This window comes from Pieris brassicae, chromosome 6 (assembly GCF_905147105.1).
Source record: "Pieris brassicae chromosome 6, ilPieBrab1.1, whole genome shotgun sequence".
Taxonomy (NCBI): domain Eukaryota; kingdom Metazoa; phylum Arthropoda; class Insecta; order Lepidoptera; family Pieridae; genus Pieris; species Pieris brassicae.
This window is the reverse complement of record NC_059670.1, coordinates 15,503,404-15,791,761: the sequence shown is the minus strand read 5'-3', so window position 1 is coordinate 15,791,761 and position 288,358 is coordinate 15,503,404. Positions and strand designations below refer to the sequence as shown.

The 288,358-nt window shown below is 33.6% G+C and overlaps 8 protein-coding genes and 1 pseudogene across 27 annotated transcripts; 3 read left to right on the top strand and 6 right to left on the bottom strand.

The window, feature by feature from the left end:
- Positions 1-63,053: 63,053 nt before the first annotated feature.
- LOC123711193 lies at positions 63,054-66,781 on the bottom strand. The gene is made up of 4 exons (XM_045663644.1): positions 66,320-66,781; positions 65,877-66,140; positions 65,508-65,700; positions 63,054-65,174 (listed from the first exon to the last, which is right to left on the bottom strand). The coding sequence occupies exons 1-4, from the start codon at positions 66,453-66,455 to the stop codon at positions 64,829-64,831; spliced, it is 939 nt and encodes a 312-aa protein (XP_045519600.1). The 5' UTR covers positions 66,456-66,781; the 3' UTR covers positions 63,054-64,828.
- A 3,022-nt stretch (positions 66,782-69,803) lies between these two features.
- Positions 69,804-95,269, bottom strand: LOC123710806 (annotated as a pseudogene).
- A 20,006-nt stretch (positions 95,270-115,275) lies between these two features.
- Positions 115,276-165,477, bottom strand: LOC123711149 (proton channel OtopLc-like). 6 transcript variants are annotated; one of them, XM_045663579.1, is made up of 10 exons: positions 165,251-165,477; positions 164,363-164,714; positions 141,632-141,877; positions 139,807-139,959; positions 130,397-130,514; positions 127,680-127,785; positions 124,732-124,911; positions 122,462-122,622; positions 121,277-121,439; positions 115,276-119,413 (listed from the first exon to the last, which is right to left on the bottom strand). In XM_045663579.1, the coding sequence occupies exons 2-10, from the start codon at positions 164,581-164,583 to the stop codon at positions 118,407-118,409; spliced, it is 2,355 nt and encodes a 784-aa protein (XP_045519535.1). In that variant the 5' UTR covers positions 164,584-164,714; positions 165,251-165,477; the 3' UTR covers positions 115,276-118,406. The 6 variants fall into 6 exon arrangements, with proteins under 6 accessions (XP_045519535.1, XP_045519536.1, XP_045519538.1 ...); XM_045663580.1 differs by having other exon boundaries at positions 165,370-165,477; XM_045663582.1 differs by having other exon boundaries at positions 164,363-164,649; positions 165,370-165,477.
- A 4,264-nt stretch (positions 165,478-169,741) lies between these two features.
- Positions 169,742-175,885, bottom strand: LOC123710748 (vesicle-associated membrane protein 7). The gene is made up of 4 exons (XM_045662899.1): positions 175,445-175,885; positions 175,136-175,364; positions 173,278-173,345; positions 169,742-170,474 (listed from the first exon to the last, which is right to left on the bottom strand). The coding sequence occupies exons 1-4, from the start codon at positions 175,646-175,648 to the stop codon at positions 170,316-170,318; spliced, it is 660 nt and encodes a 219-aa protein (XP_045518855.1). The 5' UTR covers positions 175,649-175,885; the 3' UTR covers positions 169,742-170,315.
- A 42-nt stretch (positions 175,886-175,927) lies between these two features.
- LOC123710747 (carbonyl reductase [NADPH] 3-like) lies at positions 175,928-180,551 on the top strand. 5 transcript variants are annotated; one of them, XM_045662896.1, is made up of 3 exons: positions 175,928-176,230; positions 176,528-177,164; positions 178,681-180,551. In XM_045662896.1, exons 2-3 carry the CDS (start codon positions 176,534-176,536, stop codon positions 178,887-178,889), a joined length of 840 nt encoding a protein of 279 aa, XP_045518852.1. In that variant the 5' UTR covers positions 175,928-176,230; positions 176,528-176,533; the 3' UTR covers positions 178,890-180,551. The 5 variants fall into 5 exon arrangements, with proteins under 5 accessions (XP_045518852.1, XP_045518854.1, XP_045518850.1 ...); XM_045662898.1 differs by having other exon boundaries at positions 175,928-176,369; XM_045662894.1 differs by having other exon boundaries at positions 175,928-176,373.
- Positions 179,688-201,892, bottom strand: LOC123710746. 2 transcript variants are annotated; one of them, XM_045662892.1, is made up of 18 exons: positions 201,650-201,892; positions 200,038-200,119; positions 199,620-199,694; positions 197,626-197,739; positions 196,470-196,619; positions 195,625-195,720; positions 195,093-195,282; positions 194,703-194,825; positions 194,314-194,355; positions 193,414-193,483; positions 184,140-184,300; positions 183,223-183,897; positions 182,675-183,144; positions 182,303-182,463; positions 182,060-182,206; positions 181,195-181,286; positions 180,717-180,877; positions 179,688-179,822 (listed from the first exon to the last, which is right to left on the bottom strand). In XM_045662892.1, exons 2-18 carry the CDS (start codon positions 200,068-200,070, stop codon positions 179,688-179,690), a joined length of 2,895 nt encoding a protein of 964 aa, XP_045518848.1. In that variant the 5' UTR covers positions 200,071-200,119; positions 201,650-201,892. The 2 variants fall into 2 exon arrangements, with proteins under 2 accessions (XP_045518848.1, XP_045518849.1); XM_045662893.1 differs by having other exon boundaries at positions 195,634-195,720.
- Positions 201,893-204,497: 2,605 nt separating this feature from the next.
- LOC123710812 (collagen alpha-1(I) chain-like) lies at positions 204,498-222,004 on the bottom strand. 8 transcript variants are annotated; one of them, XM_045663039.1, is made up of 20 exons: positions 221,809-222,004; positions 220,453-220,548; positions 218,676-218,858; positions 217,496-217,626; positions 216,801-216,965; positions 216,423-216,551; positions 215,744-216,100; positions 215,483-215,603; positions 214,609-215,213; positions 213,904-214,012; positions 212,998-213,101; positions 212,260-212,386; positions 211,568-211,666; positions 211,179-211,265; positions 210,568-210,714; positions 210,151-210,265; positions 208,893-209,017; positions 208,433-208,617; positions 207,225-207,555; positions 204,498-207,081 (listed from the first exon to the last, which is right to left on the bottom strand). In XM_045663039.1, the coding sequence occupies exons 2-20, from the start codon at positions 220,520-220,522 to the stop codon at positions 206,309-206,311; spliced, it is 3,963 nt and encodes a 1,320-aa protein (XP_045518995.1). In that variant the 5' UTR covers positions 220,523-220,548; positions 221,809-222,004; the 3' UTR covers positions 204,498-206,308. The 8 variants fall into 8 exon arrangements, with proteins under 8 accessions (XP_045518995.1, XP_045518994.1, XP_045518989.1 ...); XM_045663038.1 differs by having other exon boundaries at positions 211,179-211,286; positions 214,609-215,201; XM_045663033.1 differs by having other exon boundaries at positions 211,179-211,286; positions 221,809-222,003.
- Positions 222,005-223,147: 1,143 nt separating this feature from the next.
- Positions 223,148-268,587, top strand: LOC123710773 (catenin delta-2). 3 transcript variants are annotated; one of them, XM_045662956.1, is made up of 20 exons: positions 223,148-223,331; positions 226,967-227,091; positions 255,771-255,891; positions 256,237-256,359; positions 256,665-256,811; positions 256,925-257,013; positions 257,143-257,284; positions 257,837-257,933; positions 258,071-258,247; positions 258,859-259,040; positions 259,611-259,770; positions 260,009-260,198; positions 261,233-261,324; positions 261,691-261,857; positions 262,373-262,514; positions 262,976-263,148; positions 263,336-263,501; positions 264,187-264,315; positions 264,830-264,963; positions 265,650-268,587. In XM_045662956.1, exons 2-20 carry the CDS (start codon positions 227,051-227,053, stop codon positions 265,773-265,775), a joined length of 2,598 nt encoding a protein of 865 aa, XP_045518912.1. In that variant the 5' UTR covers positions 223,148-223,331; positions 226,967-227,050; the 3' UTR covers positions 265,776-268,587. The 3 variants fall into 3 exon arrangements, with proteins under 3 accessions (XP_045518912.1, XP_045518910.1, XP_045518911.1); XM_045662954.1 differs by having other exon boundaries at positions 261,676-261,857; XM_045662955.1 differs by lacking the exon at positions 223,148-223,331 and adding an exon at positions 223,355-223,715 and having other exon boundaries at positions 261,676-261,857.
- Positions 268,588-270,180: 1,593 nt separating this feature from the next.
- LOC123711184 (kelch domain-containing protein 3) lies at positions 270,181-274,841 on the top strand. The gene is made up of 7 exons (XM_045663633.1): positions 270,181-270,258; positions 270,340-270,700; positions 270,835-271,300; positions 271,449-271,656; positions 271,797-271,970; positions 272,615-272,720; positions 272,997-274,841. Exons 2-6 carry the CDS (start codon positions 270,458-270,460, stop codon positions 272,682-272,684), a joined length of 1,161 nt encoding a protein of 386 aa, XP_045519589.1. The 5' UTR covers positions 270,181-270,258; positions 270,340-270,457; the 3' UTR covers positions 272,685-272,720; positions 272,997-274,841.
- Positions 274,842-288,358: the final 13,517 nt, after the last annotated feature.

Here is a 288,358-nt window from a genome sequence, read left to right as displayed (position 1 = left end):
ACATCTTAGTTTTCTAATGTACGTGGGAATGTTTTGCTTGATGTGCCAAAAGCTTTTAAGGGTCGCCAAAATAACACAAATTTTATACGTTTTAAACCGTTGCTAAATACCTCTTGGTTATTCAAAAAATAGGTGGCTAGACTCAGTGTAACACTTATCATTTTGACCATTAATGTGATATATATAACCTATTAGCTGGATCGAGAAGGTCTCTAATAATAAGGTTCAGAAGATAATTGGAATGTCGAAAAAACTAATGGCAGAACATTAAACAATGGAATGTTGCGTACCTGGGCCACGTGTTAAACCATGACCATCCAAATCCAGGGTTAACGGAGTGTTGGTAGAAGGAAGAAATCACGGCGTCGCAACGTTAGGGAGTGGACGGGTATTGCAGGACAAGTCACTGACGGCCGACTTCCAGTAATGGAGGAGCACTAAAAGAAGAAGGAGATATTTATATATATTTTAATGTCTTACTTGCCAGTTTACGTCTTTTGTTAACCACACCTGAAAATCACACGAGTTATGTAAAAAATTAAAACTCTATGAAGAGATTTGACATAATACAATTCCTTTTCTGTCATCACATTATCCAATAACACAATATCTTAAGAAATTGCGTTTCATAATTGCATCTTACTACTTCACTTATATTCTATTTTTTAGGTATACTAACGAAATACGCACAGACACATACAGAACATACGACATACAAAAACACAATACATGTACGTGCATCAATGAAAAGTGTGCACTGACAATAACATGAGGAAATACAAATATGCAATTTAAAAATTGCAGTTGTTGCATTTTCTTCTTTTCTATCGATGTTGATGACGGAACAACAACATTTTATGACGAAGTGTGTTTGAATTAAGGCAGAAAGGAAAGACAATTGTCGGATTAAGAGGGTACGACAGACAAAGTGGACGGGGAAGGAGAACGAGGCACAATAACGCCAAGAACAGGACCTGCGGATAAACATGAAAGATAATTATTTGAAAAAGTCATTCTACAGCAAAAAAATCTAACTGAGGGCCGCACCAACCATTGCCTGTATTGATAGCAACCCGAATTTGTGATAAAGAAGTGACATTTCATGTACTCGTTACGGGACCTAACCCGATAGTAATAGATCTAGCAACATTAGGAAAACAAATAAACCAAAACGGTTTTGAAATAATTTGATTATATTGTCGTTAGTTTATGAGCTCTGTTATATAAAGACAATGGCAGCTGTCACTACCAAGGTTGTTCCGACATAATAAATTACTTTTAATAATAATGACTATAGAATCAATATTATTATTGACTATCGAATACTAGTTAATTTTTAGATCAGTTAATATTGGCAAATTGAATTAAACATAACTATTATTATTTTTTATATACATGTGTCTTTACTACGACATCATGGAACATTGCGATCTAGCCTAACTTAAGACTAATAAGTAATTTAAGTCTAACCTAATTTACTAAAAAGTATTGTAATCATAAGTAAGTGTCTGAGTGTCATAAGAGTGAGACTACTTATAGTCTCTATTAAAGAGAAGACACTCTGTTCTTGTGTTCAATATATATTTTTTTTTTCATTCACTGTTTAGCACTTAATATTAAAGTACACTAATACTAATTCACTAGTTCAAATGGTTTTATCCTTTTCAATCTTCTCATTAGGTCAGTGGTGTTAAGGAGTTGAATAGCCTCGACATTCACGTGATGGTGGAGCCTATGTTCGTGTGCTCCAGCAGTCTTTTTTATTAATGTGGTGACGTCCTCTACATTAAGGTCCCGATGGAGGTCGTAATTGCGAATGTATGACAATTCCCCTGAGCACTTTGTTTTGGAATCGTTGGATTACATGGATATTACTATTACTGGTACAGCCCCACAGCTGGCAACCATAAGTCCATATAGGTGTCAGGACTTGTTTAAACATAATTATTTACGGTTAAAAACTGATCGGATTTTGATCTTGTTAATTTATGAGCTATATGCCATAGAGACAGAGACAATGACAATTGACACTAACGCCACTGCTGCTACATATTTTCAAGAATATTTATAAATTTCTTATTATCAGAAATTTTTTAATATCAGTTTATTAATTTCAAAAAGGTTACATATAAACTGCTTAATATTGTTCGTAATTTCATTATATTTCAGTAAAATATTGTAATAGGCAAGAACACACAACGTCGAATGCCGGTATATTAATGTATTCTGTTTATTACGCCAAAGTGCTCGGTATTATGCTTTCTCGATAAATTTAATATTCAAAAGCTGTGCATTCATTATTTTGAATGAATTATCAATGCGTTTTAAAGATGCAATTCATGGTAAATATTTTTAAGCATACTCCAAATGATTAGACTATTTAGTCAATATAATGCTTAGTGTAAATTAACTAGACTTGGTAAGTGATTTGCTGCATATGAAAAATTATATTCTTTATGTATGAATTTTTAGCGACTCACAATCTACGATGACTGCACATCCTGTAAAACACACTTACGAAGTTTTCCGATCTCTAAGGATATATAGAATATCTCTAACAGAGCCAGGCCTACGGGCTGCCTAATCAGTGGTTAGGACTGGTTATGGTTGGTGGACTCAGTTTCTGCACTTAGACTCATAATTGGTCCGTGGTCCGTAAAGTCCCGGATAATTTAGCCAGTCTAGCTCCTTCCAGAAGCACGAAAGTCTCCTGGGCACTTCACAGGCCTCATGGAGCGACCTCACTGCTGCGAGTGGTTAAGACTGTTTGAGGTTCCTCCTTTTACGTTAGACCAAAAGCGTATTCTTCCCACCGAAAGACGTTATAACAAAATTGAAAGATTGCTACCAAAATCCAGGACATCACCACATCAATGGAAAAAAATTATGAGGGTGAGTTAGTAGAAGTTGTGGTTGCGGATCGCATCCGTACAGTGGACTGGCATCATATCCTTTGAGAAAATGTTTCGACTAACGCAAGATAACTAATAAGTTATCTTATAGTAGTTATTGACTGGCATACCTTCTAGCTGACAATTCAAATTATTGACAGCTAGAAGATAGAATATGCAATATAATGTATATTGCATATTCTATCTTCTAGCTACAATTTCAGAATTGATTTATTTATTTAAGATAAAAAAAATACCAAATCTATATTTTTAAGATTCTGTAGTTTTTAATTAGTGCATTATTGGTTAGATTGAACCCTCAAAAGCCGGCAAAGCAACCACTATAACAGCCCCCTATGGAATGCCAGATCTGGGCTTTCCATAGGCTAGTTTACCCCCCCCCCCCCAATTCTAATAAATAAATAAACCCCCCACCAAATCTTAATACTACAGTGTCTACCTGTTTCAAAAAAATGATTACCTTGCTAATTACAATAATTGTGAACCATATAAAATCAAAACCATCCAATAACGCTAACATTGCTTTAGCTAAATATGAATGAAAACATCCCTAGCCAGTTGTAGACCCAAAAAAAAACTCATTTTCAATGGTCCTTTTCATCCTCTGTTATAAACGTGATAGAATTAAGTTTTACTGTAACCACGCTACCAAAACTTCTCATTACCCTAGCTTTAGACTAAGATGGCGATTGAAAAGATGTCAAGAGCAAAAAAAACAAAGAAAAGCTTCCAATTAAACAAATTGATAGATCAGATCGGTTCAACTCGGATCGTTTTTCTTGTTGCTTTGTGATTCACATCTTCAGTCAATCCGTAGTCAAAGAGTTCAACCTTTGTCATTGTATCACAATAGTTTAATCAGTGTCTATTTGTGTATCTGACGATTTGATAAAAGTGGAAAAGAGTTATTCTGATGCCGTTTTCTAATCATTTTATTTATTTACGGGGTTATAGTCCCATTTCACTCTAAATAGTGAGTGAGGGTTTTTTATTACTGAGCAGTGTTGGCCTAAGTTCATATGGCCAATGAACCATTTGCTATGTGCACATTGACCACTGTCTCGTACGGTACCGGAACACATCGTAAGGAAATTTGTATTCCTTAAACCTAAAAAGTCAACGGCATGTGTCAGGCACTGAAGGTGAATATCACATATTTGCCTATTAGAAAAACAAATGATGACATAAGAGATACAGAAATAGAGATGTAGATCTATTGTAGCAGCACTGGTTTCTAATTGCGTCTGTATAAGCATTGTACGTGGCATGGCTATACATTTTGATCACTTACAAGCGTTACGATTCCTTATATCGTCGGAGTTACACACCGAAAGTATAGCCAGACGTAGGCACTATCTTTGACTGTTAAATTGCATGCATTCAGTACATAGAAATTTTTTAATAAACATTTTTTAATTTCTATCATATTCTATTGTAATACGCGAGTGGTTAATATAGAGTAAAATAAAAAACCACCCCGATAACCCAGGAACCGCACAAGTATTGTTTCGCTAAAATTCGAACCGAGAAATTTCGGACGGTTCCCTCACAATATATTTTTTTACCTCACGAGCAACTGGTAATTGAGTACATATAACTAAAAATTAAATACACAGCCGGTTTGCTGACTACTCTTAAATCTAATTAAATAAAATCGAATTATAACGTAATAATTGATTATGTACGTATTTTAAGTACCTACTGAAGATTTCGTCACTAGATTTGTGTTTGTTTAGAGTATGTGTTAATCTAGTTAAGGTTATACCTTTGTCTATTTAGAGTAGAACAGTAAAATTCATTCCTAAAAGTCCGTGCCATACAATTTTGACTCATCATTTCTGCCACGTTCTCTCTAGTGTGGAACAAGATTGAAAAATATAGACGGAACATCTGTCGTGTAATATTATCAAAATTACAAACGTGATCTGTTCATACCTACGTGACTCTTTGACAATGTAAGTAATGGTGTAAATTGCTGGTTGTCTAGAAAATAAAATACTTGGAAGTTCCGTTGTTTAGATATTTAAGGAGTGGTGATTAATAAAAATACAAGAAATCAATGGCGCTCCAACCTGTTTAGGTCTGGGCCTCAGATTTCTGTATCTGTTCCATGAACATTTTTAAATTGAATAGGTGATCAGCCATCTGTGCCTGGCACACGCCGTCGTCTTTTTGGGTATAATGCAGGTTTCCTCACGTTGTTTTCCTTCACCGTTCGAGCGAATGTTATATGTACACATAGAAAGAAAATCCATTGATGCACAGCCCGGAATCGAACCTACGATCACAGGGATGAACGTCGCACGTTGAAGCCACTGGGCCAGCACTTCTCACAGAAGGCGTCGTGATTATAGATAGATATACTTAAACCTTAGATATACTTTTAAATCTATCTGCTGCGGCTCTGTGCTTGTGCCAGTACTAAGTAACTTTTAACAGAAGCAGCGTACTTGACGTTGTATAAAATATAGATATATCGTTTTAATAACCATGGCGCTCATATCGCAATCTTGGAATCGGTTGGAACAAAATCAACGTAGTAGTCGAAATTACTCTTGTCAAAGAGCCGCCACAGCTAGCGCTGTTTAGGTAATCCAGTTGTATTGCAAATGCGTTCTGTGGGGCTGTAAGCCTTACAAATAGAAACGGCACACTCTATAAACTATAATGACCGGAAAACTATTGTTCCACAGGAATAAAATCATGGTTAATATTAAAAATAATAACAGAAAAAACGTATTAACTATCATTCGATATCAGAAATAACCCTTTTTAATATGATGAAGCGGTACAGGAAAAAGTACAAACATATTGAACAAATCAACATGAAGCGGATCTTTATTTTTCCTTTAATATGTCGCTCAAGAGAGAATAAATTACAAACGAAATGTTCCAAAACAAAATACAGAATATTTTCGTGCACGTTTTCCTTATTTCACGACATTCGGCTTATAAGACCAATGAAACAAAATACATTATATTTGTAGTAGGTTTAATCTTATTGCACAAATTAAAAACAAAGTTGCTTAAAAAGTTTGCCATTGATACAATGTTATTTTCAGTAGATTTTAAGATGGATAATCGAAACAAATTCAACTGTTGCATCATATTAATAATAAAATCTTTCAGATTGTGATATTTTTGCTAAACCTGTTTTCAAAGAGGATACCTACTTTTGTCACATTATTGGAAAAGTTAATAAACTAAAACTGTAAATGTTTAATCGCTGAATGTAATGGGACATTGGACACACGTCTCTTGAACAAATATGTTTAACAGTTCATTCTTATACACATAATACTAAAGAATGTATAGTTATAAGATAAAGTGCACTAGGATTCCCTGACGTGGGCAGTTAGTCTCTTTCATTTGACATTTTAATGATTTTAGGTACACTCACTTAATGAATACTACATAACAATTTTATAATTAAAACTACTGGTGCACAAGAAGAATACTTTCGATTTCAACATAGGACAGGTTCAAAGGATGTTAGTGAATATATAAAGTTTTGCATCGATGCTGTAAATTTTATTTTTAAGCAATGAAAGGGCCCTGAAATATAAAAAGCGTTGGGCGAAGAAAAGTCAATTTGCGTTGTGTACGATGTGGTGTTGTCGGTGTTTGTTTCCAAAAAAGGCAGCTACTTCCATGATGGTTACATTGATGTATCAGTCTTCTGTGTATTCTAACAGTTCAGTTCAGTTTCTAAAAATAATTTCTAATAAAAGCCTACATACCTAATGATTATTTATATAAGAATCAGTAATAAGCTGCAAAGAAACTTCTTTACAAGTTTGCAGCCCGCGGGCTACCTGCCCGAAAAGCCTTACATTTCCGACCTAATTAACCTCATAATTTTTCGAGAAAAACCAGCACACATTCTACGTAATTTTACATCCACCTTCATGTTTTCCTTTGATCTTGCTTAAATAAAAGAACATTCTTTATAAAGTTATAAAAACAATTTTTCATAATACATAAAGAATATCTGGGCTTTTCTTACTCTAAACTAGAACAAGATTGTTATTTGATAAAAAACTTATAAGGGATATTACCAGGTATCAGACCTGTATGCACTAACATAATTCTGAATAGGAATTCAATACAAAATGTATTTATATTCTCGTAGCATTGTCTCTCGTCGCATATCACATATAAATATCGAAAGCATTTACCTGGTAAACCAATTTCATGTAATATTATGTTAGATAGTTTTATAATATAAGGTTGCAAATTCACTTTTAACGTTGTAAAAGACGTATATATGCGTCAGGAGAAAAGTTAAGTTAAATTATAAAAAATAATAATTTACTTATTTCTAATTTTAAAACATCTCACAGAGTGTCTTTTTCACTTATTCCTGATTGGGAGGATACTCGTTGACGTCCCATAGTGAGTCTTGGCCTAAGAAACAGAAGACAAATCAGGTGGCGCGCTACCGCTTGCCAATCAGGTACTTGGAGCTCGCGTAGGTCCATCCCCACTGCGTTCTTTCAGCGATATCTGGGATTGCCGACGGGTTGGTGGACGGGCGGTATACCGAGATACGTTTTTTTAATACTCCGATCTTCTCCCATCTTCTATAACACAAGACAAACGGGCAGAAGACTCACCTGATGTTATGTGATAGCGCAGCCAATGTACACTAACATTGCCAAAAGGTTTTTAAGAGCGTTGAGAGCGTTTTAAGAATTGGTACGCTCTTATCTTGAAGGTCTCTAAGTCAAATTGGTACGTGGTAAAATCTGCCTTAAGAAACGCTCAGTTGTGAAAAGTCAGATGACGAGGTGATACTGATCCTATTATTTCAAGATGACCAGTACCACGGAGTCGTGGGTCCTTGAATTTCTCTTTTACCTGACTGTCATTGGAAGGTTAAGAGACATATATTTAATTGTTATTTAAAGTAAGTAAGTATACATTTGTATATGACTTGGAGGAGGCCATTGCCAAAAATGGCAGACAGATATCTAAAAAGACTGATGTAAATATAAATGTGTAAAAAGCTAAAATTATAGACTTTTATTATTAATATTTATTATAACATTTAAATATCATACTCAATTTCAAACGGTAATGAATCAATTTATAAAATAGTGCAGGTTGTTTCCTCGCCACGCCGCGCTTTACAGCATCTTACGCCTCGCTGCTTTCTTGCCTCCAATGTTCCAAACATTTTAAAGCCAACAGGCATCACTTGAGACGATGGCAAGCAGATGGGTGGGATGTCGTTGATCCCTTGGAGGATGAGAGAGCCTTTGTTATGGGATGCTACTTGTGTGGCCAAGTTAGCCCTGTCTCAACTCTATAGGACGAGCATAAAAGCTGAGGCGGCCACAGAGCAGGCGGAAAATAATAAACGGCTCAAACTTAGAATCTTAACCTCCAACTTCGATTTTGTTTCCTTTGGAGTGGAGACGCTTGGGTCGTGGGGTTTAAGTGCACAGGCGCTAATTAAAGATTTAAGTTGGCGCCAGGTAGATAGTACCGGTGATCCTTGAGCTGGTGCTTCCTTAAACGAATAAGTATTGCAATACAGCGAAGAAATTCTGCCAGCGTTAAATTTACACTGCCACAGGGACTAAATTTGTTCTAATTTTTCATTATTTTATTATAAGAAAATTGTAAATATTTAATTGTTATGTTTAGGTTTTAATAAACGATATTACGATTTGACAAATCCATAGTATATCGAACATTTAATTTAACATTTGATAATTCGTTATAAAATAAAAATTCACAATTATTACGCAATGTGAACTTTAAAGTTTCCAAATTCATAACAAAATAAAAACATCACTTATGCGTAAATATTAACGGGAGTAGCAATTTTCCATCAGACTATAAAGCTATATACATATTAAAACACATGCTATTACACTATAAAATCCATTGTTGGACCTTAATCGGGTAATAAAATAAATTGTCTCCATGATTCCCATGGCTTGCAAAGCGTCAATATTCATTTGGCTCGCTACACGTGATATCTTTACGAGAAAAAGCTTTAAAACTAATGGAAACTTAACTGACAGGAATTTAAATGACACTGTAAAACATATACTTATATTATTATGTGATGTCTCGCCAGAGTTGTTTGAAATCCCATAGACGATTAATAAGTATTGTCTTTGTTATAAGTTCAAAGTCACCTTTATCAGTTTAATTATAATTCTAGAAAACTACAAAAGAAAGTACATTTTTCAAATTTAGAATGTGATAAACAAAATAGTTTCAAAATCTTACATACTTTATAGGTACTTATATGCTTCGTTATCCATAGATTCCATATATATGCTATATGCATATATATGCTATAATGATGAGTAAAATTTAAATAATGCAAACGTTTCGCCTCTTTAGCCATCCCCTCGAGTCAGCTTTGATTAATTCCGTATTCGCTAAGTCAGATTAAAAGTTTCCGAGATTCATTGTGAAACGCGTGAGCTTATAATGAATCAATTATGACTTCATTTTCTAATAAATGAGATAATCAAAGATCTTGGTAATCGAAAATTAAGATGTCTATTATCTATTATGTTTCCAATGTCAGCATCTTTGCTTACGCAGATGGTGTAATCTATAAATAATCAACCTCAAGTGCTTATTTATTTGAGTGGTAGAACGCTCTAATCTTAGTTCCATTTATCTCGAAAGGTGCTACGACCGGGTGAACGCAAATATAACCACGGTGCACAGCTAGTCCATATATTAATATTCCAAAACCCATGCTCTTCAAACCTCCGGTGTTTAACCATTTATGAAGTCGTAAAGAATTAAAGAATTCTTAATGTTTGTGTAATACAGGCAAACATTCACAAATCTATTCTGATTTTGTAATAAACAGACAATGAAAAATATGTAAAATTTAATAATATATGGTGTGCATTTTAACATCTAAAATCTAACGGTTAGATTAACAAACCATACTTTTCAATTTGTCGGTATTCACTTGCACTAACTATAGCAGTGTAAATAAACTTAGCAAATTTAATTACTATGAAACGTGTGTACCGCGGTGTAGACAACGTTGAAGCCTTAGATTTAATTACATCTAGTGCAACCAGCCGTGGAATTGTCAACTTGTCTAAACGTGCTGGTATGAACATTGGATGGTGCTAAAATCTTTACTGAAATAATGTAATATAATAAGTTAATAAAAGTCTTTGTAGCATTAAAACAATTTTAATCTTGCTTTTTAATTTTTTATAAGTAATATTATTATAATAATAAAAATGAAAGTCCTTTTCACGCTTTTACAACCGCCATGACTTAACGCACATGGGATTTGGTTAGTAAGTTCTCTTAAATGTTTTTTCAGTGTTGGAAACCTCAATAAATACAGACGCAGAAATGAGACACGCACACCAGTAAGCTATCATGGGAGTCAAACCTAGGAAAAGGTTAATATTTGTTAGATACAAGTTGTAGATGCTTAATTTATATAAAAATATACGAGTATTAGATACATTTGTAATATCATTAAATGTTGAAAAATTTGAATAAACTCCGTCTGTAAAGTTGAATAAAAATTGAATTAATTCAAAAATCCACTTAAGATTTGAATTGTATAACAGCTAACTTTGAAATTGCAATTGTGTATCCGAATTTAACTTCACTCCTCGTTCTCGAAGTTTTCGTTTTAAACCTTTTTATAAAACTCTTCCTTTATTGTACTTTGTTGAAATTATAATTCTGTTATTTCTACATTGTTTGTAAATTAAAATCTCACTGGGGTCAGTGGTTTGATGGGAATCTTTGACGCTGACATTTTACGATTTAATTGGACCGTCTGACTAAAGTTAATGGAAATCAAGCTACCTGTGAATCCATATTTTGGTATTAGATTGAAGTTCAGTCTAAAGGCCGTCTCTTTAGTACTACCTATCACAAAACATAGACAAAAGATTTAAAACGGCGGTCTTATGGTTTCCTTCAGATAGTCTAGACGGTAAATGGCTAATATAAATCATTTAAAATAATAATGCAATATTGCAAACGTGGTTCGGTAAGTAAAGAAAATGGGACACTATTTAACACCCGAATCTGATGCTTGGCGGTGTGCCTACGTCAAAACCAAAGATTTATTGTGCAGACACATTTCTACATCTATATTTTTATCTTATAAAAACCCAAAATATTTATCCAATGAAACAAATTCACCACAGTCAACGCCACAACATCCCTTGAGGATGATAGATATATAATTAGATTATCTTTGGTTAATTCAAACCTACACAAACATATTGAAAATACATGTCCCGTATAATTATTTAATAGTTATTCAGTGACGATATCTATATAGGTATCTCCCACATATGGCATCCGCTTCTCAGATCCTTATTTTTATAGAGAAGTAGGATCAGCCTGATGGATGACGTCGAGTTTTGCAATTAAAACATGCCCATTTCATTACTATGTTAAATCCTATAGTCCATAGAATAAATGAACAACCCTAAGGGCTGAGAGTCGACCGTCACTTTTAGATTATTATTAATTTATACAGATTTTTAGATAAAATTGTTTATTATATACCATTACGCTCACGCAACGCACTATGTATGACATTCGAGCAGCGGGCATTGGAGCTTGAAGCATTGCATTTCATTTCGCGACCGCGTACGAAATCAAAAATCCGGCTTGGGAGACGTAGAAAGGCTGTCGTTCGGCAAGCCGCATACTATATGGACAGCAACCTATGGACCCTTCTTGAAAGGAGACCTTGGCAGAATAAAAGACCACGCAGCTGCCTGCCGACTAGGTGGACTGACGACATCCTCAAGGAAGTTTGCTCCCAGTGGATACAAAGAAAGTGCAGGACGTACTGGAGGAATATGGAGTAGGCCTACATCCAGAAATGGATCAAAAAAAGAGGCTGGTGATGATATTAGTATAATTTCTGGAAAGCATTCAAACAAGAAACAGAATGAAACAACAACAAGTATGAATCGGTGATAAACAAACCACGGCAAATTAACCAATTTCTATCTATCTGTAGCCTCGATTCATAAAAGTAATTTTAAGAAAACCGCAAAGAAATGAGTCCGTTATTTACATCAACGATCGGAGATAGAATCTTTTATCTCTTATTCAATGAAATGTTTTTGCCATAATTTGAAAGAAATTTTCGCCTAATTACTTGAAACCGTTCGCCGGACCGCTTTTGAAAACATTTACAAGTACCTCTTGCTTTAATTTTATAATATTAGAATGTAGTTTCATATAAAGAAATCCTTGATACTCCTTAAGCGTACTTGTTTAAATTTTTACACTAGGTTTCGACGAAAATAGAGAAGGCTGACAATGATAGTCCCTAAATGGTTCCTCACGTCTGCCGGATGGTGTGAGCAGTATTCTTAGAGGGAGGGGTCACTGCTTTGTGACACTCGGTCATGACGGTTAGGTTTTAAAGTCCAACATACTAGCCAATCACTGCCGGAGAATAGTGGCGCAGGGATATGTATACCTACATTTTCTGATGAAAAAAGATGGTCTGAGATTAGAAAAATTTAATTAATTTTTATTCTTTTATTCTGAAATATTTCATTTGATGAAATTCGCAATTAGATGCGAGATGCTTCTGTGATCATGTTTGTACCCGTGAACTATTGTTCTACAATAATCACTATGACGATAATTACGGGCCTCAAACCCAGGAAGTGGCTTATTTTATGTGTATTCATTATTCTTAAGAGGTAATATTACTTTACTACTTATTTATATACTAATTGGTTATCGTAAATTCTCAATTCAATTTTCCAAAAATATCTAAACACGCACAAGAGAACTTTCAAAATAAGAATAATTTAAAAAAAGGAACATTTTGAAAACTTCACGTACCCATTCCTTCTTTGCTCGTTAAATTTTATTTATACCTTTTTATGCATCCCATTGGAGTAGACACGTTCAAAAGTTAAATTGCTCTAATTTGTGCACCTTATTGCTGCGTCCCTTCGCTTGAAAGCCATTGCATTGCGATTTATTTTAGTGACGTTTTGCAGTTTATCGATATTTCTCGAAGTTCAAGCCTACAAATATCATTAAGAGCAAAACATAGACAAAATTTAAATAGATATAAGTATTTAGTGATGTTCTATTTGCCTGATACATTATTAATTTAATATAAACAAATATCTTCTCGATATTCACTGACATCAAATGATCCAGGGCAAATGCCATATTAATTTGAATATATAATATCACAAACGTCACTACTAGTACGGGAAAGCAGTTGATACGTGGAAAATTAATTGTTTATATCTGTTACAGTTATTTAATAATAGCTACATCCTACCACGGCATCGTTAAAAGTTATAAAAACAACAGTACACCCCATTAAAGCATCTTAATCTTATATAAATATTTAAAGGTATCGACAGCAAACGCCGAAGCCTCAGGCATATTTAGAATGCGTCCCCTCTCCTACCTTTCCCGAAGTTATTTGGTTCGTTTTACTTTTCAAAGCGCATCCTTTGAACTTGCTTCAATTATTTAATCATTTAATAAAATTACAGTGCTGGGGCAAAAAAGCCCCTATCTGTTGCGCTAACATTTTCGACCCCTGATTTCTTGTTTTTAGAAATATCGGTTGCTTGTTATAAAATGTGTAATCTTAACTTTGTTTTTTAAAACGGAAAATTCTTTCGATAGAGGTGTTATCTAATTTTATCGTGAATATTATGATGGCTATGGAATATCCATAATTGCTGCCATCAAAGTCAAAAATCTTTTATTCATGTAGGTAACACAATGTACACTTATGAACGCCAATAAAAAAGAAATATACATTAAATGCTTCTAATTTTACATTTACTCCCAATTCTCAAATCAAGGGCGTAGAACGGAAGACAACTGGCAATAAACCCTCCACCATTATTTTTAATCGCCAAGTTGTTTTTTGCATTACACACTGTTTGTAAGTCTGCAACCATTACACCATGTTCCACATGACATCTTAAGTAAATAAATATTAATAAAATAAATTAAAAACAAAGATTTGCCTCAGATTGTTAAAGGTCAGCAGGAGGCATAGTGAAATAGGAGCACGCACTTACATTCTCGTGGGAACAACACGCAAATACATAGTCAAAATAACTAACATAATATCACACTTTAAAATCGATAGTCTTTACATTTTAATTATTCTCTTTAATTTATTTTTATTATCTCTTCGTCTTGTTTGCCTATAAGTGCTAGTCACATTAAAATTATATTTTATTGTTCTTATACCGATGTAGCCGGGTGCCGAGCGTTGGATTAATAAATAAATAACCAATATAGTTTTTTTATAAATATTAGTATTAAATCTAAATTATCTTTTTAAACCGCTGCTTCAATCGCGCAAGTACTTAGTTCATTATTATATTATTAATAGTCTACATAGCTTTACCATCAATGTCTCATCTTAGTTGTAAGCATATATTCCATCCATACTTCGTCCATATCATAGTAAAAAATCACAAAAATTTTAATTTGTCAACAAGACAATAGAGCTTTTCTATGCTTAATATTTCAATACTAAAGTTAAAGCGAAAACTGCCTTCATGCGAAGTCATTTAATCTAATAGCTGCAATTATCCATATGAAATGGCTTAACGACACTCATGAAGCATAAAGGCTACATTGAGACATAAAACGGCCGCTAATTGGCTCGCCCATCGAACGTACAGCCTAAAATTTAAGGGTACCCTAAATTTAGGGTGACGATAAATTGACGCCTGTCCGGACATGGGTACGGGCGCCTCTTTAATTAAGTATAAATTTTCAGTGGTCTATAACATTCAAGTGTGAACATAGCCCGAGAATAAATTCGAACTTCAAACGTTTTTCGAACAACGAAGCCTTGTAAAGCCCTTTTTTAGTTGTTTAGAAACAAATGAAGATTGAAAATATGTTGTTCAGTGTGTCCGTTAGCATAATTTAGTTTTGTAAGATGTTTTAAGATCTGTTAGTTATTAACAGTTTACAAATCCAAAATTACCCTTGTCAGATAATATCGCCCTATTAAACCTTCTTCAAAACGCTTTTAAAATAACTACTTGCCTAGGTCACACTGAAAATATTTAGAAAATGAAAAACGGTTTAATGTAGAAAGTTGCCAATACTTTGGAACCACTGAAAAAAGCAGTGGGCCCAGTCTTCCTTAGGGGTCTCTTCTATGGCATTTTCGTACGCTTTCACCGCATCTTCAGGGATCGTAAAGCGAATACCTCGAATTTTATGTTTAGTTCTTGGGAATAAATGAAAGTCGCAGGGCGCCAGGTCAGGACTGTATGTCGGATGACTTATTATCTCGACACCTGCCTTAGTCGAATATTCAACAGTCCGTTTTGCGGAGTGCGCTGAAGCATTGTCGTGGTGAAGGAGGATCCTGCTACAAGGGCGTTGCTGTCGATTTTTTTCCAAGAAAACGGGTAAACAGCGATTGACATACCAGTCTGCAGTAACTGTTCTTCCATCTTCTAGATGGACAGTCGACAGACAACAGTCGCGAAATTACCTTTTCGACCAAAGAATGAGGCAATTATCTTTTTTCCTCGAACACGAACACCCACTGAGCTGATTTTCTTTTGGGTTCGGGTTCGTAGCAATATATCCAGCTTTTTTCACCTGTGACGATGTCAAATACAGCATTTGACCCACCTCCATTGAACGTACCTAACATTTGGCGACACCAGTCCATGCGAAGGTGTTTCTGGTTGTCGGTTAAAGTATGGGAAATCTATTTGGTACAAAGATTCCTGAGGCCTAAATGTTCATGTAATATGGACGGACGTCCAGGACGTCCCTCACGTGGGTCATCATTGAGATTGCTACATCCACCCTTAAACTCGTTAAACCAATTGTAAATAAAGGCTCGAGATGGGGCTTTATTAAGAAATGCTAATCGCAGCCTATCATAGCTTTGTTGCTGAGTAAGCCCAGAACGAAAGTCAGAATGAATCATTAACCGAAAATTTTCTCGCGTTAGGTTCATTTTCACGTGTAACAAGAGATTTAGATTTGCCGCCAATTCACTAAAACAAATGACAAATGAATACAATATACTACATTAGGTTACCAAAGCGTTCTAAAATTGAAATTCAATTTTTTTTTAACTAAGCAATGGTTCTAACTGGCCAGTTCAGTTCGTTTTCAGTGTTACCCACGTATTAAATAGATTTCTTCTTCAGTCCTTCCTTTCTTCACTCTCCCCTATCTTCTGCAAGCCTCTTCGTCTGGATGATGGCAAGACCCGTAATGGCTTTTATTTATCGGTCTTGAGGTCTGATGCCGTCCACTGTGCCAGTTACGTTGAGTTTTTGTAGGCTTTCTGGATCTCAGCGTGTTACATGTCCAAAAAACTCAGGATCTTTGGTAACAAAGTGTCTAACCGTCTTAGTATGGTCACGTTTGTTACCTCCGCTGTCTAGTGAATTCTTAGCATCCGCCTACTCGCCGGCTATCGTTTTAGTTGTCCATATTATCCATGATCCAGCGCTATAATCGGAAAATCGGAAATACCAGAGTCTCAACCAATTTCTGCTTTGTCTTTAAGGAAATGTTCCTTCCATAAATACAACGCTTAATAATTAAGCACGTTGCAACGATAAAAATAATGATAATTAATTCATCAATTTTTCAATCAAATTAATTTTCTTGTTGTAGAGATTCCAAAGAACCATCCATACATTTTAACAAATCATACATTTTTTAATTCGGATACTCGACCTTAAATTATGCAATTAACGCAGATATAAAAGGGAGAATCGGGACCGAATTGGGGTTATTTTGTCGTAACTATTAATTAATTTCGATGCAGGACTCTCCAGTTAATCCTCTATACATTTTAATTGCATCCATTATCAGCTATTTTGCAAAATGCTGACTCAGCACAATGACGTCGCCCCTTTGATATGAGCCCTAATTATCTGAAAATAGATTCATAATACTAAAATTTGCGTATCAATAATGTTTGATTATCATAATCAATAATTCTTATGAACATGAATTAAAACTATACATACTAAGTCATTTATAATTAAGTTTGTTATGGAAGAGCTGGGAACTCCGACACAGGTTTCTTTTACTTAAAAGGGTTCCCATATCTTACACATTGTAATGCATATGTATCTACTTATAATAAATAAACAAATTTTCATTTATTAAAGTAACATATTTCAAAACGTTGAATCAATTTTTTTTTTGGTAGGCCCTAACAAAGTCATTAGTTATAAGCGGAGCATAAAAGCCCAAAACAATCTCGTACAATAATGCTTTCATATAATTAATTTATAATATTTGTATATAAATCGTATATTGTTAAGCGCGACTAGTAACATTATGGGATCGACCCCCGGCATTTATAGATTTTTATAGATCCACAATGTAGACTTTCTCGGTAGAAGATTTAAAGATGTTTTTCCAATAATTACATAATTAATTAACCTACAATAATAACAGTCATAATGTACACAGCATCATTGAACATAATTTATTTTACCGATTACAATGCAAATACATCAAGCCCGATTCATTTACATAAAATATAACAAGCGTGGATAAAATCAACATTTAATTTCTGTAATAAATACTCTTTTCTGTAAATTTCTGGCACGCAAAACGTTTCAATTATATTTCCGGCGTGATTGTATCCCTCGGTGAGATATTTCTACTGTTGTGTACAAAAACATAGATTGGATAATCCTTTGTTTCAGTTGGCATTCAGATAGATTAATATAATCAGTTGCCCGTTCCCTAATAAAACTTCCTAGGCTTCGTCATATTCAACTGAAATTTTAAGTATTTAATAAAACCAAGCAGATTAAAGCTCACGATTTATTAATTAAGACGATCTTTACAATATTATAAGAAAAATTATTCCATTATTATAAAAATAAAAAATGTGTGTTCATAATTGTATACATAGTTCTTAACTGAAATATGTTTACTATTTAAAAGACAATACCAAACTTAATATATTATAATTAAACAATACTAAACATGACTTACGACGGAATCGGATAAAATGTTAAAGAATGGTCGTAATAATAATAATAAATAATATATATGTAACTTAACTAATATTAGGTTACACAACTCGCGCACACAACGATTTTATCCATACCTACTGATAGATTTAAACTACGACATTCTCTGCATAGTTTTTGCTTGGGGCAGATAAAACAACGACTCTTATTTTCCCATTATGACTCCCTTTATCTGTCTGTCCGTCGTAGCAAAAAGCATTAAGAAAGAAAATTTTAATCTGTTTCACAGAGCACTTACCAGTTCTTTATTTTCTTTAATTTCTTGCCCATTGTTCACTTCTAAAAATTCCAAATAGCCTGAGAACAATTTAGAGTATTTTATATACATTTAGAGCGATTCCTATGTACAGCAGACTTTTCATCTTTGAATACTATCTTAAAAACAAAATTCACTAATGTTTTGAATCACATGATACATTCTTCATTAAAAATCTTAAGCAACATCTTCTTAAGGCTCGACAGATCAAAAGGAAAGTATTTTTCTTGTGCAGAATCAGTTCAATTATAAAGTTGTAAGTTAGATAAAAATTAATACGACACGTACTTAAAATGATTAATTTGTCACTAGCTGCTGACACAGGGAATCTTAGGGGCTACACTTTCTCTTTTAACTAATCTTCCTTTATAGTTATGTGTAATCAAGTTTTTCTTTCGTTCTTTCAAACGTTCGCGTACCAATATGAAACAAAGATATTTATGATTAAATAACCATGAATAACCAAAGACACGAAGTCACTTCAAATTCTAAAAATATCGAAACTGTGAACTAATTTCATTTAAAAAGTCATACTTATAATATAAACATATAAATGGCTAATAAATTTAGGTCCTAATGAATGACAATCAAGCTTAAGTCTAGTTTCAGAAGCTGTCAAACCAGCTCTTCTGGACGTAGATACGTTTGACAACGCTAAGGAAGTTGTGACTTGAGATATGAATTACAATACGTACCTAATCTAATGACTATAAATCTGTCAGGTTTAAACTAATGTGCTAGGTCAAGCTGTCACTATTATTACACGTCTATTAATAAAAAATATTTCGTTAAATTATAATTAAACACGTTTCCACAATTTTTTTTTTCTTAAATATAAACTCCGTTCACAGCTTAGACTTGAATTTACGGTTACCGTCATTTTTTTTGATAAATTTCGATATATATATATACAACCACAATGAATATAAAGATTTAAATTTTCCTCGGGAGTCACAATATGTATAGGCGTAAATCTTACACCAATCCGTTCTGTAGTTTTTATACCGTTAGCGGAAAAGACAGTATAGCCAATCAAAAGCTTTGTATGGGGTCTATGATGATTTTGAATTATGCTTTGAAAGAGGTTCCTTAAAGAAAATCGTTTTATTGATAGTATTGATAAGATTGAAAAACAGCCGTTCGGCGCCAGCCCCCCACAACGCAAATTGGATTTGCTATGATTCAGAAGGAAAGATATCCTTATTGGAACATAAAATAAATTACATTGTTAACATTGAAAGACCATTGCTATGTCTACCGTGTGATTATTACATACATTATTTAAATGTTTGGTGGGCCACAATAAATTGTAAACCAGATGAGACTTACAGTTGGCCTACGATGTACTGAAAGTCTTGAGAGTATAGTGTAGTGTTTAACTCAAGAGTGAGTTATATATGTTTATATTAAATGTATGAGAAATTATTTCACAGTTTCGATATTTTAGAATATGAAGTGACTTCCTGTCTTTAGTTCATGGTTACTTAATCATATGTGCGACGGCGAAGGCCTAGGTTATTTGCGATACCATGGGCTAGAACCAGTCTCTTGCACAGATCCCTGCTATTACAAATTCGACACTATCCACAAATTTATATGTTCGCAGAGTGAATTCATAGTAGCGATATTGATTAAGTGTTTAGTATTATATTATACATTATTATATTTTTCTCAAAATTAACGCATTCGCATAGTCTGTAAGGATAATGTATGTAGTTCTGTAATAAATACATAAATATAGATTACTTTATATACTAAGCTCCGTGACTGGTAATGAGTTTTAATTCCCACCAGATATTTAATTTCGTCAGTTACGTTTAGTAAGTCCTGTTTAATTATTACATTAGTAATTAACTTAACATCTATATACTTAGTCTCATTCGTCATTCGATTAACAAAATATATTTAATAAGGAATTAAATCGCATTTACTAAGGTATAGTTAATACTAAAATATTGATGTTTATTGCTAAACTACAATTAATCTCTTAATAATCCAAAGGAACCTGAGCTTAACAGAAACCTGTCAAAATATAAGATTTCTTGATTAACATGTCTAAAATGTTATGAAACCCTATGGGTGCTATCGAACAATACCCTCGATGGAAGATACTTTCAGGCGTGAAATTTTATCGAGAGAATTAATCTTAAAAGTTACTTGGTCCCTTTTGTTTTCTTAACTGAGCAATAAAATTTATTCCTTCGTTAATCGAAAAAAGAACTTCTAAATGTTTATCTTAATACGGAGAAAGAACAGATAAAAACTTTATCCGTTCGTAATGTTTTTTATTTTATACGCAAACGTTTTGTTCCGGTATACAAAACAGTATATATTTTACAATTTACTAAGTCTAAAATAACGTAGTATATAAATAGAATTTTAATTTTTCCGTCCATGATTTAGTAAATAGGATTCTAATATCTCTTAATATAAGGGGAAACGTTATAGTTATCTATGGACAAGCATACAAATGTCATAAATATTTTTAAAATAGTGTGAATATTATTGAATTAATAAAATTTAAAGGAATAAATTTCAATGAATTTCTGAGCTAAAATTTTCGTCATTTTCAAATATGTCAAACCTCACAAAGTTTATTCGAAAACCAGTATTATAACTACTTCTACCATAAGCACTCAAATACATGTAATTTAAGATAGAAAACTCATTTAAATAAATATCGATTCATTAATTACTTATCTCGCAAGCCCAAGTGTAAAAAGCCATTCAAGTTCTTCACTAAAAACGACCAACCGACATTAATAACGGAACATTTAATTGCATATAACAGTTAGTCGTCGAAATTAAACTCATTACGTCGACGACAGCGCCTCTGAGCGACCGCAGCTTTTTGTAATTTCAGTGACAAATGAACATCGCATGGACTCAACGAGATCCCTTCGAGAGTTGCTTTAAAAGATAATGTAGCGTAACCATTGGGAATAAAGTGTCAGGAAATAATTTTAGTCCGAAATGAAGCCAGGTTCGGACTTTGTGGTAGAATCCTGTATTTGTTCTTGTTACTTTTAATATAAAAAAATGTACTTTGATTATAAGAAACAGTAGTTTATCACTACTTTATTACGCACACACGTGCGTAGTATATTATGAGTAAGTCTTTCATTTATACACCGCAATGCTAAGAAAATGTGTACGCTACACATGTATTGCATTGGTATTGGAACATGATTATTTATTTTTATTTATTTATTAACACTTCGTTACATCACTATATATTTTTTTTAACATAATTAAATCAAAAGGAGGGCAACTGGCGGCCTTATCGCTTTCGAGCGATCTCTTCTAGGCACCCACTGTGAGTAAAGAAAGAAAAAAATGTATTAAATTACATAAGATAGGCAAGAAGTGCAAAAATACATGTTATACACAGTTATTAAGACAAACTAAACTAAAAAGATGATACATTAAAAATAAAAAGTAAAACGATACATAAATCACGATAATTTAAGATACGGTCTCGCGTCAGTTAGTAGTAGTTTAGTTCGATTTATGCCAAAAATGGAAAGAATTTAAACGTAATTAAATTAAAAAATATTATTAATTATACCAAACGCGGTGAATGGATAGAAAATTTCAAAATGAATAGATAGAATAACCATTATTGATGAGCGTCTATGGTGGTAATATTTGCCAAAGGATGTGAGGCCAGGCAAATTCGTTTGCTTGGTTTAATCTCAATAAAACTTGTACGGTGGTGTTTCAATCCATTCTTAGATTATAAACCTCCTGTGCGTACAACGACGTCTTGAAAACTTTATAGAAGTGGGTCAGCAAGAGTCTTTTTGTGTAATAAATACTAATTCATTAAAAGAACATTTAAAAGGGTTACGCTTAAACCGTTAAAACGCGACAGACCGATTCAGAGAATGAATTACTCTTAACGTAATTCAGAATCGTCGGTACTTCAAAGTTACACGTTCATAAATAAGTGCATGACTTCACAAGCTTGTTGGTTAATTCGATTTGTTACCTCGGATATGTTCAATGAATAAGGATCTAAACTTTGCCCGATTAAAGTTAGGTGCTCGTTCTCACATCAGTGATAGATTATATTAAAACTTTGCCTATTAACTTAATTATTACTGTTATAGATTACACACATTGATAAGCGCAGAAGGCAGACGCAAAAGGTCTTTCTATATCCTGTAATTTGTCTTACCTGTCCTTTGGCGTTGCGTAAAGATGTGCGGCAACTCTGCGTTTTACTGCCTTCTACTAAGATATGGCACGTTTATGGTATGGAGTCTTATGTTCTATAGAACATAGAGTAGATTATAATCTATGATATGCTTACCATAATTAAACTTTTTATCGTGACAACCCATAAGGCAGTCAGCCGATTAGTCTACCCTTATCTGCCATGTACGTGGTGCATCTTTTGTTATGAAAGATAAACTAAAATAGTAACACGTAGCACATGCCTTGTAAGACTACTACTCTGTCCTACGATTTGCTTCACAAAATGTCTGGACTCAAAGGTAAATTTGCTCTAGCAAGATTAAATATAGACACAAGAATGCGCCTTTAAGCTTTTGAGATGTTGTGTTACCGTCGCATGCTTCGGATCAGCGGGATATAAAGAGTGACAAATAAAAGAGTCCTTGAACGAATCGGGACGACAAAAAAGTTATAAAAGATAAAGTCATCGATACGAGTTGTTGCATGTTATGGTCATAATGATGGTTAAAATTCAAAAAAAGAGACGGGCTGGTAGAAAGAAGAAGTCGTGTTTGGTGCAACAACACTGCTCTCTTACGAAATATTTCAAATGAATGCATTACGAAATATTATCAAGCTTGATAAAAATTGCTAACTAAGTGATGGTGCAAGAAATTAATAATTTTCTAATGGCATCGTCGGAAAATGTTTAATATTTTAAGTAACAAGATAGTTTATGAAACCAATCTGTAAGGAAATCCTTCGCTCCCTTTTTCAGTCATATCCTCTTGGGCTTTTCCTTTATATCAACTTCGGGGGGAGAAATGTTTGCATTTCGAGGTTGAGTGAAGTGGCAATTCTATTACCTATAAAAATGTTACACACTGAAATATAAAGTATTTTATAGAGAGAAATTAGAATCTAAGGTATTATGAATTGTAATTTTGATTTATCCAATTAAAAGTTTTGAAAATAATACTTATTGAAAGAGTCAAAGAATTTATCAATCTAACGTCACTCTAAATGACAAGGATTAAAATTAAGAACAAAAACATCGTTTTATTTTGAAAGCTTCAAAAATGTAGGATATATAATAAGTATTGAAGATCAAGGAATTTTAATAAAATCGTGTTAACATAAGCATTATATAGTAGGAGGGATCCACTTATGTATTGAAATTAAATAATCAAATCAAAAGCAAGATTAGTATTACGTCTACTATGTATGTTCTACAAAAAATGCGAATCTCTATAATGTTCATGCATAAATAGCGTCGCCGGAAAGCCTTGCATAACCTCTCTAGTTACAACTACATGCCCCTGGCAACATTCTTAAAGCTACCAGCCCCAATCGCAAAAATCAAAGTAACACAAACACTCGTTGAAAATGCGTTCTAAATAATAAAGGTATACCTGAGATGCGAGGGTTGTCATTTTCACCATTGTAGCAAACCATTTTCCCCTTCACAGCGGTTTATTTCAGATTCAATATGCACTAGGCTTCCCTTGCGTGAAATATGTAAACGCAGACATTGGGAAGACAAGCTCTTGAATAGTAATTGTAGTCTATTGCGGTCTAAATTTTACATCGATTTTTAGATTAAAACATTCAAAGCTTTCTGTCTGAAATAATATTTTATTAGCGAAAACACTGGTTACGCATATCATAAATCATAGAAATTCTTAGTTGTTACAATATTTTAACACCCCAACATTAAATAATGAAATAAATTTTAACAGCTGCATTTTAAATGGACTTGTCCTAGTTCGAAACTCTTAACATTCATTTTGAATATTTTGGGTCAACGCCTGCATTTTAATTTTAAAAATGTGGTCATTACGAAGAACAAGAAACATTAAAAGTATTACGTTTGTTCTCAAGTCTCGTTTAATATTTTATGGTGTCTCTTTTGTTAGTTTGTTTTCATGTCATAGATAACAATATGTATATGTACACAAATCTATTGTGTTTCTTTAACAAAAAAAAAATGTAAACTATGTTTTTTTTTCCTTAACGTCGTTATTTAGTAATTTCTTAATTTTTTGTTTTAAAAAATACTGAAGATTTACTATTTAACAAGATGGTAACGTATTTATTTATATTCAAATTGCGAACTTTGATTCATGACGGTATCACTCGCTAGGCACACAATACATTCATTTGTTTAAAATGTCTTAAGAACTAACTGAACTTGTGTTGCCAACGCATCTTCGAAGTGATCATCAAAATGTTTTGAACGTTCAAGGGCAGCAATTGATACAGTTCAAAAATAAAGAATGGGTCCCGCCACAATACATCAGCGCTGCTACTGTGTACTTCTTAATAATGCTTAGATCTACATTGAGATAAGACAAAACCGTCGGGGTCCATGGAAGTTACCAGTACAGTGTTGGATTATATCCATCCTGTCCCAATGCGCCGCAATACAGATGTCGAGATCGACACAGTAATGTGTTTACAGCATGAATTCAAATACTTATTACTTTAGATGACAACAACGCCCGCGCTAAGTCACGAGTCTGAACCTTTAGATTTCTGCCCTAATACCGTAAACAAAAAAAATAACATCTCTTTATATTTATTTTTGAAAATTAAAAATTTACCATCAGGAACATAGAATCAATATCTATGGCTTTACTTAATTAAAAGTGAAACAGCCGTCACCATGGAGACAACGAAAACAATTGCATGTAATCGGCTTTCCTATTTCAATCCTACGTTGAAGAGCCCTATCTAATTTAGACTGACTCCCACGAGACAATATTATGATGTCTGAAAGAAAACTTAGAAATTATTTCCAACTTATTCTGTACGGATTACTGCAATTGCGTGGGTATTACAGAAATAATAACTAACGTTTATAGATAAACATTTATTTCGTAAGCTCATATTAATTTAGCAGTATTTGATCTAAGACAAACTATTTGACAAATATACTTTACACACGTTTTAAAAATTTTAAAAAAAAATTAGTAGCCATACACCACCGTAGATAGCTCTGGGCCTGTATCTGTTTGTGATGATTTATTTTTCTTGAGACAATTAGATGATCAGCCTTCTGACACACGCCGTTAGTTTTCGAGTCTAAGACAAGCCAGTTTCCTAACGACGTGTTTCCTTCACGCGTCACATACACATTTAGAATCTGTGTGGGCCTGGGTATCCGGAAGCTATATCCTCTAGCTATTAGCTATTCTTCGGTGAAATAATATGCGCTGGTTCGGCTGTCGCGTGTCAGTATAATAAAAAAACAATGTGTGTGTGTGTGTCAGCGACGACGCACGATTGAAATTTACTCCTTACGAACGATAATTATGATATATATCGAATAGAAAAAAAGGGTAAATGAACGCATCTGCTAAAATGATAAGAGAAACAAACATATATCTGTAATTATTCGGATTATTTATATTACTTCAATAAAGCGTATTACATAAAGTATGTTACAAAACAATATAAATAATAATAATAATAACAATAATAATAATGTGTTCAATTTATACAAATCCAATTTTAGAGAGAGAATGAGATGGATTCATTCTTTTACACGTTCAATTCTACAGATATATATGTTTGTCTCTTTCTACGTACCGCCTCAACTTTTCGTGTTACACTTGATTTTACTCCTCATAAAATTTCCGTACTGGACCTTATAACTCAAATCGTTTCTTAAGGAGTAAACTCCAAAAAGGAATCCAATAATCGATAAGACTAAAACTAGCACTTACCATCAACGGTTGCGTATCTCACTCCAAACACTGGATCCTTCAATGACGAAACAAAAAAAAGTAAATCCTACACGGTATGCGGTATATATTTAGTGCGCACGCGACAGCGGTTAACATTTAACTCCCTTGCGCCATTACGCCGGGACACCACCTACCATCTCCGGTTCGTGTGTCAAAGTCAAATCGACAATAATTGTCATCCTTCTTTGATTGACACCGATTTAGCGCGAACAGAATCCATTGCCACAGACGCGATTCGAATGCCCCACGCGAGTATGGCAAGGGTAGTTATTGTAGCCTTGTGGTTATATATTAGATTGTCAGATTCATTTTAATTGAAATAATGATAGAACATAAACTCTTTTATCTCCTTTTTAAATACCAAACAAGTATTATATTTTTGTATTATTTATGATCTATTAAACAAAAGAAACAGTGCATCCGTATATACATGTGTATACACATGTGTTCAGTCAGATAACGCCTGCAAATATTACGCCAAAACACCATCGCGGGAACATTGCCGTCACCTGCATCAGGCACTTGAAGATTCTTCATGCAAATCTGTCTACTCATGGTCACTTGACCTACGATCTTTCTAGAATTCACATCCCTTTTCACCACACCGTTCCCGTTTCATTTACACCATCTATCCACTAAAGATAGAACATGGTGGCCCATGAGGGGAACAAAGAAGAATCCGCCAAATAATAACAATTAATACGTAAATACGACGAGTTAGCGCGGCGACCTAACGATCTTCAACATCACATCAAATCATTCCTGTGAATGGAGCCTTGCAGTGGATATTTCTAAAATCAAGGGCTGTATTGGAAAGCAGAAAAACAAATAAGATTCGAGCAGTGAATCAGCTAAAGTTTGACATCGAGCAGTTACGAGTTCGTCGGCTAAGATAAGTGTCCTTCCTTAACCATTTCCTAAAAAACCTAATAACTAACAAAATCATATTCAAAATCGTTCATCATTTGTCGGCCCATCGGTCGGTGCCCTCCGGCGTTTATTGTCCATCTGTGAGAGGTGCGCAGAATCTCACGGGCTCCGCTATAATGTTAAAAAAATGAACTTTTTTTTTTTTTTTTTTTTTTTATAAAATAGGGGGCAAACGGGCAGGAGGCTCACCTGATGTTAAGTGATACCGCCGCCCATGGACACTCTCAATGCCAGAGGGCTCGCGAGTGCGTTGCCGGCCTTTTAAGAATTTGTACGCTCTTTTCTTGAAGGACCCTAAGTCGAATTGGTTCGGAAATACTTCAGTGGGCAGCTGGTTCCACATAGCGGTGGTGCGCGGCAAAAATTGCCTTGAGAAACGCTCAGTCGTGGAACGTCGGACGTCGAGGTGATACGGGTGGAATTTTGTATTTTGCCTCGACGTCCGATGCTGAAACTCAGCTGCAGGTATTAATCCGAACAACTCCTCTGAACACTCTCCATGGTAAATGCGGTAGAAGATGCAGAGTGACCCCACATCTCTACGCAACGCCAAAGGATCGAGCCGCTCGGAGAGGGATTGGTCATCGACGATTCGAACCGCTCTTCGTTGGATACGGTCAAGTGGAAGGAGCTGGTACTGGGGAGCCCCCGCCCAGAGGTGAGAACAGTATTCCATGTGGGGCCGTATTTGCGCTTTATAGAGTTGCAGGCGGTGGCCCGGAGTGAAGTACCGTCTCGCCTTGCTGAGCACACCAAGCTTTTTGGAGGCTAATTTAGCCTTTCCCTCCAAATGACCGCGAAACTGAACGTCGTTCGATATGTCAACGCCAAGTATTCCGATGCTGGCTGTGGCTTCAAGAAGAGTGTTTTCGAAAAGAGGAGTAGCGACAAAGGGTATTTTTTTCGCGGAAAACGCGCAAACTTGTGTCTTCTTGGGGTTAAATTGGACTAGGTTTAGTCTACCCCAGTCCGAGACTCCACGTAAAAGAGTTTCGACTTCAGACACAAGTTTGTTCCGGTACTCATCGACAACTGCCCGAGAAATACCTGCCCGGCCAGTGTAAAGAGTATCCCCAGTGCTGTCGTCCGCATAGCAATGAATGTTGCTAAGTTGCAACATGTCATTGATATGCAGAAGAAACAGGGTCGGGGACAGAACACAGCCTTGTGGGACCCCAGCATTCACGGGTTTAAGGTCGGAACATGCTCCGTCGACGACGACCTTGATGCTCCGATCGGCTAGAAAGCTGGAGATCCAGTCGCATAATTTCTCAGGAAGCCCGTAGGCTGGTAGCTTCGAGAGCAGTGCTTTGTGCCACACCCGATCGAAGGCTTTCGCTATGTCCAAACTAACCGCTAGTGCCTCCCCCTTGGACTCAATTGCCTCTGCCCATCTATGAGTAAGGTATACTAGAAGGTCGCCAGCTGAACGACCACGACGAAAGCCGTACTGATAATCGCTAATCAGCTGGTGGCCCTCTAGATAACTCAAGAGCTGGCCATTAATAATGGATTCCATTATTTTGGAGAACAAGGAGGTTATTGCGATTGGGCGATAGTTGGATGGATCAGTGCGATCGCCTTTTTTAGGGATCGGATGTATCGAAGCGGTCTTCCAGCACTTCGGGACAGTGCCGAGCGAGTACAGGTACCGGAAAAGGCGCGTCAGGACCGGAGCCAACTCAGGAGCACATGTACGCAGCACAATTGGAGGGATACCATCCGGCCCGCTCGACTTATGAATGTCCAAGGAAGATAGTGCTCTCCGAACAGCACGTTGCTGGAATGTGATTTCCGGCATTGAGTTATCACACCGCGAAATCGCCGGTGGTGATCTCCCCCGGTCATCCAAAGTCGAGTTGGACGCAAAGAGACAGCCCAAGAGGTCGGCCTTCTCCTTCGCAGTGTGGGCGAGCGAGTCATCCTCTCTGTGCAGTGGTGGTATCGATGGCTGACAAAAATTCCCTTGTACAGCTTTGGCGAGAGACCAGAAGGCTCGAGTCCCAGAAGGGAGTTGGGCCAATCTCTCGCCAAATCTGGCGATGTGCTCTGACTTTGCCTTAGCGATTTCCCGTTTGAAGGACCTGGAGGCTGAGTTATATGCTTTTTTATGTTCGCTGGTATTGGCATCACGAGATATCGCCGCCTCCGCCCATGCATTAAAGCATTCTCGCTTTCGACGCGATGCCGCCTTGCAAGAACGCTTAAACCAGGGCTGTGACCTGCTACCGATCGGCACCGCAGAGAATGGAATAAAAAGTTCCATGCCCTGCAGAACCACTTCGGCGACAGAGGCAGCGACGGAATCTGGAGCTTCCGACGAAAAGCACATAGGCCCCCAAGGGTAGGACGCAAAGAAAGACCGCATCCCATCCCAATCTGCTGACCGATAGTGCCAAATACGACGACAACCCGAAAAACGGGGCCGAGGAGGGCGCGTAGTAGGCACAGTACTCCGGACCACACAATGATCCGATGAACCCAATGGCGGGTCAACAGAGACTTGATAGGTCTCCGGATGTGAGGTCAGCAGAAGGTCCAACAAAGAGGGTTTATGACCATCCACATCTGGTATTCGCGTAATCGCAGGGACCATTTGTGACAGGTCGTAAGCTAAAGCAAAGTCGTGAAAGGATCTTCCCGCGTGATCGGTGGTTTCCGAACCGAGCCAATCGGCATGGTGAGCGTTAAAATCGCCAAGTATCACGATTTCAGCGGTAGGAACCCCTTCGAGCAGGGAATCTGTAGCCATTTGGATGTGCTCAATGAGTCGCTCAGTTTCGGTATTTCCGCTATGGGACCTATACAGGCATGCGTAGAATCGCGGATGGTCATCGCAGTCTACGCGCAGCCAGAGGCTAGATAGGTCCCTTCCTTCAAGCGACCCGAGGCGACGAGAACAGATATCCTCTCTGACGTACACGCAAACTCCCGCCCGCGGCACAAATGAATGTTCCAATTTGCACCCCGGGTAGGAGAGGTAGGAAGTATCAGCCGGGAAGGATATCTGAGTCTCAGTAAGGAAGAATAAGGCCGGCTTCGCAGTTTCGAGGTGAAAGTGAACCGCGTTAAGATTAGAGTTGAGCCCCCTAACATTGGTAAAGTCCACTGAGAGCGTGGAAGGGGATGCCTTCGGTAAATTCTTCCGTTTGCCCCGAGATCGAAACTTATAGTTTTTTGAGCAGTTTTTGCCCACCCCAGAATACGAAGGGCAGCCTGTGCATCCACCACCGAATACTGATTGTTCCGATGATGGACGCTCAGAGGGGGATTCTCCACAGCGGAAACGTGTGGTACCCCCCTGGGGTAATCTCTGTTTAAACTGCATCTTCATATTCTGGGGGAGGGGGGAATTGATGGGCTCCGGGAGTCTCACTCACCGCACGAAACGCGAGTACAATAAGATGAACCTATTGCATCACTTCACGCCGGTTTTCTGTGAGACAGTGGTACTGCCCCGGTCGTGCCTGCCCGATTGGCTGAAGCCCGAAAGCAACAGCATGGCACTCCCACTACAAAAAACTGCTCGTCTTTAAGGCAGCAAAGAAAAAACCGACTTATGTGCCACCAGTAACGCTCGGAGGTGTTCCACTGAAGAGGGTTACGGAGTTCAGTACCTTGGCCATATTGTAACTGAGCACCTTAAAGACGATGCAGATATTGAAAGGGAACGGAGAGCGTTGGCTGTCCGCTGCAATATGCTGGCCCGCAGGCCGAATGTGCTGTTTTGAGACACTGGGTTCATATACATGCCTATGAACCTGGTGCCTCGAATCAACGGAGATTTTTGAATTAAATGTTTTAATAATTTTGCTAACATAGTTATAAGTGTCTCTACTAACAATATATGGATTTATAATGGTCTGAAATAAATGATTTTTATTTTTTATTTTATTTTATTTATTTATTTGTGTAAATTAAGTGTTTTAGACAAGTTTTACAGCGTTTTATGCACGTAAATTTGTTATTTAGTGCAAAATTGCATCATCTTATTTTAACTTCCCCGTATGTATAAAACTGTGAACAAAGAAATTAACTTTTAGCTATTTATCGCAATCTAAATGAATACATAAATCATTCAATTGTATGTTCACTATTCCGTAAAATAGGTCAATGGAAGTATATTAAGCAATAAAAGGTCACTCAATTGATATAAAGTTAAATTATTTTACGAAGTAACGTTGGTTTCGTATTTTAGGTTTTCTCGTTTCGTATTGTTTATACATACAATATTTAGCGTATTTGCCGACTTTTCCAGGCTAATATTTATCATCGCCGTGCGCCGTTTGCAAGTACATACTTATCCCGTTGGATAACATTGGCCGCGGCTCCTGCACCGGCCGGGAGTGAACTGTTGAGCGTGCGCAGCCGGGTGCCCTGAGCGGCAAGTACCACCAGAACGAGGAAGGTGAGCCATTTCAATTGAATTACGCAGAATGCAATTCGCATTGCTATTTAAATAAGAGAATCAATGTTTAGTTAACTGACTACCAAAAAAGAAAAGTTTAAATTATATTGTTTTGTTGTTGTTTGTTCCTAAGTGTTATGTTTAATGACAGAAGAAATTAATAAACAAAGTTTACGTGATTTAATCACTAGAAGAACGTCTGCCAAGGGACAAATTACAAAATTATTTAAATAACATTGCCTGTTTAATGGAACTAAACAACGTTCAATTAACGGAGTTAGAATTAAAACTCACTAAATTTGAAGCTTTGTCTATGAAGGTTGATGATTAGCAGAATGAAGGAGGTTGGAGAGGTTTTAAATTATGAAAATATTTAGGCTGAAATTGAGCCACGCGATAAAATTGAGCAAGATATAATTATGAAAATAGCAAAGTTCAAAGCTTTAGTCGAAACATTCTTCAAAAAATTAGAATGAAAAAAAAGGCGCAATTCGGGTCACAACGCGTCATGTTGCAGAGATGATCCTAATCACCCCCACGAATTAGGGTTGAAACTCCCTCAAATTCAAATAGCCAAATTTGATGGCGCATATTTCCGTTGGTTGTAGTTCGGGATGCCTTTGAAAATCTGATACATAAGAATGATCGCATATCAGACATCCATAAATTCCATTACCTCGTATCTTATTTGCAAGGCGACGCGGCCAAAATTATTTCAAATTTGGAGGTGTCAACCAACAATTATGCTGAAGCGTGGAAGATGATTTGCAATAGATACGACAACAGAAGAATATTGATTAATCATCATTTAAAATCATTATTTAATATTAAACAGCTTCCACGGGAATCAGAGCGATCTCTACGATTTTTGGCGCGCCTTAACAAGCCCAGGACAACCCACTGACAAATGGGATGTACTAATAATATTTATGTTATAATCTAAGTTAGATATCAATACGTTGTTAAAATGGGAGGAATATCGCAACAATTTGCAAGGCGACGTACCTACCCTCGAACAATTTTATAAATTTATGATAGACCGTGCTGATGTACTCGAGTCATTGAATCGTAATAATCGGTCTGACGTTACTAGCCTGTCAAAGATGACCAGTGCCCCTGTACGTTCTATAGCTAATAATAATTATATTCAAAGGCACGGTCAAACTCAAAACAATGTCGTAAAATCGTTTTGCAAGCACCAGCAATAATTATAGCAAGAAACCAAATACTACATTTATGTGTATTATTTGCAATATACATAAATGTAGTATTCTCGCCACATTGACACACTAAAGGTTGATGATTAGCAGAATGAAGGAGGTTGGAGAGGTTTTAAATTATTGTGTTATAGGCAACACTTCTTCAATGAATGTAATCTATCAAGCAAAATCAAAACCCTCTATTTGATTTTGCGAGTCAAAATTCTGTCCAGTTTAAGTTTATTCCGGCTTACTCTCCTCATTTTGGTGGTATATGGGAAGCCGGCGTTAAATCTGCAAAATTCCACTTAAAACGCGTCGTTGGCAATAGCCGCCTCACTTTTGAGGAACTTAATACTTTGTTTACACAAGTGGAGGCGATTTTGAACAGCCGTCCCTTGTGCCCTCTATCATCCTCTCCTAATAACCTCCTTTACCTTTCCCCAGGACACTTCCTAATCGGGAGAATACTACGCCTCATCACGGGCGGTCAACCAAAGGCCAATCAACGATGGCTATCTAACTAAAACTAATAATATATGCCATAACAAATCCTTTTAACATTGTCTAGAAACTGAGTCCATCATCAGTCAGTCCATAGATCACCGTTGCGCTGGCTTGCTAGACTTTTTGTATAATCACCTAAATCAGATTCAACATAGCACCACCTCAATTATAATCTGCATACACTCACGACTACCACAGAGCCAAAAGCTTAGAAATTACACTGCCTATTCCACTTGGCACTGGATTTCTAAAGCTACAAATAGATTCTTTGTTTTACAAACTTCAAGTCTGACGTACAGCTGTAATTCGTTGGAGTAGAACAATAGTTTGGTTTACATTGTTGCAGTTTATTAATATCTTGTCGTATAGCAAAGGAATTTTACCAAACTTAGCAACTATAAAATAAATAAGGTTCACTTTACTCGTTGAAACAAAACATTCGGATTTATTTGATAAATGTTTGCATAATCCTCCTACTAATGGAGAACATTTTTTTTAATATATAAATATATATATATAATACATAGTAATATCCGTAATTTAGTACTGAAACTTTAACATTAGAATCAGAATCGCAGTGGAAAATAGGTAGGTTAGTAGGTCGGTAAGGTAAGCCTGTAAAACTATATGGCCTTCGTCTAACCGAAGTTATTTACTAGATGTAAGTGGAATAAAATAAGGGTGATCAGTATAATGGGAGTGATGATGAGTTCAATTATCGTTATGAGTTCCGAAGTGTAACGACAGGCACATCTGTGTTCCAAGCCTTATTTAGATTCATGTAACATGACGTTGACAATGTCGCTTGTAACTAAAACTTTTCATTATACATAGTGTATATATAATTAATAATCTGTAATTAAAATATATATTCAAGTAAATATTGGGTATTGTACTAATATGTTCGTACATTTACTACTAAAATACATTAAAAAACTTGTTGAAGAGCATAAAACCGTTTTAGGTCTGGGCCTCAGATTTCTGTCTCATGATCATTTGTTAATCTAATAGACCATCCTCCTGTGCCAGACGCACGCCGTCGACTTTTTGAGTCTAAGGAAAGCCGGTTTCCTCACGGTGAAGGAGAACCCTTCACCATTCGGGTGAATGTTAAATGCGCACATAGATAAAAGTCCATTGGTGCACAGCTAGTGATTGAACCTACGATGTTAGAGATGAGAGTTGCACGCTGAATGCACCAGGCCAACAATGCGCTACACATATAAGTGCATGTCCTAAAAAGCAAAGGGCATCAGGTATTTGTTCCTAAACTAATTTTATTTATTATTGAGTTGAATAAAACAGTTATAACGCGATAATGTTAGGTTTTTTTCATTTATAAACGAGGAATAAAACTATATACGGTTTCGTGTAATAATAAAGGGCGTTACGCATACATTCGCATGATAGTAACGACACTTCTAAGCTTTATTTCTACTGCAACTGTTACTAAACTTCTTTGCATAATTATTAATACAAAACTCAAGAACATTTATTATAAGCGCTTTCATATGCTTTTCGATGTACGTGAGAACGGGAGTACATAGTTTATTCCTATCCAGACAATACGTAAGCAGTAAGCGTCTCGTTATTACCTCCACGGCTAAACAGTCTTTGTTAACGTGCAAACCTTCCCTCCTGAATTTAAATGGGGAATTATTTTCAAGTATTTTTCGGAAGAGAAGTTTTATTGTATTGTTTGATTGCGTGTCACTCTGATAGATGAAGGAATGGCTTCTAAATGGCGTCCCTTTTGTCGTTCGGGCCTGTAGGTAATGTCCTTACGTTTGGATGGATTTATTAAAAAGTTCACCGTCTTGGGGCGCCTCGTAAAGTTTAACAGTCGCTTTCAAATTTTCGGTTGAACGCTGAAGTTTCAAAAAGTTATACAATGAGCGTCATATAGCGGCTCACCTCAAGTTCATTTAAGTGGTGAGTAATGATCGGATGCCATTGTTCTAAATTATAACAACTCGCAAATGGATTGGTTTTATTTTTGACCCCTTTTCGTTCTTTGACTCAATGATAGACGTTAAATTTCCAGGCATTATATATTTTGTCCCTTTCACTGTTTTAATTGCTTTGTTTTGTTCCATTAGTTTTCTCTAAGTAATTGTATGTCTTATGTAGTTCTTCTCTTGTTGCACTCTCCTTATCTAATTTAATTTGTTTTCTAACAGTGGTTAGCTGGAAGAGATTGCTGGAAAGCGATAACCCGTAAGTTTCACTCCTTTTCATGTAATGATTTTATTTGTACTGTATTTCTGTATTGCAACGAATTGTAAATTTATAAATTTAATGTCTTTATTATAATTTATCTGTATTAAAAGTAAAATATGTATTACATAAACAATAGAAGTTTACGGGGCAGACTTAATCCGTACCCATTCTTGCTATAAAGCGTTTAAATTTAAATATATTAAAACGCATTGATTTAACACGAGTTTAAAATTAATTTTGTGAAAGGTTAGAAACATTCGATAGACAAGAAAAGTATACGGGGCTTCTTCTCAGAGTAGGCTTGTTCCGTCTCCCGTTCTAGTCGAACATACTTTATAAGTTTAAATTGAATTAAATTGTCCAATCAACGCATTCATTTCCAGCATGTGTCAATGGCTAATGCAAAGTACATTAAAATGACTTTAAGGTTTAAATAATTGTATATAGCAAATATACAATTATTTAAACCTTCCAACCACTTTTAAAACGACAAAAAGGAAGCTACGAAACAAGTGTATTTTGATTAAACTAACATACGAAACTAGTTTCAGTGTAACGAGTACTGTATTTAACACAATCAGAGTAATCCAGCTCGACCCAATTTGAACAACGGGTAGAAACACAGCGAAACTTGTATTCCCTAAAGTACACTTGTACCGTTCGTTACCCTACAGATAGACGTATTTAAAGCTAACAATTTTAACCCACGGTTAACTTTCACCGTTAAAACGGAACCCTACGGTACTATTCGTCAGTGGTTTAAATGAATTAAGTATGTGGGACTTATAGATTCGCCTTGGGAATAAAGTATCAATAGTGCGTATTTTAAACACCTGGTTTTATGTCCCAAAAAACATAAGAAGATCGCTGTTTAAATTCTTGTCGTAGCGACATCTATAATCTGCGCTTACAAACTACTGTTATAACGTCTTATCCTGAAAGGCGCTAAGTAATTGCGGCCGCTAATATTGAACTTCTCGATCTAAGTCACTGAGGCATTCGGGCCAGTGGTTATACTGGTCACCAAGAACAGGAATCACAGTAACAGTGTATCATCCTTCACACATGTTGTATTCTACTCCTTTAGGTTCAATAATAATACAATTCCATAGCATTTTTTTTTTAAGTTTTTTTAAACTATAGTAAAAATTCCATTAAATGAGCTTAAATACCACGATTAATATAAACTACTTATGAAAAAATGTTTTTTAATAGAAAGAAAGATATTCATTATTAATATATGTGGCTAGGTCACTTCTCCTCCAGATAGTGTTTCATAATTCCATTAAAATTATATTTAAATATACACTTCGTTTAACAATTTCCATTCTCTTAGTGTTACGGAATAGAATGATAATAGTTGCTTAGCATAAATAGATAGAAATAAAACACATTACAGTGTTAAGAAAGACGAGACGGGTCTCAGGTGTTACAGAAGTTTTCAATCAAATCACTAGAAGGAAACGAAAGGAAATGCGTGGACTGGCGCTGACTGATTGACAACATTGTAACATTTACGAAAGAGGACGGATTCAGAATTATTTGCGGCCCCAGCTTTTAAAAATTACGATTCGTTTATATTTATACATTTTTATGTCTTATTCCAGTTCAAACTATTTTTTTTATATAAAATAGGGGGCAAACGGGCAGGAGGCTCACCTGATGTTAAGTGATACCGCCGCCCATGGACACTCTCAATGCCAGAGGGCTCGCGAGTGCGTTGCCGGCCTTTTAATAATTGTACGACTCAAATCTTATCGTTTAAATAAAAAAATTGTGCGTGTATTAGTGGACACGCGTAAGAAGTGAAACTTTTTTATTACCTTAATTTTCTAAAAATGTCTACTATATACTTTACAGAAATTCGTTAAATAAAATAAAATTAGACAAAGTATAACAAATAATATAATGTGACGATATACTTTTTTCCAACGCCGGTAAACAAGTTTCACTTCAAAAAAGTGCTTCTTGCCAGTCTAAGCCCTTGACTTGCGAATGGGTAGTATATGTAAATTTAGTATAAATTGAACTTATTTTCTGACATTCATTCATATAGGTTTCACGGTGTACTTGTTAACCTATATGAATAACTTTATTTTGACTTAGGCTTTGACTTGAATGTTATCTTATCTGTATAACTCTTCCACAAACTCGAAATTTTTTGTTGGAACCTGCGCCGGCTAATTTTAATTATAGTTCCTGTAGTATTATGTGTGCGTGAGTGTGAATGAGTGTACACGCGTTATAGTTATACTTCTTTGGCGACCAAACGACAAAACGACACTAAGAATAGAAAAAAGGTATTTAATACATTGACAAGTTTTATTATAACGCATTATCTAGTTAAATAAATTTTATTTAAATATCATAATATATTTCTACATAATTAAAGAAATTGACATTTTTTATTTTAGAATGTTGACTATTCTAACTTCTGGGTATCGGTTTTTTGTGTCGGTGTGCGCGCGCATAACTTCAAAATAGCATGTAGTCGAGTACTATAGTATTGATTAGATTAAGTTTATATTTAATTAGTACACGACCTAAGACAGAAGGAAGGCTTTTTGAATAATTATTTGTCCACTTGTCTCTCATCTTTGCATTTGATTTTCCAAGCATCGCTATCACTTTTATTTCATCTCCCCAGGTTTATGGTGGGCGTTCTTTCTTTTTTCTTCCCAGGGGGCCAATCCAAATAAGGGTATTTTTCACAATCTGTCACAAACGCGGGCAATGTCGCGGCCCATTTCCAATTTAACTTTTTTGAGTATGTCAACAACGGCTGTCGTTTTAGGTTTTGTATCTAGTAGAAGCAAAATGCAGTATAGTAGACAGTTTTTATAATATAACGGTAAAAATATATAGGATAAAGTATACACGGAAAAAGGTTCGTTCAATGTTTGGGCCCCAAAAGAAATGTCCTGATCGTAACAGTACAAATACCTACGCTTTTAGACGCGCGTTCTTATTGTAATTCGAAAACTCTGAAATTTCAACCATTTGTCACACTCACAACAGAATCCATCTGACATACTGATGACTTACTTAACTTTGCAGTCACATTCTTTTTTACAAAACTTCTCTGAGAAAAGGATATGTATTACCCAAAATGTAAGATAGCTTTTGAAACATTAAGTTGTGGTTTGATTAACTATAAACACAGATTCTTTTTCTAATATTGTATTTTTTACCGAAATATCTATTGTGTTAATATTTTACGTGTGTAATTTTGTAAAGCAAAATTTGGACAAATTACAAAGATTCGAGGTGTATAAGTTTACTTACAGCAATAATCTCAGGTATATCAGGGATATCAGTAATCCAATGACAGTTGTAAGAAAACAAATACATATTTACCAAATACCTATAAAACATGAAGACATATATTAATTCAAAGTTTGAAATTCGAATGCAATCTATAAATCAAAATCCGATAATTAATGTATCAATAGATATGAAGTTCGTGCGGATGCCCGGCGCGAAGTTAGAAAGTCGCAAACTTCGGGACCACTAGTTACAAAGTTGCACCAAGTTACACTTCACAACTTACGTTTATTAGAAAACCTTTAGATTTATTAATTTTTTATAGAAAATCCTACAAACTAGGAAACTTTGCTAAGCCACCGGTTGATTAAAAGAAAAATATGTTACATGTACTCTGAAAAATATTTTTTCTCTTACAAAAGGTAGACCTAAATCTAAATAATGTATGAATTTGTAATTGGTTATTTCAATATCTTTACTAGCCTCCGTAGGATATAGCTTGCAGACCGTAAAACGACGTTGTTGGGTTGTCAAAATATGCACTACTTAGTCCATTAAAGCTATAATGTATAATTACGAACTTTTAATAGTAATGTCCTTTATAAAACTCTAGTAGTAGTCTTGCTCTATTGTCAATAGTTACCACAGCGTATGCGATAGAAGGATTTTTATTCTTATTTTTCTTACCACCTTCGGTTACATAATCAAATTTTCACACGGAACTCCATTTTTTTTTAATATTCTACAGACTAATAATCAGGAATAATGTAGGGTTCTAATGGTTAAAGAATTCTTCAAATAGGTTACCTACCTACTAAGTTGGGGAGCAAACAAGAAATAAAAAATCTTTTCTCTTTATTATATTAGTGTAGGTTTGTGTTTTAATCCAATAAAACATGTAAACCAGTAAACATATCAAAAATTTAATCAATAATGTTCAAACTAATAAATATTTTTTGTACAAAAAGAAAACAATGGTATACGAATCTTGATTAAAATTTCAATACAAAGAGCGATACATGAGTAAGCATAATTTTGTATTTTCCCTTGTCTATCATATTTGACTGCATGATTATTACTGGACGTGGGTAAATTAATGACAGCCTCATGCTGGCTTACGCAAAAATAGGACAAGACATGAAACATGTAAATTTATTATGATGTTATTAAAGTTTAAAATGTCGAAAAACTAATCCTTTCTAAACCTTCTAGAGGTATTAAATATATAACTTGATTAATTAATATAAACAATAAAATAAGCACACAAATCATTTGGTGTTATCGTCAGAAAATATTTTTTTTGTAATTTTTAAACGTGCGTGTTAAAAATAACAAAAAATAATTTAAAAATGGGTATGTTTTTTATTATTTATTTTTTTAATAGGTCATCAGACTACTCTGCCTGATACACCTGCCGTCAACTTTTTGTATTCAAGGCATGCCAGTTTATTAACGATAGCAAACTTCACCATACATGTGTTAAATGCACCCAAGGTTTTGACCCTACATTCTCAGGGATGAGAGTCGCGTGCTGAAGCCACTAGGCCAGCACACAATCGAGATATAATTTTGGTTATTGATATAAGTTTGATACGATTGGGAGGTTCATCATAATTCACTAAAACAATTTCAAAAATATTTTTCCACAATTATAAAATCAATACCATTACAGTCTAAAATATCTGTAGACGCTACGAATTATGCTACGAATTTGAAGCCCGCATCCATTTATTTGAAATATGATTTAATGTTCGTTCTTAAGCTATGTCTAAAATAACACAGGTATAAAGTGATATAAACTATACGAGATTGCTTTATAATATATCGAGTTACCTGCTAGCGTCTCTGCACCCTCATAAACGTCAATGTACTGGACGTGGGTCCTTCTTAAATTTCACAGTACCTTTGTCGTACTCTATTAGAGGCTTCTAAATTCAGCGTAGATTTCCATTATTTTGACATCGCTTACTTTGTGATCTTAACGTATTTTCTCAGTGGATATATGACAAATAAATAATTCATAGATATTTTTTTATGATTGCTTAATAATGTAATATAATATACATATATATATATATAATAAACAAAAACTAAAAGTACAGAAAAATCGATATGAAAAAAATACAAGAAGAATTTCCATATAGAAAAAAAACAAAATGTTTAATTTTTCGGAACGGGCCCGGCAGCAGACATACTATTTTGAGCTCTATCGTACCTCTTCATAATTTAAAATCTATTTAATTCTTGGGAACCTTTACATTTTAGGGAATCACATACATTCTAGCCGCCATTCCAACACATATAAAACACTCACAATCTTGCGATAACAATTACGTTACCTAAACTAATTATATTTTCTTATAGTCATAGTAGAATTATACGAAGCATGCACGTGTCGGAGTAAATTACAGTAACCTAGAACAGTCTATATCTCTTCGTCAGCCTCGGTGCAGCTCAGCACGGCGAGTCAATTTGTCCCGACGACATTTCACACGAAATATGACTAGCACCTACATTCGCTACGTATGAAGAATGGCTGTGCAGTGTTACCATTATTTAGTGAAATGTATTGTGTGTCGTAAATGGTCGTTAGTTATAAAGTATTGCATAAACATCTGTTTTACTTTAACATTCTATTCTCGGCGTTTTCGATAAGATTTTTTTATAAAGTGTAATATTTAGGCAACATCTTGCAACTTTTAGCATGGGACGGACACATTTCAGCGTCTATAAATCCGTTTATTTTATTGCCGACTGATTAACCTTATATGTAAAAATGATTAATATTATTTACATCAGGCAACGAACGATTAATATGTTAACTCAAAAACAGTATGTTTTATTCCCGAAAAAAAGGCCACTCTAGTGTATTGGATGTAAATGCTGCTGGATAACACTTCGCTAATATATCAATATTATTTCCTTACATTCTCAAGTACGTTATAATTAAACTTATTAACATTTAACACTTAAATATCTTTAAAAATATGTTGGTAACGCGTACGCAATAGCTACAAGTAAATAAAAGAAAATTGCATCGAAACATGAATCGTGTTCCAGTAACAAAAGTCGTAAATGACTTAGGTAATAAGACACGTACTAACTTAGTTCTATAAAAGTCAACAGGCGTTATTAAAAGAATAGGAGAGTTTAATTTCTGAACTCATTAAAATCTTGTTGACTGCGAGCTCAAGGAAAATACAAAGAAAAGTATGTAATTCTCAGCATCTTGGAAAATTGCATTTGTTACCTGAATCCGTCAGTCGTCCACTTGCATTGTTATCATAGAAATGTGTTTGCAGATTTTGAAATATAACTCTTGTTAGGATTCTGGATGGATAAAATATTCGAACCCATTTGTGATTCACGCGTGTATTTTGAAATTTATTAAAAATAATATTTTATACTACGTATTTGTAAAAAAAATAGTCATAAGCTGTCAAAAGTTGTACATGATGGATTCTTTGTTACGATACGGTCATTATGGTTCCTTAGCATTATATGTCTTCTGGTTAATATAAATGTTAGCTAACACATACTAAAATCATCATATCGTACATGATGAATTACACTTAACCGTGTGCTTCTAATTGCTATTAATTGAAACATAGATATTTTGTTGACTCGTGTATTATTTTACATATCTTACGGTCAGTATTAAATAAAAAAGCAAAAAGATTAATTGCTTTCACAGTGTAATTAACTCAGGGTAGCATACTGGGTCCATTACTGTTTCATCTGTACATTAATGGTTTACCCAATTTGTTAAGTAATAGTAAAAGTAAATAATGATATTTCAATGTTTGTGACCGAAGACAAAACCCGTAACTACGAATCGTTGTTACGCCATGGCCAGTAGCTCACCTTCCTAGAAGTTATAGATAGATCACTGCCTTGCAATGCTTTAAAAGGGAAGGTAATTGAATTTTTAAAGCCACGGTGCCTTTATAGCGTGGGAATGTATTTGGACCATAGGTTTCACACAAATTGTAAATCACGTATCTTTGACATTATGTTAATGTTCTTATTATATGAAATGGTGAAAATTGATATGACATTTGCATGCCTATTTATATGTATATGGCTGATTGTGCGGATATTTGTAGTTAATCGATCTAATTTAACCATTATCTAGTTTATTAAAAAACTTATTGAAATACTTCGCAGTAGAATACAAAATCCTGCTATTGCTACTGTCAGAGCAGGGGTCTGTCAGTAGTAATAGCAAAAGCAAATGCACAAATGGATATCCTGTTTGGATATAAATATATGACATAGTCAAAGGACGGTATGCAGTCTCTTCCCGGAATTGGGTAAAGACAAAGCTTTCGGGCAAACTCCTAAATAAATTCCATGTATTTTTGGCCAAACCTAGAAGTTTCTAGTTTTTTAGACAGACGTCGAAAGTAAAGTGTTCGGGCTTCGCCCATTTAATCCTAAAAGCAACTCGTAGAATCGGTTAAACGACAACTGTTCTAAATTCAAAATTGGGACCAATGTTTTATAAAATGTCATTGCAACAGACACTGCTCTTCTAAATTATGTAACAGATTTAACATATTGTGCTATTCTAAAAGTATTAATGCCGTACCATGTATGATACCAAAAATGTTTAAATGATAATAATGATTATACCTAATCTAAGAAACTAAGAGCATTCTAACGCGTAATTTAATCTATCAAATTAAGTTTCAAAGTTTCCCAAACCAAATTTGGTTCTTCTAGGTTTGATAAAAATTATTTAGTTAAATTCCAGAAACTTCATTTGTTTGGGCTTTGACTAAGAATCCAAATCAAATCAGAGAATTGATTAATTAGACCTGGGAGCGCCGGAGCTTCGTGATTTGACTATATCATATATATATATATATACGCACTTACTATGCTGTCACTTATACTTTATGAAGTGAAACTTCTTTATCGGCGTTGGAAAAATATTAACATTTTTCGGCTACGCGCCATCTTTTTCTTGTCCCTACCACGGAGATATGAGATTCGAAGCCATTAATAACAAAAATATATAATAACGATAATGATAGTAATAATTATATTACAATTAATAAAATTCTGTGTAATCTTAGTAATAATAAGGTAAAATAAATTAGTTGTATTATTTGTATTCATGTCTATGATAATAATAGCCTTTTGTTATACTTTATCTAATATAAGTTATCTATTTAACCAATTTCTGTAAAGTTGAATATAGTAGATCATTTTTCGAAAAATAAGGTCATAAAGAAGTTTCACTTTTTACGTGTGTACACTAATACACACACATTTTTTTTAAACAGGAGGCAAACGGACAGGCATATTACATAACATCACAAATGTTATGTTTATAAATGGACTCTCAATGCGAGAAGGCTCGCGAGTTGCTTTCCGGCCTTAAAACAAGCAACATAACAATAAATTACATGTTAATCAATTTATAAAAATGACAATAAGCAAAACAAACACTTTTGATAATTAAACTCGCCTCAGGCTTGAAGCCAACACAAATATCAAGATGTGCTCATTCCGACTGTAAATGGCATCCTACATGGTATATTTACATTTCATTTGAGAGAATATTCGCGTTCAAACTTGCAAAGTATTCTCGCTAATGTTTCAGATCTGATAAGAGAAAATGTTATTATGTGTAAAATATTTAATGTGGAATAATGTAGACCATTTCATTGTTTAGCTCTTTCGCTTATTAGATTGTTTTGTTTGTATAACTTCGTAATCGCTTCAGATTTTGGAATACTTTGCGAATTGCAGATTATGCGTAAGTTGAATATCATTTATCACTTTTTGAAGATTTGTACAATTTTATGTTAATTGAAGTCAAACTTCTGTATCAGTGTTGTAAAACAACTTACCGTCACATTTTTCTGTGATGTGTCACATTATTGCGTTACGCGTCACATTTTTCCGTTACGCACTATCTTTTCTTGTCCCTACTACGGTTGATTCGAAGCCATCAATAACAAAAATATATAATAACGATAACATTGATAGTAATAATTCTATTACAATTAATGAAATTCGGTAATAATCTTAGAAGTAATAAGGTAATATGAAATAATTGTATTATTTGTATTAATGTCTATGATTATAAAGCGTTTTGTTATACTTTGTCTTATTTACCTGTATTTAACCAATTTCTGTAAAGTTGCATATAGTAGATATATATATATATATATATATAGATTCACAAATCGGTCCGGCAGATTTCACTGCTATCGGTAACTAGTTTATTTATCTATACAGCAAATAAACAGCTGGTATACAAATCATCTGTGTGTGTGATCTTAATTAAACTCCTCAACGGCTGAACAGATTTTGATGACATTTTTTGTGTGTTCAAATGTAGTCAAGAATGATTTACATTATTACATATTTCTTTTTATATGAAAGACATGTGTACAGGACAACATCTGTCGGATCTGCTAGTATTCTTATAAATATATTAATATTGCTTCTTATACGAATTCATAAGGTTCTCTTGGTTTTTATTCTATATACATTGGTTCTTTGGATATTATTTTTAGTTTATAGTATTTTGAATTTAAGACCTATACCGATTTGCCACCTCTTCTAGCGGTTAATAATTTAAAAAATCTTAATGCTATGCCAACTACAGATTAATAAGCATAAAAAGTTGGTTATTGTTTCCCCATAATATTATCTCCACACTTTGTTGTTTGAACAGTACAAAACAATACCTTACATAATTACTTTTAAAACGATTTCTTCCAGGCAGGTATGAAAAAAAGAACTATAAAAAAGTGTTTATTATATATACATTGTAAATTCACTGATATTTGTCACAAAAACAATTTTAATAATCTTGCTTCTTGAAGTTTTCCCTAACAATTTCGTAACACGTACTCAGTGGAGGCAGTAAAGGCAGGTGTTCCCACTTTCCCTAGACGATTGCATTCGGGATTTAATAAAACTTTCACTGAACGGTAAAGGCTCACATGGGGTCTGATTACATATTTACCTTAAAAACCTTTCTTTGTATAAAAGTAACATTTATAATAGTGTGTGTGTATTCTTGTAGGCACCTTATAGTTGTAGTAGTTATATTAATAAAATATAGATATTTCGGTGAAGTAATTAAATAAATAACAGTTTTTTTTAATTAGTTTAATTAAACATTTGTTTGACACTATTGTTATTATTTTAATATCTGCACTGTCAAACAGAAGCCCTCTTAGATCTTTAACAAGTCCATATATCACCAGCTCAAAGGTCCCTCTTAATCAAAATACACATTCTTTATCTTTATACTATCTCAGATTTCTGTATCTGTTTCATAATCATTTGTTAATCTGGCAAGGTGATCAGCCTTCTGTGCCTGACGCATGCCGTCGACTTTTTGTATCTAAGGCAAGTCGATTTCCTCACGATGTTTTCCTTCATCTTTCGAGCGAAAATTAAATGCACACATAGCCAATCCATTGGTACAGCCGATGATGGACTGCGTCCTCAGGGACGAGAGTCGCACGCTGAAGTAACTAGGCAAACACTGCTCGAACTAAATGCCTTACTTATATATATAATGTTACCATACGTTTGTAGGTCACTGAACTCCTCTTAAACGGTTGGACCGATACGATGAAGATTTTGGATGCGTTTGTGTTGCGCCCTGGATGGTTCAGACTCACAAATAAGCCCGATAGATGGCGCTGCAGTCGGATCTTTGATACTTTTTCTAATATCCAAATCGCTTGAAATATCATGCAGGACAACGTCTGTTGAGTCAGGTAGTCGTTTTATAATTTAAAAGCGGTCCCGACGGACATAGTCTTAATAAAAAATATTACATGTCTTAAATACAAAAACAAACATTCTCCAACTTTCTGAACTCCCAACATTTTTTATGCGCTGATTAGACACGCACTTTATGAATATAAATTTCCGTCAAGGCCGCGTCTTCAAAAATCTTCATACGTAAGCTTAAATGACTTTGCCAATTTATTTAAATGTGATTTTTAACTTATGACCTAAAATCGCAAATGTAGTATATTGTAAAAATAAGCCTACTGTTAAAAGAAGTTATCCCGCGAGATATCATTAGATGAATATTACTTATTCCTCACAACCACGAAATCGAAATCGGACCCTGAATCCATTACATGATACGGCTGCGTGTACAATTTCTTTTTTTTTGTGTTCCGTAGTCAAAGTTTCAGCAAATTGGGGTTCTGAAAATTATTAAACAGTAATATTTAAAACCTTTCAGCGCTCTAATTAATTATCGGAATCCAAGCCGAAATGGTAAGTACTGGTTCAAGATAAAAGCGTACCAATTTTTAAAAGGCAACGCACTCGCCTGTCCTGTGGCATTCAGTGTCCATGGCTGGCAGTTTCACTTAACATCAGTTGATCTCCTATTCTATATAAAAAAATTAGGTTCGATTTCAAGACAAGAGACTCAACTCATGTATCATGAGATATAAGAAAGAATATGGTATAGCTTTACGATGACAAGGAGGCGAAGTTCACAAATGGATAAATATATAACATAAGATACAAATAAGTCAGCCCTCTCTAGAGATACACTTACAATATTCAAAATAATTAATTTGTTACAGAACACTTGGAAAGTGAGACCGACCCACACTTGACCGTTTTTTTTGTATGAAAGCCTTCCCAAGGGCCGTAATGGAGAAAAGTTTTTCCTCCTCAGTAATTGTTAGGGCCGATGTGAAGTAATAAATAACCGCAGGCTGTGGCCCTCTGATTGAACTTGCTAATGAATGAAGGATAAGGAACGATATCGAAACCTTCATTCATAAATGTTCATTCCCTTGAAAAATCGTCCAAGTTTCCCGTTTTCACACTCAAAGAAAATGTTATACCTGTAACGGGAAGAATGATTTTTAAGTTAGAGTTATAAACTGGGGTATGTAATTTGATTTCCTTTCTTTTACAACTCCACAAATCTTGTTCCGAAATTACGTAGATTTTGAAAATTCTAATTTTAAAATTTTACTGCTTCCGAGTAATATTCTTTTTAATTTGGAATGAGACCACTTCTGTAAGACGTATAAGGTCCCTGTATAATGCCAGTACAAAAGCCTGCAGCTTCAAGGTACATGCCTTGCCTTTAATAGATCAACTAACACTAACGAATAACTTGTCTTTAACCCTATAAACGATCGATACATGAGTTTTATATACTTAAACTCCTTTATCTTTCTATCATCTATCATTATGTATTCCATCTTTGGTTATAACTTTAATAAAATTGTTTTTTGGTATATAATTTATGATAGCTTTTACGAAATAAATGACGTAAACTTAGAGAGTATACTGGGGTAAACTACTAACAAAAATACGATTGAATATTGTTTGTATTTATGTCTTATCATTATCTAATCACGAATTTAATTCATTGTTTAAAACGACATTTATGTGAATTCATATAGCTTCGTAACATCACACGCCGGCAGTCTCATGGAAGTATATTTCTGCTTCAATTCCACATTTTACTTCACGCACCTTCTATTCCTGATACACATTACGATGACTTCCTTTAGCGAGCGAGTACTACTTCCGCTAATTGAAACTTACATAATTTTTTGGACAGGTAAATCTGGACTCCGTGTAAAAGTCACATGCTTAACCAGGTTTACATTTTGAACCCCAAAATCAATAAAAAATCAATGTCTCAAACCGGTTTCTCAATCCTCAAGATATGCATTAAAAAGTCACTCTCTCTGACATCAAAGGAATAATGTTTTCCTAACAGAGTGAGTGCGTGACCAGAAAGTCAATGAGACGATTGGCAACCCTATTTTTGTTTAACAACTCACTTTAAAGCCCTGACCGATCGCATCTGGGAATAGGCCCCGCAAATATTTTGTGTGCGTACGGTGTTTGCTGAAAATAAAATGAAACTATTCCGATTGGTAAACAAATATATAGAAATTTGATAACTACCAACGTTTCGTAATTTTAGGCACAACTTGCCTAAAAAATTAGAAATAAAACCGATGCAGAAATGCGCTTGGTATAAATTTAGTTCTTAACTGATAATAAAACAAATCAAATACCATAAAGGTTAACAAGTTAACATTTATATAACATCATTAAAGACGACAAAAAGTACAAGAATTTGAAATATTTGACTCTGATGTTTCCTTAAACTAACACAAAGTATCGGTTCTGTTAAATGCAAAATACTGGAAAGAAAAGAGAGAATGATAAGATGTTTATATCAAGGGCTGTGAAAATTTTTCATTTACATATTTAACACACGTATTTTCTGTTAGCATTCAAAGCTATGTCAAGTTTTCAGTAGTAGGTACTTGGTAGCTCGTCTTAAGATAGTTTCATCATTGGTAAACGTTGATACGATACCTTGCGGTGTTTACTACACGGATTTTATTCAATCGACGTAGTTTCTTTTACTAATTTCATATTTTTCTAACATCCTAGAATTACGATACAATTTTATGGTGATCTTAGGATCTAAAGAGGAGGCCAGCGAGAGCCAACTCGCCCATAAATATCATGAGGATATTTTCGGACTAGTTCGTCCGCCGGGAGTCGCCAAGCCTTTTAAGCAAAGTCCTTTTTTAGGAAATAGAAGTTCAGGAACCCCCCTGCTGCCTAGCTTCTCGGCCTACCAGATCGGATGCCTATAAGGCTTCTATGTATGGGTCCTAAAATAAAGAAAGGTCTGAAAGAACACTCTAAAATGTATTCTACAAATAAACATATTGCATTTCAAAATTGTATCAAAGCTCAATTTACAGAGGACTTTAGTTTTGGCCACGTAAATACCAAAATTTATTATTAACGATTAATACCCTAATTCAAATCACAATTTACATGAATTCATGAAATATATTCAGCGCATTTAACATGTAATTCCCAATTGGGTACTAAATTATCTCATATTAACATAAATGAATCATTGAAATAATTACCATTACCAATACATAGATTCACGAATAATTTACTATCTATCGGGTTTAACTCTTTCATTTATTTGTAGAATATAAAAAAATACTTTATAGAGTCAGGGTATTCCATAATTATTAAATAATATGGTGTCAGTGGGTAGAGCACTTTGTTGCGGTTTAGAATTGTCCACGCGGCCAAAAACCGAGGGACTATTGCTAAACGTAATACTTATTTTTCTGAATAATAATTACGCTACACCCGTATAAAATTTTATATTCTAAACTAAATAAGTTACTATATTAGAAATGTATTTTGTTAACATAGCTTTTACACATTAAGAAAACACTTTTTGAACGGATTGAAGCTATGTATTCTCATATACTCATAGAGGACACCGTGAGTCATTTTTGCAAAAACCCGTCATCTTTTAGTCGATATCAACTTCGGGGCAATAAGTACAGATAACGCAACTTTCTCTGCAGCTGTGATACTTTTGAAATTCAACACCTTTTGTCTTCAGTCACCGTGACCAAGCACGCTGTAAAGCACGCGAAACGTATTTTTTTTTTAATTATGTAAATAATTACAAGTTTTTAATAATAATACATAGCTTCAATCCGTTTAAAAAGTGTTTTCTTACTATATTAGATACAAATATTAACAATAAAAAATATTTTTTTAAGGAAAGGTGCCTTTATACTTTAGACCATAAGTATGATAACAACTATAACTCAACTTAATATTAACACATGAAAATTAATATGACATTTGCATGCATGCCTACTGTTATATGGGTGATTGTGTAGATTTTTATAATGAATCAATCTAAAAGTACCACTCTTTGTAAATAAACAATTTGTTATTATTTATTATTATTCTTAGTGTATAATGTTACGGTAAGTGTATATGTATCTGTATTTATAACATGAATGATTATAGATCTCAGCTGTGTTAGAATCTAAATTTAGTAAATTCAATACAGACGAAAAAAATAATGTCTTAATTTATATATTTATTCACAATTCATTACATTCATACAAAAACAAATAATAAATATGCAAAAATTATACGGGATGAAACGGGCATCCTTATAGCTAACGAGCGATCTCTTCCAGGCAACCCTAGTAAGGGAAAAATGTATAAAAGAAATGTGATGGGTGAATCCATGACTAAATTTAAAAAAAAAATGACGAGCCTTAATCTAAGATAATACAAAAAAATATTAATTAAAAAACTAATAACTCAAAAGGATTCATGAATGGCGATGCAATGAGACATACAATAGAAGAATACCAGTTCACAAATCCAGTACGTAGAGCGGGCAAGAAGAACTCACCGAAATTCTTTTTAATCAAGTTTTTGGTTTAAATGGAAATTATAAGGAACTGCATTCTATAACGCCAGTAAAACGCCATGCTTCACTTGACAAATTGAAAAAAAATCTCAATATTATTAAGTAGCAAACGCTTAGCATAATTGGGCAAAATAGTCGCACACACAAACACGAAGTTAACACACAATTAAAGAAACGTAACTGTAAAATGTAAAAAAAACTAAAATTAAATGTTTTGGTACAGATCCGTCAATAATTTGTTAATATAACGGCCTGTTGAATAAAACGAATGAAGGCGTATATGCGCCGGGCTTTATATTTTGAATTTCAATTAGAGTCCACGAAGGGTCTACGTTTGGTCATCGTATAACAAAAGTACAAAAAAGCTTATCGGTATACCTGGCCAATTAATTATCAGCTCTTCCACAATGTCGACAATTCTATTACTATCCAATTACATGTCTTGTGATTTTCTTTATCTGATATTCTTTGTAAATATTCTCCCTCTATTTATTGAGGTATTTAAGTGATGGATATATATATCCAAACGTTTTCTTCATTGAATTATTTGCATATTTCTAAAATAATTTGCATCGTTAAAAAGTACAAGAAAATATGACAATTTTTTCATACATACACACGTACACCACTTTGTCGAGCATTTTTGATTACCTTTCCCAGAAATAACAACAAAATATATAAATTGAAAATTAAGTATTTTCGTATATATGAACTATTAGAAATTTAAAACGAGACTCATTAAAATGTATAAAAAGCTTCACTTTTTTTCATATCCGTAAAAATATGGATACAATATAACTACAGACTACATAAATACGCTAAATTTGTTTTTAATCAAATTCTGACGTCATTGTAATACAGCCCTATCACTGATAGGATATTGGATCCCTACCTGTCAGTGGCAGGCTGAACAACGAGGACTTCATTAGTCAGTACGTTACCTAGATCTAGGTAAATAGCATGTTGCGTATTGGAGCTTAAGATAGTTATATGTAAAACTGCTCACGACTGTACGAAGTGTAAAAGTATTATACGTAAAACATAAGTCTAAAGCCTGTTAGTAAAATAATCATTATTACGCGAAATTGTCATTTAGCTATTATAATTTAAGAAATTCCTGTAAATATAATATATAAAAATAAAACAAATGTATTAGTGGCGCAACAACCTTTTTAGGTCAACAACCTTTCAGACTCAGTTTCGCGCCTCCTGTGCCTGACACACGCTGTCGACTTTTTAGTCTAGTCTATTTAGTCTATGCCGAGTGGCTACAGCGTGCGACTCTCATGTCTGAGGTCGTAGGTTCGATCCCCGGCTGTGCACCAATGGATTTTCTTTCTATGTGTGCATTTAACATGCCTTATTCCCAAAAAAAGTCGACGTCGTGTGTCAGGCACAGGAGGGAGATCACCTAAATGCCTATTAGATTTACAAATGATCATGAAACTGAGTCTGAAATCTGAGGCCCAGACCTAAAAAGGTTGTAGCGCCATTGATTTAGTTTAACTACTAATTTGGTTTTTTGGTTTAACTACGCCCAGAGCATTAAAATGAAAATTAATTCTTATTTTAATAACTTATCTATAAAATTATCCGAAGAAAGAACAATAATATATAAATACTCCCAGTGCTTCACACGCTCTAATTAGATATAAACAATACTAAATAAATGAAACAAAGCGTTTTATATCGCTATTTGTCACAAATATAATGGCTTATTATAACTAAGAAAATATCGTCGCAAGTAAAGCAATAAGGGGACGTTAGTTAGGAACTTGGCGAACTTTAACAACTATTTTTGTCCGTCATAATAGCTTAAGTTTGCGGCGAGACATACAATCTGTTACTTTCACGATAACAATATTATCTTTATTATTCTTGTTGAATAGCACTGACAATGTATATTTTATATTTTACAAAGATTTTTAAGTCCAGGACACAGTTGAGCAAGCACATTTCTGCGTAATTATTGCCAAAGAATGTAATCAGAACCCTGTGCATCTTTTGAGTCTAAAGTCCCGTGTGCCATAAAACAAAGAACCTTTACCTAAGAGCACAACCATTACAAAGATTAAGACATACATTTTTATTAGTATAAAGTATAATAGTATCGTTAAAATATCAAAGTCAGTTCTATAAGTCTGGTCAAAAATACAATTTTTTTTTGGAATCAAAGATCGTTACATCAACCATTTCTCAAAAATAACAATCAATGTTACCGTTTACCGGATAATTTAGCAAACAATATAAATAAAATTTTACTACCAATACATTCTCTTCCATACAATTGGACAACTTAGGAAATCTCATAAAAGTTGAACAATGTCTTTTTCCAGACCACAATCGCCGAGAATGGTTGCCCGTTACATCGTTTCTATTGAAAGCAATCAAATAAAGATTTACTTGACAATGAGATTGATATTGATATAATATCTATATGTAACCATTTAATATGAGCTTCAAGTTTTTCCGGGTTTTTCCTTATACATTGAGCGGCCATATAACCAATATCAAAAATGGATTAACCGCTTTCAAATGTTGTCCATAGACAGGAGGTTGGACATGACGCACATGTCTATTGTTTATAAAATTATCAAAAGCCGCATCGATTGTCCCCTTTTGCTCTCAAAAAAACACTTAAGTTCCTTAATTTCCTATTAAACCTTTTCTCAATCCCTTTCGTAGATCTGTCCCAGGTTCTAATGCTGCTTTTCATGGAATGTGTAACTAAGCTAATAATTATCGAGTTTTAATTATAAAGCTAAAAAGTTATCGTTATCGCTTTATAGGTCACCTATTTATTGTTTGTAAGAATTGTTGCCAATAGTTATAAAAAACATTTGTTTTTGCCTGGTATAAATTTAAAATTACTTATTATTGTAATTGTGTGTCTAGGTGTAAGATTATAATATTATAATTCCTGTTGACAAACTTATTTTTTCAGTTATTTAATTGTGATTTGTTAAAAATTTAAGTACCACCGACATTTGGTTCATCGAGCTTTCCCGTGATTTGTTTCACCAGCTTTTATTTAAGAACACATCATAAGAGGGAGCGTTGTACTTGACCATTATTTTCTTAGTTTTATAAAAATAATATTATTTTTAATAACACACTTAACTTTGTTTAAAATTAAAAAAATATAAGTATAATTATAAATTTTGAATTATATTTAATATATAAAAATATAAGTATATTAATTATTAATAAAATATAATTTATAAAAACAGCTTGGAAAGTAATTCACTATTTTAGAAATAATTTTATTGCAATATAAAAGGCCAGTAAACATTGCAGACTTTTTTAAAGAAGAATAATTTCGGCTTATATGATTTTTGACTTATACTTATTCTTAGTTTATTCTTGATATAACATTTTATACCACGTTTATTTGTAGCACTGATAGTGTTATGTATAGAAGATGCGTAATACGTTGTTTGATATGAATACATCCGGAATAAATTTTGATAGTAAATTATTGAAACAACGGACCGTCAAAAGTCTCCCTTGTACCTTTAAATAGATAATAGCAAAGTACACTGACTAAATCTAAGCTCTTGATTTATAGAAGCAAATCCTTTTTGGACCCGTGTCACTCAATTTGTACTATAAATAATCGTTCGCAGCCATCCTTTCCCGGATATTTGCTTATGTGACCCGAATAGATAATAAACACATTTCTCACCATCTATTATAGAAATAAAATGTATGAATACAATTATTATTTGATATTTTAGGACGTTCAATTCAGATATGACAAATGACAATAGAAAATAATTTGAAGGTCGTTACAATGTTACGTCAATGAAGCTAAAACTCACAGATGTCAAATGTTAATGTGACAGTCTTTTAAATTGCATATTGGAGAAAGTCTTAAATATGTGTTAGCGATTCTATTATTATTTTATTTAAAACAAGTATATAACATATCATTTGGTAAAATGCGTAATTTTTGTTTATTTTAAGTATATTTTATATAGGGACCATGAAGTCTAGCACTGCTTCACGGCGGAGCCTAGATAAATTTTCTGCCCAAATCTGGTTTAGAAAACAGTTGAACTTTTATGAAAATAATCCAACGGTAAGAACACTTCCAGGTCAAAACACAACTTACCTACTAATTGACCTACGTGACCTACTAATTTAGTTTTTCATGTACAAAGCAAGACAAGGACTTACAAAATCCATAATAATATTTAGTACCGGAATATAAATTCTGATATTACATCGCTTTTTTTATATTTCTAAGAAAATTGTCGAAAAAAAGATCCGTAAATACCAAGTGAGAGTTTATAGCTCCAAATTTACGACATGGCGATACGTGGTTGTCTTACGAAATCGGTTCCTACAAAATGTACAAGAAATATCTGATTTTGGAAATTTACTTTTCATATAAAAATAATTTTAGTTATATCGTTTTTCATCATTACATTAAAAAATGTACGAGATTCTTACTCCACGTTTAAAACCGTGTAAAAACATTATTTTTATTGTCTTTCTATATTTTATAAATTATTTTAAGAATTCTAAATTCAAATATTGTATCCCATAAAAATAAAATAACTACTAATGATTTAATTTTTTATTTCAGTAAATTAGTTCTATTTTTGAAAACATTACCACAGGACTAGCAAACCCTATACTAATTACTAGTTTTTGTGCACCGTCACGTTTCTCATTATTATAATCTCTTTAAGATAATACACAAACAGCTCGATCCTTGATGAATAAATAAGTACGGACGCCATCTCCATATTCCGAGGAACGCACTTCGGCGCTATTATTTTCTCATTGTGGACGGTTTTTGCTTATTTCTCCTCGTATCGATAGATAATTAAAATGCCTGCAATACCAGACAGCCGTCAGACATGCAAAAAGTCCTTTTGATCTTCGGCTTGTTGCTTTAACGATTTTAATTGGCGTTTAAACATCTTTCCTTTATAAGTATGTAAATATATTATATCTTTTATTTTCTTGGTATTTGTTTTTGGGCGAGACAGTTTTGAAAAATAATTCTAGAACCTTTTTTTTCCTAGCATACCCCGGCGTAACATAATAATATTATATTATATTATTAGACGAAGATAAGGTACTATATTTTGGTAAGTAAGCCTCCTAAGCCAACAGAGAAATAATTATTATTACACCGAGCACCTAATCAGAAAAATAAGTATTTTAAACTTCAAAGTTCAATTCAATTTAAATGTTTGAAGATCAAATACTTATGCGGGCTTGAAACTATTTCAAAGAAGTTTTGGCACCATATTAGTCAATATTGTTGGTTGAATTTTAGCAGCTTTGTAAAGTAAAGAAGAAAAGCAATCGCTGAAGTTTTACCAATTTGCCCGAATAAAGCGAGTTTCAATCAAAGTTAGTGGGAACACAAACAAAAGAGTTGCGCTCCGAACACCTCGTACAAACAATGTCGCGAAAGAAATTGGCACATTCTCTATGTAACTTTGAAAACTTTGAGCGATTATGAAATATCAGACTAATAAATTTTTAGAAAAACAGGAGTTATGTAACCTCACATTAGTTAAGTTACATATAACAGTCAAAACCGTTTACGACGACATTGTTTAGAACAACATAAAAGTCCCGGCTTAATTCTATTACTGCTAGGTGAGGGCAGTATTATAGCAGCCTTTCCACATCCAACAAACTACAGTCTTTAAGTGTAGTTTAGTAAACAAAATCGACTCGAGTTATTTGTCTGTTGTATTTCTCAGAAATAAAAAACGTACACGTGTATGCAGTATAATAGAAGCCCAAAGCCCGCTTTCTCATTTCTCTTCAATCAGTTTTTTACTTATCTGAACCCAAGACGCATGAAAACATATTGTAGAGTTAATCGTGAAACTTTATCATGTGGCAAAGAAAAATAAAATAAATTAAAATATAGAAGAAAAAAAGGGTGAATTTTTTAAATATATAGGAGACAAAACGGCAGGAGGCTCACCTGATGTTAAGTGGTACCGCCGCCCACTCGCTCACATAGCCTTCTGGCTCGCAAATGCGTTGCCGGCCTTTCAAGAATTAGTACGCTCTTTTCTTGAAGGACCCTAAGTCGAATTGGTTCTGACATACTTCAGTGGGCAGCGGGTTCCACATAATGCCGCGCATGCAGACTTTGCCGGCAAAACTGCCTAAAAACGCTCAGTTGTGGAACGACGGACGTCAAGGTGATACGGATGGTATTTTGCCTTGACGTCCGATAATGAAACTAGACAGCTGCAGGTAGACCAAACAACTGCTCTGAACACTCTCCATGGTAAACGCGGTAGAAGATACAGAGATACCCCACATCTGTACCCAACACCAAGGGATCAAGCCGCACGGAAAGTGATCGGTCGTCGACGATTCGAATCGCTCTTCGTTGAATACGGTCCAGGGGAAGGAGCTGGTGCTGGAGCTCCCGCCCAGAGGTTAGAACAGTATTCCACTTGGGGCCGAATTTGCGCTATATAGTATACTTTTTTATAATATTAAACCAGACAGGAGTTTAAAGTTCAAAGGAGAGAGTTGGCGCAAAATTATGTAAGACGAAGACGAGACTGACGATCTTGGTTGCAACAAATATAACAGAATCCTGGAATTCCATCCTGGATGGATCACATCGTACTTTTTTGAAAGGCGGTTGCGAAACTCTAACGCGGAATTAAAACACAATAAGATAATTCGATATATACAAAGATTAATTAATAGATTTTGTATCTATATTTATTTATTTAGGCAACAAAACAGATGCAGCTCTATAAATAAAAAGTAAAAAATAAAATGAATGCATTGAATATATCCAGAAATATTTTCACTGATAAAAAATAACATTGTATAACATAGCAAAACATGACAGCAGAACATTAACCAAGCAGACAATACAACATTTATAAATCATGACAACAACAAACATATAAGTAGCTATAATAAAGAAGAAAGATACAAGTCTTAGCACATTAATAGTTGTTTTAACTTATTCTTAAATGAAGCAGTATAGGAGTGCGAAAATCGATATTAGTGGCAGAAGACAAAATTTAAAAATTTTGTGAAGAGACTCGCGGAACCCCATGTTGTTTCTGGGAGTAGGAATAATAGTTAATAATTAGAAGCGCAAACCAAATGTTAGCAATCATTGTATACTTGTAGCGAATAAATTGCAAAACGCCACTTTAGTAATAAATGTGCCCATTACTTTTCATACAATCATAAATTGTAATATAACATTCTCTTTCCAATAATGTCCAATAGGCCGACTACACTTATAATATTTATATGTAACATAAGTGTTACCTACATTAACCGACATGAAAATAAGTCCAGATAGTTTTTTCTTAATCCAGCGTCGCAACCACTACTCCTAATTTTATGTTACTTATAAGCTCATGTATTAAATGACTAAAGGCAGTTCACACTTCAAACAATGAGTTTCTTCAAACATTTATTTGAACATCCCTCTAACAACAACCATAGAACTTAACTCACGATAGTTTTTTTCTATGTTTCATGTGAATACCTTTTCAGTTTTAATTTCAGTAAGCTACAGGAATGTTACAATCTAACGTGTAATTTTATTATCTTCATATCAAGTTAAAAATTCATCTTTATTTATTATTCCTTCTTCTTTTTAATTACAAGTATATAAGTAAAGCAATTGCTTATACTTATATAAGGCACGAAGTAATATATTTTTCGATGTATAACAGTTTATTTTGTAATTACGATATGCTGAATGTCGAACTATGAGTAAGACTTAAGACGGGAATTAAAGTATTGTATGACAAAATCCAATAAATTTAGATTAAAGATAGATACTTATTTTGCATTTCATTCGGTAACTGTCTTTTTAATAAGACTTCTGAGTATTTGAGACGTCTTAATGATTAACTAAACATATAATCATTGTATTTGACTATGAAGATTACAAACGTTTAATTACAAATTAGACAACTCAGCCGACATCAATGGAACATCAATCAGTCTTAGCATGAAACCTTAATTATTAATCTCCGTACCTAATATCACTTACAACCTGTATGTCCGTAATCAATCGAGTAATCGCTGTAATTAATTGCTTTTGACATGCTATTCGTGTGGGTATAGATCTCGATATCTTTCAAATTATCAATTTTAAATTGTAGATTACGTTTTATAATCTACAGATAATATTTATTTATAATATAACCATCAATTGTTTGTTTATATTATTATTATTTGGTCATATTCTTTATCCACATTAAACTGACCACTTTTTCTACCTATATATTTTGCATTTATTACTTGTAGTCTGTGAGAGGTACGTAGATTTCCTAAGATAAATATTTGTATATTAGTTATAAGGTTTTTCACGCTCATTCGGCGACGTTGAAAATTTTCTATTAAGAGTGTTTATGTATAGGGGCTATTAGTGTCCTGCGACATAAGTGCACTTTTTACTTCCAACCCAACTGAATTATCACGAGATTCATTACAGATAGCATTTCTGGCAACCCCAACACAAGGTTAAGTTAATAAAAGTAAATCTCGACTGACTTTTACAGGTTTTTCAGTCATTGTCTTACTAATTGTCAAGTATCCCAGTCATAATTATTACTACCATTCCACGAACACAGAGCCTTCATTTCATAGTGCAGGCATCGGGGACCCTATTTTATATCACCAGTGCAGTGCGACGCTCGGAAGTGTTTATTTTTCATTTCCGCCCGCCCTGACCGAAGGCGGGCATGCCCAGGGCATTGGTGTTTTATATAAATCGTGTATTTTTAACGGATTCTATGTATCTGGAAATTATACATATATTTAACGCCCGACAGCTCATTACTTCCTAGAGGAACTTGGGCACGGTATCAGCTTTGTACAGACACATTCGTATAATAACTTTACAAGAATATAGACAATTATTTTTGTTTTTATATATTATATATTACTCTATAGTCTATTTGTAAATAAGGTTTTTGATTGTTACAAAATGTAAAACTTCTTTACGTAGATTTTACCATATCGCATAAAACTCAATGAGTTATTTCGTGTTTTCAATATATGTAATTATTCAGGTATGCCTCTTATCATAACAGGTATGCCGCTTTAGAAAGAGTGAGACTTTAAGTAATTGCTAGAACTGACGTTTCTATAAGTCTATAAAAAATTGTAATTTTGGTAATACCCATTTTTGTTACAACAAATAAAAAATTCTAAATATAATATTACGATTATTTCCTGTATCGGTACAATGTCTTTAATGAGAACGCTATAAATCTTTATATTTTAATTTTCAATGAAGATAATATTGACGAACCTTACAAAAAATTTAAGAGTTGCCATCCTTATTTTTAGTCTCAAAAATTTACACAATTTTTATAAAATACTTTACCTTAAACCTTCATTAATTTATTTTAATTAAGTTACCTAAGCGCTTCGTTTAACGCTTAGATGCTTAACCATTCAATTACTTTAGCTACGACCAACTTGTTGGAAAATAATTTTTGGTTAAGAATTATTTTGAAATTGTTTAGTTTGTTATATAATATACGTGATCTATATAAGATCCGCATTTTTACCGTTGGAACATAATTTTATATAAGTATATAGCAACTAGGATTATTAAATGAAAACTACTTTACAGAAAATTACCTCAAAACAATTAAAACACACTATCACTATTCAACACGTAGAAAATTAAAAAACGAATTTCTATTACCCAAATACAATAATTTATATGGGAAAAAAACATTAAATTACATCATTCCAAATTTAATAAACTTGATACCAGCTACACTTCTTACTAATATAACAAGAAACAATATTAAATTTAAATTAAAAAAATACTACATAAGTCAAACAATTATAAATTATGCATAACAAAAATTATGCTTTATACGTCATTAAAATATATTCGAATATAGGAACTCATCCTGTATGTGAATGAGAATTCTCGACAAGAACAGGTTTCTTGCATCGGCTACCTATGCCGCGTCAGTGTTTAGATTTGTATACGACGTTTTAGGTGCAATTTTAAATCGTTTGAATGGTTTGATCGTTATAAATTTACAGTTTATATGTCACTGGCCTTAGTATATATATATATGTGTGTTAATGATTTAATTATGTTCGACGTCCTGGTGGATAGAAAAACTGTGTACAGTTTGTGTTTCCACCACATCAACTTCCTTTATATTAGGAACACTTATACAATAAATAAATAATCTATGTGACTGTGTTGGGTACGAGTAACCCGGGAGTTTATTCTTACAAACAATATCATTAAAAATAGTTTTAGACTTTCTACATACACCCCATATACGTCTACCGTAATTGTTAGTATATATTGTTACGAGCTAGGGGATCGGATAGAAAATGCCGTAGATTTCTTCAAAGGTTTATTTCTTGATAAATCAATGAGGAATTTATGGGCATAAATTAATTGCAGAGATGCACTAATAACACACAAAAACACAGTCACTAATTACTTCACTTATGCACACTTCACACAGTACTTTATCACTTGTATTCACTTTATTCGCACTTTATCGCTTTGGTGTTTCTTCCTTGTTATCGCATTCAAAACTAAAGGCGACTAGTCGCGTTTCGGCTCGCTTATATATCCCTGGGAATAATTCTAAACAATATTCGAGAACTTTCTAGGCGGGCTTGCTACTGAGTAGCGATTGCACTATTCTAGAACGTCCGCACTCTTTGTCTCTTTCGCACGTTACTCCCTCTTTGTCGTACGGCTTTCTAGAGTGCTCGTCTAGTTTCGAAAAAGTTCTGATCTTCTCTCTCTCTCTCTCATTTCGTCCTTGTCTCACACCTAGAAAGTTCGGTCTAGAATATTCCTTCATCAAAGGGGTATAACTAGGCCTGAAAACGGGTCCCCTGAAAACTGCACTACACATGTTCTGAAACCGACTGAAAAGAGGTTTCAGCTTCCTGAAAACTAGGGTAACATTATGGAAAATACAATTTTCTAATATGTGATTGACCCTCTCCTGAAACGGTCAGAAGTAATATTACAGCCTGCTGAAAAGTTCTCTAAGTAGTGGAAAAATCTAGAAACATTGCAGTCGACCCGTCTTCGTAACAATATCATTTATTAGTACCCATAGAACCCAACAATTTGTAAATACGCATTCAATGTAAGAATAATATCAAATAATAAGTAATTCTTTCTTTCTTAAGGAAGATTGGAAGTGTTCCTAACTTACTTCCAATTATTGAGTATAAAATTGCCAGGAAAGCCTTTACGTACTTATAAGTTATATAGCTACACAGATACATAATACCCGAAGAATTAATACCTTATTATCTTTGCAAAGGAATGCAATATTATCCCTCTGAATAAACTACTAAATAAATGTTTTGTACTTATGTATATAGATACATACAGTTTTTTTTCTATTACAAACAATGCATTTTGTTGTAGATTCACTTACGAGAAATTTTGCATTTAAACACAACAATAACAAAGTTAGGTAAAGCTATGGTCGAATTGTAACGGTTCGTTTATCTCAATATCTCGGACAGGTGGACTGGACTGTACGTGCCCAATCCCACTAAAATAAACTGTTAGACTGGATATGGATCAATGGAAACAAGGTAAATGGATTTTTTATGTTCAGAATATCTGTATCTGTATCTGTATATTAGATCACGTATTCTACGTAGAATAATGGTACGTACACATTTATAAATCGTTTTCTATCGCTTCCGTGATTTTAAAATTAAATGAACTTGTCAAAATGTTAAACTTCTTGTTCAACAAAAATAATTTGGTCATTAAAAGTAGTCATTAACAAAGAACGTTCCAGTGCGAATTGTAATATACAAAAATAAATACATGAATTTTATTAAATAGCTATGGTTTTGAACGATGCACGTTCAGGTTTCATTTAGTTCCAAATATAGATACCGACAGACGTGTCGATCGCGTGATTGGTATATCACATGACGTTTGTGTCCCGCGCTGTGTGTGATGCGCAAACTTTCCCCCACCCCTTGTTTAATGCTCAAGAAGTTTGCCGGTATCTGTACGCACACGGTGTGCTACTCAATTTATCCATGCCAAATTGTTTCCTTACATTAACTATACGATTAGATATTGAAGAAAAATAATATATGTTAAGTCAAAGCTGCATAAAATAAAACTCAATATAAAATATAGCATATTTTAATAATTAAACAGCCTTACACTAAAATATTTAGGCCTAGAAAGATGAGAAATGCTAATCTACGTATAACTAAGATTTAGAAAAAATATTTCGTATTACGTAGACTCCCATACTACTATCACAGTCCAAAAGCTTAAAATATACTATGATAGTAAGCCCATACCAAAGACACAACCACTCTTAAGTAGCTTAATTAAAAACTTATTCCTTCTATTTCCATATCTGCAAAACAAAAAACTGGGTGACAAACACGAGTGTATTTCTATACACATTGTCTATATACCTAAGTTAGGTACTACATGTAAATATTTATTCATAGAAAAATATATTTTATTATATATCGTTTAAGTTGCGTCTTTGGCACTTGGTAATTTCCGACAGGCCTTAAAGCCACTATTTCCAGGCTAAGATAGGGAAGGTTAACAAAAGCATATAAAAACTTAAAACATTCATTTCTTTACCTCATTCCTAATTATAAATAGGTTTAAATATTGCGAGTTATAATATTTTTATTAACAAAAAATACCTAGTATAACTTGTAATCATTTATGATATTAAAACTAAAATAAATATGGTTATTTAAATTAGTAACAATTCAACTTGACACTTAAGATTTTTAGGTGTTACAAGCATAAAATATAAAGTAAGACATGGCAAGTCTAAAGCTTGCTTTAGAAAAAGGACAAATCGTTACAGATTAATAGTTAAAAACTACATATTTCCCATACAATTTTAGTATGGAAATTTTAACATCAAGATAAATTTGTGCAGTCATATCCTAAATAAACATACATACACAAAAAACAATATTTGACTTGTTTTTTCATAAATGCAATGTATTGAACCAATTTAAAAATGTTTTAAAAACTTACCTAAAAATTATGGAATATTTAATATTTTCTTGTTTTTGCTAATGACACTTAGTTAAAATATAGCCAGATCAAATTATATACATAGGTTTGCCCATTTGGCAAATGCTTCAATAACAAGGAGTATTTCGCTATGTATAAATAATTTATTTGTATACATGGAGTGATAGAAAAATAAATCATTTAATAATTACTAAGTTAATATTTCAGTGACATTGTTTTAATAACAGCCATGATAAGTACTATTTCACTATGAATTTTGCCAACACTTCTCATGACAATTAAATATAAGAGCCAAACGGTTTTATCATCATAAGATTTTTGTGTGAATTGAATATTGCAAAGTATTTATAATCATACTAATAATGGGCTAAAACTTGATGATCAGTGGTAAAATATTCCATAGTTTGTATGGCTTTATATAACTGATAACAGTATTCCGTTTATGTAAAGCCATTCTGATATTCGAGTCCATGTTCTAGAAGATGCCATGAAGAAATAATGTTTCTTTACAAATTCATCTTATACAAATTTTTAGCAATACAAACAGCATGAGCTATAAAATTTACTATTCAGAAGATCATGCCCAAATCGCATTGTAAGGACCAATCTGTACAATTTCTAAGCCAGGATAATATTTCAGAACTTTTATTCTACAATATTAATAAAGTTGAGTCAAATTTCAAATTACTTATTGCATACAAGATGCCAAAAAAGTTAAAGCAAATTCTACTGTAAAAAAGTAAGTAAATCTAAGTTTTTTGTGAGATGGTGCATAATTCAATGATGAATTCTCTGCGTCTTTTTTAAATTTCTTGCTAAATCAACTGAAATATGACTCAACTAAACAAAATACAGGTCAACTTTGTACAGAATATCACAATGTGTCTTATAATATTGACTTACTCCCACTTCCTGACCAGTTAATCAATTGATCCCCTGATGCATCTTCAATATCTAGAAGCAGATTATTCTTAGATTCATCGTTGGAAGACCGCAGAACAATATCTTCATCATTTGTTTGCAAGTTAACATACGACAGGGATTTCCTTTTCTGTTCTAAGTCAAATATTTCCAAGTCCTCGTCTTCGTCATCATCAGATTCCATGGTGAGTGGTATCCGGGAGAGCTCAAGATTCTCCCGACGGTCGTCCGAGTGCAATACACCATATCTAAACTGGTTTGAATCGCTATTACCATGTGTGTTAGCAGCGTCAAACTTTTTGTGCTTATTTCTGAAAATAAAATTAAGCCTCATTATTATTCTTCTTTATTATTAAAGAATATTTCATATTCATTAATATAATACTGCATAATATCACAACTCTAGGGTGTGAAAATCTAAATTTACTTTGACCATCAATAATTTTCTTAAACAAGAAATTTATGAGAACAATTGCTACCAATAAAAACAACTTAACAAGAAAAACAAACAATTATGAATAGATTTCTTTATAGTTTTATACATATAACGATAATATGCAACTTTGCAAGCATGTCACTTAATGCAGTACAGGTAGAACCACCTATGGTTTTGTGGTATGAAGTATTAAATTACAGAAATTTACCTATAAAATATAAAGTATGCAACAGCAAGTAACGTCAATCCTCCAAATACAATAACACCTCGCTTGACAACTCCAGGATTATTAATATCCAACATACTGGGATCCTTACTGGTATTGTTAGTGGTTGCTGTATCTTCAATTTTTGAAATTGTTTGGGCCACGACATTTGCTTCACTTGTTTTTGTGTCATTACCTGAAACATTAGACATACATTATAAGATGTGTATGTAATCTTAGCAATTGGTTGAGCTATGTTATCTACAAGATTCGGCATTATATTCAGCAGCAAACATTGCTACACGCTACTTGCAAGTTCATAAAATTTATCTAACATAAAAAATGTTTCTTCTAAATAATAACATAACATACTTTTAACTATATCTGTCTTGGTGATATTCACTTGGTTGTTCACTGGTTCTGGTTTTTCTTTTAAAGTTGTTAGATCTGGTTTAGTGTTTACATCAGGAATTGGAATATCTGCATTTGGTGCCTCATTGACAATCCCACCTTCCGTTTGTCCTACCATTGGCTTCAACTCTTGGGTTATTTTCCGTGACTCATTCTCAACTACACTGGATGACTTCATACTACCTTCTGCTTGCACTACTGGTAGTACATCTCTTTTTATAATACCTGTGGATACATAAACATTACTATTTGTTGACAACAAACTTTAATTTTATGTTTAGACAGAATCGAGAACACAATGAGAGAAACAGAATGTTTCAACAGAAAGGAAAATAAATAAATTCTAGTTAAGCTTAATCATTAAAATATAATAAAAAGAATAATTAGCCTTTTTAGTCACTTACTTAGTGTGTTTAAAGCCGCTTTGTAATGAAACGGCCAGTTTTCGTAGTTATAATCATCACGAACATAGTTTTCTTTCTCGTCGTTGGTAGTCGCACAACTCAAATAGAAGATCATCCATACCAATTGAAGATGCATTTTAAGCTGTCTTTTACAAAATTAAGAAATAGATTTTGTTTCACACGTGTCTATTTATCGTAAAATAATTTTCTTGGTTTTAAAAATATCTTCCTACTAATCAAAAATTCTTTGTTATGCACATGAGTTACACATATTACAAATATCACACAATTCTAAAAACCTAATAGGTAAACGATAACTGTAATTCAAACATATAATTTTATATTTCATTGCCGCTCGATATCTTGCAAATAATACAACATTTTCCTATTAGTTTTTAAATTGAGATAAATGCGACCGTGCAATATTTAATATTACTTAAACTTCAACTTTCAACTTTGCTATTTTAGTTAACTTGACATTTGACATGTCAATATTACTAATAGATGTTTGCATAGATAATGATATCATGCATGAGATTCACTATTATTTTAAAAATAAGAAATTTAAATTGTAGAGTCTGTCTAATGAAAGCAGATAATTAAATTATTTGAAAACTTTCTGTGTTGCCAGAATGTCATTGTCAATTTCTCAATATGGCTGTTGTCAAACATTCGTTTTGGTATATTTTGTTCTTATTTATTCATTTACGTGTTTAAATATGAGTAAAACTATTAAAAGTGGAGTTCGAGAGATATTGTTATATACTTCATGCAATTACTCATTATTATTTCTATTATAATTTTTTTCCGAATAGTTACCAGGTATAATATCCTAAACGTTGTTTTATGTGATAGAATATTTCGTTTCTTTAGAAAACAAGTTCCAACATTGAGAACACTTTTGCTGACATTAAGTGAAAGCATACTATTTACTGGATGTCGGGAAACTCTTCGCCGAATATTATTGGCTAATGGCTATGAATTTGAGAAGAACAAAAATGAACGTTCTTTGTTAATTGAGCGCAATGACATTTCTGCGCGGAGACGTTACTATTTAAGATCTATATCGTTGAAACGTGCAGAAAGAAAGATTTATTGATTTATTTATATCAACCTTATGTCCATAAAAACTACAAGACCAAAAATCGTGGCAAGATGCTATTGAAAATATTTTATCTGGAAAAAGGTACATAATTGTACAAGCAGGGTCGGAGAAAGGTCCTGTGCCGAACTCATGATTAGTATGTTTGTGGAATCAGTTTCCGCACTTAGACTGACTATTGAGAGTCCATTGTGCATGTCATGATTAGCACTAAATCAAAAATGGCTGATTATCACCATGATATGAATGCTGCCAACTTCAATAAGTGGTTAGAAGAAAAGCTCCTACCTAATTTAAATGAGCCAAGTGTAATTGTTACGGACATCGCCAGTTACCATTCCGTTATAGTAAATAAAGCCCCTACGACACAGAATCGCAAACATGAGATAAGAAAATGGCTTATTTTGAAAAATATTCAATTTGAAGAGTACCATATGAAGCTGAACTGCCATGTCTAGTAAAACAGTATAAACCAACTCCAATATATGAAGCCAATGAAATTTTAAAGCACAATGGTCATGAAGTATTGAGACTCCCTCCATATCATTGTGATCTAAATGCCATTGAGCTAGTATGGAGTCTGGCAAAACATAGAGTAGCAAACAAAAAATATTAAATTGACTACAGAGCAGTTAGAACAAGTGATTAAAGAGTTATTTGAAAATGTAACAGCAGAAGAGTGGAAGAAAATAACTGATCATGTTCTACATGTGGAAAATAAATATAAAGAAAGGGACAGGACTACAGAGGAACATTTAGAATCATTGTGAGAGACAGTGATAACAGCAATGACTCTGATGAATCTATGCATATTGATTTTTGAATTCTGATTTTGATTATTCTGAATAAAGTTGTGTTTTATAATAAATATAGTTTTAGTTTTCCATGCAATGAAATTATCTCTAATGTATAGTCATTTAAAGTATCAATAGTAAAAGACTAAATATGTATAGTATTTAATTTCATAGAAATGCAGTTACTATCAATGTAAAAAATTATTAAATCAAATATCAAGTAAGTTTAATCCACAAAATATATCAAACTTTTAGGGATATACAAACACACACCCAATTTATTTTTATGACTCCTTTTGCAATGTTTTATTTTAGCACTTACTTATTTTCTTCTATTGTATCTTATGACAATGACTTGATTGTACGTGTTCCAGAGGGCTTGCGAGTGCGTTGCCGGCCTTTTAAGAATTGGTACGCTGTTTTCTTGAAGGACCCTAAGTCGAGTTGGTTCGGAAATACTTCAGTGGGCAGGTTCCATATAGCGGTGGCGCACGGCAATAATTGCTTTGAAAAACGCTCAGTCGTGGAACGGCGGACGTCGAGGTGCTACGGGTGGAATTTTGTATTCTGCCTCGACGTCCGTATTTGCGCTTTATGCAATTATATTGTTGCAAGCGGTGGCCGGAGTGAAGTATCTTCTTTCATTAGCCAGGCTTCTAACATTTCTTAAAAAAATATATAAATATCTCAGACTCATCTTTGTAATAATAACAATTCAATGATAAAATCAGTACAAAAATCTGGAAATATATGATTATTACTAAAATTAATGTATGTTCAAATCAAATGTACCTATTAACATTCTTGTACCAATTATTATGGTACAAGAATGTTAATATTTTTTTGAAACTCCTAAGATCAACACTAATTACCGATTCACATTCCTTTAAATTTGAAGTAGCGCCATCTAGTTGCCGTTCGTGGTTTTGGATCTACTTTTCTAATGCCATCAACGTTTCTACACTTAACCAGCATAGTACTATTGCAATATGAAAAACTATTACTACACGCAGAAATCAACAGTTGATTACAAGTTACTTGTCACCGTTGTGGAAAGTTTTATTACAAGAAAACATTTTTAAAGTAAATAGCATAATATCTTTCATTTTCATTTACTTTATATAATTGGGGCGTAATTTGTGTTTAATAGATTAAATTGACAATTAGCAAATTAAAATTAAATAGTATGTTAGCGGTAGTTGATCTAGTTCTAGGAATGGTAGGAAATTAAACACTTCAATGATGACTTAATTCACTATAATTTCCTTCACTGATTTTACGTGAACTGTATAACTTCAAACAACACATGCGCATGGGCAAGAAAAAAGCCCATGCGCATGTGTCACAGCCTCACATAATCACAACTCCCTCCTCCGACTCGACCATCCCACTTCGGGGAGATGGTCGAGTCAATTCGTAAACAACCGAACGAGTCAAATGAATAACTATTGCACATGCGCACTCGTGGTAAGATTCTTAAGAATATGTTTCATAAAAATGTTTAGAATTTAATTAAATAAATATTAGAAGCTAACACGTAGGTCAACAGGTTTAAATAATACACACAATAAATTGTTATCATTAATTATTTAATTTACTCAAATAGACATTTATATTTTATAATATTTTAAAGTAGAGATTCCAAACATTTATTTTTGGTAAGTATCTAATTTAACATCGAGAAAACCACATAATTTGATAAACCTAAGATACAAATATCGGTACATTTTCCAAACTTTAGGTACACAGTAAATATTACCTACAAAATTTAAGTTAGAAATCGTATAGAGTTATAAAAGGGCTTACTAATAAGTGTTAAAAATACCGGCAGTGATAAAACCAAGCCAAACACGCATTCTCTTTAATATCGAACATTCACCGCGTAGCCTTCTCAAAGGATAGGCTATAATTTTGACGCCAATTTTAATTTCATCTAAAATTTGTATTATAATAATCCACTCAAAACTACATTCACTCGCATCTCACAAGGTGAGCACACACTCTCCGAAACTATAATCAGATCCTTAAATTTTAAATAAATATATTATTAAATAATATTTTAAGATCTATTTATACACAATCCGTACGTAACATAATGATATAGCGCTTGACGCCTTCGTTTAAGTAATACAATAATAAACCCATTATAGGTACAATACCTAAGTAAATTATATAGACAGCTTATAAAAATAGATTGCACATAAAGGTTGTTACGAAAATATTTGTAAAGACATTTCATGCAACAAAATTTTATATAATTTTGTTTATCTCGTTCGTAGATTGGCGAAATTTACACGAAACGTCAACAATAATTTTACCCTTTCAGCAAATACAATACTAGATTTATACAATTTCAACGCTAAATATAGTGCTTATAAAATGTGAGCGATGTATTAAAAAAACTGTATTGTATGGCCCCTTGCAATCAAAATATTTATACTCAACATGGCTAAGCAGTTCCCGTTACATTCCTGCAATCCTTGTGTTTTAGTGTTCTGCTTATTAAGTACTTACATCATCTAATTACTATTCGTACGTAACATCCATATTCTACTTATTTCAAATATGTTGGCTAATAAATTTTTGAAACTTTAATATTATAATGCTTACGCAACTACTTTATTAAAATGGAGAACGTCGTGTTTGTTGACGGCCTTAGAAATTAATGACCATTAATATTTAGTAATTGTATAGAAGTTATCGCTCGTAGTGATAACATTCTTCATACATTGTATATAATGTTAAAGGTTTTCATCATAATCATTCATCATAAGAACGGAATAGATGAATGACGATGGAAGGCTGATGAAGGCAGAATGAAAATTTTGCATTAGATTTTTGTTTTGGGTTTTGAGTGTAGGCACAACAAATTGGCCGTTCGTACAGCTGTGAAGAAACAACATTGTCTCGTAGATTTTTGGATCCAATCATATTTATCTATTCCGTATTAACAAAGAGCCTTCAAGATGTTTAATGTAATAAATTATTTATAAGTTGCCGTGGATTTTTCATATTTTGCTAGCACTAGGCCGTCATAGTTAGCCGTTAGACTGTATATATGGATGACTGTATATATAATGTATTCCTTCAACCCAATACTATTAGTACACATTTCTGTATAATCGGGTATAAATTTCAATTTTAAAATTCCAAATTGCTCAATAACTGGCTTTTATTTTTGGTCGTTTATTTAAACGAAATTTATTAATAATGAAAATATTGTCAAATTTATCAAGATGGTATAAGGAGGGAACCATTCACAACAAATTCTGATTTGTTTTAATGAGCAATATACGTATTAAATGTTCATCAGTCTTGGAAATAAAACTGTATGTGGAATGTGATTTGAATTATAAAGGTATAAAAAGAATTAACGGTTTAAATTTTCTTGGTCGTGTCGTGTCTATTTCCAATGATCCTCAAAGGCTATATCCGGGAGTATCACCTGACGTTCTACCTGCGCTAAATATACCTAGATTGAAATCGAAAAACTACAATTGCTGTCCCGGATAAGGACGAAATCGGTAAAAACCCTCATATCGTATCGGCAACTAAAGCTTATATATCGCCAATATCTTACTAAATCCATTTTAATGGATGGGAATTCACTCAAGTCGAGCTTTGTAGCTGGTCTTCCAGATCTCGGCGAGGGTCACGGCGGAGTGGAAGCGATGGAATATGCAGAGGGGCAAAGTGAATCGTTGTACGAGAGACCAGGCGACGAATCCGTAGTAGTCCAATTGGACCTTCAATTTGGAAAAAATATTCATAAAAGTAACCGGACGGACCAGTTTTAAAATTTTAAATTATTTTAAGGTAATGTAACAATATTGAACTGCAAATATAACTTTAAAAAAACGCTTAAATTCTATGAAAGAGTTTAAAGAATGCCATTCATATCTTTTTTAAAGAAAAATTGATGTGCCAACCAATCCAACAATTATTGTTACTCCGGGAATATGATCCAGAACATTCGGAGCATGCGTAAACCAAGTATTAGAGGCTTAAACCCTTCCGAATTCTTTTGACACCGTGTTTGTATTGAATTCATTAAAAAAATAGTTTATAAACTATATCGATTTACCAACTTACCGGGTTAGCCAGAACTTTCTGAGCCTCAACGGTGTATATGAGCCACATGGTAACGTTGCAGATGAGCAAGAAAGTGACGGCTTGACGGGCTGGCTTGCTGCGCTCTTGTTCTGGAAGATGTACTCGACGCCTGGACACATCCGCAATGAAGAGCAGTTGAAGGATCACCTGGGAATTAAAGAATCTATTAGTCCTCCATTCCATCATAACTCTCAACAGAAAACCAATGAATATTCTCACGGTTACGTAACCATTTTCATACAGATTCTTTGGATGACTGCAGATGTAGGTATAGTCTAGGTAAGTGTAAGATGCAGAACTGGATTTAGCCTGAACTAGGTTTCCCGTATCTCAAAACTTAAAGGATTTTGATGGCACACCTAGCGGTAAGTGTCGACCCTCTTGCCCTAGGTTTCGTATGTGAGGTTAAGTTAGGAAAGCATTTACTGAGGAGTTTCGTGATACCTAGTTTGTGGTATAAGTATTATTTCGAGCTGCTGGTAATATATTTGTCCTAAAGTAATAGAAGAAATTTCAATTGACGGTTAAATATTATTTCTGAAACTTTATTTGAAAAAATTATAACGCTAATTAATTGTATTCGTACCTGTAGTACGCTCAAGCATCCGGTGATCATTACAAGAAGGTTTGGTTCGTGGGTGAAGGCTCCCATTCCACCAGCAATCACACTGAATACGGCATATGTGAACAGTCCAAACGCCGAGACACGAAGGAGGATATCGTTCAAGTCCGACTGCTCTTCAGAACGGAACTTCAACGATTGCACCCTGTGAATAGGCTCGGTATAGGAGGGAGGATCTGCGCTCCATTTCATTTTACTACCACTAATCACAAAGAAACAAACCAAAAATGGTAAGAGTTAGAAAAGGAGGTGTTAATCACAAATGTGACGGTCATGAAAATGTCGGAGCCGTTAAGGAATGAGGATGGGATATTTATGGAAGGGACACAAAAAACAAAAATAAATAAACCAAAATCAAAACTTATAAAAACAATCATAAAAGACATGCAAATTTCAATGAAATGGCGGAACTTTGCGAACATTACGAGAAATTAAATAAAAAACCTTTATCATATTTGAAATTCAATAGATTAATTTACAGAAAGTTTACCGTATAAATCCAATCAGAATTGCCAGAATAGAAAGCACCATCAGCGCGCAGTGTGACACATCCGCCAAATAAATCGATAAACGCTTGAAATCTTGGTGTCTGATCAGCACGAAGAAGAGAATCAAGCAGATGAGTGATGCCACCAAGAACAGCAAACCGCAGAAGAGGCCTTTAGATGCGCCTGCGCAGTCTACGCGGTTGCCGCGTTGCGCCGCTGCCATCGCTGCCGCCCTGCGGGATAGAACAGCCTCCAGACGTCTTTCCAGATCTTCGTCATTGGCAACTCTGCAACCAAACGAGTATTCATCTTTATATCATTTTTATTTTTTACTAGAGACACTTTTTGGTGATATTTTTAGGATTATTCTATTTCATGCTCTATATCACTAGTATGAGAATTAAAATAGATGGAATTAGTGATAAATAATGAAGGTTAGTTGGTAAATGAATCTGGTAATGGATGAATGTTTATGTGAATGATCGACTAAAACTAAAATACAGGTTTGGTTGCATTAGTCACATTTGGGGTGATTTTTCATTATACACATATAAAGGAAATGAAATTGTTCCCTCAATATATGTATAAAAAATCAAGTCTTCTAGTTAAAATCTATGTTAACTAATGGTTTTAACGATAACTTACCCGGGATAGCGGCCAATATGCTTCCACATGACGTAGATAACTGCGGCGCCGATGAGAGAATATTCAATGATGAAGGGGTACAGATATGGCGCGGAGTCGCTGACAATTGTTCCCATTATCGGATTCCTTCCACATACGCTCGTATTATCAATATTAGCGATCAAGGCAGCTGGGTTCAAGGTATCGAAAGACTCAAATATTTCCGATGCATTGTCAGCTGAAAGAAGGCAATCGTATCATAATTATCTTGTAATATAGTCAATATAATACAAATTCTAGCCAGGTAAAAAACTTTGTATGCAGATAAATTCGGAATTCTGGCTGACCGTCTTGCGGCACTGACATTCCATGCCACAGTCAACTGAAGGACTCGCTCGTAAACATGCGAAACGAAAATATAATCTAAAAACGTGCTACAAATACAAATGATAATAAGGAAAACTAGCCGAAACTGAAAAGAGTGCTACTGGAACAAAACGTGAAACCGAAGACACATCGACAAACCTGCTGAATGTGGTGGTTCATCGACACGATAAGTTTCAACACTATTGCCCCAAACATCTCTATCATATCCAAAACTCTCTTGGGTCGTGGGCACCAAATTGGATACCGTACTAACAATAGGTTTCACCGTAGAAGTGTACAGCCATTGGAAAACTTCCAACATGGCTGTCTGAGTTTGGGACGGTTTCGTCCCGGGCGTGATCGATGCGTACGTGGTGAAGGGGTTATCGTTAGGCCAAGAACCTCTAAGCCCGTGGTTTTGATTCTTGTCGTACCCTATCGTGCTCTTTATTACGTCGATGAACTTTGATTTAGGAGTGAAACCACCACCAAAGTAATATGAGGTATGAGTAGCTGAAAATTGTTAGGTAACGTTTATTATCATGCAGGAAATGTTAGTATGAGAAAAAGCTGGAAGATGTCTCTCTATTTCTGATAATACTAACTGGTGGTCAGAGTTGTAGTTGGGGTCGAAGCGGTAGAAGTTGCTGCTGTAATTACTGCGGATTTAACGGTAGTGGTCGCAGTAGATGCAACAGTGGTAGCAGCCGTCGTTACAGCACCAAGAACACGACCAGCATGTCTCAAAGTTTGCTTACGAATGGCTTCTGCAAATTTTAATACAGTTTTAACTATAATTACCTTCATTAGCAACAACCGAACACACACTTGGAAATCAATAAATAGAAATTTAATTTACTTCCGAGTACGCCTTCCCCGGGAACTCCTTGAGGATTCTTTAAGTGGTAGTCTGTGATTTCCTTCAGAGATTCGAGTACCAAGGTACGAATCCAAACGCAGATGTTAGTTGCGACCACGTGCATCAAACCGAATCGAGCGATAACTTTGAATCGATGAATGTTAAGCTAAAATATAAATACGTATTTAAGTAATTTATTTTAAAGAAAATATAATTTATGAAACTGGATGAGAAAAAACTTACACGAGAATTCATAAAAATAAAATACATCTGCATGAAAGTGAAAACCATTTGTAAAACGGGGTTTACTCCTTTCAAGATAAGATAGCACGGAGATGTCAGCGGTAGTTCAAAGAATGTTCCGAATTCCAGCCCATTATAAATCATTGTTCCGAGACCAAAAGCTGTAATTATATTTTATAATTAACGCAGATAATTCTATAGACTCATTAAGATTTAAAAAAATAATAGGTATATTTATAATAGTACAACAGGTCATTTATAAGCTTTTATTAGTGTTTTTTTTTTTATTTTGCATAACTACAAGTAATAAATACACAAAACACTACAAAATAATAATAAGTGTTGTTACACAGTCCTTACCAATAGCTCCTATTCTAAGGAAGAAACTGCCATGGCTGTGATCATTCTGCGAAGTCTTGCGCCTGCGTACTGGTCTAGCGACTGGGCCTGCCTCGAGCTCCACGACGTCTTGTTGCTAAGTAAAAGCGAGAAACGATATATAAAGCACTCAAATAGTAGAAAGCAAGAAATCTACAAATTCATTTCCCACATAATAAAATATTGTATATTCATTGCTCCATGAAGATATAGTTAGTAAACTTGTTACAACATAAAATAATAAACTGGAAAATCCGTCTATAATAAGAAATAGATAAATTACTAGGTTTTATAACGATAACTTCATGGTCATATTTTATTAGTATGGTGCAAAAATACAGTTTGATGTTAACATATTAATCAGGACCACGCAGGAAAACGCATCTCGAAATTTCGAAAGCAAACTGGGAAATAGCAGAATGAATCAAGCTATGCGTACACAGCACATCCAAAGCAAACCAAGGATTCTTCAACGACCTCACCTGTTCGGAGGCATACAATAGCGCCATTTGTATTTCCTGTTGTCGAACTTTATCACGCATCTTACGGGGATACACCTCCTGCCCAAATGAATATGGAAAAAACAAAAGAATAGGCAGCGTAAACAAAAAAGGTTCATGCGGCCGCGTCCTACCAAAGCTACACGTGTGAGTTCACAAAATTGGAAGTGCAAAAACAAAGATTATTTACATCACAATACTCAAAATTATTGTTAACTAATGATGGGGACATGACAATGTGCTGATGATGTGCTGTGTATTATCAACATGAAAGTGCCTTACCTGGAAGCTTTGTTTCTTGCTATCTTTGGTTGATTTATCCTTTTCCTTATCTTTATCCTTGCCTTTTCCGTCTTTCTTATCTTTCTTTCCATCTTTACCATCTTTTGTTTCTTTGGTTTTCTTTTCCTTCTCTTTCTTCGGCTTCTTTTCCTTTGGCGGTGGTTTCGGCTTGGGAGGACTTCCGTTGCAGCATGAACTTTCTAATATAACAAACAACGTATTACTGACACAAAAATTAACAAAGACTTATTGTTTTCCATACAGCAGTTTAAATAATGCTTTTTGTTGAGAGTCGAATACAACTTTAGGTATATTGTGACTTACAAAACATTGGCCTCAAATCAAAATTTGTTCTTTTTTTCAAATAATTAAGAGTTATAATATTTATCGACGCTTCGATAAGCCAAGTTCCTGGACAAACTATGATAAGCTAGGTTTTTAAGCATACATATAATCAAAATATATTTTTTTAGCTATATTTACCTTGAAGTAAGAAGCAGAAGACGTACAGTAGGAAGAGAATACTCATTCCGTAGAGGTACGTGAAGAAACCCTCATAATAATAGAGGGGAAGGTTATGGGTTATCACATCGCTGATAACATATGCAATGCAGACAACTACCAATAGCTTCGCGTAGATGAAGCTGGAGATGATAAACAGAGATGTTCTGGAAAAGATTTTTTTTGGTTAGCTAAGGATCAAATAAATTATTATATGACGATGAAGACACGTTTTTATATAATATAGTATAGGAAATATAAGTACGTAGAGATGTGGAGCAGTTGTCACTGGTAGTCTTAGGTATTAAGTTAAGTATATAATTTTTAAATTAATATTTATTTTCTTTGGTAATTCTTGAGTATCACCAAGACTCTCCGAGCTGTGTTACGTAACTGGTAATCAAGGGAGGCAGGATGACATTCATTCATGTTTATGTTTAGAAAAGTCTTCCCGAATACAAACTCTGAAATTTTCATAATTTTATTCAATCCTACTCTTCCCAGTATTATTGAATTGGAAAATGAAGGAAACATTTTCCGGTTATATACTTTGTCATTTTCAAGCGCACTGGGTCAATTGTTTTTTATTTGAACAGCGCCGACCTAGTTATAATGAAAGCACGACCTATAAAATTATATTTTATTGTAGTTTTTATAAAACCGTCCGGTTTTTCATTCGGATATTTAAGCATTCCAAGCCCCGTAAACTGTACCAAATATTTAAGTTAACAATTAAATTGTTACCATTTTATCTTTACATAGTAATATCAAAAGATATCATTTTAGCTAGTGTAAAACAAGATAATACTGTTAGCTGTCTCTCTGTGTTTATTTCTGTGATTTTTATAATTTTCAGATTTATTGCTCTGTAGAGACTGTCAAGAATTCTAATATGAGTATCTTAGATGGTTTACTTAAAAGGTCTTAGAAACGTTGAGGGAAAATTCCAGGACTGGAAATACGTAGTATGTATAAAATCCAGAAGTAGTATGAATAAACAGCATAGAATCGTTCTGTGGTCTAAGTCTAAGTGAAATTAGAGTGCAAAGTTTGATATAATTTGTACCATGTAAAAGTAAAAACTTATTTCTAGGAAAACGGTTCGTACATAGATTAATTATAATCTCGCCGTTAGTTTTCCATGCCACAAACGTAAAGCACGTTGCTTTAAAAATCCACTTTGAATTTAAAGACCAGATTTATTTTTAGTGTAGTTGGTAGGATTTCCTTTTTCAAATTTCTATGTTGTGTATGCCCCAGTAAAAGACAATACATTACGAAGACAAAGACAAAGACAAAGACTTTCTTCACTGTCACTGTCACTACGCAACGGTATATATTTAATAGCTGTTATATGTATCGTTCTTCATAATGAATAAAGGTATTAGCGAAGAATTTTGTATATAAATATGCTAATAGGGGACTTTCATGACGTAATTTTGAGTTAAGCATAATAGAACTTATTATATTATATTATTACCAGCTGACCCGGCAAACGTCATTTTGGCATATTTTTGTATGCATAAAAAATAAAAACAAAAAATTGTCTAAAAAAAAAAATATTTGTGGGGTGGACACCCCTTATCGCTTAGGGGTTTGGAATATAGATAGTGGCCGATTCTCAGACTTACTAAATATGCTTAAAAAAATTCATAAGCATCGGTCGCGCTGTTTCGGAGGAGTATGGGAAGAAACATTGTGACACGACATTTTTTTATATAGAGATAACAGAAGTATATAGGAAGAAAGGGCGTCCACCTAATTACAGTATTTAGACTCTTTAAGAACTCTAATAATAATAAAAAAATGAACTTAAATTAAAACAAATTAACTATCAATACATTATTTGCGATAATAGATTTTAACTCAGAACGTACTTCTTCGATGGCTTCGGCTGAACGCACTTAAGCTCCATCTCCTTATTGGCATTGTTATGCTTCTCAGCAATTGCGATATCGCTTCCCTGCTGACGATGCTGTCCCACGGGTAACGTTGCCATATTATCCACCGACTCAAGTTCCACAGTCGCCACTTTCACTTCAGCCTCGGTGGGCTGATGCTTATCTTTACCCATCGCGGTGTGAAACGAACACTTCACAAGATTACAGGCATCTTAAGAGTCTTTTGGATTAAGGACAGGGTAAGGGTGGGATTCGCGAAGAGCTCCTTTAATATAAAAAGGCTCCGGAAGCGAGAAGGTGCGGCTTCAGCTCGGGACCCGCGGCTCGAGTGTGCCGAGAGTTGCGCAGTAATGGATGCTGCGCGCATAAGGACTTTGTAGGGTCGACAAACGCACCCCTACGATTTAATTGTACTCTTAATATAGAGGGTCGGATTTTATGATCTTTAAGAGGGGCAGTTAATATGAGGGACAAATAGCATTAGATACAGAATGCCCACATATAATTTATGCAATCATAACTTAATAGTATCTATAAAAACCGTGTCCTCTTTTACATGAAGAAAAGACGCCGCTTAGGTTTAATTATAATTATATAAATACTGAAAGTGAGTTGTTAAAATAAAGCTCAATTGGATTTCAAATTAATGTTTTAGACAGCCCTAGCTTGGCGGCAAGCGGTCGATAGAGGCGCGTCTCTCCCGGTAAACTTTGGGAGGCTGCGCGAGCGACCCACTGACCCGGCCTCAACTGAATACTCCTAACAAAACGCCTCCATTACTGAAGTACTACTCCATGTCTACGTTGCAACCCTAATTATTCATATTAGAATGCAAACGCACGTGTGTCATAAGACGTCGGACAAGTAAAAAGGCATTTAATGGTCTCAAAGGATGAAAGGCGATGCGCATGCCCGCTCCTGATTGAATAGGAACTGTGGGACGGGTCGGCGAACTCCAATACAAACACAACACAATAGCACTATTTGGAATTGGCACATTATGTGAATTTGTTAACATTATATATTACTCGAAGCTTATTATATATAGAACATGGAATTAACATAGAACGGGATTTGTTACCAATAGTATATCACATTACTGTCTATATATTTTTCTTAATCTAAAAATAAATAATTATTAATTGGCAATGTTACAGGTCTTAGACGAACACATTTCTGGGTTTGTTTCCGTTATAATTCGATTAAGATTAATAAAAATTGTTGTATTTGTGAGTTTTATTTTTTAAATTGCTTATATTTATCAAATAACAAAAATTCCACATAGACATGCATTGCTGTTGTTCCTTGTGTTCTTTTAAATTGATATATTTTACAACAATCCTCCAACTTACGGTAACTTTGTTTATAATGCTCTTAATGAGGTTAAACCTCCGTTTCCGTTAAGTTATTATACAACATTCATCATCATCATCATGTATATTTCATTATAATTTTTAGTTTTAATTGTTTATATTTTTTATTTTGTGGTTGCTTGTTTAAAATTTTCCCTTGCTAGCTTGCTTATGTTCTAATATGATTGATTTGTATATATGTAAAATTACTGATGTCATATTTTCTTGTATAATTTAATACATACACCGTTTAGACCTTATAAATAAATAAACTGTGTCTTTTTTGTATTGTGTAACTGTGCAAAGATATTAATTGTTACCTAATGTAACCATTATTTATTATTACATATAAATTGTACATAAATATTGTATATAATTTAAAGTTATATTCGATATAATCTATAACCATAATCTTATTTTACAACACAAAAGAAATCAGACAACACAAGTTTAATATGGGTCAAAAAGACGCTAAGTTCCACGTATTTAGTATAATTAGCAGTCCTATGACACATGTCTCGCTAAAATCGTCACCCCTACTAGAATCTTACGACATCTGTTACTCTCTGTTAGACCTAGTCTGTTATTATTGCATAACCAAGAAGGGTAGACACCGCAAGCATTCCGCGAGTTTAAATCGGATCGACGATCTTAATAAATTTTACATAAAGGAACACCTTTAATTCTTATACCGTGATGTCTCATGAGAAATGTGTTTAAGAAGTCAAATTGACGTACAGCGGATACACACGCTTTTAATAAAGTCACAAGGACCTTTTATATTGGTGTGGTGAAGTTAAAGTTTTCAGAGCCGTGACGTTTAAGTTACATGAATAATTAATCCAACTGAATTTACGCTGTAAAAGAGAACTTTCGTGAAAGCGGTGCACTAGGAATGATTTATTTTGTATTGAAATTTGAAAAAACCGTAGATAGATTCCTCGTAGAAATCAGAACTGATACAAATATAACGCGTAACAGATAGGCGTTGATGCAACAATGCTTCTGAGATCACAATGCATTCAACAAGTGTTGCGTAATGTAATTAATCCCAATGGTAATTCTATAATAGCATGTTATTAAAAGTAATTTTCTACGATATAATAGACGCTATAAAAATCATATAAGATCTTGCTTTTTATACTAGAAAACAAAATAATGTATACTATATTTAATTTTATTGTTTCAAAGACATTTCGCCTTTGTAACCTTTAGCCGTACCCATTAAATTAATGATTAGTTAAAATTTAAAAACATTAAGGGTCAGTTTCGCAATGAATAAAGTACCAAATAGCTATGTAACTTATAAATTATTTGGAAGATAAAAGTTCAGGAAAAGAAACGTGGTCGTGAAACGCAACAAAAGTGTTTATCCTACCAATAAGTAATAAGTAGCTTTTTTGGAACTTATGTAGAACTTATCCGTACATTGTGAAACAGTCCCTAAATGTCTATAGAACGGTGCGATTCGACTTTGGTACCTATATATTTAAAGGAAAGTTGTGTTAGTTACACTATTTATAACTCAAGAACGTCTGAACTGATTTGGCTGAAAATTGATGGGGAGATAGCTCCGAATCAGGAGACGGACATACCATTGACTGTGACAGTCTAGCTGTTCATTTGTTAAAAATGGTATAACAAAACGCAACTGATAGCTAAACGTAACGTTAACTATATCTAAATGGTTAACTATGATTGAAAATTTGACAAATAGAAGTTTTAAAATTGATCGGTTAATCTGTTTATTTCGAGTTTCTATTAGATTATTATGCCGTTATTATCATTAACAATTTTAATTTAAGGTGTGTACAGGACATTACCCTTGGATTTTAGGTATAGTGAAGTCACTATACAGTAAGTACATGTTCTGTGGATCTATTGAAATACATTTTTCGGATTAGCAGGCACAGCCTATAGAATATCTATGAAAGACATGTAATCCTATTGGGGTAAAAACAATAAAAATCTTAACCATTCAGAATTGAATAGAAATAAAAATATGAGAAGTCACAAGGTATTTTTTGTCAGCATTCTGTTTATTGACCTTCAATTATACGATTTAAACAATATTTTGCCTAAAAATTATATCGCGTAACAGACAGAAATAAATTAAATAAACTCGTTTTTCTCTATACTTTAAAATACCATCAATAAATGTACAATCGTGGCTAAAATTTTGAACCAGCATCCGAACAATTTAATTGTCCAGGCCACTGGAAACGCATTGATTGTGGCTTCCTGCCCTTTATTTAACTTACTCTTTGTTGGGTCATGGCTATGATAATTTGTCCCCTATGGTTTAATAGGTCAATATAAGCTAACATGAAAGTGTCAATAAGAACGATAAGAGGGAAACATCGCTGAGTGTGCTTCGTTTTAGAACGACTTAAGTCAAAAATGTTGTGTATTCTTTATTAAGCAACCAGTGACGTTACAACCTTTTTAATTTTGCATTTAAGATTTCTCAATCTGCTTTGTAATAATTTAGTTCTGTTAATAGAAAAGTAGTGAGTGCCTTCAAGACATCACACATGCAGCCGAATTTTTTGGGTCTAAGGCATGCCGGTTTCCTCATCTTTTCCTCCACGGTACGAGCGAGTCTTAAATGGCCTCATAGACAGAGATGAGAGTCTCTCGAGTACTACCTCAGAGATGAAAGCCTGGGGTGTGTCATTCTTAAAATTGTAATACTTCCTCATAGGAAAGAACGAAGAAGAAGAAAACTGATGACAAAAGAAAACCGATCTACAAATAAGAGCTCTGACATATAGTAAGTCGAGTTTTTAACTCCACCTCTCTAGGAAATTCTAAAATACATACGCTATTGCAGAAAGTATTGTATGAGAAAAACTTTTCTCATCAATTTGTACTCGCTTCAGTAGTAGCCTATAGTTATTGTGCTCGCTAGCTAAGTATGAATCCCATTTAAATAGATGCATTTTCATAAAATAAAAATATTATTTTACTACCAATTAATAGATTAAAATTAATACTTAACATAGTTATCTGCTAATAACTTTAAACGTTTAATCTATTTATATTTCTATAAAATAATAAAAACCCGTCACCCGAACAAGATTGTTATTTAACAAGAGTTTACAACGGGCAGGAGAGAGGCTAACCTGTTGTTAAGTGAAGCGCCCATAGACACTAGTATAAGTAATTATTTCACATAATCAAAAACAAGTAGGTGGCTCCGAGAAGTGAAAAATATCAGGGTGGCTGTGAAAAAACTTTAATAATAAACTTACTTGGCATTTTTAGGTCTTGTATTGGGCTGGCAGCAGGCTCTATACCGTAGTATCGCCTCGGTGGGTGTCAGGGCATCAGTTTCATCCGCCGGCACCTCACACTCGTCAGTGACGAGTGGAGCACGTGCCGGCGAAGTATGTGATCCGTACCCGTCGGAATTCAGCTAAACATTGAACATTAATATTTTTTTAAATTTCTATATTGGAGATAGTAATTAATATTATTCGTAAGGGAACTGCGTCGTGGGAAGTTCTATCTTTGTTTTTTGATAAAAAAAAATGTAATATTAGCACGGAATGCAGTTGTTATCGTTGCTTTGCAGTTGATAGTTATAGTATTATGTATGTTGTATTCGTTTTTACAACAAATTCCCGAGCGAAATTAGAGATTTATCACTAAATAAATTCAAAGCCCTCGTTTCACGTAAATTAATCAATAAAGCTTTTTATAAACTTGACGAATATTTAAATGATCCTAATCCTTGGCATTGATTTGCTCCAGTTCCAACAATTTGTATATCCAACAAAACTTAGCGATTAAAAAGAGTGGCGGAAAAATTCTTGCCAGTTCTTCTTGCCCGCTCTATTTTAACTTCTTTTCTGACGTTCATAAGTGTACTTGTTTACCATTATTTTTTAAGTTTGAGTTTACAGTACACCCACATTGAAGGGCTATAAAGAATACAAAAGCACCAAACTACGTTAACGCGAAAGAAAATCTAAACCAACTAGTAGTTAAAGTCATAAGAGCGTTTATTATTAACAAATTATTAATGTGCTAGGCAACGCATGCAATAATTTTGTTCTATATCATGCCTCTACAAATAATAATAATGAATTATGAATTAACCAAACAGTCAATTAAAGTACTTATTCTGTTGTGTTCAATGAAAATTTATTTATATTTTATATTTGCACCGAATTTAGTACTAAATAAACTTTAATAATAACGTATTGTACGCATATAAATTTTTATTAATTTATTTTGACTAAATAACCCTGTACAACACCCAATAATGTACAATTATAATGCGTCACCCGATTTTAGTTGTAATTTACATGTTCTAATTAGACACGTTTATTAAACTTCGGATCAAGAAGTTAATAATGTATATCTAGTAAAACTATTACTATTATCATAACATTAAGCCTAATACACAATAGATTTAATAAATTGTAAAAAAAATGAATGATGATGTAGATGATCTTACTTTGACGATGGTGCCGACCTGGGTGTCTGGTGGGGGTGGGGCGTGATCCACTTGATCACGGGATTGATCTTTGTCACGTTCGATTCCGTCAGCTGGTGCGCCAAGCAGCCGCTCCTTCATCTCGTGGATGTAGGGGCAACGCTGCATCGCGATGTAGAATTCGCGGACGCGCACCTGTAATCAATTTATTTTCAATTCAATTTTGATTTAAACAAGGCACTATTTGGCATTAAAATCCATTTTTGTATGTTATGTTAGATTATACACAGCTTATGGTACAATAACAATCTACTCCGGAGGCTAAAGTCTTACTTTGTATCAAGGATTCCAATAAGGAATTACAATATTGCTTATTACACAAAAGGTTTCAAGCAATTATTGTACATCGGTATCGGTTTTAAAAAAGATCACTGATTTAAAATAATTCGTCACTACAGTCACTTTGTTAAAGTTCATATTATTTATTACATGATAGTAGCTTGTACAACTCTCTGTCGGTTGTTCTTTTAAAAATAACACGAAAAACGATATAATAAAAAGTGTGATTGGCGCCAAAGCCGCAAAATGGACGCCACAGATAAATCGAAATTGGAACATAACATTGCCATAGAGAATAAAAGAACTGCGTAGTAAAAATAAAAACTCTTTGGTGATACCTATTTCGTGTTATTTTGACCTTTGACACTTATTGAACATTATTTTGTTCGAAGCCATGGTTTTTTCTTAATATTATCAACCTTATTCTAGTCAACTTATTTGAATGTCACATAGGTTTACATAATGAGCATAATTATTTGTATGAATACCACTGAATGTATATCAAATAATTACACTGCGAATGGGTTATTGGCAGACGTTACCCTATAGTCAGGGCAATGCACTGCCAAACTAGTTCCGTAAGTCTGAAGATAATAAACATGGGCGAATACCGTGAAATATTTAGGTTTCTTTTGAATTCTAATTAAGTTTTTGCCTTCCAGAATTTGTAGTTGTTTTAAATTTTAACGTTTCAGGCGATAAATATTATAAATTAATGATATTTTAATGTTTATGTATGTATATTATCTATTATTAATTGCGAGACAGTTTGGCCTGAAAACTCGGAATGATTGTCGCTCAAAAAGGAGGATACATTTTTAATTTAATAATAAGATGTAAAAAAATATAAGTTAACATTAAACTACATATGTATTTACATATATAACAGTGAAAAAGTAAAAAATAATCTTTAAAATTGGAATAAAAATGAATCACTCGTTCTCGTCGTGCTGTCCTTCTTTCGTTCCACTAGTAATTTAAAGTTAAAATTCATCAACTTATGCTTTTCGGGTTTTAGGGCGCCATATATTTTTCTTTTGTTGAGAATTTTTCAAAAGAAGGCTGATACAGGTATTTCAAGACAGCTTGGCTAATTTACTCACAAAGATGAAGTGATAAAGTGACAAATGACAGATAACATTATCAGTCACTATGCCAATTAAAAATATTTTAAAATACACCAGCGCAAAGTAGCGAGCTACCAAAATTTTTAATAAATTTTGAATGAAAACGTTGAATAACGCATAACAATTTTCATCGTGTACATACTTCAGAGAAGCACTAGAAAATGCCTTATATTATTTCATAAAACCACTATATGACTGGACAACATGATTTTTGTAAATTAAAATCTAAATGTGTACTAAAAAGAACAGTCTGAATACATTTCTTAAACTTCACTTAGAATCAGGTTAATTAAAAGCAGTACATTTCTAATTCTACGACAGTACTTTATGTTCCGTCGAGGTTGTAGACTGTTTTTGTTATACGTTTCTATTATGTTAGAAAATACCAGGACAGATCCATCCGCTTGCATGTGGGTGGCATACAATACTATGAATGGTATAATTGCTTCTAACATCTAAGTGATTCCTTCACGCGCCCTTTAATATGGACGCTTTCATTTCTTTTTACGCAATAATTTTACTTTTTAACACAGGAATATCGTGTGTTCTTCAATATTAATTATTCCAATTTTTCGTAAAATACTGGTTATTTTTTTGTGCCCCAATTACGAAAGACAGTCTCCGTTATCTCTTGTTCCTTGCCAAACTAAACAGTTGTACCACTGAATTGATCCCTGTCTATTGACGAATGTTTCGTAGACAAAACATTTTGCGTCTACCAGGTTTGGGTATAATGCAGGTTTTATTAAAATTTTACAAAAGAAACTAATGCTGTTTCACGCATCACCTCGACGTCCGTCGTTCTACAGCTGAGATTTTTTTAAGGATTTTTTGGACCACTACACCACATTTGCTATATAACTGTCCACTGAAATATTTCCAAATCAATTCAATTTAGGGTCCGTCCGAACGCCCCCCCCCCCTGTTATAAAAAATATGATGTCTTTAAAAGTCCTAACGTCCTAAAGTCATTAAGCATAAAATAATATAGTAAAAGAAAATACTACTATAAAAAATTCGAACAGCGGAATTTATTTAGAATAAAACTATTATGGAAATGATCACTGCAAACACCATCGATTTACCAAAATGAGGCCAGTAGGGCGCTGGACATGAGACTTGATACTAACAAAGTGTTATGAGCATGTTAGCAACAAATTAAATTGTCACAACCTTATATACCAAAGACAAGATCCATAGTTCGTAACTCTATATCCGACAAAGAAGGTTTCAATTAATTCATCATGCGTTATACACTGTCATTGAATGAATATTACATCACCCAAGAAATATTATATGTACTGAGTTTTACAAAGTTCAAACCGTCATTGCTACGAGTTTTAGGATAATTAGTATGACGTCCGTCCCGTATGTCAAAAAAAACTATTTTAACATAAGGCAGACATAGTTAAGAGCTTACTATCGACTCTAAATCTTACTTCTGCATCTTCTCTAATCTGCATTCTATAACTAAGGTAATAAACCCTAATGGAACAGATAAATTTAGTTATTTAACAGTTTATTGACAATCCACAGCTTTTTCTATAATATTCACAATTTTAAATTAAAAATATATAGACAAAACGGTTTACACCGTATTACTACTCAAACATTAGGTACTAACCAAGATAATTAACTAATATTTTAACTGATTGACGGGTGTGTGGGAATGTACAATGTGTTATGGTATATAAGTGTATGCGTTTTAAATCCTTTACTTAATTACATAGTCATAGAGAATAATAATTTAAATTTAGAATCTAGGTGTTAGGCAAACACAGAGCAGAGTTAATTATCTGCGTAAAATGAGGTTGAGGTGCTATTTCTTATTTATTATTCATGAGCACGTAAATTAGTTACTCCGCTATTATACGGCATTTTGTACCAGCTCGCTGAATCTCAAAGAGCAGTTCATCGAATGATAATTTATAATCATGACATGTTCAGTTCAATAATTTTATAAGAATATTCTACGAATTTGAACTCATCCTTCCGGTCCTTAATAGGTACATAACTACTTGATTTAAAAGTTATCTATAAGACAAACGATTTGTCTGCCCAGTACTGATTATCTCTAATCTGAAGTCTATAAACTAACTGTTTCATAAAATTAAATAATTAATTTCCTCAACGAATAAGTAACCCAATACAGCGAGTTGCTGCCAGCGTTAAAGGTTAAGTGACAAACTTCCATATTTGTTTTAATTTTCTAATATCCATGTTTTATAACTAATATTACTAGATTAATAATATTGTAAATAAAAATAAATAGATTTTAACCTTTTATTGGATTTGCTTTAAGTAGTACTTAAAATGTACTCTCAAAGTTATGTGCGCTTTTCAGCAATATTCAGCGATATTGAAATGTTTAAATAAATGTGTGTTTCAATTTACAATATTTCTAAAACCAGAACTTATGAGTAACTGATATAAATACATACACGATAAACAGAAAGGCGTTAAAAGAACAATAGAAATAGGTCGAACTGCGAGTAATAGCCCATTAATAGGCTACAATAACCCCAAAGCGTAAATACATTGCCTCAATAGACTTACAAGACTATCAACAGGTGCTAAACATACCTGCTTCGTTCAGTAGCATAGCATACGTATATATACTATTCTTATTGTTTATAAAGCAAGAAGAAATAAGAACTGATGTATTTCCGAACCAATTCGACTTAGGGTCCTTCAAAAAAAGAGCATGCCAATTCTTAAAAGGCCTGCAACGCACTTGCGAGCCTTCTGGCAAGGTACGTGACAATGGGCCTTAGCACTTAAAAAAACATTCCTGGATTATAAAAATACAAATTAACATGCTTAAACATGAAAAAAGTCTTATTCATAACCTCCTTCAGTTTTATTAAGTTGGTAAAATGATAGGGATCTTCATGATGTTTCAGGTTTAAAAAATAAGACACTAATCTTAGTGTTTTTTACGTATAATATTTTATTCATAAGGCCCGTTATAATCAATTATAGGAAAATCGCAATTTTAAAGTCGATGTCATGTATTCAACACAAGCGAAATCTTACGCTTGACTTCACAGCCTTAATCCCTGACATCTGAATAGATTCATTCAGCAAGATTCAAGTGCTCTCTGAGACATGGAACCAAACGAGTTCCACTTCTTGTGAACGGCGGATCATAAAAGATACGGCCTCAAATACTTACGCGTGCTTTAACGCAAACATAATCTTATGAGACATTATCTTCAACTTTTTACGGTGTCTTAATCAGTATTAACATCGTTTTTATAAGCTGACCTCGAATCGGACGCATTTCGCAATGATTAAAACTAAATGTAATTCATTTTGAAAATAGAACAAGGATAAAAATGAGACGAAATTAAAACTGGAACAATACAAGATCAAAGTTGTTTGAAATTCGAATTGATGAGAACCGAGCTCGACATTTAAATGAAGAACAAGAAAATCAGTCACAATTAAATCAATGACCGTTAATAGATGTAGTTAGAATTTTTCGAAATAAGAACGTTTCTTAAAATAAAATATTGCGTAATTAAATAAACAAAAAACAAATTGATATTGGGGACACTCTTTCACTAATTATTCTTATTTACCTTATTTTAACTATTTAAAAATGAATAGGTATTTGAAAACAAAAGACCATAAGACGCTAACGGCTCGGGGTAACAGATGGCGCTAGCTTGCATTAAATGAGGCTTTCAATCCAATCAGTACAGCAAATACAATCGACACGTTAGTCATGTTTGTTAGGCTAGGCTTTAGACCACTCGAGCCATCGAAATAATTTTATTTTTATTTATTTATTCATAATTTGTTGCAATAAAAATAAAAGAAACACAAATAACACAATACATTAAAATTACAAGGGATACAACGGGCGGCCTTATCACTCATAAGCGCTTCTCTTCCAGGCAACCCTAAGAGAAAAATTAAAAAAAGAAAAATGATGAGTGCAGAATCAAATATCATCAAAAAATCATACTATCATGAATCAATAAAATCATACTAAATCCTTAATCGAAAGTAATACATAAAGGATATAATAATAACAAAATAAAAACTAAAAATAGGATAAGGTAAAGAAGTGTTTATACTGAAGAGTTTTAAAAGATGATAGAGAGGTAGTCAATTGTATGAACTCGGGCAGCCTATTCCACATCTAAATGGCGGAGATCCTAAATGAATTGTCTATGAAAGATAAGCTATGGGATGGAACTTCCAATAAACATTGTAATATATAGTAAAAAGGACCTAAGAACCAATTTTAAGCAATTAGTAGCAATTTTTTAATTGTACCATATCAAATTACTTTTACGGTAGTACTTTAAATTATTAAAAATGTATAACGGACCCTGGACTTGTAATTAATTATTTTAATTAAAGTTAAAAATAAAAATTTCGGGACCAAAAAAGACAAATACTAGTTAAACACGTTATATAGTGACTCCCGTGGTTCATAAACCAATGTGGTGTTGAAAGTCAACTTACAATGGTAAACAGTGATGTTAGCATATCTTTATCTCGTTAGAGGCCCGTAGCTAACGTAAAAATCTCGATATTCTTAGCTGAATTTTCGTTCAGGATAGATGCATTTTAACGATACACAGATTTTATCCTCACGTCTGTATTTGAACAGGAATCTTGCTAAGCCCATTATTGATCCAATTTTATTTATAGAACTCTAAGTGTAATTTACTTCGTACAGATAATATCTTATTGGTTAAAAGTCTTCTTGTTTTAAAAATCGGCATAATACATTAGAAGTGGAATTCCTTATTCAAAAGATAAAGTCAACTTTTTAAAATGTCGTAATACTTGCATAATTATATTTGTTTATTAACTTCATTCACCTCTGGTCTGTTGTCTTTAGTTTATGTTTTTTTATACTGGCAATATATTACTGTGTTCTCTATTGATCTGTCTCGTAAATGATAAAATTATCCAGCTCAAAACAATATTATCTTCATTTCCCCATATAATGTACCTAATATAGCTTTAATGTACCTAATATAGCTCCATTTTTTGAATGTGCCTTTTTTCTATCCGGTCTTTGCAAATAAGAAACATAAAGCATTATGGTTAGCGACATATATAGTTATGCATAAGACCGAGATTATTTCATACCATAAATTAATTCGTCAAGGTGTCAATTGACGCAAACGCAATTTTAAGGATTCATAACGTCCTTGCCGCAGGTGTTAAATCAGTATGACGCACGTTTTATATATAAAAATTACAAGAATTTATTAATCTATATAATTATTTTTTTCAGCGCTGGCGTGGACGCAGAGCAGGCGGGAAATAATAAACGTAAACAAACATGAAACCCTGAAATGTGCTTCACAATTACTTTGTGGCTTATAAATGGCTCAATGACACACGGAGCTGATACTTTTGTTATAGGGATTGGGTTATTGGGGCAAACAAGCCGGCAATTTAACTTGCTAACCACCGTTGATGCGCATTGAAACGAAATTCTGCCTCCTTATTCATAAAAATTAAATCACTCAACTAAAGTAATATTTCTGTTTCTGTTAAATGTATTAACGACAAAAGTGTAAGGTTAAATGGTGCCATTAGAACTTTGATTTTCCCTTACCCTAAACTAAGACTCACTTTAGTTAAGATTGACTAAAGATAAGAAAATAATTCTCAAACCTGTTTTTCTTTCCACGAAATATTTGAAAGTATGCTTAATGAAAACTGGGTAATTTGAGCTCGGAATTAATTACAGCAACTCGGCAAGTTTGTCGTTAAAGTACTGCCTGTTGCTCATCACAGCGTTAAAATATTTTCATACTTTCAAAGCCATATTTGCGTTGCTTGCCAGACTATGAGATTTGTTATGAAGTTTTAACTAATGGTATAAACTAGGAACTTTGACTACGTTGATTAAAATTGTTACGATAACTTTTCTTTTGACATCTGATTTATTATATTAGATTAAACATTGTGTTAACAATTCAAACCAATATCTACGCGTAACTCCAAGAATATTTCATTTTTATTATTCGAATATTTCGACATTACATAATCATTATAACCTATAACTTCTTTTGAATTTTAATCTAGATAAGTACATAGGTACACTATAAAACTTCGCGGTGATAAATATTATAAAAAATAAATCAATGGCGCTACAGCCTTTTTAGGTCTTGGCCTCAGGTTTCTGTATCTGTTTCATGATTATTTGTTAAACTAATAGGCATGTAGGTGATCAGCCTTCTGTGCCTGACGCACGCCGACGACTTTTTGGGTCTAAGGCAAGCCAGTTTCCTCACGATGTTTTCCTTCACCATTCGAGCTAATGTTAAATGCGCACATAGAAAGAAAATCCATTGGTGCACAGCCAAGGATAGAACCTACGACCTCAGGGATGAGAGTCACACGCTAACGAGAGCCACTAGGCCAACACTGATAAATATTATACATGTGGCAATATTTCAATAGACTTTTTAACAACCTGATGTGTCAGTCTGTCGTTGACCACGAATGGTGAAACGCAAAAATATCGATTTAAGTAAATAAACTAATTAACAAGTATATAGTTTCAAAGACATTTAAATATATACTCCTGGTGTACAAGAGCAGTCTAATATGAATAACAGGGGGGGGTCCCGTGTTATTCATGAGATATACAGATATGCAATGAGAACTCATAGTTTATAGATAATTAGGGTTTTATATAATGCTTCTATAAATAACGGCAATTAAAAATAAATATGTATTAAAAGTGTGTCGATAAAAGCAACCTTTGTTCATTAAAGCGTCGTAAACTGCTTACGTCCGCCCTCTAATTTTCCGCTTGATAATCTATGGGACAGGACCTGTGCGGAAGGACTTTAAATGAATGACCTAGTTGAACTGATTTTCTATACATGAATAATAACTTTTTTTGTACTCATCAAAATTTGTATGATGAAAATATATTTAATGTTTTCCCTATTTACAACTATCCCTATAACAATAACAGTATTGATTATTCAATATAAAAGCTATTGGAAGAGTACTAGGTATATTTCGTTAAGATTATTTTTTATACAAAAGTTACAAAAAGTTACTGGGTGTAAAAATATTATTCTACTATTCTACTATATTATATATTAAATATTATTCTAAATGATTAAAAAAATAAAAACGAAATATATCTATAAAAATTGTTTAACTTATTGTAGAAATAAAAATATAATTATTAAAATACGTACTTAATTGACCATTAAAACGCAAACACGAACAAAAAAGACTACATTTATTAATACATTCTCTGATTAAAGTAGGTTAAAAAGAATTTATTTGACCCACTTTTCATTACCTCGGGAAAAATCGAAGGACGCGTAGATGCAACAAATGACTGTGCTTTGTTTTTTTGTTACGGCTTTTAATTGGTTTACCTAACGATAAGTTCAATGTATATTTTTGAAACCACGTTACTGTGTATTTAAGTTTCATATAGTACCTGTGATTTATATGTATACAGCATTTGTAGTATATAGTTATCGATACTTATTTACTTTATAATACCATGAGAAGGATTAATAGTAAATATAAATAATTTTTCAATTAGCGGAATTGCAATGTTTCTTCGGAAAACATCTTGAGAAAACTGGTGTTGTGTCTTACACAAAAATCTTTGTGTTGGCCACAGAGACTGCTCGCCAATGTTCATGAATAATGACTAGTTACTACTACGAGTACCAGTTGGAGGTTCACTAGTCATACTAGTGAAAAATATACTTTAATAGTGCAGTGGCAAAGGTTATAAAAAGTAATTGTTTTCAGGCAATGAACCCGTTTCAGAGCCACGTTTCCGGCATAAATAAAACATACGTTTTTGTACAGGCGTAGTTTTCCAGACATGGTCATGAATATCTTAGTGCTCTAAGTGATTTCAATGCCTGGTACGACACCTCATTTCGTAAACAAATTAGATTCCGTCTGGTTTTAACATTGCTTATTATATAACCTACGGTGCCTACTCTAGGCGTAGTCAAAGGATCTCATAATTTAATCATGACTGTACTGAAACGTAGCAGTTATTTGGCAAACGTTTCGCATTGGAAAATGCAAAATCTAATACCGTTTCGTAATTCCACAAGAAATCAACGATAAACAGTGATGTCATCGAAGTATTGTACGCATTATATTTCTGGGAAATGACATATCTCTTGGCATGATTTAGATAGAACATACTGAACGCAATCTAATTTCGTGAAAGACGCAATAAATGTACTCGTATTTAGGTCAGTTCCTTTTCCGTTTGAATCAGTCATCGAAATAAAACTGGAATTTTATTCACCCGATTAGTATGGGGACTTCGAAACTTGTTATAATTTATTATGAAGATACATTAGGGGAACTATGTCATAAGGGCGTTAGATGATGTCACGCAAGGAGCTATTCTGCACGAGAGGTTTCTCTGAATAAGATACCAGTTATCTCCGTAAGGCTAATAATTATGCTTTATAATTAATAATTATTAATACAAGTTTCTCACATATAACTGAATTACACACCACATAGTTATTCCGTTAACTCGTTGACATACTTATTATCTGCATATTAGGGTTGCCTACGATTACTTGAAAGCGCACGAGGAAATTACGTTAACGGTTATCAGAGCGGATGTCCTGTTATCAGGGGGTGCGATCGGGGAGATCTTATAGTTGTGGTGGGAGGGTTGATTTTCGGTTGTAAGAAAGGGTCACCAACCTTTTGACACTGAATTTCTGTCACGGTGGCCGTGTTATCTGCGGTCGATTCGGAAAACGTAACACCGCGGCGAGCGCGGCGTACGTCGAGCGCCAGGGCGCAAGCGTGGCGGCTTCGCTTCGGCGCGCGACCGGCTGCGCTCGCGGGCCGAGACTGGCGTACGGTTCGCGCGTTTTCCCTCCCACGCTTTCCCTCAGCATGCGCACATCAAGCCTGCATTGTTCTGCAAATAGCGAGCGAGGGCTGGGCAACTATTCAAGCGTGCTTTCAGGCTGATACTGGACCGTTGCCTCTACTACACCAAAAAAACCGTTTAACCTCGCTCGTTGCACAATCGACGTTGCTGAGTGCAATAGTACATGCACGTATGTTGGAAAGAATCAACACGTAGTAAGATAAAAGCCAGATTCGCTCTTGTTTACATCATTATCACCGTTATAAACCTCGTTTTTTAAAAGTACTTAGGAGAATATTTTAGCGCAGCCAGTAATAAATAATATTAAGAAGCCTTGACGCATGTATGACCTACTTTTAAGTAGGTATATATCGTGTTACGGTGAAAACTGTCCCTACAGCTATTTCAAGAACGCATAAACGAGCGAAGCCGTTTACAATCGGAGTATAAACACGAATTGCGATCCATATAGAATGTCGATTGTCGGTAAACAATACGTTTCTAAGTAAACTGGGCTCTGTGTGCTTATTGACTTGTTAATAATATATAACAAATCGTAATACTTGGATGTGATGTGTTAAGATCAAAAGGCAATTATTAAAAAGAGATTGCACCTAGTTTTTACAAGAAAGCGATGATTCTATTTAGACTTTAATATATTCTATATGTATATCCCGTTGAAACCCGAGAATATTAACTATTTGTGGAAGTTCAGGGAAAAGCCGTAGTGTAGTGGCAATTGAATTTTCCATTCAAAACTGTTTGCTGGGAAATATTTGCTGCTTTTGTCATTTAAGAAATAAAAAATTGTGACTTTGCTGTCAGATATTTTTAATGCCTTCAGAAATTTGTGTTTCATAGCTGTGTGAGGTACCTCTTTAGTCTGTTTTTAAACTTGAGTTTCTACATAAATGGATGAAGGTGATACAAAGCTCTAGTATAATATAAAATTGGTGTTCTTATTTCAAAATACAGATTGCCTCGGTATTATTCAGTCTCATTATGAACTCTGTTCCATCAGTATTGGCTGACATCCAAACGACAGCAATCAGAGGCAATAGATTGCTTTCAAGTGCAGATTGTGGTTTGTCGTACTCAACTTGACCTTAACTATAAATGCCTTCTATTATTTACTATATCATAATAACATTATTCCTTAGGAGTACTAGAAACAAAATGTTAATAATGAGTTTAAAATACACTGAACTACTGTAATAATAATGTTTTAAGCTATAATTAGTATCAAGTAGAAACGCATTCTATCCCTAGTCTACAACAAACCAATTTCTTCACGATGTAAATCTTTACCAAATAAATATTAGATATTTCCTCGTTCTATAGGGTAATCCAGTGGTAAAGATGGGGTTTAAACATGGCTTCAGGGTTCATAATCACACGCCTTACCACTACACAAACACCGCTAATTGATTCTGTTTTATTGCTTTTAATTTAAAAATACGAGTACCTGTTGTATTTTTACTGAGCTGACTTGATTGAATATCGACATTTAATTAACTGTTTAGAGATTTAATTAACTCTCTGATTTAACTACTTCACTGCGACATATATATTATTTTAAAAAAATTGTTTACTATTGACTTGTTGCAATCACGTAACGTAGGTGTAACATCTATTCTAACCATCATGTCAATGGCAACGCTGTATGGCATTATAAATAGCAATTAATTACAACACAATTAAGTAGGTATCTGCCTACGATAATTCATTTCACAAAACGAATACCACGCCTTGATGGAAATTGACCGTGAACTATTAGTTTTTGGCTTATTTACTGTTATTTCGCCTATGGCAAACGGCGCAATAACTGTATTAATTACTAATTGTATTATTTAGTTTTTGGTTTAACATCCAAATTTAAATAAAATAAAATGGTATTTATTCCTAAAGCAAACAGCGCAATAAAAAGTTAAGTGAAAATAGTATAGAAGTACCTTTAGAAGTCATTATGACAGAAGGAAAAAATTAACAAAAGAAGGATAATGAATCTAAAGGACGAAAGCACCGCGCAGTTCTTTACTAGCGATGTCTTCCAGACAGCCCCTGCTAGAAGAGTAACACAGAGTGCAAAAAAGACATTATACTGTGAAGCTAGTACATTTCCCATTAACGACCTTCATCGGGGCCTTAATGTAGCGAACGTCGCCAGAATAATTTAAAATATTGCTGGAGCCCACGAACAAAGGATCCATCACGTTACTGTCGAGGGTATTCAACTTCTTGCCACCACGGGCCTAGTGTGAAGATTGAAAAGGGCAAAACAATTACAATTAGTGTTAGTACACGTTAGTCTTAAGTGCTAAGCCGTGGTAAATGAAAAAATGAAACACAAGAACAGAGTGTCTTCCCCTTAATAGAGACTGTAAGTAGTGTTATTGGACATTTTGTTATGTTAAATATCTTTTAGTAAATTATCTAAAATCAATTATTAGTCTTAAGTAAGGCTAGATCTTTATCTATGGTTTACGATGTGTCGGTGAAGAGGTATTAAAATAGGATACTAATACTTTATAATTGATTATAAACATTATTTAATTATCGTTATAGCGAATGTATCAAAGAATTAATAAAATTAATTAGGTATTGAAAAGGAATAGTACTTCCTTGTGAATAAAACGCTTTTTTAATTAAGTTCACGTTCAAAAAGGAGGTCGGCACTCAACAATGTAAAGTATTCAGCAATTGCGTTGTTATAGTATTTTTTATCTGTGGTTTTTAGCGCGGGAAATTATGTTCACGTTATTAATAAATTATTATTGTTATTGACACTAATTGGAGAGACTATTGGTATGACAAAGAAATATATAGACTTCTTTGAAAAACATATATTAAAACAAATGGTGTAGTTAATATTACGTATATACTGGAACAGTATAATGACACAGTATAAAACACACACTGTTTGTTTATTGTTTAATTTTTCAAAGTAACAGTGACAATTAAGTTCTTAGGCTGTGGTTTTAGTAGTTTTAGATTGTACTAATTGAACGTTAATCCAAACTGAGGGCATAAATGGTATTTGAAGTCGTTGCAGCCCGCACTGGGGCTGGGGGCAAACATATTTCATACTTTATTTATAAATTTAGTGTCTTAGTCTAAAACCTAAGCCAAAGCTAAGCCGGAGCCGGAGATCCTGGGTTGGCTCCCCCGTAAAAAAATAGTTGATACCAGTTTAAAAAACCAGTCGAAATGTTAAAAAAATGCCTTAAGATATTCACAAGTCCGCAAGCCTTGCAAAATCCATCTTTCAGTTCGTCCTCTAGACACGAAATCAAAAACCACACTGCTTAAAATATACCTATATAAATGCTTTTTATTTAGATGTTTCATATCTATGAATTATAATTAATCTTTGAGTATGCAATGCAAGTAATGCCGACCAACTTCTTAAAAATAATTCGCTAACTTTAACTCTTTTATTAAAATCCTTTGATTCATTGTGATGATAATGCGTACAAATAATGTCAAATTTTTTGTTTAAAATGTTTGTTTTGTCTGTTAAGTATGTGAATTGCGGCAATAAAAAGACATATTAAATAATATTTTTTTATAAAATAAAATATTAAGTGCGAAATGAAAACAAAAGTGTTTTCCAAATTAATGTATGCGACAAGTCAGTAATTTAAAGAGTCATTTGTAAGTTTTGGTTTAAATTGAATTGGTTAAAATATATTCTTTTAATCTGTTTAAAAGATAAAAGAACACAAAAGTCTGTAGCCTTTAATTTGGCTTGGTTTTTTTGTAAACAATAATAAGTCACTTCAAAAATAGAATGTCATATTTTATATAAATAAGGTTTTAATTTGAACCTTAACATTCATATTAAAACCTACTAACTCCTATATATAACAGTGGAATTCCAATCTATAAAGTATCTTAGTTCACCTAACTACTAAACTTAACCATAAATTAACTTAGAACTCACATTATGTGTACTTCAGTAGAATTCCTATTTCACAAACAGCATACATAAATTATTTATAAACAATATTGGTTACACAAATAAATCGCAACATTGTTCGACCGTAGCTAGGAAGCTTTAAACACGTTCGTCTTGCGCACCATAAGCGAGCTTTCAATCTCAAAATGTTTTTGTCTGTGGGAACGAGACAGGACAAAAAAACATAAACTTTCGGTCGAGTTCGGCTCCTTCCGGAAAGTGCATTCATCGGATAGAAAAGTATGGAGTCGACTTCGGATTAGACTTGGATTTCCAAATTGCGATCAGATTACTGGATTTGCTTTAAGCCGTCTAGGATTTGCACATTGCTTTGGATGTTATCTCCAAGCTGTGTATGAAAGTTTTAAGTAAAAATTACAATAGTTGTATATTTAAATACTATTTTAGATATATTTGAGTTTGAGATTTCCACTGTTGATATGTATTTTTATAGCAATTAGGAAAGCAGCTTTATCTGCCTACTTGGCAAGAATAACTGTGTCTTGTAAAATATCCTTTGGACTATAAACAAATAAAAACACTTTCCATAATAGTATGGACGCAAAAAGTATTTATTACTGTAAACAACATTTACTCTTTATGACTTATTTTAATAAAACTGAAAACAAAATTAAATAATTGACTATAGTTAAATTTCATAACGTTTAAAATTGTTAGTCTTCAAAGTAAGTAAATCGCATTCCATATTTTATTACCGCCATGGAGCTTAATGGCTTCAGAAAACAGATGGGGGCGAGGAAAGCGGGGTGAGGGGCACAAGTTAACCCATAGAGCATAGAGGATAGTGCAGTAATGGCTTTATGTCATTCAAATAAATGAATAGTCACACATTGTGAAAGACTTCTTGTACATTTCCCATCGGGTTGAGGCACGATAAATGCTTCACTTTTACTTTTATTTTTATGAAACATTTATTTCACTACATTCGTTTTCTATTTATTTTATATGTTTAGTATATAGATTATGTTTACATGTATCTATTTAAAAATATATCTATTTAAGATAACTGGATCCAAATAATCTATAACCATCAAAACTATGATTTTCTAATAAAATATCATTTTGTACCGTGAGTATTTAAAATAATTTATTAAAATATTTACATCAGAAATCTGAACGTTTAGACGCAATATATATTTATACAAATGCGCAGAAATTACAGTTAATTACTATGTCAAAGTCATATATAGACTTTTCGGAACTCAAAAATTCACATGGATATATAACAACAAAAGATCTATCCTCCCCCGATAATCCTGTTCACCAAGCAGACCCAGACCACATAATTCCAGTTTCATAAAAAATCTGACATATTTTTATTATCATAAACCCATTGATGATAAAAAAGAGCCATTAGATAATGCGATCTTTGATACAGGATATACTCTTTTAGTTCATATTGTTAAAAAGCTAATAAAGATTGTTTACTATCGTGAAATGACCTATAAATTCATGCATAGTCGAGAAATGAACATAATCTGTTGGCTCACGATTCTTTCTCAGAATATTGAGCCCATTGACCGACGCGGTAGATCTAAACAAACATCTCAGAGGAGCATGCGCGTGCACTGGCAACTGTCAAAACAGTGTCCAGAACTTTAATAGAACGTCTTGACTAATTAGCTTCATATGCAATTGAATTAATATGTAATAATATTAGCAAAGATTCCTAATAAGAATAAAACCATGGAAATTTTCATATAAGAAAGTGATTGCAAGAGCTAAGAATTACTTAAATAGTAATTCAAAGTAAGTAAGTATACAGGTGTCCCAAGAAACAGTGTCACGCGGTGGTCTTAAGATAGAGCACCCTTAGAGGTTATGTTCTACGATTTTTTATAGTTTAGGAGTTATAATTAAAAATAAGTAAAAAGCGTATAAACTAAGATACTTTTTAAAATTCATTTAAATTAAAAGAGTATTTAATATTTTTAAAACTCTGTAAAAGTACAATTTACGTTTATTTGTTTGAATTAAATATTCAAGTTTTTTTTTGCACCTATATGTTTTGTTTTTATTTCAAACAGGCTAGTGATTAAGCTAAGTGATAAAAAGATGAACAATTGTTTATCTTCATTATTTTCAAAAATACACATACATACAAATACAAAAAATTATAACTCCTGTCCATAGTATACAATAGTAGAACATACATTCGGGTTCCTCGTCCTCTATCTCTAAACCACCGCTTGACACTATTTTTGGGGACACCTTTATAACAATCAAGCTGTATCAAGCAGTTATCATGTATTAATAAAATTTATAAAAAATTTGATAGACTAGAAATTAGGGCAAATATTATAAAATTCATATACTTCTCTAAAAATCTTATACTGATAACGAGCTATCATTGAGCAATAAGCTTGAGAGCCACTTGACATCTCATTGCTCCAATAAATGTCATGAAAGTTATCAACATATTTCATATAATTCATGTGTACAGCCCGGAAGTAAGTTCATCGGCCGCTTTATACAATCACAATACAAGCTGGACAAGATTACATCTTTCGTTAAGTTCTTTAATGCTATTAAATATAGAAGCTTTCAGTCAGACAGACAGATGCATAGGGAGCGGGTATACCATCCAGACTACTAAAAATTCAAGACTCTTAACTGTTAATGTATAAGAAAACAATTTAAGATATCATAACAAAACATTTGCCTTAAATAAGTGAAATTCATTTCATAATTTCAATCAGTATTGTTAATTGAAGTTAGGAGTTAAAAGTTCGAATATGTGATGTAACTTCAGCCACACAGTTAAAGAAGTTATAGACAGAGGAAATCTATTGTGTCGTTTTCCTCTTTATTAAAGAAAAATAACGTAAAGTTATACGTTTCATTGTTAGATATGACATGTACAATGGTTTAAAAAAGCAAAAGTGTTCTCACACACCAAATGAAAACGTAAAATAAACAATTTGAACATGGATCGGCCGAAATTGTGTAGATTTTCCAGGGTATTTTCCATACACTATAAATCACGTATTCAATTTTATAAATTGTCTTACAGCTACACATATTATGAAAAAGAAAACACTTTGAGAACGTGCAAAACCAAAAAAGGATTTAATCTTAAACAAAATTTACGAAACAGAATACATAATATATATATATTAACTTTGTATTGAAACACAGTTTTTTCTCTTCCAATCACTGTGTGTATATTGAATAGCAAACAAATGTTACAATAACAACAGCTATAACTCATAACTGACAAGTAGCACGGTGTGTACCAAAGTTGTTTATTATGCAATATGGTAATGACACGCCCTGAGCGGATATTACTAAGAAAAGTACGCCTACACATCTTCTATAGTATTTTCATACACCTGTCTATGTGGGCCGAACAATGTGTTTATGAATAGATAAAAATTGGAACACTAACACTTCATCATGTTAGTCAAAACGCATGTTTGCTTTTGTTAAAAGAAGATACATGACCAGTAGAACCTCGTTTGTTTTTTTATTCAGGTATATGTAATGATCTCTTGGTACATTAAGTCAAAGTCAACATACACCACATCCCACAAAAGGAACGAAACAAAAGATACTACGTTTAATACATATAACGATTTTACGTTGATAATTCTTAAGTAAAATCGTTTTGTTTTTGTATAGTTTGTAGTTGAATCTTAATGGGTTATACTATATTAATTTAATAATTTAGATAAAATATATAAACTTATTTTTATTTATGCCATATTTGCTCAGAAATTATGCGTGACAACCAACGGTTACCGCATCGAATTATTATTCGTGATCACGCGCTTCGTTGCCGTAATGGGACCTCCGTCATAGGAAGTCTTTAATACAATAACATTTCCTATGGATATTTTGATAAATACAAGCCTTTATTAGCTGTTAATATTTGTAAGAAAAAAATTACCAATACAACATTGTCTTTAGTTATTATTCTAAGAATATTGTAATCAGCGTTATAAAAAAATTAATTGAATTTGTTTGCTTTTTCTTCATTAATAGGACTTTATAATTCAACAACGAAAAGTTAAGCAATTTTTTGTACATTATATATAACAATTGCATCTCAAACAAAGGTTTATTTTGTGACGTTATTTTGTAAAATGACGTTGCTAATGATTGATTGATTAATTTTCGCCTTTGGAACGTTTTGATGCCTGTATATTTTAGCATAAACATCGTAGACGTTCAGTAGTTTTATGAAAAGCGAAAGATTTTCAAAATTGTACAATGGAAAAGGCTAACAATGGGGTCTAAATACCTGTGCTTACAAAGCATAATTGTGTAACAGCTACCCTTCGTGTAGGGTGACTACCCCTGGGAGGGTGAATGTCCTTACCAAAACATACCCCACCTGTAGACTATTACCACGATCGATATTGACGCCTACGGTCAGAGTGTCTGGTAATTACATTTCGTTGATATAACAAGTGTATCGTGACGGTTACAAAAACGAAAGCTAACGTTTGGTATATTGTTTATATTGGAACTGCTCCAATTAAACGTGCAAACCCTGAAGACTTGGCCTCTTAAAATGCACTGCTGTGTGCTGCATATTTCTATTTACGATATTGCTTGTTTGTATAGAAGGAAAACTCTAGTAGAAAAATAGTATTTAAGACTGACATGGAAAAAAATAAAGTATCCATTAATGCAATATATTATCTAGACTTCAGTTTTTCATTATATTCTACCATTTTTCCGGTTTATATATTACAGAAGGAGTATTTTACATTAATTTGCATTATAAAAGAACTTAACGTGTAGAAAGCAAAGGAGACATTAAAGACTGCGAAGACTGCAATTATCATTATGGCTAAACAAAGAGCTTGCATCGTGACTGTTTGGAAGCAAAACACCATATCATTCAATTATTAAAAGTAATTGTATTTAATAATTATAGTTAATAATTTATTCCTGTATTAAATAACAAAAATCATCTAATTGTAAATCTAATAAATATCTAGATATTCTCGAATCCACTTTAACACACATACAATTCAAAATCTATCCGGTAAAGAATATTTGTATTTACAAAGTTTACATAGGTTTTCTACATTTCTGACTTTTTAACTTTCTCACCGGGGACTTTGTACATTGTACGAAAGAGCAAGAATGTATCTTTAGAGTTTGATGGAAGGATGTTCACTAGAAGTCATAGGATATGAACTAAGCAATTACGCTTAACCTACAAAGAACCAACACATGGCACTTATCCATACTTGGTATTGATGGCTGATGAATGATGGAATTCAGGTTCAAATAGTTATTATTTGTAATATTTCTATACCCCGGAACGTTAAAAATTGTATCTTTATTTTCACGTTACGCAACCGGAAATAAACAACAATGCAAGTAACGTATAAAAAAAATCATAAAAGAGGGCGGAAGTTTAACCCGAGTGCAAGTTTTCATTGCTTTTCCAACAATATTGTTTTCCGTTCCGCGAAAAACACAAAAATGCACTTCGTGAAGGCTACATATTAAACTTTTAATATTTTAGTGAACGACTGAATTTCTGTCTATGAATTTATCAATAAAGCGGTATCTTTTTGAAGTAGGATTTTTTTTAACACGAATATACAAATATTCAATTTGAAAGCTTGCAAATTCACTCAACTGTACAAACTTCTTATTTGGTGTTTTATATTTTTGCTGTCACTTAAAACTAGTCACTAAGTTAATTTTAAGTTACTGGTGTTCTTAATGCAAATACAAAATTTATTCTGATTACCTAATGAGCTATGTGTATATAATATATTTCAAAGAGTTATGAGTCCTACGCCTTTCCGGAAACACAAAGTAATTGAGTTTAATAAAGTACACATGGGATTAAACTAATCACCACTCCTCCATATTAAAATAAAAACAAAACATAAATTTCTCAAGAGAACACGAAGTGCTCTTTGCAGGATATTAATTAGACGTCTGATAGTCACGGCTTACGAATCGTATGAAAATAGGGGAACATTCTACTTACTTTAAATAATTCTAAAAGTATCGTAATGGAATAAGGTCCATTTTGGCACTTACACTTTGTAAAGTGAATTTGTAAAGCTTTTCATATGAAGCACCAAAACCTAAAGAAACGAATGTGTTTGTTTCAATGAGTTTAATTTTGAAGTTATACCTTAATTTTTTATAATACAATGATTTTTATAGAACAGGGGGCAAACGGGCAGGAGGCTCACCTGATGTTAAGTGATACCGCCGCCCATGGACAATGTGACTCGCGAGGGCGTTGCCGGCCTTTTAAAGAATTGGTAGGTTCTTTTTTTGAAGGACCTTAAGTCAAGTTGGTTCGCAAATACTTCAGTTAGCCGGTTCCACATAGTGGTGATGCGCGGAAAAAACTAACTTGAAAGACGCTCAGTTGTGGAACGGCAAACGTCGAGGTGATATAGATATACATAGATAGATGTAATATGCATGCTTTCGTAAAAGTTCAAGGATAAAAATAAATACAAACAAGTCGAGGTAAAATTAGTCGATAAATTTAAAAAATATTTAATTAATGTTAATTAAAATTAATTCATACTAGACAACGGTCAAAACCTCAAAGTCGCTCATTGGTGTGTAATATTGTAGGATTAATATCACACCAAAAAAAATACTTCTAGATCGTAGTAAACAAATATAAACAAATGTAAGACTAGAGAGAAGTTTTACTTTTCAAATAAGATTACAGAAGTAATAATTGTTTTATTGCATTGGAACATGGAGAACGGAGTCCGTTATGTCACATAAGCCTTGAACCCTATCTGCCGAGGTGAACAAAACGCGTTGCCAATCATTCCAAGGTGGCTTTTACTATTATTAATACTGCCTTTTGTGCTTCTTGCTTTTTGATAATAATTTAGATAAAAATCACTACCATTATTTGTTATTACATGCAATTACATCTGTGTGGAAATGAAAATATTTAATACTAGTCACCCTTCCCACAGTGATAATATAGTGTTTTATACAATCAATATAATAATTTTACAAAAAAACGAATTTCTCAAGAATCATTTCATCATTTATTGATAAAACAGACTTTCAAAGGGATAGATTACTCTCCTCTTTCCTGGATTTGTCTGGGATACCATAATCGTATCTGTACCACAAAGAACGGTTTGATGGCCCACAATTCTATACTAATAGAATAAGTCCTGAGTAGGTACATATCTTGTTTCGATATATTCTTAACAAGAAGAAAGGCACTCAATTGTCAGTCGGGATATGGAGAAATTATATTAGTTTGGGAACAATAAAAGAGGTTAGACTGATAACCTACTGATACCTTGCCTTACAATAATTACAAAACGCACATTACGCTCACTACAACATTATAACATTGAGGACGTAACTAATACTAATAACAAAGATAATTGGCAAAGTAATAAAATAAAGCATCCAACACAATCCGAGTAAAACAAAGCAGTAAGTCAATCTAACAATGTGACGAGTTAAGCAATTTTAGATCACCCTCATCAAAATGTATGAAACTAAAATTATGTCAAAGTCAAAAAGATAATTATTAAAATTATTTCATAAGAGACGACGTTATCCGCGAACACTTAAAAACAATATACGCTTGTAAACCTCCTCCTTTTTGAAGTCGTTAAAAATAGATAACATTACAGTATGAAGTTACCTAAAAACTGTATTTAAGCTTCTTAAAATATGTTATACTAAAATAACAACATATATGAATAATATCTCCTTCAAAATCTAGGAATTGTGTTGAATGAAATCACCTACATAATAAGAAAGTTTTGCAATCAATAAATTAAATCTTGGTATAATATTTATATAATTATTATATTTCAATATAAACTTCCTTTAAATTATATTATATATATTGTAAAGTTTTAGTATGTAATAAAATTAAAACATTCACGTTCAAGGTTATTGCATAATTAAAAGTCATAAGTACAAACCTTGTATTACCCAAGTATTGTTGGGTATCGAATTACAGTCACTGGAACGGATGACCGATCAATATTTACCGAGAAAACACATTATGAGAATTGTTACAAAATAAAAGTGAGACATCTACGGTTTTACAGTGTGAACCAAACAATTGCAGTAAATATTAATCACGTGTGGGAATAATACAACAATTAACTTGATCTTGAGTTCGGACCTTGAATGAGCAATATAAAACCTGTCTTGTAATTTGCGTGTCGTCTGACAGTCGTAAATTTTACAAATATCCCATTGATTTGTATGAGATCTTCAGGACAAAGGGACATAATTAAGAAAAATGTTCTGTTGGAGATGAGATCAAGGTCTACTATTTTTATGAGTAAAATTATTCAACAATGAAAATCTTAAATGAATCTGAAAATCTTCAAAAGATGGTACAGAAAATATAGATGCAAGAAAATGTTCCATAAATTTAATGTTTCCAATGTGAATTTAAATTGTTTGAGAGATTGGACTATATGGAGATAATATTTTTTAAATTTGCATTTTTTATAAGCAGCTCAGGTTGTGATTAGCTTTTCCAAGTAGCTTGTGCAAATAGTAGTTATTGGATATGAGTACGATGGAGAAACTATGTCACATTCTAATAAGCAGATCCTGTAAACGCAAATAGAGCTGAACAGTTAGTTGGTTTCTTGGAACATTTCCTTAAAGAGATAAACTTCATCTTTAACTGGTATAAGACTCACTCAACCATAGACAATGACATACTATATTACTATTTGACAAAGTTTAAAAAATATTTTTGATTATCAATCAGTGACTACAGAAATAACTGTATATATAGATATAAACTATTTCAAATTCAAATGCTGGGAATTTCAAGAATACCTAAACATCTGTTTAACATACTAGTACAAGAAACGATCGAGAAAATATTTATCTTGTAACGTTATTTTTACTTACAAGCAATTACCTTCTAGTTATTTTCTTTACTTTCATCCGTTAACCATCCTGTCTTAGACTCATTATATCTTATTAGATCGTCTCAAACAGCTAGGTATAACTACTTATTACATAAACATGCGGTTTCTACGGTCGCTATCCCTCGTAAAAAGGTACGTAACAAACTTTAAAATATGTACTAACCTTTTCATTTTCCCGATGCAAAAATCACTCTTGGAAAAGTTTCGTACACTCACTGGAAAAACTTAAACATCACACTGAGGTGTCAATTTCAATAAAATTGACCGTGTAATATTATGATGCGCGTAAATTATAACGAACGCGCGATCAAGACCAAAGCTCGACGCAAACTCGCGTCAGCCGCGTTTCGAACAGACACAACACACACTACGGACTTACGGGGTCCTTTGTGCCATAGAAGCCAGACACGCTACCCCTCTAATAACTATACATTTTTCTTCATTTTCTCATCGATTTTTTGGTTATAAGCAACGCTGTGTAATAACCAAGTATTAAACGCTTTTGGCTTTTAGTTTTTGGTGACGGAATTGTTGCTCTGACAATTACAGTTATGCGGGTTCCATTAGTGAACTAAATGACAAATCTAATTAGGATTCAGCTTACTTGTTGTTAATTTGTTTACCAACTCGCCCGTAAACATTACATAGAACAAAGAAGATATATATATATAGATGAATGTTACTGTAATCGTAAAGTGTATCTGTTTTTGAGACAGGCTTAATAAAGTTAAAATAGCTGCTGTATTTTAATAGTCGAAAATATTAAAAAAACAACTGTCTTTTTATCTTTTCTCTTGTCATCGTAGGTAAAACTTCAATGATACCAGAATGTTTGTTTCGGACGCTAATCAATAGGCATTGTTATATCCTCAAGATTCAATGTATTAGTATAATTAGTGATATCACGCTCCCTGAAACTGCGAAATATATAACAGAAGTAATTAAATAGATTATAAATTGTTTTACTGATAATTTTCCTTTGTACATTTAGCGAAATAATTCTTGTCTTGTGATCCAACCCATTGATACACACTGTACGACAACCACTAATCTAATGATATAACAATATCATAGTAACTTACCCTACTTTAATAATTGTTCGTTTCCGTTGCACAGCCTAAAATAATACGATTGTAGAAAGAGCGGGTAATATTGTTAAACCATTATTTGGAACGCAACCTAGAAACATAACGGTGAAAGCAACGAAGCTATTATTCTCTTATTATGAGTTTAATTATCTTTAATATATATCTTCTATAGGAACGAAATTTGATTCGATTATGGCAGATTATTCCATGCATTTTAATTTATATTTTAGGCCTATCTTTCTAGCTGATTTTATTCAGTTTTATATTTGGTCAACTATTCAATACCTAGATGTAAATGTATCACTGACAAAGACAAAAATATTCATCATTGTGTTGATTATTTGCTAATTGTAGACTTTGGAGCATTAAAATGTATTTTGAAAGCTACACTCTCCTTCATTGATTTGACGGAAATAAATATAATTTTCCTATTTCGAATGTATACCCAACAGTACAGAGTACACAGTTATCCCTACACTAGGTATTAGAATTTGAATTTTTCAATAGAAGTCAGGACAAAGGATATGAGTCTCATTACATGTTAAGAAATAACCGCCAATGGGCACCAACAATTTGTCACTCATTTACTACGAAGCTTCGGCCATACGTACGTACTACGTACTTATACCCACGGGACACTTACAATTAAAAATATTATGACACTATCTGGTCAATATATACGTGAAGGCTTGGTGTATGTACAAAAAAATATAAACGAATTTCAAACAAATGATGACTTTCACCAGTACAATACTCAAAACAGAACTAATTTGACTGTATGACCAACCAGGCTCCAGAAGATAAACCACTCCTTATATGGCAATTGTATTCGTTTTTACAACAAACTCCCAAATGAGATTAGAGAATTATTACTAAATAAATTCAAAGCCCTCGTTAAACGTAAATGAATAAAGCATTTATAAATTTGACGAACATTAAAATGATTCTAATCCTTGAGATTGATTTGCTCCAGTTCAAACAATTTGTATAACTCAAATTTAGCGATTAAAAAGAGTGGCGGAAAGCTTTTTGCCAGTTCCCTACGCCCTTGACTTGCGAACTTGTAGTAAATGTAAATTTACAAAGAATTTAACTTCTTTTCTGACATGCATTCAGTTTTGACGTCCGACCGTTCAGCCGCCGCGCCGGTAACTCCCAAAGTTTCTTCGGATCACTTCCAGATTTAAAAAACTTGTTTACTACTATAATTCTCTGTTTTCGTTTAAAAACCTGTAGATATATCACATTTGATAGTTCCTTGTAACATAAATTAAACGCAAAATACTTTCTGTAGCCTTTCAACCTGAAAAAAATCTAAACTTCGGGCTTTGCGTTACTAAGCCACAGTGGTGGTGTAATTTTAATTTTAATTAAACGAAAACATATCATCATTTTTGTTAACGCATTTTAAACCCTATTTCGTTAATAGAAAGCCCACGAGAATATGATTCTATTCGTAACATAAGCTACACTTTTTTACTTGGATAGAATCTGAGGTCATGTTGAACGTACTATGACGATTATTAGTCTTTGTTAATCAATAAACTTGGCTAATTATAATACTACTTATCAACACCGAATTTTACATTTCGCTTAGGTAAATAAAGTGAACTCCAAGAGGCAAATAACGACACGAGGGTGTTCTGATGGAGCAAATGAGATGAGGGTGAGGTTAGGGTACGATAGAAATATAAGGGTACATGGACATGTATGAACATTCAAAATATTAAGATGTAACGGTTGGATGTGCGAAATGTAATTTACTTACGTTAATTTATATTGTTTTGTTCCAACTTATAATTTCCTTATACTACTTTAAGCGACTTTAAACAAACAAAGTAGGAGGCTAATTCGTTTGTTTAAAGTCGCTACTCACAATTTAATTCTATGAATGAGGGATCAGCACTCGTAATCAATAATTTCCAATAGCGATACAAATCCCCACGTTTTTGTATGTAGTTCTCTCAAAGTCTCAAAATCAGCTGATGTTTCAAACTTAGGATCTCGCGGAACATAAGCTAATTGTTGAAATCTAGTTTGAAAGTTACAGAATAAGAGCCCTGGAGGGATTTACAGTAAATTATTGTGAGTTTTTAATTTCAGTTGATGTAATATCAATGCTATGGCAAAAGGTAAAAATGTATTTAATTCAAATCATGTAGCATTCGAAACGATTTAACGTTAACTGCTTTACTGACTACCCATAAGGTTTTGTATATCAAAGCGGTATCATTTAAACCCGAAGCATACAAAATTAAACACTCCATAATTATCATATGAATTTTACTAATTCTTTAGAATTAGTGTAATAAAACTGTATTTAATTTCAATTGAAGCTATGTATTACCTCCGTCACCGTGACCACGCCCGCTGTAAAGCACGCGAAACGTCCGAAAAATTTAAATTATGTAAATAATTATAAGTTTACAATAATAATATATAGCTTCAATCCGTTTAAAAAGTGTTTTCTTAATGGAGTATTTAATTGATTACGATATAACTTATATTTATTATATTAATAAAAAGATAAAGATCTAATATTTTATTGATTACGATAATCAAACATGTAAGTAATATAGGTTGCAGGTGCTTACAAACATTTTTATAAAACTGGCCCGTTCTTTTCTTGATTTTAGAACTGGCAGTAAATGAAAATTTAGAAGCATTATTTTTTACTGTCGTTCAATAAATTACCTACACCAATAAATGATATTAGGATTTGATTTCATATTAATTGTTTGTAGCAGATTTAAAAGGATGACACAGTAAAATCGAAAACATGTTTTTTTTTTCAATTTTTGCTATAGTTTTAAGTGCATATTGCCTCACAGGCAGTTAAATAAATATGCCACCTCCTGTTTCCATTAGTTAATCATGAATGTGACGCCGTTGCACTTCCTCTGCACGGATATGTGCCGACTCCGTATCGATCGAAATACAATTCTCTTTGCTTCAGAACACACTAATCATGCCCTTTGTTCGTTTTCGTGTCGCTCGGTTTCAATTCGGTCTTTTATGTATGTTGATAAAAGTTTAAAAATGTATAAATATAAAGTTTAATTATTAGATACTGCTTAAAGTTACAAAAGATATAGATTTCAATATCAAATAATGACAAATTTGCGTAAAGCATCGTTCTCTGTTGTTTTAATTACGCTGTGATGACATTTACATCAACGTAAAGTATAGTAAATAGTATATGTGGGGAATGCATAATAATCTTAAATAACACATGAAAACCAATAGGATTATTTAAAAATGTTCTATTAGAGTATTTCTCTTCTACCTCGTAATTAATTATTATCATAATAAAATAATTAAGACGCAAGGTTAGACTTATTTCTTTTATTATAATTTTTTTTTTTATATTTTTTAGCTTATTGTATAATTCTAGTGTTACACATATTTTTTTTTCAATTATTTATGAACCCCTTGTACTCTCAGTAACAGGTATTTATTATTTTTCATACTGGTAGAAATCGCTTTTTAGCGATAAGGCCGCCCTGTACCCGTAAATAAAGATATTAACACTTTAATTAGAAGCTCATATAAACCACAATCTCTATAGATGTATAAAAATATATTGCTATTATTTATGGTCAACTCGTCTACTTAGCAGGTGAGAGTTAGGTATCTCCTAATAAAGGCTGCTCCAAGTGCCCCTTATACGGCGTCCATTGCGAATGATTGCCCTTCGATTTTCACTTGATTGAAAACCGTTAATGTTTAATTCATGTCTATTTATCCGTTATCGCAAGATATTTGTGTCAATATATACAGCGGGAGCTTCAAACATATATTTACATTTTTAATGCAATTTACTCGCTTCTATTATCGTCTGCTTTTTATCGGAACTAGTTTTATAAGAGTATGCCCACGTTATTTGTATACGAGATCATCCGATACTTACTCAGTGGTATTTAGTATAGATTTAAATTAGTTTCCCATACTACTAGTATTTGTTTAAATCAGTCCTTAACGAATGATTGCATTAAATGTAAATGGCAGGGCCGTAATATGCATCATGCAAGGCCCTTTTTATTTTGCCAACTTATATTCTGATTGATAAAAGATACAAATTTGAAACTATGTGTTAATCAAATATTGTTTTAAATGTATATCTAGTAGCGCTTAATAACGCTTGACTTTGCATAAATAATCGTACAGAAATGATAACGTGGAAAAGGTGACATCTGGCTGAGAGCGTGTAATTGTGTTGACAAGTGGCTCAACCGTGGAAGAATTGGTGCTCGATATGAGAACAATAGTGCAAATCAATTGTTGAAGTACTTCGTCCCAATTTTTGAACATTTGCGTATAATGTGAGCTTAGATCTGGTATATTATAACGAAGGGTTAAATAGTACCGCCTCCGTGTCTTAGTTGTTAACGCAAAGCGTATACGGTACAATCTTCCTATTCACTAATCACTATTAGACGGAAGTCGAGTGTACGAAATTCCACCCGTATCACCTCGACGTCCGTCGTTCTACAACTGAGCGTTGTTTTAAGGCAGTTTCTACGGCTACATGAAACCAGCTACCCCCTGAAGTATTTCGAAGAGTGTCCATGGGCGGTGGTATCACTTAACATCATGTGAGCCACCTGCCCGTTTGCCCCTGTTCTATAAAAAAAAGACGGACTACTTCTCGTCTAGTCTCTTTAATAACAAACACAGTAATATTAAACAATAAAGAATTTAATTTAAGATTATTTTATATTTATTTCACTTCAATCTTTCTTTTATCTAACAGACCAAGTTTTATTTATTTAACAGTCTAAATATGTTGACAAAACAATGTTATCAAATAAAGAAAGTTTCACTATGGCTTGACATATTTCAAATTGTATTCATCTGTGGCCATGATCACTGGTAGCGCATGCGCGAGCTATGGCGCCGTTTATCCGTTTAACTCTTGTGTATAACATAGTAATATACAGAAAAAATGCTATTCCCGAAAGTCTCGGTGACAAAAATAAGTTATTAGTAATAAATTATTAAGACTATAGATAATTCAAAAGCAAACAACTTCGTTTCATGCAATTTACTGCATAGCTTCAATAACATATGAAGTTATCTTTATTAGAAAAAGATAACTATTTTTTCTAAAAACTTTACTATGATAGCAATCTCGCAAAGGCATTAGGCAATAATAATATGACAGCATATACAAATTGAGTGCGGAAAAGTTAAAGGCCTCGTGGGAACGCGATTCTTATTAGAATAGCCGGCTGTAACAAAAGCATGGATTAGCATAGTAAACCATTTATCAGCTGTCAAGGCCCGCGTGCACCAGATCATTCGTTGATAGTCTTAAAGAGAAACTTTGGAATACGAAACTTGTTTCGATTCGTGAAACGGAAAAGATTTAAGAGATGATACCAAGTACCAACGTAGCTTGAACTACTACTAACTACTACTAAGCATAGCGCTTTTTTCCAATATGACAAACATAAAAATAGGTACCATTTTTAATTATTGATACTCATAGTGAATATTTAAACAGTAATAAATATTTGACAGATTAGCGTTAGCGTAGATTATTTATATTTCATCAATTTTATCAAAGCCATTGTTTATGGGTACTTAAGGATTTAATGCCTTCTAAGATAAAACAGAACAATTGACATTTATTTTAACTATATAAATATTAATATAATATAATGTGTAAAAACTAATTTCAGAATTTGATTAAAAAAAACTGCTTGTATTAAACAACTCTGAGAAAGAGAATGTACTGTCATTAAATTCTGAGATAACAAGTATTCGATAATTAAATATTTAAGATATAGCTAATTATCGTAGTTCCAAGTAGTGGGTTTGTACCAAAGAAAGATACTGATTAAAGGAACCGGTATCTGCCTCGATTAATTAGAAAAAATGTTGTCAATTAAACTAATATTTCTTTTAATTAATACGCCTCATTACAAATGAATGAATCAAGCATCAAATAAACGACAGCGCCATCCGGAATAGTTTGAGGTATTGATTCATAGATGTCGCATCTAGTTCTAATCTTACGTGTTCATATAGACAAGAATCTTCAATTTTAAAATACAGACGTGATACAGGAGAATAAAGCAACGTAAATTTATTAAGATTTATTATCGTTCTTTTGCATAGTTGTATATATTTTAAGAATATTTTCAAGAAATTTCACAAATGCGTAGAATAATTATATGAAAATTTATAAACGTTAAACATCAAAGACACTTAATATCTATTCACATTATCAGCTAAACAAATAAATAGTGTACAAATACAATTCAAAACATTATTCTAGTATCACTATTACTTCATTTCAAACAAAATTATTGTAAATATCTTCAAAAATTGTATTATAAATATGGTTTAATTAAAATGTGAAAATGCTTCACAAATTATGTACAGTGTCATTCTGCCATTCGTTATAATAAGGGGTTCTTTAAGATACCAGTTATAATTAGTACAAGTCCCACTACTTGTTTTCTGTTGGACATAACAGTTCTTCTAATATAAACTTTACCGTGGAGGTTGGTCGTCAGTCTCGTCAAGCATGTTTTTTTCTGTGCCTGATTCAACAACTTTACCAGTCACACTATTTTCCACTCCCTAATTTTGCGAGGTCATAATTTTTCCCTTCCACCAACACGATTATTACCCTAGATTTTACCCATTCTAATGATTAGAAGGAGGTGGTAGCGGTCGTGGCGCAACACTTGGGTCGGGTACGCAACTTTTCGTTATTGAATGTATTAAAAGGTTATATAACTGAAAACTTATACCTTTATTTAACACACGAATGCCATTCGAATGTGTGAGTTTTCATACAAAAACCTATAGTTAATACGATTATACGTAACTATAGTTAGTATAAAGGTCTACTATGAGTTTGGCTATGCATTAAATGCTATTGTAAAATACGAATGTGTCAACAACTATTCCTTTAAAAAAAGTCATAGCGCCCTCTGTCGGCTACGCGAGATTGTAAGAACTTTCATACATGTAACGTATCTTTGTACGTTAGGGGTTTTAGGGGGTTACCTTGTCAAACTTATGGTAAAGCTAAAATTACCGTTCGCTACACCAACTAATTGCAATTACAACTGGTATCGTAATTATAGAATACGTGTAAATAAATCAAATATGACTTAACATTTAAATACAAAACTGACACGAAACAGCATACATAATTATACATAAACAAAACAATAAAAGATCATTTATTATCTTTTAAGGCTACAGTACAATTTAAAACGCCTATACGAATAGCGATTAAATAGTTACTTTAAATATATTAAAAACTACATTTTACATTGAGTATTAAATCTCAGAGTATTTAAACATACACTTATATAAATCTAACTTATTCAGAATCCTCGTTCCTTGTTTTGTCTCTTTTATTCAATCGTATTAATCACGAGAGTGATAAGGACCAAACATTAGCAATTTGAGTATGAATAAAGTTAGCATATTAAAGCAGTTTTTAAAAAGCGGTCTATGAAATACTTATTGCGAAAAACGTTTATACGAAAAGTGGTATTTACCATAGATTTGAGCAATAATAAAATTTTGTACAGTAAAAACTATTTTTCCCGAACTTTTTGTTAAGGTCACTATAGGTCTAACGTTTAGAAAAGATTGGTGTCTGATACTTTGGACTTTACGTCTACGTCTATCAAAAAATATGAATTACTAGCGGTAAAATTATTTATTGGTATAATAAGCTCCAAAATTACCAATATCAACTTTGGTGTTACATTTACTAACTACTGGGTCCATATTATTTATTGCTATGTTTAAAATTTTATCCAAAATACACTACAGAGTTTCAAATACCGCTAAAATGTTCTCAAATTCAAAATATTAAAAACTTAATAAATATTGGTGTATCAAAGTTGTTACAAAATTAGGTCGTCTATTTATTGTTCCCATTGGATTAAATAAATTTAAACAAATTCCATTTACGGTGTAAAAATTTGGTAATAGATGGCGTTATCTCGAGCGTCTAACCCCTTGAAAAGCTATTTTTTAATTCGGTTTTTACTTTACTTATTTATTATGAAAATACCACAATTATACAAATATTTTAATTTAAAATTATTCCTCATACTTTGCGAAACGCATATCGTGAAATTAAAAGTGTTTAATTCGTTGTGTATATGATAGTGTTATGTCCTCAACTGAGGTTAGACACTCAAGTTCTATGGGGTTAGTAAAGTTCTATCGAACGTACGAAAACTATCGCGTATTCTTCTAATATTAAACTTTTATCTGTCTTTATATTTAAATCATTGTTCAAGTGATGTCTTCAATTATCAATCCATACAACGTATACGTATAAAAAAATCAAAGTTCCATTTTGACCGAATAAGTATGCTTTAGACGCGACAGTTTTTGACTACTCGATGAACTTTATAGTAACCGTTAACCACGTTTTCATCTATTACGTATCAAATGGCGCATTCTGTATCGCAAAAATACAGCGGACAACGTTCCTATATAAAAATATAACCTATTGGAAGACATTTCCTTTGAATCAGTGTGAAAAATGTGGATTATGACTGACGTGGAATGTTCTAGATCTAATGTGTAACATGAGATATGAACACAGGAAAATGTTTAATCGCTTAATATTATAACAATAAACAGGCTGCTTAGACTACTTAAGAATATAAATATATTGCTTATTACACGAATCAAGATAAAAACTATACTCTCTATGTATGAAAGTTATGAGTGACTATTCGTATGGAATTTAAATAATCAGCAGTGCAATAATAGATTATTTATTTACGTTTTAAAATGTTAGAGGTCGCTTTTAAGCGCTCGTGTGTTGCCCACACACTTAAGCGCTTAAAGGCGACCTTTATAGGACAGCCCCGGTAATAATAATAATCTTGACTTATATAATGATGATGATATTATAAAAGTGAAATTCCCGTTCAAGCAGCCTGTATAAAATCCTAAACGCTAAAATTAAAATTCAACCCGTTCTAAATGCAAACTGAGACTAACAACATGAGTTCCTATTAAAGCGTCTAATAAAGCTACCAAATAAATAACACATTATACATCTACGCACAACTTAACATAGCGATAACTTCGGAACAAATATAAGTGCACTCGGAGACATGAAGTGAAACTTAGCTAAAATTTAATACAAAGAGTTGAATATGGCACTAATCTATGCGATTCGTACTTTTAAAGTATTCGCTTTTCACCAACGCGACCATCGACTGCAATGTGCTACATGTAGGCCGGCTTCATTTTATACGCTCGCTTCCAAATCTCGCATAGACAAACCGTCGAGTGGAATCTGTAGAAGATCGCGAGGGGCATAGATACGTGCGTTATTATCGTCCAAGCCCATAGACCGTAGAAATGCAGTTGCACCGGATGTGATTCCGCCCTCGACTTTTCTAGAGTATTTATGGCCCACATAGCAAGATTCGTCACCAATAGGAACGTGACTATCTCCCTTCCCGGTTTTTTCCGCAACTGTTCGGGAGTTTTTGCCGATCTGCGACTGGCGTCAAGGATGAACATAGTCTGGCACGTCGTTTGCACTAGGGACGACAGGGCCGTCACCAATATGAGTATTGTGTTCTTCTCGATGGTGAAATGACCACCGATAATCGTGAATGTACCGTAAATGAACATACCTGTTTGTGCCCCGACGAGGAGTATATTGTCCAATTCGAGGTTTCGATTGCCGTCGTACTTGAGATTTCTGACGCATACCATTCCCGCCAAACTGGCTATAGTGGTCATCGCATACAATCCCAATTCGCAAAGATTCACTTCTACCACCGCTAGGGTAGCGTAATCCTTCTTAGATACCAGAACAAAGAACAGAATGAGTGATATAATAGTTAAAACTAAAACGAAAATTCCGAAGAAAAGACCTTTGTGCGCCCGTGCACAGTCCACGCTGTACAAATGTGGGGACTTTTTGTACGCCAATCCTTCTAAGATCCGGGCCTTGGCGATGGCTTCGGCCACGTCTTTCGATGGGTATTTGGATATATTTTTCCACATGACGTATAAAATGGCCGCGCAGATCAGCGAGTATTCGATAGTACATGGAAAGAGGAATGGTGAAGCGTCTTGGACTAGAGAACCCATAATGTTCGTCCGGCGACATTCGAAGATGTGATGAGGGCCTTTAAGCCCGCGAGGAACACGGAGGTGGGCCGCCGCAGGATGTGATGGGGGGACTTCTGTTGCTAGAGACGCAAATGCCTTCTGGAACGCTGGAAAAATATTAAAGCTAAGTTAGTTAATTAATTTCACATTTAAATATGGAGAAATAATTAGAAAAGACAAGCTTGAAATAGACTCTTCAACATTGAATGACAAACATTTAATAAACATATAGAACTGTAATGTTAAGACAGTTAATCAATTTTTTTTTTATTAATTAAGTAAAAATTTTAAATTGTCAATTAAAAATAACGAGCTTCCCGATAAATGTAAGTCAATTATTTCGAAATGAGGCAACGCGTTGGCTCGATTATCTGTCACCGATCACTAGAATTTAGGTCGAGATGCCTTCCGGGGTCACATCGAAATGGTATCGGCATAACTCCACGAACACTTGACAAGGGTTACGAGAATTAAATATCCACCCAAGTCAAAAAGCTAAGTCGATAGGTACATAGATCCGAATAAATTGGAGCCAATTTTCGAATGTAAAACAAATTACAGGGGTCAGTATAGTGCATAAAGGATGAGGTTCGCTTCGATGAAATCCCTTTTGTTTTTACTGTCGAAAAATTGCTTCCCAATTTATTCACGTTCCGAAATGATGTACTGTATGCTTTTACCTTTTTAAATTTAATTTATCGATGAAGTTTTAATGGTAGCGCTCAATGAATGATTTCCCATTAGCTACGATAATCTAGTGGGTAACATTCAAACCGGTATCATTTATACTGATAAATGAAATGAGCTTAGTGACTACATCCCAATGAGACCGCACCCGTCACTGCATAATTAATTCAATTAAATGAACAAAGGAAATTATGCCCAGCCACAGAATTAGTGTTATCGAAACTTCCATTTCACCGTTTGCAAATATTATACGTATAACAATGTGACGTGTTTGAAAACAATTGAAATAAATGCTGGCATGTCACGCAAGTTTTAACGAGGATTCCTACAGACATTGTACCTTGTTACTATAATACAAAGGTTTACAAAGGATAAAAAAACTTTAGTTTTATCCTATAGAACGGAAACTATGACTATTAAAATTCTTGAAATAAATTTTTACTTCTAATACAATTTCATTTGACCTGCAAGATTAGTGAATTTAATTATTTATTTTAAGGATTTTGTTGTTTTTTATTAAATAATAACAATTTATTGACACCGACAGAAAATTCCCTAGGATGGTGAGAATGTTAAGCTAAAAGCAAGATGAATTGCGTTTAATTGTGATTGGCCAAACGGACGCATCGTGTCGCGTGTGACTGGGTTTTGTACAAGAAATGCTCTTGACCAATCACAATAGATTGGGACGCACAAGCGTTTCGTCATTCTAATATTCTCACATTATATGCCACTTTTTAGTGTATTTGGTCTGTTTTAAAGCGATTAAATTTTAAGCTATTTTATAAACATTGCTTTACGTCGAATTGACTGCCGAACCTATTTACTTAACCGGCATACAAATTCAATATACTAACGTCAGACGAATTTCAAAAACCTGAAGGTATATTTGTTTAGTGCTTACCTAGTTCTTGAATAGCTATTTATCGAAAAAGGTAGCATTAAGCTTCCATTGCGTGTAGTACCAAAATGATTAAAGATACGCAAAAATAATGACGAAATTAAATTAAAAAATCAGTAATTAAAAAATCTATGTGAAACCTGTTATCGTATTAAATTTGTTCTAAATTGCATTTGCGATAGTTTTTTTTTTTAATATTACCTTACCGAAATAAATACCAATTATTACAATAATTAAAATTTCAAGGCCCTAGACGACATTCGATTTAAAAAATAACTCTCCTGAGTCGAAAGAAAATCGCCACAAAATGGTTAAGTTACCACACATTATTCTATGCACGGGTCATTAAGGCGGACCGCCGGCAATACATTATATGACTTACCTAGTCTATGTGATAAACCAATAGTCTTGTTTTCGGGATCGTAGAACGTTAGTATCTCGTGTTTAGTCTCTTGCACGAGTACATTCAGCCATACGCTCAAATTAGTTCCCACCATATGCATTAAACCAAATCTTGCCGCTATTTTGTGTTTGTATACTTTCATCTGAAATCAATTTTTGCTGTTTAAGCCTAAAGAAAGGAGAAGAGGGGGCCGTGGGCACCCTAGAAAATAGAGGATAGAAGATGTAGAAGCGTTAAAAGGAAGTGAATGAAGTAAAAAAAAACAAAAAATGAAAAATTTGGAAAAAGCTGGAGAAGGCCTCTGATGGGGTTCCGATCAATGATACAGAAGGAAGATATGATAATGGGTACCAATAAAATGTTTCTAACAAATGTAAACTGTACACAGATTACATTTGTAAAGAATAAACGGGCTTTATTCTACTTTTAAATAGACTGGACCATTCTTCCTTCATTGTAAAAATTACATTTGATATCATTTATTCATTAGATTCCGCAATCTTTTTATGATATTTAACAACACACTCGAACGATCGAGCAATTAAGAGATAACAATTTTAGAAGATTTTTAATAGAGATAACAAATCATTTGATCTGCAAAAACAGCATTTTTTTAAAATCCTGTATTCATTAAATAGCACAAGAATATTCAACGCACTGACCAGTTCCCTTTAGCTATATTATTATGTATAATTCATATGTTAATTCTTCGACTTACTTCTAGACTAGACATTTTGAGCCAAGTGCAACTAGCTAAATCAAATACAGACATCGAAGGGACTACTCATATTGGTCTTAAAAACCGATAGTCGTAACAGCCGAAGACGTTGTTATTAAGTACCTAATACAACAGAATTCAGGCGGGACCATTGATTTTGGTCAATATAACCTGTATGTAAAAATAAACGATGTCGTCTCTAAACGGTTTTGACCTAAGACCTAAAAAATAATTGCTAAGCTATATCTGTAAATCTTGGATGTAATCAATTTATATCCTTTCTTTCTATCAAGTTTTGCCCACGCTCTGATGAAAAGTCACGGAAGAGCTCTTTGATAAGACAGTAAATAGATTTTTATTTATTTCTAAATATTTAACTATAATGTTTAGAAATCGCCATTGATAACGACAATGAACTCAAATGTTTGTCTAAAAGTAAAACTTACCTCATTGTTGAGAAAGATGAAATACATCTGAATGAAGATGAAGGCCATTCTAGTAGCAGGAGTGAGCGCGAGGAGGACGTTGTGACAATTCGTGTTTCTCTCCAGTTCCCAGTACTGGCCAAACTCTAGGCCCGAGTAGATCATAGATCCGATGCCAAAAGCTGTAATAAGTTATAATAATATCTTATCGTTGGCCTAGTGCTAATCGTATAACCATGTTTTACAAGCGTAAAGAGAGCAAGTTCCATCTATGCACAGCTGAGAATCAAACACACGACCGAGGGTTTGAAGGTCACCCACTCGGATTAATAACAGTAGCTGAGTTTCATCATCGGACGTCAAGATAGAATACGAAATACCATCCATATCACCTCAGCGTACCTTTAAAAGGCGGGCAACTTGCGAGCCTCGTGGCAATGTGAGTATCCATGGGCGGTGGGTGGTATCACTTAACATCAAATGAGCCTCCTGTTATATAAAAAGATGACCAAATTCCCTTTAATCATTTTCTATTGCATTACCGTATCATTAAAATAAGTCTCGCGTGCGTGAACATATGTTCTCATATGGTAGCGTTTAGACTAGCAAACTGAAAGTGTCTTTCGGAAAACGGCATGTTTATATTGAAAATGCTTTTGGAACGTTTTGTCCGACTGATAGAGAGCATAGAGTTTCTATATTTACCGTGAAATTGCTAACTCGGAGTGAACTGCACTATACTGTTTGTTTTATTATATTTATACATACGTATTGTATTATATTCATTGTTGTCTATAGTGACTAAACGTTTGGTTTAAAACAAAGTGTTGGTTAAAGAGTGATGGAGAGTTCGTCCATTCTACGTTTGCACGTTAACTAGCAGTAAATGTTAAATTAGATATAATTCATTTTTCATGGACGTTCATAAGTGTACATTACACATGTATGAATAAATAAGATTTTGATTATATTAAATGTATACATGTATACAGAAAAATCCTGTCTTAGTTGGAAACGCAAAATGGGAATCACCTAGTTGCAATAATCCATTTGCTTTGAAAGGCACAGAAGGCTTATTCCCTACGTGCCGATAACAAAAAATCATCTCATAAATATTTAACTACTTACGGAGGAAGTGGCATCTGTCTGCTGACCCTATGCCTTCTTAAGAGTATTCCATTGAAATAACTAACAAACGTTGATTGATAAAAGTAATATTAAAGTATAACGTAAGTTTGAACAGTGTTTTTAAACCAACCCGTAAACACGCACACACCAATAACTTTTTTTTTTAAAATTGGATACAACGGAATTGTGCTTTAAGGTTTAAACGTGTTTTCGTTTTGCTTTGCCAGTAACAAGTTAAACAAAATAAATTCGATGTCAAACTGTGCGACTAAACGTAATTCGTGGAAAGAAGATTAAACTGAAAAGTTTGTGAAGTGTCCGCCCGGATTAACAATTCGCTCGACTGAAACAGTTGGTCCTTGTTTTTACTCTCGGTATTGTTTAAAACTTAATGTTTAATTATATGTTCTATTAAAAGTCAATTTAATCTATGATAGTTTTCTTTTTATACATTATATATTTATTTCTGAGTTTTCTTGCACGTCTTATGCACATAGATGATTATATTTATCATAAGTAATGTACCTATATGCGACTCATAACTAGTGCGTTAGAGTCATGGCTGGATAAACTCCAATAGACTTTTCTTTATCTCATACGGTAAAATAAATCGTTATAAAGTAACAAAAGAGTTTTTATACCAAAACATTGTCGATTATTAGCATTTGAGAAAAAATGAAAACATACAGAAATCTAAGGCCATAAACTAAGAATAGAGGCACTACTAGAGAACCAAGGCAATACTACTTTTTCATTATACTTATGACGTGTATCAAAAACAAATGGTCATATCTAATAAATTTTTATATTGTTAGTTTTAACTTTTGGCCGAGTTAAAGTTTTGTCCCGAATACCAATACAATAACAAGTAATGCCTGTCTCTAAATTATCAGTATCAAATTTTATTATAATATTGTTTATTATAGTTATACATCTATTTATTTCTAATATACAAATATACAGTATTTACAATATTGTTGAAGTTAAAGAAGTACCTGTTCAATGTATTTGATTTTTGTGATGAAACCCGTTAATTGATATACTAGATAAACTACTATATAAGTTGCACTTTCTCTCTTTTTTCCTTATAGAAATCTCTGATTAGGAATAAGTCCGCCAGTTGCCTTTCTAAGTTGTTACCTTACGAATTAGTAAATACATACCAACTGCACCCATTCTCAAATAAAAACTGCCATAGTGGTGTGTTCTCGATGTGAGCGCGAACCCCAAAGAGAGTCGTTTGCCCAAGTACTGCGGCGGGACGTGGGCTGCGGTCGCCGTACTGCGCTCTGTTCTTGATGAACAGGAATCTGATTCTGATTGAGATGAGCTTGTGTCGGACTCTGTGGAACAACAAAAACACTTTATTAGATAGTTTTCGAGCAAAACGGAATAGTGTTTATTGCTTTCTGAAATTCAGTCAGAAAATAATCGGTCAAAAATTTGCAGTTTAAAACTATTAGGGTACATTTTAATATGTTCGACATAAGCCACTGATAACCTTAGAATAAGAACTAAAACAGTAATTATATAAAAATACATACATTTTATCCAATGTCTAGTACATTATTATTAACTAATTACAATTATTAATACAAATCAACCATACATAACAATACCAGAGACAAATGCTACATACCGCCATTGTTATATTAAACTAAGTTAACACTAAAATAGACATGCGTTTGAATATGTAGTTGGTAAAATCTTAGAAATTAAGAAAATTTAAAGCTGATATGAAAATAAAACAGATTAAACACAGGTCATTATTTTCAAGAACAGAAATAGAAAGTTAATAAAAATATCAAGATTTATTAATGAAAACGCTCAAATCCCGGGCGGAAATAAGATCGTTTTTAATTGAATTTGCTCGAGTTTATCCCAATACAAATCGTTACTTGAAGTAAGCGCCACCTATTTATAATTTGGTAAAACTTTTATAAGATATACGATGCTTCCTAATTGACTGGTTCAAAAAAACTACGGCACAGTTAAATAAGTCCTTATATTTGCCAACACGATCTTACTTACAGATTACAGAAATATATTGATTGTTATCGGATCTTATATCGCAAGGATTACTATCGCTTATAAAGAAAACATTCGATTCGGGATCAACTTTAGAGATGAGAATTACACGCTGAAGCTCAAACATTTTAATTATTTATCAAAATAAGCCTCAAATTTGTGCCCTAAATAAAAATGACAAAATATTCTTTAACGCTTACACCGCGTGTAGAATATTAAATCTGGGCCGCAAACGATAACATAGATTCAAACAATGTAACTCGAAATTTAAGTATGGCGACGAGACCGTAGTTTCTTGCGGTATAGATTCAATAGCAACATAGCTCAGCAAAAGTTATATCTCGCCAGGTAGACGGAGAAAATTTACTTAAAATCGAGATGAAGTTTACTTAACTTAAATTGAAACATGGGTCGTATCGAATAACGGAAAACTGTAGAACGTTAGGGATGTAACTATATTTTTCTTTTATAAATGTTATGTATTTTATTTTAAAAATTAAAATGTTTTGCTTATCGCCTGTTAGTTTCAAGCATCAATTGTCATTTTAATCCATTGTTCAAAATATTATTAATCAGTCTAATTTCGGTATTTAAGAAAAAAATAAATAATAATTAAAACATAATAAAACTATTTTAAAGTTACAAATAACAAACTGATAATAAAACTGGTATTTAAAAACGTATTTTACGTTGGAGCCTGGACCGGCGCTTTATAGTCCGAATCCGGTCCTTACATATGAAATTGGTGTTTTGTATGGGAGGAACAAAAAGTCGAATATATTTAAATATAATGTATTTAATTAATCAAAGTATAAGCCGCTATCTTTTCCATCATGGTTTGCATTTGCTAACAATAGACATCAGTAGAAATAGACTGGCCAGATTTGAGAAAACTGCAATGAACAATACCGGCACTAGTCCACCAAACGCTTACAAGTAACTTTTTTGGGGTTAATTTTCGCTTGGGGCAGCATTTGGCTGGCTGGCCATCTGGCTGGATCCAACCATTGCGCTGAGCGCTTCCGATTATCGTAAAGAATCCATTTTTCATCACAGATAATGATTCGGTTTAAAATACCTTCATTATTGTGCCGGTTCAGTAATGTAACGCAGCAGTAGACGCGCGTTTGCCGGTTTGCTTCAGTCAATTCGTGAGGTACCCACCTTTCAAGCTTTTTAATCTTCCCAATTTACTTCAAGTGAATTAAAACAGTTTTATCACTAACACCGCAGCCTGCAGCTAACTCTAAACTTCCATAATAGCCTTCAATACTTCATTATCAACTTGGGTCTCAGGCCGTCCACGGGGCTTGTTCTGCAGGTCGAAGTTTAAAGAACGAAAACGTTGGAACCAAAAACAAACTGTGTTTTCTTTTGCAACATGACCGCCATACACATCATTCACCTTCGAGTCGTTTCCGCAGCACTAGTGCCACGGCGGAACTCGTACTCGTAAATAATGCGATACTTTATGTTTTCCATTTTGTAAAATGAGTGACGCAAACAGAAAAAAACAAATGAACGACGGTCATCGTAGCACAAATACATGAGTAAATAGCTGTACAAATTTGAATTTGGAATTCCTTACCAAAGAGGAGAACATCGTGATTAAAGTGGCCAGTACGAAATACGCCAATTTCATATGTAAGAACCTAATATTTGATTCTAATAACTACATTGTTGTTTCTTCATGACTGCATAAACACAATTTGACAACTAAGCATTAATGCTAAAACATTAGGACCGTAAATATCAACAAACCAGTCTTAACTATAAAACTATAATTTGTAGTAGTAACTGATTGTAGTATTAACAAAGTTAAGATTACTATAGTAACAATAAAATACAGAAAATAGTCACGATAACGTTATGATTTATATACTAAAATTGATGTGTCTAAGCCTTCTTTGAGAAACCAAGCAATCCAAAAATTATTAATATTTAAATATTATTTGAACCAGTAGTTAAACCATTATCGCGTTCAAACGCTTGATCCATATTGTTATAGATATGTTTCATTTAATTAATTCAAGCAAGATTAGACAGGTTCCAACGTCAATACATATTTACAAAATATACTCACTGGTCACAACGGTGTCAGGTGCGTTGCGGGAGCGGTCTCGTAGTAACGCGGCGTACATATATAACAGGAACACCATACTACCTATGTACAGGTATAAGTAGAAACCCTGGACAAAAAAATATACATTAGCTATACGTTAAGAAAACACTTTTTAATGTTTGTTTAGATTTGATTACAGCGGGCGTGGTCACGGTGACGTCGTCGTGGTCACGGTGACGTCGTCGTGGGCACGCAAAACGTCGGAAAAAAAAAATTATGTAAATAATTATAAGTTTATAATAATAATACATAGCTTCAATCCGTTTAAAAAGTGTTTTCTTAATGTGTAAAAGACAATACGATTAGCTATACCTGTGAAAATAACAGATTTTCATATTTATCACTATTTCGACTTGGCTTCATTTCAATATCGTACTAGTAACGAATTGTAGATTGTCTATGAGAAACGGCTGTTAAATGCGCGCTTTATAGATAACGACTCGTAGCAAATACTAATTTTATGAATACAAAATAGCATTAGGTGTAATGATAACATTTATTGTTATTTTTATATGCCATACTTAAGTTAGTACGCGCGAAAATATGAGATTAAATTTTTGTGCAATACTATCTACTAAAAAGTAGACTTCATTCCGTACACATATCTAAAGAAATCCTAGTGTAAATTGAATCAAGTTTCAATGTGGTGCATGTCGACACTGCAACACCTGCATGAGAAGCCTTTCATATGTTACCTACTATTTTGACTGCACTATCCGTGGCGTTATTACGGAACGAAGCAAGTAACTAATCGTACAATTCGGAACGCTTATACATTGTCATTCATTATTTATGTCATAGTAAAGTAGTTAGATCAGAGAGTTAATTAAATATCTAGACAATTAATAAATGTCGATATTCAATCAAGTCGCTAGCATTTTGATTTAAATAAAGGAGCGTCGAAAACGTTTAACTTTCTGTCTGACCGAAAGCCAGCGTGTTGAATAAGAATATAAAACAAGATGGTAAAACAAGACTCCGCCATGATTATTTCATTTGTTACTGTTATTTCGGTGTGACCGTGAAGAACTGAGAGCTTGGATATTCCGTGTTTTGCTTTATTGTAAATGGTTAGGTTAGGTTAGTCTTGTTGCCTAGGATCGTTTAGGAAACTCGTTAAACGTTTCGTTCACTCACTTGTCTGACGGAACTTTAGCGACTTGATTGAATATCGATTTTTAATTAACTGTCTAGAGATTCAATTAATTCTCTGATTTAACTACTTTACTACGACATTTACATTGACTATTATTTGAAAATGGACCGACTTGGAAGCAAGTGCTCTCTGGCTTGGTGTAATCGAGAAAAGCCTCGGTGCACGCTGAAGTTAGAATTAAATTGAAAGGTGTAAAACGCTAGTGAAAGTGGCTACTACAATTATAAAACAAATTCGACGATTTTCTCTTCCAACTTTATAATCTATAATTCATATATTCTATGCTTATAGCAATTGTGAGTTACTTTTTAAGACAAACCAAATTCTTTGACTCAATAATTGGCACAAGAAAAACATTCAAAATACTAGAGCGTTTTTTGACGACGAAATCCGTTATTGTTTAAAAAACATCAGAATATCAGACTGAAAAAAACTCTTGAAAAACTTCAAAATCGACGACGTGTCAGACAGAGGGTTGATCTACTTGTCTATGAAATAAAAGTGATCAAAGAAACGGATGCAATCTGAAACTCACTCACGAGTCACGTGGTACGAACTCAATATTGATATCCTGCAGTACCGATCGCATTTAATGCGACTAGCAGTTTCGTAATAAGACCGCGGATTAAGGCATATCGTGCAGCTTGTTACTAATTACTCTTACAAAACATGTTTGCGCAGCTCACGTTGTAAATTCAGTGTGTTTTTAACAAAACACTTCCAAACACAATATCGTCTTGTTTTTAGGTTTTATGAAAGATAGGGATTTTTATTCGAGACGGTTGTTTTTAAATATTTATTATAAGCTACTCGAGACAAAATAAATGTGTAAATACGTATTTGGTTAAATAATTATTAGTATGGTTAATGGCATTTAAATTGACTACGATTATAGAGAGATATAAGAGTTAGTTATACGATAGTTAAAATTATTATTTTCGAAGTGAAACTGAAGGCGCATGAAGGTAAAATTTTGACGGAATCGTCTTGAAGATGTACAGCGTTATTGTCGAAAAAAGGGAGAGAGCGATTGAGACCGATTGAGAGAGAGTGAGAAAGGGAAATCGAGAAAATATATTGCTTGATGTAATCGTTTAGTAGTATTAGAACTTTAGATGGCAATTGTGTCGCATAACGTCTTGTGCAGTAAATAAAATTAACGCAGATTCTTTATTCATTTATATCATCATTAGCACGTATAAAGTGTGTAAACAGTATGAATATAGATTTACAAATACATGGAATGATCACATACTGATATATGATCATCTAATGGGACTTTTACCTTAGTAATAAGTTATTTACAAAGAAGTTACACTTCTGACATGTGTACTATCTATGCTCGAACTTTTTTTATTTATCAGCAATTTTGACTTTTATATGTATATACATTTGCAAGATGTTTTCATCTATGTACTTTTCGTAGGGTTGGCGCTATTTGTCTTGAAGTTTCAGTTACATTTTTTCTGGATTCTTATTTTTTTGAACATTTTTTCCAATGGGACATGGGAACAATTATTACCTCATAAAACGATGGTGGGATGTATGTAGATATGACTTCAGCCATTGGAAAAGCTATGCCCATCACAACCAGTAACTTCCCATATAATGCAGATAAGGTCGTAGCAAAGGCTTCACTCCTGTAACAACATACAATGTTAAGTAGTCGATTAAAATATTTTATGAAGTTTAAAGTTAACCGCTGTTGGTTCAAAGTCTGTATTCTAACAACGATAACACAGTTTGATTAGCCTGTCTTGCTAGCATGATTGATTTCATTAAAAAAATTGATTCTCAAATACGCAAGCTTCACTGTTAAAATTAGTTAGTATATTGATTTATAAGTCCTAAAAGTACACGTATGTAATAATGACATCACAAATTTTACACACATACACATTGATTATTAGAACATAGGTATTTCAAATTTGGCATAAAAACTAGATTACAAACACACGCCAACAACAACAAAAAACTATCTGGAGCAGATATATGGAATATGGATAGAATATATTTTTTTATTAGATGCGACTTGATTTTATTTTATAACTAGGTTACATACAAACCACTTATACTAGGTTAATCTCGTGGGATCTATAAATGCACAATCATTCAATTATCACAATATTATTTGTTTTAAATGCGTAGGAAACGTTCACTGAATGACTGAGTCATGAAAATTAAACTCAATCAAAATACAAATATTTCCTTGGTTCGATCAAAAAGATCGCAAAACAGCGCGGCAAACTACTTGTACTTTGTTACCAGTGAGACTGATTTACATTAAGCATAATTTATATATTATCAAATTTTCGAGTTAAATGGTGTGTATTGAATTGTAATAATTAGGATCAGAAGCCTGGTAATCATTAAATACGACGCGCCATGTGTCAAAGCATGTTACGAGTGAATGATTTTGTATTTCGAATTTAGAACACAATGTTTGGCTTTTCAGTGATTTTAAAACCTAATCCTCTTTCTATCGTATGTTTCGTACTCTATAAATGCTTATTTTGAATTGATTCTAAAACAAGTATATATTTTATACCTATCATTTTCTCTTCAGTGTTAGAAATTAATAAATTTGAAATACTCATGAATTCATTAAACTTTATACAACTTCCAAAATTCAACAGCAATCGTATCTAGATAACATAAATTTCATCCACTACAAGTGAAACCGCAGACGGAAGCTAGTAATAAATTGTGATTTTTATTTTAATTATTAATTAAAAATCTGGGCCGGCATGCCCTTATCAGACTCGTTAAAGCGAGCACGTGAGAAGAGATTCATTAGTCTGTGTTGATGCATTATAGCCCTTCGTACTTTGCCATTGAGTTTAATTCTATGATTCATCAACTTATGCTACACTGGAGTAATCTGTTTTAATAATACAAGAATAAGCTTTTATCGCTACTTCCACGCCTTCGCTCGTCACAAGTGGTCCCTTGACGTTTAAGAAATACGTTTAAGACATCTTTATTTTTAATCATGAAAGGAAAATGGAGTTAATAACATTCGGTGTTACTGTTTATTGTATGTCAAACTCTAATCCACTTAAGAGCTTTTGAATAAAGTATAAAACGAAGCTTTTTAATATTACTCTTTAGCGCTTTGAATTCTCTAAAGTAGGTCAGTACTCCTGTAAATTTATAAGTGGAATTGTTTTTACATTTCTATTAGATATGGTGTATATTATTATCTTTATACAAATTAAGGTAAATTGTTAAATTATAAACTGTTTGTCTCATTATCTCGTGAGATCATAATACAATACAGTTATTTTCAAGGTAGAACGACAAGCACCAAGGACAGCACTAAATAACCGGTGACCAAAAACTGTAGACCTCGTCAGCATTGTTCGTAACAACATTATTTAACTGCAATCTAACATAAAACTTGTACTACCGAGGTGTCTTAAAGTCTGGTCTCGGCACCCTCTCTCCCTCGGGGTAGGCCCCTTCCCGAACAAGCTCCGTTACCATGACAACCGCGTGTTATTGGCTCCCTGCTATCCTAACGATACCTCCAAAACATACATCTACACAAAAGGACGGGACCTGGTTTTCGAGAGATTCTCCTTGCGTTGTTCCACTTTTAACTTGCAGTTGAATGAACGCACTTGAATACGAATTATTCTGCAAGTAGTTAGGAGGGATTCATATCATACAATACTCGTCTCGCAATTTAGAATCGTTTTGGGATGTAAGAATGGAACAAAGAGATCTAAAATTTTCATTTTCATACGTCTTATATCACAGCTACTTCGGCCAAAGTATTCGCTCTAGTTTAGAAAGAATGTTTCCTAAAGAGAAAGAAATGAAAACCGCCAATATGCTTTGTAAGAAAATACTAATATAATTTTCCATAAACGGTAATTCGGAGTTTTAAAGTATATTCATACATGAATAACATATTTTATGGGACCGGGAAAGTTCTTAATAAATAGTATTTGCATGGCATTATCGAATAGTTTTAATAAAGTGATTGTAATATTTTAGCAGTATTAGGCCATAAAAACAATTCAACCCCTATGATAAATGTGAATGATGTCATGTATATGAACAGAAAAACCGACAAAGGCTTTTTAAGAAGATTTTGCGCACGTAATATATGAATCTATATATGCTACCATTTTACTCTATATATATTGGCTTTATAACATTCTATTGTCTCACCGGTTGACCCGACAAACTATTTCAATAAGTTTCACGTATAATATAACATTCGCAAATTTTTATATATAAATATTCCACTACGAAAAGTTAACACTACTAAAGGTACGAAAAATTCCACCGGATTGATGACCTATTTCCACAGTCGAACAAAGAATGTTTGATGGACTAGTAGGCTTTGCAAGGGTCGCATCGAAAATAAGAAAGTAGGCTACATAAGGAGTCCATTTCGATTGGAGCAATTCTCACTACTCAACGATAACGGGTCTACTTCAACTAACGCTCAGCTAACTAATCATTGCACTTACAAGATAACATTGCACTTATAAGTGGTAGTCCACATAATTAACATGGGCCAGAAAACAGAGAATTCCCATTATCTAAGCTTCTAGAAGAACTTTATGTGGAATTATTTTGCTCGCACGCGGATATAGCCTATTACGTATTTAGAAATAGGTTAAACTTAAAGCTTTGAAACAAAGGCTTTTGCACGGAAAGAAGAAAAACTGTGCGAATACACAATGTTTCTTTAAGGTTTTAATACCAAGGTAAGCGTTTATGTCCCATGCCATGTAATAACAATAATTACAGGTTCTACCTTGTATTGTAAAGTTTGGAATCCAGATACTAAGGTGACCTTTTCGAAAAACGGATCAGTAACATGAAAACCCAGTTTCCAACTCGTAACTACATACATTATGTATCGTTATTTAGTACAGAATATATATCTAAAATATATTTCCTTTAATTATTAAATTAAATAAAAGTTATGATAGCAATAACAATTTATAACCTACAATATAAACCCTTTTTTAATTTTGTCCACGCTATTAAAGAGATGCCAATACTAATAATGATAACAAAAACAACAATTCTCTTAAAAATAGCTAATTAGGTAGTACAACAGATGTTCTGCTTCAATAAATCAAATAATTGGGAAAAAAATCAACCTGGTAATAATAATATAAATAAAAGAAAAATGTGTTTCTTGTGTTGTCAAATTGAAAACAATTTAATACCTAGGTAACACTGAAAATGTTTAGAAAATGAAAAACAGCTTAATGTAGAAAGTTGTCAATACTTTTATTGTTTTTCGAACTAATCTCCGTTCCTCTCTAAACATCTTTGCATTCGATGGAACCACTGAGAAAAACAGTGACCTCATTCTTCCTAAGGGGTGAGTATGGCATTTTCATACGCTTTCACCGCATCTTCAGGGCTCGTAAAGCGAATACTTCGAATTTTATCTTTAGTTCTTCAAATTAATGAAAGTCGTCGGGCGCCAAGAACCTCTATTAGTATCAGTTTATTATCTCGATACTTGCTATAGTCAAATATTCAACAGTCTGTTTAGCGGAGTGCGCTGAAGCATTGTCGTGATGAAGGAGACGCTTGCTTCGTAGAAGGGCGCTGCTGTCAACAACAGGAAAAAAACGATTGACAATCAGTCTGCAGTAACTGTCCTTCTATCTTCTAGCACGACTGTCGCGAAATGACCTTTCCGATCAAAGAATGAGGCAATGATATTTCATGTTGACTTCTTCCTTAGTTCTTTACCTTAGTTGGCGGATACTCGAAAGGAAACACCCACTGAGCTGATTGTCTTTTGGTTTCGGATTCGTAGCAATTTATCCAGCTTTCATCACCTGTGACGATGTCAAATACAGCATTTGAGTCACCGCCGTTGAACTTATCTTATACATTTGGCGACACCAGTCCATGTGAAAGTGTTTCTGGTCGTCGATTAAAGTATGGGGAATCCATCGGGGACAAAGCTTCCTGACGCCTAAGAGTTCGTGTAATATTTTTTTAACTTGACTTATACCAATGCCTAGACTTGCCCGTATTTGCTGATAGGTCACTCTCTTATCTTCATCTATCATGCGTCACACAGCACTGATATTACCTTCAGTAGACACTGTTAAAGGGCGAGTCCACGCGTAAACTCGTTAAACCAATTGTAAATAGTGGCACGAGATGAGGCTTCATTAGGAAATGCTAATCGCAGCCTATCATAGCTTTGTTGTTGAGTAAGCCCACAACGAAAGCGCGAAAATTTTCTCGCGTTAAGTTCATTTCCACGTGAAACAAGAGTTTTAGATTTGCCGCCAATTCACAAAAACAAATAACAAATGCATGCAATATACTACATTAGGTTACCAAAGAGTTCTAAAATTAAAATTCAAAAATGTTTCCATTAGCAACGTTTCTAACTGGCCAGTTCTAAACATTTTCAGTGTTACCCACGCATGTATAAGATTTAAACCCTTTTAAATGAAGAAATACCTACCTATCTACTTTTAACTAATTTCTATGAGGCATCATTTAAGACATTTAATGTTTAAGTAAATAAATTTTAAAGGTAACGTGTCTTGATACTATTTTCGAGTTACGCGTGTACTGCGCATTTGATTAACGGATATAAACTCGAGTTTATTACGTTGTATAATATGTCACATTTTAAATGAAATTTCATAAGGTTTTTGCTAAAGTTCTAAGGGGTACAATATGCGTTTAACATATTCAAATTTCCTATCTGAACATAAGCATCTATCCAAAGCGGAAAAAAAATGAAAAGCGAACCTCCCCCCGACCTAAACATATTCAATCAATAAATCAATCAAAATACGTTTGTTCTGTTGAGATGCGTCTTAGCGCATGCTTATGAATATTAAAAACGTTCACAAAATTCGCGAAAGAGCAAGACTACGCCATGCATTGCTTCTTGTGTGCAAGTTACGACCTACAAGCTTGAATTACCAAGACGTTACTTAGGAATTAATTAAGAGATACTCAAGTTCAAGTCTATTAAGTCAACCCTCTGGAGGAACGTGAAATTCGCAAGCCAAAGGGTTATTTACGCTCGGAAAATGAGAAAACGATAAGACGTGATTAACTATTTAGCAATAATACTGTTGCCTCATTCTTAGACATAAGCCGGAATTGGTATAATTACAAAGAGCATTTAATTGGCATTAGTCATATTTTTATTAATAAAAAATTTCTACTCAGAATATTTGACGAAAACATAACAACAAAAAAAAAATCAAATCTTGTAACGAAAATTTAAGGACTACTTCATATGAATTTAAAGTTGTGTTATGTTATGCATAATGGTCGTTTCCACTCTGCCACTGTCTCCAATCTGCGATCCCTTACTGTCAAGGCCGATCAAGTAAAGGCCCTTACAAGTCTTACCATCAATGACGGCGCATGTAACACGACCTTCAGAAATTAAGACTGATAAAGAATCGTCACCTATACAATTTTATATATGTATAACACGTTATAAGGTGAACTTGAATAATTTTAAATACAAAAATAAGTAATTGATAACTTGTGGTTACCAAACGGGTTTTAGACCAGCAAAATTGTGATATTTATCTCAACGACAGACACTTTTACTCGCCTAAAAACGAAAAAATATTTTGTCAGATTTTGTCTGCTAGTTTACTATTATCAAATTAAGAGGTATCGAAAATATTGCAGTATAATTATAGTATCTCTCAGCCGAATTCCTAAGTGAAAGATATTCATCCCTATCCGTCTAAGCATTCTAGCATGATTGCGAGATTGATTAGATACGAATAATCTTCGCATCTTATAGACAAAATTGTATCAACTGGCTGTATTGCTTCCAGAACATATATGACTAAAGACAGAAATATATTATAAGAATAATTTATCAAAGTGTAGGTGGGATTATACGTATCTATGTGTTCCACTTGACCCTTCGTAGAGGGTGCGCGAGACTCTTTTGTAAGCTTTTATGTTTTCTTACAATTTCCCTTATTCGTCGGGCGTCACATTTTATACACTCAGCAAGGCAGTTTTATTACACATGGAAGGGACATTTATACAACTTAAAATATGAATAAACTTTATTTTTATTAAACTTAAATGTTAAAATATCTGTGGCAATGACAAGTATGGTACCTTTACAACACAAGTATAATTATAAAACGATATTTAACTTGTGTGTGGAGGTTTTGTCACTTAAAAGCAAATGTCTGCAATTAATGGTAAAAGCATAGTAAATAAATCTCTCAATCTGTGTAATGCGTAATTTTATGTCTACGAGTATATGTTTTAGATTTTTTGTATTTTAATTGAATTATTTTTCCTTTTTGTTTTGGATTATTATTGCTTTTTTTGTTCTGTGGATGTTTGTATTATTGAATGTTTAATTTAACAAAAATTACTATTATGCTAGCCAAAAATAAGGTTTAAAAAAAATATTGCAATTACAAAATAAATAAATATATTTTATTATTTACCAAAATCCTGTGACCAAGCACACATACGTTCTGTTAGTATAATATTTTATCTCAAAGAATTATCATCGTTATTACTCAGAACAGCATGTAATATCAACTTTATTACCTGGAAGATCAACATGTAAATGTATGATGGAATTCGGAAGTTTTATTAAGCATAAAGTTTTATGAGGGTTCGTTTGATGGTTCGGGAATTGCGATCGCATCTTTGCGGTACCACTTCAGTAATAAATAAGAACGTTGGTAGCCATAGACATATCGTTCTCCCCATAGAGGCAGCTTGGTTTTAGTGACAGGTAAACTTAATGATAAATAATGCGATTCTATAACCTGAGGTCCTGCTTTCACAACCTACAGCACAATAAGAAAAAGAAAACGTTTTGATTTCTTTGACAGGTAATTTAGCTTCGGCTTTAAATAACTGGTTTTAGAGTCCATTCAAAGTGAAGGGTTTTAGCAGTTAAGTCCATACACTATTCTGAAGTATACTTATGAAATATTAATTATATTAGTCACATTAATTTAATAAAAAAAAGGTTTCACACTAAAATTACTTTTAATAAATTCTTCAAATTTTTGGCTTGGAATCAGCCCGTCTCACGCAATGAGTTACGAGTGTCTCTGCCCTATAACTCAATGCCTGAACAATGCAAACGGGCAAATTCATTGAACTTTTATTGAGGTAATCCGCTGATTGGTTCGCCAACTGTTTTAAAAACCTTAAACAACTAACTGGACTCTGTCTGGACTAAAATAAGGCACGTTAACCAAACTAAACGGGGTAAAAATGAATCATGGAACAACGACATACTGTCAATAAAATAATCATATCTCAAATGCAATATAATATTATTTATATGACAGCGTGTTATTTTTTTATATAAAACACTCCTAATTGTCCCGCATTCACTAGATTCTTCTTTTATAGAGCGAAAACTTTACAAACAGTTTTATGCCAGTGTCCCATTTAATAAAACATGTTGTTATGCGTCTCTTGTTAAACAGTTTAGCGTGAAGTATTATTTTTTTTACTTGAAAATTTTCCTCAAAGAATTGTTTGCTAAAGTTTTTCCGGCCATTATAAGTGGTTTGGTAATTTTCTTATTTCCTCATTATCTTTTCTTTGACAAATTGTAATTTGTTTATTTTCTCTTATTTACAGTGTACATAATATTGTTTTAGATTTTCACAAGTACTAAAGCTTTAATGGAAGGTATGTTTGATCATCATGGCCAGCAAGAAGACCAATGCGTTTATATCCGTTATAATTTTGTATTTAAGTCTAGCCATTTCTAAAAATACTAATAGTGAAAGTTACGAGAAAACTTAGAGTTATTTGGCAGATAGCCAAAATCAGGCAACCGTAAAGCACAAACCGAGGGATTTGCAAAGTTTTGGATACGACACTATTCAACAAGATTAAATTAAATTTTATATAATTTATCAAGGAAAAAGTTATGATTTCCAATTATAGAAGAAAATTTCTTAATATCGTTCTTAATAAAGTTGTTATATTCTACTAGTAACTTACGAGTGCCTCGCATGCATTTATAGTATGTTATTAGAAACTATTACACTTATGTATCTGCCAGCTAGTAAACCATGTACGTATTAAATAAAGCGTGGTTATAAAGCGCTCGTTAATAAAGGTAGATTATATTAGATTAGGTACATGTCGCACATGTACCCATTCTCTCGTACACTCAGACAATTTATTAAAATATTTTGGAATTCAAATATATCTAGTCTATATCATTTATACCAAGGGGAAAAATGAGACGAGAGCGCCCTTGAAAAAGGTATAGAAGATATAGAAGCGTTAGCAGGAAGCGTATGGATAAAGAATTAATGGAAAGAGAAAGGGCCTATATTCGTGAAGGGTTTCCGATAGTACTGAAATTAGTATAACGAGTAAGATAATAATGTTCCTATATAAAACATTTCAACTATATATAGTTGACATCTGTAAAGATTTGACAGAAAGAATTATTATTATATAATTCGTAGACAATATAGCATTCTAATTATAAAATAATTTTTAAATCAGTCCATCAGTTTTGAGTTATTGCTACAAAAATAAAAATACACATCTTCCTTCTTTATAATATTAATATAGGTGATATCCACCAGAATTTTTCTTATATATTTTTTTAATTAGGCCGACTTTTGGCCACAATCCTACCTGATGTTAAGTGAAACGATTGTCCAAAAAAAACGCTTTTTACTTGTCATAAAAGAACAAATGTTATATTGAAAGAAAACAATTTATTAACCGGATTAAAGCTATTTGTATTATTATAAACTTATAATTATTTTACATAATTTTAAATTTAATTTTTCCGACGTTTCGCGTGCTTTATAGCGTGCGTGGTCACGGTGACCACAAAGTTTATACTTATACAATTAACTTTAATCCGGTTAAAAAATTGTATTCTTTCAATGTGTAAAAGCTATGTTAACCAAAGACTTATATACTTACGCGCTAATTATATGCATATTAGGTATAGCGTTAGCGGGTCGAGAGGGTCGCCGAGCGGGTGGCAGCGGTGGTCTCGGTGACCCGCCACCTGATTGCCCATACAACACTGGCTGCAGCGATAATGAAGTACCGAGAGATGGTGGACTTGGTAACCTGCATTAATAAATTATATGGCATTAAGATTTATATTATAATTAAAATATGTATTTCTAAATTCTTTGGTTGAGCGCAATTGTCTCAGGAACAACTGGTTCGTTTAAAAAAAACTATTAGTATATTTGGTTATATACGCTACGACCACATTAGAGGGGAGGGATTCTATATACTTGGCAATAATAATAGCTTTTCATGCCATAACAGTTAGCGTTCCAAGATCCGTGATTTCGATTCCCGGCGAAACAATAATTGTTTCAGATAGATAACATGATTTGTGTCCTTTCGCGGTTACTGCGTTTCAAACTAATCAAACAATGGTGCTGTTTTGCCATAAATATTACTTAATAGTCTCAGACATTTCAGTTGCTGCAGCCTCAAGCCATCTCGAAAACGCGTCAAATAAAACCCAATGGCTATACCACAGACCGCTCCACTAAGTCCTACATTGAATTTACGACACACTGTTCATAAATCTCTGACACAAAATCGCTCTCCATTGGAGTGCCACGGGAAAGAAATTTATTAACACTTTTATTACATTCGAGTTTGATGAGCTATATATTAGATAAAAACCGTTAAAATATATATAAATAATTTTAAGCTAATATGAATTGCATTGTTTCTGAAAAGTGTAAGCAATTTTAACTATAGACTTTATACCTCGTAAATTGACGTAGCGAAGAAAATTCTCTCGTCGTATGATTAAAGCTTTAAAATGCCCAATTATAAACCTACCTACAAACCCATATTTTCTTTTAACACGTATTTCCATACGATATAAGATCTATTACGTAATAATAAAATATACTATCACATACAAACATCAAAACATTAGAAATCCTTACATCATAATACTCTCTGGAATTCTTAATTTGCGTCCATTTAGGTATATGCCGTAGATTCATTTTCAAACGAAAAATTTGCTTTCAAATACTGATTCCTTATTAAAGTCCTTTCAGGTTAGTTTGAAGGCGGATTTTTTGAATTTTATTTCAAGAGACTATTACCGGGTCGCTTTGACGACAAAATTAAATTATTGACTATTACATAGAATTCTAAAGTATGTAGAATATGTTTGTAATATGTATTTAATTTATATTGATACGATAATTATGTTCACGTGTGTATCCAATGAAACTAGTAAAAAGCACGTAACTGAAATTGGAATTAAAAACTTATCGCAGAATCAATTCTACTATAATATTATGGTAATATAATGTAACGCAATATATAGCTTTATTTAAAGAACATTAAAGTTATAAAGTTTAAACGAAATAAGCTAACAAATGTTCAGGCATCGATTTATGAATCCATTAAAATGACCGCGCTGTATAGTTATGAAAGCTAGACTGCTCCTGTAATTTATAGCCAGCCATTTCCTATCCTGTCTGGATATTGTTGAAACCCTATATTTCGATACTAATCTCATCGAGTATCATATTCTAATACTTCAAACGACACTCGTTCTTTGTGCTTATGTTCTGACTATATTGTGCCTTGTTATAGTGAAATATAATCTTTCGAAAGTTTGTGACAGTCAGTTGACAGTATACTTTTAATAAGTGAGCAATACTTCACCAGTTCCTTGATTATAAATGAGCCTTCAACATATCTATTATTTATATAGACGTTTCTCATTATTTAAAACTAAACGTATAATAACACAAACCGTAAAGGCGATTCTATATGAACATGATGAGAAGAACACGATGGTGCTGGCTGGCATAAGGGATGAGCTGGTATAGGTGGTGGACTGCTATGTCTGCTGAGGGTCTCTGGAGACACCAGGGCGGCACTTGCAGACGCCGGACTAGGAAGAGGCGGGGCACTGCTTCCAGACAACTCCGAGTCTCCGAATGTCCCTCTTGAGACGTGGGAGCCGCCAGACATGTTGTTCGCGGGTATTGAGAAGCAGCTGTAAAGAACAGTCCTCTATAATTAAAGAAAACTAAAAACCTTATGACTCATAAATTTACATAGAGTTATTGATCTGACATCCTATTTCTATCAATATAATGTAATCTATTTTTGTAAATATTCAAGAAACCGATAAAGTAGTCTCCAGTGCCTAAGCAGGCGTAACCATCTAGTTAGAAATCATCTCGATCAATCATATACGCAATATCAAAAGAACATAAAAAAATGAATTAAATACGGGAGTAATGATTTCGCTCCGTCTAGGCTGTGAATTCTTTTAATACAGGAGTTCGGGATAATAGAATAGCAGAGAGTCAAATGATATCAATGGCAATCTCAATTTATTCTGAAGGTGAATTAATCTTTTAAAAGACCAATACTTCGTCGATCTTAAGAGAACAAGTACTGCAATTATGAATTTTGGGATTAATTACCACATGTAACCAAGCTCTTCGTTAAAAGTCTTGAGTTACTCATTAAAAATTCCACCTACCACTGTAATGAGAAAATTCCGTCTTGATCGTCTGAAAATAAGTTTCGTTAAGACGAAAACCTATCAAACTAAAGTACGTTCGCCAACGATAGGTTTCGAACTGTTTAATTTACCGATAATACGTTTAAAAACTTGTGCAAAGAATCCGTTTTATACGAAAATTTGTTTTATACACTAGTTTTTAAGTATTAACGATTTAAAAGAGATAAAAATAAATATTTAATAATATTAACACACGGAATATTATTTTATTTTATGGTAGTATATAATAAGACTTAAATTTCGCGTTCTGGTGGACAATTAATGTCTAGTTCATGTTCTCACCACACTGGTAAACTTCTTTTGTTTTTAAATTTCGTATTATTCAAATTACGAAAATATTAGTGCTTCAATATTTGTATTAATTTTGATTGTATCACCAACCTGTATACAGAAACTTATTGTACAAAATGTAGACGTTTTGCTGAATTTTTTAGAGGCCTCATAACGTTTAGGCGAGGGGTCTCCTAACTCCACCATTTATTATGTAAATATATTATTCCGCTGCCGAGTTTTCTGCAAATAAATGTCGGTATGGGATAGTTCTAAAGAATTACGTTGGTGTCACGCTGACGTCATGTGATAATATAATAAGGTTTGTTATTCGCAAACTGTAGGATAAAAATACAAAGCTATTAACTATTTATATTTTAATTTAAAAAATGTCATAGAGATGGTTATCTAGTAGAAGAAACAATATTTATTTACATTTTTGTAACTAAATAAAAACAACGACATTTGAGTATTTTTATTATATAAAAAATCTATTTGTAAATAATTTGAAATTTGTCTTTACTTAAATCTCAATTCAATTTTGAATTAATTGTCTACATTGAATATTCACTAAGATAAAGTGTCAACGCGGGAGAGGATTTAGAATCTAAATTGTAGATGGTGGTCGGCTGTGGCGTAACTATACAATCTGAGGCCCGTGGCAATTTCTTTAGATGGGGCCCTATCAGTATAAATCGTCACGTACTCGGATTAATTTTGATAAACTTCGAGATTTTCAGCGTACTCAATTACACGTTATATATGTCTCTCCTATAACTCCTCTCTCAGGCGACAGGGAATGGTTTGTTGTCCCCACGCTAGCACAATGCGTATTGCATTCATCATATATTCGCTAGCTTTTCGGTGAAGGAAATGTGAGGAAATTGAATTGCATGTGCATAATTTACAATGAAATAAAAAAATTGAGCTCGCAGCTTCTTGGTATTTTGCCAACTGACAAACAAATCTAGTTTTCCCGCCAAAACTCAGCACAAAAGCGCACAGCACCGCGCACTCGGTGGTTGGCTACCACAGATAAGTAACCATTGAAATATGTCACAGAAAACGTAGCAATTATTGGCTAAAGGACGTAATAAAAACTTGGTTAATATAGTATTTATTGCTTTTCACGCACAAAAACTATATTGTATAATGTATATTCTGATGAGACACTAGTTCATATTCAACCTGATATTCAACAAGAATAAAACACATATTGTGCTTACTATTTGTTATTTATAATAATTAGTTATCCGTACCGTGTGGATAAATGATTCGCAAAATTCCATTATATAATGAAAATATACCTTTCCAAATCTCTTATTATAATTTAAACTTTATAATTTTTTTCATAGTTATAATATAATTATGAAACACAATGTGAAAATATAATGATAGAGTAACACGTAATTAACTGTATCCAGGTCATGATGAGTACAACAAACATTTTGTGCGCAAGTGTTTGATTATGGTACTTGCTTCCTTCGTGGGGAAATTTTTCCGCTCCAGAAACGTGATTAATTAGCTTCCCGATTTTGCGGTAAAAGTTTTTAGTTGAAAACATCTGCTGTAATGTACTATTAGGTGTACAATAAGAAATTTTAAAACCGAACATATGGATAAAGCCTATAATAGGTGTGACAAAGTAAGAGTTTTTTTTTAATTCATAAAGTTAGTACTTCCGTGAGTCAATTTTCCATCGTCTATTGAAGATAAGTGAATACAAATAATAATTACCTAGACAGTAGTCAAAATTTAAATTTCGAAAGACTAAAATTATAGTATAACAAAACAAAAGGAGTTTGCAATGTATTAGAAAACTATTCAACATTTCATCTAACGAATGTTTCTTCCGATGTATTTATAAGCAGTAACTGGCATGGTGTAATAAAATGTCTACATTTTCATTTTAATGGTGCCTTGAGCTCGATTGTTTTTCTTTTTAAATTTTTGTTCTTTAGAAACTGCTACACTCAGTGCGGCCATAATAATAAACAGAATTTACTCATACTCACTATATAATATAAATGTAAACATCCTAATAATACACTCTGTATTTTTAGTTTAGAAATATAGCACATGAGTTTATGAATGTAATGAACTAGATGAGGTTAACAGAGGAGCGTAAATACCTAAAAAGAAAACAGGCTCTCATAGACACTACATTAACGCACTGAATAATAAATTAAAATCTCATGTAGTTCGAAGTTTCTCATTTTCTTTAACCTGTGTATGAAATGTCTAGTATCAGTGTTTTTAACCACAGATAAAATATTACAGATTTAGGATAAGATAGGCTGTAACTATACAAAGAATATTTATTTAGTCAATTGAATTTAATATAGATATACTTGTTCAATTTTTTTTTTATTTAAACAAATAATTTATATTACAAAAGACCACACCAGCAGCTAACATCTGTTTGTTTATTTAAATCGCAGACGAAAAACCAGACAAGATAGGCAAGCCATTTCCGCATTCAATATGGCCGCGTCTGATTTCCTTTCTCGTTTCCCGCGTAAATGGTTTACGTGGATTACATGCTACGTTTATTTTAATCAAGTTCGGTAAAACGGTATCGTGGTAAATAGCCTATGGGAAAATTTAATGTTAAGTTAAATTCATAAATAACTATTCTACCGTGTGAAATGATGACAAAAGATGCAATACTCTCGAAGAAAGCGCTATTTAATTTAATCACTTAAAAAAGAAATCGACAAACCGAGAAGCGTTTCTCCACTTCATAACGAACGGTAGGTACTTGAAATAGACATGTATTATAAAAGGATAAGAATCCTTAAGAGTTTGCTCGTAATAAGGATAAAATTACGGAATGCCCGATTTCGTTAAAATTCACATTAAATAATAAAGTATAAGCCATCTAACAAAGAAACCAAAACTGTATGAATGGCTTTTTATAATCTGCGGTTGATAAAATGTGTTCATAGTAGTACATATGCCTAATAAAAAACTATATGTTTAATATTCGTTTCATTGTCCATTATATTGGAACATAATTGGAGTGACGCACTAAATCATTTAATGAATGAAATTTGTATTTTTATATCTATACATTATTCAAAAACTAAACCGTTTTTTAAAATAGACAACACTCCATTGAAACCTTTCTCGTACAAAGTAGAAAAAGCAAGTTCTCTAACCCTTCACATCGTTTAACTTTTTAAACATAAAATGTAATACAGTTTCTTCTACGTTCATAGAACCTTTTAATACGAACAAATGAATCCATTCGCACAAAGAGCTTACCCTACCTAAACCTCACTAATCTTACCTCGCCGTAACGAATACTACTAGATACGTGCTAGATAATATTTGATATAGCGAAAGTAGCCACCCAATAAGAGCCTATATACGGAAAAAGTTCAAAGAATATTGACCGTATTTCCAAGGACTTACAGTGTAGTTTCCAATGCATGTATTTTTGTTTATATTCGTTGCATGTTAGGTTGGAATAAGCGTAGGTTTCGTAGCGTTCCCTTTCGTTAGAGCACGGCCGCCCGCCCGGTGATCAATGAGCGACTGTAGTAACTGGCTTTTTACGTTGAACGTAGTCATTGTACTTGAACGCTCCAGCAGAGAAAAATTCTAAAAGGGTTTGAGTGTTATTTTACTCCAGCTAAAAGCGAAAGTAAATCAAAGCTTCGTCGTTTTTTCCAATTTCCATAATGTAATTTAATTCGTCCTTTGTTTGATTATTCCGCGTCTAACCAAACTTGGGGTTGGCAAATTATTTTTCATACCTCCACACTTTTAATTCCATCCAAAAAAACTAAACTCTTTTGACCCTTTCCCTGAGATTTATTTTAAGGGCATCCCTACTTAAGGAACATTTAAAATTTAGCTTAACAAAATGGCTTATGAAACTTGAATATAAATGACACATTAATACGTTAGGGGTGTCGCAAACAAAAAATTACTTTATATCTGTCTGCTTGAGTGCATTTTAATGGAACAGGTGTTGTGTTGCCACATTTTGGTGCACTTTAAATTTAATCGCTGGGCCACCCCTGTCACTAAGCATCTTTGTAAATGGTCAATGACCTCGAGGATTAAGGACGACTTGTTTAATAACATTGATACCTTGCCGGGAAGTAGGGCGAGGGACAAACATCAATAGCTTCACTTCTGTGCTTCCTTTTTAACTCAAATTGTCAATGTTATGTTCCCTCAAATGTAAGTTCTACAAAATGTATAGGCTTTTCACACACTTAATTATTACACAAATACGAAATAAAAAAATTATAAGCAATGCATTAATATTTTTGAATACAACTTTATCTCTTTGCCCAACTTGTAATTATTTTAAATATGTTCTATGGATAATAAAGATTCAGTCTATGGACATAACCTCCCAAACCGTTTTATTTTTCATTGGAAAAATACCAATGCTAATTCTACTTAAACAAGTATTATTTTGTGATAGAAGTTTATTCCCTTCTTTTTAATATAAAAAATAGCTATCAGGCTTCAAAGCTTTATTACAAATTATTTTAATAAAAGCTTCCTACCTTCTTATCACATCCACCTCATTTCCATTAGCCACCGACTCCGTGATCTTCATCATAATACTAAACTATCATTATCTTAATAACTTGAAACTATTTTTAGTGATCCCGGTCGGCGCAAACGCACTACCAACACTGAATTGTTCTTGATACGAGCAGGGGATCTAATTCGATAATTCCCAGTGCAATTTTCTACTAGCATTATTGCAGGCACGATGCGACCGGACATCAACTCTCCAGCGAAATTGAACTACAAAAAGCCAAACAAAAGGGTTTCCCGCGATCGTAATCAAAAGTTTCATTAGTAGGTATAATATATTCGAAATTTATTGTAATATTTTAATTTTGTAATATAAATTTTGTTTGATCACATTTTAGTGATTCATGTGTTTATAACTAACATATCTACATGTCCTGTCGCATCCTGACATCAATTCTTGGAACTAGAATAGTTATTTTGAGTAACTAAAGAGCAAAACCTGATCTACTTCGCCATAAAAATGTCAATACACAAATGTATCTCCGTGGGTTAACTCGTGCATAACTCGACTTTATATTTTCAATTATAGACAATAGTTATATTTATAGAATGAACAAGCAGTTGTGATTAATAACAACTATTACCATAATGGTTGGGAGCAACTAACCATGATAAAAGGACGTGGGGGTCTGATGGAAGCGACGCGGATGTTGTCGATTTTACTACGATGGTGGTATTTGATTATTATATCGTTAATAGTCGATTACAAGGTCAAATTGATCAGCTCGAGGAGAGAGAGTTTCGGCCATTTCGTATCATTGGATTAAAGCGGACTTCGTGTGCAGACTATATAACAGCTATAACAGACTAATATCGTTCGACTATAATCTGTGGAAATTAAAGTTATGTACATTAATTTACCATACATATTACCAAAGACTATATTGATGATACAGTTCAATCCTTTCTATATTGTCTTTGGTAATGTTTTAATGATAACTTTAAATTGTTTTTTTAAAGAGAAATGGATTCAGTTCATTATAATATCCAGGTCGGATATAATAAACTTATCGCTCCAGGGATTCGCTTTTTAATGCCGGTTTCCTCAAGATGCTTTCCCTCACCGTACGAGCCTGTGTAAGATGCACACATACACAAAAAGTCCATTGGTCCATTAGTATGAGAGTGGTACTTGGTATTAATTAAATTTACATTATGAAGTTCTGTCCTTGTCGTAGTTATATTCCGAAAGTTGCACGTTTCTGGCCACATAGGGGACCCCAAATACGTTGGCAGCTCGGTACACATAAGCCAGTTAGTGTCAATTTGAATTTATGAGACTTGCAGTTCACGTGGCCGGGACCGATTTGTTTCAGTTAAGCCCCAATTACCTGGACTATTTTTCAATTTGAATACAAAAAATTACTTTGTTGGTTTATTTAAAAAAAACATTTACACGACGAGTTGTGGTATGTGTCTAGACTTCTTTCGCAAATTAAATATTTTATATAGGTATACGTTAATGTTTGAGTCTTAACAGAGCCACAGAAATACACCGGCGATCCTACAATGTTATGTAGGATCATTGATTATATGTGTTATGTATCATGAAATATATAATGATAAATAAATTTATTATATAATTATATTGAGGTGAGAATGCATGCATTTGAACTTTGAATGCCGTTGCACCCTCGTATAGATGGTCGAATTTTTATTTGAAAAAGGAATTGATTCTTGACTCCCTAATCTTTGAACATTACTATCAATGAGTATATTTTATAGACGTGTCTAATTTACTAAAAGTAATATTATATTCTCAGACTATTAATACGTACATGATCACGTACGTTTTCCTAGTAGGTAAAGACGGTACAGTTGTCAAATGATCAGGTTGTGTATTTAATTACCTAATTATTATATTTAAGTAACTAAACTGTTTAAAAATACCTTGCTGCAATTGTCCGTGTATAAAAAGCAATCCTGTTTAGGTAGGTTACATGCTTCTGAATTAGTAAATAAATTCCTGACCTACTAAAGGCGCCTCACTGTCTCCTTAATAATAAGGCATTCTTACAGTAATTACATAATAACAGTTAGCCTCGATAAATATCTTCTTTATAATGTTGAAAGAACTTTAATTATCATTACAACAAATGTCTTTTTTGTACAGGATAAACTTAATATATACCGACGAGATGCACGTCGCCATTAGACAGCCGTCCTAATTAAATTTATCAACACGCAATTCAAAGCATTAGTCTAGGAATTATTTGTGCTTGTATTATAATAATTGTCTATATGCACCGTCTTGCCTCAATGGATTTTTAAGTACTGCAGCGGAACCATAGACATTTTGTACTTGTAGGCACCTACTTGCCTATAAATATCAATGAACGTTTCATTCAAACAATTACTTGAAAATTGTTCTTTATGAAATATCCTCATGAATTCTTTGTTCGTTTTCAATAAGGGAGTAATAATATCAATGTTTCGATTTCCGCGACGTCGAGACACTTTATTACACGAATAAATATTTTTCCCTTGTCTTGTCTGGAAGTTTATTACTTTTGTTGGCACATTCTTAATGTTCCTCGAAAAAAAAAACAATCCATATTAAAGATAGACAGGCTCTATATCTGGTGACATATTTAGTAGTAAGTAGTGACAGCCTTATTGGTCATGTTCGAGTGCAGACCATTAGGTCTCGGGTTCCAACCCTAAATACTGAAGGATCTGAGGTATAGTGGTTTCGTTTTTAAATGTCCTCCTACGAAAGTTATTCACTGAAATAGATGCTTAAGGAGTAGTCTTGTAACATTCTGAACCAAAAAAGGGTAATTAAAACGAGAATCTAAAATCTTTAAAATGCCCCGATAGCATGTACAGCGTACAATAAGCTGCGTAGGCGTATGTCGAGTACCCGAGAGACATGAGTAGAGCTCTCCAGCCGCCAGCTTACAATGCATGAAAGTCTAACGGCTAAAACAAAGAAACCAGCTTAAACTTATATGTACTGTACTATTATATCAAAGAGAGACTTCTTTACAAATTGCTAATATTGAATTCTATATTACCAGCTTAGATCAATCATGTGATTGTTAAGGATCTAAGCTGGTATGTTTTTGATTTTTGTGATAACGTAAAAAATACGTGTATATCATAAATCTTTAAGACTTTATGGTGTACTTTTAAATGAATACATTCTACTCATCTCTATTATACAAAATGATTTATTTGTATGTGAAAGAGTTATAAAAACTGAGTGCTCACCCTCACATGGATCTTCGATTACTGTTATCTACCCTAACCACTATTTTCTCACGTGACCGCGATCTTATGCTCTCACATCTGGACTCCATTCATGAGGGAAATGATAAATCTTTTGAAATTGATTACAATTAAAAAACATTCTGGATCGCTTGATTTAAATATCTGGGTGGCCTTGGGGTCTTATAAACGAGTTTTTCAAAAGCCACTTGAAGCTTTACAAAAATTGTTTATAATATTTTCTCTGGCTTAGAGGAACTTCGGATATAAACGAGATATTATTACATTATTTACATAACGTGAAGTTTCGAGTGCTTTACAGCATAGAATTTGCTGACCACAGTAAACAAGAAGTTGTCCTACAAAGCATTATATATACATTATATTTAAATTTTATTTTTCTTAAAAGGCCGGCAATACATTTGCGAGCCTTCTAGCAGTGTGTGTCCATTGTCACTCGGAATAACTTAATATCAAGTGAGCCTCCTACCCATTTGCCCCGTTATGTTAAAATAACATAAACCTGTCTAAATCCTAATTAAATAGAATATTTTTATCTTTACTGAGCATAATTGTTTATACTACTACACTTTACTGTACTATAAATAGTCTTTTGTTAATATTGCATTTTACACATTAAGAAAACACTTTTTAAACGGATTTAAGCTATGTATTATTATAATTATTTACATAATTTTAAATTAAAATTTTTCCGACGTTTCGCGTGCTTTACAGCGTGCGTGGTCACGGTGACTAATTATAAGTTTATAATAATAATAATACATAGCTTCAATCCGTTTAAAAAGTGTTTTCTTAATGTACTATAAATTACAATATCATTATATGATGTTACCATAGCATACGTGCATATCATTAAGATATATGCTAATATGATAATTTCCATTTGGAATTTCATTTTGAAGTAATTCTCACGAGTTTTTACGTACGTCCCCTAATTACGTAAAGCGCCAGGTGTCCTGAAACATTCTTGAGCTCAACAGCGTAAAAGTAATTTGGAAGGAAAAGCATCCAAGGCTAGTTCATTAAACTGGCGCTTACTCAAATATCTTTAATAATTTCGGGAAACTAAGTTAATATTTCGTTCGTGCAATATTCCATCATATTTTCAACGGAATTTGGTTTAACTAGCCAGCCAGTTAGTATTAGGTTAAACTGAAGAGATATACTTCTCTAAATATATCTTACTTCTACAACGTAATAACAAATACAAAGAAAAAACATCAAAGGAATTAATAATATTAATATTTGTATTAAAATGTGAGCTGGTATTATTCTTAAAATCGTACTCTGTTTTATTTTTTATGTATGTAACGTCAAAGAATTAGAAGACCAAACTATGAATTAGTGATTCCAAATTTGAATTTTAGTCATTTTCCATGCATAGTTTAATGAAACTTTAATTAACAAAACAGGAACGCGAAGAGTCGGCGAAAATGTAGGTGACAAATCGTATTTAATGTATGCGGTTCTCTGGGAATGATGCGTCTGGTTACGGCTCCGATCGCTGCATAATTCAAAAAGTTGACTGCGAGACAGCTGACAACCGTAGATAAGAATTGATTTGCTAAGCCCGTTGATTCCAAGTACTGTTCAGCGAATAAAAGATGAGTGGCTTTTGAAGGTCTAAAACATTATTCACTGTGATTTTGAGAGCTGTTCCCTTTATTTAATACACTAGAGAAGTATTTTAGTAGGCTTTTAAACAGTGTTATGATAATGTAACAAGTGACAATCTGACCCTCAAGAAATTTTCTGTACAAATAATACTTCATTTTCGTTATGACAATTAAAATATTTCTTACATTACAAATAATATTTCGAGTGCCGCTACAACCCTATATTGGCCCCACATATCTGCATTTCTTAATTTTCCTTTATAGGCAAGTTTCTTCTATGATCACGTCAACAATATAAAACTCTCAATGTTTAACTTAAAATAAAAATGTGTTTTACATGTGGTAACACTTTTAAGTAAAAAAAAACATGTGACAGAGTTCCCTATTATCAGGTCTCAGTATCATCTCCAACTCTGCGTAAGATGTGATCAGGAGCCAATCCTTTAACCATTTCTTTTTTAAATTTTGAGCGGTGAGCGTCTAGATATTTGCAGCCTTATAAGTATTAATTGCGTACACAAAATACATTAGGGTAGAAAGTCGCACGCTAACTAATCGAATGCTTAAAACATAGGCTATAAATCTTTACACATGTAACACTGTCATCGCAATCCATCATCATATTACAACCATTACAGTGCCCAGTTCCGTTTATCACATCCGTACGTGACAGAATGAATGATAATTTTGCAGAATCACGGAGGTACTATAAATAGATGACTGTTTTAAATACAACCCATGTTTGATTTATGACGCGTGATAGCCCGATGAGTAAAATATTAGTGGTTGGGGCGTTAAGAGGGGAGATTCCTTTGGGGATGGAACAGATATATTATCAACAATTTTTCACGCTTTTGACATATTTCTCCTGTCTCGTCTTTGAAGCGGTTTAGCCGCTACTCAAAGTATTTGACCATTACTTATTTCATATATACATTATATGATGATAATGTAGGAGGGCACCAATTTAGTAAATATACTCTTGACTTATGCTATGTACGTAATTTGTTAAAAAAATTATTTAAACAAAGTTCATGAAGTGTAGCGGACAAGGCGTTGGATCGGTGCAAAATAACATTAGATATGATAATTTTAAATTCTGTAATAATGTAAAAATAAAGCAATAAACTTGAACATTTATGTTAGATCAACAAATTTCATTGCGATAACATGAAGATAGCAATAGATGCTTAAAACTTCGCAACAACAACACACTTCACTCGTAACGAAGTAAACCAATCCGGCTATGAATTTCCTGAAACTTTGAAAAGCAAAAGAATCACTTTATTTGTACGTTCACCCAAAAAGGAATAAGAAAAACATCGTCTTCTCCGTAATTTAAAATTCTGTTTATTTTTCCATTCTGAAGGTGACGGTAACGAGGTGTGACAGCCCCGTTACTCTATATTTTAAGCACTGAAACAGTTGCAACGACTTCTGTGATATAAAACCAAGATATAAAATACATTATTTTGTAGAAATAATAAGTGAGAAAACTACTTTACGTATACCGTACGTAAACGTTACCTTATATTCAGTACCGCGGTCGCAAAATATTCTACCACCGCGAGCTTCGTTCTTCGTTTATATATTTTTTTTATGAAACTTTTATTTCCGCGCAATGTTTGCATTTTTTACCCATAAAAAGCTTCCTCATAGTCCAGGGTAAAAAATAAATACTCGAATTGATCTAGCAGTCTCCGAGTTTTGACTTAGCAACATATTTTTCTTAGAAAAATAAATTCCTAGTATCTAATGGAAATGTTGTCTTTGTAAGTTGACATTCACACAAGAGGTTGAAACTTTAATATCCTTAGATATTAATTAGAGACGAACACACAATACTTGTGCAAGGATCTTAGATCAACATCGAAGCGTATGGGCGTAGAGCGAACTCAGTGAAAGCTAATGTGAAATGTAAATGAAACTTTAGCAGGCATCGTAATTATATATAATAGTGTAACTGCTTATTAGATTAACTCATATATCCTTATTATACAGTAAGTTATAAAAGCAAATGGTTTTAGTTATCTACACTAATGTTAAAGAGCTTTTTGATTGATTGTTTGCATTGAATAGGCACCAAAACAACACGACTGACATAAAAAATCTTTTACTATTAGAACCTTACGTTATCCCTGATGAACACAGGCTATAGAATATTTAAAAAAAAGTTATGTTTCTGTTTGGAAGTACGAATTATCCAAGGTGTGAAAAAGACCAATAAAAATTCCGAAATCGCATACGCTGGGAAAACTATTGTTAATGGAGCATAGTGATGTACTACAGTTTTATAGAAGACAAAAAATATTATAGAACTTCGTGCTACGACCCAATTAAGGAACCGCAGAAGTAATAAATTATATTTCGTAACTATAAAGGGATAACTTTAACCGGTAGTATAACCTGTCATTAATACGTTACGAAGTCTCACTGTGGTTAAAAATAAATTAAGTCGAAACGCTGAATTAGTACTAAATTACCAAGAAAGATATTCATATATTTTTTATTTATAAGTTAAAACTTCACAGTTATTACAAAATACATAAAAATGTTGTTCCATATAACTTGGTTAGATAACGAAATATAATAATATCTATGCATTGGTTTACTGTTAGGTCATGAAGGTACTATGAGGCTGATTTTTGGTGCCTAAAATCACAGCTTAGTACGACTATAATCGTCAACTCTCCTAAAAGGTTCTTTGTCATCAAAAAATACAACACACTTGCGAGTTCTATGACAATGTGAGTATCTATGGTATCACTTAATACACATGAGCCTCGTCCCCGTTTGTCCCGTTATATAAAAAATATATATATATATGTTCCCGAGAGCGTCACCTACATCTGTCATCCCATCCAGATCCCATCAAATTATAGTACAAAGTCGCAAACAGAAAATAATGAACACTGCTTTATGTTATAAGTACTGCGGGTACATTGTTTTGTTCCTTTAATTATAGTTTCCTTTACAGAGCTAATTTTTTGCGAATATAGGCAACGTATACAAAGCAGACGACCATAATATTCTTGAATGTATTTGGGGTAATTGTTTTATAGTGAAGCGGTCTGTGAATTAAAACGGCTTCTCTGAGCGAGTTAAATAAGAAGCCTTCTTGTTAGACTTATAAAACGTTTTTTTTTTTTTCAAGTAATTATCGTTTTCTATTAGTTATATCAAGAGCTTATAATCGCAGATATATAATTATTAATCTATTACTGTATAAAATTTAATGATTGTACGGAGGTACATAATACATATGATCGAAACATGTGTTGTAGTGTCTTCACTGATGATATTCTCGGTTTTATGCTCAGACTTTTGTAAAGCTGCCTGTCGGAAGCAGGTGTTGTAAAGAATTATTAACGTCATTTTAAGATATGTATATCATCATTATAGAACATATACTCACACACACATAACTCTCGGTTTCATTTATAAAATTAGCGTCTTAATTAGAATACTTTCTTCAAAGGACACGAGGCTTTATTAGAAAGAGAGAAGAAAATATTCAATAGCTAATTGGGTTAATGAAATAAGCGTATTTCTGCTAAATCATGGATGTCAGGTGTTTCATAATACACTTAATATCAAAGGTAAGTTACTGGCTTTACAGCTGGTTTACATAAATTCAACAAAAATTTAGACAATAAAATAACTGCTTAGTTTACATAAATTTGTGTAAATATAAACTATTATAAAAGTCCGTTTTTCTCTAAACAGACAGTTGGCAATAATGCTTTAACAAAGAAACGTTTAAAAATACATTTTATATTTTGACATAGTTGCCTTTTATGAATGCCCTGAATCCTTTCGAACATTGCTTCAGGACAATGGATTTGAAGCGGGGCGGAAAAAATTCAGGATGGTTAAATATAAACCTTTGCTTTAAAAATTTTAACCTACTTTCCTTTCATAAAATTACTTGCAGCTATTACTGCATTGCCACTTCAAACTTAGCACAAAAACGACTTAAAGTTCATACTTAAAAGGCTAATAAATTATTCATAATAACGTTGCAAATGTTACTGGTTTTTGTAATAATTGTAGCATGTTTTACTTGGTCTGTATTTTTTAAATAAATTTATAACATAGACGCGATACTATCTTTATGGAGTTGTGTAAGGACGTATCGTTAAGCGATATCTACCAGGCAAATGTTTTTGAAATAAATAAAGAAAAAATTATAGAGTACTTGAAATGAGAAGCAAATTTTCATAGACAACATTGGCATTGCAATATACTGTTTATCCTTAATATATCCAATATATTTATCAAGCGTAATACTAAAGCCTTTGAATAAGACAGGATAAGACATAACATTCGTTTGAAATTCAATATAAAAATTCGCAATTCCGCAATCCATGTTACGTTACAGACAGCTGACGTTGAGGCCTCCATTTTCACTGGCTCAAATTATAATTGGACATTCGAATTCGGAATGTCAAACTGAATTGAAGACAACTTTAATTATGCTCTACGCTGTGACAGGAAACGCATCGCAATTTAGGGACGTAACGTTTGCATATATTGTTATATGAAGACGTCTGTAACAATTCAAGTATATATGCATGACATGCTTCTTATTAAGCCAGCAGGAGTTCAAGTTAACACAATAAAGACTACTTCATCATCATTGTTTACGAGGCCGTCAACGTGACTTGGCACTAAGCTCTGGTAGCTTTAAAGATTAAAAATAAAATTAATAAACTTCAACTTCAACCTTTTTAGGTCTGGCCCTGAGGGCCATTTCTGAATCTGTTTTATAATCATTTGTCAATATTATAAACAAGTGAAGGCAGGTGATCAGACTCCTGTGCCTGACACATGCGGTCGACTTTTTTGGGTCTAAAGCAAGCCGGATTCCTCACGATGAATCTTTCACGAAAGAAAGTCCATTTTTGCACAGCTGGGGATGGAACGTACGACAAGCGGTAAAAATATTCTTGATAATGTAAATAGACACCCGAATCACACTAAGATGGATGTTGTTTGAAGATTTATCAGCGTAGATTAGTAGAGGTAGAGTTTAGTCTCAATCAAACATTGCTTACTAATGAAGTCTCATATGATCATATTGATGTTTCGATGCATGGTGTGATGTTAAAACTTAGGTACGGACGCTGCCAAGCCGTCTGGCGTGAAATTAGCGTCGCATGTCGCTTCAAGTGAGCGTACTCATGTGTGTTCCTGTTTCCGAATCGTGCTATAAACAGTCTGGGGGACTGCTCTAATCAACGGTGGAAGCAGACGGAATGATTGTAGAGATATATGAATAGAATGATGATAGCCGCTAAACCGCTACATAGGTAATGTTAGGTACATTACGAAAATGTTATATGAATATTAATTACTATTCTTAAAAATGATGTCGCTTTGAGAAACATAACAGCAACGGGCGTGCTAATAAATTATTACAGTAAGTGTACAGAGTAAATATTTCTTATTTATACAGACTCGATAACCACGTAAATTGTAAGTTAAGCCTGGCGTGTTTTTTCATTTAATGTAGTAGGAGGCAAATGGGCAGAAGGCTCACCTGATGTTAAGTGATAACGCCGCCCATGGACACTCACATTGCCAGATCGTTGCCGGCCTTTCAAGAATTGGTACGCTCTTTTCTTGAAGGACCCTAAGTCGAGTAGTTCGAAAATACTTCAGTGGGCTGCTGGTTCCACATAGTGGTGGTGCGCGGCAAAAACTGCCTTAGAAAGTGCTCAGTTGTGGAACGACGGACGTGGAGGGATGGTATATTGTATTATGTCTTGACGTCCGATAGAGAAACTCAGCTGCAGTATTAGACCGAACAACTCCTCTGAACGTTCTACATGGTAAATGCGGTAGAAGATGCAAAGTGACCCCACATCTCTACGTAACGCCAAGGGATCAAGCCGCACGAAAAGTGATTGGTCGTCGACGATTCAAATTGCTCTTCGTTGAATACGGTCAAGTGGAAGGAGCTGGTACTGGGGAGCTCCCGCCCAGAGGTGAGAACAGTATTCCATGTGGGGCCGAATTCGCGCTTTAGAGTTGCAAGCGGTGGCCCGGAGTGAAGTACCGAAGCTTTTTGAAGGCTAATTTCCCTTCAAAATAACCGCGAAACTGAACGTCATTCGATATGTCAACGCCCAGTTTTCAGAGGCTTTAAGAAGAGTGTCTTCGAGGAGGGGAGTAGCGACAAATAGAGATTTTTAGCGGAAAACGCGCAGACTTGTGTCTTCATGGTGTCAAATTGGACTAGATTTACTCCACTCCAGTCCGAGACTCCACGTAGAAGAGTTTCGACTGTCTCTAGACATTGCCCTAGTCACTTTATTACATACGAGACAAGCATTTTGATGTCTATTTCGTCATTAGTATTTTACGAACATTTTAACCGTGAATTCGAAATTCTATTTAATTAAATTTACTTAATTGGCCGTCGGCGCAATAAAATTCTAGTTGATGACACACAGTTTTTACGGCGAAACATTTTGTAAATAGTACGCAAATTAGTAAAAGTGGAAGCATTACTGGATGTGAGGGTATTCATTTAAATCACGATATAAACACGACCGTTTTTTAAAATTTAAAACTATTAATGATACTTCCAAACGCACTTAATTGTCTAGTTCAACTGTCAATAAACTCCGTAAAAAAATGTTGTTTATTCGTATCATTGACAGTTGCTAGGACGGTTCTACACCTTCCATTTTTCAAGATTACAACAGCTACACTAAAATAAATTTCTGCTGTTAAAATATGTTAGAGCTGTTCGCAATTTAATATGCTGTTATTAAATTATTATGATTTTACAATAAATCTATATGTTTCATATAAATAATCACATCTGCAAGTAGTAATATAGTTCCTCACAAATAAGGGCAACGCGTAAAATGAAACCACGTGAGGAACCAATCCTTTTTTACAAGGATATCAAAGCATCGATCGCAATCTGGATTGGAAATAATTTTGAATTATAGATCGAGTATAGAAAGCGGCAGTTAGTGAACATCATTACTCAAACCTTGGTTTTGAGTTGGGGACCCAAAACTGATCGTATTAATTCCAAAAAACAGATGCATAAATACGTATATTTTAGTAAAATAAAAACTTTGTCTATTAATTTAAAAAATATTTGCAACATTACCTTTATGTCTGAACGGAACATTCACTTAACAATATAATTGGTGCATTTATTTACATAAAATAATTGCAAGTTGCCTATCAATCGTAGTGTTAACTATCAACGATAATTACATCCCAGAGTGTCTGTTTGACGTTCTCATACTTGATTTTATGATAGCAATTTACATAATTCCAATAAAAAGTGACTAGATTGACAATCTCGTGTTAGCTATAAACACTTCCTTTATAACCCATACCATTTAAATAACACATCACGGAGAGACATAAAAAACTATTTGGTTGTAGAAATACGATAAAATAAGTGTTTTTAAACCGACGTACGAAAACATTTTTAGTTTTAGTTTGTTGGTCAACGCTAATAAGTAATTATTTGTTTTGATTTTTTTTTCCACAACATTTTAGTCAACTTACACACCAACTAACAAAAAATATACAAACCACAATCAATTGATCTCATAGGAAAGCTATTGTTGAAAATGGAGGTTAAATATAATATAAGTTTTGACTTAATAGTATATAATACTGTACAATGCGAAATGACTCAGTAATTAATTAATGTTAAACATACCATATAGTTACTTATACGTATATCAAGAGATTTTTATTAAATTGCCTCTGCATCGGTTATTCAGGGATCAAGGGACCGAACCCTTTACCTTTCTTTACCTTTAAATTCTAAACTCAAATAACTTTTTCAGACCAAAAATCTTGAATGAAGTGTTATTTCCCAGTTGTAGCTAAGTTAGAACTCATAACTATTTCTGACATCAACTTTACTCGTAAGGCTATACTTTAAAATTTCAGAAATAAGGGTTTTCACGTCCATTTAAGAACATATAATACACTTATACTACAGAGCTGTGAAATTCATTTAACGGACCCCCTGTAACGCGGCCTTATATAACTCGAGCTGGTTTTAGTGGGTATTGCGCACCCGTTCTCCGAATAGCAGAGATGCCATTTGCTCCATTGGTGTAGGTCGAGTCCCACATACTCCTGATACTTTCGGGTTCAGGAGATGCGTTTCCACCTTGGATATTAAAATGACCTAACAAATTCGTTTTTTAAAAGTGATATCAAACAAAAATTGTTTGTTTTACAAAATACAAAGATTATTATTAATATTTATATATATTTATTAATTATTATGTTTTGAGAAGTCAAGCAGCAGCACCTGGTATATCATAAGATTGTTATTGAGTTTTCATTCATTGCAATTTAAGTTAAACATAATAATGCGTATCGCCATATCGTAAACGATTTCTTCCGCTGTATTGTGTTGCATACTTATTTTCCGTTTCCGTAACTTACGTAAATACTTAATAAATAATATACCAAAATAAATAATGTGACTGAGCTCTGTATTCCAACATCTATCTCGAGTGAAAATCTCGAAAGATTTGTCTCCTACCTCATACAGAATATGGTTTGATAAAACAAAACAAGATTCAAGTTTTATTGACGTTCTAGAATTCGTATTCTTCTGTCATATTCTTCATTGCTGAAGGTCACAAGGTGCCTGCTGGCTTGCTAATGATATCTCTCCACTTTGTTCTGTCTATAGCTTCCCTTAGCGCTGCTGATACGAGGTGACCGTGAGAATCGTTACTTGGTTCGCAGTACAGACACACCAAAGGGTTGGCGTTCTGCCCCGCGGCCTTTTGACAACCAACTTGTAACCTAGACAAGTTGGTTGTCTGATCTGATTCCCTACGGGCGATATGACAAAAGTAAGTCAGAACTCTATACTATAGCGTGTTGTTTAGAGCCTTGTACGAACTCCGAGATGATCTAAGAATACGTTTATATGACGATTGATAATGAAACATTCAGAGGTTGGAGATTTTATATCTTTCAAACGTTAATGAAACATTACGCATTAGATAATACGATGGTTATTAATACGCAGACCGCACAAGATGTTCGTGAGATCGTGAGGTCGTGACAATGTGTCGACAGATGATAGGCAATTTGTGCTCATAGTCGGCATATATGAATTCAATTTTGTTTGAATACACTAATATGATGATAGCTTATAACTGTTTTTTTATAACAAAGGGCAAACGGGCAAGACCCTCACCTGAAGTTAAGTAATACCACCGCCCATAGACATTGCCAGAAGGTTTGCAAGTACGTAGCCGACTTTTTCAGAATTGGTACGGTCTTTTATTGAAGGACTCTTGAATTGGTTCGGAAATACTTTAGAAAATTATCTATACCAGTGGTACCTAATTGATACGGAAATACGGCTCAGAGGCTATTCCACAAAGTGGTGGTGCGCGGCACCGCGGTGCCTTTAAAAACTGTAGCTCTCCTAGTCTATGAAATCATTTATCGCGACATAGCATAGATTGTAATGTAAGGAAAACAATTTAACGTTGACCAGTGTACAAACAAATCATCCACTGAGACAGAATGGTCATATAAATATAAGATCATACACTAGAATTTCTATCCCTTGAAGAAGGAGATGCGCTCAGCCATATTCCATCATAAAAGGGCAATGATGAGGAGCGCAGGGCAAAACGTTAGAAATAAAGAAGAAATAACAGAAAAAGTAAGGCGCTAAGAAAATAAAAATAAAGATGTTGAAATATAAATTATACGCGACCAAGCGCGTGTATTGTTTGATAAAGTTCTGATATTCGCAGAATATAAAAGTTAAAACTTAAACAAAGTCTACCTTACTTTATGTAAGGTAGACTTTGTCAAAACAAACAATGATAACTGATTCACTGTTTCTAACAACGTCAGATTGCAAAAGTACGCAGTATTTCACCAAAGTCCACACCTTTTAAATCTTTAAACATACCATAACAATGAGCAGCGCAAATTATGTTTTATCCTGCCGGTCATTGAACTCTAGATCAATATAAATGAGGCCGTATAACTTTGAATACGCAATAAATCAAAGCCTGGAAATTTGCGACGTCATAATTGTTATCTATAGAGTTCGCTTCATTCATACTCTTATTCCTGAGAATGAACTTTTCAGCTCGTACAATTGCTCCTTTACAGACTTGGGATAAAAGGTGGATTAACGTCTCAAATCGTTAAGCCATAAAGCTAATTTTGGGTGTGATCTTTGTTTTATAGGTTTTACGGTAATTGTTAGGTATTAACATCGACGAGTAATAGTTAAAACTTGAAGCGTCGTACTCAGATTCATTGAGAGTTAACGATTGGTTTAATAATTATATGATATTTATTTGCAAGAGTACGGTACAAAAATAATGGTGGTACAGTCTAAACTTCGCATATTCTGCCACACATAATGGCGTGCAAATTTCTCTTTCTTAATTTAAAGGTTTTTAACATATAATCATTGTCAATTTTATATATTAGTTTATCACATTATTAAAATATAAATCATCAAATTAATACCAATTATAATGTTTTACCCTAATAATCATTAATAAAATCACAATATTTTTTTTCCAAAAGTAGCATATTATGCGCGATGTTTACAATTCTATTAGGATGATTTTTGAATGTTTTTGGTAAATTACACAAGTACAAAGACAAAAGTTATAGAAAAATCATCAACCGTTGCACCGTTTTTGCCTTATAAGTTACTCTTGTTAATACTGTTATTAATAAGTCGATAAAAAAGTTAACCTGATGTAAAATTCATAGGTAATTTCATACGCTTTAAAATATTACTAAAATTTAAGCAACTTCAGAGCAGATTACGTTCATAGCATAATAAAGGGTTCTTAATTTATACAGATTATGCAAAAGTTTACAATTATTTACTAGACAGACATAACAGTAGCGCGTAACCGTGAATGATAACCTAAATAAGTTCCATTCCCCATAAGGTTATCTGACCTACAGTTCCGTAGAAAGTCTTATCCGAGCGACCTGTCAGACGAGTGGTTGAGTGACACTGCTCTTGCGCCGATCAAAGTGCTATAACATAAAACATTGCGGTCTGCACGTTGCGGTTATATTGGCCATAATGGCACCTAGTATTACCGTTTTAGTATATAATTACACGCATTATCATGATTTTATAATAAAAAATTTAACGATGAGATGATTTTAACTAGAATGAGGGATAGGTTTTTTATATCTTAGTGTTCTTCAAACGTACAGTCTGATGAAAGTGTGCCCATTTTATAAAATGGAAGGATTTCAGGACATAGTTTTAGCCAACACATGATATGGTGAAACATTATTAATCAAATCCATTAATTATTAACAGTTCTATACGCTGATATGATTTTGTTATGGCGACAGAACAAGGACAAAGAAATTTACGAACACAACTATATATTTTAAATATAAGTACGAGTAGTCTGCGTACATTTATTTTTAAGAAATACTTTAATATAAACAATGTGCCTCACATTCATATCTCGCAGATCTCGCGAAATTACGACTTCATTTCGTTTTCATATGCAACTGCAGATTGTTATGACATATTTAGATCGCAGGGAGTTATGAATCTTTACGACGCGTTTTAAAGGAAACTTTTTGAGTTTGCTTCCACGTTCTAGATATAATGAGAATGTAATTATTAGAAATGACAAATGACTACTATAGTATACTATACATTAACACTCGAATAATCTATCATTTTAGGATGACAGCATGGCATACAATCGCCAAGGCTTAGGGCAAGGAGGTCGTGGATTCAAATGAAACAATACAATAGTTACAACAGTTTCAGTCGAGTAAGCCTATAAGACTTAAAAAGAATCGGACAAGGGTCCCAATATTAGACTATGGATTTACACATCAACATACCGAACCTAGAACATACTGCATCCTATATGTAAAGCGTTACTAATTAAGTACAAACAAACACGTCGCTCAATTCGTCTGCGATCGATTGGATTCGAGCAGTTTTGACAATGGAAGTCAACGTAATGATTTAAAATAAACTTTTCAAACTCCATTAAGCACTTATGAAACAAAACTATTCTCAGTGAGAAGTGGAATTTTTGTAATACTTTCCTAAAGGACTTCTGTTAACTTATGTGTCGTAGGCTAAAATTAGGCATTATAAAAACTTTATTAAGATATTGTTTTAAACATTATTGTTACTGTACTTATCACATGGTTGACTTAACATTATTGGCTAGATAAATAAGTACATAGGTATATATAGTTAAATTATTTTACTTACCATTGCGATAAATCCTTGTCTTCAAGCCCAGATGGAGTAGCGAGTGTGTCTGAATCGCCTTCAGTCCTTCCGCCCGGGTGTTCCGGAATTATCCTCTCAATAGTTGTCACTTCCTCAATATCCGAGTCGATCCCCTGAGCAAAGTCCATATAGAAGGACTCCCTGGAGTCACTTGACCCCCGTCGCAGCTTGAGCGACAGATCCGGCGAACTATCATCCATCTTTGTCACTTCTATTCAACTTCCATTCAAACAAAATCCATTAAAATACAGTCCGTTTCTTCACCTCTTTGTAATCCATTTTAAATTCGAATAGAACAGTCATTATCTCGTTAGCGTTAACCCATTTTAAGCTGTTTAAAACGTAAATTAATTTTAAATATGTATGGCGCCCATTTAAATTTAAGTTTGAAGCGTTAAACCAGATGCGTTTAAACAAAGTAGATAGTTAATCCAACAATAGTAATTTATCTGCGTTACAAAATGAATGTTTCGACGTAAAAAGGAACAATGACCTGTAAAAGTTCCCGGTTTAACCTTCCCCAAAATCGACACCGCTTCCTGCGACATTAAACAGGCCCGAGCACGCACTACAACGGATATTTTTTAATTAATACGTATCCAACTATGCAATGTTATATTGTAACTTCTATTCTAATACTATCAAGTTACCTCAATGTCACGAGACTAATAGGAATATTTTATCGGTAGAAGTATGAAGGCTACTTGCCAAAATCGAAGCCGTCAATCATATTGGTATTCGGCGCGATTCAAACGATTCATAAATATGTATCACAGACAACATTAACTATTTGTTATGGAAGATATATCGTTGAATCATGAATAAAATATTCATATTCATAATCGCATTTGTTTGATATTTAAATACCTGCTAACGTTAAATAAACGTAGAGAAAGTTCTTTCAATTATTTAAAAGAGAAATAATTAAATCATGCATCCATAGTCCGTCACTGATCCCTAGGGAACAACAATAATGCGATACAAACATTCGTTTACACACGAATAGGCCAGTTGCTATTCTAGGCACGCATCGCGTCTGCGTATTGACACGGAAAATATACACGTGGTTAACACTCGGAGCACAGCAAACGCCCTCTCGCGGCAAAGGACGGCGCGCGAGTGCCGGGAAGTGACCGAGAAGGGAGGGGCGCACCCTAACTCCCTAGCCACCGGGATCAATCTGACGCTACCCGGAAGTGAGCGGCCTGGGGTAGAATACCGTCGCTATTGCTTCCGATGAACTTGAATGAAATACTTGATTTCGCAACACGTCTGTATCCTTTCAGAACTTTTCAGACTCATTTCGTATTTGTAGTGTTAGAATCCAGAGCGTGTTTATATTCAAATTGATTTAAATTACTTTCAAAGATCATCAAGAATTATAGTGATTATCAGAATAAGTTAAATTACTTGAAAGCGGAAGTTGACTAACTTTATTGCTATAATTTTAATATATAGGTTGGGGAAAAAGTTTCTTCACATTTTTTAAGAAAATTCGCAACATTTTTTAATATAGTTTATTTACATTTAACTAAAGTATGTAGGTACCATTTTTTTCGATAACTCTTTGCCGTCTAGTAGGTAGGGACATGATCCCATTGCTATAGAAATTTTGGGGCTTCTAATCAAAATACCGCGACAATTGGTTTTGCCAGTCCTCTCGTGATTTTAACCTGACACTGCCTAAAGAATCATGAACAGACCGAAACAGGTGGAAATCTGAAGGTGCAAGGTCAGGACTATACGGCGGATGCATTAACACCTACCAGCCAATCTTTCTTAATTTTTGCTAAGTGGCTAAAGATGTGTGAGGTCCTGCGTTATCATGCTGAAAAACCCCTTTTGTTGATTAATTCCGGCCGCTTTCTCTCAACTTCTTGCTTTAATCTCATCAGTTGTTCGCAGTAGAGTTCATAATCGATGGTCCTACCTGGTGGTAACAGCTCATAATTATTAATGCAATTCCAATCCCACCACACACACAGCTTAACCTTGTTACGAGTTGACCCGGGTTTCGCCAGTCTGTGAAGCCAGACCGGCCTTTGACCATGACCTTTTTCGCACGTTCTTGTCGTACGTGATCTACTTTTCATCACCAGTTAGTTATCACCTTCTTCGAAAATGGTACGGTTTCATTACGTCGTAATAAAGAATCACAAAAGAGTACTCGGTTCATTAGGTTTCTTATATATCTCAAAGATCGAGCTTTTTTGTTTACCCAGTTTTTTTTCAAATGCGCCAAACCTGTTTTGTGGTCAATTACCAGTTCTTCAGCTACGTAACTACTGATATGCCAATCTTGCTCCACTTTTTCAAAAATGGCATCCATTTTATGCGACCAGAGCGACGTACATCTTTGACATCAAAATTTCCGGATTGTAAACGCTTAAACCAAATTTATGCTACTTTCGCAGACATTGCACTAGGTCCATAAACTTTGCAAATTTCTATCGCGGCTTACGTTGCACTTTTAAAGTAAAATTTTAAAATGTATCCAATTTCTTCATTAGATTCACTCTTGTCAGTACGAAAAATAAATAAAAATTACACATTTTCCTAATTTTGAATTTATCTTCTTTAACATTTAAACTTTTAATGATACCAAAACCAGCTTAATACAAATATAGCCACAGAGATTTTAATACAAGTTCATACATACTATAATGCGAATACTTTTTTCCCAACCTATTATTTAACCTATTTAATATATTGCTATATATAGACAAGGAAGGTTTTGCTTTAAGTTTAAAGCAAAAGTTCGGGAGTATAAAGGGGTTTTATTGAATAAAAAAATCCATTATAATAATCTACAAATTTATAACATAGTTTCTCAATCAATAAACAAATGTTTTACTTAAATATAAACATTATATCACAATACTCAAAAGTCTTTATAATTGGATGAATTTTACATAATATAATATATTGCTTTAACGATGCTTTTTATAATATTAATGATTACACTAGATATAACCTCCCTTGCATTTAAGAGAGCTTTAATTTCACGTTTAAGTAATGTAAAAATAATGGATAAGGTTACATATTATTTATTAGTGTAAGTATTCTCTGTAATCGAGAAGTTAGAAAAAAAACCGTTGAGGCATGAACGGAATTTTAAGGTAATTCAAATTTACAATTTAATGAATGACAAAAACGCAAGATGTGAAAGCAGGTGAATCTATTTAAATTTTTATTACAATAATACTATACGAAACATTCACGGTCCTATTCACAAAGTCCTTCAAAAAGTCAAATAGGTCTTGTAACATTCAACAAACATCCTTAAACTTTAAACCGATCAAAATAAACTCGGTGTTCAAAACGTTGTAACGCACTTCACATATCATTTGTATTTTGTCACCGTGTAAATTTACTTTAAAAAGCAAAAAGTTTAGGTTCTATAGGATTATCTATGCAGTTCTTAAGTTATACACAGAAAACCTGAACGAACGTCATTCAATGTCAACTGTCATAGTTGCCATGCGCAACACTGAATTAACCGTCTGTAGCCCAAAGCTGTTATGCTAGATTCAAAGTAAATAAACGTGACGCAAGAAACTATTTGAAGGGTTCATGAATAAGACCGTACATCTTAGACAAAAAAATATTTTTGTTTAATGATGAATTAATAATGACTTGTAATAACGTCAAATTTTGCACCTCCTCAAAATTTACACTATGCATATTTAATTTTGAGTAGCTGCTATTTGAGTGAGATTTAGGATTACACATAAACGATGTCATTATAATTGTATTATTTAATATTATACAAATAAATAACAATCATAAAATCTGCATTAATATACATATTAAAATGTTACAGTTTCTGTACATAGATTATATACGACGGGAAATACAATTATAAAATTAAGTCACGCAACAATTTTCCAAATCTTGAAGATTAGATTTAAAATTTTGCAAATATTGAATTGAATTGATTTGATTGATTCTAATATTGTCACTCAGAACTTTTAGCAGAAATATGGTGACGTGGTTCGCTAGAAGTTATGTAACTAGAAATGTTTTATCAACCATGTTTAAGAAGTCTTCCCTACCTACGAATATAATGGTTCGCCGAAAGTATTCAAAGGCACAGAAGACTGATAAGGAAATACAGTGCACACTGACAATGACACAATATAACATACGAACAAGTACACACACATGTTTTAATACACTTTTGATCGAGGGTTACCATGACAAAGATATAAAATTATCGCTTTGTAGAATTTTAAAGGGATTTTTTCTTCGCTAAAATCAAAAATTCTTTTGCAGTATTCGTTAATATATTTGTACGTAGCTTAGAGTAGACGGTTAAAAATAGCGATTGTAGAAAGAGATAGTGGTTAAGAATTAGTTAAGAAAATATTATAAAGTCAATGTTAAACGAATTTTTTTGTTATCAAGTGTCTGCTGTTGATTGGGTTAACGTTAAATATTCATTTAAACAATCCTTCCAAACCTTTACAAATCCAATTACATTTATTTCTAAACAATTACAAGTTTGCCACAACGCTATTAAAATTTTGTCAAATCGGCACTGTGTTAGACTACCTTCTCCACGGCATAATGTCAAAGGTAAATGCGATGGAGTAATCCTGATGCATACCACAATCACTATTGGCAATTAAGTTTTTTTTTGTTAGTTTTGTAACAGTGTGTAGTTTTGTGTAGTGGACTTTACAAAGCACAAATATTTAAAACATGCATCAGTCTTGTGTTATCATGGTAACCGCTTTTAAAAGTCTTTTAAAAGTCTTTAATAATTATTTAAATGTTATATGAAATTAACATATCCTTTTAAATAATTCTTAACCGATATAAACACGATTTCATTAGGTTGCCGATACGCTCAAGTTAAAGCAACAATCTGTGACTACGATTGCAGAAAAACTATGTGTAATAATTTCGTGTTTATATAGTTTAATTATTTATGTGTATTACTGGCAAACAAAAGACAAATGTCTCTTAACAATAAAAAATGCTCACAAAAATCACTCTGGTCTTATGATTGTTTTAAAATATATCGTATTATGTCCTTGAGCATAATATCTGATTGAATTAACGAAACCGGTTCATAATATCCAAAATGCCAATTCGATAACATACATTAAACCGATTGCACTGTTTTAACTTAACCGTCTCTTTTGATCATAGGGTAAGGGAGCGTTCAAGTATTACGTAACGAATTTGGGGGGGGGGGGTCCTCTTGTAAAACGTTACGATGCGGGGCGGGGATTGAATTGCGCGTAATTCATAATATTATTTTCAACTTTTCAGTACTTTCCACCACATAATGGTAAGTTTTAGGTATAAAGAGTCACTGGGGGTGTTCACGAAACGTTTAACTATTGGATACAGAAAATGTTACGGTGCGTTTCATGGGGGGGAGGGGCAAGAATCTCCAAAAATTGCGTGACGTAAACTTGAACGATCCCTAAACACAATTTGACAGAAAGAGACGAGAGACTGTTAATATAACTGATTTTTACGGGCGTTTTAATAAACATTCGTATATTTACTCGATCAATTAATACTTAGAAATATTTCAAGCTCGTAAAATACTATTCATAATACGGAGACCTGTTTAGATATTTTATATTCTGACGTGTTTTTAGTCCATTTACAACGGAAATAATACATACTCAAATTGTTGCGTAACCATTTATTAACAGTTAAATTATTTTTTCGTAAATTATCTGTTATGGAAATTTATATAGCAATTAGTTTTTCCGTTTTACTGTATATTATTTACGAGCAATAAACTTTTAAATGTGTTCTGACACTTCATCTTTTTAACTGTTGCAATACAGACTATCTACACCGAGCTGTCAAACTCATTCTGACAATGTCGAATGGACAAGGAGATTCGGTTATTGTCAATAGTGATTACTATCGAGTAAATCTACGAATGGTATGTATAAAATATCGCCTAACCAACGCAGGTCTGCCACGCCAAACCTCCACAAGCCATGGCGCCAATCAAGTAAATAGCGAACCCAAATATAACAGCCATTATGACATACATTTTAACATTCTTCCAAAACAGAGATCGCTGGAGTGTTCTCGCTGATGTTCTGTAGGACACCGACTGGAAAGAAATATTGTATTATTAATATAAAAAATAATTGAGAAATGTTTGCTAAGACTAGCCGCATATAAATACTTATTTCATCGTTTAAACAGCCGTTTCTTTTGAGGTCTGTTTCATGATGATCTGTCAATCTAATAGGCAAGTAGGTGATCAGCCTCCGTTCTTGACACACACCGTCAAATTTTGTGGTGTACGGCGAGTCGGTTTTCCCACGATGTTTTCCTTCCCCGTTTGTGCGAATGTTCAACGCACACATAGAATGAAAGTCCATTGGTGTATAGCCGGGGATCGAACCTACGACCTCAGGGATGAGAGTCGCACATTGAAGCCACTAGGCCAACACTGCTCTAAGCCGTAATATATCGGGAAATAAAAACATCTTTAGTAGTCAAAATATACTTATATTTAGTTTCAAGAATTATAATTGTTAGGAAATTGAAAGCACAAAACTCTAGTATATTGCATAATATTGACAGTTCATAGACACAGTAAAAATTGCACGTACACAAAGTTTACAAACATTTTGTAAGAAACCTACTGACGAAGTGTTTAATCGTCTTCTCATCGTCTCAAGAAAAAAACGTACCAATTCTTAAGACGTCTGCAAAGCGTTCACTTAACATCAGGTGAAGATTAAGTTTCTATTTAAGAAAAGACCCTACGCCCTTGTAGTAAATGTATTTAACAGCATTATTTTTTCTGCGTTCATGTGTATATGTTACCCATGAATAAATAATATTTCACCATACAACTGCGTCATATGAGACGTCTATATGTGTTAAAACGTGAACTATTTTGTAAGTGAAACCATACAAGATTGTTATCGCAATCAGGTTATGTAGAATTGACATAACGAGAAAATATATATTTTACATAACAAGACCGGCAACAGCTACAGAAATATTATTATGAATTAAATTAAAAACATACACTGACATGTAACTCGAATCAAACGTTTGAACGATATAGCTAATTTTAAACGGGATTTCGTTAGGCATTCATCAATTCATGTCAAATAGTTAACTTGCTCTGATTAATTTAACACATAGATCTTAGAAAGTTTAAAACATTAATCCTTTTCATCATAAAGTATTCATTTGTCTGCTTTCATCATAACGTAAACACAATTTGACGGACGACGAAAAAGACGAAATTCCAGATAAGAGTACAATTAGATTGATTTAGATTTTTAAAATAATGCATTTTATAATTAAATCGCTTAATTATGTGATTTCACAAACGATTGTTAATAGTAAAATTTATTATATTTATATTATATACAAATATGTCCACTTTCACGCGCAGAGATCAATTGCCTTGAAATTGCGATGATATAAAACGAATAAATATAATTTAAATTACCATTTTGGTAAACAATTCAAGGTACTAAATAAAGTTTGTTCATAAAAATAAATAAAAATCAATTATTTCTATGGCATGGTGAGTGATTTTGTAAACACAGTGTAAACTCTATATAACGACACTGAAGGGATTGTGTATTTTATGGCGTTATATGACGTATAGATAATCCATGATTCTTCTTATTAGTCACGGTCAACAACAGTCTACGTGCAAGCAATCCCAATTTGTAAACAAAATAACGAATTTCTTAGAAAGTTCGTATGCATGATATGACGAAAGAACGTACACAGCTGCGCAGTTTTTACTAATTTACGACAACAAATGAGTGATAATAAGTACTTTATCACTCAATTGTTGTCTGGATGTAATACTATGTAGAGTGTATCATTGTATGGAAGACAAGCTAAACCAACCAAAGCCAATTGATTTTGACGCTTTAGGAAGTTCGTTGTTAAATCGAAAGACGTTACATGGAGGTTACAGTCAACTACAATTTACAACTACCTCTAAATAAAATATTATTTATTCACAATCGGTAAACCTAACCATGTAAGTCCTTACTTTAATATCTTTCTTCTTCTATCCAACACGTCACTAATAATTGCAACGTGTCGTAATTTTCCCATAGTAATAGTTGTATTTTAATAGAACAGCTGTTACCCGGACGTAAGGCTTTTGAGGACACGTTTTTAGAACCACGGTTCGATTTTGACGTCACATGGGAACGTAATTATTAAACAAATTCATAACCTTGTATTATGTCATTCACACAATAATAAATACAATCGATAAAAAGAAAAAGTATTCATTATTATACTGCGATGACGAAAAATATATATTCTGCGTATAAATAATGAAGTACTACTGAGCTTTAAATCTTTTTTAATCAACTTTTGTTTCAAAATACATATTTTATTAATACTTTTGACATTTGATTAATGTTAGTGCGTGTTAAGTCATGCGAGTAGCCGATTTTGTTTCCTCTCAAGTGTACATTTCTACGTCTATTTAATTAATTAAAATTTAAGACTAACTTACTACAGTTGATTTTCTTCTATTGAATTATTGTTTTATCGGGGATCTAATCGAAGAACTCTTGATAGCATCTGTTAACCACTAAACAAAGGTCTTACTTTCTACAAATTTAAAACAGCATTAAAAACTAAACGGCACTGAAAAAGGAAAAGACTTCCTAAGAACTTTTTCACTATTTTTTCAATAAATATTAAATATTACCTTACTTATATAATTAATTTTCTTCGAATCAGTCGTTAGTCAGATATAAGAAATTTCGATTTTTCTTTACGGTACGAGAATTTTTTTTGCGCATCCCAAACCAACCAGGCTTTTAAGAATCGCATTCTAAATAATGAGACTAACACAAATTATAGAATATATTCAATAAATAGTGACTAAATTTATTAACGCATTTACTTACATTTGTTGCCAAATTATCTGCCTTATTCAGAAGAAGCTCCAATTTTTCACCTCGCATCGCCATGCTATCTGTAATCGATTTTTTTATTTAAATTAAAATAACAATTAAAATATTTGTACAATTGTATACATTAACCGATGTATATTCTTTAAAATAATATTTTAATTTTGGCTAAATTACAACACATGTAGAATATGTTTAAATAATAAAAGTAAAATGGCTATTGGATTATTTAGAATAAACCTAAGGTTTTATCCAGATTAAGGAAATTACAAGACTTTGTAGTAATTAACTCAATTAGCAGTAGTAGGTTAAATAAGTGGAGCACAATAAATAGCCTCCTTTTTGTGTATGAGAAACCTACCTATAACACCAAATACTAAAAAGCCACAAAGCATGGAAACATACTATTTGTGGCGCTGGTTATAATCTGAAAATTACTTATTGTAAACCCCTTTGTAGCCACCAGTAACGGTTTTATAATTGATTAATTTTTCTTTTACTAAAAAAAAACATGGTATAGAGGAAGTCTACCACTATGGCCCTGTGTAGCTATAATAAAAGTTTGATTATATCTGTAGCTGGTAATGAAACATTGTTAAGTCTTATATTAATGTTAACACATAATATTGTTTATGGTCCTTTTGAAATTCGGGAACAAGACGAAAAGGTCACTTATAGTTAAGTATTTGTATATTCATAGTACATATTTCAAGTATTTTTGTAAAAATTATATATTGAATGTAGATACATATTATATATAATTAAGATCATATTAAACTTTACATTGAGAATTAATCATATGAAAATTGATGATACATAATCAAAGGCAGAAACGGTTAGTTAAGCAGGAATAATTTAGATGTTTCTACATGATATATGCGAGAAAATCAATGTTATGATTTCAATACTAATCTTGTTGTTAATATAATAGTAACCTACATTTTTTATACAATTTTGTGTTAATTAATTGTGACCAAATAATGGAGCAAAAAAGTGACACATTTCTGTGTCTTATTTTTACTTGCTTTTATTCATGTGGGGCCAAAACACTATATAATGTATGTTACCTTTTAACATACAGAGCCACATAATTTAATATTTATAATAGTATATTATTGGAAATACCTTAATGTAACATTGACATTAGTAAATACACTAGCAATAAAAGCAACCACTAACATAACCGTTATATTGATTCTAACATTTTATTGAATATACTAGTTTAGTTTAAAATATGTTTCACATTGAGCAAACAGTAAATATGTAACATGCTAAGAAAGTAAATATGTAACATGCTAAGAAAGTAAATATGGACACCATTAAATAATGTGTACAATTAATGCTCAAAGCATTTATATCAAGTTATCATTTATTAAACAGTGTGTACTATAGTGAATCATTTAGTACATTATTAACTATGTATAGATCATTGACATATTGAGGTATTGATAGTGTACAGAAATCATAATGATAAAAAGAGATAAGGGGTCATAAATAAAAACAGTATAATACAGAAAACAAATAGTAAATTAAACATAAATCACAAAATAGATAAATTTTATATTTCTAATTACTACAAGTTAAATAAAACCATTTTTCAAACATAGTTTAGAGGTATGATAATTTTATTAGGTAATGTAGTATAGTATTATTTGGTTTAAGTATTCAAATATGGTGTGCATTTTAAATGTTTTGACCAATTAGATTATTTATTTTGCTATAAGTAAGTTCTAATCAAATAATATAAAATCGTAACTGCATATGGAACGGCATCTGGTTGATTAAAATACTCCCAGTTTTACTGTGCTGTAGAATTGTAAATTTCGAACACAACACAACTTAATAGTTAACTCACCAATATTTTTAACCATGATGTTTTTTAATTCATCTAGTTCACCATGGACTCTTGATATTGTTTCCAGGTCTTTAGATTCACTGTAATGTTTCATTTCTGTGGCCAGTACTCTCGCAAATTCACTATTCATTGCATATGGAATGGCGGTTTGAGCTGTATCTCCAAATACCGTTGTAAATCTTCTTTTAATTTCATTGAGAAAGAGGAAAGCCCTCGACCTTTGAAATTTCTAAAAGAAAATACGACACTTATTAATAAAGTTTTCATAGGACCACTGAAACTGAAACAATATATAATATGCATACTCACATCATCAGTAATGCAAAAATAAACTAATTTATTCTCTGCAATGTAGTGAAACAGATAGTTCCCGTGAGAGTAGGTAAGTTTGTCGTCGTGTGGAGGAATTTTGGATAATATTTGCTCTGTTACTTCAGTAAAATTTCCAGCACATGTAGCATATTTAGCCAGAACAACTGTGCCTCTGGCAACTACACTGAATAATATAGGCATCTTTAAAATTTCACTTATAATATCCAATAACAATGGACACAAAGGAAGTCAACCGCAAAAACACGTAGACTGTAGAGCAGTAGCGGGCTCAGTTAGCGCTAACAGAAGCAGCTATGAAAAATACCGTAACTTGTTAGAGTTTTCGCAATTACAGAATTACGCCTTTAACACCATAAATATTAATTTAACCAGAGCACTCAACACCACACCGTCACATTTCACAATATTCACAGATTTTATAAAATCAGGAACAATAAACAATTTACTTTTCAGAAATAAAATTAAAATAAATCCGTCAATGTCAATGACGAAATATCAACTATTGACGACAGCCGACAGGTGACATATGCGTTGTATATAGAGGAAACCGTTTAACTAGTATAACTAATTAACTATAGTAGCCTGTAAGACGGTGAGCTATCTTTGCGTGTAAGACTAAGCTCTTTATTTGCAAAATCCATTTAGCAAACAGTTTTTGTGATTAAAATGATCCTAAGCAATATTGATAGATACTGAATTGAATATTATTTCTTAGTATAATTTCTTAATGTACATATAATTTATTTATTTTCATTTAGATAGGTACGTATGAATCGAATGATAAGGAATACTTCAAATATAGTGTGAAATTTAAACGTCAAAGTACTTAAAACATAACACGTCGAATCTTAAACCGGAATTTTCGAAGGCTAAAAAATTATTATCTTTATACGGTGTCACGGCAAGTATGTGGGTTCAAATATTGTATTAAAAATATCTGGCCGAAATTACATCACAGAGATACAACTGTAGTATATGTATAGTAATTTTGATAGTAAGCGCATGTTTTCCTATAGAATCTTACTATTCCGTTCTATACTAATAATAATATTATTTTAGATTATTATGACCGAGGTTGCTGTAGTGACGGGTTCTAACAAGGGACTCGGATTCGCAATAGTTAAAAAGCTTTGTGAGAAGTTCCATGGAATTGTATACTTGACATCGAGAGATTCAAAACGGGGTTTTGAGGCGTGTAAAAAATTAAAAGAAATAAATTTATCACCTCAATTTTATGAACTTGATATTACTGATGAAAAAAGTATAACAAAATTTATTACATATATTAAAAACAAGCATGGTAAAATCGATATTTTAATTAACAATGCTGGAGTATTATTCCTTAAAGATGCCCCAGAACCGAAGCTGTTTCAAGCTGAACAGACGCTTCTAGTGAACTTTTATTCTTTGGTAAATTTTACTGAAGCCATGTTACCGTTAATAAAAGACAACGGAACTATTTTGAATATATCCAGTTCTTCTGGACACTTGTCAAGGATACCGTCAAGTTTTATTAGGCAACAAATAAGTGCTCCAGACTTAACTTTACAAAACCTACAAGATTTAATGCAAGAATATATTGAATGTATAAAAACCAACACCGAGAAGGAAGTATGGGGTTCTTCTCCGTATGTAGTTTCAAAAGTAGCTGTTAACGCATACACCTTTATGTTAAACAAAGCATTAAAATCGAAAGGTAAGTATTATTTTTTGCGAAGTGACAAAGCAACAAAATGCAATAATTTATTATTTTCCCTATTTCGCTTAAGAAGCATTTTTGGTTGATTCCAAGTGAAATCTTTTTAAACGGGGTTTACATCGTTTAGAAAACTATTGAGGACATTTTGTTATTACTTCTATTTTACAAGAAAAAATATTTTTAAGGCCTATAGATTTTTTACAAACAAGTTTTTATTTAATTTATTATTCCACTATTGCTGACTTCTATAATTTATCCCCCGACGTATATATGTCGCAGTAAAGTAGTTAAATCAGAGAGTTAATTGAATCTCTAGACAGTTAATTAAAAATCGATATTCAATCAAGTTGCTTAAGTTCCGTCAGACAAGTGAGTGAACGAAACGTTTAACGAGTTTCCTAAACGTTCCTAGGCAACAAGACTAACCTAACCTAACCATTTACAATAAAGCAAAACACGGAATTTCCAAGCTCTCAATTCTTCACAATCACAGCAAAATAACAATAACAAATGAAATAATCTTGGCGGAGTCTTGTTTTACATTGTTAATCAACACGCTGGCTTTCGGTCAGACAGATAGTTAAAAGACTTGATTGAATATCGACATTTAATTAACTGTCTAGAGATTCAAGTAACTGTCTGATTATTGACTTTACATATATACCATCCGCTTACCGAGATTTTCCCGATATAGACATTTTTTTTCTAAAGTGCCATTGCAAAACTTAACGCTTTAGCGGCTTCAAAGTCTCGAAAAGCAGTTTTTTTTGTTTCATTATTTTTTGGCGTAATACTTTAGATGTTACAATTGTTTTTTTTTGTCACTAAATATTTAGTTTGAAGCCTCTTTATACTTGTATCATTAAATAATATTATAATGCATTAAAAACATAAAGCATATAAGGTGCTGAAAACCCAATTAGGTAGCTTATTTTAAAAACTGTAGCGAGCCAGTTCGCCAGTTAGAGAAGAGCAGTTGAACGAGCCAAAGGGTCACGCCATTCGAGACGTCATAGATCATACAATGCATGTGTCGCAGTAAAGTAGTTATTTAATATCGATATTTAATTAACTGTCTAGAGATTCAATTAACTCTCTGATTTAACTACTTTACTGCGACACATGCACCGTAAGTGACCCGCCTGCTTTCCAGCGCTCGACTCAAGATTGGTGGATCGGCTCACACATATGTACATACGCACGCAAGGCCAAGGTCAAATGGCCTACCTTCTCATTAGCATTCTCATTACCAATGTAATTGTTAGTTTAGTTAACATCTTGGACATTATAACAATTATTTTTTTATTGTAATAATTATAAACGGTGTTCGGTCTGCTTACAATCGTACGTTTCACTTGTCTTCTGTTAGTTATTCAGCAATTTAAATTAGTTATAGAACAATCAAACTGTTATACATAGATCTATTCACTACCGAATTTTTTCGTTAAAAAACGATAACTAGCATATTTCACTTGCTTCCAGATTGACGTTTAAGAGGTAACTTACTTTTCAGGTATTCGGGTAAACTGCGTACATCCTGGATACGTCATCTCTGACATGACGCACGGGGCAGGCTCCGTGACTCCTGAAGAGGGCGCCGTGGTGCCTATAAAACTGGCTTTGAACCCAGAAAATGGTGGTCTGTATGTCTGGCATGATGGGACTGTAGTCCCATGGGACGGACCAGATCCACGAGGATATATTGATAACATTCATTGTTAACATACAATTTTTTAGGAAACATATTTTATATTATTGACTAAATATTCTTGAAGGTATTTTTATTTATAAACTTTGTTATACCTATTATCATAAATATATAGTATTTTTTATTTTCCCTTTTCCGCATATTACGATTTCTCGCTTAAGACCAGATTTTGATTGCATCCTTGTAAAATCGTCTTAAACGGGTTATACAACGTTTAGAAATTGTTTCAGGACATTTTGTTATTATGTGTATTAGGATTAGAATTTTTTCTGTTATGGCAATAGTTTTGACTTTATCCCAGTTTCAAGTAAAAGGTTGGGAGACGCGAGAAAAAATTATTAGGACTTTCGTTCCCCAAATTACGTAGAATATAATGAATGTTCAATTCTAATAGAAAGCCTTTCAGTTGACATTAGTGTTTATAATGACATGTGGTTTTCACTCGCCTTAGATGAAGATTTTTCAAGGAATATATTTGGATCAGGTATTAAAAGATCGACTGAATAATCCTTTAATTTAATATTTTTTCATGCATAATGGCTCAATAAGGTACAAATTCAACCTATTCGCATCTCGTTTATAGAAAAAATAATTTCAAATAACGTACCTAGCGATATATATTAAAATATACATACTCAGTCGAAGAGACGGCGAAAACAAGAAATATGATAAGTGACCGCAACAAATAAAACAAATTGATTAATTAATTTTAAATTCCTTTGTTATCATATTTCTCTTTAAAATATTTCCTTATACAAAGATTTATCGAACATATCACCAAAGAGGGGCTATAAGAAATCGTCGATTGCACTTTACTTGGCGTCGATGCACTCGGCCGGGTGCTGCGAGGGCTTGGGAGGGGCGAAGCCCGGGGGCATTGGGATGCCGTTGTAAGCGCCCCACGCCGTCTTGGGCGCTCCAGACCACTGTTGCATCATGGCTGGGACCTGCATTCCACCATCATCTCTTATTATACCATATTACAATTTGTTTAATATTAGAGCAAAAAGCTAAAATATCGTTAGAAATTATAGGTTATCTAATTAATAAATAAACTTCCATCTATCGTATCAAATGGTAATAATTACCGACCACTTTTTCTTGTATTAGATGGTTATAAATACCGTGAATTTTTAATTATATTACATGGTAATAATCACCGACCACTAATTCTTGTACCAAATGGTAATAAATATTAAAAAAGGGCAGACCCCTTTTTCTTATATGAAATGCTTATAATTACCAAGCACATTTTCTCGTAGAAAATGGTTATTATTACCTACTACTTTTTCTTGTATTAAATGGTCATAATTACGGACCATTTTTCCTTGTATTAAATGGTAATAATAATTGAAAATGTTTCTTTGTATTAAATGGTAATAATTACTGACCATGTTTAATTGTATTAAATGTTAATATTTACTGACCATGTTTCTTTGTATTAAATGGTAATAATTAGCGACCATTTTTTCTTGTATTAAATGGTAATAAATACCGACCCCTTTTTCTGATCTGAAATGCTAATCAAATTGCCAAGCACATTTTCTCGTAAAAATGGTCATTATTACCGACCACTTTTGTATTAAATGGTAATAATTACTGAACATGTTTCTTTGAATTAAATGGTAATAATTACTGACCATGTTTACTTGTATTAAATGTTAATACTTACTGACCATGTTTCTTTGTATTAAATGGTAATAATTAGCGACCATTTTTTCTTGTATTAAATGGTAATAAATACCGACTCCTTTTTCTGGTATGAAATGCTAATCAAATTACAAAGCACATTTTCTTGTAAATTGGTAATTATTACCCTAAATTAAATGTTGACATATTACCTGTATCTTATTAATGCCATTAGGTTGTACGGTGAGATGATTGAACCGTGCGAAAATTTCTGTCTGATCGGGAGCCTGACTTTTACCAAAGTTGACGGAAGTTGACACTATTGCGGGGTCCATTTGGGTCCAGTCTGAGTATACTGCGCTGTTGTTGAACCCTGTAGCATTTAAACCTACGTTGTTAAAGAGCCGTAGAGGGTATTTTAGTTAAAAAGTATTTGGGATGTTAAGAATATACCAGTAACCTTACAAAACGAACGACCGTAGCAATTTTTTTAATTGAATTTAAAACGATATTTTTTTGAATAAGTTTATTCAGATTTAAATTATTCAATTTTTTAATATATATTGTATAGATAATAAAAAGCATTTGAGCTGTCATGGCATTGTGCTGTGAACGACGGACGTCAAGGTTATACGCGGGTGAAATGTCGTTATCTGTCTAAACTAAGATGAAATCAATTTAAAATCTTACCTTGTTGTTGCGAGGGGTGTCTTCCATAGACGTTGACGTGACTGAAACCAGGGGGCGGCATGCGTGTGCGACGAACTAGATCCATGTTGTCACTGTACAGAAATTAATATAAACTAATACATTTATACCTAACAGTTATTGTGTAGTAATAAAAATATATATAACACCACTACACGACCAATAGACCAACTCTTTAAATGTTGAAAAAAAAAACCATATTCAGAGCTTAGCTAAATTAAAAGTTGTTGCCGGGTATTTTTTTTTTATTCCTGGAAGACATCGCTTGTAGAAGCGATAAGACCGCACGTTGTCTGATAACTTATGGAATCTGCTTTTTATATATTTATGTTTTTGTATAAGGTAACGAAGTATGAATATATAAATAAAAATACAAATTTTACGCCAGTCACGTGACAAACTGGTCATAGTTAATAGAACTGGAGATGACGTATGCCAGTAAATAATATCTTACTGGCAAACGGGCAAACGAGCCTACGGGCCTACCCTACTGCCCAAAAGGGGTAGTCATCGCAGGCTATGAACATCCATTTTTAGTGGGTGCGTTGCCGGCCTTTGATGGAGGAGTACACTCTAACTCTGAATAGTTGGAGGTTGTATCTTACAGGGAAGACCCCACCGGGGTTTCCACAGTTAGCTAGTTCGCAAAAGAAAGTGCCTTGTGAAGCAGACTGTGGAAGACCAGCCATCAAAGTGATGTTGATGGAATTTTGAATTAATACGGAGGTTTAACTGGGGGTGCGCCATAGAACCCCATCTTGCCTAGATAAGCGTTTTAGCGGATTCTTCAAAATTGTGTACGTATATATATATAATTACAATTTGTGTAGGTTCTATAGCCCATTACCCGCTAGATATATTATTCAGCATCATTTCTGACTCCATCATCTCTGCTAAAGCTTTCTGTGTCTCTTTGAAGGGGTCGAAGTCCAGATCGTCATCACCATCACCTGCCGCGCGACCTGAGTTCTCGCTGCCACGGAAGTTGTTCATTCTGAAATCACAAAATTTCATTGGTTAAGAAAGTATTTAACTAATAAAAATACAGATAATTAGAAGTCAAATGTATTAATTTCATAAAAGAACCCACCTTTGCTTGTGTTCCATCTCCAGCCGTTCAGCACTGAGCATGTTGTGCGGGTATCTGGGCCTCTCGAGGTGTGCTCCAGGCCTTGTTACCCTCATCTGCTGCGCCTTGTTGAAGTCCGTGAAGAACTTCTCCATGTTGTCTGCTTGGTATCTGCCCTCGCTCTGAAATTTTTATCATCATCTTTAGATTCTCCTTAGTAATAAAGTAGAGGATGATTTTGCTTTTTTGAAATGGATAAACTATAATTTGAAGAATTATATTTAAAAGGAAACAATTGAAAATCAGCTATAAGCCAAAAACCTATTCCGTTGTCAAAATTTTTGGACAATTAGAATTAATAGATATACTATACTAAAGTTCAATATAACTTACAACACTTTGTGGTGAATCAAATCCGTTGACAAGTCCGCTCGGCATGTGTTGGTTCATTTGTAACTGTTGATTGTGAAGCATAAATCCACCCATGTGACTACCCATAGAGTTTGCCATTAGATTTGATCCTAATGAGTTAGCTCCCAATGAATTTCCTAATGTGTTTGACGCCATAGAATTTGCTCCTAATGAATTTACCCCCATTGAGTTGAGTTGACTTGCCCCCATTGGATTTCCACCTAATGTGTTTGTCCCTAAAGGATTTCCGCCTAATGTGTTTGCCCCCATTGCGTTTACCATATTTGAGTTAATTGAGTTTACCCCCATAGCGTTTCCTAACGTTGACATATTATTTCCTAAGTTCATTGATATAGAGTTAACTGGATTGCCAAGTGCGTTTGATTGTAAAGAATTTTCTACTCTCATTCCAAATGGTGGAAGCATATTTGGGTTTTGATGATAATTAGCACCTGGAATTAAAAACAAGGCCATATATCACATTCTGATTCATATGACATTAAACAACAATTCAGAATAACCTCACTCACCTAATAATTCACTAGCCGACTCCAATCCTATACTAGAAGTGGGCATAAAATGTTTAGGGTCCATAACACTGTGTTGCCTAGACAATAATTCATTCTGTCTCAACAGCATACTACAGTTCCTTTCTCTCATCAACAATTCCTTTTCCATAAGACCTTGGCTAATTTGACTATGTCTATCGCTAGTGAGGTACATATCCCTGTCTATCAACCCGTATCCATTGATGGGGCTCTTGATTGGCATTCCATTATCGACGAGGCCGGCCAGCATTTCTCTATGCCTTTGCATCATGAGTACTTCACTATTCGCATCGTTCAACAAACTGTGAGTGTCATCTTCGAGCAAGCTGTGGTCACTGTTATCCAATAAGTCGTGGTTCTCTAAAAGACTGTGTCGGTCCGATTCCAATTCATCTAGTTCATTTGTTAAATATTGTGTCTCGTTCTCGAATACTGAAGTGTGTATCTCTTGCTCTGTCTTATCTATCGAACTTTGTTCGCTTGTTTCACTAATACTATTATTTTGTTTTGATTTATCTGATTTGCTCTTCTTAGTCTGGCCGTTTGTATTGCTGTCTTTATTCCTATTGCCCTTTTCTGTATTTTCTTTGTTATTTTTGATCTGGGTATATATCGTTGGACTGGAACATTCTGAGGTGCCGTTTTCTTGTGATTTATCTGCAACAAGAAATTGTACATACTCTTTACAAATAATATGCTTTTGTTTATTTATCAATTTTATAAATTGAAACCTGCATTCGTTTCTATGGTTCTGACCATAGAAAATGTTTTGTAAAGGTATTGGAATCTGGAACGGCAAGGTAACTGTTCTCTATCAATATTTTCTTTTGTTAATTTATTATACTTATTAATTGCATGTTTTATTTGTATTGATACTTAATACAATAGATAGTACTGACTTGTCTGATGTGGTCCGGGGCTGGATTGTTTACGGGCGGGGCTGTCAGTTGGTGGAGAGGATCCCAGGCTAGGCCACGCCTCCTTTCCATTCACTGACCCGTTGCTACCCGAACTACTACTGCTGCTACCACTATTACTACCGTTAGAATCCTTTTTCGATCTAGAAAAAAAGTTAAGGTAATAATGATACCCTTTATGTGTGGATGCTAAATGCGATTGTACGGTTCCTGGGTCAACGGGATGCTTCAAATAATAGAGATTTATTGATTTACTCTATATTTACCACTCGCGTGTTACAATAGAATATGAGCGAAATAATGACGTGCTAATTGCTATATACCGAATGAATACAATTTAACAGTCAAAGAGAGTGCCTACGTCTGGCTATGCTCTCGGGGTGTAACTCCGACGATTTGGGAAATCGTCACGCTTATAAGTGATCGAAATGTACATCCATGGCACGTACAAACATAGGAATTTGTCAAGCTTGTAAACGAGCAAGAATGTACGAACCTTGGCACGTACATAGGGATCATCACGCTTATAATTCTAAGATAGCCTGAGTGAGCAAAATGTACAGCTTTGGCTCGTACATACTCCCCCAGGCAAAAAGTGCAAGATGAATATGTAGTGCTTTACAAGATGAATCCATTACGTGCTTAATAGTCTCTAGGAGGTATTTAAAGTCTCTAAACTTATGCTAACACTTCCTACACCAATCCACGGCACTATCACTAACACTAAGACCTATCGGAGTCCGGTCCCGGGTGGGTTCTGTAGAGCCCATTGCGAGACTGGCTGCCACTGCTGCTGCCAATGCCGCTATCGACGTCTCCTGCTGCCCATCAATTGTTTTCTGTATTGGAATTGTTGCTTGGCCAGATGGTATCTGCTGGACAGGTGCTACCGTACCTGCTCGACGAAACCTCCGCAACAATAGAATCGCTCCTACCACGACGAAGATGCCCAAAATAGAGTATAAGGCAATATACTGATGTACGTCGTGAAATGTCACACTACTAATTATGGGAGCCTCCTTTCGCATATCTTCCAGATCCGTGCCTATTTTATCAAGACTATTAATTGTGTAGTTGTTTTTTGAATTTTCAATAACATCCGAGGATAAGGACACATTTATCATATTATTAATTGAATCCATATAAGGCGAATAAACCATTGGTCCAGTCTTGAGCACATTCTGATACTCGTTATGAGCATAAATGACACCTTTCTTGTTGCGTAACATGCAACCATGACCTATGCTTATTAATCCAGTCGTATTTAATTGTTCTGCAGAAATTTGATCGCCACACATAATATGTAATGGACACCGATCACAACAAAAGTATAAATATGTATTCTTTTTATTCAGGTCAATCCACTCGTTATCGCATGGCATTTTCTCAAACTGACATTGCTTTTTCATTCCTGTCTTACATAAGCTATCTTCTGGTTTCATATTATAAAACAGTTTAGGTAGGTTACAATAATAAATATCGGAATAATAATCACAACTTGATAGCAATTCATTTTCTGACATCTGTATGTATGAATTTTTTTCTTTGTTTATTGCGACGAGATCTGAAATAGGGACAATTTTGACCATCGTAAGTGCGTCACTCTTATAAGGAACAGAAATCACATTATAGATTTCAAAACCATCTCGGCTGACAAGCGGAACCGAGATTTCCAATATTAATTGCTCATAAAGCATCCTTGCCTTAACTCTTAAAAATTTATATATATTGCCAAATTGTTTTTGACTATTATTAATTGGCAAAGAAAGATCTGTTGAAATATGATTGGATATTATATTTAATTCCCTGCGTAATTGTTCCGACGAAATAAGGTGAAAATTAAATCGACCATGGTAAATATCGGTGATGGTGTCAATCAGATACTCCTGCATATTCCTTAAATTAGCAAGTACGTTTGTTGCTGAAATGCTGTCAAGAGTAAACTGAGTAATGCGCTCTAGTCTATTGATTTCAGTGACTTGAGTAGTAATTGCCTTCTTAACTTCATTTGCGTGTCGATTTATTAATTTTCGTAAATTATAATTTTCTTCCTCTGACCGCTTCATGAGATTGTACTCTGCTTCCAGAACTGATGTCTGATTTTTCCACAGGTTTGCCAAATGCTGCTCATTCTCTTTAACTAAAGAGATATCCTTTTGATATTGTTCAGCGAATGATTCGTCCAATACTCCGAATAAGGAGTGTGCCGCGTATCCGACACCGTTGATAAGGCCGCGCCGACGCCGCTTCGAGCGCGTGCCCGGGTGCTGCGTAAGCAACACCTGATCGTAGTATTTGAGTTCCTCGAAGCTATGACGTAATTGATTCATAGTAATTTCGCAATGTGTTTTTTCATCGAGGGCAGAACACATGCCTTGTAAAGTTTTATAATATTGTTCGAATGCCTTTTCACCTTCCCAATAGGGTTTCATCTCATAGTAGACAACGATTCTCCATTTTTCCTGAATTAATTGCATATTACTTATTTTGTCTAAGTATAACCCCTTATTATTGTTGAATGTACTTATATTATAATTTTCCGGATGCGTAGCTGATACGTATGTTAAAAAAAATATAAACGAAAGCATTATCGCTAAAACGTTACCGAGACTCTTTCGTAGTATGGGCCGTGGTTTTGCAGATATGTTTGATTCGTTTTCGGCTGCTTCTTTACTGCTGTTCTGCACTGGCAAGGGACTTAATTTGACAATTGGCCGTTTGATTACTCCGTTCTTTGTCTTTAGCGAAACTACTCTGACGATATTATCAGTGCCTGGATGTAATTCTACAACTCTGCCCATAGCCCATTTTCCGGGAGGAATATTCGCGTCGTGAATAGCGACCAAGTCTTGTAATTTTAAGTTTTCTCGTGGTTTTTGCCATTTACTTCGAGATGTCAATGTAGGCAAGTATTCCGATTGCCACCTCTTCCATATGTCTTGGAAAGTTTTCTCCACTAAGTACCATCTCGTTCTTAAGTCATTTTCGGTGGGCAATAATGAAAGTGTAGGGCCCCCAGTTAAGAAATGAGCTGGTGTTAGAAAATTAATATCCTCCGGATCTTCTTTGTATGAGCCTTTAAGCTTTTAACAGCTGCTTCCCATAATCCGCCAGCAGAGGGCCATGCAGGTGCATTGAAATGCCAGTTTATTTCCATATCCGTAATTGTGGTGGCAAATTGTTCTTCTGCGAATACTCGTTTTAATTCGTCATACCCGGAGTCAAGTACACGATTGGCACCAATAAAATTTGTGCCATTATCACTATAAATATGTTCCGGAGTCCCTCTTCGGGCCGCCATTCTTTTCAATGCTGCTAGAAAGGCCGAGGTGGTTAAATCAGATACTACTTCTAAATGCACTGCCTTTGTAGCCATGCATATAAATACGGCTATGTAACCTTTTGTGCACTTGATTCCTCGTCCTTTGCTACTTTTTATTAGGATATATCCCGTGAAGTCAACTCCAGTATGCTTAAAGGGTCGCGCCGGATTACACCGAGCTTCGGGCAAGTCGCCCATTATTTGATATTGCATCCGAGGGTTGTTTTTAACACATGTTACACATAATCTCAATTGCCTCTTTACTGCTCTATTACCGCCCACAATCCAGTACTTCTGTCTGATAAGTGATAATGTTAGGCGAGGGCCGCCATGAAAGGTAAGCTTATGCGCTTGGTCTATTATTAAGTCAGTCAGCCTACCAGCATGTGAAATTATAATGGGATGTTGCATGTCTTTACTAATGAAGGCATTTCGCAACCTTCCCCCCACACGAAGAAGGCCATCCTGTCCAAGATATGGATTCAATGCAATTAGTGTACTTTTATTAATGCTCTCCTTTCTTCTCAACTTTTCTATCTCATAGAAGAAGTCGTCTTCTTGTACGTTGCGAATTATCTTCCGTTTCGCTTCCTTGACTTCAGCTAATGTAAGGTATCGTTCCCTTTTATCCTTATTTCTTGGTAAAAGCCGTAATATCCAAGCAACTATCCTGATTGCCCGTGAGAAACTACTGCAGTTTTGTATTATTCCCTTTACTGTGTTATCTGTACCTTGTACTATATTAACTAAATATTGATTTTTTTCTTCTTCCTTCGTAAAATATGACTGAGTTTCCTTGTCATTCCTATATAAAGGAAGCCATGATGGACCATTCCACCATAAAGAGTGCATTTCAAGTTGTTTGACGGAAATACCACGACTGGCGCAGTCTGCGGGGTTTTCCTCTGATTTAACATAGCGCCACGTGTTTGACGGCATATCTTGAACAATTTGCTTGACTCTGTTGCTTACAAATGGCTTCCATTTCTCAGGCTGTCCCTGTATCCACCCCAAGGTTACCATGGAATCCGTCCAACCGTAACATTTAATTTTATTATACCCTAAACATGCTTTAACTTTATTAAACAGCTTTGTTAATAAAACCGCTCCACATAATTCACCTCTCGGAATAGAGATTTTTCCTTTAACGGGTACCAATTTTGTTTTGGCTGCCACCAATGAAACCTTGTTGTTTATTCGACAGTAAATAACTGCGGCATATGCTTTATTTGATGCATCACAAAATCCATGTAGCTCTAATGTGCTGTCCGGACTAGTTTGCAACCACCTCGGGATCCTTATTTTAGAAATACTTAGTTCTATTTCTTCTTTAAATTGCTTCCATTTTTTCAAAATAGAAGTAGGGATTTGATCATCCCACTTAATGTTTTGCTTCCATACTTCTTGAAAAATTATTTTCATAGCTGTAATTGCAGGAGCTAACCAACCCAGTGGGTCAAACAGCTTCGATATATCTGATAGAAGCGCTCTTTTGGTCGTCTTATTCGAGAAATCAAATGACGATTGAAACATAAAGCAGTCTTCTTTCGGGTTCCAGTATACCCCTAATGTTTTTGAAATAAGATCTCCTTTAAACGTAAATATTTGCTGGTTTTGATCTCGGTTAATTTTTTCCGAAATCTCTTTCAGTATTCTTGGTTCATTGGAAGCCCATTTTCTTAAAGTAAAACCCCCTGACTGCAACAAATCCTGTAACTCCGTTACCATGCTGCATCCTTCTTCTATAGAATGGGCCCCATATATTAAGTCATCTGTATAAAATGCCTGCTCTGTGATTTCCGCTGCCCGTGGAAACCGAGGTCTTTCATCCATAGCTAGCTGTTTTAAAGTCATCATGGCTAAAAAGGGCGCCGCTTTTGTGCCATACGTTACGGTTGTCAATTCATATTCCTGTAACGGTCGACCTTGTGAATTTCGCCAAATAATTCTTTGCATTTTCCGATCGCACTCAAAAATGTCAATATTTCTAAACATTTTCTCCACGTCTGCGGTGTATACATATCGGAATCTTCTCCACTTTAATATAAGGGATTGTAAGTCTTGTTGTAGGTTGGGACCTGTATACATTACGTCGTTTAAACTAAGTCCCGTTGATGTCTTTGCTGATCCATTGAATACAACACGCAGCTTTGTAGTTTCCGAATGTTCCCGGGTAACACAATGATGAGGTAAGTAATACCCAATCTCCGGACCCTTGTTTTCTATGAAAGACATATGCCCTAAGTCTTTATACTCATTTATAAAATCCTTATATTGCCTTGCAGTTTTTGGCTGTTTCGCTAATTTCCGTTCCAGGCTGTGAAATTGTGCTACCGCCATTGGTTTGGACAGACCTAAACTTTCCTTAAAATTATCTTTTAGCGGAAGTCGAACCTTGTACTTTCCATTTGCTTGGCGCAGTGTTGTTTTCTTATACAACTCAAGACAATATTGGTCTTCAGAGGACACGACGGATGGGGACTCTTCAATGTCTTCTATTTCCCAAAATTTCTGTAAATCTTCAGTGTTATTTAGTATTATGTTGCATTGATATGACTTAAGTTTTCCACATAAGATCCATCCAAATCGTGTCTGTTGTGCTATTGGTTGTGAAAGATTTTCCCCTCTTAATATTCCACTCATCATAATTTGGGCGTAGACATCGGCCCCAAATAATATGTCTACTTGACTACTTCTGTTAAATTCGGGATCTGCCAATTCGATGTCTTTGATATATGGCCATGACGGCATATTAAAGGAGTTATTTGGCAATTTGTGTACTAAATTATTCATGATAAAAACTCTTGTTTTTAGTGTATAGTTAGTATGGATAGAAGTACAGGTCAATGTAACCTGACCCTTGATTCGTTGTGTGTTTTCCCCCACTCCTGAGATAACACCATTGCAGCCTTCCCTCTTTAGTTTCAACAACTGTGCTGCCTTTTCGCTAATTATTGATATTTGAGACCCCTGGTCAATAAGTGCGCGCATGAGGTAAGGCTTTCCATTAACCCCTAACACTTTAATTTTTGCGGTAGCTAAGAGGACTTCTGAAAAATCCTTAGATGCCGTATGTACCCTTTTTGAATGCTCCCTCGTATAATTACTATTTTGATATTGAAGCCTGTTTGTAGACGGGCGATTAGGTGAATTCGAACTATTTAATGCATTATGTAACCTTGTATTATGCTTCTGATAACAAACTCTGCATCTGATTTGTGAAACACAATCCTTGACATCGTGGTCACATAAACAATTAGTACATATCTGTAATGCTAAAACTGTATCAAGCCTTTCTCTATGATTCATAGCTATAAAAGATTTACAATTAAACGTGACATGATTAGCTGTTTTGCATATTTTACAGTACGTGTTTTTAACAATATTGTCATGGCCTCGATTACTCACTTGCGATGACACGAATTTATTGTTGATCGGCTTATTATTAGACCGATATTGATGTTTTGTAACAAGACTCTGCTGAGGTTTGTTGCTTGTTGTTTCCAAGGCAGTAAATGTTTTTTCCAGGAAATCAATTAAATCTTTAAGCACTGGTAACTCTTTTGGATGCTTTAGTGATGCAATATATGCTTGATAGGTGTCGTAATCTAGTTTTTGAGACAGAATATGAACTATAATGGTATCCCAATGCTCTACACAAATCCCCAAATTTTTGAGCCCATTCAAGCATTCCAAAGTGACATCGTGAAGTCTTTTAATTTGCCCCAGGTTGTCCTTTTCAATCTTTGGAAGCTGCATAAAACTATTTAGATACGATGTTAAAATATGTTTTTTGTTGTCATATCTATTTGTGATAATTTTCCAACATGCGTCATAATTCTCGTTGCTAACTTGCAATTGATTTATAAGCCTCTCTGGTTCCTCTCTTAATTTTGATTTTAAATATTGCATTTTTTCTGCGTTAGAGAGGGTTGAATTTTTGTGGATAACTTGTTCAAATAAGTCCCGGAATGATACCCATTTTTCAAAACTGCCGTTAAATATAGGTATTTCTATACGGGGAGTTAATTTTTCATTTGGAGTGATAGAGTGCAATTTGTTATTTATCTCCTTCCTTTTGCGCCTATATATGGCTCCCTGTTCGTAATATTTTTCTTGATATTCGGGGAAAGTTCCCGCGAGCTCGGCGTCTATTTCTATGTGATTATTATAAATCGCGTCCCAACGCGACCTCATTTCCTCTAATTCTGCCACGAGTTCCCATTTTTCCGTAATGGAGTCTATATCACATTCAATTGAACGGTGATCGGAGGACCTAAAAAATGCCTCCTGCTTGCAGAGCAGATCCTTAATCCTTTGGGAATACCCCTTCTGCTTGATAGTATTAATACCAAACCCTTGTTGTTGCTGGGCCGATTCTTGTCTTTCAGACGTTCCTTGCTCCTCGAACTCGCTAACGCTAGTGCTGGCCTTAGGCTTTTCCATTCTTAGTAAAATGTCCTGGTAGGCCTGACTCAATGTTTCCTTTATTGAGTGGTATGATCCCTGGCTTTGTTCATATTCCATTTCCTGAAAGTACTTATGATCCTGGCTATATTCTATAAGCATACGGTCATGGTTGCATTGAAATTTGTTCCATAATTCCTCCAAATGCAACAGTCGACTTTGAAAGTAGTCGGGATTTCTTTTTCTATCTGCTCCGTCCTTTTTGTAGTTATTTGTTAATTTCTGAATATCCCCCCATACTCTTAGTTGGTCTTGGTATAATTTATCCATAATGATTTATTGTATCCAATAAGATGCCCCAGTCAACAATAAATGTTGTTTAAAAGTGCTGTATAACGTGCCCCTATTCGAAAGGGATTGCAGTTATTATGCTATAAATCTAATATTTATCAAATTTTATGCGCTCAAACAATTGGAAAGGACTTACTGTACCGACCGCTGTCGCTTGCCTCTCTATGTTGCGCTTGACGTCCGTCGCCTTGTTCTCGGTTGAAAGGACGCCGATATATATTGATCCGTCTGGATTCTTGAAAAAGTTGGGAGAGGGCTTACTGCAGTTTACCTCTCTCCGTTGAAGATTGACGTCCGTCGCCTTGTTCTAGGTTGAAAGGACGCCGATATATTTGGACTAGTCTGGATCCTTGAAAACGTTGCTCTCCTCTTTTCTATTGATGCGGATGATGGTATTTGATTTGCTTGATGACCCAACGAACCAGCAGTGGGATGTTTTTCCACGGCGCCGATCTTCAGGAAAACGGAGTAAAACGCGAACGCGATCAACTGAACGCGAAAGACCCGCTATTCCCGGATAGCTCGAAGGACCAAAATGTACGGTTCCTGGGTCAACGGGATGCTTCAAATAATAGAGATTTATTGATTTACTCTATATTTACCACTCGCGTGTTACAATAGAATATGAGCGAAATAATGACGTGCTAATTGCTATATACCGAATGAATACAATTTAACAGTCAAAGAGAGTGCCTACGTCTGGCTATGCTCTCGGGGTGTAACTCCGACGATTTGGGAAATCGTCACGCTTATAAGTGATCGAAATGTACATCCATGGCACGTACAAACATAGGAATTTGTCAAGCTTGTAAACGAGCAAGAATGTACGAACCTTGGCACGTACATAGGGATCATCACGCTTATAATTCTAAGATAGCCTGAGTGAGCAAAATGTACAGCTTTGGCTCGTACAGCGATAGAGGCATTATCTAACATGTACACACATTTTGGACACACAATTTTTTAGGTTTTTATTATAGCTACAATAAAATAGCGACAAAGGAGACACTGTATGATATAATTAGTAAATCTTGCAGACATACGAATATTTATATTATTATTTGGAAGCCAGTATACCGACTCATGTTTCGAACATTTTATAAAATAGAGGCCAACATTACCGTTTCGCAATTTTGAAGTCTAAGAATATAAACCATTTGTGAACTATCTACTCACTTAGATGTACTGACTGAATTAATTTGAGACGTTGTGACCTCTGTTGTCGGTATGAAGTTTGATTGATTACCTGAAAGAGGAAAACAAAATTATAAAAATAAACAACACCCTCAAAGATGCTTTTATACGTTATTTTCAAAGGTTTCCTTGATATCTATACAATTTGTCATAATTACAGTAGATTTCGCATATTAAGACGATGATGAACACTCTAATTTCGTACTTATATCCGGAAGTCGTTACAAGCAACGGTTTAGATAGACATGTGCATGTGTAAAGTTTATATTAATTTATATTGAAAACATTTCCACACATACACATAGATATTGAATGGTACATTAAAAAAATAACACAGAGAATCACTTTGAAACTGACCCATAAATTAAACTCGTACGTTAAATTACTGGTACGTATACGCTTACCTACCTACTTAGCTAGGTAATAAACAAAATGTAAATGTCTCCGAAATTGCTGACCATCCGTGTAATGTAAACAAAAAATAAGAAATGTTTGTGAAAGAAATAAATAAATCTTCGTCTCTGACGTAATATCTGTATAGGATTTCTAGGAATTTGTTAAATAATATTCATGAAAAACAGTCGCTATACCAAAACTCGGCGTGACATACAGAAGCGCTATATATACATGAATTGTGCGTGTGAAAGCATTTAAATTCAATTATTTAATTTATCGATTAACATCGTTATTAATGGTCGCTACAAAGGTCGCCAAGGTCGTAATAAATGAAATCCACTGTATATTATTTTGTCAATTCCACACTACAATAAGTATAGGTGATAAAACAGTAAAATTAGTTGTGTAAAACTTATTGAGCACATGCATAAATGACAAAAATTTTACAGCACATGCATAAATGACAAAAAGTTTAAGAACACTAACCATCTTTTGTACTGGCTTTGTCTGCATTCGTACTAGAATTACCTGTAAATAAAATAATTCAACCATTACAAACCCCGTTTGGGTTATATTTTCCAGCTCATATAATATGACCTATATTCATTTCAGGGCATAAGTAATACCCGCTGACAAACAAGTAATATTAGTGATATATATATATATATCTATAAGTTGGTGATGGATACAGGTGTGATGGATTCATCATTAGATTTTACTCGATGTTTTAAATGCTTTTGTAGCCACCGTGGTGAGAAAGCTGAAATCTGTCGACTTTACAGAACGGCATATTAATATAATCGACTAGGATTTGTAACATGTTTATTGAATACAGAAATGCAATTCGATAAAGTCTTGAAGGTGTTAGAACATACCTAGCTGTCTATCTTCAGGCCTGTCCCTGGTGGCGTTGAGCAGCTGCTGATGAAGCTTCCGCTCGTACACTTGGTGTAGGCCTGCGTGCATTTCCTCCTTCGTGAACGATGCCTTTGGATCACCTATTACCAATATGAAGTTTTATTTTGGTCCTTCGGAACGGAAAGTAAATTTTAACTTTCATCAAATGTGTATTTAAACGTTGAAAAATACATGAAATGTACAAAAATTAACAAGAACTTGGGACGCCGAATACATAATAAAATAAGTAAAATATAAGATATACACATTTCCAATGGAACTCATAGCAATATCAGCGTGAAACTTTGATAATTGACATTATAATATAAATATTGCATGATATTCAAATTATTATATATAGTTATTACCTAGCTCGTGCAGATACATGCAGTCCGGCTTGGGACACGGCTGGTTCTTCATGAAGTTGGCGCAGTACTTGGTGGTGCCGAGCGAGCCCTTGAGCACGCGCCCGTCCAGTGTCACGTTGTTGACGCCCTGGATCGCTCGCAACGCGTCGGCCGACAACACGTACGTCACGTACGCCGACGCCGACGGACTCTGCAATCGGCGCACTTCACAGCGATCCTTTTCCAACAGATCAACTTCACACCAATCCCATTCGTACTCAGTGATTGAAGTTTACGATTCCATTCATAGCTCACTTTATATTTCAATTAAAAGAGTTTTCTTTCAAACCGTTTAAGCTAAGGTACTTTAAAGCGATATCTTTTATGCAAATATGTTAAATTTATGTAAATATAGAGTTTTCACACGGCATCGCAATGACTTTTATATTAGAATATTCAAACACAACACACTTCACGATGATCCTTTTCATATAACAACACACACAGTCTTCGCTTCCATACGATCTTCTCGGAAAAGATTAAAAATGCATACAACATATACCTGTGACCCCGCATACGCTGGACTTTGATTTATAACTACTTTGTGAATTTTCCCATATTTGCCAAAGTACTCTTGCCGTTTGAGGATCTGGAACAATAAACGTTATTAACAATTCAATTACTTTTACATATACAGTGCTATGCAAATAAATGGTTCCCCACTTATTTATATAATTTTGTGGTTACGTAACTACAATAAAGAAACCTCAGCTTGTTTTCCAATATTATTATCAACATTTTTATGAGATATAATTAAATACAAAACGGTAAAGATTCCTCAATCGATAAATGACAATGATTTCTTTAATTAAAAAAACTTCTTAATAGAAATTTATTCCAATAACAATTTGATTTAAGTAATTAATTCTATGTAGTTAATTTTTTGTGACATTTCTGACAATGCTTAAGAATGTCACTTTATAGAAAAATAGGGCTAACAATATATGCTTTTGAGACAACACATTAAGATAAAAAATTCTCGTAACTTATAGTCATATAAATAATGTAATAAGTTTTCGTTTATATCCGCTAAAGAAAAAAAACCAGCGGCGATACAACGTTTTAGGTCTGAGCCTCACATTTTTCTGTTTCGTGATAATTTGCTTTATCTGATAAGCGAGAAGGTGATCAGCCTTCTGTGCCTAACACACGCCCTCGAGTTTTTGAATCTAAGGCATGCCGGTTTCCTCACGATGTTTTCCTTCACCGTACGAGCGACTTTATCACTCGAACTTGCGACCTCAGAGATGATAGTTGCACGCTGAATCTATTAGGCTCATATATATGTTAATAACTGTGTATCATATCTTGGTCTGAAAGTATTATAATCACAAGTACCTCGGGGTCCGCGAGCCGCACAGGTAAACCGACCACAAACACGAGATTGTTCTGCACGACCCGTACGTTGGCGAGTGCGCGCCGCGACTCCAGCGTCTTGTTCCGACGTTTTTGCTCGCGGGCCTTCTTCTCCGTCTTTATGGCAGCAACCTGCAATAACATTATTCATTACTTCAGTACGCACTTTTTCATTATCTTCTTCCTCGGTTGTCTCGGCGTGGGAACCCCCATAATTCATAAAAAATATATACATAATTTTACTTTAGTATCGTCATGATGTTAAACTCAATGATGTAACAACCAAAAAAGTTAGCTCTTAGTATTGCTTTGTTAAAATAGCTTTTACACATTAAGAAAAACACTTTTTGAACGGATTAAAGCTATGAATTATTATTAAAAACTTATAATTATTTACAAAATTCTAAATTTAAATTTATTCCGACGTTTCGCGTTCTTTTCAGCGTGCGTGGTCCGTGACCGTGACCATGCACGCTGAAATTATGTAAATAATTATAAGTTCTTAATAATAATACATAGCTTTAATCCGTTCAAAAAGTGTTTTTCTTAAGTTAGCTCTTGTTCACTTACATAAGCACAGGCGTGTCAGTTATATTTTTACAAATTGTAAGAAAAGCTACCCAGAGTTTTTAGAATAATAGTTGTGCCATCCGAGTCCCCCATATGGTGATAATTGATACAACACTTGGATTCTATTACCAGGTACTAAATACTGATTTATATATATTTGAAATACTTTGATTCGAAAAAAAATTGGAAAATTGTCGCAAGGAATAGGGCCGAGTGGAAGAATTTGGTGGAGGCTTTCACTCCGGCGGAGGTCGAGTACTAGGAAAAACATATCTGACATGAACTTAGTGTAACTATATGTACTCGAATAAAGGCTATTTTTAATCTTTTTTTTATATTGGAAATATTTAGTATTTTACGGACCCTCCGTGTAATAGAGATTTTTATAAAATTTCATAAGACAACATTGGAACACCTTGGGAAACATAAAAAAAATTGTAAACTCTTGTCAAAAAAAGTTTAGGGATGGCTAAATATTATACATACATACATATTCCTATATACAACTGAGATTTTTTTGCGTCGGTATTACAACCAAACATTTAAATATTAAATATACAATACTAACCTGCTCTTGGCTGAGTGGTGTGAAGTCTGCAGGATTCTCCGGATATGCTTTCCGACACGCCGGGCATAGACCATTTTCGCCCTCCCGGATTCGGTTCCAACAAAACCGGCATATCTAAAACGAACCAGTTTATAACCTTACAGGCTCAAATGTACTTATTGTATAAAAACTCTTTACCTCGGCATATCTGTATAGTGTTAAACAAGCCACTAGATAATTCTAGTTACTGGAGAAAATTAAATACGGCTTTAATTCATATTTAAAATATAGATTTTTATAGATGTAGATAGTAAAAATGCAAGAGTAGACAAATGCAGCGGATTTCAATGATTTGTTAAGTTACGTAATAATAAAATTATTTGTTAATTAAATTAAGGAGGAAAAAGAGTGCAACTGTTTAAGTCCTAAAAACGAAATCACGCACAATAATTATGTTTAAAGGAGATCAGTATTTTGCTTTTAAGAATCTCCGCAGTTATTGATCATACCGACTCGATTTTACTCAAATATAAAAATGGATGGGGATAAAATAGTTTTACTAAATAAAAAAACTAAGTATAAAATACTAATTATAATTAATTTAAAATCAAAGTTCATTGAAGCAATTAAGTTTATAAGTGATTGCTTATCAAAATCTTATTTCAAGACCAATTTGTCTGTTATCACATTTGTATGTACAACTTATATATCTGATTGATATTATACCCTAAATTAAACACTTACATAGATACAATACACAGCATGGCATTATTTTTAAGTATTTCTAAGTCCTAATACTCAAAATCACTGACATATTCTCCGATTTTTGTAAGATTAAAAAAAAACTATTGTAATACGGACTTACGAAACGATTACACAGTGATTTATATTTAACTTTGTCTCTGTTTGGGATATGAAAATTGAAATAAATATTGGAATGCAAAAAATATATCATTTTTGGTTAAGCACTTAAATTAGTAGCATTCTAACTCGTGTTATTAGTATAACTCGCATCATTGTAGACCTTATATTATTGTATTAGGTCAAATAATACTAAAGAGTTGACTTTGCACTCAAGATCAAAATTTATTTTATTATAAATTAAAAAAGATCTCCGCACTTATAGCTGTACAACTAAAGTAACTTAAGGATTATATCTCTTGTGAAGCTAACACAATAATTTAACAATGCTAGTGTATTGAAAATGCCGGTAATATTCAATAGTTATTGAAATTGAGTAACATTCCCATTATTCAAACAGATGACATCATGTAATAGCTAAAACATAGTGAGATTCACTGTATTTTGTGTGATTAGTTTATGGGTTATAAAAATATTAATTTACAGGTTTTGTCATATTTTTTACATTTAATAATATTTACTTTATAGTTTGACCTAATTATAAAAACAAGTCCTTTAAGTATACAAATATAATCAATGTTGACATAAATCTGACAATCAAAGAGCCGCTATAAAAACTTTGTAACACAAGATAAAAAAATTATACATTGCACTCGACATATTATCATAATAACTTTCCAATCATTTATTTGTATGTATTTTTACATATTGTTATCAATAGATTAATCGATTCTCATGCTCTCTTGTTGATAAATAATATATTTATATACAAAAGTCCTCATTAACGGTAAAGAATGTTTAATAAAGTATGAAAAAGGTACTAGTTTTTATTGCTACATAATACACAATAATCATGTACTATTTTCAGATGACCATTGCAATTACATATATCCTATTTTCCTTCACTGTACATGCATGGTAAGAAAAACATGAGTGGTACATAGCCAGGGATTGTTTGCACGGGCACTACATTAAGAAAACATGTTTAACCAAAGAACTGCTTACATAACATATTATGCCATATAAATTTCTATCTCAAATAATGCTTATTTTTATTATAGATTATTTCTTGAATCATCTTATAGTACTAAGGTATTCTTGATATCATTATTGTAACCCTTTGTCTGCCTAGAGATTATTTTAAAGTTTCTTACTTGGTATCCACATGTGCACGGGTAGAAGTGGAGATCGTCCACCTCCAAGGGTTCCATACACAGGGGACATTCCACCTGAAAAACATATTTTTATACTATGAAGACATGAGTAGAAAATAATATTATAGTTCTTTATAACTAGGTATAACTCAGAACTTAAAAACCATTTATAAGTATAATTAATGAACAGAAATAAAACATAATGCATATTAAAACCGCAATAATTCTAACTACATTTAGTTTAATAACTTATTTTAACTCATATAATGTGTTAGTTATTTTTTTTTAATCTGTTACTCTTGTCCTCTATGGAAATTAAATTAATTGGTTGTAACAAAAATGTTGGATACATTCTGAATTCATTATACTAATCTAGTAATAGAAAAGTCAGAGCTGGTCAAAGACATGAAAAATTCACCTGTTCTTCACCACTCTGATTCAGCACTGACATCCTCGCCCCAACAGGTTAATGTTCTGTACTTCACAGCAAATACAAACAACTGTAAAATAATTTTATTGTATCAATAATCTGATAGGATTTTTTAAAATCATTAAATCACCCAAAAACATAATATTTAAAATTATATCCAGAGTTTTAAAATCTTAAGCACCTCAAATATTCTGCTTAAAGAAAGCAGTTAATCATAAATATTTGTAAAACAGCTTTATGTATGCTATGAATGAATTATAATAATTATCTCTTATAGTTAGACAACACTACACTATTTCTATGCTACATTGTAAAGAGAAGATTTGTGAAAGAGTACTAAATAACAACAACATGAAATTTGATATACATTCGAAATGTAATAGTTGACTGTAAAGAATTATTTATTTAAAATAAAATAAGACAGTTACTATCTATAATATAAATAGTAGATAAATGCTTCAAGTAAGTTATAGGCTGGTTTAGTTGCTACAATGTTACAAGTCTTTAGTGTAGGATCCCATTCAAGAAACTTGTAATTAATAAAGGCTTCAGGATTACACTGAATTAAACCTAGTACTTATTAACTATTTACATATTACATAAATGGTATTACACAAACTGATGTAAACTATCTTTATAAGTGTATTTTTAGTGCTTTGTCTTTTAACTGACACATCATTAGTTCTTACAATCTAAGCTAATAAGTAAATTAAGTGTAATATACCTTACTAATAAAAAGTAAATAATAATCAACTACAGACATAGGAAGGAATAGTAACCAAAATCACAATTTAATATTAAATTTATATAATAGTAAATAAAATTATTTTAAATTTGCAAATTCCAATAACAGAAATAATTTTACAATAATATTTCATGTAAAATTGAATTATTTTGAAACATGATTTATTATATCCTTAAACAAAATTAATTACTGCCTAATAAGTTTATATGTTATGATTGCTATTATATTTAGATGATTAAATATTAATGTTGACTTCTTATAAATATTCATATTTTTAATCAGATGGTTTCCACTAAAGTTATTGTTATTATCTTAATCCACTTCACAACAAAGTAACAACAAAACAGGTTTCATAAAATACCTAAGGCACTGGTATTTTCACAATTTCTTAACAGTAATGTTTGTTTTATTTAAATTTTTTTAGATAAACTAAGCAAAGTATTTATATTTTTAAATAATAATTAGCTTCAATTATTATAAGATTACAACAATGACTCAACCTAGCTTGACAAGATCATAATTTGACGTTTTACAAAGGAAAAACAATACTAGCCCTTTTTTCTTTTCGACTCTGGAAAGTTTCCAAAATGTTCAATGTTTTGTAAAAACCTTCAATATGGATATAGGACGATATAGAACGTTACATAGTATCTAATACATACTACCGTGTAAAAGGTAAGTACGTCCGCCAGCTGCCATTCATAATATGTGGCATAAGTCAAACTTTCATTTCGTACTAGGGTGGACTAAAAATAATTAAAAACATTTAGATGAAAGCTAAAACACTACTGGTAATTACGGTTCTTCTACTTTCTACAACGATTCCATTTTAGGAGAAAATAAATCGATGTTTACCTTACGTCTCCTCTTATTGCAAATCTTTTTTCTGTTGTAGAATCAAGACTGCTAACCCTTCCGCTAATGTCGCAGATGAATCCTTTCGAATGGACCTATTATACGGTTCACGATTCAATTTAAAGAAAATAGCGAAGCTGAAATAAATATAACTGCCCCGAATATATTATTTTCTGCGAGTTACTATACATTTGTTTTATGAAATGGCCTAATCTTTTAGAAGATTCCGTTCTGTGATTCCATAGACAAGTACTATTCTTTTAATTTGGTTATAGAATGAGTAATTTTTCGCTTTCGTCAAACGTAATGAAATCATTATTTTTATTTTATACAAGAAATCATTTACGTTGTGATATATAAAAGTAAATGTTACGTTTTCACTAAATATTTATTTGCGGTGTTAATTATTTATTCCTATTACTTTAGTATGATTTTAATACTCTGTGGTACATGTTTGACAATCTACCAAGATGTCAGCTCTATAAACTATGGTTTGTGTGTTTCCAGATTCTGGTAGTTTTGCATAGTTTTAGGTAAATATTTGTCAATGAATTAATACAATAATTTAGATATTTTAAAAATGACACCGACTACAAATACTAACGTACTATATTAATTTTGAATTAGACTCAAACTGTTCTTAAATTTTTTACAGAGGGCAAATGGGCAGAAGGAGCACCTGATGTTAAGTGATACCGCCGCACATGGACACTCTCTGCAAGAATACCAGAGGGCTCGCGAGTGTGTTGTCGGACTTTTAAAAATTGGTATTTCGTATTCTGCCTCGACGTCCGATGATGAAACTTTACTGCAGGCAGGTATCTGAACGACTCTTCTGAACATTCTCCATAGTAAAGGCGGTAGGAGATGCAGAGTGACCCCACAACGCAACGCCAGAGGATCAAGTCACTAGGCGTGGGATTGGTTGTTGACGATTAGAACTGCTCTTCGTTGAATACAGTCAAGTGGAAGGAGCTGGTACTGGGTAGCTTCCGGCCTGAGGTGCGAACAGTACTTCATGTGGGGCAATTTGCGCTTTATACAGTTGCAAACGGTGGCCCGGAATGAAGTACCACCTTGCCTTCCTCAGCACACCAAGCTTTTTGGAGCCTAATTTAGCCTTTCCCTCCAAATGACGGACAAAAGAGGTGTAGCGACAAAAGGGATTTTTTATCGGAAACCCAGCAACTTGTTTAGGTTTAACAAATTTGATTAGGTTTAGTCTACCCAAGTCCGAGACTTCCTGCCCAGCCAGTAAACCTACTTGTAGTATAATATTTGGAAAAACTATATTAAATCAGTTCGGTTTTACCAAGGGTCGCTCGGTTGACAGCCGATGCCGGTGTTGAGTTATATAAATATATCGTTAAGGCTTGGGAGGAGTGGCATGACGCTTTAGGTGTTTTCTGAGACTTATCGAAAGCATTTGATTGCACTTAACACACACAAAAACAATCACTTATTACTTCACTTATACACACTTCACCCAGTACTTTATCACTTATATTCACTTTATTCGCATTTTATCGCTTCGGTGTTTCACTCTTGTTATCGCATTCAAAACTAAAGGCGACTAGTCGCGTTTCGGCTCGCTTATATATCCCTGGGAATAATTCTAAACAATATTCGAGAACTTTCTGGGCGGGCTTACTACTGAGTAGCGATTGCACAATCCTAGAACGTCCGCACTCTTTGTCTCTTTCGCACGTTGCTCCGTCCTTGTCGTACGGCGTTCTAGAGTGCTCAGTCTAGTTTCGAGAAAGTTCTGATCTTCTCTCTCTCTCTCTCGTATCATTTCGTCCTTGTCTCACACCTAGAAAGTTTGGTCTAGAATATTCCTTCATCAAAGGGGTATACCTAGGCCTGAAAACGCCTGAAAACGAGTCTATTGAAAACTGCACCACTCGACTACACATGTTCTGAAACCGACTGAAAAAAGGTTTCAGCTTCCTGAAAACTAGGGTAACATTATGAAAATTACAATTTTCTAATATGTGATTGACCCTCTCCTGAAACGGTCAGAAATCATATTACAGCCTGCTGAAAAGTTCTCTAACTAGTGGAAAAATCTAGAAACATGCAGTCGACCCGTCTTCGTAACAATATCATTGATATGTCGATGACGACCTTAATGCTCCGATCGGCCAGAAAGCTGGAGATCCAGTCGCATAATTTCTCGGGAAGCCTGTAGGCTGGAAGCTTCGAGAGCAGTGCTCAATGCCATACCTGATCGAAGGCTTTCGCTATGTCATAACTAACCGCTAGCGCCTCCCCTTTGGACTCGATTGCCTCTGCCCATCTATGTGTAAGAAGGTACAAGGCCGTACTGACAATCGTTTATCAGCTTGTGGCCCTCTAGACACCTCAAGAGCTGGCCAATAATATTGGATTCCATTATTTTTTAGAACAAGGAGGTTATAGTTATTGGGCGATTGTTGTAAGGATCAGAGCGATAGTTGTACGGATCAGAGCGATAGTTGTACGGATCAGAGCGATAGTTGTACGGATCAGAGCGATAGTTGTACGGATCAGAGCGATAGTTGTACGGATCAGAGCGATAGTTGTACGGATCAGAGCGATATTCTTTTTGCATGTATCTAAGCCGTCTTCCAGTACTTCGGGACAGTTCCGAGAGAACACAGGTACCGGAAAAGGCGCGTTAGCACCGGAGCCAACTCAGGAGCACAACTTCTGATTTATTACCAATACTGCGTGCGCAATATCACACAGCTATATTAAGTAATACCGATTCTATAACCAAATAAAAGGGGTTTAATCTCTGCCTTCAAATTGCATTAACTTTTTTTACATTAAAAGGAATAAAAATAAAACATGATTTTACAAGCATATTATATATATTTTTTATAATAATTAAGAATAAATTCTTACATCACAAGTTATAAAATAAATACATTTATTGCCTTAAATTAAGTCAAGTACTCTGTACAATTATTGTTAGTGATGTACAAACGATAAAAAAACGTTTAAAAAAAATAAAAAAGGGGCCTTACCAAGAGAAATAATAAGATTTCACATTTTATAATCTGTGTGACAAATCTACGAACAACTTAACAAATTGTGTCAGAATCACAACCAATAGTTTGCATCTTAATTTCATTTCTTATTTAATATTACACAAACTATATCATTGCTCTTCTCTTACCCTAAAACAAGAACCATTCTTTACCTTATAATATAATTAATTACATTTAAATTAAGACTATCTAATTTCTAGCGGGTGTTTCCTTATGGACCTGTGCTCTCACACAGCCCTTCGTAATCTCAGATTTATCTCATTCGGTGAGCCAATTTACAAAAGACATTGATTATGCTACATCATCGCGACTGGGGAAATTATCTACAACTCATTCTTAAGGTAGATAAAAAATTATTTTTAACATAAAACCAGAGACTAAAGATTCTAAAGATGCTGTTTTTGCATATTTCATAAGTTAAATGTTTCAATTTAAATACCACAGTTAAATTATTATAGACAAGGCAAAAAAAAATTCATTTGAAGTATTTGTATCTACCTGATGAAACAGAATTAATTTCAGTGTAATTCAACTATTCACTTCAATTCTCCATACGTTGAGCGTATAATCCACTTGGGGTAAAACACTTAATAAAAGGCATTGTTCAATAAAGGCCACTGTGACATCCACAATGCGCTTCCTTAACTATTGTAACAAATTCTACAAAATTTAACAGTTTGCCATAAACCTCTTAACCACTTTGAATGTAGCTGTGAATAGTAATTCCCATAACAGGTTAGACCGACAATTTCACAGCGACTACGAAGCTTAGCATATCCGCTTTAAGAGACGTCGCTGTGGACAATAAATATAGTAAAAAAAATATCACGAAAATCGAACGTGGCAAATAATATGGCATCAGAATTTTTAAGTACTCGAAAGTGTATAACTAAATGTTGTTCAGAAAAGAATTAATTTAATTCAAATACTACTGGCATGGAAGACAGAAAAACATTGCTCTCAGATCAAAAATAAGGAATAAGTTCATTAATAGCTAAGTCTCGTGAGCTACTGGCCGGAGAGCCATAAAATTAGAATATAAACCAATTTCCCTAAAAAATAACTAAGACTAAAATGGACAAAATATTGTTACATATAAATTATGTACTCGCGTGTCGTAAGTGACCAAACCGTGGACTCAATTGTTACACAAACATAACGCAGGGTCGGCAATAATTTCAAAATTGACTAGATATCTGTGTGCATAGGAATCGTATAAAATAGCTAAGTAAAGGAACCGATACACTGAAATTCTGGCGTTTGCATATAAAAATCATTATTGCCATTGCAAAAATATACTAAGTGTACTTTTAAATTATGTATACTACACGTAACATTTGTACAATTTGTACAAATCTATCAAAACCATTCAGTCACGAACCTAAAACGAACTGTTCAAAATAAGCTAGACGCAATAGAAAATCTCGTATCCGATATACAAAATCTCACAAAAACGCTAACGAAAATATAATTCACTGGTGAATAATCGATTAAGTACGTTCGCACTCGTTCAGTCTGACGTACGGGCCGCGTACGCGGGGACTCGAGGCCGAGTCCGTCTTTACGGGCCGTGTCCATATCACATTCACATAGCCAGTAGAGCGACACTGGGAACCAGTAGTCATCACTTGGACGGCTGGTAAGGGGGGTAGCCCTGATGCGGCTGCGCTGCCCTACTGCCCGTGGCGTACAACTGCTGCTGGAAGTTGTGGAACTGCGCCGCGTAGTTCGGGTCGGCCGTCGAGGGCACCGCGAATCCCTGGCCCTTAAACCCGGGGTTGGGGCCTCCCATCGAGGGGGGCAACGGCTGCGCCGCCCCCATTCTCACGTTCCCGGGACCCATGCCACCCTTCACTCCTCTGAAATTGGGGCCGCACATCGGATTAGGGCCCGGCCCGCCGAATGGGTCCCCTGCCATTTTGGGGGGTGAATTAAAACCGGCCGGGTAGTGGGGCATTCTCAGCATTCCGGGTGCTCTCATGACCCCTCGCATACCGCCCTCCATGTCCATTGCTCTCGCTCCAGGGAAATATTGCACACCTTTACTGCTGTCCATTTGCATTGGATTCGTGACTCTTTGTAAGAAGTCTAAGCTGGGGGGCCCCCTGGGGCCAGTGTTGCAAGGCATTTGGGGCCTCGTTGGCAAGTATTGAATTGTGTTAGGTGCGCTCGCTTTGACTTGAACATTTGCTCCATTAAACGGTGGCATTTTCCCTGCGCCACTCATCCGTGGTCCTAACATCGAGGCATCAGGGCCCATGGGCCCCATCGGTCCACCCATGGGGCCACCTCCCATTTTTGGACTAAGATTCATGTCAGGGGGAAAGTCGCCGCCCCCCATCATACTTTCCATGGGACCACCTAAACCTGGCCCACCCATTCCTTCCATATGGCAACCTGAAAATTATAGATGTTATAAAATTATAATCCATTTGAAATATCAATATATAACAAAACTATTTACGTTTATATATTTTAAATAAGTTATTTAAACTACAATCATAATAATCACCCGTAAGTAAGAAAAAAGCTCCACTTACCTAAATCATTCATCATCATGTGCGGGTGTCCATGTGGATGCATTGAATGGTGATGTTGCATATGATGGGGACCCGATCCAAAGGGTCCCATTCCTGACCCGTTCGGCCCCATTGGCCCTGACGAGCCGGGCCCACCCCCGACCGTATTCGTTAACTGTTGTGACATTTGTGCTAAAGAAGAGATCGGGTCAAATGAAGACGTTGCGGGGCCCATGGGTCCATTGGGGCCCTGGTTGGGATTAATGGGAATGTTGTCAGGCCTATTCATACTGCAGGGCCCCGGAAAAGGCCCAGGTAAACTCGTACTGTTCGGGCCGCCTGATAACGTCGTCTGAAACCATGATACAAATACAGCTTAGGAATTGTTAACTAATTATGTCAATATTAGAAATTCTTCTTCTAAGACTTATAGTATGAGATCCGGATTCGGATTAATAGAAAAAAATTAGCTTCAATTTGATATATAATTATATAAATAATAATATATATGTATCGAAATCCTGTTTACACCTGTGGGCAACGGCACCCGTGATTTTTTAAAAATCTTTATGTAAATTCCCGTGATGTAGACGATATTTTATTTAAATAAAAAGTGAACGTATGTTTTCCCAAAAATAATTTCATGAAAAATACTAGCGGCCAAATTCTGATAGGCAACTTTGTAGATATGTCGCAGTAAAGTAGTTAAATCAGAGAATTAATTGAATCTCTAGACAGTTAATTAAAAATCGATATTCAATCAAGTTGCTTAAGTTCCGTCAGACAAGTGAGTGAACGAAACGTTTAACGAGCTTCCTAAACGATCCTAGGCACCAAAACTAACCTAACCTAAGCATTTACAATAAAGCAAACCACGTAATTTCCAAGCTCTCCAAGCTCATGGTCACACCGAAATAACAATAACAAATGAATCTTGTTTTACATTGTTAATCAACACGCTGGCTTTCGGTCAGACAGATAGTTAAACGTTTTCGACGCTGCTTTATTTAAATCAAAATGCTAGCGACTTGATTGAATATCGGTCTATAGATTCAATTAACTCTCCGATTTATTTATAAATTCTCCTAATTATAAATATACATACAAAAATAGCCGATGAGCTTATCCTGCAGGCGGATCTTAGACCATTACACATAGACACATAAGGAACGGTCTTGGTGAATGGATTCTTTAATTTATCAGTAATTAATTATGAATTAATAACTTACTTCTGTATTGGAGGACATAGTATCGTCGGGGTGTGCTTGAGACATAGTGGTGACGGCACAACTGCTTTTCGCACAAGACACAGCATACGGTCCCTGGTTCATTCCAGACGAATCGCGTTGTGGGGTTTTCGAGGCACTTTCTTGATTAGACCTATTTGACGACGGACTCGGTCTTGACTTCTCATCTGTTAAAAAATATTCAACCTTCAATTAAAAAAAACAGTTTATTTTGTTTGTTGAAGCTATATGGAAAATTTAAATTTCCTATAAACTATAAATACTAATTCATTTATACAATATAAGAATTTTACTTAAAATGACAACAATAAAACTTGTAGATATATATTTATTTATAAGATTGTTTTTCCAAAGCTTCGTAGCTTACAAATTTTAATTCATTGATAAATTTTTAACAAAAATAAATCATATGATATTCCTTAATAAACATATATAAAAATACCTGTACACTTGTTTCCTGCGTTAGGTGTCTGTGGATTGTTAAAGTTGGGGCTCTGTTCGAGTGAGAATCGACCCGCTCGTTGCTCCGAAAGCGATGAATGCGGCTCTGGCGTTCCCGGCATCATACTGTATAAACATTTAATTTAAAAAATTCTTTTGACATATTACGTTCATTTTCTAAGCCAACCTAAGTATAACGAATATATACTTATATATTATAAAGAATATAAACTTTGGTTGGTTAGTATATGGAGATATAGTGTGTTGCGGGAACACCCTAAGCGTACTACGTACTTTACATAGTGTATTCTCAAATCTAATGAAATAGTAAAACTAAATTTTTCTATGTAGGTATTTTGACATTTTTGATGATATACTTTTAAAGAAAACAGTGTTTAACAAGTGTTAGTGTTGATTTAACAAGTAACAGAAAACACACAAAAATGTGTTTTCTTTAAATGTGTAAAAGCTATGTTAACAAAAGACAATACTAGTAATATATACTTATATCATCAAAAACACATTCTTGACACAGTTTCCATGCACCCATTATATGGGCCAAGGAACATGATACCAACACAATATGCAGCCAAATATAATAATTTTGGTTTGTTATTAATATTTATTTGTATTACTTTAGATTAAGGATTTAGCAAGATTTTATATATCATTTGGTTCTGCACTCATCATTTTATTTTTTTAGTTTTTCGCTTACTAGGGTTGCCTGGAAGAGATCGCTTATTAGCGATAAGGCCGCCCGTTGCATCCCTTGTAATTTTTATGTATTGTGTTATTTGTGTTTCTTTTATTTTGCAACGAAGTTTGAATAAATAAATAAAATAATCAGAGACCAAATATCAGTTTTGGCATAGAGGGTTCAGGATGCGACTCTCATCCCTGAGGTCGTAGGTTCGATCCGCAGCTGTGCACCAATTGACTTAGTTTCTATGTGCGCATTTAACATTAGCTCGAACGATGAAGGAAGACATCGTAAGGAAACAAGCTTGCTTTAGACCCTAAAAGTCAGCGTGTGTCATGCACAGAGGCCGTTCACCTACTAAACGAAACAGATTTAGAAATCCGAGGCCCATAACTAAAAAGGTTATATATGTATATAGAGCAAATGAACAACTGTCTTAGTCAATACATTGCATAGAACATTGACAGTTTGTACGTGAAAAAAAAAAGTATTAAAAACTCCTTTTAATGATTTTTTGACAACACTCAAAACGTGTCTCAATACTGAAACTGTTACATACCCAGCAGGTGATTTTTGATTGGAACTCGACTGCGGCGTTTGACCACCGCTATTCGAGGGCGGCCCGTTGTCCTTCAACGACGTGTTCGGCTGTTTCTGTATCGTCAACTCTTGGCCTATGGAAGAATATAATTAAAATTTGACACACTTATATTTTCAGGGACCTAATTGACCGCAATTGCTGCATAAGTGAAAGTAGATAATCACAAGTACAAGAGCTAATGTCAAAGAGCCGCCAAAGTAAGCACAATACGCAAGATGACCCAACGGTACAGAGTAACTCGACGAATTAGCCATAGAGTATGAAGTTGTTAGCACATTTTCACCAACCACCACCAATGAAAACATAAAATCAAGAGTTAGAAAGCAAGCGTTAAGTAACCCCCAAGCGTTGGGTTACAGCGACAAACAATGTTACCTTCGAATTGGTTGAGATAGGATATTTGTTGCGGAGATGGGACAGGCATCAAACTTGGCTCCTTGCTCTGTTGGTTCTTCTGACGCTGCGCGGCCAGACATTGCAGCGTTCGCACAAACACACCATCGTCCAATTTCTCCAATATCTCTATTGAGCCCAACATTCGCCAATATTCGGTCCGAAATTCACACGTTGGGATTCAAGCGTCAAGCGTTTGCGGAGGGGAGGGGGGAAAACAAAAAATTCGCATTACAACTACAGAAAAAAAACGAAAAGTCGGAGCGACGTAAAATAAATAAGCATTCCAATAAAATCGTGGTTGGGGAAAATGTCTAACATTAAAAAACAACATGCATTCTACTTCTATGGCTCACACTTCAAAATCAACTAAAATCCTATTAAGTGAATATTTTATTTTTGCACTTTGACAGCAGTACAGTGCAATAATTAAACTCATTGTAAAAATCTAGAAAAAACCATGCATATATGCGCCAAACTAAATAACTTTTGGCGTATGTGAATACGCGATCGCCCGCGTACTCTATATGAAAGGGATAGGTATACGTTCGAATGGTGAGTGCGAAAAGGACAGGTATATTTCAGTCGGTTACCTGGTGGATCGTGTTTGTGTTGTGGCTTGCAATGTGCGGGGCTGCTTAGAGCTGATCCGGCTCTCGGCGCTTCAGACGTGGGCGTGCCTTGTGACGGGGATTGAGTTGCTATATCAAAAATATTATTTAGCCTAATTTTTATATACCTAGTATTTTAAGAACGAAACGAAAATTACTTTATGCCTTTATGGTTTGTAAGGACTGATATATATATTTTTAATAATAAATTAGACTGTTTCGTTCTGCATACATCAAAGAAATAAGAATTTGAATTTAAAATAACTTTTAAAGAAATTCTATTTAGATAACATGTTCACAAGAAGAAAAAGCTTTCATATAACCTTGTATTGAATAATTTCCTAATAAAAAATAATGTTAGTATCACTTACCTATAGGTACCGAGGCAGATCTATGAAGGGGCGAAGCGCCATACGGCGGCGGAGGAAGGCATCCACCTCTCTCCGAACATGGGGACTTTACTTGTGTACCTATATACATACATTATTTATTGACACGAAAATAATGTAAGAAATTAGCGTTGGTATTCGTCAGAGATTATATATTTCACATGAATCCAAATTATAAAAAATAATATTAACAATAACGCGTAATTCAATCCCCGCCCCGCATCGTAACGTTTTACAAGAGGATCCCCCCCCCCCAAATTCGTTACGTAATACTTGAACGCTCCCGTATCCAAAAATATTGTCTCAAGTAAGACTAGGCTTATATAAGAAAAACACAAACATGTTTTAAAGTGAAAACATCTATAGTAACGTTGTAATTTGATAAAACGAAAGCGGCAGAAAAAGATATAGGGATTATACAGTTTTCAGACGTATGTTTTCTCATACATACGTCTGGAAACTGTATTGAGAATTATTATAGTTTATACTATTTTCTATTACATTATTATATTTACTATAATAGTATACTATTGAGAATTTCTAAAGTTATATTTGCCGTCTAGTTCCAAAAATGTCCAAGAGGTACTGCGTATCGAAACAATCGTTACCATCTGTTAACTATTCGCATCGCATTCGTTAAACGCATATTAATTACTAGAAAGCTTTATTCTTACTGAGTTCGGTGTCCATATTCTTGTCATCAAAGAACTGATGCTGTAGTTTCTGCCAGTCAATGTCATGTCCTGGACTTTTGGGGCTCCGAAGAGCATTCTTGTGTGGCCCTGGCCCATCGCCACCCATCTGAAAATACATAGGTCATAACAGTTAGAACGAAGTGTCCATTAAGCGTCGGGTCGGGTCGTTACGTTCCCTAAAATATGGTTGAGCAAAGCGATGGCTGATTCATGCGTCATGACTGTGAACTGGTGCTACTGTGTCTAGTCGACTCGTTCTTTTTTTGTATTAATGACCTAGTCTAAGCAATTTGTTTCGGGGCTGTATGGCAAGGCAAGGGTTTAATTTATAAAGTTGTGTTGTGGTTTCTGACATTTTCCTTTGAATAATTTTAATATAAAGGGAGGAGTTTTTTGCCCATTCTTCTCAGAACAACCTCCTGGTAGTTCTGCGAACGGATGGCGTAGTCTTTTTTTATAGGCTAATGTCCTACTTACTAATTAGAAACAAATATCACGAAAGAGATATATCTGAGGTGAGCCATTTTTAACATCTCTATTGTATGGAACATTGGTTACATTAGAGTTTATTTGGTTAGTCGCTGACCTCATAGACAACAGAATGATCAACTTTCTTATCTTAATCCTTAATTTAATAAAACTGATATTACAGTTATCATTAAGTTGCAATTTACAATACACAAAAATTAATGCAGTTGTGTGAATTGAAATACTAACATTTCTCCCCCGTCCGTAGTCATCACACATTCCATGATGGTCTGGTCCGCAATCACCGTGAGGCACCATTCCACCCATCATGCTACTTTCCATCATCATTCCACCTGCGGATAATAAGTCAATAAAACTCTTTAATAAAGTAAAGAAATATAGTAATTTTTCATATTTTTAGAACGGAGTCTCAAAATTAAAAAAATCTTAATATACATATCATGTTTGGTAAATTAAAGTTAAAACATTACTCTGTGAAGAATATTTAGGTAGGGTTTTAATTTTCCAATAACGTATATAATCTATATATATAAATCAATCCCTATTTCCCTTGGTGACGGCATCACGCGTGAACGGCTGGACCGATTTCGCTAATTCTTTTTGTGTTGTGTTTGTTATTGTATAGGTTATATATATTATGAAAGAAAAAAATAAGAAAATTTAAGAATACTTAACCACCATTTTAAGTAATCATGTTATGATATCAAATTTGTTTTTCTCAGTGCATAGTGCTTTTATAATTCAAACTTTGTGGCATTAATCTTGAAAATCCATGTTTTTACATATCGCCTGTTCCCTTGTCGGAATACCAACAAAAGTATTTTCATAAACATTCATAAACACGCCAGAAAAACAAACAAAGAATATCATAACATAGCTTTTACACATTAAGAAAATATATTATTATTATAAACTTATAATTTTAAATATAATTTTTTTTCTGAGCATTTTTAGTTGATTATACCAATTCAAAATAAATATTCATAGTTAAGCCAGGATAACGTCTGTCGGGTCCGCTACAAAATAAGTTATTAGTACTAATTTTTATTATTAAATTAAGTTATAATACAAGGGGTAAAATCTCGAGAAAGTCCTAATATTTTGTGCATAAATGTTTTGTAATTTTTAACTTACCATTCATAGCTGATAAATTAGGCCCAGGCATCATTCTAGGTCCCATGTGAGGTCCACCCATCATACACGGCTTGGGTCCTCCCATACCTCCCATGGGATTTGGCATACGCTGGAAATATTTATATTAAATTAACATACTAAAATATTAACAATAAGTTTGGTAATACAAACAACTCTTTCAAAATTAACTAAAATACATTTAAAGCAGTGAGTCAAATAAAAATTAAATTAGGATATTTTTACAAAAATTGTTCTGCAAACTTAACAAATATAGATTTAATATTATTCTGATTTATGTATATATATTCAAAGTTAAAAATCATTTATTCATATAGGTAACACAATGTACACTTATGAGCATCAAAAAAAAAAAAAGAAATACACATTAAATGCTTCTAATTTAACATTTACTGCAATAAACTCTTTGCCACTCTTTTGAATCGCCAAGTTATTTTTTTGTATTACACAACATTTGTAAGGAGCTGCAACCATTACACCATGTCCCACATGACATCAGCAGAAGGCAGTGTGAAATAGGAGCACCCCTTTATATATATAAATCACATACATAGGAATATATATATATATTTCCGTTACATACAATTTAATGACATCATATAAAATTTATAAGTGAATTTTTTTTACTAAAATTCTTTGCCTAAAGTGATTTTTAGTCATTGTAAATGCCTGTTAAAAGAAACTTACCCCCATAGGTCCGCCACACCCTCTGCCCATGTGCATATCATTACACATCGCAGACTTCATGTCTCCACACGCCCTTATACTCTTCATCCCACAAGGACCCATAGGCCCCATCGGTCCATTAGGCCCCATCGCAGACATCATAGGCCCGTTAGGTCCCATCATACCATTAGGCCCCATCGAACCGTGGCCACCCATGCCCATACCCGACCCCATTCCACCCATAGGTCCACCCATTGGCCCGTTAGGCCCCATTGGTCCCGGACCCATCGGCCCTCCCATGGGACCATTAGGTCCCATAGGACCAGACATGGTACAGTTTGGGCCCGAGTTCATGCCACTGGGCATGGACACCATAGGTCCGTTCGGTCCGGAGACCATCGGACCGTGTTGGGACATGGGTGGAAAAGACATGTTCATGTTGGCTGATGAGTTAGGCGGGTTGATTTCTGAGTTTTGCTGGGGATCCCCTGGCTGGTTGGGATTTGACCCACTTTCAGGGAATAATATCTGTTGCATTTTTCTTATCGTGGCCAATTGTTCCTCGCGATGAGCGCGCTGCTGCGGCGTGAGGTTTTCATCAGGTATTTTTACACCTACGGATGAGACTGAAGCTAAACATGGAATTATGATTCACTGTCGTTAAATTTGTTTGTAAAAATGATAAATTTCATTTATAGCATAGTGAAATTTATCAAGAAACCAAACTCATTTTTTTTATTAATAAATTTTATTGTAGCCCATATTTTCCATAATCACAATACTATGTCGATTCCACTAGTCCATCATTTAAACATACTAACATATTTAAAGTTCTAAGAGATTTCTGAAACTTTTATTCATAGAACGTGTTAAGGGTAAATAATAGTGAAGTCACCTTTAGGGCCAGATTGACAGGAGATATTGTCTCCGCCATTGTCCGATGAGCCAGCTTCAGAGCACGGCGGTAATTGCGCCGGCCCATTCGACATTCCATTTGACATTACGGAGGAGTTTTTCTGTAATAAGAGATTACTAAGTTAAATATTAAAACAATTTCATAATAGCTATATACTCTGCTGTTAAACTTGATATTGGTGAAAACCAGACCAAAAACATTAGTTACTTTTATAACAGCACAAAACATTGAATTACTCACGGTGTCCCAGGGCATTTCACCATCAGCACCGAGGCCGTCCATGACACCGCAGGACGGGGTGCCCCCTGGAAACCCATCCATGCCCATTTGACCCATTTGGCCCATTTGTCCCTTCATCATCATCATCTGATTAGGCCCTCCCATCCTGTTAGGCCCCATCATGTTGGGACCCATGTGACCCATGCCGTGTCCCATTGGGCCCATGTTAGGCCCCATGGGTCCCATCATATGTCCCATTTGATTAGGTCCCATCATGTTTGGTCCGCCCCTCAATCCACCTCGCTTAGCCATGGCCAAGTTGTTTAACCATTGCGCTGGATTCTGTTTGTTGAATTGCCCAATTTTGAGTGGATGTTTCTGAAATGTTAGAGTGAAATTTTTAACTACATTCTAGAAGTTGATGTTAGCAATTTTTTTAATTTAATATTATTGAGAACAAAAAAAACTTAATTGGCCTCATGTTTAAGGCTTACAAAGTTATATATTGTATCATGGAAGCGAGGGCTAACATAATTATAGGTGGAATCATAATTTTGTAAATATATATAATTATGTTTTTTTCTACAAAAATTTCTGTAATAAACAAAATATTTTTTGCCTTTAAAAAGGATTCTATGGATTTTACATAATACCTTACTTAATAAATCTTTGTCTAAATGTTTAATTGTAAAAAAATTACCTCTAGGTACTTCTTTGTGTTGGGTTGAGCACAATGGTATGCAATGATGGAGTGGTTCTGACCAGAAATGACAGCTTCAGCCGCTTTGTTGGCGAGTAGCGTAGAAAATACGAATATTTGACTTTGCTGCTGGGAAAACAAATATATTAATAAGATTTCCTATTAAAGATTACAATATTCATAAAAATATGTCATGTGTTTTTTATATGTATTTCCACTGTCTTTTTTCTGTTTTTGCTGAGTTTAAATGAGCCGTTGAAATATGAAAGAATAATTTCTCTATGATGAAACTTCAAAATATTTTGACTATCTCAACAGATTGCTTCTCCAATCAGGTCCTGTCATAAATAATGAATAACATTTACACATAATTTTTACCTCCATGCTCCCTGACTGTTTACTGATAACATTTGAGGGTAGGGTTTGTGCTTCACTCGACATGGGACCCATCGACACCCCTGGACCCATTGGCCCCGACCCACCCATGCGACAGGACCCCATGCCATCTGGACCATTTGGATTTCGGCAATTTTGGTTGCCATCCTGTAAAAAGTATTTAATATATCTTAGATATATACAGATAGCATTTAAATTATATTTTTGACATTAATGTATAATAATTATAATTATTCTTATGACTATCTGCAACACAATTTTGATAACATTGGTTTTGGAATTTTTGAGTAACACACTCTTGTGAACTTTTTTTTTCATTTTATAGAACGTTGTTCAGTGATACCGCCTCCCATGGACACGCAATGCTAGAGGACTCGCGAGTGCGTTGCCGGCCTTTGAAAATTGGTACGCTCTTTTATTTTCAATTACATATAATATAAGTTCTGCTGTTTCGAAGATACCAAAAAACCAATAAACATACAAAACTAAACTTTTATCATAATAAACAGATTCTCGGCCGATTAAAAGTTCGATTCTAAATTGTTACATTATACTGCAGCTCTCGCTCATATTAAAATTTCATAGATATTTTTTATTGATTTCTAGTTATGCTTAGAAATTATTTCGTTTCATCGTTTATAGTACAAACAGTAAAATATCACCTTAAATTGTCATACCTGTATATTTCCCGCATTACTTCTCAGTCCCGTCTGGGGGTCAATGATGTCATTGGAGTCTGAAGAAAGTCGCTCGGATTTCATCGATCCGGGACCTCCCAAATCACACTGTGGCGATTTTGTAGGATCACCTATAATATACAAATATGAAAAAATCTTCAAAAAATATTTATCGAGTATACTACTATACTAGACTATAGGTAATTTTTTTAAAGCTGTTGCTGTACTTTTTATGGGACTTCCATGAGAATGCACGACGGCTCTCATTATTTTCCCGATGTTTGTTGTGAAATAGGAAACGTCTACACTACACTATTTAATGTAATTATATCGAATGAACTAAAACCAGTTACTTTTATAAAGTTTGCACATTGCTAAGTTATAACACGAGTCACAAAAAGGTGACTTTTGCGCAGTCACCGAAAAGGTCTTGCGTTCATTTCTCGGAAAACGCTTGTTTTGCATAAATATCGAATTCGGATGATTTTTGGCTATTTAGATAATTAATACTTTAAACAAAATTATTTTGAATATACAACTAGTATTACAATTAATTAAGTATTTACCTAAACTTTTAATTAAAGTACTTAATTAGCTGACTACAGTAAAACCAAGCTAACTAAACTAACTGTAAAGTAGTTATGTATTTCCCAATGTTGGAATTTAAACTTTATACAAAGTAAATAAAAGTTATAATTGCTTATTTCAATCTTACGGTAAGATATCGGACACAGGTAGACGAGTAGGCTTTTTTATTATAGGGTCAATTAGAGATTACTTATTTTACCTGCTTAAGGATTATTTTAGGAAATTTCACAATTGTACTGTTATGTTAATAAAAGTTTAGCTGTTGTTCTAACATTAAAAAAAATAGTTCTTAAATGCTGTAATTTCAAAAACGTATTTGCATATATCACAGTTTGTACAATTAATGCTTACTGAAAAGACGACGAAACTTACGTGTAATTTAGTATTTGAATATTATAATTTAAAAAACTACTTAAGTTCAAATAAAAATCAATTTTACTATTCTAGAAGAATACATACTATTCTTAATTAAAAGAAATAATTATTAAAATATTGACTTTTAGTATATTGTCAGTTGTTTTCGTATCTCCGTGAAGTAATAATTATAATGCGACGCTACAACTGTTTCATTCATATAAAACACATCACTTACCATCGCTATCCATTAGGCCATCAATCTCCGTCTTTATGCCGTCAACACCCAAATCGGCTGAACCATCTTCCGCGCTACCTTGGCTGTGTGGTTCCATCTTCACTCTGTGCGGCCCGTCATCAGGCTCCTTTTTCAAGGCTGCTGGTGTCGGTAATGACGCTGACGGAGGTCGTGAGCCGTGCCCTAACGAAACGTTTAATTTAAAGTGTAAACTTCTACTACGGGTTTAATTTAGTTTTGAGTGTTGTCAAATAAAAAAATATTTGCGTTGTGAGTTGCTATTATGTTTCTTACAATTTCTTTTATGATGTAAACCCAGAATAAACAATAAGGCAATATAATAAACAAAAGTGCGTACACAGCTGCAGTTCCTATTAATTTCGGCAACTTGATATTTGCTGATTATTTTTAAAAGTACAAACAGTAGACTTGTATTGTGTGAATTACTTAAGGTATTAAGGGAAAATACAGTACATTATCAATAACAATGCAAGATGATAATTTCCAAATAATGTTTACATTTTTATTCATGTTTTAATGCAGATAATGTTTCTTTGATACTGCAGTGTGGCAGATCACATTTTCGTATTTCTTATTTTGGTAAGAGCAACATTAAAAAAATATCATTAAGTGATTTTGAAGTAAAAATAATCTAGACCTACTTTGCTTAAGTTAAAATAGCTTAAATCAGGCATATAGGTTGTGTCTATATGTGATTTGTTAACCAAAATGTTTATAAAAGAATTACTGTATCAACATCGAGTATAATATTGTTAATTAAAAAGTACTTAACAATTTCCCCAAATACAACAGCATTGCAAGTATATTTTCTATAGTGTTTATTCATACAATGCGAGCGGCAGTACTACTACTGCATATTGACTGTTCATTATTGTTTGGATTATAAAAATTTCCTATTTAGTATAACTGTATAAATCAGTCCTACCAACTGTAATTTAATTACATATAACCAGCTTTTCTGTGTAATTAAGAATTTTTTTAGAGGTTGTATAAAAATGTAGTGATAGCTATTCTTACTGGTTACTGGTTTTGCTTAACATATACAATTGCTTTAACAAGCGCAAGGTTTCGTAAGTTGCTTTAAGCACATTAATTATATGTATTGATAAATAAATGAACATAAGTTTGTTTTAACATGAAGTTAATTAAACACTCTAATTAATTTTATGCATTCTAATGGTACCTGTTTAAAAACATCCAATGCAACCTAATAGATTTTAGTGTTGTACGAAATCTCTTTGTAAAACGGCACCTTTCTACAACTTAACTGATTTTTAAACAGAAACCTTTGCTTTTTAAGGGTTTTGTTAATTTTACATGCTATAAACATGCTATTCTAATTTCATAACATAATAAATTATATACATATATGGTAAAACTCAATACTATATTGATAGTAATCTAACTTATTTCATAATTAGAAACAGCAATGGAAGAGTTGAAATACCTATTACAGCCAAGTTTGGTTACTAGGTAATTTAAGTCACTGCTCTATAAAATAGTTATTACTTTTAAACTGAGCCACAAATTAAAAGCATTTGCATAGTTTGTTTACAATTAACGTAAAAGTATCAACTTACTATCATTCATGCATTTTTTTTGTGTTAATCCTGAGAGTCCTAAATTTAGCTAAAAAACAAAAGGATTGTATTTGACTTCCCCTTTTTACCAGATGAGATTAGTAATATTTTAATTTGATTATAATATAATATTTATCTTATACATGTAGGAAATTCAATTAAATGCTATTAAGTACCTGGTTCTGTAGGGTCATTGGGCTCATCTTTCAGGCGGGCACCTCCGCCTTTCTCCTTCTCCTTGATCATACCCCTACGTGCCTTCGCCAACTTGACTGTTTAGAAAATTAAAATTACACTGTTAGTTTTAAAAACTTAAGTATCACAACAAGCGTTTACAGTTATAATATTATGTTTTTGTAAGTAAAATTTGCATTATTTACTTTGTCAGTTTTGTTTATTTTTAGATGTAAAGCAATATTGCTGGAGAATTAAATGCCTAATATTTCATGTTAAGTAAAGTCTAGATAGAATATATAAAATTTACATTTGTACTTATTTATCATGCAGGCATCCAAATTTAATAAACAATTAAATATTTGTAAAATTAATTTAGTACTATAATTATAAATTCATCATGGTTCAGAATCATCATTATCCTCTTCTCAATTAAAATAGGGTTTAAATGTATAGTTGTCTAATTGCACTTAAGCTTTATTGTATAATGTTTGCTAAGTTACATTTTATACATCTTCTATACTTTTTAAATTACAGTTTGTTCAAAGTTTTATGAATAAATTCAAACTATATGTCATGATTTTCTATTTAGTTCAAATTATACATATATTATTTTGAATTTTCAAAATTGAATAAAGCTAAATTATGTTAAGATTTATATGTTGTATGTCAATATATTGAACAGTGGAGAAAACAATATTTATTGGTTATAATGAGTAAAAATCCTATTATACCTGCCTTTTTAAAATAAAAGGACTTAATAGAATTAAAAATAAGAATGGTGAAATTATTTTGTGTGTAAACAGCACTTATAACAATTGTATACATACAAAATTTCGAGGATCTTTCGTCACAGGCGCAATAATTGGCACATATCCCACAAATTAACCGAGAGCCACTTCAGAACGTCATTTACTGCATCGTACAATCAAGATTATTAAAAATAGAGGCGATGAACAATATCACCTCATTAAAAAGTTCCCGACGCTTTTAACCAACCACTACACTAGACCTTTTATGCAAATTTTTATTTTATAGTTAAATTAAACCGCATTATGCCATTAAAATTCTAGCTTTAACTCTCCATACATAAACAATGAGATAGATCGGGTGTAGACAGGCGCGAAGCACATTAACGCACGTTTATTATGGCCGATTTATTGCAAGGGGCACGCTGTTTCAACAATAATCCACCTTCAGAGATAGCGTCTTATTTTAATTAATATCAATCAAGTGATCTAATTATGGTTTATCGAGAGGTATGCAGCGTGAAACAAAAAATCGGGATCGCTGACATTTTTGTTTATGGTACATGGACGAGACGAGATCCAGAATCCACAAATAGCGAATAAACTAACATGATTACCGCCTCCTGACGGATTCACTTCCACTTGATAACACAAATTATAGTATTTCTTCACATTTATGCAAGATTTTCAATGAAAAAATCACTCTTTTAATGATTATTTTCTTTCTAGCAGCATTTAACACAAATCACCACGCACACACAAGTCACAACACAACATACATAATATTAAGTATAGTATACACAGTATACCACAGCAACATACAACATTTGGCATTAACAGTTTACACATCCGCAGATGGGATGAATTGAATGGTTGCAGGTTGACATACAGTTAACAGACAACAGTACAAAAACTCTACAGTCTATTTCTCTCCTTCCCACTAAAACAACGACGACCAATAATGAGAAAGAGATAATAACGCTTTACCAATATTCTAGTTGCTATGTTTAAATATTATAGGTAATTTAAATGAAATAAAAATTATAACTTTTGACATCTCTAAAATAGTTTAGCTAATAGAAAATGAATTATTATTTAAACCTTATGGTCTAAAACTGTCGTGATTCATGTGCACTTTATATTGTTCATGTATCCTTTATTCGTTTTTTGTTCCTGTTTAGTTTTGTCTTAATAACTATTTGTATTATGTATTTCTGCTCTTCTTGTTACCTTATCTTATGGCCGCCAGTTGCTCTACTTTTCATTTATGTTAAATTTTTATTATGGTGATGAAACGAAATGTTATTAAATAAAAAAATATGTCAAATTGTTGTAATTTTGCATTGTTCAGGGATAAAAATACTTTTTTTTTGAATCTCAGCCTAAACAAGTCCTTCATTTCAGATCTAAGTGCAGTTTTCAATTATTTCACAGTTTAGTTATAATAAACTGTACCCTATACTCTAATTAATAAAAACAATCCCAATAAAATATTTTACAGTTCAATGTATAAAGGACCAAATAGTTCTGAAACTGTTGGGAATATTTTGCTGTACTTGATGCCACGAATTTTATAAAAATATTATTTAGTTAAGACTATCATTCTGAAAATCGCCAAGAAAATGTTTTAAACCCAACATAAAAATTTAACACATGAATGATAGATACTTTAATTTATTATTAAATGATTACCTAAATGACCTCCCTAACTAGCTACCTTGGAAAGCAACATATTTTCTGTATTATTATAGTCGGTCATTAGCACTGACCCTATCTAAAAGGTAGTCTATCTTTGTAACTTTATATAAAATATAGTCTATGGAATAATTATGCTTTCTCTTTCGTGCTATAAACAAGTTAGTGCAGTCTATGGCTTACAGTAATACAAGCTCTTTTTCTCTTTGCTCCATGCTCTATCCGTTATGGATATTTAAAGTGAAGAGAAGGGAGGAGGGACTACGCTAAGTTTCGCTTCGTTGTCGTGTATTGTAATTTTTTATGTGATTAGTGCCTCATGAACATTTTAATTAATATTGAACATTAAATATTTGTGCTATATGATCAAATTCAACCACCAGGATTATTCTATTGCATCATCTTGGATATCATTTGGACCGCTCCCTGTGCGTAAAGTACGTACGTCAATCATCAGCTATTTTTCATACTGTTTGTAGTACCTGCGTATAGTAGGGGCCGTGTGATAGTAAAAGCGGTTGGAAAGTGCATTCATACGGGAAATCGTCGATCTAAAAAGTTAATCTCACGTTCTATATAGTTTACAATCTTTTATACAATTGGCGTATGAACGGATTCGAGGTTTGAAAATTGAAGCCATTTTTCAGATACTCGAGTACCTTTTGGTAGTATTTACGTGTCATTTAGTGATCGTGATGTTATGTGTGCTACATAGAAGTGATAGAGACACGGACTTATATCTCATACCAGACTCTATTTCAACATTAGTATAAGGAATTCAATATCACTTTGGGTCAAAGTTCCAAGTATATATTCTATTTGTAAGTTGTCTCATTCTCTCATTTTATGTATTCTCATAAAACTACCTACAGTATATATATTTATATTATATACTTTAGGTGCTACACTAATACTTTACTTTATATCATTATATATATTTAATACAGTATTCTTGAATAAACATCACTCAAGCTGAGTAATAGTAATAGCTAATATAATGTGTGTGTAAAATATAAAATGTGAATAAAAAAATGGTCAGTAATCTCACTTAAATCAGTTTAGATCTAAATCAAAATATAACAGGAATGATAGTTAAATAAAATAGTTTACTATAAAGATCGTTACTGTAAAACGAAATTAAGTTTTCAAATATGAAATTAGGTTTTTGCTAAATAAGCTTACTAATAAAAGAGTAAAGATTATAATTTTTATATATTATTATCTAAGGAAATGAGCAAACTAAGCACAAAATTTAATGTTTGACTAGTTGACAAATTTAAGGACTTTTTAGGTCCCGATGGGAACTATACATTAGGGATCTGCATTACACTTTTATAAAATTGTAATAGAACCTATGAATTTATTAATGTAATGAGTACCTCCATACAAGTGTTACATGACACAAATTACTTTCTGGTCTTTATAGCTTAACTAGTTTAACTATTAAAATATCTCACACTCCAAATTTAAACTGTGAATATTTTAATAATTGTAATTTGGGAAAGTTCTATAATATATAAGTAACAAGCTGTTTCGTTTCTAGTAAATATAAATAAAATGGAATGTATGGTAACTAATGGTTCAAAATCTATAAATGTGGGGATGGCACACCAAAAAATAAACTTATAGTGTCAGACTTTGCCCCTTAAAAATAAAACTCTAGAACTCTGAAATAAGAATCTTCAAATTAAGCCAATATTTTCCTGCAATTTCTTCAAATAAACTGAAATTTTGCTTTAAAAATATTCAAACCTCAGTCACCTTTATAATTCTGTAATAACAATAACAATTTGAGTTAATGTCCTCCGTATAAGATTAAACAATAAAAGTCAACTTGTTACTACATAATATGAGTAGGGTTGCAAATGGGGTCTATGTATGCAGTCAGTTCTTTGTAAAAAAGGTGTAATATAGTATAAGTACTATAAAACATTGTGTTGCATAGACATCGGCGCGACATACAGAATTTATTATTTCCCCTTGTTCCTTTGCTTTATTTGGATAATATCCAAAAGCACCAAGTTGTTTAAGTCTTTGCATTTCAAATGTGACACCATTAATAATGCATAATCATGTCTGACTTAATTGTTTAAATATTTAGTATTTTTAATAAATAAAGGACCTAATGAGCGTTTAAGTTCGAAAACTGAGTCCACAAACCATACCATAAACAAAATACATTCACTAGGGTTCCTGTACATCACCTGATAAATTTAAACAGCGACATTGTTTAACCAACCATATTTTCATCTGTAAGCCAATTAAATATATAAAAGTAATAATTTCCTACTTACAAACCTAATGTTTTAATCGCATTTGCCGTCTCTGATAACGGTACGTAAATGTGCCGGTATAAAAACTTACAAGCTGATAAATACTAATCAGTGAAAATAAATGCGAAACCCTTTGATATATATAATTAAATTCGCAAAACGTTAACGTTTTTAAACACCACTATTCGCTAAAATGTCAGAAGAAATTGTGTACATTTACTATGCACTGCCATGCCATATTTCTTGACCTCGTAGTTCGTATTACTATTCTTATCATGAATGGTGATAAAAATGTACTTTTATATCGCTTTTATATTAGCTTATGTACTACGACCTTTGATATTCTTGCAACGGTCTCAATGTAAGTACATATATTATTACTCATTATATGATCTTGGACTAGAATGTGGCTCAATCATTTAGTTGAATAAAGTTAGCATTCTTTACTGCAATTTACTGAAACTTATGTAACAAAACAGAAACTGAATATATAATATTGTATCAATAAATAATTACGATTCTAATCCTCAGGTTAACAATAGCACTTATTGAACATGTGTTAGTGACAAAATCTAAAGAATGAAGTTCAAACGCCTACTTAATATTACTTAAAATAAATAAAACATGTAAAAACTGTATGCAGGCAATTCGTAAGCTTGTAAGCATAAATGACAGGCTAGATTTAGATTTCAAACAAAAAATAAGATGGCTAAAGTGTGAAAAGTTGCAATTACACGCCGCTGATAGTATGGTAATTGCAACTCTAAGCTCTATATTGTTAAGTCCCTTTTTATATTACATCCTAATGTTAAGGATATGTTAATGTAAAAATAGGTCCAATCAGAGACGTCTTGAAGAAAATGTCGTACTAAGCGAGGGACGAGGGACGAAAATATCTTGACTTATCCTTAAATCCGCTCAATTTATTGAACAAAAGATACGAATGAGGGAACATATCTTTGTGCGAAATTTGATTTATTGAAAATTTCAACCCTTTCCACTTATAACTTCTAATATGATGTTCTCTTATCACGCTGAGTGTTGCTCATATATTCTTAATTATACTAATAATCAAGTAATTGTCAAGGATGGGATTTAAAAAACTTCGAAACGAATACCCAGGCGTTTTATTCTAAAGATTTTCCGAATTTCTTTGTCTGTTGAAATAATTTTAGTTTGGGAGAGTTTTCATGTAAATCGAAATTGTCGATCCATTGGTCTTATAAAAGTAGATTGTATCGTATCAAATTGTCTGGTTTCATAGTCAGTTTGTCAATACTAGTCTATAATAGTATTTTAGATAGTTTGGGAGCATGTATTATGCATGATTGCATTAAGAGAAACTAGTCCCGTGGAAGGCTTAAGATTTTCGTGTAATTAATTTTTGCTACTACGAGATTTAGACTTGCCTTAAATGTCGATAATTACTCGACCTAGCTCCTAGTGATTTCTCTAGATTCCTAGTGGAACATCTTATTGGCATATTTGATAACACACTAATATCTAAGGGATCAGAATTTTTTTAGTTGGAATTTTAGCCTTTACATATATATGTGTGTGTTCAATTAAGCGCGACTGAGTGTGACTGCGTCGAAAAATAAAATAACATCTATTTAGAAATAATTACGTCATACTCATTATCCCAACTATTTGTGCACGTTCCTGTTCAGGATTTATTGTAGTTCCTATATTTGTATTTATTAAATATACATTTAATTGTAAGAAGAAGGTTTCTATCAAATTCATTAATTCAAAAGACACAATTGGTGCATCTGCATAATAGTGCATTCTCATTACAGCCTACGGAGTTCACAATGACTTTGGATTATTGTGATCCATTTTCCACCTGCTAATCGGAAGGCGATGAAAAGAACCCAACAAACATGGATGGTGTGAAGAAAATTCATTCGGGAACACTATACCGGTAAGTCGATAATTAAGTTAATTTTTCTGCGGTTTGATAAGTCTATATCGTTAATATGTAAAAAGAGTGACCTACAGTGATATTGATTCTCAAATGAGTGATTGAAAAAAGATTAACTTTATTGAACATCTTAACGCTTAAAATTTAATTATAAAATCTTTAATTATGCCTCTGATAAAGTTGTGCAAGATTAAAGAATCAATTACCGATTTCCTGGAACGTTATTATCGAAACGAGAGTGCAATTACTAAAATTATATTATATTCGAAATTCCCTTGTGTATTAGGGCTACGTCGGTTTCTTTATTTTTAGTAGAAAGCAAATAATTAATATTTTATCTGAGATTCAAACCAGGTGTTATATATTGAACGGAATTCGTAATTCCGGGGACTTCACTTACAGTTATAATGATTTTCTAATGGTAGAGTTTTATATGTCTATTTTTTAAGACACTGCCTATATATATATATATATATTCATGTTATGTAATGGTCCGATATAGTATATATCGGATTAGTTTATCTACGTAAAATATCGATTACAATGCACGTGATTTCTCGAATCTTGATAGAAGTACCACGCATTTCTATTTTTATATTCGTGCTGCGAAATGAGGTTCGCAGGTGTATTAACATGGAATAGTCTGAACTAATTTTATAGGAAATAATATTTTGAAAGACTCTGAAAGCTTTAATATTTTACTTGGTAAGAATGTACGTGTGTACTATGTTTTAATAAAGAGGAATATTAAATGAATACAATTTTAACACCTTAAGGCAAGTATTTTACTAAAGTAGTCGTAGTAAAACAGGGCCTCACGTGACAAAATTCGGACCTAAAAATTGGTTGCGTTCCAAAATACATATTCAAACATTTTCAGGATTATGCATAAAACAAATGTTTTTTTTAATGTAACGTTACCAAGGGGCAGGAAGTTCACCTGATGCTAAGTGATACCACCGCTCATAGACGCCAGAGGGCACGAAATTGCGTTGCCGGCTTTTTAAAAATTGGCAAGGAAAGATCCTTGAAGGTCCCTAAGTAGAATTGTTTCGAAAATACTTCAATGGGCTAATGGTTTAATGGTTCCACGTGGTGGTGCGTGGCAAAAACTGTCTTAATAAACCCCCAGTTGTAGAACGACGAACTTCAAGGTAATATGGATGGTATTTCGTATTCTGCCTCGACGTCCGATGATGAAACTCAGGTGCAGGTTAATCCGAACAACTCCTCTAAACACTCTCCGTTGTAAATGCGGTAGATGATGCAGACCCCACATCTCTACGCAACGCCAAGGGATTAAGCCCTTCGGAAAGTGATCGTTGACGATTCGAACCTTTCTGCGTTGAATATGATGAAGTAGATAGAGCTGGTACTGGGGAGCTCCCGCCCAGATGTGAGCACACCAAGCTTTTTAGAGGCTAATGTAGTCCTTCCAAAAGACTGTGAAACTGTCAACATCATTAGATATGTTAACGCCCAGTATATCGATTCTAGTTGTGGCTTTACGGTGAGTATCTTAGATGAAAGGAGTAGCGACAAAGAGTGCTTTTTTAGCGGAAAAAGCCCAAACTTGTGGCTACTTGGGGTTAAATTTGACTAGATTAAGGCGATCCCAGTCCGAGACTCCACGTAGAGTAGATCGCTTGTTACCAATAAGGCCCCTTATAATTTTTTATACGAAAGCGTGAATAAATAAATAAATCTGGTTACTAATAATATATCGATGATCATTGATATACAACAACGCTATGATTGGTACCAGGCATGAAGCATATTCAAGTCAAAATTAAAATCTAGTTATCGAAATGCGAAATAAAATTAAATGTCCATTTCAATATTCATAGAAAAATTCATTTAAAATATTTGAACGTGAACACAATAAATCAATACGCATAAATTGATTTGCAAAACGTTCGCTTGTTGGCTTTGTTGATTGGACTTATTGTGTAACCTAAAAGTGCTTAAGTAGGTTTGACTACAGCCGTTGTAATGGTGTAATCCTTATTATTTTTTTTAAATCATACAATTGAGACTATAAGCAGATACGTTGAGTGCTTCTTGCGTTAGGCGCTACTCCCAGCGGAGCCTTCCTATTGTTATTTAAACTCTGTTGGGTTGTCCTGGTCAAAAATGTCTCTCCGCTTTTTTAGTCGTCGAGTAGTTTCTGGTATAGTTAGCTGTCCTGCTAGCTGATTGGGGTGCTTTTGAAGTCTTAGTTTATAGTTATACCCATGAGTGGTTATTTCCTTTTTTACCACGGGCATATTAAGAATTTTTGTTATATTTGAGGCACTAGCAGATCCCCAAAGCTGTATTCCATATTGGTCCTTATTAATAATGATACAATTAATTCAGACTATAATGTGTCCAGAAAATGCGCTTATTAGGTTCTAGTATTCTACTTTATTTTTCACTTATTTTTAAGGATCATCTCCTTCCTATTATTTAGTACACAGTACTGGGGTATCTGATGGCGTCTAATAACTATCTTGCTGAGCCCTCGTGAGAGAGTGATCCTAGAGCTTCCGATATTCGACTTCGATGGAACTACCAGTGGTGTGGTCGATTTAGTACACGCATCACGCAATACATGCAATGCTCTGACAAGCAGGGACATCGGTGTATGTGAATCGCGGTCTGCGCGAATGCACCTCGGATATATAAACCGAATGTCGTACCCAAAAATCTTGAAACAATGTTTAAATGAAATTCGCAGTCTGTGTAAGGAAAGTTGGGATAAAATAAATAATAGTTTCCTTTATATTTATTTATTTTATTTATTAACACTTCGTTACATTACAATATAAAAAAATTGAACATAATTAAATCAAAAGGAGGCAACTGGCGGCCTTATCGCTTTCGAGCGATCTCTTCTAGGCAACCACTGTGAGTAAAAAAAAAGGTATTAAATTACATAAGATAGGCAAGAAGTGCAAAAATACATGTTATACACAATTATGAGACAAAACTAAACAGGAACAAAAAAAAAACAAATTAAACTAAAATTTATAATGTATCTGTTTAATAAATTCGTGCTTTTAACACAAATGAAATTGCATTAAAAGCTTAAAGCTTGTGTATATTATACTCAAGATATTAAAAATTGTAAGATAAAATTTTCCTTAAGTGGCACCAAAGTACAGTTGCTTGTTACATGCTATTATACTAATGGATAAATAATTTGTCTTCGTTCTAAAGTTTTGTTTTGAGCTTAATTCTTGTCCTTGGTACTAACCTACTTTGAGTTTTGAAATATAAATGATTTATTTGTTGAGTTATACATTAATAATTGTATAGTTTAAAATGGGGAATGTAACATATATTTACTTAAATTTACATCTTAAAAGTCTAAAAATTAGGTCACCACATTTTCTCCTAAGAAACTTAACCCGAGTAGGAAATTAGAAAAACCTCAGTACATATTTGGTTTTTATAAAACGTTCGCGCGACTAAGCTATTGGTCCTTCACGAGGTGAATAAAGTCTACCTGGAATTCTGTAGCATACTTTAAGAAACCACAGTATAATTTCATTGAAATTCAGTATCTGGAGTGCGGTTACCGTGGTGCAAGTTGAATACTATTCAATAGACGCTATGACATATTCATAGTGTCGCCTTGCTTCCGAATTATGTCGGTATTTCGTCTAGAAACACTAAGGTAGCGCTCTTGTCACAAGCGATTCTGTTATAACAGCCTGATATGGGAAATTATAGGCTACGGTCGGTATTTTCCGTTAGAGCTCGACATTTATCAATTTGTTTACATTCCACATTTATAGGGGGTGCTATTACTTATAGCTAGTGATAGATTTCGCGTTCACTACATTGTCTTCTAAATGCATATAATTGAAAATGTTTATAAAAAATAAATCAGTGGCGCTACAACCTTTTTAGGTCTGGGCTTTCTGTATCTGTTTCATGTTCATTTGTCAATCTAATAGACAAGTAGGTGATCAGCCTCATGTGCCAGAGGGAGCGTTCAAGTATTACGTAACGAATTTTGGGGGGTTCCTCTTGTAAAACGTTACGATGCGGGATGCGGGGATTGAATTACGCGTTATTGATAATAATATTTTCTACTTTCTAGTACTTTACACCACATAATAGTAAGTTTTAGGTACAGTCATTGGGGGTGTTCACGAAACGTTTTACTATTGGATACAGAAAACGTTACGGTGCGTTTCATGGGGGGGCGGGGTGAAGAGTCTCCAAAAATTGCGTGAACTACTACTTAATACCCTGTGATACACGCTGTCGACTTTTAGTGTCTAAGGCAAGCTGATTTCCTCAGGATGTTTTCCTTCATTGTTCGAGCGAATGTTACATGCGCACATGGAAAGAAAGTCTATTGGTGCACAGCAGCCAGGAATTAACTGATAATTGTGTCGCCTGTTATAACGTGAGGTTACTGCATTATGTTCTAACATGTGTTAATTTTCTACTTATATTTTAGTTACTATGCACCAGTAGAATACCAATTTATGTTCGCTGTTATCGTGTTCTTGGTCTCGACAAACAGTGAACATAGGAAATTCAAGCGGTATCACAACGGTTGTATGTGTATTGTCTTCGTCTAAAACTCGCTTGTTTAGTCTCCTTCAATGCTTTGATTGTTCCTGTCTAGAACATGTATATTTTGGAATCACTGTGCAGACGATATAACGCTAGGTTTACATATATCTGAGGCAATGTTCGAAGGAGTTTTAATTATCTATGTTAATATAAAGAGTTTTTTTAAACGCGCTTATTCGGTAGCCAATTCGAGGAAAGTTAATTACTCCAACCGAATTTATGTGGGTTGAATCGTGGGTAATTATATGAAAAGAGTCTTAATCCTTTTGTTAATGATAGTTTATTTACGTCAAGTGTAGCTATTTCTGCTATTCAGCTTTCGATTTGTGTGAGTTTAGTGTTTTACAATAGCTTTTCGGGTATAGTTATTTAACAATTAAACATTTACATTCGCAGACATTTCATACTTGGATCAGTCAAGTTTGCTCTTGACATAATGTCCTATAACCCCATGATGGGGCAGAAGGCGTCCACAGTGAGTCCATCGCGTTCGGTCTTGAGCCTCGTGTTTCAACAAAGATTGACAATTACTTATGAACTGTTATAGTTAGACATGGTATCGTGGATTTTTAGTCAATTCGTATCTGATTTTGTATGTATGTCTTCTATATGACAATTTCGTTTTTATCATTATTTAAACCTTTTATCTACGAAGAATCTGCCTGACAAAATAAAAAAAAAAATCAATAAACCAATGGCGCTACAACCGATCTGGACCTCAGATTTATGTATCTGTTTAATGATCATTTTTTAATCCAATAGGCAAGTAGGTTAGGTAGTTTCCGTTCGAGCGAATATTAAATGCGCACATAGAAAGAAATTCCATTGGTGCACAGCCGGGGTCGAACCTACGACCTCAATGATGAGAGTCGCACGCTGAAGCCACTAGAACAACACTGCCTGACAATATACTTTGACAATTATTATATACTATATTATATTACTAATATAATATATATTGTATTACTAATGAACAGTTGGATGATTTTTTTTGTTAATTGATGCCTTCTCTAAAACTGTAGTCACTTTTTTCTATTTACAATAGTTTCCGCAGTGTATGCAATATAGGGATTTTTATTGGTATTTCACATCTTAGATTACATGATCGAAGTTTTCATATAGATCGCTAACTTTTTTGTAAATATTCTATAGCCTATTGTTATCAGGGATAATTTAGAATTGTTTAAAATAGTCAATATAAATCAGTCAATATGCTTCAATATTTAATTCAAACGAATCCTCTCTATTTTCTTCGTTACTAAAGGTTTGCCTGTCTTGAAAAGCCTTAATCGATACGCCGACTTGATTCCTCTACACTGGTCTCAACTCCACTTGCATCCTCCCCACTGCTCTCTCCTCCGCCTGTTTCCTCCACACGGCTCATTCTCTATACATTAGTATAGAAATATAAACTTAAGTATCACGTGTTATGATAAAGAAAATATTACGTCATGCATTTTTAAAACCCAATGACAAGACATACCAAAACACAATTCGATAAGAGGCTTATACTGTTGAACTACTTGACATTGTTTAACTCCAGGGGCGAGTCGTTTGACCTATTCACAACAAATAGTTAGAAAACTTTACATACTTGTTAACAAAACGGGAGAGGGTATGATAACAAGATGGGACTTTTATGTTTCCAGACTATAATCTAAGTTAGGTTTTACAACTCACTTATTCCACGTAATAAGTACTAAAGTACTTTGAAACTAAGCTCTATATTTGGAAAAGTAATCAGATTTATTGCAATTTTTCAAATACATATTCGTCTCTTTTAAATTGTGTTTATGCTGTGAAGAAGAGAGACTTTTTAAACTAAACTAACGTTATTTTTTATGAATACGGAATATATCAGGCTCACTTACTGTACTGCCACCTACAACGTGTCTTTACTTACGAAAGGAGAATCATCCAGCAAGTGATTCGATTTACACACGGTTGATAAACATTCCAATAATAAATATGATACCTTGACTCCTTTATCTTTGATACTATTTAGACCTATAATTTATCTTTATAAACCTAAATGAGTTGTTTGAAACACATCTTTCAAAAATATGCTGTAAATATACAAAAAGTTGTTAACCGAAATGAGTAGTACTTAATCATACTAGTGGCTATACAACCATGATAGGTCTGGACCTCAGATTTCTGTATCTGTTTCATGATGATTTGTTAATCGAATAGGCAAGTAGATGATCAGCCTTCCGTGCCTGACGCACGACGTCAACTTTTTGATTCTAAGGCAGGCAGGCGATGTCTTCCTTCACCGTTCGAGCTAATGTTAAATGCGCACATAAGAAAATCCATTGGTGCCCAGCCGGGGATCGAACCTACGACCTCAGGGAGAGTCGCACGCTGAAGCCACTAGGCCAACACTGCTCAATCATACTAGTTACAAATGCTATTTTGCTAATGATAATATCTATAACGCACATAAGTTAATACCTCCGCCGACTATATAGTCGGAGAATTAGCTAAAGATATTGATAATAAAAAGCCATAGAGTATTTTTTTATTCCAGAATAAAAACTAACCTAAAATAATAATATTTGAATTAAAATAGGAATTGGATTATTTAACGCAAGTTCTCCCCGTCGTATCAGACACCAACTGTCGCTCATTGTTAATGGTTATATTGATATTAGCTCTTCTCTGCGTAAGGGTAGACTTACCCCTCATAACGTTGAGTTTTCTTACAAATTCAAAGTTCACTTTACGGGTATTGAAGACCTACATCGCAATTCATTCATTTTAATAAAGTTGTCAGTCAATTAATGATACGCAATTGTTTTAAACAGAACTAAGTTTATACTGCAATAAGAATTATTGAATAACAATATTTATTATTTATATTGATTGTTTTTGTTTTAAACAACAATTAATTAATTTATATTTAGGGTATGAACGTTTAAAGGTTCCTTTACCTATTAGCCTATACTATGAAGGGGAACAATCCAGTCCCAACTAGGGACAGGTCAAAAGTACTGTATAACTGACGAGCATGCAAAGTGAATGTCATGAAAGTGCTTGAAGCGGAACTTTTACTCCATCAGAAAATTAGTGAGAGCCGAATGATACATATATAAACATCATATTAGTCTATTTTGAAGTATGAAATCTTCAGCTTTGATATTGCCGTAAAAACATTTACAATAGTTCTATACTAGTATAATTTTCTAGTCGTAGCAATTGCGATCGGTAATATATTTATAAAATAGCTGTATATTAAATTGTACTAAATTTTGCATTTGAAAACTCTCGAAATTAACACGTTTTAAAACTTATTTTCATGATTCCTAGTTAGTATACACGCGAGATTTCCACCACGTTGAATTTTAAAACTTCGTTAATTTGGAGATAGTATGTACATTGGTTAAAATATAACATTTTTTTTGAGAGCAACGTTTATTCGTTGGGTAATTGATTTTGTCGCGTTAAAATTTAACAAGCGTGGGAATTGTATAGTTGATATAATTTTTGGCAAGTCAAATTATTTTATGATGGATATGTGTATTGGAATTATTATTGGAGATTTTTCTGCTGGTCCGTAGAGGTTATACACAGCCACATAACTTGCAAAATTAGTATAAGAGGTTAATTTGAGAAAACTGTTGTGGATACCCAAAAGGTGATATGAAGTTTGCATTGTTATATAGCATAAGGTATTAGTTTGTTTAGGTCGTGTTCCATTTCCACTGACCCCCCCGAGTGAGATCATTGTGCGATGACGTAACATGATGCTGCCAACTGAAATACCTCTAATTAAGAGAAGTTTTTTGTAATTAGTCATATCCTGGAATGGATTCCTTTATAATTGAGATAACAACGCAATGTAGGAACAGCTGATCTCAATTTTAGTTAGAGCTCTTATGAAAATAAGTTCTTTAGTTAAGGCAAGCAAAGTTATCTTAGTTGAGTCAGATTCTCAGTCTTGTTATTCGTTTAATTTTCGACTATACGCTAAAGAATTGTTCCATGTGCGTAATTAATTATATTGCTCGTACGGTGATACCGCCAAGAATACTGACGTGCCTTAGACCCTCTTATGCCTTAGAAAGAAGAAGTAAAAAATAGAATTGTCTGAGGAGAGTAATAAAGGGTTGTATAGTTACTATATTATTACAAAATTTTCAAACACAGTCATCGTATTTTCCGTTCTGAGTAAGGCAAATGGGCCTTATTAAGACGAAGTTTCACTTTTCCCATCGTGCTTGATAAACGTCGTTGATTTCTATGAACGAGATTTTCTAGAAAATGCTTATTTTCTTTATAGTTAATCTATTTGTGTACATAAAATCAACTCAGATATAGAAAAATTCAATTATTTTGAGGTGTACCTGGCAGAACAATTATTGTTGGTTGGGAGGCAGAGAATGCTTCAAGTAAATTTGTAAAATCATAAGTGACACATTAGAAATATACCCCAATATTTTCTTAGTCATAATCACATTTATCACTTTCCATCACCACGTAAACAGTTTGACGAAACGAAGAGAACTGTATGAATTCGTTTTATTCAATAAGGGGTATCTAGGCAGATGAAAGTATTAAATAATGAAAGGTCATAAATGACAGGCCCATATCAGACATATATCCATGCTATATGTATTTGTAAAATATTCTTAAGCCAGCCGAGGCCAGTTAGTGTATTATAGTTTGAATTATATGTAAAGGTAAAAAAAGGTAGTTTATATACGTTCCGGTGAAATATTGCGGAGTTACGTAGTTTCAATGTAAATAATTCCGTAATAACACTGATGTTGTCGCAAACGAAATTCTCGTTTCAACTAATTTGAAATTAAATTAGGCGACGTTTCATGCATCCTCTTAGTTGGGTCGTACATTTTGAAAAATTATTTTTAATATTAGTCTAAATAAATCAATTAAAATTATTTAGATTATTTTTCACCGCGTGAAAATTGACGAAGCGTAATGACATTCTATGTGTCATGTCGCTACTAAATATGTACAGCACGTACGTACGTAACGTAATCAATATATAAGTTAACTATGTATAGTATATGTCGTAAATTTCAAATTATCTCAAACTTACTTAAAGATAGAATAACAAAAATACAACACTGAAACGGGACTAATATGTCTCTTTTCCCTTATATTGTTACATGGTTCCATTTACTTTTCCTTTATTAATACAGCCTAGTCGTTATGCCTAGACACGTATTTGCTTTTAGTAAAATTCATCCAAACATATTGCATTCTTGTGTTTGCAATATCTTAGATAGTAATGAAAATAATATTTCTTTCAAATTTTATTTAAAGAAGTAAAATCTACGAAAATGATAGATTTTATCGATATTGATTAACGACAAAATACTACTTACTATTGTTTTTTATACTGTTATTATTAATTACTCAACTTTTTGACACTTTGATTGACCTGTGCCTGCTACATCAATGTGTGTTATGGCTTCTGAGAAGTCCTATGGTCCCCTTTGGACCCCTTGTTTTGGCCATAACATATAATCACTACGTATTTATTTATTTTTTAGTCTCAAAATTTGATTTAGACCTTTCCGTCTACAAGTTTCAAGTCTCATCGCCGGGTTGTAATTATTTATCTATTAAATCCCATGGCTTTGTGGTATGTCATGCTCACTTAAACCAATTGGAGGAGCAAAGGTTTCATAAGTCATAGCCTAACCTGAATCCGGTGCGAAAATAAACGCTCTATGCTTCCGTATAAGGTATTAAATTTAAAATCGTATCTACAATATTTGGCAACAAACTAAGCGAATACAATATGCTTTGAAACCCGCAAGTCTAGACTACAAAGTGCAGACTACGTACTTTATACCATAACAATAGCAGAACGTGATCTGTATTCTGTTAGTTTTTATAGCAGTGCCAACTCGACACTTCTCAGCCGTCGAAATTAAGTTGCTCGATGAATTTCATTCAATGTTGATTATTTCTTGCTCTCCTGAATTTGAAAAAATGTTCAGAGAAGAAGCGTCAATGAACACAAGCAACAGCAACTTGAAAGATCGTTGCCGGCCTTTAACGTACGTTTTTCTCTTGAAGGCTCCTAATGAAAAATTACTCTTAGTGCAAATTACTATAGAATATACAAGGTAAAGGCGTTACAGGTGCGCATGTATGCGGGCTATCGGTGCTTTGTTTTCAGTAAGTAACCCCAGTTCCATGAAAAATGACAAAAATAAAGATGTTTAACGATTATACGCTCGATTGAACCTTCGCTTACAATGACGTCATGAAAATTACGGCTTTGAATTTTCTTAACGCAATTGCGGTTTTCTCAACAAAAAAGTTACGAGATGTCACTAGCACTGCCTGTACAGTATTTATCGTCTGCTTTTTGTAAGACCACGATACGGTAAAAGATTTCTTTTGCTAACAATATCCAGAAGTTAATTTTATAAGTAGAAAGTGTAATAATAAAAGCCCGTTTTATTTCCAATCACTACAAAAAAACATATTTTATCGTATATCCTAGCTACTTTCAGTACCGTCCATCGGAACCCCTTTACGGGTAGTCTATGGCTTTCTTTTTCTTTTCGCTTTCTGCTTCTATTTCCTCTATACTCCCTTTTTTCGGGGCGCCCTCTTCTCCTTCTTCTCCTTGGTCCTTCCATATAGTTGTCTTTAAAGTCCACCTTTATCTGTGTATCTTGCTATATGCCCCATCCATTGTCACTTTAGTTTTAAGGCATAATGTAAGTCATTATAGGCTTATTTATTCGCTTTTTATTTTATGTATTTTTTTTATTTTACGTACGCTTGTTTTCATTGTTTTTTGACATGCTACTAGGTTGGTTTTTATTTTTGTGTTGTTGTCTACGTCTGGCAGCCGTATATGTGGGGGTAGGGAAGATAAGAAAGTGTTCAAGACAATTTTAGTAGTCGCGGTTAAAATAGTGTAACACTACTTTCAGTGTAAATATCAACATTGTTAGGAATCTCCTTAGTTTATACTTTCAGAGCGTTGATTACTTTATAATAGTACGTTGAGACGTTAATGGCCTGGCATTAAGGCTGTATCGACAGTTTTCCCATAAATCAGAAGTGCTTGATAGTTTCGCTGCAAAGAAAGTTTCGCGCAATTAATACACATTAACAAAGACGTACTTTGTGGAGAGAGCTCGACATAATGTTTTGAAATAATTTTTGACGAATATCGCGTTTTTAGTTTACTTTGTGGCGATTTCCAAATAATAACGATTTCTTTGTTCAAAGTGATGATTCAATCGAATTGTACGACGAAGTGTTTAAAGTGATTTAGATTTATAGAAATTTGTATGTCGTAGTATTTAACGTGTTCTATAAATGAAGCCGTTGCGCAATTTACAAGGCCTGTTTTTTTTACAATGTATTTATTCGAATCTCAGTTGAAAAACAGCGAAATAATAATTTTATGCAAAATTGAATACACATTCTATTTGAATTGTCATTTTCAAAAGCTCCGAGTCTCTTAAATCCGATAAAATTTAACATAATTTTTGATGTAAATTAAAAATGGAAGTTTTTAAACTATTGTGTACACAAAAAAAGACTTTGTAGTCTTAGTACATAAATAATTTATTTAATCATATTTATATCGTATATTTATGGTTGTCAATATTAAAAAAAGATGTACCTTATCTTCACGACGAGTTCTTAAATCAAGGGCGTAGAGCGAGAAGGCAAGAGACTCTCTGCCTTTCGTTTTAATCATGAAAACAGTATTAAACGTACAAAAGGGAAACAAATATAGAAAAAAAACTCTCGAAGCACAATTATTGTGTAGATTGTGAATTTTGTATTGCGAAATTGATTGGCTTTCCCATAGTGCCCCCTAACCTAATCACGCGATGGAAATTCCATTTCAAACCTTTTTCCTTTGCTGTTTCAATTAGTAAATAATGGCTGCAGGAAGATTAAACGATATTTTACGTAAAAAAATACATTAAAAATAAGTTTAGTTAGATAACGATGGTTATAAAAATGTGTACTGGTTTTAGCACTATAGCCAAGTATTCAAAAGTTTTTTGAGAAAAATATGTAATTATATTAAATAAGTTGAATAAAGTTTATTCTATGTCACACAAAAAGACAGCGGCGCTACAATTTTTATGCTCCTCAGTATTTATTTCGTGAACTTTTGTTTTTGACTTCTGTGTCTGACTTACGCCTTTTTAGGGTCTAAAGCGTGCTGGTTTGTTCGGGATGTATTGTCTTTCATAGTACGAGCGAGTGTTAAATACACATAGACAAAATCCATTGGTGCACAGGCGGGGTAGAACCTACAATCTCAGGGATAAGAATCGCTGAAGTCATTAGACCTTCACTGCTCTTGTACAAGCAAGCTCAAATTCAAAAATATTTATGCTTTAACATCGGCTATATCTCGTATATAAAGCGTGAAACATGAAGATGCTATTTCCGAACCGGAGTTCCGAATTTTTCAACATCCGGTGAGAAATTCTCGCTCTACACCAATATTTATGTGTCTAACAATATGGGCATTCCATATTGGGTGTACGATGTTGCTATCGTATGTTTGTTTAATATTTTAACACTATACAGCTGGAGAGTTTGTTAGGGAAATTTTAGGAATGGAAAACAAACTAGTTTCCGTAGTTGAGCAAACTGTGGGTAGTCAATATTTTTTTAATATAAAAAACAAATGAATACTACAAGTGTTTTTGTGACATTATTTTTAAATAAACGCTGTCTGGTTCTTGCTAGAGGACTTATTTTTTTCTTTAACTCTACACGCTTATAATAGTGACTTCAGAGGGTGCGAGTACGAGGGAGCCTAGTGTGAGTTTACCTCAAATTAACTAACGTTTGGCGAAAACGCTTTTGTTATTTATTACTTCAATGTCGCTTCATCAATTTGGATGTCGCAATAAATGTCAGCTACTATTTTATTCCCGAACAGTTCGGAGCCGTAGGTCTTGATTGGCCTCTATGACGGATATACGCCTGGCTCCCTTAGGCTGAATGCCTTGGCGAACCTTTGAGGGCTTATTTTAAGGGCGTTTTGGGGGGCTGAGGTGTTTTTAGTAGGTCTCATTACCCCTTTGAATAGCAGAGGGCTTTGAGTCGCCCCAGCCCTATAGTCCCCGCGTCAAGCTCGCCATCCATGGCCCGGGCCTGCGTAAGCGCTTTTTCACCTGCTTATAAAAATAAAATAAAAAAGTTACTACTTTATAAAATATTTTATTTATTACTAAATATGATTTATACAGTTGTAACGTAAGTTTCGTGTATTTGAATCCCCTGTTGCAATTAGATATCGATATATAATTTGACGGTTAACGTTTAAATTTCTATAGTTACATTACAGTAAAATAACATAATTTTACATTTATCGATATTTTTTTATAGATATTAAGATAGTTCCAAACGTAAACCACCATCTTTTGTACTACGTTTCATGTCGATAGCAACACACACTAAAGCATCTACAGAACGTGATCGTAAACGGAGCGTTGTAAAGCGTTGTCTCCATAATGATGGGTTTATCGTTAAGCTTTTCGCCTCGTTCGACTCATCCTTCATGATTTATTTATGTTATGAAAATATTCGGAAAGAACAAAAATTTCTGTGTATTCAAACATTTTAAATATTAAGAATGAATTTGGTTTCGTTTTATATGGGAAATAAACGTGTTTACGTGTTGTAACATCAATTTGATGTACACGTAGTAATATTAAGTTATACACAACATATAGTGTTTCATAAGGTACTGGGTGGACACATTACAGTGTTAGCTTAAGAAACAATGCGGTTATATCAAAGAATAAGAGTTTGTATGTGCGTAAGTAATTAATAACATAATAAAATTTGCTAAGATTATCTTAAATCCTACTTGTCCTAAGTACTTGTTCGGATTAATACCTGCAAATGAATTATTTTCTAACCAATTCGACTAGGGTCCTTCAAGAAAAGAGCGTAATAATTCTTAAAAGGTCGGCAAATCACTCGCGAGTCCTTTGGCATTGAGTGTTCAAAGGCGGCGGATATCACTTAATATCAGATGAGTCTGTTTGTCCTCTTAAAAAAACGTAACATAATTATTGGGTTCTTTTAATGCACGAAGCGATTTTGCTGATGATTAACACGTTGTAACTTAATGAGTCGTCAATTTACGGTTGAAATGTCAGTTTTATTGGCCAATAAAATTGGACAAGCGAAGGCGTCGGCCGTAATATAGATATACTTATATAGAGCCAGAAACTATCCTTCAAGAAAAAATTGGCATTTCTTATTCTTGAGCTGCAAGCATTCTATGTGACCCTGCTCGTCTGTGCCTATTGCAGAAAAAGTGAAATATTCTAGATATCAGTAAAAATGCATTAAAAGTTTGATTCCATACATAGAAGTTATAATATATGTATTGGAAAATAATGTGTGATTTAGAAAAATCTCGCAAAAGTTGGATGATATATGGGCGGGTGGCCGTCCAGTTTCAAATTAGATTGCTTAGTTTGGATTCGTATGAGAAAGTTTCTCGGGGAGCGAATAAATTCGATATTGGTATTGATATGAAGGTGGTGTCTATAAAGGATATTCACCAAGGTTTATGCATAATTAAACATGTTATTGATTTAATTACAAGATGTAATTTGTGTTGTGTTGTCATTTGCGTTACAATAATATTTACAATAGTGGATGGGATACTATTATTTGTATACCTTTTTGGGGTAACAAAATTATAGAAATGTGTTGTATTATAGAAATTATAGAAATGTGTCGCTGTGAGCCCGCGCAACACAATGCTTCCAATCTATAATAGATAGATCGAGTATATAAATATATATATATATCTACAGCCCTGGGTGAAGTGTAATAAATTATCTGATCTACAATATAATGATAGAAACAGTGGCGCTACAATCCTTTGTCTTGGGCTCAGATTACTGAATGTTTTTTTTCCAATAGGCAAGTAGCTTGTGGACCTGGCATACGTCGTCAACTTTTTGTATCTAAAGCATGCCGGTTACACCTCCGGGATGAGAGTCGAAAGCTAATGCCACTAGACTATCATCTTAAGATGCTGATAATATAATAAAACTAGACCTCTAGTAGAATGCTACCAAGAGTGTGTAATTTAGAATGTGTATAATTACGAGCATAATGGCTGTGTTGGAATGTTGTAGTGAAAATGTAGTGACTTCTAAAATTGCATTTATATGGGTATTGTAAAAACAAACGGCTTAAGACGATACCGCTATAATGTCCAAATAACCGTTACGCTGAATTTGCAGTGAGAAAAAAAAGAATTGCTTGAAGTTGTATGTCAAATAAAATAACAGTATTTCTTAATTATGCTTCATAATCGTGTTTATTTAATATTATTATGCTCTGTTATCGAAAAGTAAATAGTCAACATCCGTTTAAAATTAAACAATATTACAATTAATAGCAGACATGTCGAAGTAATTTAAAAATTGGATTTGATTATTAGAATTTGAGAGCCAACAGAGTGTCTCTGTGAAATAACACATTCAGTATTCCATGGGCATAGAATACTGAAGCATTCAAAAATTAGAATTATTTATACCATACTAGTAGACCCGACAGACGTTGTCCTGCATGATATTTCAAGCCAGCCAGTCCAGCCGTTTAGAGGACGTCAGTGACATACACACGTACAGTAGAATTATCTATATAAAAGGCACCATTTAAAGTAAATACAAAATACTTGACCCAGCTCTTCTGTAACCTATGTGGTAAATAATAAATATGTGGATTGTATGAACACTATGTGTGTGAATGTTTAATGTTATATATTAACAGCCTTTAGCCAGTTTAATCCTCATATAACTCAAGCAGCCATTAGATGCTTCAACCTAAATAAATGATAAAATATTAATGATTCTGTTATATATTTTAAGCATAAATACTGACTCTGAATCAATGATTTCGATCTGATTGACTGAATTTAATATAGAAAATGAAAAGACAGTTGAAGTTCATTCACCATACGTGTGTATACAATACTGTTAAATTCACTTCAATATTTTCTACGATTCCCGTTGATAGCGAACAACGTACGTAGAAGTCGGTCAAGTGTCTCGACTTGAGGAATACGCGAAAACTAAAGGTTATGTTTCAATGTTTACTTTGCTTTGATTGCTGTCAAAATCTCGACCCGAAACACGGCTATTGTTAGAAGCACTGTAGTTACAAACAGTCAGTTTTACGACATGGGCGTATTGTTCGCAAAATTATTTATAATTATTTTGAAGATATTAATTGATACAAATAAAATATTACTTCAATATTCATGATGCAAAATTCAACCATATTAAATGAAAAACTCTATAGTAAAAAAAATAAGAAAAAAGCTTTTTGAACGGATTAAAGCTATGTATTATTATTAAAAACTTATAATTATTTACATAATGCTAAATTTCAACTAAATTTCCGACGTTTCACGTGATTTTCAGCGTGCGTGGTCACGGTGACTGAAGACAAAAGGTGTTAAATGTCAAAAGTATCACAGCTGCAGAGAAAGTTGTGTTATCTGTATTTATTGCCCCAAAGTTGATATCGACTAAAAGATGACGGGTTTTTGCAAAAATGACTCACGGTGTCCTCTAATATAACTATAAGTTTTTAATAATAATACATAGCTTTAATCCGTTCAAAAAGTGTTTTTCTTAATGTGTAAAAGCTATTTTAACAAAAGACAATAGTAAAAAAATTAACAGGAAGATAACAGAATTACGTAGTGGTCAGAATAACAGGTTAATAAAGTTAAACAATGGAATCTCTACTGTAACCAGCATGTCGACCGTGACTGGCCATGATCCGAAACGAGGTGGTCTTTCAGTGAGGACAAAGAATTGACTGATGTTGTGTCACGTTTGAGCTTCTAACTATGTTTGCACGTGCTAGAAGTTTTAATTCGTATTGACAGTATCACCCAGTATAGAACATATTGATGCGGTTTAATTGCGATTGCTATCTAGGAAATAATGGTGGTAAAATTCGCATTTCTATAGAAAAATTGTGTGTATTTTGGATATCGGGACAAATGAAAAATTACGAAAAATGAAAAGAGTCGTTAACTTAACGCAAATAACTGTGAACTTAGGAATTGCCTTTAATGTGAGCGTTGTCCCTGTCCAAATTTTATAATTTGAAAAAATAAATAAAAAGTAAAAACTCATCATAAACTAGTTTTAATCTGTTAAGGGTTAACGTTAACTATAAAATTTAATGCGCAATAATTTAATTAAACTAACATAAAATATATTCTATATAGACAACATTTTTTTTATAATAAGTTCATTAATGAAAGACATAATGGTTTTATAGTGTTGTCCGTATAGATTTTAATTATTATCCAGTTCTTCCAATTTCTCTCAACTTTAAAACATCTTTTATTAATTCTTACATTAAACTAATTCCTAAAAAAATATCCAAAATATATGTCGAGTACTTTATAAAACCAATCATATAAGGGTGGAGTACTTGACAGCAAACGATTGAACTGGGACAAACGGGAAAATTTTTCCTCATTGCTTGCGAAATTTGCAGATATTCGGGGAAATTATGTGCAGGTTCCCCAAAGAGTGTTTGATACCTTTGCAATAAAGGGCAATATGGTCAATGTGATCTCACAAAAACGGGTTGATATTTAAGAAAACACTTTTTAAACGGATTGAAGCTATGTAGTATTATTATAAACTTAATTCTTAATTTAAATTTTTCCGACGTGTCGCGTGCTTTACAGCGTGCGTGGTCACCGTGACCAAGCTACATTATCATGAGTAAAATTATTATAGACACAAGTCTGCGCGTTTTCCGCTAAAAAAACTCCCTTTGTCGCTACTCCCCTCTTTGAAGGTTCAGCTAACATCTGAATACTGGGCGTTGACATATCGAATGACGTTCAGTTTCGCGGTCATTTGAAAGGGAAGGCTAAATTAGCCAAAAAGCTTGGTGTGCTCAGCGAAGCGAGACGGTACTTCACTCCGGGCCACCGTTTGCAACTGTATAAAGTGTAAATTCGGCCCCACATGATATACTGTTCTCAACTATGGGCGGGAGCTCCCCAGTACCAGCTTCTTCCACTTGACCGTATTCAACGAGGAGCGGTTCAGAGGAGTTGTTCAGATTAATACATGCAGCTGAGTTTCATCATCGGACGTCGAGGCAGAATACAAAATTCCACCCGTATCACCTCGACGTCCGCCGTTCCATGACTGAGCGTTTTTAAATGCACTTTTTGCCGCGCACCAAAGATTCTTAAAAGGCCGGCAACGCACTCCCGAGCCCTCTGGCATCGAGAGGGTCCATGAGTATCACTTAACATCAGGTGAGCCTTCTGCCCGTTTGCCACCTGTTCTGTAAAAAAAAAACCTCTGGACGGAAGGCCCCCAGTTCCAGCTCCTTCCACATGACCGTATTCAACGATGAGCGATTCGAATCGTTGACGATCAATTACTTTCCGTACGGCTTGATCCGTTGGCGTTGCGTAGAAATGTGGGTTCTCTCTGCATCTTCTATATTTACCATAGAGAGTGTTCAGAAGAGTTGTTCGCTCCAATACCAGTAGCTGAGTTTCATTATCAGACGTCAAGGCAAATTACCATCAGTTTATCTCATCTCTCATCCTTTTCGCGTTTTCTAAGGCAGTTTTTGCCGCGCACCACCACTATGTGAAACCAGCTGCCCAATGAAGTATTTGCGAACCAATTCGACTTAGGGTCCTTCAAGAAAAGAGCGTACCAATTCTTGAAAGGCCGGCAACGCACTTGCGATCCTTCTGGCAATGTGAGTTTCCATGGGCGGCAGTATCACTTAACCATCAGGTGAGCCTCCTTCCCATTTGCCGCCTATTACATAAACTATATATATATTTAAATCCTAAGCGTTGCTTTACTAGGAAATTGTGTTTAGTTCGCTAATTAATTAGTAAATGCAACGACTCCAGTCTGGACACTATTAGAATATTAAAGCGACAATCCTGCTAAGACGAGAAATGTTATATCCTGAAACTAGTTAGGAAGTGTATAATGAATATTGAAGGCGAGTCTGGCCTCTGTTCAACCCGATCGATTGCAAGTCAAAGGTCTTGAATAGGTTTTAATGAGACTGTTATGCATTATCGAAGATTTTGATTTGCAGTTGAAAAACTTATTTCATGGTAATGTAATGCTAAATGTTTAATCTCAATTTCACCTTTAAAGTGACAAAATGGGTAAAGACAAAACAATGAACACATGATAGTAGGTGTAAGGGGAGCGCCATATGTTTTTTTCAAACATCATTTGTCCTACTACACAAATTGTTTTGCGGATGTGAATTTCAAACGATTGTATCTGACGTGAAAACATACAGCTAATTAGTTCCAGTAATAATTTTAAAATACCAAATAAGTTGTTTTGATATTTTGTTGAATTTTTTAGTTTATAGTTCTGTGGTTCGCTTCATGGTAATACACAAAAAATTGAACCAATTAGAGAACCTTGCTATACCACCCTTTAAGAAAACAAACAGCCAATCAGTCTATGTAAATAAATATTAATTTCTGTTCGTTCGTTCGCTAAAACTCTAGAATTGAAAAACCGGTTTGCGTAATTTTGATCTTAAAATATATGTGAAAGTTCAGTTCAGTTAAAAATGTACACTTGGTTGTCATATATTTATAAAGGCCTTCAGAAATTTGTCAGCTGTAGAATGAGGTCCATTTCTGGTCTGTTTTAAAATTTTTATTAAGCTTTGACACAGACATTTGTAGGTTTTTACGAAGTTCACGGGGTCGTCTAGTAGATTATAAAATAGTAAAAATAGCGTATATAATGTATTAATTTTAAATTATTCATTATGCACTGCAGTTTTCTAATTAAAATCTAAATTGCTATGGGTAAACAAATTTGCAGATTAACACGAATAATTATTGCAGTGCTGCTCAGAGCGTAGATGTGATTGCTTAACACGTTTTGTTTGTGCATGAAATCGATACGTGCTGCTTCCGATTTCACTTAAAAAGTTGTAGCTACGGTTATTTGTATCGAAGTATTAAACTGATACAAAAATATGTAGGCTTTAGAAGAGGATACGTTATCCTTTTGGAGGAAGATTGATATTAACTTCCAGAGATAACCTAATAGTGGACCGAGTTTCTTATGCCGTTGCATACGGTAGTAGAATTGCTTGATTTACATATAAAAAGTAGATATGGATTCTATTAATGGATTTTAAACTAAAATCATTGTAGATGGTCATTATAAAAAGATTTTTGATACGCGTTTTGAGAGCATTTTTCCCCAGATATTGACAGGTCACGGTGGATTCTTGTCGGTCTTACGGGTTTATAGTTAGACAAAGTGCTGCCTGTCCTTGTAGTAATACAGCTGAAGAGACGGTGTTACAGGTCCTGACGCGACTGTCCAATATTTGGATACGACAGGTATAACACTAAACAAGCTATGGAAATAAAATAAATAATTTTCAATAATGTTAAGAGACATCTTTCTGGAATTAGATAAAAAATATATACAAGAAAAAACACTCTAAAGCTTGATGAACATTTAATACGAACAAAATACATGGGTAGCTTACCCATGGGATACAAATCAGTTCCGTTTTTCTTCCCGGTCAGAGCAATAAAAAACTGCGATTTTTGTCAGCGGCAATACTCAACGACAACTACTTGTATCTTCCAGTAGCTGTATAATACTTCTAGACGAAGCAAGGGTTTGAAAGAAATTGTGTTATTCAATTATACTTACGCTATAACAGCCTTGAAATACCATCTCAGGATGTGTCCCAAATTCCCCGCCTAAATTATGAAGCCTCGTAGAACAAATTTGTATAAGGTGCTTCGTCTAGATTATAATCTTGGAACGTTTTAAAGAATTGAGAAGCTCAGCCGTGGTTTGTATAAATATTTAATTAAACGTATAATGCTTGTTCTTAGCAGTTTGTAGATAATTAATGTTTTAACCCTTTTGTGCCATAATATTGCGGTTTATGCAAATATTTCGAATTAAAATATATAAAGGACTTGCTAAACTTTAAGTATTTCGAAAGTATTTATATATTATGTTATAGTATTAATATAGATTCTTCGGAAGGAAATGTGGTTTTTATTACCATACTTGCAGACCCTACAGTCGTTGTCCTGTCTTAACTATGAATATCGATTTCAAATTGGTATAATGAACTAAAAATGCTTTATGATATACAACATTATTTGTTTGTTTTTATTGATGGCGCGTATATAAATAGTTGTGTTGGTAATCCGACATGGGAACAGAAAACATATTACTGGCCATGTGAAAAACATGGATTTTCAAGATTATTACAAACAATTAGCGACTGTAATTATTTAATCAATATAATAACTCCGATCGAAGCATTTATTTTCAACGATATTCATTTTTCTTACATACTCTTTGACGATATTTGCTGCACGCATTCTGTCAAACGCCATAACATTGACAGACAGTGACATGAAAAAATTTTTTAAAGGCGCTATACACTGAAAATAAATTTGCTATCGTAACAAAAGTATTTTTAAATTTTCTAATGTTCCGCGAAATTTTCTTATTTTTTTCTTTTATAAGAACCTCCTAACAATAACAACACAACAAAAAAGGAATTCGCGATACCGGTCCAGCCGTTCACGTGTGATGCCGTGACCAAGGGATATATAGATATATAGATATTCAATTTTTTCGTATATTTAATGAAACTTGAGCAAGCTAAAACGCTAAATGACCAGTGTACTGTAGCTTCTTTTAAGCTTAGATTTCCATTGCTACTGTTTCGGGTTGGTAGTGCTACTCGGATACCACTTAAAAGCCGGCAACGCAGTTGCAATCCTTCTAGCGGTATAAGTTACAGAAGGGCGGGCGGTATCACATAACAAGTGCTGCCCGTTTGCCCCATGCTTTATAAAAAAAGAGGCTGATAAACTTTTCATTAAAAAACTGACGGAAATGCGTCAGCCTATCTACAAATTTAAACCTTTCATCTATATAATAAAGATTTAGTTTTTAAAGTGAAACATCTTTGTATGAGGGTAATTTTTTTAACGGATGATACGCTATAATAATATTAGTGTCACGAGATGTGCAACGTTTCTGTTGAAGAAATAGGAGAAAATGTTTGAGTCCGATTGAGAGAGAGTGATTTCTCACTCTCTCGCAAACGTAGCATGAAGCAAATAGCCATGGAGCGAGAGTAGAACGACAATTTTTCTCTCCCTCTTAGTCTCGGAAATCTACAGTTTTATATTTGTATAAATATGAACAAGACTTAAAAATTAGTTTGTCAAAGAAGTTTCTGACATGTGTACCTACTTTGTACGCACGCACTTTTTTATAATAGATAACATCGCTCTCACATCAACCATTCTGTTGGTTAATATACTACTACAATCACTCATTTTCGCCATCTACGTAAATGAAAGCTCAAAAGTAAGAATTTCTTATGAACGGATGTGCATCGCGGCGTCCTGTCACAACAAGATAATTTATTTTCTTGATTAAATACTTTCGTGTGATATAATGTTAGAAAAGTGCTGATTCTGTACACGATTGTACTTAATAGGGATACTGTATGTTTCTCGTATTGCGTTATTTCAAATACACTTACGCGAAAACAACCCTGAAATACCATTTGTCCCAAATTCCCTGCCTAAATTTGAGTAGAACAAATTTGTATAAGGTGCCTTATAAAACATAACCTTTTAACATATTAAATGCTTGTGTAATAATCTAATAAATATGTATTATGCAGTGTTTTGTTTTAATGTTTTGTCGTAGACCAAAGGCAATATATCTATAATCTATATATAAATAGTTTAAAACATCACGTTTTGTAACTAGTCCTTTGTCAGACCACTGATGAATCAATATCGAAACTTTATTTTAACACTTTCCGGTTGTTCTGCCTATTCATTATTTTTTATTTAATTACATTATTTAACTGCTTTAACATGTAGCGAGGAGTATGATGTAATGAATTACAAACATGTTTAAAAAAACCTTGGCGATATAAGAGTGACGGAGAGTTTATTGCCAGTTCTTATCCGTTTTACGCCCTTGATATCAGAACTGACAGTAAATGTTAAATAAGATCATAAATTTTAATTGACGTTCATAAGTGCACATTAAGTTACCTATATTAATAAAAAATAAAAAGGCCGGCAAGACACTGGCAATGAGAGTGTGCATGGGCGGAGGTATCACTACATCAGGTGAGACTTTTTGCCGTTTGCTTCTTGTTACATAAAAAATATATTGATTAGATTAAGACTTGATTCACAAACGTATTATAAATCTCAACTGTTTATGTGTGTGTATATGTTGTACTTAATTATTCAAATACTATAATCTATATTAATAAAATGAATCCATATTTCCCTTGGTCACGGGTGAACGGCTGGACCAGTTACGCTAATTCCTTTTTTGTTGTGTTGTTATTGTTAGGAGGTTCTTATAAAAGAAAAAAATAAGAAAATTTCGCGGAACATTAGAAAATTTAAGAATACTTTTGTTACGATAGCAAATTTATTTTCAGTGTATAGCGCCTTTAAAAATTTTTTTCATGTCACTGTCTGTCAATGTTATGGCGTTTGACATAACATTGACAGAATGCGTGCAGCAAATATCGTCTTTTTGTTGTGTTTGTTATCCTCAGAAGAAGGATCTTATGAAAGATAAAATTAAGAAAAGTGCGCGGAAGATTGGAAAATTTAAGAATCCTTAACCACAATATGAAGTAATCATGACTTTTGTTACTATAGGACATTTGTTTTTTTTCAGTGCATAGCCCTTTTACTATTCAAACTTTTTTGATGTATAGTTATGGCGTTTGACATAACATTGCCAGAATGCGTGCAGTAAATATCGTCAAAGAGCACGTTAGAAAAAATTAACATCGTTTGAAACAAATTATTCGATCGGAGTTATTATATTTGTAATTAATATTTATAGTTAAGACGGGACACCGGCTGTTGGGTCCGCTAGTATAATATATTTTCATGTAATAAATATTTAAATTTTCCCCTCATGTATAGTTTATTAGGAAATGTGACCTTGGTGATACAATATATCTTGTATACGCGCGTGGCGACGAAAAGTGTCATTGTTATAATTATTTCCGTAAACCCTTAATTTTCCTACGGTTCGGTGTTTTTTTATGTTACTGTATACTTTGAAGTAGATATACATTCATGTTTCTTATGAAACGCTTCGTTTAGATTCAATAATAAAAATATAACATGAGTAAATTATTATTCACATTTCAGTAAGTCTTGAATTGCTTGCAATCAAAATCAGGTCGATGCATAATAATTGCATACGGATAACTAAAAATAACTACGAGCCAATTGTAATAACGAACACTATGCTAAGAGAGTAAAAAGAAGTAGTTTTATTATTTATAACTAGTGACCTATTTTAAGCAACCAAAATATGCGGTTTGTCCTGTGTTATTTCAGCGGAAGCCTGAAGACACATGTAGTATTTTCCAATAATTAGTATACCTTATAAAACACAAATATATTATTAAATTTAAATAGTTTAAAAGTCATCACTATCATACAAACTGTTTTAATTGTATGTTTTGTTTCTTTTTATATGGCAAACAAAGACTCAAAGTGTACATTATCAGAGATGATGCGTTGCTGGCATTTCAGAGATGAGTACGCAGTTCTTGTGCTGTTTAAATGGGGTATTTAGTATTGTTTTAGCATATAAGGTTGCCTGGAAGAGTTTGATCGTAAGAGAGTTTATAACATAATGTAAACAAAATAAATAGTATTCCTGTAATTGGCGCGTTAAGCCAAATAAACCAACACTTTATAATAAAGTAGATAATAGCTATATCCGACTGGTAAAATGTTTTAAATTTATAATTTTGTAAGCTGATTATTTCTGCATCTGTCCTCCGATGTATGAAAAACAATAAAATGATTTGTTTTCATTTATTAGCCAAATACAATAAAAAAGAGATTTTTCAAGTTTTGTTTCTCGACCAAATCGTAAACTAAGAAGTTAAAGATCAGTCACCCTCGGTCTGGTTTTCAAACAGTTATTTTTCTCCTGATATTTAGGCAAAATTCGAAAGTTTGAAGCCGTTTATTTTTAAAGGGGCTTTGAATTACCAATTAGAAAAGTCTGCGTTCCCATTGACCTATTTTACGAAATTACAACTTTTTACTTTGTAATAATGATCCTGTTAAATTTATGTTGGCCTAGAAATGATGATATCGTTTTATTTACTAATTGTAATTTGGTTTTGTATTGCGTTACATTCTACGTGTTATATGCGCCCGGTATCTTGGTTTCAATTCAACGGTACCAATTCTTAAAAGTCCCGCGACGCACTTGCCCTTAAGCAATGTGAGTGTATATGGACGGTATCACTTAACCACAGGTAAGCGTTTGCCTGTTATACAGTCAAACCTAAGTAAGTGATGACTAGGTAAGCGAGAATCCTCTAATTATGAGAGTATTTATTGGGTCCCGTCGTTTTACCCTCTTAAAACCGGCATACGTGACAGGCATTTTATAATCTGTGTAAAATATTTGACTAATGGTAAAATGTCAAAGCCGACAATTTCATACTCGAGTTATAGTTTTTTATTGACTGTTAGAGAAAACGTCGTCGTATTGGACTGTACACTACGAGTCGTGGACTTCTGTAGAGTCTGAAACGCATTTGACTAAGATTCGTTTCTATAATTAAATAATCTCTTTGTAATTGTATAGAATTTATTATCTTCATTATTCAATCGTTTTATATGCGCTATTTATTAATTATAGTTTTATGTTATAAATATCATTAGTCTTAGTATATAAATCTGTTCGACATCCTGGACAGATAGTGTCCAGGCTATGTTTCCACTGCAGTATTGTAAACTTTTTTCCAATAATATACACAATAAATAAATGTATAGTATAGTCAGTAGTGTAGTGTCAAATATAAACCGAGTCTCTCTCATAAAAAGGTTTCTCCCTCAATCGAACGTCTTACGTCTTGTTTTCTTCCGATCTTGTTTTATTATTATACACACAATACAATAATTACATCATGTTTACATGTATGATTCAAAATTTGTTTGTATTTATAACTACATTCATAACCATGCCTTATAATGATGATTGTCCATGTAACTTTAAAAATATGCACGACATAACATTATTTGAATAATTGAGGGATTGTTACAAATAAGACCGACCGTTGTAATTTACGTTATAAGCGAAACTCTTCGTGTTCTTTCGTTGCAATTGCTAGCATTTTGGCCTATAAAGTGATAAACCAATGGCTATATCGTAAACCATTACCATAAAAGGGTACCATATAATACCTGAATATATATTTAGTAAAGCCCTTTTTAAGGAATAAGTTTAGTCTTTTGAACGGTTTTTAAGTGACCGGGCATGAATAGTAAACTCTTTATTTAGTGCAAAAGGATGCTAATATAGCAGTTATATAGAACAAGCCGACCCCGTATTTACAGGGATTGAGGAATTGCTGTTGAATGTGATTCATATCTTGTTGATGGATATTTTTTATAAAGCACAATGCGTTTTTCATCTGAAGCCATACGAAAATCGCATTAAACAGACCTTTTGATGTTTGTATAAAGTGTACATTCCGTCCCACATGGAGTACTGTTCTCGTCTCTGGGCGGGAGCTCCCCAGTACCAGTTCCTTCCACTTCCGAATTGAAAGAAGATCGGTTCATCCCTTGGCGTTGCGTAGAAATGTTGGGTCTCTTTGCATCTTCTACCGTATTTACCATGGAGAGGGTTCAGAAGAGTTGTTCGGTCTAATACCTGCAGCTGAGTTTCAGTATCGGACGTAAAGGCAAAATACAAAATACCATCCGTATCACCTCGACGTTGGTCGTTCCACAACTGAGCGTTTTTAAGGCAACCGCGCACCACAACTATGTGGAACCAGCTGCCGATTGAAGTACTTCCCAACCATTTCGGCTTAGGGTCCTTTACGAAAAGAGCGTAGGGTTCTTTATAAAAGGCCGGTAACGCACCCGCGAGCCCTCCGGCATTGAGAGTACTATGGGCGGCTGTATCACTTAACATCAGGTGAGCGTCCTGCCTGTTTCCGATGTTCTATCATCTATAACTAGCGTTTTTATATTATTTAGTTTATATATTATTTAGTGGCATAGGCGTGTGTAGTGTGTTTGGTACACAGAAACAAATAAATAATTATTTTAATATGTTTATATCTATATTCTATTGAGAGGTCTATATTCCTTAATAGTAGCACCAGAATTTAACCCTGACAGTGCTCATGGTATGACATTGTATATAAATTTGAAACCTCATTAATCATGAAAATAATATACGGTATATATTCTAAAACCCCAAGACCGGAGCTAGTTTAAGATACAATGATTGAGCCCATACAATCGACCGCGATGACTCTCGAACACATAATTGATTCATTAAACTTGTGACGCGAATTGGTTTTAATCGATCGAGTTATTTGAGAGCGCCAACCATAATTGAATATCCTGTGATATGTAGGCCTCGTAAATGATTTATGGTGTACGCGATGTATTGTTATTTTTCGCTTTTAAGCTGCACTACGTTATTTCGCTATTGAAAGCTTTTTACAATATAGCACATTGTTAAATTTTTGTTTGGGTTTAAATTGTGTGTCTGTAATGGTTATTTAAGAATAACAGCTTGTAAATATGTAGGTCTGAATAGTTTGGATATCCTATCCGTCAAAGTATGTGAACTCCGACCCTATTTTTACCGTCGCTGTAGTTATACGGGCACTTCAGCGATAAACCCCATGTTGGAGGGTAACTAATACGATGTAGGTATGTGTAGTTTAATGCGTCGCAGAATTGAGACAAGAATTTTTACAGTCAAAATCTGTTATAACGACATCGAAGGGACTACTAAGACCATATTTGGTCTTAAAAACCGATGACGATGTTATTAAGTACCTTATACTTTTCCCGCCGGGGCCTTTGATTTTAGCCAGTATAACCGGTATGTTGTTCTAAACGATGTCGTCCTTAACGGTTTTGACTGTTATATCATTTTATAGAAATAGTATTGAATAGGGTTTGATATTTTATCAAACAATACGTTTATAAATCTTATTATTTCCAGTAACGGACCGGTGGACGGCGCCTACGGTCAGCAGCACAGCCCCGTGTCGCGATCGGACGCCTCCACCGAGGACGCGGAGCTGTCCGCTGCGCTTGCGCATCAGCACCATCTCGCTATGCAGGTGATAATAATTAAATAGAAAGAGGAAATGGGTAACCATTAAAAACTTGTTCTTTGCATTAGAAAATAAAGAACGAAAAATAATAGCATGTTTCAATAAAATGTGTACTTTTAAGAATTTTAAGAGATCAAATTACGTCACGTCTACGACTGATAATTTAACTATTTCATCAACTCCTGTACTAGTCCAAAAGGTATGTAACGACGCTCAGCGTCTATCTATAAAAGAAAATTAATTATTTGTCTGATTTTGTGTCTGTTTTAAGCTTACGAGTAAGAATCATGCAGTTTACAGGTATACCTATGTATGACACAATTTTATATATATGAATATATATGTTCTCAGGCGGGCGAGTACCCAGTGGGCGGTGGCGTAGAGGCGGAGTACAGTCAATATGTGTCATCACCCGCTGCGCATTATAATCACATGGGACACCTTACTATGGCGCCCTCACAGAAGTACCCACACGTTCGTATTTTTTCAATAACTAATCTAATAAAATTGGAATTTAATTAATCAAATGGCAGCGTATATGAAAACAACATTAAAGTCTGAAGGTTTGTAAGCAACAAAAAAATCGGTCTCATTATAGTAGGTACATGACAAAAACTTTGTAAACGGAGATAACACTACATATATATCATGTAGTAATTATAATAATATAGTGTATTTCTGAAAATTTTCGTAATAGCTGTTAGGTGCATACGCATAATATAATTCAAGATAAACACTTGAAGAATGACGTAATAATAAAATATTTTTATTTTTTGCAGGTTATGGAAGCAGTGTCAGTTGGCAGTGGCTATGGTGTCAGTGGCGGCGCGAGTGCAGGCCACTACGGCACATACGCGCATTACGGCGCTGCCTATCCCGCTCAGCCCTACCTCGTTGACCCCCAAATGCCGGCTTACATGACACAGGTATCCGGCTCGAAGGACCAGACTTTTAAAGAGCAAAATTTAAAAAATTCAATTATTCAATAATTTTAAAGTATTTTTATGCGGTGTAAAAAATCCAGCAATTACCTTCTCAGGAGTACGTAGAAGGTGGTGGTAGTGCATCGCCCCGAAGCGCGTCTCCGGGTGCCCTTCCTCCCCAGCACAATTTACATCTGCAACAAAGGTACTATTTATGCTATATTAGGTCAAAACCAGAAAAATAATTTTGTTTGTATTGATATATTAGTGAAATTCAATGACATTTTAAAGAACTTATTCAAAATAGTGGGATAAGCAATCATGTCTATCACAGATACGATTCATCGTCACTAGAGCAGTTAGGCCGCCATTACTGTGTGACGTCACCGCGTGGCGAGTACGCAGCGGATGCGTATACGTACCAACATTACCAGCCCGCTATCGACCCTCAACATCACACCGCGCAGCCATTTAAGGTACAACAATTATTTATCTCTTCACACAAAGTCATAATAATTATAATAAAAAAAAGAAAAATAACAAAAAAAAAAAAATATGGAGAAAACAAAAAGATACAAGGTACATTTTAAGTGTGTAATGTGTGTGTGTTGTGGTTGTAACTAGCCCTGGCTCATCATTATGCTGCAGACGTGTTCCATAGCGCATTACAAAAGTAGACTACAGTAAACCTGGTCAATTTCATATTATGATCATATCAACTTACATCTTGTAGATTTTTTTAAACTTCGAAATAATTCCTAATTCCTATAAATGGAGCAGCCCGGTCTTGATTGGTGGGTTTATTGTTATTTTTAGATCAAGTAGGACCTCCCTATGACAGTGTTTTCGCCGAAAATCAAACCAGGATTTCCGGTGAATGTTAAATAAAAATGTTAGCATATATACTATATTTGGTTTTCATAACTGCAATTTGTTTGACCAAAAAAATATACGAGTAACAATCATTTGTCAATAACGAATGTTTAGCTATAAAAATATTTTTATTATAATATTTTAAACAATTTCAGGATTCACAAAACGGATTAAGCTTAGGAAGCACTGGTGGACAGTCCTTGTATGGAGACGAAGAGGAATTACAGAAACAAATGGCAAATATGGCTTTAGGTATAAAAGATTTATTACTTATACCTTCGTAAACTCTATCTTCATTTTTTTTTTGCACGTGAAGTGGAATAATGAGACGAATAATTAGCGTTTTTTTACTACCTTAATAATTGGTATTTTAATTTTAAAAAAATCAGTTCATGGCGGAGTGGGTCGTGAAGAGGGCGGAGGTCTGCAATGGAGAGACCCCAATTTGCCAGAGGTCATCGGGTTCCTCAATTCGCCGTCAGATGTCGTTAAAGCTAATGCCGCTGCCTACCTGCAACATCTCACTTATATGGACGACCCGAATAAACAGAAAACTAGGAGCTTAGGTATGTACATATTTCATTAAAAATAAATCTCCCAAAATTTGAGAAATAGTTAATAAAGGCTAATTTTAGTTGACGCTAAATTCACAAAACAGAAAACATAAATTATATCTTGATGGTAATAATAATTATTACTAAAGACTCCAAAATATTGTAGAGATACTTCCAACGCACAGATATACGAGTGTTTACAATATCCTTAACCTAAATAATAATAACAATTAGGTATTGATGAGTGCAAAATTAAAACAAATTTATTGGGTAACATATTAAGAGGTTGGTCCCTTTGGCCGTGTACCTTTAACGCTGGCAGTTTTGTGCTGCTGTTTTGCGATACTTATTCCTTGAGCGAGGAAAGCTCTAGGGTCACCATGACCAAATAAATAAATGTTTTGATATTTATAATAAACAAGTGATATTTATAATATATATGTTAGTTCAATCACAATAAACGTTAAAATGTATATCGCTTCTGGAAGATTTCTGAATAGGCTTATTGCGTTAAAATGTATAATAAGTATCTTTTATTATGTAAAGGTATATATTTATTTGATATACCTACCTACATATTTTTTATGTGATCCGTTTATGGAAATAATTTATTATTATTTTAGGTGGAATACCCCCCCTTGTGCGACTAGTGACACACGAGAATCCCGAAGTATCGCGAAACGCGTGTGGTGCGCTTCGTAATCTCTCTTACGGGAGACAGAACGATGAGAACAAAAGGGCCATACGGGACGCAGGAGGAATTCCTTCTCTTATGGCTCTGCTGTGCAGGACTTCGGATATGGAGGTGATAAAATAATATAAAGCTTGATGTACATATATATTCATTGAGATTTTTTATTGAAGTTATATTATAGTAAATTTTTAAGAAGCGCGCGCGCGCGCTGTCACAAAAAACCGACTCCGGAAGTTAGCTATACTCAATATTTCAGGTTTTTCTATTGTAAGTGTTGTTTTTTCTACAAACGTAGAATAAAATTTATGAAAAGATTTTTATCTTGTTACGCCAAAGAAATATAACTTCTAACACGTCTACTTAAGTACACACACGTTTTTTTCTCTATAATCTATGTAATAAAATATTGACCGCCAGAATTATTTCATAGCTTAATTTTAAATTAGAGTTTAACTAGAAAATACGTACAATACAAACTACGTATAAAAATGACAAAAAATGACCTCGAAAGGATACTCTCCTTTACTTTTTTGTGAAGTTGGTTCGAAATATTTACTGTTGATTTAAGTAATTGGAGAGAATTCAGGACAATTTTGGATAATATTCATCTCTTCAGAATTAATTTTTGATGCGTATTTATGAATGATTACATTATAGTATATAATACTATGAAATTTACAGGTTAAAGAGTTAGTGACGGGCGTAATTTGGAACATGTCCTCGTGTGAAGATCTAAAACAGTCTATAATAGATGATGCAGCTCAAGTTATATTTAATAAGGTTATCATTCTGCATTCTGGTTGGCATCCCACGAACCCTGGTGAAACGTATTGGTCTACTAGTAAGTTCTTCTATTATTTTTTTGAATTTGCAGACCTGGCGAATTTTTTTTGCTTATTTTTTAACATGTTTAATAACCTATGACCTACCTATAACCTAACCTAATAACAAATGTTTTGGTATAATAAGACAGTTATTGGTGAAATTTCATTTTTCTTTAATATGGAACCTAAGAACAGCTTTAACACACATGCTTTAAAAACCCTTAATAAATAAAATTATTATCCAAATAATTACAGTATTCCGTAACGCGTCCGGTACGCTCCGTAACGCATCGTCAGCGGGCGAGTACGCACGGCGACGACTGCGTTCGTTGCCCGGTCTCGCCGAAGCTCTGCTGCACACAGTGCGTACGGCCCTCAACGTCAATGCCATTGGTACTAAGGTGGTTGAAAACTGCGTATGTGTGCTGCGAAATTTGTCTTATCGGTAAGTTATATTTTACATAGATCTTAAATAGACCTTTCAGCAGGATGACATTTAATTATTTATTTAGTTTTTAAACAAAAATCTTATGAAGTCAAAATTGACCAAAAACTATATACTAAATATATATAATATAATAGTCATTAATAATTCATCAATTACCTGAAATAATTGTAAAAACAACACAAGTTTGTTATTTCGTTAAAGTCAAGTCGTCTTCAAAACAATTATCTTAATCGAATTTATAATTGACATTGAAAATATTTTAACAAAAAAAACTTGTAAAAATTCAAGTGACAAGCCAAAACTCGCGTTTTCCCGAGATTAGCGAATTCCATATTACAATTAAATAAAACGTCAGTTTTGACACATGACAGATAAATAACAAAATAAAAGAAATATAATTATTTCCTTACATATATATAGACCAAAAAATATTTTTAAAGCAGATTTTAGTGAGTTTTTTTATTTTACCGAATTATACAATATAAATCATTGTATATTGCATTTAAAAATCACTTTGGTTTGTATTAATGTAACCATAGCAGTCTTGTTTCTGAGCGCGACAAAAGCATATAAAAAAAATTCAAATGTCTTTTTATGTTGCTTAACGTTATGCTACCTAATAACTAACGGGGTGGTCTATTTATTTTCCGCGGTAGCAAATAGCTCAGCGTATCCGCGACATATACGTTGTTTACTCTCGACGTACACAGCTGAACTTGTAACAGCTCGGGTCTGTACGTCATACTCAACTCGTTCTTTTTTATGTTACCTCAAAAAAAAAAACAATAATAATGAAGCGTGATTCTAAATAACGGTATGGAAAGTATGGCATAACATCCCAAAGTACAAGAATAAGACGTATTTTTTAATATTTTTTTTAAAATTAGAGATATGATTTACACGTAATGCATAATGGCGCCATCTCTATTTAATTCACAAAAATATTATCAATAGGTTTTCTTGTATGTTTTCTGTTCATACGAAGTATAATTGTAATATTTTTAATCATATAATAATTATTTATTTATCAGATGTCAAGAAATAGAAGACCCGTTGTACGACACTCGAGCGCCACCCACACAGAGTACGGGACAGGCACGGATACAAGCTAGTGCTTCAAAAGGTGTGTTTATAAGTAACAATTATTTCTTTAAATATATATAATTTATTTGTTTTTGAAGATATAAATATTTTGGATTCAATAAAATTTCAAGCATTTTTTATTTTGATTATTTACTCTGCTTTTTAAATATTTTCGTCGGGACTTGTTTTTCATCTACCTAAATTAAAAAGTGCGTTACGTCAAACTTTTTTGCGTTTCCCTCTCTTCTCTTGGCTTACATAAATACTTGGTTCGACGGTTTATGTCCAATATAACTAATACTAGTTTTAAAATTATAATTTTAATGTTTTATATTAATTTATATATTATTTCCAAACAGTAAAGTAATCAAATAATTTCGTCGTATAACAGTTTGTTTCATCCTAGGAGAGAATCTAGGCTGTTTCGGTGGTAGCAAGAAGAAGAAAGAGGGTTCTTCTTCGAACTCCACCAGCCCTTTGGGGAAGAACGATGCGGATTCACAGCCATTGGAGACGGGAAACTCTTTGGGGTATACTGTTCCTAAGGGTACAGAAATGCTGTGGTCACCCGAGGTAAGATACCAATACACCTAGCTAATTCTATAGGACAGAGGCGTCCTGACCACCCATTTTTTAATATTTTTTTAACAGTTTACGTAGTTAGTCCAGAATTCTAATTCGTATTAAATTTCACAATCTCGTCTAAAGCGCTGTCAAATTTGTCAAACTTCATATTGAAGATATATTTTCACAGCTCTTGAAACTAGATTAAATTTTGTTTGACACTCTAAATACACGCCTTTGTAAAATACATTTCAGAGGAGATTCTATACAAAAACTCATCACTCTTTGTATAGTGCTTAAAGTTGGGCCTCTAATCTGTTCTAGATGAGATCATAAAATATTTAGTTTACATTCTGTAAAGAGATCCACTTTTGGGACATGGTCTATAAAATAATAAGAACGAATGTTAGATATTGAATAAAATCGAATTTGGATTGCATGGATGATGTCACCGTTATTTGCACCAACCCCAGTTGGTGTATGCTGGTAAAAACGAATGATTTGTATTTTTGATATACTTTCAGGTGGTTCCACTATACATGGCACTACTCCAGACGTGTTCTAACCCCGAAACTCTCGAAGCGGCGGCCGGCGCTTTACAGAACTTGGCAGCTTGTTACTGGCAACCGTCTATTGACATTAGGGCTGCGGTTAGAAAGGAGAAAGGTAATTAGTAATTAGCTGAAAATTTTGAGAATATTATTTATTTGTTGGTCAAAATATCAAAATCTTTTAATTGTAATTTCTTAATAGTGTTGTTTTTACGGTATGTAAAAATTACTTTTTTTGAAGACCTGGGTTCTTTCATTATTAATTCGTTCATGTTTGTATGAATCCTGCGTGCTACCACCATACGTACACGTGCGTTACGTACACCTATAAATTGATTAAACACCTTAGTATAATGCCCACGATCGCACTCGTGCTGGGTAGGTAGGGGTAGGGGTGTTAGGTACGTTAAATAGAAAGTATTTGAATATTGTTTTAAGTGTATCGTAATCACCAAATTATATAGTAACATTCAATACATCTGATTTGTTAAAAAAAGTAAGTGGAAAAGCCGTTTTGACTGAAATAATGAACATTGATCACTCTAATTTTTAATATTAATAATATATTTTTTCCAGGTCTACCAATCCTAGTAGAACTACTTCGTATGGAAGTAGATCGCGTTGTATGCGCTGTTGCAACCGCACTGCGGAATCTGGCTATCGATCAGAGGAATAAGGAGTTGATTGGGAAATATGCAATGCGGGATCTCGTGCAGAAGTTGCCTAGTGGCAACCAGCAACATGATCAGGTAAATGAAAATAGTTTTTCTTAAAGTGGATGACCAACTTTGATTTCTTTTAAAGTCTCTCTCTTGTCATTATTCATGTCTCATTAACAAAAGCAAAAGACTTTCATTAAAATGTCATTGGAAAAGTAAGATTTTTTCAGATTCAGATTATAATTACTGTTCCCTATACAATAGAACAACATTTCAGGGAACCTCCGACGACACGATAGCAGCAGTGTTAGCGACCCTCAACGAGGTGATAAAGAAGAGCGCTGAGTTCTCTCGTTCTCTTTTGGAAGCGGGTGGTGTTGAGCGGTTACTTAACCTCACTAAGCAGCGGCACAGACACACGCCTAGGGTGCTTAAGTTTGCGGGTAGGTCTAAATAAAATTATTCTTTTTCTATAGAAATTCGATGGACGGAGGGTAGTTGTAATCTACGATTATAATAGAGTAATCCGCTAAAAAAGTTATCTAATAATTAGTGTAGCGACACCTTTAATCTGTGCTTACTAATCATTACGATGACGTCATATGTCATAGCCACTGGGATCTTCGAGCCAGTGGATCCTGGATCTTGGATAAACTTGTCGAGAATCCTCCCTTTAGGTTGGAGAAACAGTACACCTTCTCCACATAATCTGCTACTTTTAATCGTCGAGTGGATAGGCTATCTCGCTCTTACTTGGTATATTTTACAACTGTCTTCCAAGTTACCGTAACTTTTGCTTGTTTAATTTTTACTAAGCAAGCAAGTGCTTATGTTCTAATATAATTATGTATATGTGTAAAAAATTTAATGTCATATTTTCTTGTATAATTTTATGTGTACAAATTGTTTAAGCACTTATGAATAAATAAGGATTCTTTAGGTTAAAACTACAGAAACAAAATGCATCAATGATTGATAAATTCTGCGTTCGATAGTTTTTATGGTCTATATATACGTTTCGACATGAATAATAAGGAAATTCAATCAGTCAAAATTGTGATAAATAGTAAATTTCACATACACATACATATTAATAAAAATAGTTTCTTATAAAATATGTGTCCTTAGGCCAAGTACTGATGACAATGTGGTCTCACGCGGAGTTACGTGAGGTATACCGTAAACACGGTTGGCGTGAAGCCGATTTCCTTACTCCGGCTCGGGCCGCTCAACCAACGAGGAATTCCAGTACTAGCGGTAAGTTAAAATATAATCTATATTTATTCGAAATAAGGTACTAAATAGTATATATATATAATGGCCTAAAATGTACGTAAAATGTTTGTTACAATGGATGGATGTTTCATTGTTAAACATGGTAACAAACATGCTATGCTTAGTCCGCGTTAATCTAAAAATGCACTGTTTTCATTGCAATAATCTATTAATACTACCTGTACATTATACAAAATGTCTATTGAATAACAATTATGTGGATGACGTATTGCGTATTGTGTACAAATTTTAACTTACTCCTGCCTCGTGGCTTTTACGCTATTTTCATATTAAGTTATGTCTTTAAAATATTTCGTTCAAAAGTATTATAAACGTATATGCAATTGTATGGTAATTATATGTAGTATTTTTTTTATATTGAAATAATATAACTAACGTACATTTTCAAAATCATTAACACCGACTAGTCCAGCCTTTTCTAGTCCCTATAAGCGTAAGAGCCACATTGGCATGTACATAGACCTTGTAACGTTAGGTCAAGGCACGCCGTCGTCTGGCACAGCGGGGGCGCCACATTCGCCTAGCAATGCTAACAGCACGCTCAGTCGGCCTATGGCTTCCACGGGGGGCACACGTTACGAGGACCGCACGATACGCAGGCATCGAGAGGTAATATTCTTTTACAGGGATTCGATTCGACACTTTCCTTGTGATGTTTTTTATCTACATTTAACAGAAATTCTCTGATTGAACATAATAAAAAAAGCACATTTATCGAACGTCAAGCACTATTAATATAACTGTAAATACACATGAAACATTAATCGTAAAATTACTAATAAAAATACGTCTTTTGGAAAATTATTCACCATGGCATGCTTCATAATGATGCAGATACTTTCTGAAGCTTCATATGCAATATAAATATAATATATGTGTATATAAAAGCATTTTTTCTCAATATTGTAATATCAGCTTTATGTATTGGTATTATGCACCAATCTTTGATTGTCTGTGGTCTTAATTATTTAAGGTCTCATTGTACATGACATTGAGAGCTTAAATAAAACAAATTCTAAGAAAAACACTTTTTGAACGGCTTGAAGCTATATATTATTATTAAAAACTTATAATTATATATTAAAACTTATTATTACGCTTTTCAGCAAACGTCGAAAAAAAAATTAAAATTAAATATTATGTAAATAATTTAAGTTGCTTCTATAATTCGAAAATATGACCAGCATGGTCTCAAAATTATTATCGGTATCCAAATGTATTTTTTGTGCAAAATCTTTATCTACCCTTCTTTTGCTTGACAAATTTTGACTTAATTAAAATTTTAAATATTTTAGAACGAGGATATGCCTCCAATGGACGCGAATAATTATGCAGATGGACTAGGCATGGGAAACCCTAACGGTCGGCCGATGAATCTTCAAGGTGTTCAGGCACAGATGCCCCCTCCTAGCACACGTTGAGTTACCGATGAATGTTAATGATTTTCCACAGAGTAAAAAGCTTTTTATGATTTGGTAACTTGAGTCGATCAATTTCATTTGAATGTGCATTTAACCCAGTTCGAGGTTTTAGGGTCTATAAAATATGTTTTTTGAAGTACCTTCCATAAAAACTAAATCAGTTTTCTCTCTTTTAACTGAAGTACTCTTTGTCTCTTTCTTTCAAAGCGCGTACGTTGTGAGAGAAAGAGACAGATGATTTAAATACGTTTTCAGTTGGACGGGTTAGTCTCACAATTATTGGAACACTCCATACAGAAAGAAGATTTTTGTGACGAACATATAACGTATTTTATAGGCCATAAAACTTTTGGAATATCAATTTTTTACATTTTCAGACAATAGCTAAACGAAAAGACATTCAATCGTATTTGTGTAATTTTAGTACTTTATAGTACATATTGGTAACGCATTTATATTCGCTAAACGTAAGATATAAGATATAATCATTAATGGATTACCATTTACAGTGCAAATGTTTAATAAATTTTTTATATGAATTTTGTTCGGGAGTTTAGATTCAGCTATTTCATGTCAATTCCCCTGTATATAATCGTGCCATTATTGACATAAGGGGTTTATAGGTGTTGTGTCTACTATTCATACGCAATTTATTGCATAACGAATCTAGTGAACGTTAGGATTTTAACTATTAATAACGCTGATATTAAGCGATATTCATAGTTGAATCAGAAGTTTTTGTAACCATTCCACATTGTATGTCTTTTTACCTGTCCGTTTGTATATTGTGTAAGTATATGGCGATTTTGGTCGATTGGATTGTAATTGGACAGTTATTTAAAAAAAATATACTCCATTCAGCGGTACAAGTATTTTTACAGATATAAAAAAAATTATAAAATCTTTTTATTTTGAAGTCCGTTAATAAACTTCACTGTATTAGCTTAATTAGCCGTTCAATCAACAGCCTAGCCTCTTTACTAAACAGCGCCGTTTAACTAGCAGCCTGATATTAAAAGTGACAGAAATAAAATTGATGAAACATCTGACATAAAAATATCTTTATTTAATATATTTTAAAATTTAACATGTTATTTTTTTGTTGGAAAATTTGTAGTTTGGAAAATTTCGCCGCTAGGTTGTAGAAAGTGAAACTAACTAACATCTATACAAGTTATTTCATATTTACTTATAAATTTGATGATATGGCTGAAATCGCTTGTTAAACGGCGCTGTTTAGTAAAGCGGCTAGGCTGTTGATAATTGAGCACGTTGGCTGCAACATCAGTACAATGTGATAAAATATGATGAATAAATATTGGAATGTGTAAAAAATATTATTTTTGTCGTAGTCTAAGTGCGAGAAACTTGGCGCCAATGCATCCTGTACGTCAAATTTGACACATGTCATACTATGACTATTGTATGCGTTAAAAGATGCTTGTACAACTGTTTTTAACACGAGAGTAAATTCACAATTGACCAATTGCATTCCTGTATGACTTCATTTTTAGCTGCTGAAAATCATTTGCATGACATTTTAGATATGTTTAGGAAAAATAGCTCAATAGTTCTACAGGCCTTAAGAATCATTAAAATCGATGAAATTTCACTTATTATTTGTAAGATATCATTAAGGATTAATTTCCCTCCGTCTATAAGGTTAGTCTTAAATTATTTATTACAAATCATTTTATTCGGGACTGTATAATTATAGCGGTGTAATCAAGTTTTGGTTGAACTTTGCTAATAGGGCCAAGCACAAGAGAGCATTTAGAAGTGTCTAGTGTTGGTACAAAGTTTTATTTAAGGGTATGAGTTTTGTAAGATAATTTTATTAATACAAATTGATTGTACAATAGTTGCTTGCCAGGGCAAAGTCGCTTCTATGAAGCGTTCCTTCGTTCTCGTACACCTTTCATAGATGTTATATTGAAATTCGTCATCTGTGGTGTTAAAGTATGCGAAAGAGGGGTTCATATATGAACTGATTCAATAATATTTTGAAGTCTCGGGTACTTATTTAAAACAAAATTTCTATATAAAATAAGCAGTGGTCATAAAATCCACTTACAATAAATATTGAAACGTTTATCAATCGTTTACAGTCAATTGCAGTTCTATTTAAGTTCCCTGGTGATGTGAAAGCTTCACATAAAACACCCAAGCAAGGTGAATTATCGTGAACGAGTATAATGACATGTCTAAATCTTTCAAACGAATGATTTTATTTCATAGAAAATGTAGGCGAAAGTGTATTGTGTTATTCAATGTAATGTGAAATCTTTACCATCTTCGCGTAATATACGTTATCTCTTGTAAATTTTATTTCTTTTACGGTAGCGAGATGGGGCTTATGTAACTTAAATTTTATATAAAATTTTCTACTTAACAAGTATTAAGCCCTCTTCTCCGTTAGATCTCTAAATATAAGCCTAGTACGAGTTTATAGTCAACGATGTGCGTGTAGTATTAATTTACTTACATTAATTACCTATATTTAATGGTTAACATTGAACGCTGCAGTGATTGTCGTATTGTAAACTCGCACTAAGCTGGTAATGCCCAATGTTAGGGTATGTAACTTAGAGTTACATAACATTATTATACCGATGTCTATGGTATGTGATAACCACAGATTAAACAGTTGTTGCAACAGTAATACTCGATTATTTATATTTTATTTTACATATGAAAATTATTTAACAAATGTATTTCATTTGTCGTTGCGACAGTAGTATTAATAATAGTTTCTTATGTCATGTTGTATGTAGTTTAATAGTAAATAATCGTGCATAAAGAAATTATATTCACAGAAAATTAAAGAATTATTTTTTTATTATTTCTTCTTTTTATTTGCCTTGGCTTTTGACGTTTTGTTTTTTTTTCGTTTAAACAAATAACGAAGGAATTTGGATGTAAGACTTGACGTTTAGCTTACCTATTTTAAACTTTTACTTTTAGCAAAATATAAAACAAGACTTTGTTAGATTAGTGTTAATGTAGAAGCAATTTTAATTGATCTGAATGCTATATTTGCAATTTTGAGAATTGGTTGGTCCATGGCAAGAATTTGTTTATTGGAGTTTTTAATAAATTATCCTAACCTCTCCGTCTTTATAACGATAGTCTGAATCTCTATCATGTAGTTGTTAAAACATGGGATGGGTGTGTTATTTACCACAAGCCGAAATGCTACACTTTCCGTAATGGTATCGCTGTGTTAAATGTGTCCATTACAACGTCACGTCTAGTACCCAATAGTTGAGCTGAATTTTAGCAATGTAGTTTGTATCTAGAAACTCCTATAAATCGTTGTCTTACTATGGATCCACTCGAAACGTTAACAATTGAGATGAATTTAAATCATGTGTTAGTCGAATATAAGTAATAAAACTTTGTGTATGAATGCTCACGTTTTATATCTACCTATTAGTAGTGTCAGTTATTGAATTTATAGGTGTAATAGACGCATAAAGTATTTAATATAAGGCATTAGTGCGTGCACGGTTTTGGTGATTATACATTTTGTACTAAGTACCTACCTACTATTTTGGGACACAGTGAGTCGTATGTTTGCAATAACAACAGTATTATTCCAGTAATCCTCATGTACCAACGTTGCTAATACACTTAAACTACGTTTAAATAGATGTGAGTTTTATTTTAAACCCTATTTTATACCTACTTACGTATTTTCAACTGTAATGTAATGGCATCGCAATAAAGTGACTGTGACAGACATGACGAATATATAAAGATTCAGTTTCTTATCCCTAAATTTGATCATCTTTACCAAAAATTTAAATGTTGGTTGTTTTGACTTCGACGTAACTGATGCGGTTACAATTTCTTTTAAGTGTCAGTCTTCAGTACTTTTGTTTCGGTTCTCGAGGCAATAGCATTGAATGGTAACGGATTAAAGTGTTTCTGTCGAAGAGTTTTAGATGAATGCACATGTACTTTAATTTCGTTTCTTTATGTGGTTTTAAATGTCTACCTTTGCGCCAGTTCTAATAAATTTTGTAACCATGTACACAAAAATCAGCAACAACACTAGCCAGTAGCCATCGTAATTGTGAAACTTAAGCCACCTACAGCTAATTTTTGAAAATTAATAGTTTGTTTATTTATTAGAGAACAAACAGTTACCCCATAATTTGACGTATTTGAAGACGTGGAAGTGCTCGTTTTGTTGGCAGCTTTGTCACGTCATTACAGTTCCACAGTAATAATTTTGATACGTCTTAATAAGAAATAATACTTTTAATATGTAAAACTTGTTTATAAATTAAATGATGTACCAAATTCGTATAACCGCCACGTTCTCTTGCAGCACAGACTCTGCCAACGATAACCTCAGAAGCTTCTATTCTGTGATAGATTTTCTTTACTCATTGGTCGTATTCGATCACACACTCTATTCTGTGGAACGTAGACTATTATTTAAAAAAATATATTGGGGCAAAACATACCCAAAATGGTAAAAGTAAAAGTATTTTAATTCAGATGGTTTTATTATTAATTAAGTTGAGCCAAGGAAACATTTCAATTTTCAGTATAGGTAGCTAACTAGCTTGACCTACACCGTTTCATACTGATAACAGTTAGCTAGTTCGGGAAAAATAAAATACGTTGTAGTCATAATAATTAAATGGGAACTTAATGGTACAACTAATAAAATGTATTGGACTTTGCACACTCATGGTGGGCCTCGGAGGGTGAATCACGCAGCAGCCCGGGTTGGTGACAAAATATACTCCTTTGGGGGTTATAGTTCATTGGAAGAATATCGACTCTTGGAGCCAATATCAGTACATGTATTAGACACAGCGATATACAAATGGGCTCCGGTAGACTATGGCAACTTGAAGGAAGCACCATTCCAGAGATATGGGCACACTTGTGTCGCATATGGAGACAAGGTAAGATTTAATATTTCAAATATTGACAACATACAGTTTGTTTTATAAAATTGCTTAAACAACCATCTACAATTGAAATAAGTAAATTTGAAGATGGGAACATATTTATGATAAGGATACTTTTTTGATTCCAGATTTATCTATGGGGTGGACGTAATTATAATGTACCTTGCGACATAGTCTATTGTTTTGATACTGAGGAACTTAAGTGGAGCACTCCCCTGGTAACAGGCAGAATACCTAATGGAAAAGATGGTCATTCAGCATGTATTGTCAATAATAAAATGTATATATTTGGAGGATTTGACTATATTACTGATGAATATACGAACAACTTGCACTATTTAAATCTACATACTATGGAATGGTGTTATGTGTGTGCTAAAGGGAGTCCACCAGTAGGGAGGGATTTTCATACAGCATTAGCATATGGGGATCGAATGTACATTTTTGGAGGCAGATCGGAATTAAGTAGGCCACATAGTAATGATCAAGAGTATTACTGTGATTTGGTCTATTATTTTGATACTTTAACAGAAACATGGGTAAAAGTTAAGGCAAGAGGAGTGAAACCAGATGGAAGACGGAGTCATTCGAGTTGTAAGTTACCAGGTGTCTCTACATCCTAATAGTTAGTTATATAATTATTAAAAAGATACCAATAAATAGTGATAAACTTTCAAGACCCTTTAATACCGTTCAATGATGAAATACCACAATAAATTGTTTAAAAACTGGAATGTTTCAGGGATACATAATGATTTTATGTACATTTTTGGTGGGTATAATGACAGAAAAAAGACACATTACAATGACATACATAGATATTCATTGTTAAGTAATCATTGGGAATTTATTAATGTTTATGGCACACCTCCATGTAAAAGAAGACGTCAGGTGTGTATTCTGCATAAGGACAAATACAGTGACAAAGTATACCTATTTGGAGGAACGAGGTAACTATTGAAATATTTTATTTTTGATAACTATAAAAGTATAAACTAATCCTACACCCAATAGCAAACAGAGGATAAAAAATAAACTAATTAATTGTTTGGTAAATGAAATCTATATTTATTTTGATCTTGATTTTTAGTCCAACAGACCATGTGCCTGTAGAAACAAAAGATGATGAAAGTGAGGATGAGGAACGAGTTTTGGATAAAGATGACCTACATTTATTGGAATACTTACCATCCCTCAAAGTACTTTGTATTATGTACATAAACAAAAATAAAATGAATACTACAGACCTTCCAAAAGATTTATTGTAAGTTTTTCTTCACTAAATTTGTTCTCTATTGTGGTATAGCTTCCATCTACTATTGATGATATGCTGTGCATATATACAAATCAATGATTGTTCTGGATTGATAGGTCAGCCTTCCGACCTATTTTTAATATAAAAATATTATAACCAAAATGAACCGTGACAAGAAATTTTATATGTTTACTAGATCAATCGGCAAATGTTGTTTTGCCATGTATATTATTTGCAGGAAACATTTTTTTAGTTCAATAAAAATGAGCTATCTCCTATAATAAAAAATAGGGGTTCATCGTAGAGGGGTGTCAATTATTTTTTATTTTTAAATTATTATTTTTTGTATCCTATAAAAAAATTATAAAATATTTTTGTGGTGGACACCCCTTATCTCTTAGGCGTTTGTAAGATAGTAGCTGATTCTCAGACTCACTGAATATGCATTAAAATATTCATATTCATAAGCATCGGTCGAGCCGTTTCGGAGCAGTATGGGAACGAACATTGTGACACGAAGATTTTATATATATAGAGATTTAGCGAGGTACTCTTTAAGCATTAAAAATGTTAAATTTACATAATATAAAATTGATTTCTAGAATATAATATTACCTGCTTGGATATAATATTGCAACTACTTTTTTTTACAGAGTGGATATCCAAATAATGACACAGCCCAACAAAATAAGCAGTCCTATTGAAGGACTAACAAATTTGTAAATGTTATAACGTTGGATAATTCAAAGTCCAATTAAGGTAAAGCATGTTTGTATAATTGTTTTATGGAAAAATTCAGCCATTTGAGTTTCGCTTGTATCATGTCATGCTGATACTCAGCATTTTTTTTTCCAATTGAATTACACTTAATTTACAAAAAATTTAGACGTTGAGTTTCTTGTGAATTGCTTTGGAGACCATTTTTTTTAATGTTTACGTTATTCTTCCATAAACTAAACCAAAAAAGGTTTTGACGTGTTTTAAATTAATTAGATATTAGTTTTGACCTTACTTTAATATGAGTATCTTGTGTAGTCTCGCATCCCTGAGGTCGTGGGGTCGAATCACAGCTGCACCAAATTTCAGCTGAAGCATCGACGACGTCAGCACAGAAGAGTGTAAGAAGATTATCAAGAAAGAGATATAGAAATCTGCGGTCAAGAGTTGTAGCACTACTGGGTTTTCTGTTTAAGTTTTGACGCTGGTTTTACGATCTGTCAATTTTTTTATTCTGAATTTTGTCAATGTTCTGGTTTTTGAATTTGTATTAGACCGTGATCTTAAATTTATTATAAATCTAGTCTTAAACCTCAATTAAGGTCTCTTACGCTTTATTTAAAACATCGGGGACAAAAAAATCTTCATAATAAAAAAATATATTTTTACCTGAATTACGTTTAAAATGGCAAATTTCTTCATCAATTTTAGCGCCTTCTTAAATCTAAATCAGTCTCAGACGAAAGAGGACTTTACTTGGAGAATGCAATAAGACTGATGTATTTATGTTTTTAAGTATTTATCGAAAATCGTTTGTAAAATGTGTACATACATAATAGTATAGTCCGTCAATATGGTGGTGGGGCCTTAAACGAAATCACTTTCTGACAAGTACGACCACTAACGCCAAAAGGATTTGTGGAACGCCAAATGGAAATGGTCACGTGACGAGCCGTTAGCGTTACGTTATACGAATGTTTGTAAAGTGATTTTGATAATTAATAAAATAAAATGGTGCGTACAAAGTACTCATGTCAGAAGTGAAACTTCTTTGTAAATATATTATTACTGTAGTAAAAGCCCCAACGGCCCATGTATTTGTATATCTATATTAACACTGATTACTCTGTATGCTAATGATAATATAAATAAATAAAAATCTGCGTTTACTGCACAAGACGTTATGCGAGTTTAAGTTCTAATATGTAACTACTAAACTAATACATCAACCAATTGCGTGTATTTATTGCCGATCTTCCTTTCTCTCTCGATCTTTCATTCTATGCTTCATGCTACGTTTGCCCTTTCTCACTCTCTCTCAATCGCTCTCTCTCTTTTCTTCAACAGAAATGTTGCACATCTTCCTGACGCTAATACTATTAATGCGTTTCATCCGTAATCATTTTACCCTCATGTGCCTAAAGAAGTTTCACTTCAAAAATATTTAGTACGGACATTACAGTACATTTTTGTCTCAGATCTTCGATTTTCGAGCCCTCGGAAGATTTTTTATCACTTTGAAATTTTAATTTATATAAGTTAGCATTAAGGTTTATTTAACAATGCAAAACATTTTAAGTCCATAACTGTTTGAAGAAACAGCCTTATTATTTAGATTTTAAATGCTTATCGTATATCAACCATATACGACTGTGAACTCAGTTTCCGCACTTAGACGCTCATTAGGTCCGTTGTGGATAACTAACCCAGCCTAGCTCGAAGCACTAGAAGCACAGAAGCCCCTGGGCACGACGCAGATTTAACCTCTTTATCCATGAGCTAAAATGGAAAAATTTCACCGTCCGAGCTCTTCACCCGCCAAGAAGCCCTCAAGTCAAGGCACGTCGCTTGCCAAGCAAGGGCTACTCCTTCGGTATAGAGCCAGCACGTAGACTGGCAGGCTCGGCGCACTGAACAAGGCAGTACAGAGCTGTTCGCATCACCATGGGATGACGCAAATATACCCGGAGTCCCTTGCCACGTCGACGGCCCCACTTCTACAATCCGATTCTCTCTAAGTAGCTCACTTACAGGATACTTCAGCCGATTGACCATGGGCAGTCAATTCACGGCCTCCCGCGAAAGAAGAAATCCGGACCAAAGAGGCGTGTTGTGTGCAGCGCGCACCTGTAACCGACTTACTACGCTACTCAACCTTCAGGACTCCTTCATCCATACCGGGGGACGGTATGGATGCACACGGTACAAACACACAGATCATTTACTGTCCACCGTCCTTCCATTGACATGACCTCGCCATCTTGCAGAGAGTTCCCTTAATGAGGTCTTACCAAGAACGGGGTCGTCAAACCTCGGAGGCTAGTCCACACTTATATTAGGAATATCAACGACTTGCGCTACTTCCAACGCCACGCCCTCATCAGATGGATGTGCTTGGGGAGGCCTGTGCCTATGCTACCACGCGATGCAAGCATGTCGTATTGGGAACCATAGGCCCAGCATACTTCCCTAAGCGTGCTTTAAGTGTTTTCTAATATAGTTATTCTGTACATTAATTAGTAAATATAATTAGTAGCTAGTTATCAAACGGAAAATTGTCTTCGTAACAATGTTTTAGTTAGAACAGTTGAAGACAGGTGGAGGTTTTGTAATAAGGTAGTATGTAAATAAGTACTTCAAACGTTTTGGATGTTATAATAAATCTTGATAGTTACAAATACATATTAGTACAGGAATATTACTTATCCCATTTTTGTATTGATCCTGGTGATTTAATTGTAAAAAGTATTTTGTTTTTTAATAAATTATTAAAACACGTTTCCTACCCTTCACTAACGTATGTACTGCAGATGCAAAAATGAGATAGATCCTCGTAAAAATTGAGTTAGTTAACCTGAAAGCAGTAGAGCAGTGTCTTCAGCTTGCGAGTCTTATATTTGAGGTCGTAGGTTTGAACCCCGGCTGTGCATCACTGGAATTTCTATGTGCGCATTTAACATTAGCTTGTACGGTAAAGGAAGACATCGTAAGAATCCGGGTAAGACCCAAAAAGTGTGCCAGGCACAGTAGCTTGATTACCTACATGCCTTTTGGATTGTCAAATGATCATGAATCAGATACAGAAATCTGAAGCATAAACCTAAAAAGGTTGTTTATTTAGTTAAACTTAGACTAAATGTACGATTCAATGTCAAGACAGCGCTAAGTGTGATGTACATATGTCAAAATAATTTAGACTTACGAGAGTATGTCGCTAATTTAAAAAAAAAACAGAATTACAAAATATTGCGACAATTTACATAATGCGTACTACAGTCATCAAATAGCTGCAGTAATATTACTTTGAAGTTAGTCATACTGACTAACTTAGGGATAGTTTACAAGACGCAAGTCGTCTTGTGACCAGCGAAAAAAATTGGAAGATATATCTTTTTTTCTTATTCTCTCCATTATATACTGAGTTACCAATTACTAGCGCATAAAATTCATTTTAATATGAGGGTTATCGCAATATCTTGTGGGATAGCCTACACCCGAAAAGTTTTATGTCACGCAGCTTTCACCAGAGTTGTTCTGTACCACCAAGTCTGTAACTGGTAATGGTTATCTAGAGGTTTATTTGTAATCTAAATGTGGGAAACATTTAAGAAAGCGTTATATTTTCATGTATAACCTCCACGTCCGTCGTTCCACAAGTGAGCGTCTTTTAAGGCAGTTATTGCCGCGCATCATCACTATGAGAATCCAACTGCCCACCGGTATATTTCCAATCTAATTGGACTTTCTGCGAGGGTCCTTCAAGAAAATAGCGTACCCATTCTTTCGGCAAGGCACGTGCAAGCCCTCTGGCGATGTGAGTTTCTATGGGAAGCGCTATTATTATAAACTATCACTTATTATCAGGTGAGCCTCCTGCCCTTTACCACCTGTTATTTAAAATATTAGCAAAACTATTAAATAATTGTCTGGTTTATTTTATTAAATAGTTTACGATCAGTTTACTGTATGATGATGTTGATGATGATGTAACCAAACGTTACCATACGTCTCTTACTTATTGTTGAAAAGTCAAGCAGTTTACCAACTTAATTCCGTTATTTTACAAAATAGCGCTGTATTTCCTATTTAGATTCTAGACCATTTCCATTCCCGCTGAAATCGGAAAACTTGATGCTTTCCCGGTAAGTATTTCCACGTAGATTAGTTTATTTATTAGTCGTGCCTGTTATTGGAAGTACATATCTATACTAATAGGTAGGGTAAAAGTTGATGAAAGTAAGTAACAAGTGAAAAATACTGTTACACTTGTTCAAGCGTAAAGTGGTAGTGCGTTCTATATCGGCTATGCATACAACTTTGTTTCTGTGTTCGCAATTAACTCTACCTGAAACGGTGAAGAAAAACGAAACCAGGCCTAAAAGATGACAGCAATCATACAAGGAAAAATATCAATGAAGATAATTAAGAAATTTGAATCTAATAGGATTGAAACTAGCTTGTTTTGTAAGGCATAACCAACAAATGATTTTCACGGTTAATACAATTATGTATAAGAAAACCTTTTTTGAACTGTCATCATATCTTATTATGATTAACAGCGTATTCTTATTTTATATTATATGACTCGAGAAGTTGAATAAAATTAAGAAATCAATAACCAATACATGAGAAACTTTTTATTCTAGAATTGAACCTCCTCTCTCTTAGCTATAGCATACACACAGCCGCGGATTTAGGGTAGGGCAAAGGGGCTTTACTGGGGCTGCTCCATAAAAGGGTCTAGTCTACAATAAATACTAATACTAAGATAATTAAAAATCTCGATATATAAATGGAACAACTCGTTTAAAAATCTTTTTCCATTTTATTTGAAAATTGTTTTGGGGCCCTGCCTTCTCTTCTGAGTAGCCCCGAGGCCTCCCGACCTCTAAATCCGGCATTGCATACCCTAAACTCGTTAAGTAGAGAATGTTTTTCACGTAAAGGTATTTTGAAACACAAAGTAAACACTATGTTGCTAGAAATATAGATTTTATGAGATCTTGGAACAAATCAAATTTACGTTTCTAGTTGCAAGAAGTTCTAAAGTGTATTACTTTGAGGTGTGCCACCAGTAAATACTATTAGGACTTAGCCATTTCACGAACATAAAGTACAATATATATGTCGGAGAGATATTTCGTCAATTGAATATTGATCAATTGCTGACACGACTCATGTGTGTTCCAAAATGTTAATAGCTGAAGGTGCGCAATACACCAACACCTCACATAAATAATATTATGTATGTGTGAATAGGTGTAAGTAGTATTTAAGATATTTTCTTTGAACCATAAATCAGATTTAAATATTGCTCTGTCGTATTCATTCCTCTCAAAGCGGTGAAGACTACTTCAAGCCCTTAATTATTGTGGTGAGCCTGCCCGATAGCCTTGAGATAATCCCACCATCTCGAACCTTTGAACTTGGTGCAGCCATCCCGTACTTATTTATATATTCACTATTTATGTGCTAAGGTACAACTGTAGGGCTTTGGGATCGTAGCGTTGTTACGTTCTTACATCTCACCTTCTCATATATTTAGTTATCTAGTGCAGCTTGCTCATACATACATAACATATACTATACAGATACTCCTGACACATATAAAGATTAAATAGACATTTTACAGTCCACTAGAGCTGTATATTGTGGGTAAGGTGTGAGAAAAAAAAACACGAATAATTATCGTACAATATTTTATTTAAATTGACTTCTTTAATATTACAAAGAACACTTTTAGCTTAAATTATAACGAGAAGCGGATTCAGGGCACCGATCTCACCTTTAATAACAATCTACTAGGCTGAACTCGGTCCAACGTCTCATCATCACAATGCTCAACTGACTAGACCGCAGACTCAGTAGCTAAGGTCGACAAGTTGTATATAAAAGCGTGTTTCAGGGTATGACGTCATCGTAGTGATTGTAGGTATTGTTACACACTTTTTCAAGAAAAATATTGAAGTGCAGTAAGAAACTGACAATATATTTAACTTAAAATGTAAAATTGAAACTTCCAATTTTAACTGTTAATTACATTTAAAGACTACAATATTAAAACTACCCTGTAAAAATTCTGAGTAAATATAAAGCCATTGTTAAAACTTCGTCTTTAAAAGTAGTTGTCCAAAGAAAATCTTCAGTAAGGTTTCTATGCATAAAATAAGCTAGAAGCCGAGCACCGGTAGCGAGTTAAAAACAGCCACAAAGTTACGCTAAAATTGTCTTTTCTCAACGTAAATGCATTGACAATCTGTGTTCATGGTAAGTTAAAGTATCCATAATTTTTCATAACTGAATATTTTAAACTTTTTTATAAACTCGCATCATGGAACAAATTATGTTTTATACATATTCATGATTTTTATTTTAAAGATACGTTGAATTTCTTTTCTAGCAGGAAGCCTTAATATTGTACAAACACAATTGCCTAATACTTTTGTGTTAGTAAAAGGTTAATTAAAACTATCGTTTTAAAAATGTCGAGAACGAATCTTATTTTATTATTACAATTTATACGTTTCTTATGTTTAATACAATAATACCCATCAACCATAGAATATAGTATAGACCTAATATAATTCAAATTATCCTAATACTTTTGCAGATATGGTTTCCATTCTATACAGCTTAATGGCTGCGGCTTTTGTTGGGGACTTATCTCCATTTTCACACTTTAGTAAATGACATCGTAGCAGTTGTTATATGAGTACATTATAGAGTGATACTAGATAAATAAGAAATGAAGGATTCAGATAGTGTATGATAGATACAGCTTAAAACATTTTATTGAAGAGAAACTTCTTTACCGGCGTTGGAAAAAAAAATACCGTCACATTTTCGGTTACGCGTCACATTTTTCAGTTACGCGCCATCTTTTTCTTGTCCCAACCACGGTTGATTCGAAGAGATTCGAAGGCATTAATAACAAAAATATATAATAACGATAGCAATGATAGTAATAATTCAGTTACAAATTCTGTAATAATCTTAGTAGTAAAAAGGTAAAATGAAATAATTGTATTATTTGTATTCATGTATATGATAATGGAAGCCTTTTGTTAAACTTTATCTAATTTAACTTTTTTTAACCAATTTCTGTAAAGTTGCATATATTAGATAATTTTTCGAGAAATAAGGTCATAAATACACGCACACATTTTTTGATCTGCAGTCACATCGATGCATAATAATTTCATTTACATAATTCCTGTAATAATATGATTAATAATAATTAAGTATTATAATATAAATGATTTCTTACTTAGACAAATCTGATTAAAATATCCTTCACGAAGTCTGCACAATAGTTAATTTTTTAATGTATTATTGATTAAAAATGTCAACGGATCAATCGTAACTTTAATTAAGAATTTAAATTTGCGTCGTAAGTGTAAAAAGCATTAACAACAAAGGCATGCCTATATTAAGATATGTTTTATGTCCATAAAGAGTTCGTAGACAAAATGTTACCAAACGTTATTTCGTAGTAAAAATAAATTGTGACTCTTCAACACGCTTTAATTTTATCTGGCAAACTGTAAATGATACGTTTTATCAATTAAAGTCGGTAACACGAATAATTTGCCGATACACGCAGCAAAGTACGGCCATTTATGTAGATTAACGTCATGATTTTAAATGTTTCATATCATTTATTTTGGCATATTTGTTGTACTTCTTTAAACGAAGGGTTATTTATTTATTCCGTCAGTATAAACTAAGCAATGGATACCGATGGTATATGGCCTAAAGGGTAAAATATAGGTAACCTATTTAGAGGAACAACGGTGCGTTTGACATTTCGTTCTTCCGGTTGAGTTATCGTCCTTCTTCAAAATGTCAAAACTAACCTGTTGTTGGTATTCAATCTTGAATATCAAGTTTGATAGTTTGAATGAGTTTCAGTTGAGTAAGTTCAGAATCTAATTTAGTACAATAATATGTTTCTTGTAACACTTTCTGTATTTTATAGATTTACTTACATTTTGGATCCGTATTATATATTTACAGTATTTTGCGCCATTGCCACTATATCTGACCTGAATTAAGGTAAAGTTCAGAAACTAAAATTAACGCTAATTCTGACTCCCGAATTTTAAAAATGTATTGGATTTTGACACACGGAAGTTACAATTAGCGCCAAAACTAATTTCTGAGTGAAATTTAGATTCTTACTAATTTTGGGATTCACAGACTATAAATATGTGTGAGTATTTTGGATCTCTTTAGTTTATGCACCGTCAACTTATTGCAAAAGCAACTCAAACGAAAACAGAACGACGCCCAACCTCAAATATTTTGTAAAAAGTAAAATCCCAAGAAACTGTTTAAAATCTTAAAATCAATTTCAAAGCATTTAAAGGTATAGATCACTGTGTCTGAATTCTACAATGATATCTTTACTGATTGACACTACGACCCTACCTCGATGGCATACCGATTAAAACAAATTACATTTTAAACCTTATCCCAATGGGATTGAGACTACATTTAACACGATTATAACTTAACCTTTTAAGTATTTTGAATGCAAACGTTCGCTTTACGCAACTGTTATCAAGTAATTTTGATATTGCTAATGCGTAGTTTGTGTGTCATTTACTACTGATATTACCATTTAGGGAAATTGTACATAAATTACTTCCTATATTGGAAATTTTCATCTTTAGAAAGCGTAAGAAATATCGTAGAGAATTGAAGACTGATCGCAATAATGTATACAGAGAACAGACAAGCTCATATATTGTTCAGCGCCTTGATAATTGTTCATTTTCAAATCTCAAATAGTAATGATTAACGTTGGGGTTTTCGGTCCATGTATATTCCTTAAATTAAAATACAATACAATATATACTCATGTGTGCAGAATTTTTAAAGGCCCAAATTGGTCCAATTCTATTTTTTTAACTAGCTAGCCCATGCGTACTTCATTTGGCCTTAATGATTTTTCTACTTAGCCTACCTTTTTAGTAGCAACATACCAACATATGGAATATTTTGCTACCCCATAGAAATTGTTCGGTTTTCCGTAATAAAATCCTTTGTACCTAGTGAATAAAACTATTTTTAAATTATTCTCTCCTTTCGCAAGGAATAAATAAAAAAATATTCCGTCTCCGAGTTTTGCGCTTTTTTGAGATTAAATTTTATTGATGTAGATTATATATATATTGGCACAATACTAGGTAGGTACAGCGTACGATGATTATTATTTTTAATTTGTGCATGATATAATATCATCAGCTTTTCTGATTCAGTCTAAATAGTAAGTACATAAATATTAATTATACAATTTGTATGAAATTGAAATATGGTATTTATCCCCTTCAGGAGGTGTGTCGGAAAACCAAACAAAATATAGGACGATGTAACGGTAGCAGGAATTAGGTGGTTGAAACTCGCTCAAGACAGGGAGACATGGAGGAAAATTAAAATTATAAAACAAATTAACTACTTTTAATTACAAATAGCAATCATGTCATGTAACTTAACTTAAAATAAATTGGAATTTATATAAAGCTTTAAAAAATTCAGGTGACAATAGACAATTTAACCCCCCCCCCCCCCAAGTAAGCAACGCTCTTAAAAATAATAGTATATAAACATGTTTTTTTTGTTGGGAATATTCGAAAATGCATTTCGTTTTCAAACAGAGACGATGTGTGGGTAATATGTGAAAAAAATAAATAATTTCTGTTGGCGTAATCCCCAAATAAGAAAATCAAAGGCTCCCCCCTATAGCACTTACGTAATATTTGAACGGCCCCTAACACTGGTCTAGACTATTAAAAGATAATCCTAATTTAATAGCTGAAACGCTTTGAAAACTGTACTTAGCGTCTTATCAAATCTATAGCTTCATAATTGCTGGGAACCGCCGTTATCCTCTATTGTCCATGGATCTAAGCCGATACAGAATTAACGGTAATTACTAATAGACTAACACAGAGCCGGACCGGAATAAGGTAGGAAAACAATAGAAGTTTATTGGACACCAAAGACTAAAATCTCCTACATGATTGAAAATATCTTAATTTATTAAATTACTACAATTAATGGCAATATATTTAAATATTATTTTACAACGATCTTCCTACTTAGCTTAATTTTATGTATTACGCTCTTAATGAGGTTTAAGTTTTTATTTAGTTTTCGTTTTTTTTGTTAATTTGTGATTACTTTTTTGTGACATTTTTGTTAATATAAATGATGTCTATGTGTAAAATATTTTCTTGTATTACAAGCATGTATATGATGTAGAACTTATAATTAAATAAATGTATATCGCGTAATTAATTATATTTAATTATAAAATCCTATTTACAAAACAAGTCGAACTTAATACAGTCAGTTATTAAGTATTACTACTACTAAGCACTATTACTTCTAGTCTGCTATGAAGCTAGGACTAGGACTTATATTTTGCAAGTACGGCCCATGGCTATTACTGAATGGTCCCAGATTCCTTACTCGGCAGAATTAACTGCTCATTATGCGATCGTCACACTGACAGAATAATCGCTGATAAAACCACCAATTGAATGGATTTCCAAACTGTCTGAATTGTATTGAAATTATTGAATAATGCAATGAAAGTTTTTCCGCTGATTGAGGGTCTGATGTCATGCGGTATTGTTAATGATTAGATCTGCATATTTTATGTTTTAAAGTGTATATATGTAATTTTTACAGGACATCTTAAAACGTATTCGTTACAAGCTCTTATTTGTCCTCAGAATAATCTGAATGCAATTATTGTAATTACATAGTTGATAACCTAAAAAAATATTATAAGTATATTATTAAAAGCAGTTCCTTTAAGCAAGGTTGCGGTCCCGTTAGGTTTCAGAATCGCACTGGCTACAAATGATCTACTACTCTCTTAAATAAAAATAGCCTATATTCGAGTACTAAGTATATCAAAGATTACATTAACTTTATGTTATTATTGGATTTGACAGTACACCTCTTCCGACGGAGTGAAGGTTTCTTCGAATTGTCTCTCATCTATTAATTTTCAATCTTACCCCGCTCTCTCTTTTATTTCTTCTTCCCAAGTTTCTAGTGGGAGTCTTCTTTTTTCCCACTGGGCTATTTTAAGTAAGGCATATTTTGACCCATCTGTCTTCACAAACGCGGGCAATATGACAGTCCCATTTCCATTTTAATATTTTTGAGTGTGTTACGAAGTCTCTTATTTTTGTATGGTTTCGTATTACACTTTAATTTTCAACCGACGAATATACTACCACCAAACACTTACATCCAAAGAATTCACATTTATATCAAATAGCAAAATAGTGAAAATCAGCAACATAACGTACTAAACATTCCCTTAATTCCATATAACAATAAGCAATATTACACAAGCTCTTTTAGTTTACAAGAAATAGTTCGACAACTAACGCCCAAAACGTTGTGAACAATCAGAAGAACGATAAATAAACGCGTGCCCGCTTACTAATTTAGCTAATAATCATTCGATAAGGAGCCGAAAGGTCGGAATAGGTGCAGCGAATGTAATTTACAGCAAACCGCATATTTATTGCTAAAACTCTATTATGCGAATAAAAACCTTATTCATACGTATTAAAGGTTAAGTGGTTTTAACGGTATTTCATAAGTGTTGTCCTAATGATCGCTTGTATAATTCTTAAGAGACTTAACATAAATTAAGTTGCGTAATAGTCCCTCAGTTGAAGTGTGCCGACTTAGGTGGTTCATAGTACCTTGAGCACTTAGCACATATGTATTTTATTATATAATAGGGGGGCATCGCAGCCTCTGGACACCCGTTCATAGTGCGTTTAGTCCGAGTATAATCTAACTTTGAATAGTTGCAGCTCATATTTCTTATGGAAGACCCCCACTGGGAGTCGATTCCACAGTTCCCTAGTTCGCAAAAGAAGACTTCCAGTCATCAAGTTGATGTAGATGAAATTTTGCATTGAAATCGTACGGTGTTGAAACGAGGCAGGAAGGCTCAACTCAAACAATTTTTCAGAACACTCCCCATAGTACACTTTGTAGAAAACGAAAAGAGACGCAATGTCTCGTAGAGCGAGAGAGAATCAAGCCGATAAGTAATACGTTGGAGTTTACCAATTCGACAAGCTCTTCGCTAAATTTGATTAAAATCAAGAACCCATTTTTAGTTATTATATATATTATTAGTGTTCCATATGAGGTCGTACTTGAGCCTTGAAGAGCTGCTTAGAAGTATTGAATATGATATAACTGATACATGTATCCAATCATATTTATTCTTGGTTTTGTGGGATATAAGGAGCTTGAGTACGCGCAAATTCGCGCTTGTGATGTACTTATTTAAATTGTTACATGGCACGGATGCCAGTCAATATGCATACAGTTAACTTCTGTTAATATCGTCCGCCGTCACTTCATATTCCAAAGCTAGAACTAACCTTCTGAAAAGGGCACAAATGAGACGATGTATTACTTTAGTTAACGAAATACATAGGTTAGCGGCTTCCCTTTATTGTCCGTAGAGTGAACTGACAAAAGTTTTACTAATTGTTAGTGCCTATAGTTAGTTAGTTAATTTTTTTTTGTTAATTATATTTTTCTTTAGCTTGTTTTTCTAATTACGTCTTTTGTAGATAGGGGTCTGTTAGAAAAGGATTGTGTTATTTGTAAAAAAATATTAAATAATATAAAAATTTGTTGATTGCATTCGGAGTTATCGATTTAGTTCCAAGACTTTCAAATATATGGAAATAGATTTAAGTATGGATTATAGATTGGGCGATTGTTTCGTAAGGGAACAAATTTTCTTGTTGTCTCAGAAATGTCTCGAATTAAAAGAGAAATCTGACATATCTCAATTTTTTATGTCAATTTTCCCTACGAAATAAATCTTTCAATATATGTTGTATCGCGCGTAATAAGCCTTAGGTCGAAAACACTCACGTAAAATCAATTTATTAGGAATTGAATGTTCCAATAGACCAATGAACGTTAATATTTATATGCAATTACACGTTTGCCGCAAATGTTACGTAAATCTATTACACAAAAATTAAAAAGTCGATTGTGTAAAGTATATACAAGTCTATGTTGAAATTGTACAATACCTAAACTACAGTCTAATAAAAACTAATGAATTCTTTCCCACAAAATTGTCTGTTAATAAATTAATGTTTTACTAAAATCTAAAATGCTGGTATCCTCACAGGGTTTAAAATAATTATTTAAGTGGAAAGCCGGTTTAAACACATTACCTATCTTTATGTAACGTTCAAAAGCGATTTTTGTAGTTTTATAAACTCGAAGACAATTTAGCTTCGTACGATCTTCAAACCCCATGTATAAAGTAAACGAATTAATACTAAATACATTTCTAAAAACGGTAAAATTCAATAAAGGATTATTATTATTTGATAATTTTTAAAGCATTTACATTATGTTTTATTAAAGAAATTCACTAATTTTACCGACACGATCATATAATAATAAAGTAGATATTGCATAATTTAACATGTTACGAACAGTGTTGCCCCAATTCAGCAACCTCCATCAAACTGTAAACGGGAATCCTCTTTCGTATTTGCCAGTTATTTGGTAAAAGTTTAGTGGGTCAGCAGAGTTGGGAAAAACAGAAATACGACGCTTGATTTATTAGCCTGGTACATTGTGGTTATTTTTATGAGAACTATGTTGAGTGGATTAATATAATATTCCATATAAAAGTCTTTAAATTCTTGCGCAATAGTCGATAAGTTAATACGGTACTTAAATTTGCAGACAGCAGTGTCCAGGTCCCCTAACCTTGGTTTACGCCTAATGGAGTATCTTGCAGATTGTTCAAGAAACCTTCGAAAGATCATAGTTATAATAAAACATTTGCCTACTACGTTATGGTTGAAGCTACTAATTTACTAGTTCGCTAACTAAAAGTGTAGTGTACCTTAAGCGTGTGTTAATTTTTTAATGTCAGAGCATAAAAAATTGTTTTAGTTAAAAATTAAGAGTCCTTAGAAGATGACTGCTAATTTGAACCATATCATCATACAAACATTTCAAATTAACATATTATTTTGAAGTTCTTTAACAATAATAACAGTTTTCTTAAGGACATGAATCGGCAAAACTTTGATCCTACTCCATTCCAAGTTAATCTCTAGATTATTCCGTTAAGCTATATTTGGTACCTACAAGTTGCGTAATGATATAATAATCACGATAACGGATTTAATTACATGGAGTTGATTTAGTGAACAATGATAAATGACTCGCTTTGATGTACTGGTATAATTGATTTCTCTCCCGCTTAGGTAATATTGATTTTACAGAATTATAAAACCGCGCGACGTCGGCAAGGTTCTTTAACGAATTAATATACTTTTAGTAATTGAATTAAATTGAAGAAGAAACAAAAACAAATAATATTTTTAACAGAAAGGAACCTGAAACTTTTGAGGTCGGAGGTTAATTTATAAAGAAACATTTACATCGTATTGTTCACAAATTTCAATTGAAATAATTGAATAGACATCTAGCTTTGTTTAATCTTCATGTCTTGTAATCATTCTTATGATATACTTAAAGATCGTTATATTTTAGTGTCACATTTCAACAAAACACTAGAAACGGTAGAAATTAAATCAATCAAGCAATACACGTCAAAATCTAATATAAATAGTTGATAATATTGCATTTTTAATGTATTTCTCATTTAGTTACGCAAAGATTAAGATATGAATGGCCTGCGACCTAAGGCGCGCCTTTCCAGAAATCATGAGATTTATTAACGTTCAATGGCAGGTTCCCTTTCACTCGTAGGCGCGTCAGGTCATCCCACTAAATACTAAACTGGTTCTATACCAGCTCGTAAATTTATTTGTATAGGAAATGGTTAGGTTTTACAGTTAGTATAATCTAGGAATGGAATGTCAGCAGTGTTGGTCTAGTGGCTTCAGCGTGCGACTCTCATCCCTGAGGTCGTAGTCGTAAAATATATTTGAATGCTTCAGAAGTGTATCGTTTACACATTAAAAATAAACGAAAAATTTTGTTTCGTTTTTAAATAAATTTGGTATTTTAAAGTAACTGAAGTATATAAAGTCCATTGGCATGCCCAAAATTTACGGTAAGGACGGCTAAAACTTCCGGGAAACACTAATTGTTGCGACTCGGAAGGCAAAAGGTTTATAAAGGCGACGTAGAAATGTGTCTAATTCAAGACCTTATGGATACGAAACTTTGACCCCGCAGTAATATACGATTACAAAACAACATTAGAGTTTTTATTCAAGTAATATATCCAGACATAATTGTAAAAAATTTCACTACATGAAATGGCATGCTAGTTTAGAAAATATAACCTTTTGAAGATATACTTCTTTTGGCGCGCTAGGGAAAAATGATGAGAGTAAATTTTTATGATGCGCGCGCACACCGTCATAAAAACACACCTGAAGTTAGCTATAGTCAACATTTTATTTTATGATATTTAAATTAACTTGATAATGCGTTATATTTTCAATGTATTAATTACCTTTTTTCTATTGTTAGTGTCGTTTTCTCTACAAACGTAGAATAAGGCGAAAGATTAAATATTTAAAAATATTTTTATTTTGTTACGCCAAAGAAGTATAACTTCTAACGCGTGAACATGAGTACACACACGTTTTTTTGAGTGATCCTACCTACTC

Bases quoted from the DNA above. Each gene is read 5' to 3' on its own strand.
- LOC123711193 (XM_045663644.1), bottom strand. From the start codon at position 66,455: ATGCATCTTCAATTGGTATGGATGATCTTCTATTTGAGTTGTGCGACT. The intron at 65,701-65,876 runs GTATGTTATGTT...CTAATGTTTCAG, and splicing joins CAAGACAGATATAGTTAAAA to GTAATGACACAAAAACAAGT. The intron at 65,175-65,507 runs GTAAATTTCTGT...TTTTATTTTCAG, and splicing joins GCATACTTTATATTTTATAG to AAATAAGCACAAAAAGTTTG.
- LOC123711149 (XM_045663579.1), bottom strand. From the start codon at position 164,583: ATGGATGATAGTTCGCCGGATCTGTCGCTCAAGCTGCGACGGGGGTCA. The intron at 121,440-122,461 runs GTAAGTTTTACT...AATTGATTTCAG, and splicing joins TCATCTTTCTCAACAATGAG to ATGAAAGTATACAAACACAA. The intron at 119,414-121,276 runs GTAAGTCATATA...ATATTTTTCCAG, and splicing joins TGGTTTATCACATAGACTAG to CGTTCCAGAAGGCATTTGCG.
- LOC123710748 (XM_045662899.1), bottom strand. From the start codon at position 175,648: ATGCCTATATTATTCAGTGTAGTTGCCAGAGGCACAGTTGTTCTGGCT. The intron at 175,365-175,444 runs GTGAGTATGCAT...ATTTTCTTTTAG, and splicing joins ATTTTTGCATTACTGATGAT to AAATTTCAAAGGTCGAGGGC. The intron at 173,346-175,135 runs GTGAGTTAACTA...AATCGATTACAG, and splicing joins CATCATGGTTAAAAATATTG to ATAGCATGGCGATGCGAGGT.
- LOC123710747 (XM_045662896.1), top strand. From the start codon at position 176,534: ATGACCGAGGTTGCTGTAGTGACGGGTTCTAACAAGGGACTCGGATTC. The intron at 177,165-178,680 runs GTAAGTATTATT...CTTACTTTTCAG, and splicing joins CAAAGCATTAAAATCGAAAG to GTATTCGGGTAAACTGCGTA.
- LOC123710746 (XM_045662892.1), bottom strand. From the start codon at position 200,070: ATGTCAGTGCTGAATCAGAGTGGTGAAGAACAG. The intron at 197,740-199,619 runs GTAAGAAACTTT...GGTTCGTTTTAG, and splicing joins CGTGCACATGTGGATACCAA to ATATGCCGGTTTTGTTGGAA. The intron at 183,145-183,222 runs GTGAGTGAGGTT...TTTTAATTCCAG, and splicing joins GTCGGCTAGTGAATTATTAG to GTGCTAATTATCATCAAAAC.
- LOC123710812 (XM_045663033.1), bottom strand. From the start codon at position 220,522: ATGATCAAGGAGAAGGAGAAAGGCGGAGGTGCCCGCCTGAAAGATGAG. The intron at 216,552-216,800 runs GTAAAAATTATG...TTGTTTTCCCAG, and splicing joins AACAGTCAGGGAGCATGGAG to CAGCAAAGTCAAATATTCGT. The intron at 210,266-210,567 runs GTAACATTGTTT...ATTCTTCCATAG, and splicing joins CTATCTCAACCAATTCGAAG to GCCAAGAGTTGACGATACAG.
- LOC123710773 (XM_045662954.1), top strand. From the start codon at position 227,051: ATGGATGGTGTGAAGAAAATTCATTCGGGAACACTATACCG. The intron at 256,812-256,924 runs GTATCCGGCTCG...TTACCTTCTCAG, and splicing joins TGCCGGCTTACATGACACAG to GAGTACGTAGAAGGTGGTGG. The intron at 259,771-260,008 runs GTAAGTTCTTCT...AAATAATTACAG, and splicing joins TGAAACGTATTGGTCTACTA to TATTCCGTAACGCGTCCGGT.
- LOC123711184 (XM_045663633.1), top strand. From the start codon at position 270,458: ATGTATTGGACTTTGCACACTCATGGTGGGCCTCGGAGGGTGAATCAC. The intron at 271,301-271,448 runs GTAAGTTACCAG...GGAATGTTTCAG, and splicing joins AAGACGGAGTCATTCGAGTT to GGATACATAATGATTTTATG. The intron at 271,657-271,796 runs GTAACTATTGAA...CTTGATTTTTAG, and splicing joins TACCTATTTGGAGGAACGAG to TCCAACAGACCATGTGCCTG.